General features: G+C 41.7%; 1 protein-coding gene and 2 long non-coding RNA genes across 7 annotated transcripts; 2 read left to right on the top strand and 1 right to left on the bottom strand.

The window, feature by feature from the left end:
• Positions 1–71890: 71890 nt before the first annotated feature.
• Positions 71891–206963, bottom strand: ZFAT (zinc finger and AT-hook domain containing). Of its 5 annotated transcripts, none has more exons than XM_043539057.1 (16): positions 206807–206963; positions 190165–190335; positions 178799–179062; positions 165721–165894; positions 147306–147459; positions 144999–146464; positions 143400–143632; positions 130307–130394; positions 127342–127491; positions 125135–125308; positions 119324–119412; positions 105606–105744; positions 100052–100170; positions 90853–90976; positions 88061–88191; positions 71891–74150 (listed from the first exon to the last, which is right to left on the bottom strand). In XM_043539057.1, the coding sequence occupies exons 2-16, from the start codon at positions 190316–190318 to the stop codon at positions 73911–73913; spliced, it is 3699 nt and encodes a 1232-aa protein (XP_043394992.1). In that variant the 5' UTR covers positions 190319–190335; positions 206807–206963; the 3' UTR covers positions 71891–73910. The 5 variants fall into 5 exon arrangements, with proteins under 5 accessions (XP_043394992.1, XP_007067242.1, XP_043394990.1 ...); XM_007067180.4 differs by lacking the exon at positions 206807–206963 and adding an exon at positions 206223–206572; XM_043539055.1 differs by lacking the exon at positions 206807–206963 and adding an exon at positions 204748–205840.
• Positions 206565–229424, top strand: LOC122464387. Its single transcript, XR_006288346.1, has 3 exons — positions 206565–206926; positions 213248–213344; positions 226016–229424. It is a non-coding gene; the product is annotated as an uncharacterized LOC122464387 (long non-coding RNA).
• Positions 229425–249641: 20217 nt separating this feature from the next.
• On the top strand, positions 249642–256163 carry LOC119565544. The gene is made up of 3 exons (XR_005224233.2): positions 249642–250279; positions 252550–252734; positions 255959–256163. It is a non-coding gene; the product is annotated as an uncharacterized LOC119565544 (long non-coding RNA).
• Positions 256164–288358: the final 32195 nt, after the last annotated feature.

The raw sequence follows: 288358 nt of genomic DNA, 5'->3' as shown, positions 1-288358 counted from the left end.
GAGCTGGTTGGTTTAATTACTTAAGAAAACAGCTCTAATAATCTAAGAGGTTTTTTTTTAAACTAGGAGCAGTGAGGCTGCTAATGTTCTCTATACCGCATGTCTTTTGATAGCACATTTACTACTTATCATGTCTGATTATACAACCATCAAAATGTTAAAAAGAAGACAGTAAAATCATGTTGAAAAGCACTGACTGATGTTGATATTCTGAACACAGACAGGTTTTCTTATCCTTGTGAGATATGTTGTAACGACTAACATCTTCCAAAGCAGGAAGAATAATGGGGCTAAGAACTAATATCCCCAGTCCTTGGGAACTAAGGAGGGTGTTTAACAGCATCTACTAGGGATGAACATTTTTCAGTCAGCAGGTCCTGATAACCTGTAGATGTAATATACTTACATTCCGTAATGTGTTTGACTTAATATTGCACGATATTCTCACCAAAGCATTAGCACTATTCAGTCAGAAAAGGACCATGTGAAAAGGATTAAGAACTGGCTAACTGACAGATCTTAACAAGTCAAGGGGAATCTTCATCAAATAGGGGTGTTTCTAGTGGCATTCCACAAGAATTAGTCCCAGGCTCCGTGCTGTTCAATAGTATTATCAATGATCTGGAAGTAAATATAAAATCATTTCTGATAAAAATTGAGGATAACACAAAGATCGATTCAGTGGTAAATATGAGGAGGACAGGGTAGTTACACAGAGCAATCTGGAATGCTTGGTAAATGTGGCCATTCAAACAAAACACATTTTAATTCAGCCAAATGCGAGGTCAAATATCAAGAAACAAAGAATACCAGGCCATACCTTCAGAATGGGGGACTGTATCCTGAAAAGGATTTAAGGGTCAGGGTAGACAAGCAATTCAATCTGAGCTCCCAGTTCAATGCTGTGACAAAAGCACTAACACGATCCTAGTACAAACAGGGAAGTAGTGAGTAGGAGTAGGGTGGTGGTTTTACTACTGTACATGGCACTGGAGAAACCAGTATTGGAATACCAGTTCTGGCATCCATATTTTAAAAAGGAAGTTGAAAAATTGGAGAGGGCGAAGAAAAGATTCACAAAAATCATTCAAGCTCTGGAAAATATGCATTACAGTGAAAGATTAAAGATCACTCTGCTTATCATAACAAAAAGATCTTGAACAGAATGACTACATTATGGTGTATAAGTACCTTCACAGGGACATAAAAGCAGGCACAAAAGGGCTTGTTAACTTTCAGCCATTCGTTCTTGTTATGCCTTTCTATAATAGACAAATTCAAATTAAAAATAAGGCAGATTTTTTTTTAAACAATCAGAGTGATTAATGATTGGGACAAACTACCAAGGAAAGTGGTGGAATCTCCATCTCTTGAAGTCTTTAAATCAAGACTTGATGCTTCTGGAGGATATGTTTTAGTCAGATACATTGTTACCTGGGTTTTCTGACCCCAAAGCTCTTGGTAACTTTTACTCTTGGTGAGGTGATGGCAGGAAATAAATCAGTGGAGACATGGCTGTCTGACTGATAGATGATTGACACAGGCAGTACAATGCAAGAGTGCTCTAACCTTAAAGCTACTCTCTATTTAGTCTCAAGCACTTACACACGTCCACAACAGGTTACTAAAACACCCCCAACCCTCAATAATTATCGAAGTCTCGGTGTGGTTCTCGAGTGGTACAGCAGCAAACTTCCAATAGCTAGTTTTCTGTCTGCCAGTGGGGACCCCAAGATATGATCCAACTAGCCCAAACTGCTCCCCCCTTATTTATTGTGTTAGTACGACAATAACATGTCAAGCAAAAAGACTTGTTAAGCAAGCGGTTTCCTCAGACCGTTAATTAAACAGATGTGTTTTTGCAAAGTCTGCATGTTTGATGGTCCTGATAAACACATCCCAGAGGTCAAATAGAGATAATCTTCCTGTTTTCTAAAAACACATTCCTCAGCAATTTCAACAGAGATCTTATCAGGAAGGATGCAGGGAAAGGCTCCCTTCTTGTGGTCACCCAAACCCTCCTCCCCTCCTGGCTGAGATAGGCTATGGCTGATGCACAGACCCACTAAAGCCTACTGACTTGGGCGGTTTTGGCAATAAGCATGACAATCAATATTCCAACTAGTGGTAGTGGTCCAGGCAATTTACTGATCCACCAAGATTTCCTTGTCCAGTTCCCCTCCTTAAAGGTCACCTTTTTATACAAGGGGGCCTTTACATAACCGCCAACGTCATACTTATTCTCAATGCACAAAATCTGTGATCCAACGAAAGGTCAAGGCTCTTAGCCAAATGATCTTCTTGTTGGGATCCCAAATTCAGCACACCAGATTAGCCGGGGATAACAGAGGAGCAGCAATCTTTGACTAAATCTCATTTGAGGGAGGGGTGGCAAGATCAATATATTCCCTTCCTGGGGATAGGAGCAATGGTGGCAGTAGCTCATCTCTCAGAGGATTTGTGGTTGCCAAATTTTGCACCAGGTCCAGCATGTCATTAGACCGGAAAAGAAAACCACTACTATTTGGAACACCAAAATCTCTACAAAGGAGTGTAGGGCCAAATTCAAGATCCCCTTGCCAGTTGGGGACCATCAAAATAATTCTTTCCACCAGTGGAATGTTAGGTCCCTGGCCAATTCTCTCAAATACCCCTTTAATTTTGTTGGCATTATGATACACAGTAGCCATGACACTGTTCCTCTCCTGTTTGGCAGTGTGCAACTGGTTCTGAAAATCAGAGCGTACAGGCAAATTTTGTAAAACAATTAAATTCATTCCAAGGTGTACAGGTTTGACAGCAGAATATAAAGTATATGTCACTTTTAACTGATTATATTTAAGCTCAGGCACTTGAAATTCAAAATCACATCCCCTAATTGTTACATGACAAAAACATTTATTCTCATGAGAATTATGATCTATTTTATGCACATAGTTAACAAGAAGCGTAAGACACCAGCTTCTAAGACACACACAATGCTCACCTACATACGCAAGCATAGACTCATTATTTGCGAATGGGTTAATAGCAGAGTGTCATTTCCCTTCAGTTGTTTCCAAGCACACATCATGTGGCTGGAGGGCATTTTTGTTACATTCATATCTGTTAGGGGGCTTATTCCTTCACCCACTTACTTCCCTGGTCCTTCTCGCATGAACAGAGAGCAACAATACCCAAAGTCCAAAGGTGCAAACAATTCGATGTTTATTGGGGTGAACTTCCAGCAAGCATGATTCCAGTTTTCTTCCTTAGTGTCCCCCTTCCCAGCTCTGACACCACAGAGCCTTACACCTGTGTCCTTGTTCCCATTCCTGCCCTTAGCCAAACATGATTCCAATTTCACCACCCCCATTCCCTGTTCCCATTTTCCCCTTTAGCAAAACATGATTCGAATTTCCCCACCCCCATTCCCTGTTCCCATTTTCCCCTTTAGCAAAACATGATTCCAATTTCCCCACCCCCATTCCCTGTTCCCATTTCCCCCACCCACACACCCACCTACTCACTTCCTGATTGACTGCAGACTATATAGTAAAACTTGAGTTTTGCTTAGCTATACCTTAACCAATCATTTTCCTGAAATTTAACTAACCAATCCTAACATATTGTAACATGATTATGTAACCAATTATATCCCACCACCTTAATTAGTTTACACCCAGCAAAATTAATTATACAGTAGACAGAAACAATCACAGAACCAGACAGAGATTATACAGACAAACAATAGCAAAGTGGGAACTATAATGACAAGACAATACAGAAGTGAGGATTTCACATCCCAGCTATTGATAAGTGAGTTCTTGCCAGACAGGATGCTATCAAACGAAGTTTCCTTTTACATTTTCTAGGCACTTCCCTTTCTCTGGAGGTGATAGGCACTATCAGGACAGGATTGTATTCCTAACAGCCCAATAGCACCTTCTTTCAATGTGACTAGTTTGGAATGTGAGGAAGTGACCGGTCGCTTCCCAGCTTATGGCTGCCTCTGCTACTTAGCCAAAGGCCTTAGCGTAAGAACAAGGCCTCAGACTGTCACAGTAAGAGAAGGCCCTTACACCGGCAGACAGTGATTTTGATTCTTTCTTGTATACTTCTATAACTAGCCAAGTGATAAGAATACATCTAAATTCTTAGAGTACAGGCCTTTATTTATATCCTAACAATATCCATTTCCAGGTTCCTCTAAACCAGTGGTTCTCAAACTGTGGGTCAGGACCCCAACGTGGTTCACGACCCCATATTAATGGGGTCGCCAAGGCTGGCATTAGACTTGCTGGAGCCCGGGGTCGAAGCCGAAGCCAAAGCCTGAGCCCCACCACCCAGTACCGAAACTGAAACCAAAGTCGAGCCCCCCCGCCCGCTCTAAACAGGCTCCTAATTCCACTGTTTTCCACTCTTGTTCCTCTTTTACTACCCATACTCTATAATCTATGGGCTCCATCATGGTCTGATTAATTTTGAGGCCTAAAGCCATAATGGGGGAGACCCATTTTATTTCTGCCTCTGACATTAGCAAAACAAAGACTGTGATTATTTCTGACTCCTTGAAATTCACCATTTGCCACCAGGCCTGTAACTCCCTCTCTGTTTGGGTGGATTTTTTCCAAATAATGCTTCTAATTTGTACTGGGAGTACCCCACTCATACCATCATGGATCATATCTTTTACCACATCAATTATCCACATTTGTATTTGCATACATGCCATAGCCAAAGAGGAATTAGCCTGAGGGGTGCCAACAGCCTGCAAGAGGCAATGGTGATCTTCCTCTTGGGATTGCCTCCACTCCTCTAGGATATGTGCCACCCGGTACTGTAGGGAGCTTAAATGGTTGAGTGAGACCTTGATATGTGTCACTGAGTCTTTTATGTGAGCTCTCAGTGCATTCGTTTTATTTGCTAGCACCTCCTCATTAATGCTGCTAAGGATTTCTCCACCTATTTCAAGTGCTCCCTATACATCCCTTTTTACCTGTCCTTTGCCAGATTTGGGGATATCATGTAGATTCATCCATTTTTCCAACCTTCAAATAAGATATTGCTGAGCTATTTGTTAAGCTTAGGTTCAGAATGGGAGTGTAGGGGGTCAATTATCAATTGTTTTTTTATGTTGGTTCGGACAACATAGGGCCTAATTAACTTGGTGAATGCAGGTTCAGTGACCCAAACATTGTAAGTTTTTACCCCATGGGAACCGTGTAGGAGCCATTCTCCCATCATGTTAGCCCGCGAGTTAATAACTTCCTTACTAGCACACCAGCCCAACTGATGTCGCTCCCTGCATCATGGAGACAGGAGATCCATCTCAGGAGGCCACTGGAACAGGGCAAGAGGATCTGCCATTCCCCTCATGGTGTGACTATTTTCAGTTTTATCTTTTCCAAATTTATTGCTTCTCAGTTATGGTAGCAGCATAGTCTAATTTAAATCTGACAGTTTTATTTCCAGGGGTTGTTTTCTCAGGCAAATTAGTCCACAACTGAGTACACTTACGTTGGCTACAATCATATAACAGCCTGTCCATTCCCACCCAGTAACAACCTAATTTCCTATCTGCTGTCCTGAGTCTTGGAGGTGCAGTGAATGTACGAGGATGGTGATGTTTCTGCTGGTCATTCTAGGATTCTGTAGTTGCCAAAGTATATTACCATTTACAGTCCAAACCATAATACACTTTGAGGTCCCTTTCATTCCCACACTGATGTTTATTCTATCCAAGCCTTTTAATGTTATGTAGGTGGGGTTATGTCCATCCAAGAAGCCTAGAAGAGTAAGACCTTCTTTCGAGGGAAAGCTGGGATTTGGAGTATTTTCAAGGGATATTGTTCACTTTACACTCCACTGTCTTCCATTCATCATTCTCCCATGTCTTGATTATGGCAGCATTTGGTACACCAAAACCAGAAGAATAGACTTGCAAATACAAGACCCCAGACAGCAGTAGACACGAGTAGGACCACCCACAGGATCACATTGTTGACAAGGCTATCAAACCTTTACTCATGGAGAACTCTGCAACACAAAACTGATGTAGACTGTGACACACACACACACCCTTCGAGAGGGAGGGTTGGTATAATTATACCCTCCTAATCAATTAATCATAAACAGGCAATCATTTCACTTAGGGCTGGCTGGGACTGTTTCCCTTCCATTGTTTTAGCTGTGAGAAGGGAAACCACTTCAGTATATTCTTTCCCCCAGACTGGATTTCTAGCTGATAGACAGTGGCCTTGCCTTGTTACAAATTCTAACAGGTCCCATCCATGTTGGACTGAGAGTGTGTGCTTTTCCCCTAACCAATTGACACATAACCATATCCCCTACTTGCCATTCCTGGGGGTTTAGGATCAGACCCATTCTTTTATCCATTTTCTGAATATTGGCTCCCAAGGCCACAGCAACCTGCCAGTGGGTGCTGGTGACAGCTTTTAACAGCTGCTGCATCCACTGATCCATAAGGACTTGGGGCTGCAGGTTGTCAGTAGGTGTTCCAACTACCCACCATTGTTCTGGAAGACGCATATCCCTCCTACTCATCGGTTTGAATGAAGTTACTCCATGAGATGCCACAGATCCCAATAGCCATGAGAAAAATGGTAATCTCTGGTCCCAATCCTTCCCCCGCTGGTTCGCTACTTTTCTTTTTTCAGAGTGCCGTTACTCCGTTCCACTTGAGTATGTAGCCTTTGCTTAATTCCAAATACTTAACAGATTCCTTCTGTGATTTCCCCAATAAAGTGGGGTCCTTGGTCCGAATCAATTTATCTTGGGATACCCTATCTGGTTATCACGTGTTCAGTGAGCATCCAAGCTGCAGTTTGGGCTGTATTATTTTGAGTAGGGAAAGCCTCAACCCCTTAGTAAATGGGTCTAAATTACCAGACAATAGTGATTACCCCTTTTTGTCCTGGGTAGAGGACCAATATAATCAAATTGCAGACTCGCCCAGGGTCCCCCTGTTTTTTGGCGTCCCAGAAACCCTTTGATTATTTTGGGATCAGCATTGTTGTCTGCACATGCTAGACAGTTATTTACAAACTGTTCCACATCACTGCTCATGTGTGTCCACCAGTTGGCATCCTGCAATTGGGTTGTTAAAGTTTTCTCTAACCCCACATGTCCACCAACATGAACTAGGGAGATCATTTCTGTTCTTAAAGCTGTGGGCGCCACCCAAACTGCTTCTTGTTCTCCTTTAACTTGGATTCAGTCTGCCACACTCTCCACTCTCTGTGCTTTCCTTTTTCCACTAGCTTGACCAGACTAGGTTCCTGGACTTGGAAGGTAATCAAATATATTTGCTCCGGATCTCCTTTTCTTGCTGCTGCTATAGGAGCTATATCATCCTCATCTCTTGGATGCCACAATCCTCCTTCCCTGGTCCCCCTTTTTGCTTCCTCATCAGCCTGATTGCTTCATTTTACCTCCTCAGTCAGTCCCCTTCTTGTGTGCCCTCATTTTCCCCAAATGTACCACAGTATCCCATGCCCACACGTATGCCAGCTTGTCGGTGTGAACTACAGGTTTTCCATCTGGTGACCTCATACTTCTCTTTTACCACTCGAGAACCCAGTCCAGCAGGGATTGGTGGACCCAATCTGAGTCCATGAAAATGGCTACCCCTTCTGTGTAATAGGGGTATTGTCAAGGGCTACTGCGATTGATATACTCTCGGCAGCCTAGGCAGAGTGCAGCTGCACTGCCCCCTCAGTACATAATCCGTGGGCACTTTCACATAGCATACCCTCTGTATGGTTTTCCTTTCTCATAATAGCAAGAGCCATCTACAAGCCTTATAACATCTGCCCTTTCCTGCATTTCACTTAGCACTGCCCCTCCCTCAAAGAGCAGTGGCTCCTGAGTTAGTGACTCCAGCACAGGGCATTCATGCTTTTCTCCCTCTATCATGAGCCCATAAGGAACTGGGAATAATACTGCAATTTTTTCCATGTCAACATTTTTGTTTAACAAGGCAAGGGCCCATTTTGCCAACCGGGAGCTAAATACATGACCATTGTTGATCTTGCCCGTGACTACATATTTTACCAGGGAATGGGTCGTTTTCAGCAACACGGGGAACAAGCCCACCAAGTATTCTCTATGTTGGAAAGCCCAAACAAGTGCAAAGATCTCCTTCTCACATGGAGTGAATCCCCTCTCTGCTTCACTTAAAATCTTGGAGGCATAAGCCACGGCTCATAACCCAGTCCCATGGTTCTGACTCAACACAGTCCCCATATGGCTGTGAGTAGGTGCCAATTGTAACAGGAATGGCTCTCCCACCCAGGGGATAGGACAGGGCTGGGACTTGGGCTAAGGCTTGTTTTAACTGGATCATATTCCTACTGCTGGGGCCCCAGTTCCACTGAATAAAATCTTGGGAGAAATTAACCATTCCAAGGAAGGATCTAAGGACAATTACATCTGTAGGGGCTGGGAGTTTAAAAATCAGCTCAACCATCTGTTGGTCATGGGAGCACCCTTCTTGTCCCAGGGTGACACTGAGGTTGCAATTTCAATTCCTGCAAAGCATCTATTCCTAGGATTCCTCTTGCAAACTCCATATAAACTATAAACCTCTCCCACCCATCAGTGTACAACAACTGGGAGGTTGGGGGCTTGGGGTTCCGGCCTCCATATGGAGTGCAGGCGCTGCGGAAACTCCCTAAAATTGGAGGGCCACCAGCCTGCACCACCCCTTCCCCCAAGTTTCCACCCCCATGCCACCCATTCCCCCCTGAACTGCCACTCTCACACCAGCCCTTCCCCCAAGGCCCTACCTTCATGCCACTTTTCCCCCCAAAGCCCTGCTCCCACACCACCTCTTCCCCCCAAGATCCCCCCCCCCCCGCTCACTCCTCTCCACTCCCTCCTCCCTGTCACTCACCCTTATGTCCAGTAAAAAGTGATGGGGCCATGGCCCACTGACCCTCCCTGTTCCAGCACCCCAGATAAGGTGACAATCAGTGGTGCACTAGGGCTTTTTCCTTTCATGCTTGACCAGTTCATGTTCTGCCAGCTTCACTAGGAGTTCCCTGAGAGCGTTATTTGGAGGGGCTATTGCGGCCATCTTGACAGGTTTCCTCTTAGGTGGGTGAATATCTTTTTGGACCTCATAGGCCTTTTTTGTGCTATCCTCAATATCTCTTGTTTGAACCACCGCCAGGTCCATACCCACCAGGCTCATATGAATCATGGGGAGGAATCCTTGGATCAAGGTATGCCAAAAGGGAAGGGCTGAAAAATCTGGGTTAATGACATTTGTCAGCCCAGAGTGCCTCCATGCCACCTTTTTCCGGGCTATATAACTTTCTGCTCTCTCCCCTGCTTGCTGCTTCTCTTGGTGAAATATGACTGTGGGACTCTCTCCTGGGAAGAGGGTACGGATTACTTCCTTTTGCACTTGTATGTGTTGTTCTGCATCTTCAACTCCAAGAGGAGCTCCAATTTTAATATCATACGGGAGCCCTGCAAAATCCTTGGGGGCCATACACTCCTGCACATAGCTGCCACATGGGCTGGAGTAAATCCAGTCATGGCAGATACTCTGACCATCCACCCCAAAGCTGTATTCCTATGCAACAGGCCCACGTGATTTTCCTACTGCCATAACCTGGTCAGGAGAGAAGGGTCTAGTCTCCACCGCGGCTTTGTTCCTCCCTGACTTCTCTGAGGACCCCTCTTTGTGACTGAGATCTTGATGACGGGGGCTATTGGAGGGGTCTATGGAGCTCTTCCAGAGATCTCCATAGGGCACTATATGGAGACTGCCCTTAGAATCCATGGGGAATTCACCAGGGCCCTTCCTCTCATAATTGCAGCAATGAGGGGTGCAGATCAGGGTCCTTTTCCAACTCTACATCTTCTTCCCAGCTACGATTCCCTCTGATTGCTGCCACGATCCCCCTTTGCTCTCCCAAATGAGCCTTGAGGGCACACATTTGTTTCCAGCAATCCCCGTGGTCAGCCTGGGTGTTGCTTTGGGAATCTTTCAAAAGGGCTCGTACAGCTGCTTCGCTCTCTGTTATCTGCTGGTTTAACTCAGACACTTCCTCCTGTGACCTGCCACTGACCCTTTTGCTGCCACACACTTGTTTCTGCATTCATACACTCTGCACAGCTTGGGTCAGGGAAGTAGCTCTGAGAAACTCCAAGTCCACCAGATTAATTAATTCCCTCTCTCCTTTTCAGTTCTAATTCTTCCTAATTCCTGCACCCTATCTTTCAACTAATTTATCTCCTCATCCAGTGCTGTCGCTACCATCCACAATCCCTGCAAGGCAGCCCCCTTCTTTGCCTTAACATTTCGGCCTCCCCATTTCCCTGCACTAACCCAGACTTCCCATTGCTTATGGAGCTGCAGGAAGGCACCAGGACCAATGATGGGTCCTTTACCCACAGCTTCCTGTACAAAATCAGTCAAGCTGTTTCCCAACATAATTTTCAAAACTGTTCTCCATTTCCAAATGCTTCCTTTCCTTTTGACATAATTCCTCACTTGAGCAGGCTATCAGCCTGAGTTCTAAGTCTCAGCCATGGAATTTATCCATAAATTGACTCACAAACTATGACAATGGCACTTGTAGGGAGCTACCCCACCCTGCCGTCTTTTACCTCCTATTGGAATGGACAATCTGTCTGTGCCAAACGTCCCCTTCCTCTCCACCAGATCCTCTCTGGGGCCTCCAGTTCTGTTGCCGTGGTTCTAAGAACCCCAGACTCTTGGTAACTATTACTCTTGCAGTGTACTGTTTGTGCTAGCCATCTGTCAGTCAAACGGCCGTGTCTCCATTGATTTATTTCCTGCCACCATTTTGCCAAGAGTAATAGTTACCAAGAGCTTTGCGTTTTTAGGAGCACGGTCAAGACATGTTATTGATCTCAGTATAGGTGTAAATGGATGAAATGCTATGGTTTGTGATATATAGGAGGTCAGACGAGATGATCTAATGGTCCCTTCTGCCTTAAAATCTATGAATCTACTCAAATATCTTAGCAATGATAATATTAGGGAGAAAAGATGGTCCTGTAACTAAAGCACAAGTTTAGGATCAGGAAATCTCATCCATACCTCACAGCCAAAGCTCTCTTTTGTGACTTAGGCCCAAATTTTCTGTGCCTACCGTCGGGCGGGTACGGGCCTGATTTTCAGAGGTGCTGAGTTCCTGAAACTGCCATTGTCAACAGTTGGAGTTGTGGGGCTTGGCATCTCTGAAAATCAGGTTGTAGCAAGCTCCAGTTGGGCTCCCAAAAATTGGGTACTTAAAATTAGTGAAAATTTGGCCTCAGTTTTCCCAGCTACATAGTGGGAGAGAATAAGCTTAACTCATATTAAAGTTCTAAAGTTCTTTGAGGTCTTTCAACAGAAGGCCCCATGGAAATGTTAAGTATTGTTATGTATGTAGAGTTGCTGTCTGAAATTTTAACTCTATTATTTATGTAATGCCTGGCCAACCTAATAACAGGTCTCTGTCCCAAGTCTAAACTGTATTAGTAAATACTTTGTATTACTGAATGCCACATTTTGATCTGTGTTACACTCATCAGAACATAACAAACTCTATTAGGTCAGGGAGACTCAACCTTGGGCTCTTTATTCTTGAAAGCACAAGCCCCAGCCACCTCAGCTAACCACAGAATCATAGAATATCAGGGTTAGAAGGGACCTCAGGAGGTCGTCTAGTCCAACCCCCTGCTCAAAGCAGGACCAATCCCTAACTAAATCATCCCAACAAGGGCTTTCTCAAGCCTGACCTTAAAAACATCCAAGGGAAGGAGATTCCACCATCTCCCTAGGTAACCCATTCCAGTGCTTCACCATGCTCCTACTGAAAAAGTTTTTCCTAATATCCAACCTAAAACTCCCCCATTGCAACTTGAGACCATTACTCCTTGTTCTGTCATCTGCTACCACTCAGAACAGTCTAGATCCATCCTCTTCGGAACCCCCCTTCCCGGTAACTGAAAGCAGCTATCAAATCCCCTCTCATTCTTCTCTTCTGCAGACTAAACAATCCCAGTTGCCTCAGCCTCTCCCCATAAGTCATGTGTTCCAGTCCCCTAATCATTTTTGTTGTCCTCCACTGGAGTCTTTCCAATTTTTCCACATCCTTCTTGTAGTGTGGGGTCCAAAACTGGACACAGTACTCCAGATGAAGCCTCACCAATGCCGAATAGAGGGGAATGATCACGTCCCTCGACCTGCTGGCAATGCCCCTACTTATACAGCCCAAAATGTAGTTAGCCTTCTTGGCACCAAGGACACACTGTTGACTCATATCCAGCTTCTCGTCCACTGTAACCCCTAGGTCCTTTTCTGCAGAACTGCTGCCTAGCCACTCGGTCCCTAGTCTGTAGCGGTGCATTGGATTCTTCCATCTTAAGTGCTGGACTCTGCACTTGTCCTTGTTGAACCTCATCAGATTTCTTTTGGCCCAATCCTCTCATTTGTCTAGGGCCCTCTGTATCCTATCCCTACCCTCCAGCGTATCTACCACTCCTCCCAGTTTAGTGTCATCTGCAAACTTGCTGAGGGTGCAGTCCACGCCATCCTCCAGATCATTTATGAAGATATTGAACAAAACCGGCCCCAGGACCGACCCTTGGGGCACTCCACTTGATACTGGCTGCCAAGTAGACATGGAGCCATTGATCACTACTCGTTGAGCCCAACAATCTAGCCAGCTTTCTATCCACCTTATAGTCCATTCATCCAGCCCATACTTCTTTAACTTGCAGGCAAGAATACTGTGGGAGACCGTATTAAAAGCTTTGCTAAAGTCAAAGAGTAACACATCCACTGCTTTTCCATCATCCACAGAGCCAGTTATCTCATCATAGAAGGAAATTAGGTTAGTCAGGCATGACTTGCCCTTGGTGAATCCATGCTGACTGTTTCTGATCACTTTCCTCTCCCTCTAAGTGCTTCAGAATTGATTCCTTGAGGACCTGTTCCATGATTTTTCCAGGGACTGAGGTGAGGCTGACTGGCCTGTAGTTCCCAGGATCCTCCTTCTTCCCTTTTTTAAAGATTGGCACTACATTAGCCTTTTTCCAGTCATCCGGGACCTCCCCCGATCGCCATGAGTATTCAAAGATAATGGCCAATGGCTCTGCAATCACATCCGCCAACTCCTTTAGCACTCTCGGATGCAGCGAACCTGATACCATAGACTTGTGCTGGTCCAGCTTTTCTAAATAGTCCTGAACCACTTCTTTCTCCACAGAGGGCTGGTCACCTCCTCCCCATGCTGTGCTGCCCAGTGCAGTAGTCTGGGAGCTGACCTTGTCCATGAAGACAGAGGCAAAAAAAGGATTGAGTACATTAGCTTTTTCCACATCCTCTGTCACTAGGTTGCCTCCCTCATTCAGTAAGGGGCCCACACTTTCCTTGGCTTTCTTCTTGTTGCTCACATACCTAAGGAAACCCTTCTTGTTACTCTTAACATCTCTTGCTAGCTGCAACTCCAAGTGTGATTTGGCCTTCCTGATTTCACTCCTGCATGCCTGATCAATATTTTTATACTCTTCCCTGGTCATTTGTCCGATCTTCCACTTCTTGTAAGCTTCTTTTTTGTGTTTAAGATCAGCAAGGATTTCACTGCCTCCCAGGTGCCCATCCACTTTTGCTTCCCCTACTAATTCTTCCCAGTTTGTGAGCAGCAGGTCAAGAAGAGCTCTGCCCCTAGTTGGTTCCTCCAGCACTTGCACCAGGAAATTGTCCCCTACCCTTTCCAAAAACTTCCTGGATTGTCTGTGCACCGCTGTATTGCTCTCCCAGCAGATATCAGGGTGATTGAAGTCCCCCATGAGAACCAGGGCCTGTGATCTAGTAACTTCTGTTAGTTTTCTGAAGAAAGCCTTGCCCACCTCATCCCCTGGCAGGGGTGAAAGTAAGTTAGAAGATAGAAGGTACGCCAGAGTCCTGAGCAGGAGGCATGGCCTCAACTGGAAGAGGCAGGGCCTTAAATCTTGATTTAAAGGGCCCGGGGCTCCAGCTGCGGTAGTGGCAGCTGGGAGCCCTGGGCCCTTTAAATCACCGGTGAGCTACCAGCTGCAGAGGCGGCTGGGAGCTCCGGAGTTCGGGGGTGATTTAAAGGGCCCAGGGCTCCAGCTGGCACTACCACCGTGGAGCCCCAGGCCCTTTAAATCACTGAGAAACCCTGGGGGCTCCCGACTGCCACCGCTACCCCAGGGCTCTGGCAGAGCTTTAAAGGGCCTGGGGCTCCGCTGTGGTTGCGGCTGCCAGAGCCCCGAGCCCTTTAAATCCCCACCTGAGCCCTGCTGCCCGAGCCCTGGGGTAGCGGCATCCGGGCTCCATCGGGGATTTAAAGAGCCCCGGGGCTCCAGCCCCCGATACCACCCCAGCCCTTTAAATCCCCATCGGAGCCCCGCTGCTGCTACCCCAGGGCTTTAAATTGCCGTCTGGAAAAGCCGGTCCCGGTACAGCACACTGGCTCTTGCCGGTATGCTGTCCTGGGGCGTACCGGCTTACTTTCACCTTTGTCCCCCGGTCTGGTGGTCTATAGCAGACTCCAAGCACAACATCATCCTTGTTGCTCACACTTCTAAACTTAATCCAGTAATGCAGTAACTCTCTTTGCTCTGCATTAGCAGCTGACTCTTATCCTTAGCATGGGCCAGTCAGAGGCAGCAGGTCTGATCACAGGTAATATGCCACTTAATTAAATGTACAATCATAATTGATTTCAGTGGGAGCTTCCTTTGTTTTAAATGAAGGCTGTATTTGACCCAGAGTGTACTGTGAACATATTAGCTGGAATGCTTCAGTAGTTTTTTTGGTTTTAATGTTTTGGAGATCAGGTAAGGGGCTTGCAACAGATGAGACAATGAACCATTTTGAAGAAATGTGAAAAAGATGCTCTTTATAATATATTTACTGCATCTAGGACATATGTGTCTGTGATTCTATTTTCAGTGAAATAGAATGAGCATACAATACCTGCCATATATTTAACTCTTTTAGTCAAATTTAGCTAGATAGTCTGCTACAGTGTGCAACAAATCTAACCAACTCCTACACAAGGAACACTCTTTAATGGTGCACTTGCTTTCAAACAGGACTATTTCCTATTCACCAGCGTGCAAAGCAGAACAAATGCTAACCATTTCCAGAAATTCTGACCAGTACAAAACCTAATGAACTGACATTACGCATATACACATACCTCCACTACAGAGCACAAAAGCATTTCCTAACAAATGAGAATCCCTTGCTTTTTACTGGAATGGCATAAATAACATAGATATCTTTGAAGGACAGCATGTACATTTATGTCTTACTTTTCCCAATGGCTGTTTTACTCACTTATCTTTCAAATATGGTTCTTGCTAACAAGAAAAAAATGGGAACATTTATTTCCCCCATGTCTATTTAAAAGTAATGGACTCTTACATTTGACATTTTCAATACACCGTGTGGCTAACAGCTGAATACATACTGAAGGCCCATTTCTGACTTCAGATTACAGTCATGAAACTGCCAATGAAGTCAGTGGGAGTTGTGTTGCATATAACTTTAGTTATTAAGATTTGTAACCTAGGAGACTAATGGGTCCTCATCAGTATTCCAGTCTTAAAAGAAGAAGTGCCGGAATGCACTTCCATTAAGTGATAGTACCAGAAGTATCAGAATGCCATTACAGATCCCCCCCCACCCCCACCCCGAAAAAAGTGTTCCTGAGCGTTCCAGCACAAGGTCATAGCCTCTTGGATATTGCTGGTCCTCATGTGATTTTTGGATGATGAGGTACCAGCAATATCCAAGAGGCTATGACCTTTCTGTTTGCATGTGGACTTTGCCACAGTTATCCATGCCATTATCCCTCCAGATTAGATAACTGCAACCTATTCTGCATGAGCCAATCCCTGAACGCACTCAGAAACTTCACACGGAGGACAGGGAAGATGCCCACTTACTCATCTGTGATTACTCCTCTCCTCAGTCCCTTGCCCTGATTTATGTGAAGTTTTTGGGTGCGATGCAAAGTATTGATCTTGATCTATGAAACTCTTGATCTATGGACTAGATCCAAAGCTGGTGTAGATTGGCATAGCTCTATGGAAGTCAGCCTCAGAAATTGCCTCTCTCCTTGTATTGATCACAAAGACCTACAAACTCAAGCTCGGTTCCGCCTTATGCAAAAGAAAAGTCCTCAGCTCTGGAACTTGCACCAAGAATTTCCCTTCCTCCAGATTTTAAGAGTGGGAGGATTATTAATTTACACATCTCTACTGAGCTCAGCTGTCAGGATGGAGCACAGGGACAACCCTACTCAACTTGGACTTGGGTTTTCAGAACCCTTTCTCTCTTCTTTCTAGGCTACTCACCCTGGCCACCTTTGCAGGCCTTGGCATACGCATGAGAACCAGGCAAAGTACTTCCCCTCTTCTCCTCCAGTCACATCTCTTTGTTAACTGTCCTTGTTAGTACTAACGACCCATATGCCAAAATGTGTAGCCAAATACTTTGTCCCTAAAACAGCCACCAAGTGGGTTTCTGTGCTGGGGCTGGATATCGAACACGACTAGGTAGCAGTATACATTGCACCTTACTTGATATCTTTTGTCCCACAAATCTCTCCTTACTAAAAAGCTGGAGAAGGATGGTCAGTTTGCATGAATCCCTCACAAGTCATGGCTAAAGCCTTAAAATAGCTATAATGGAATGTAAAAGGGTTAAATCATCCCAGTACATGTGGTAATTTTCTGTCTTGTTTAAAAACAGAAGAGGAAACATTCAACATTCATTTAGCTGAATCTGAAGCATCTATACTTAAAAAAAGAAAATAAAAGTAGTGCCTATTGTTCTGGAAACTCTTGGACTAAGAGCCTAAGTGCCTCGTGATTTCGGGTACCAAACATAAGATACCTTAGAAGGAGCCTGATTTTCAAAAAGTGTTCAGCAAATCAGGCTCCTTTAAGACATCCAAAATCACTACTGACTTCTGAAATCCTGGCCATAATTTCATATTTGGGTGCTTAAATAAGCAGCCATTTTTCCAAACAGGATGAGCACGTGCTACCTTCAATGAGAGCTGCTGTGTATTCAGCACTTCTAAAAATGGGTGCACTTATTTATCTGCTTGTATGTGGATTTAGTAGCCTACTTTAGATACCAATTTGTTTAACTCTCAGGCTTAGAAATCAACTTTTAGACACCAAAGATGGGGCTCCTATGCTCAGTGTGACAGTTAAAATACATAATTCCAAAAAATTCTGAGCAAAGTCAATGATCCAGACAAATGATTATATTTAAAGGCTGTATATAGAAGCTTCTATTTGAAGGTGATGTGTTACTAATATTTCTCTTGGAATTTTACTGTTCTCAAGGTTGCTTTTAGACATTTTAGTTGCCAGTAAGATTAGCTTTATTAGCTGATTCTTAATAAAACATTTTATTAGTCTTAGTCTGCATTTTTTTTCAGGTTAGCCATAAAACTCTTGGTGTTGATTTGTCAGGAAAATGATTTGATGCATTTCCATTTCTTGCAATAATGATATCAACTGATGCTGTGTGTTGGCATTTTTCCCCCTTGGAGTTGATATTAACATTCAGAATGAAGATTAAACAACATTTGAAGACCAAAAAATGTGAGAATAACTGGTGGGACTGAAATAACTGTAAAGGTTAGGTTATAGCTATCAAGCTTCCAGATGTGCTTCACAGATTGCTGACGTAAAGCTTCCAAAGGTTTTTTTTTCCCTTCATGTGTCAGATCTCCTTTATGCTTTAGACATTGCCATAAAAGGCAATCAAATCTTACTTTCCAATCTCAAAAATCATTTTTAATATGAATAATATCAGCAAAGTCACATCACTTAATGCCATCTCACAGTACCATAGAGCTGCTCTGGCAGCTGATTACAACATACTCACAGAAGGAGGGGCAAAATGAGCAGACGTCTTTCTGTGCTTCATTAAAATGAGCTTAGCAAAGTTAGGCTGATTGGGTAAATGGGGATACCTCTAGTTTGAACAGAAGCTTTGACGGGATTTGCAGTTTCCTCAATTCTCAACAGCAATGATCATGCCAGATGTTGCGCTCCTTGTATAAAGTATATGCCTGGTGTTTGTTGACGAGGGATAAACTAGGTGCAGCCAGTTTTCATTTCACAGCAAGCTGTTAAGCAGAATAATGTTAAAGCCCTACAGATCAAGATAGAGTTTAATTTCAGCTAAATTTAAAAAAAAAATGACAAAGCTCATCTTTTACTGGTGAAAAGGCATTTGATGTTGGGATGTTCTTGTTAATCAGCTACGACAACCTAGATACGCAGACATGAGGTAGCTGGCAAGAAGTAAGTTATTTTTATCTTGCAGTGTCTGCAGACACTCTGCTTCCTTCCTCAGACCTGAAGAAGAGTTTTGCATAGCTCGAAAGCTGGTACCTTCCACCAACTAAAGTTGGTACAATACAAGCTATTACCGCGACCACCTTGTCTCTCACATATCCTGGGGCCAGCATGATTACAACAGCACTGCAAACAATTTTTAGTAATATCAAGTTGGAAATGTCCTTCCAATCACGCTTTTGAGTTACACAAGCCTAAGATACAGAATCCAGTGCCGCTGGGTAACCACAGTGAAAAATTACACACAAAGGAGTTTCAGAAACACATTTCTGTTCACGTCTGTTGATAAATTGTATAGTCCATTGCTCAGCCATGCTTTGGTTCATTATGAAATAAATCCAAGAGACCAAATAACCAGTATCAGCCTGGTTCATTGCTATAAGCCAATTATAGTATAGTACAGGGGAAAGGTTCAATATGATACTAGTTTCCAGGAATCCGTCTTGTGCATTTACATTTGTTACATTTACCTTGCATAGATGGTGTGCTTCCAGACTGACACATTTCAGGTAGGAGTATTGATAGGATGGTTTTACAAGTTACAAAACTCTTTGCATGTCACGAAAATCCAGCACATCATTTCATCCCATTTCCTTAACTTGTTTTGTTCCTTTCCTTAGCTTTGCTTTGGATACTAGCATTCCAGGTCCTGGTCTGTGATGGTCACTCCCCTGCACTAATCCGCTAAGAATAGCCTTCCCAGGATGGTCGATGCAGTCTTTTTCTATAAAACCCCTAGAGGAATGTGTTTAAAAAGATGTCATATTTATTCAGCCATACACAGTGTAACAAACCTGATTTTTATGTGCAATTTAAAGTTCCTGTTTGTGAGTATGATGCCAGCATGTCTAAATGCTCAGCCCGACAGTTGCCAAGCTAATGTGTTAATAAAATAATGACACAGGAGAGCGCTGACAGTTGCCTAGGATAAACGTTCACATGCTGTGCTCAGTCATGGGGGAAGATCTATTGTTCATTTGCATCTTTAGAAGCAAACCCAAATCAGCGTGCAAATTTATACCTAGCTAGCCTGTATAACTATGAATTCCTGTCTCCATTACTTTTGTCTTTCATCCCCCACTCCCTCTGCTTTTTTGCTATACCCACTGGCTGCCTCCCGTCTTACAATGTAAACTCTCAAGGGCCGGGACCGTCTCTTACTGGTTATGTGTAAGCGCCCAATCTGATGGTAGCCTCTGGGCATTATCATTATTTGTATTTCAGTATGTGTTGGTGTGAACTGAGCCAGATTTTCTTGGCTAGAAGGATGGTGTGATGTTCTGTACCTCGAGGGAACACCCTGCACCCCCATGTTCATCCTTATAATATGATTGTGTGGTACCTAATGCAAAGTTTGTCATGTCGGGTGTCTTCGGAAGGCTCATGATGTACTGAGCATGGTTGTTATAGTAATGTTACAGGTTGTCATTTCATGTATATATTTATGAGGCTGAAAATGTGTCCTCATGGCTTAAAACAAGCCCAGGCAAACACTCTCCAGGAGCAGGGGGCAGTTCACACCTCAGGGCATGCATGGGACAAACCCAGCCCAGCCTCACAGGAACAAAGGACACTGGCCTAGGCAGCAACAAAGGATTTGTTGGACTCCCGAGTGAATCACCTCCCTTCCTGTGGTCAGTTTGGGATTACAGTGAGGTTCCTAGGGTTGTGTCTGGGACCAGAGATATTGGCTAGTATTATTCGGTTGCACAATCCAAGGAGCAGCTTACATGCCAGAGGCTGTGCATGAACAGCCCAGGAGTGGGGGTTCTCACAGCAGAGCAGGGTAAGGCTGGCTCCCAGAGTCAAGGATTGGAGTGACCTAGAAGATCACCGGTCCAGATAACACAGAGGGGAACATCACAGGTGGGTTGTTCTAATGCCCACTGAGAAGTTTCTGCAGGAGAAATAATGAAGGAAAATGAATAGTATAGCATTCCCCAAAATAACCAAACAACATAACATTTTAGCACAATGGTGGGATATATATATATATATCAATACTAAAAGCTCCCTCGTTAGTATTGTTATAGAGCAGACTATTCAGCTTTTAGATTTTACAAATACTATGATTAGATCTATGTATGCCTCAGGGTTCCACAGGTTTATTTAGGGGGAGGGTGCAGCAAAATCAAGACTAGGAGGTTTTGTTCTAAGGACATATATTTTCATAGCTGTTCTAGTAAGATCACTGTTAACTCTTCATTTGAACAAATAGTTTGTCTTTGTTTGGAGTATGCCTTTTGATTAGTGCCTAGGAATTCAGTTGGAGACACCCTGAATTCATTCTGTTGATTGTGATCTGAAGTATCCTCTCGGGTGAGAAATGCAAAATACATTTATTCTGTTTTAATTAGAACTCCAGCATATCCTCAGCCTTGTAAAGCAAATGACAGCTCTGAAGAGAAGAAAAGAAAGCTATTTTCTTTAGGTTTTCAGCACACCATGATAGATATGGAATATGACAGAAGGGACTAAAAGTTAATAAGAATCATTAATCAAAATTTGCCCTCGTAGCAAATAGCCATTCAGCTGCTGTATCATATGTCTTTCATTTCATGACAGACAGTCCTAGACCTTTACAATTGTTCCTGTCCTGCAGGGTGAATTCAATTGAATAACACTGAATTCCTTTTTTTTTTTTTTTTGAATGCAGACAGGATAAATTTTAAAGGGCTGTATCATCCCTTATTTAAAATGCTGCAGAGTTTGACAGTCATGGCACAACACATTGCAGCAATACTAAAGTGTAGTGATTTGGGCCATTCGTCTAAAACATGTAAGGGATTTGGACCTCCATGCTGTGTCAACGCAAACGTGTCACGTTGATTGCAAACATGATGTGACATAACCCAATGTGATTGGGCACAGGCAGGATAGGGACACCCTAATATTCAGCTTTGGTATTCAGGGTGTAAAGAAAGAAAGTGAGCAGAGGAAAGGCAGCTAAGGCACCTGAGGAGAGGGAGTTCTATTCCCAGCTCTCCCCCATGTTTCTGGCACAGCCTTGGGCAAGCCACCGCTTCTGTTTTCTTTCCCGCCATTTGTCTGGTCAGAGCTATTCAGTGTAAACTCCACAGGGCAGGAACTATGTGTTTGTACAGCACCTAGCACCATTGGGCACTCCAGGTGCTACAAAAATATAGATAATACTAATAATTAGTCCAGACAACAGCAGAGTGTAGGGACCTGTGGTTCCCATGGTTTGACTGCTTCTCTATTTAAAAGCGTGTAGACTTGCAAATATTAAAATAGAGAAACAATCCAAAGTGTGTGTGTGTGTGTTGTGGGGGAACCAAACACAAAAGAACCATGATAAATCATTTGGCACTTCATCTTCTGGCCTCTTCAAGATAAAAAAGTACTGATAAGGGACATTAAGAGCAATTAAGTCCTAGCTGATGATGTGGCTTGGGCTGTGCTCAAATCTTCACTTTCAATTCTGTACAGTTTGATTCTACTGTGCATGTCTCGTCCATGAATAATGAATCCCACTGGCATTATTGCTTATTATTATTAGGGCTGTCCAGCGATTAAAAAAATTAATCACTATTAATCACATGATTAAAAAAATTAATCGCAATTAATTGTGCAATCAATCGCACTGTTAAGCAATAATAGAATACCATTTATTTAAATATTTTTGGATGTTTCCTACATTTTAAGTTATATTGATTTCAATTAAAACACAAAATACAAAGTGTACTGTGCTCACTTTATATTTATTTTTGATTACAAGTATTTGCACAAAAGACAAAAAACAAAAGAAATAGTATTTTTCAATTCACCTAATACAAGTACTGTAGTGCAATCTCTTTATCATGAAAGGTGAACTTACAAATGTAGAATTATGTACTAAAAAACCTGCATTCAAAAATAAAACAATGTCAAATTTTAGAGCCTGCTAGCCAACTCATTCCTACTTCCTGTTCAACCAACTGCTCAGACAAACAAGTTTGTTTACATTTGAAGGAGATAATGCCGCCTGCTTCTTGTTTACAATGTCACCTGAAAGTGAGAACAGGTGTTATCTTGCTACTCCTGCTACAACAGTGCCATGAGATGTACATGCTAAAGATTCATATGTCCCTTCATGCTTCAACCACCATTCCAGAGGACATGCCTCCATGGTGACGACGGGTTCTGCTCGATAACAATCCAAAGCAGTGAGGACCAACGCATGTTCATTTTCATCATCTGAGTCAGATGCCACCAGCAGACGGTTGATTTTCTTTTTTCGTGGTTCGGGTTCTGTAGTTTCCGCATCGGAGTGTTGCTCTGTTAAGACTTCTCAGAGCAGGCTCCACACCTCATCCCTCTCAGATTTTGGAAGGCACTTCAGATTCTTAAACTTTGGGTTGAGTGCTGTAGCTATCTTTAGAGATTTCGCATCGGTACCTTCTTTGTGTTTTGTCAAATCTGCAGTGAAAGTGTTCTTAAAATGAACAATGTGCTGAGTCATCATCCGAGATGGCTATCACAGGAAAGATAGGGCAGACTGCAGGTAAAAGAGAGAAGGGGTCATAATAAGAGCAGATGTCTGAAGCTTGAAAAATTCAGATTGGAAATAGGATGCAACTTTTTAACAGTGGGAGCAATTAACCAGTGCAACACCTTGCCAAGAGAAGTGGTTGATTCATCGCCATCTTGATTCTTTAAATCAAGACTGGATGCCTTCCTAAATGATATGCTCCCATGCAACCACAAATTATTGAGCCTGACTTCTTTCATTTACACAAAGAGGAACAATACCTCTCTCCATCGCAAGTGGTGTCCTACTCGTCTGTGTTACTCAGGAGGTAAAACTGTGTAAACATAGTGATCCCTTCTGGACAGTCCCTGCCCAGAGAGCTTCAATCTAGAAGGCCAACAAGATCTCACAAAGGAAGTGAGTCTTTAGGGGAGAGTGAAATGGGGAGGGGAACCTGCCACAATGGGACAGGGTGAGGGGTGGCAATCTGCACGCAGACTTCACAACAGAAGGCACAAACTGGAAAGGAAAAGAGAAAAAGGGAAGCAGCAATGCTGGCATTATTTACAAATCAAAATGGTTGCACATCAGATGGTATTTATTTAATTTAATTTATTCATCTCTATTACTGTAGCACCTGGGAATCCCAGTCACAGCCCAAGGCACCATTGCACTAGGTGCGGTACAAACACAGAACAAAACAACAGTCCCCACTCCAAAGAGCTTACAAAGAGCTGGTCTAAGTAGGACAAGGAGACAAGAGGTGGATACAGGCAGATGGGGTAGCACAAGGAAATGACATTGGTCCGTGTGATCAGCAGTGGGATTTCACACCACTCCCTCCAGCAGCCTACCTCTTGTCAAGTTTTTTGTAGGTCTCACAGCAAAGAAGGGTTCTGAAGATAAAGCTTTCATTGTGTGGATGTTTCCAGAGAGCTCCTTCCAAATGACAGGGGCAGCCTGGCAGAAAGCCCCAAAGTGCCTGTTCGAAAATTAAACAAGCAGGCAATGGAGCCTGGAATCAGGGTCAATCAGAGGTGGAGTTGACATCTAAGTACAGAATAAAAGAGAGGATAGGTAGGGTGGGGAGAGGCTGTGAAGGATCTTGAAAGTGAAGAGAAGCAGCTCACATTTCACGCAACAGAGAAAGGATCAAAGAGGGGGGTACATGATCAAAGTGACAGGAGAGGAGACGGATCTTTATAGCAGCACTCGGAATGGACATGAGAGAAACAAGGCTGCATCAGTCAGGGCTAGAGAAAGGGATGTTTCAGTAATCGAGTTGAGATGATGAGACCCTGGACAAGAGTCTATGTGTCCGGACAGGAATGGTTGTTTCTCAGGGTATGTCTACACTCGAGCTGGAGGTGTAATTTCCAGCTTGCTTAGACAAACGTGCACTTGCTTTGATCGGACTAGTACTTTAGGTGCAACCGCAGCAGTGTGGGTAGCAGGATAGGCTAGCCACAGTGAGTACAACCTCGCCTGGGACAGTTACTTGGGCAGCTAGCCCATGCTGCCGTCCGCACAGTGGCTACACTTCTATTTTTTATCATGCTAGTTCAATCCAAGCTAGCACACACACATCTACATGAGCTGGAAATTGCACCCCCAGCTTGGGTGCAGACACACCCTTAGAGATGTTATGCAGAAAGAATCAGCAGGATATTGACATCAACTGCATGTCAGGACCTAAAGAGAAGTCCAACTTTAAGATGACGCCCAGGATGGTGGTGTCCACAGTGATCAAGAAAGGAGGTAGGGAGGGAAGATTAAGAGCTCTGCTTTATCCATGTTGAGCTTGATCTGATAGCTAGACATCCTTGAGGATGTCCGAGAGACAGGCTGAGGTTTTAAGGTGGACAGGTAGATATTGTTGGCTGGACAGATTTTATGGTAGTTATTGTAGGCTATGTATATCATTAGTGCATTGTTTACTCCCAAAGCAGTCAAGAAGATGCATTTTCCATTGTCTTCTCTCTGTAAAGTTATTTTTTAAATCACCTTTGAAATTCTGTAGCAAACCAACTGTTCTAGCTTCAGCAATCCCTAGGTGGGCTGATGGCACATCATAACTAGCAAATAGAATGCCATTGATTCAAAAATGTGTGAGCCTCCTGCCAGGAAATCATTACAAACAATGAGGAAGCCACTGAATACAATATGTGCACAAGTCAAATGACTTTTTTTCCAGAGAGAAAACTTAATGAGCGCACTGAAGGAAAGAGTCGTTTTTAAATGAGCCTGTACAATGGAAGAAACCTTTGGTGACAAGAAGGGCCACTTTGTACATCTGACTGCCCTGACTGCTCCTCCCATCTATTTGTCTATGTACTCCCCACACCTCATGACCTGAACCAGGACTAACATGTATGTCTCCTTGAGCACATAGAATCATAGAATATCAGGGTTGGAAGGGACCTCAGGAGGTCATCTAATCCAACCCCCTGCTCAAAGCAGGACCAATCCCCAACTAAATAGATGGTCTTGTTTCAGTACTTTTACTTAACAAAGTGTTCCATAATGTGAGGTCCTCCCTTGCAATAGCTAGGCAAGGAAGGGCTCCGTACCCAGCATGACTGGGATAGGATCATTTGGCTCAGGGGAAGGATATGCCAGTCATAACCCAGGAGGATCAGGGAATGACCACCCTGAAGTATACCCCAGGGTGTAGCCGCCTCATTACAAATAGCCAAGTATCTCAGGGACAAGGGGAAGACCATAATGGAAAAGGAATGGAGGATAAGTGAACCAGTGGAAGCTGACCTAAGACCCTGGAACTGACAAATAGTCAGGATAGGCCCTGCAGGACAAGCATAGCATGTGCTGCCTAGGTTGGCAGACCTGATGTGGCGACATAAACAAACAAAATTTTGTCCCAAGGGGACTTAAAAATTCTGTAGCAAAACCGGGACTTGGAAGCCAAGAGTCCTAGCTGCCATTCCTCCTGCTATAATCAGCAAACCTTGCAATGGTTGGACAGCAAACTGGAAAGAGGAGGGAGAGATAAATGTGCAGCTACTGTAAAGATGTGTGGCTGAATCCACATACAGACACCACACTCATCTTGTTCGCTGGGCTAATGCTTGAAGAACAGGCTGCACTTCAAAAGCAGGTAAACATAATTTTGGTAATGATTAGAGCTGGTAGGAAAACAGAATTTCTGTCCCCTAGGAAATTCTGACATTTCAAAATTTGTTTTCATTCCAACTTGGGCCAAAAAGTACAAACTTCAAAATTTTGCAAATGTCATAGTGTTTTGTTTTGAATGCAGTGAAACAGCTGAACATTACCAAAATTGAAATGTTTTGTTTTCATTTGTTGAAATGACCTGAAACACTTCATTTTCTTATCATTCACACAGTGTCTTATGGGAACTGTAGTTCCAGTGCCAACTCTCCCTATGGGTGAGGCTTCCTGGCTGCCCTACACTTCTCATAATGCATCAGAGTCACATGACCGCAATGGTGCACCGCCTAGCTTGATCCCCATGTTACATCTGGGAAATGTATCCTCCAAGGATCCTGGCCCATAAGGGAGAATGGAGACCAGAACTACAAATCCCATAAAGCAATATGCGAACAATATGGAAATGCTGTTTAATGTTGAAATGACAACATTTGTCTAAAAGACAAACTGACCGGTTCTAATCATGACCTACATTTCTGTAGAACCTATTTGCTTATTCTTTCTGAGCCAGAAAAAGAATCACAAATTAGACAGAATTTAGAGAGACCCAACAAAAACGTGTTTTGCTAATTTCACACTAGCTGAAGACCTGGCCTAGAACGTTTGTGGAAAGCAGGAAACAGAGCCCCCTCCCCAAACCGTTCAAGTGTTTTCCCAATGTGCATCTGATTGTTGATTACTATTATGTGCCTGAACAGAGGCTGAGGAGAATCTGGCAGTTAAGATGCTGGCAAATTGTGGCTGTGCCTTGGTTGAGATTCAAACCACTATTCGGCACGTATGACAAGCTGCTGTCAGCGTGTGCTGATCGAGGATGAAGCGCGTGTCTGGGTCTTTCAGTAAAGAAGCCTCTTAAGACAGCGACCATGGCAGCAGTTGGTCTGTGCAAGTCACTTTGAGCTGGTGCACAGCTGTAAATAAGAATGACTGGAAATGGAGAAGATTTATCTTACGCCAATGCAGAATTATTCCTTGTAGTGCCGCTGGATTCACCACTGTGACCCCAGTTTTATGCTAGAATAGCTTCATTATTTCAGTGGCATAACCAGTGTAATACTGGAGTGACGTAGTGGTAAATCAGGGAGGTTCTGGTTAGGTATAGCCATGTGATAATGTGGCACAGTAAACTGTTGATGAGCAGTAGAAGAGACCTATTAGATTACCAGGCTCATTCTCCAGTGCAGTAGCATTCTTGACAATATATGGGTTAGTGCTTTATTTAGTCTTGTTTTAAATAGCCCATGTGACATGGTTTCCCACATTTCCCTTGGGAAATTATTTCACAGGTTAACACAAGCTTTACGCCTACATTTCTCTTTTCTCAATAGTCATCCTAAATTTTGCTGTTCTTAATTTCATCCCTTTACTCCTACAGCAGTTACATACACACACCCTGTTGTCATGCTACAAATATACCTCCTCTTTGGTTTTACACCCTGCAAATGCGTTGACTGTTATCTCCCCATTTAGAGGCAGATTCTGACACTCTTGCTCACACTGAATATTACCTTGCTCCACAAGTAATCCCCTTAGTTTCAGTGGGATTACCTCGTAGAGTAAGGTACTACTCAATGTACGAAAAGCAGAATCTAGCTCTTAGTCATCATTGACCAAGCTCTATTTATTTACCATTTTTGGGCATTGTGAACAAGTTTGAGTCCGTAATTTTCCTCATAATTTGGCCCTAACAGCTTCATAATATTTGTTCTGTGTTTCTGAGAACTTACTCCCATCTGTACTTCTTCCAGCTCTTAAAATTTATGCTACCAAAGTTACCAGACCATGACATAGCATTCTAGGTTGTGGAGGGGGTCTCACCAGAGTTGTATGGAGACAAGCTCTTCCAACTCCTTGCTGCAAGATGCAATGAGGTCTCTACGTAGGCATCTCCAACTTACTACAGTGACTGGACAGAAAGAAAATGGATGAAGTCTACTAATGGCCAAATTACCAGGCTACAAGCAGCATCCAGAGTTATGCTTCCCAGCCCCAAACCCCACACTCCAGGCCTGTGACCATGAATTGAAAGGATAAAAGAGGAGGGGGTGATTTTACAGTTATATGATTCTAAACATTTTAGGCAGATTTCACTGCTAGTCCAGCTGTCCTGTCATTTTTATTATTACATTATATTATCAATTAATAATCTTTTATTGTTATTATTATTAATTATTATTATTAATTATATTTTGGTAGTAGGAGGTGCCTGAAAGAGAGCCTTTAGAAATCAGTTATTGCTGTTTACAACAGTAGCAATTGTGAATATTTAGTATTATATTTGTATTATATGTATTTGCTATTTTTGTGAATAGCTAAATAAATTCTGTAATCAGAGAAATGAGGGATGTCCCTTTAAGATAGGGTGGAGCACTCAGAGGCAGCTCTTGTAGGGCCCAGCGAGCAGACGTGTCTGCGCGGGTGCTGCTGCGCCAGGAGGTTGCCTTGTAGCTGGGCGCTGGGGAGGTCTCAACCTACAAGATGCTTCCAAAAATGGTTTTGGATTCCCAGAATAAATAAAGATCTTCCAAAGCTACATCTTGTCCTGGAAGCAGTGACAATAGCATCTAGTCCAATACAAATATACAAGAATGGGGGATGGGGATACAATATGCAAATGAATGAATCTGATGGAGAACTGGCATAACTTGGTTAGCTACCTGCATTGTAGGGTGTTGTGTTGTGTTTGTTTTTATTACTGTTGAAGAGGGGAGAGGAAGAGAAAAGGGAGAGGAAAGGGAAGGAGGAGTCACAGCTTGTCACTTTTCTAACCATGATTCAAAGATTATAAGACAGAAGGGACCATTGTGATTGGCTAGTCTGACCTGTATGACGCCGGCCAGAGAACTTCCCTGAATTAACTTCTCTTTGAATTAGAGCAGATCTTCTAGGAAAAGCTCTAATCTTGATTTAAAAATGTCTAATGATGCAGAATCCCCCACAACCGTTGGTACATTGTTCCAAAGGATAATTTTTGCCTTATTTGTAGACTAAATTTATCTAGCTTCAACTTTGAGCCACTGGATCTTGTTATACTTTTGTCCACTAGTCTGAAAAGCCCTTGGTTACCATATTTCTGTTCCTGTGTAGGTATTTATAGACTGTGATCAAGTCACTCCTTAATCTTCTCTTTCATAAAATAAATAGATTAGCTCTTGGAGTTTTTCACTATAAGGCAGGTTTTCTAATCCTTTAATCATTTTCATGGCTCTTTGCTGAACCCTCTCCAATTTATCAACATCTTCTTTGAACTGTGGACACCAGAACTCAACACAGTGTTCCAGCAGCAGTCACAACAGGACAAATACAGAGGTAAAAATAACCTCCCTACTCCTACCTAGTATTCCTCTGTTTATATAGCCATGATCAGAAGGCCGGGTTTTTGTGGGCATCAAGGCAGAGATGAGACTTTAGGGGGGATTTGAAAGAGGGTAAGGAAGTGGTGGCTCAGATTTCACTGGGGAGATTTCCCCAGGCTTCCATATGGGGAGAGATTAATAAGACTGGGACTTTTCAGCTTGGAAAAGAGACAACTAAGGGGGGATATGATAGAGGTCTATAAAATCATGACTGGTGTGGAGAAAGTAAGTAACGAAGTGTTATTTACTCCTTCTCATAACACAAGAACAAGGGCTCACCAAATGAAATTAATAGGCATCAGGTTTAAAGCAAACAAAATAAAGTATTTTTTCACACAACGCATAGTCAACCTGTGGAATGCCTTGCCAGAGGATGTTGTGAAAGCCAAGACTATAACAGGGCTCAAAAAAGAACTAGATAAGTTCATGGAGGATAGGTCCATCAATGGCTATTAGCCAGGATGGGCAAGGATGGTGTCCCTAGCCTCTGTTTGCCGAAGCTGGGAATGGGTGACAGGGGATGGAGCACTTGATGATTACCTGTTCTGTTCATTTCCTTTGGGACACCTAGCATTGGCCACTGTCGGAAGACAGGATACTGGGCTAGATGGACCTTTGGTCTGATCCAGTATGGCCATTCTTATGTTCTTGTAAGGGGCAGCATAGTAAAAAGCACAGAGGTGTTTAAAGGAGAAAGGGGGGTAGTAAAAGTTAACAGAGCAAAGGTGATGTTCACATCACAGTAGGTTACCAGGCCATCTAGGTACAGTGGGGCTCAGTTATAAAGGATCTTAAAATAAAAATAAGATGTTCGTATTTGCTGTGGAGGTGAGTGGAAGCCAGTGAAGACACCGAAAGATGGCCTAGGTCTTCCTTGGCACAGAGGTGAATTTCATTAACATAAAGCTCCTCAAATTTGCAGGAGTTTGATCCCGTTAACAACATCTGTTTCTCCTGAGAAAGACGAGGGGCAAAAGCATACATGGCTTTCAGGAACAACCGTACAGGCACAGTTTCTGAGATGAGCGAGTCCCCAGCACAAGTGGATTTCGTGAGTATATGTGAATGTTTTTTTAAATCTATTTTCCCTTGACTGCGTTAAGGGTGTATTTTATAGACTTCTACATGCAGACATATGGTAAATCTTCTTTTCCACTGACAATACAAATAAACAATTGCATTTTTCAGGCCACAAATTACTTACTAGGCAGTTGATTAAATTTGTTTTGTGGCTAGAAAAAAAAAACTTGTGCTGCAGGTCACTGATACAGAAACAATTAAAATGGATTCGTTTTGCTGATGCAATTCCAGACATGTGATAATTATCCTCTTATGGGATCACTTCTGTAAAAGGATAGTTCATTGGAATGAGCACAATATTTCACAAAGAAGGGAGCATCTTCATCCTATTTTCTACCACTACAAAATTATTTTATGGGCCTTAAGAAACTGGTGCTTAATGTGTCTTGGGGACTTCTTTCATTTGGTGAGTTTTTTCATCGATGTATATGTGACCGAGAGATCCCTGGATGCTGGTTGGCAGAGGGCACAGGGGTGCACAGGGTTGCACAGGGATCCCCTGGGTCAGCTGTATGTATAATAGTTTACCGAAGGGTAGTAGTGAGGTCTCTACTGGGAGCCTGTAGCGCACTGCTCGTCATAACCATTGCAAAATGTATGTACAGATAATATTTAAGGAGTTATGTATCTGTACTGAAAATTATGTTCTTGAGGTCTTTGAGTTAAGGCAGGTCATCAGGAGGTGACATACCTCTGAGATGTTCCTTTCAGGCAGAAGGTAACAGACATCTCTCCCCTGTCTGGCCATGTGTATACCGTATGACTCACAATGTATGTCTGTTTGTATACTGAGCCAGGGCTAAATAAGAGATAGTAAAATATACAAGAGAGAAAATCTACAGGATGCACCAGTCAGCAAGAGGGTGTCCTGTTTATAAATAAAGAGAAAGGATCATTCTGGTATATCTTTGAGTGCAAAGGAACACACTGGGTCCTTCATCTAGGAGGAAAGCTGACAGTGGGCTTGTGTCATGAAAAGAGGGTCACAGCCAACCTGGCTATAAAGGGCTGCAAGGATTTGGGGTGAGCAATATTCTACTAGACATCTATTTTAATTGGGTTTTGTTAATTAAGTCTAAGCTCTAGAATGCGTGTTATGATTGTATTTTATATGTAACAATTTGTTTCCAACACTTCTCCTTTCTACCACTTGAATCTTTATGCTTTATTAAATAAACTTAGACTTGATTTCACTATAAACATATCTCAGTGCTGTGTGTTCAGGGGAGCAGTGATCTGAGGTGGAACTGGTAAACTGGGTGTAGAGTTTCTTTGGAAGCAGAGAATCTGCGAATACTGCAAGTTTCCAGTGGACTAGGGGCTGGATATTGCAGGAAATTGCTTGGAGAGCACGAGGGTTGGAGTGGGACATTTGCTAACCTGTAGAGCGAGACCAGGGCCTGTGAAGCCTCGAGGGGAGAGCTTGTGTTGCCTGTGGCCAGCAGAGTTGGGGAGCTGACCTTCAGCAGGCACAGACAAGGCTTCCTCACATTATGGGCAGGCAATATCAAGCTTCCTCACAACCCTGGCACCCCCAGGAAGCATCAAAGTATATTTTGAAGTGGAATTTGGGATTCCTAAAAGGCACCAGTTTAACACAGTCCATTGTGGGAAAAAGGCCACCTATTGAAAAGATGGGATGGCTGTGGCAGCCTTCAGTTTAGGTTTCATGCTTCCATACATTCGCCCAAGGATTCAAATAAAGTTTAGTGAAATAGCTGAACTGTTAGGTACTCACCTGAAATTACCTGACCCTCCAAAACTCAGCCTTCTAATACAGTCTTGATTGGGGTTAACATGGAGCATAGGGTAGGACACTACACAGTGCAGTGGTTCTTGTTGACCCTCATAGACAAATTCAAACACAGAGCCAGGCTTCTCACTGTAAAATGAGAGAGAATGAAACTGGAAGGAATCCAAAGAAGGGCCACAAGTGTGATATGATTAGCAAGTAAGACATGAAAAATTATAAGGGAGATTAACATGTAGAGTCTAGAAAAAAGACAGAATATGTGGTAGTGTACAGCAGGTAAGGGAAGGCCATGATAAAATAATGATGTTAAGAAAGGATATAGTAAGTGAAATATTGGAAGTAGAGTTGGACAAAGCTTTTCAGAAAAATAGTTTATTGGACAAAAAATGCAGTTTCGGTCAACCCAAAACTATTCGCAAATTTGAGGTGAATCATTTTGTCCTTTCACAAAATGTCTAGAAGAGGAGATGGAGATGGCAGTGGTGCTGCTGACACCTTCCCCTGCCCACTTTATAACTTTTAGTGCCATGGTACGGGCACTCATCTGGGGTATGGGAGACCCAGGTTCAAATACCTGTTCTGGAACACACCTAAAGCAGACTTTTTTGATTCACTGAAAATTCCAAAACATTTTAGATTTGGTTCAACCTGAACCTGTTTTTTGTTTGTTTCAGAACAGCCAATGAACCAAAACATCAGTTATTTGCCCAGCTCTACCTGGGAGGGAATTTAACAATACAGGCAATTAGACACTGGAATAATTTGCTGAGCATGGTAACCAAGGCTAGGTAAAACACAATTAGGGCACGATCCTTGGAGGTACCAAGTATAGTACTTGGCCACAGTTTAGGAAAGCATCCTTTCTTCAGGACTGCACTTAAGCAGGTGTTTAATATATGCATATGCTTAAGGGCTGCCTGAACTCGAGCCTTAGTGGTGACTGAGGCAGATTTTAGGCTAATCTACTTAATTAACAAAAATTAACTTTTACAATGCAGCATTGTGTTTGTACAAAAATCTTTGACATATTGAATGGTGATCAGGAACACGTGATCAAGAATAGTCAACAAGGATTCACCAAGGGCAAGGCATGCCAGACCAACCTGATTGCCTTCTATGATGGGATAATTGGTTCTGTGGATATGGGGAAAGCAGTGGATATGATATACCTTGACTTTAGCAAAGCTTTTGATAGGGTTTGATTTTTGCCAGAAAGTTAAAGAAGTATGGATTGGATGAATGGACTATAAGGTGGATAGAAAGCTGGCTATATTGTCGGGCTCAACAGGTAGTGATCAACAGCTCAATATTTAGTTGGCAGCTAGTATTAAGCAGAGTGCCCCAGGAGTTGGTTCTGGGGCCGGTTTTGTTCAACATCTTCATAAATGATCTGGATAATGATCTCAGCAAATTCGTGGATGACACTAAGCTGGGGGGAGAGGTAAATGTGCTGGAGGGTAAGGATAGGGTGCAGAGTGAGCTAGACAAATTGGAGGATTGGACCAAAAGAAATCTGATGAGAAATCTGATCAATAAGGACAACTGAAGAGTCTTGCACTTAGGACGGAAGAATCCCATGCACTGCTACAGGCTGGGGACCAACTGGCTAAGCGGCAGTTCTGCAGAAAAGGATCTGGGGATTACAGTGGATGAGAAGCTGGATATGAGACAGCAGTGTGCCAAGAAGGCTAACGGCATATTGGGCAGCATTAGTAGGAGCATTGCCAGCAGATCGAGGGAAGTGATTATTCTCCTCTATTCAGCACTGGTGAGGCTACATCTGGAGTACTGCGCCCTGTTTTGGGCCCCCCCACTAAGAAAGGATGTGGACAAATTGGAGAGTCCAGCAGAGGGCAATGAAATTGATTAGGGGGCTGGGGCACATAACTTCTGAGGAGAGGCTGAGGGAATTGGGCATGTTTCGTCTCCAGAAGAGACGAGTAATGGAGGATTTGATAGCAGCCTTCAACTATCTGAAGCGGGGTTCCAAAGAGGATGGAGCTCGGCTGTTCTCAGTGGTGGCAGATGACAGAACAAGAAGCAATGGTCTCAAGTTGCAGTGGGGGAGGTCTAGGTTGGATATTAGGAAACACTATTTCACTAGGAGGGTGGTGAAGCACTGGAATGGGTTACCTAGGGAGGTGGTGGAATCTCCATCCTTAGAGGTTTTTAAGGCCCAGCTTGACAAAGTCCTGGCTGGGATGATTTAGTTGGGGTTGGCCCTGCTTTGAGCAGGGGGTTGGACTAGATGACCTCCTGAGGTCTCTTCCAACCCTAATCTTCTATGATTCTATTATTCTAATGCTAAAAATATGGGAACAGCATGAAATAAATTGAATTTAAGACCCAAAAAAGCAACACAGAGGCTATAGTACCAGTTGTATTGTTTCGATTAGAAGTTCTGCGGCAGCTTCATGTAAATTGTCAAAAAAGAGGGGGGTTAGTTAATTAAATATGAAACAGAAGAAAATGAAAAGGACAGTACGCCCTGCGTTACTCATTTTGATCTTAGATCTGATTTACTTTATGCTGTCCCCATGTCTTCAGGTTTGAGTATGCAGTGAATAAGATGAGCAAGATTTGGCCCTTTGATAGGTTCAAGATTGGATGGAATATAGTACCAGAGTGATAAAGAGCTACACCATCTACCCCACCTAACAAGGACCGTTCAAAATATCTGGGTGGGGGAAATAATTTACCGACACAACCTACAAATTGATTGAACTTCCATGGGATTAAATATCATTTAAAGTCTTCTGCAGGGCTAGTGAGCTTCTCACTCTGGCTGATCTAGCACAGGCTTAGCCCATGCATAGTCACTACTGACCATAGTTTTCTAATTGGAATGGAATACATAAACAACTGTAGCTCTTTGTCAAATGCCTTATTCCCTGTATATGTGATGTGCCAAAAAGACAACAAATGAAAGAGAGAAAAAGCATTCTGATTTCACTCAGTTCATCAACTAAGCAGATTCTTTCCTTTTTTAAAACATGGACTGTACAGTTAGTCTATAAAGTTATTAACTTCATGATCAAAAGAAGGTCTTGAAAGAATTAAAGATTTTCAGTATCGTGCTGTTTTGCATGGCTGCATTCCTACAGTTATTGTAGTTATTTCTTATAGGCAAGTGCAGTCAAGTTAAAGCAATGAATATTTTATAAAGAACTCTAGTTCAGCATTTTGGAAATATGATGAAACCCAGTTTATGTTTCACAATAGTTAACAGGTGAGAGCTGGGAACGTAAATTAGGTTTAAATATTGGATATGCTCAGATATTCTTTAGTAACCAATTACATTCAATAATATCCAAACAGCTGTGCGCCAATAATCTTTGACGCTTCATTTTCATGATTTGCTTACAAATGGTTGACAAATAACTTCCACCGGTGCTGTGGAGACACTGGCTGTCAAAGGTTTAGCTCGAGAGATACAGGTGCTGATATCAGAGGCATATGAGTTTTGGCAGGAAGAAAAACGTTCAGAAAAAAAGATTTTGACCCACACCCTTCATTTATTACTTTTGACTTGCTCTTGGTGCAGTCTCCTGCTTTTCCCTGGGAGACTCCCGTTTAAGGCTCTTCCGCTTGGGCTTCCACATGGCTGCCTGAATCTCGCACCCATGGCAGAAACCAAAGTACTGCAGGGACCATAGGGATTCAGTGAGATGCCTAGAGTGCCACTGCTCAGTCAAGAGAAAACCTTTTCCCTAGAAGTGTCACCCTACGGAATTTCCCATGTGGACAGCAGTACTGTAGACAGCTGGGTACATCTCTCAGTTCTGTAGTCACCACTCTAGGCCCTGGGTATCCCTCTGTTATTTGGTAGATTCAGGTAGTTGCTCACAACTGCCATTAGTTCCATGAGGGAGACCTGCCAACCCAAGTGTTTTTGGCTCCCCACCCTTGTCTTTCCCACACCAGATCCGCAATAAGTATCAGCTCTCTTGGGGGAAGGATCGCTCAGGAAGCTGAGAAGGCACTTCAGTCCAAAGCTGTATTCCCACTTCCCCTTCACAACACCCCAGGCCTCACCGCTTCCAGGCGCATGACAACTGTTTTCCCAAGCCTTCCAGCCTAACCCACCCCATCTGAGGCCTCTTAGCCCCGTCCCAACACCCTCGGTCACACATGCCAGCTCTAACCCCATCCAGCCCTTCTGTTCTCCCCACACCATAATCCTAGCCCATCCCAGCCCTCAAGCCACATGCCCCCACTTTACCCATCCATTCTAGCTCTCTCCTTCCTACTAAATACCCTAAGTCCCCAGCCTGAACCTCATCCAAAGTTAATTCTACCCCACATCCTCATCTGAATTTTATATGTGGGAAAGGCCTGTGGGGTGAAATGGTTCCTCAGAATGAGGCAAGTCAGAGAGGGGTGGGTGTTATTGATCCAGGTGATGGGGATAAGGTAGCAATATGCATGTTGGTGTTATTTATGTAAATAAGAAAATTGAATATTAATTGAATATGCAAATAAAGGCATATCATTTGCATATAATCTTCAAATTGCGAGACCGTCACCCTTTACATGTATGGGAGTTACTTTAGATTTACAGCCATGTTAGCAGAAATTCAGCCCTATTTTGCCTTTCTCTACTCCTAACATTCTCATGGTAATATTGCATTTACTGGTCAGTTAGCATGCCATACAACAGTGAGTTAATCAAGTATTTCTATTGCAGGACCAATATATATATATATATATATATATATATATATACACACACACACATATAACGAAGTTAATCAGCATCATTTGGAACATTTTGTCTTCATAGTCGTCACCTCCCACTGAACGGCATGAGACTCCTGTTCAGTGGCAGTTTAGGGAAGGCCAAGAAATTGAGGGCAAGCCAATTAATTTAAATGTTATTTCACAGGAAAACGGTGAAACAAAGAAAAACACTACTACTGTAGAAAAAAAGTTGGTAAAAGAGCCACGACTGAATCCTGATGGGGACACATTTCTAATTAAGTTTGGCTTCAGACGCTAAACTATTCATATGGCAGATTGCTTCCTTTGCCAAAAGCATTTGAGAACTCCAGTAAATTAAAGCAGGAGTCTCTAAAGTTTAAACCTTGTAATATACAAAGCCATATTTCATGCACATCAAGTGCTTTTGAAAATCAATGCCAACCATCTCGGGTAGAGGAGATATCATTTTAAAACTTGGTAACAGCTGTGATGGATTTATTAGCTCAAAAGCACACTGATAGGAAAATAATGTTTGATGTGGGGTAATACATTCCATCAGTTCCATTTCCGGTGGAATTTATTATTTAAGCTCCTATAGCTAAATATGAAAGAACAAAATTATAGGGAAATTGATGCAGTTCAACTCAGAATATATTGAGACAACTATGGCTTTTCGTCTAGGATTAAAAGGGCATATAGAAAGATGTATTAAATGCCAGGGCAGCAGATTCTAATCCCTACAAAGAATAGGCCTTTTTTTCAGAGCATTTTCCACTTCTAAGGACTAGAGAATCCCACTTTTCTTTCAACTTAGACCTTAGAAGCAGAAAGATCTTAAGAGCAACCTCAAAGAATGTCATGGACATAGGGGCAGGGAGCAGTAATATTAATAAAATAAAATCTTTGGGCGGGCTTGAACAGTATCAACTCTTTTTAGATACTAAACTTACCTCTCTCTTGCTGGAAACAGATACATGAACTTCAAAGATGTAATCAAACCTGAACTTCAGGCTTTGAATTCTGGAGAGGAAGGGATTGTCCTCTCATATAAAAGAAAAGGGCTTGTAGAGATTGGGTGTATTACTAAACATATATGTATTTAGTAGTATGTCAAATCTCTGTAGGGGTGTGTGTGTGATAATTATGTTGATAGCCTAAGATGAGAAAACCTTCACCATTTTAAGTAAGGAGGACCATGGGCCTGGTCCAAAGCCGATTGAAGACAATGGGAATCTTTCAACTGACTTAAGAACAGCCATACCATGTCCGACCAATGGTCTTTCTAGTCCAGTATACGGTCTCGAACATGGACAGTGGTAGATGCTTCTGGCAGTTGGAGGTTTAGAGACACCCGGAGCATGGAGTTGACCCCTGATCATCATCAGCCATTTTGTCACCCAGTTTAGGGAGATCCCATGGTAACTCTTTTCGGTCAGCTTTGGACTTAATGATAGTAATTTTGTATTGTTTGCAAATTTTGCCACCTCACTGTTCACCCTCTTTTCCAGAGCATTTGAGTATGTTGAACAGCACAGGTCCCAGTACAGATCCTTCGGGGTCCCCATTATTTAACTCTCTCCATTGGGAAAACTGATCATTTATTCCCACCCTTTGTTTCCTATCTTTTAACACATTACTGACCATGACAGGACCTTCCCCCTTTTCCAATTACTGCTTACTTTCCTGGACAGCCTTGTCAAAGGCTTTCTGAAAGTTCAAGTAACCTATATCAACTGGATCACCCTTGTCCACATGTTTGTTGTCTCCCTCAAAGAATTCTACTAGATTGGTGAGGTATGATTTCCCTTTATAAAAGCCATGTTGACTCTTCCCCAGCGTATTATGTTTACATATGTGTCTGATAATTCTGTTCTTTACTGTAGTTTCAACCAATTGTCTGATACTGAAGTTTGGCTTATTGGCCTGTAATTGCCAGGATCACCTCTGCAGCATTTTAAAAAATTGTGATTACATTAGCTATCCACCAGTCATCTTGTACAGAGGCTGATTTAAGCGATAGGTTACATGCCACAATTAGTTGCTCTGCAATTTCATATTTGAATTCCTTCAGAACTCTTGAGTGAATACCTCTGGTCCTGGTGACTTATTATTAATCCATTTATCAATTTGTTCCAAAACCTCCTCTCCTGAAAAGTTTACAGTCTTTAAAATAGACAACACGGACAAGGAAAGGATTATTATCCCTATGGTACAGCTGAGGAACCAAGGCACAGAGATTAAGCAATTTGCCTAAAACCACACAAGCTGTGGCAGAGGGGAGAACTGAACCCAGATCTCACGGATTCCCATCCAATGCCTTAACCAAAACACCATCCTGCCTCTGCTTAAAAAATACGTTTTTAATTTTTTAATGAAAAGTTAATTCCATTTTAATATTCTTCTGCAGCCTGGTAAAGCCAGACTCAACACATTGGCCTTGTCTACACTTGTGGTTGGGCGTAGGGAACATGTCGCTATGTGCCGCCATAGAAGGCAGACTGTGTCCACACTGCAGTGTGTAGCTACATGCTACAGTGAAAGGCTCTGGCAGCCGCGAGGCAGCAGAAAGCTGCCAGAGCCTTTCCCCACAGCCGGAGTGTTTCACTGAGGCAGGGAAAGGCTCCAAAAGCATGGGCGGCAGTAGGACACTACACTGCTACAAATAGCAGTGTGGACATGGGCGGCACTACTTGGGCATATTGAGAGCCATGTAGGCTATATACCCTAGGGTTCTGGCATGCCTCTGCTTTTATTCCCCTAAGCAGTGCCTTGCCTTCTACAGTGCTACTTTTACCCAGGCTAGCTGGGCATGCAGTGTCTGTCCTCTACACACCAGCTCAAGTGTAGACCTACCCTCAGTGGTAGTGCATGAGAACCAGGAAGTGAACCTAACTAGAAAAAGCCTAGCAGCAACTAAAAAGTGAAAGTTTCTCCTCTTTTTTCATTGTCCAAGCTGAGGGGAATGGAAATAGTAAACAAGCAACATAAAGGATGAAAAGTAAATTATATTTTTTAATCATCTGTATGCTTCTAGTAATCTAAGATGTTGTTAATAACATGAGTAAGGACATTTTTTTTTGCCCAGCACTAAGCTAGAGGTTTAATCTCCTATTAATTTAAGCTGATGTACAGACTACATTTCTATTTACTTGATTGAGTCTTAAAGCTGGAGGGAGTCAAGTCACCTGTAAATTAGACATTTATTTTCTAGAGTGCCTGTTAGATAAATGTTTCTGTAAGCAAAATATCTTTATTTTTAATTAGAGGCATTAGGTCAGATTCGCTGGTGGGACTCCAGGGAAGTCAACATCAATGGTGAATTTGGCCCTGTAAGTATTAATGTGTATAAGATTCTTTGGGTTCAAGGAATTAGATTCAAGGGGGGAAACTATTTTACGCCCCAGGGGTCACATGACTCTCTGGGGGGCACATATTCTCTCAGGAAATATTGTAATAGTAGCTAGCATTAACCCATCCACATTACAGGTACTGAATATTTTTATGTCTAAGAGGTCAGTCATTGGAAGGGACCAATTCAGAATTCAGGGGATGGGGCACCCACTTTGCATGTGTACTTGGGGGCCCATCTGAGTATTGCTAGGCCCCTTAACAATTATGCAAAAAGAAAAGGAGTACTTGTGGCACCTTAGAGACTAACCAATTTATTTGAGCATAAGCTTTTGTGAGCTACAGCTCACTTCATCGGATGCATACTGTGGAAAGTGTAGATCTTTTTATATACACACAAAGCATGAAAAAATACCTCCTCCCACCCCACTCTCCTGCTGGTAATAGCTTATCTAAAGTGATCACTCTCCTTACAATGTGTATGATAAGCAAGTTGGGCCATTTCCAGCAAAAATCCAGTTTTTCTCACCCCCACCCCCCCCCGCCACACACAAAACCACTCTCCTGCTGGTAATAGCTTATCTAAAGTGACCACTCTCCTTACAATGTGTATGATAATCAAGGTGGGCCATTTCCAGCACAAATCCAGGGTTTAACAAGAAAGTCTGGGGAGGGGGGGGCGGGGTAGGAAAAAACAAGGGGAAATAGGTTACCTTGCATAATGACTTAGGCTTGAATAGAGACTGGGAGTGGCTAAGTCATTATGCAAGGTAACCTATTTCCCCTTGTTTTTTCCTACCCCGCCCCCCCCCAGACTTTCTTGTTAAACCCTGGATTTGTGCTGGAAATGGCCCACCTTGATTATCATACACATTGTAAGGAGAGTGGTCACTTTAGATAAGCTATTACCAGCAGGAGAGGGGTTTTGTGTGTGGCGGGGGCGGGGGGGTGAGAAAAACTGGATTTTTGCTGGAAATGGCCCAACTTGCTTATCATACACATTGTAAGGAGAGTGATCACTTTAGATAAGCTATTACCAGCAGGAGAGTGGGGTGGGAGGAGGTATATTTTCATGCTTTGTGTGTATATAAAAAGATCTTCTACACTTTCCACAGTATGCATCTGATAAAGTGAGCTGTAGCTCACGAAAGCTTATGCTCATATAAATTGGTTAGTCTCTAAGGTGCCACAAGTACTCCTTTTCTTTTTGTGAATGCAGACTAACACGGCTGTTACTCTGAAACTTAACAATTATGTAAGCCTATGTTTTAAAACAGGAACTAGTGATTTGGGGTGCTTCAATTTAAGAAGCCTTGAAAGGGCCTGTTTTTCAGACAGCACTGAGCACCTGCCTTCTGAAAGCCATTAGTCCTCACTAGCACGCATAAAAGTAACAAGCTTGAATGTTATAGTCACCTTACCAAGCATGAGTTGGAGGCTCCATTCCCGCCTCTAAAAATAAATCACTTTAGGAATAGGGCTGAAAAGTATACAACTATTCAAAACTCCAGTGCCACTTTAGTCTCTCAACTCCATATGTTATGGATCGTCACCTCTTTAAGTATTCTCTTTAAAAGCTTCATGTCAAAGTTTCTCCAGACCACTTGACAAATCAAGTTTTTGCTACATTGAGCCCAGCAGTGGGGAGGTACTGCAGCTTACAAGAACCAGAAGCGAAAGAATTTCTTGTTCATTTCAAACAGCAGCAGCCAGACTTAGATAATGGAAATCAAGTTCCTCTCTTCAAATCAGTAGTGTTGTGATTCTAAATGATGTTGTCTCAAGCAGAAAGGATATAGTTTGATTTTTCACATACATTGTATCCCCAGCAGGATCTGAGATCAGGGGGACAAGGGAGCTCCACCAACATTGTGTTTATGTGTTTCTGATTAACATATTCAAGGAACGGGGATGTATCCAAAATATTACAAATGAATGTATATAGCGGCTCTGAACTACTTATCTCTTGACTTTAAAGAAAGTAACTCCATAGATTAACAAAACTAGTAATTTCTTTTAAAATCTAATTTACCATTTATACTCTCCCCCGCACCCTTTTTTTGCATTTCATTCACTTGTGACAGTGAAGCTAGACTTAACAGGCTCTTCTATATGAGCACAAGGCCTTGAATTTAATTAATGCCAGGAAATGTCAGCACCTACTGCGAGTGCATCTGTGGTTCTAGGATCAGATTCCTGAGTCATCTCAGGACCCATATGTAAATCTGTGGTCATTCTCAAATCGAGGGATCGCCAATGATGGTGATGATATTTGCATTATACTATTCAGCTCCTAAATACAGTCTCTGTATTCTGTATAGAGCTCCAGACAGGACATTATCTCAAATAAAGCTCAGACACAAAACTGGAATTCAATCTGTGCAGAAACCTGTTTGCTCATCTATGGTTCAGAGCCTTTTTTAGTTTATTCTTTTTCAAATAATAAATGCGTCTTGCTTGAGGTCTGTGATTCCATACATATGATTCTGTCTGGGTTTCCAATATTGCTATAGGATGTTTAAATTCAAACAAAATATAAGGGAGGAGGAGAAGTTTGCCTCCTGAAAAAAATCTTTTCACATGAGGTCTTATAAAACCTAAAAATCAATGGCTATTAGCCAGGATGGGCAGAGACGGTGTCCCTAGCCTCTGTTTGCCAGAAGCTGGGAATGGGTGACAGGGGATGGATCACTTGATGATTACCAGTTCTGTTCATTCCCTCTGGGACACCTAGAATTGGCCACTATCAGAAGACAGGATACTGGGCTATATGGACCTTTGGTCTGACCCAGCATGGTTGTTCTTATATTTAAACATTATAAACTTGCTTTACCCAGTTAGTGTATAACTAAGGAGTGAGTTACCCCTGCAGGTGCTTGCCCTTGAGTTTGTTGGATATGTCTATTTGTTGTACCAATAAAATAAAAACCAGCAGGATCTTATTAAAGGGAAAAAGGCAAAATACCACATTTATTGTGAATACAGAAAGAATCATAGTAAGCAGTTAGTTACAGCTGTAACATTCCATTCAATCTCATCTTTATTCACACATTCATTCATACACACACACACACACACACACACAGGTTCTGCAAGGTTGTTATCATAGTAAGCAGTTAGTTATAGCTATAACTTTCCATTCAATCTCATATTTATTCACACATTCATTCACACACACACACACACACACACACACAGGTTCTGCAAAGTTGTTATCATAGTTACCAGCCTTAGAGTTGCTCATGCCAAGCCACTGGCCAGGTGGCCTGGACATGAGGAGGGAGCAGGGCCTTGTCAGATGCTCATCTGATGCTCCTGGAAGTTGGTTTGCAGAATCAGACCCCCAAAGTTCTCACTTTTTAGAGTCTATTTTTATAGGAATTTCTTCCTATGCCAGTCTATGGGAATTGCTTCATCATGCTGTTGCTGAATCAATCAGCAGATAGCACATTCCTGATGGCTCCAAGATGTTATCTTGTTCTTTGGTTCTCCCATTCTTGAGGCTGTTGGGTGAATTCCAGTCTGCCCTCCGGGGGTCCTCTGGTTATTTCCACTTCACGCCTTCTTCAGCCGATGGACACTGGATTCTTAGGCTGGCACCTCCCTGATCATTCAGTTATTATCCACACCAAGCATCCATCCACATACATCCTCTATCTCTATTTTAATCACAATTGTTAATACAACAAAAGGGCGGGGAGTCTTTGGGTGCTGTTTCTATTGTTAGAGTATTGCTTTGAGTCTCTGTGAATTGCTTTGAGAACAGACTCTGTCTTAGAATGTACTAACACAACTAGCAGCTTGCAAGTTTCACACACAGAGGGAGAGAAACAGTACCAAAAACCAAGAGACCTCTTAATTAGTAATACCCTGGAATTTAAACTATGGGGAATCAAACTCATTTGTGGTTTTAATACAGAACTTCTTTAATATGATCCAACATATTCTGGAGCAGAAGGTATAAACTCCAGCTCGGGTAGACATACCTGTACTAGCTTTGATCAAGTTAGCATATTAAAAATAAAAGCGTAGCTATGGTGGGTGGGATGGGCTGGCTGCCCACATACAATCCCATCGGAAACATTAGGTAGATACTTGGGTGGCTACAACCACCACAGCTACTCTCTTGTTTTTAGCATACTAGCTTCATCAGAGCTAGCGCAGGTATGTCTGCCAACGCAGGACATTACAATTCCAGCTCTGGTGTAGACCTTCCCTATGTGCCTGCTGGCTTGAAGTAACTGAGACCTAACAAAAAGACACTGTTTCAACTAATTTTCTTACTGGCTTGTATAATTAAGCCCAGAGGCAGAACTGAGCAGGGCAGGAACGTCACAAGATTTGATCTGGGATGGGTGAGAAGGTTCCATTCTTCAGGGTCAGGAAGCAGTGTTCCCTGCATATCGCAGTTTCAGAAGAGATTAAAAAGTTCATGCCTGCTCAGGTTAATTGCCTTCTGTATAAGCAGCACAGAATAGCAGATATATACAGCAGGCCTGGATCTGGACAGGGCTGAATCTCCCTTTCTGCGCTGTGGACCTACACATGTGCCAGTGGACACAGCCCATGCTTTGGATTGACAAATGCTCCCACTATGTACCTCTTGCTGCTCAGCTATACTCCCTCCACCTACCACACACAAATGTAATTGCCATAATAGACATGGAACCAACATACTGTTAAGATTCCAGTCTCCATGGTGTGTTTGATTGATTCATTAATACGTGTCTCAGCCGTGTGCCCCAGACACCCAAGGCTTGTATTACTGGATCATTAACACATACCGCCTCATATCTAGGTGGTACAGGGAAGCATACTGTTGAATTACAAAGGCACAGCTGCGCAGTTTGCAGATGTGTGCCCTTGCAGGGTAGAGATATCATAAATACAGTGCAGGTGAGTTTGCTTTTTCTCTTTAGAAATTATTGATGGCAGAGCTGGAGAGATTCAAGACTCCACTGGCAGGTTTCCTGGCAGGTTCGGTGATAAGGAAACTATTTTTGGAAGACACCTCTATAAAATAAAACACTGAAGATGAATCAATTCCTCATCTCTCCTACAGAGCATGAGTAACTTTTACTTATTTATTTATCATACAGTTATAAAGAAGTTTAGTTAGACATAGCCCATAGACATAAGTAGGTGAGAAGGGATCCCTTTCCAGCTGCACTGTGATCAGCAGGTTGATAGATTAACTATTCTGGATCAGATAAGTGAACCAGGTTTGGAAAAAATAAGCACAACCCTCACACCCCCCTTGAACCTATGACCATTTCCAGAACTATGAAGATGCTAAGTATTCAGTTAGATTCATCTCTCCCTTGCCCCAAATAAGCTTTCATTTTTATGCCCCTCGTGGTGTCCAGAGTCTCAGAAGTGCTTCACTTCTGTATGAAAAATATTGGTTTTGATTCACGATAGTATTTCAGGTCTAACCATGCAGTGTCCCTTCTGGTACAGAAGAAATGAGACTGTTTAGGCAGAGTTCACACCACCAGATAAGAACACCTATCCCCTGAGTTCACTTGCTCATCTTCACTGGGATTAGGCGTCCCTACCTGCTGCTTAGCAAGTGAGGCTGAGTTTAGGGCAACCCCGTCAATCAGGGCATGCTAGGCCCAGTTCTGCTGCCCTTTCCTCGTACAATAAGGATAACATTTCACTACCCTTGCACTCAAATACTAGAATGATTTGTAACCTAACATCAACTAAAACTGATCATTTTGGCAAAACTGCTCAATCATGCTGCACACCTAGGCAAAGTAGGCGTGTCTATGCAAACATAGTCTGTTCCTGAAGTCTGTTCCCCCAGTGCACCACTAGGTGCCAGTAGAGAGCTCATTCAGACCCAGCTTACATAAAGAAGGAAGAAAACGGACTAGTTTTAACCCAGGTATGATTTGATGCTGTCAAAGCCAACGTCTCATATCTCTGTGAGACAAATCAGACCCAGAAGCAACTGTGAAAAAGTAAAGGCTAGCAAAGCAGAGTGCCTCATCAATTCAAAAAGAAATTATATAGCCAGCATAGGCTTTGAAGTGGCAATTGTATGAAATAATAGGTTACAAATCTCTGATTCGTTTTAAAACACTAAACACAGCCCCAGACATAGCTGTGACAAACGCTGACATCCCTTTGCAATTCTTTTCATGGATGAAAGAAACCTGCCACATTTCAATCTGAGCACTGCACTCCTGTCTCCCAAAGGTGATGCTGCATGTTAATGCTTCTCCGTGAGCTACAGTGCTGTTTCTATTGGGCATTTTTCCCCATGGCTACCTATCTGCAGCAAACACGCTTTGAAAAGCAGCAGCCTTTAATGGCTGCTTTGGGGAGTAAGATTGAGCTAAAACCTGTGTGATAATGGTCTCCCCCAGGAGCTCCGGGTTACTCTTTTAGCCAAAGAAATAGAACTGGATTCAAAATGTTGGAACAAGGAATTATTATGGACAAATACAGACAAAAAGCATTGTACTTGTTTCCATCATGGTATCTGACTCTGGGCCCAATCCTGGAAGGTACTGGGCACCCTCACTTCCCACAAATGCTGAGGACATTCAGGCATCTGTGCAGGATGCAACCTTGCAAGGTCAGGCACTCTACACTCATGCGCTGCAAGCTGCAGAAAAGGTTTCTGCTTGGGTTTGTAAAAAATAAACTCTTTGAAAGTGGGGAGAGCACTGGAGATTCCGGAGTTCTCTTCCTGGCTCTGACACTGATTTGCTAGCAATTCTACTCTCTGCCTGCGTCTGCCAGTAAACTGGGAGTGGATACCTTATCAATTCAGTCACCTGGACATAGTTAATCTGTCCTCTTACTATGCAGTGCCCATCATAGTGGTATCCAAACACCCATTCCCGTAGTTGGCTCCCAGCAGTATCATAAGCGTTAATGGTTGTTCAGTGCTTTGATCTCAACTGAAATGCTCTCTGTAGGTGCTAAATAGTATCACGTCATGTTAGATTTGGAGAAGCCCTACCAGATTACTGAATCCATCCTACCACAAGTGCAGGCCATGGTACCCTTGCAGGAGGCACATCCCGTACTCAACTGAAACAGCACATGGTAGATATTTGCATGATAAACCTAAGGGAGCAAAGATGTTACAAGGGTTTAACCAAATACTTCTCTGTGGGCCTTCTCTTCCCCATGGCCCCATACAATGCTGCTGCCTTTATCCCTATCCGTAGCAGGGCTGTTACCAGTTACAATAACTAGAGGAGAACTGCCGAAGCTAAATAGAGAGACTATGTGTGTGACTGACTTCTGGTGGTGAGAGAGTCAAGCTTTTGAGCCACACAGGTCCTGACTCAAAGAAGAGCTCTGTGTGGCTCAAAAGCTTGTCTCCTTCACCAGCAGAAATTGTCCCAGTAAAAGATATTATCTCACCCACCTTGTCTCTTTAATATCCTGAGACAGCTATACTATACTGCATAGAAGCTTATTAGAGAAAACTGTGTGATCCAAAACCCACTGAAGTCAATGGGAAGAACCTCCTTGATCTCAATTGGGCATCGGGTCAGGCCCTAAGAGGCCCTAAGGTTTTTCAGAAGTCTTTTCTCCTCCTCCTCTTCTTGCTCAGTTGTCGTGTGTTGGTGACTAGAAAGCCTGTTATCTCCCAGCACTGCTTCCAGAGACAAAGTTGGGACATGCCCTGTTGGCTTGGGTCACTCTCCGCCGAGTCAGTTTACAAAATTAAATTTGTAAATTAAATGGCTGCATGTCAGGCCTGGAGCTTTTGGAAATTAAAAGGGACCAGAAGAAGGTAAAACAGAAAACAAGAGTGACCCTTTGATGTCCTTTGAAAAGAATGGTTTCAGAGTAACAGCCGTGTTAGTCTGTATTCGTAAAAAGAAAAGGAGTACTTGTGGCACCTTAGAGACTAACCAGTTTATTTGAGCATGAGCTTTCGTGAGCTACAGCTCACTTCATCGGATGCATAGCATATCGTGGAAACTGCAGAAGACATTATATACACACAGAGACCATGAAACAAAACTTCCTCCCACCCCACTCCCCCGCTGGCAACAGCTTATCTAAAGTGATCATCAAGTAGAGCCATTTAAGCTGTTGCCAGCGGGGGAGTGGGGTGGGAGGAAGTTTTGTTTCATGGTCTCTGTGTGTATATAATGTCTTCTGCAGTTTCCACGATATGCTATGCATCCGATGAAGTGAGCTGTAGCTCACGAAAGCTCATGCTCAAATAAACTGGTTAGTCTCTAAGGTGCCACAAGTACTCCTTTTCTTTTTTGAAAAGAATGATTTTTCCATTAGAATTCCCAAATGGCAGTTCCACGTACTGCTCTAAGCTCCTGTAGTCTCACAGGAGGGCCATGCGGAAAGGTAATAAGCAATCTCCAAGCAAAAGAGTCAGTTACCAAATAACCTTTGACATTGTGAGTCAGACTCGGATGCTAAATGGATTTCTTTCTTATACAGAAAGTTCAGTGAAACCCGTTGTTGATGTGCTTAATTGATGTAACACACTCCAGTTTTCTGCATTGCTCTGTTTTACAGTGCTATAGATTTAAGCTGCAATTTTTAAAGGAGTTCAGAGTTGGTCTAACTCTGCTCCTACTGAAGTCATTGCTAAAACTCCCACTGACAACCAAATTAGACCAACACTCAGAGCTTCTGAAAAATCCGGTGTCTATCGATATTTTCTGTGTTGTCTATTTAGGACCAGATTCTGATACCCTTATTCATATTGGGTAGCACCTTATTGTACAAATGGTCCCAGTGACTTCAGTGGGAATGTAACCTTGGACTACTTCAGAGGGAGTAAGTATATTGGAATCTAACTCTTAGGGTATGTCTACACTACCCGCCAGATCGGAGAGCAGTGATCAATCCAGCGGGGATCGATTTATCGCATCTAGCCTAGACGCGATAAATCAACCCCCCAGCGCTCTCCCGTCGACTCCTGTACTCCACCGCCAAGAGAGGCACAGGTGGAGTCAATGGGGGAGCAGCAGCAGCTGACTCACCGTGGTGAAGACACCACGGTAAGTCGATCTAAGTATGTTGACTTCAGCTACGTTATTCACATAGCTGAAGTTGCATAACTTAGACCAATTCCCCCCCTCCCCCAATGTAGACCAGGTCTAAGATAGAAAGCCTTTTAAGACAGGGACTATGGTTTCCTGTATGTCTATACAGCACATACTACAAAGGATCCCAATCTGAGTTTGGGCAGCTCTAGTTATACAAACATTAAATAAATATGTTTTGATCATTCCTCCTACAATGCCCCAAAGAAGTGAGGCAGTGGCATTATATTTGTTAATTAATCCTCCCAGATATGCATGTGGCTAAATGGAGGAACTCAAATTCAGACTCAGAGACTTTAAGGCCAAAAGGGACCATCATGATCATCTAGTCTGAGCTCCTGCACATTGCAGGCCACAGAACCTTGCCCACTCCTGTAAATAGACCCATAACCTCTGGCTGAGTTACTGAAGTCCTCAGATCAGGATTCAAAGACTGCAAGTTACAGAGAATCCATCATTTATGTTTGTTTAAACCTGCAAGTGACCCCATGCTGCTGAGAAAAGTGAAAAAAACCCAGGGTCTCTGCCAGTCTGATCCAGGGGAAATTCCTTCCCAATGCCAAATATGCAGTCAGTTGACCCTGAGCATTTCGGCAAAACCCAACAGCCAGACACCTGGGAAAGAATTCTCAGAGCTCTCCCCATCTAGTGTCCCATCATCATCCATTGGAGATATTTGCTGCTGGCAGTCACAGATCAGCTACATGCCGCTGTAGGCAGTTTCATCATACCATCCCCTCCATAAACTAATCAAGCTCAGTCTTGAAGTCAGCTAGATTTTTTCGCCCTCACTTCTCCCCTTGGAAGGCTGTTCCAGAACTTCACTCCTCTGATGGTTCGAAACCTTTGCCTAATTTCAACCTAAACTTGTTGATGGCCAGTTTATATCCATTTGTTCCTGTGTGAACTTTGGTGCTTAACTTAAATAACTCCTCCCCCACCCTGGTAATTATCCCTCTGATGTATTTATAGAGGCTCAGCAAGCCAAGCTCCTTGAGTCTCCTTTCATAAGGTAGGTTTTCCATTCCTCAGATCATCCTACTAACCCTTCTCTCCATCTGTTCCAGTCCGAATTCATCTTTCTTAAGCATGGGAGACCAGAACTGCACATACTATTCCAGATGAGGTCTCACCAGTGTCTTGTATAACAGTACTAACACCTCCTTATCTCTACTGGAAACACTTCACCTGATGCATCCTAGAACTGCATTAGTCTTTTTCACTGCTGCACCACATTAGCAGCTCATACTCATCCTGTGATCAACCAATACACCCAGGTCTTTCTCCTCCTCTGTCACTTCCAACTGTTAAGTCCGCAGCTTATAGCAAAAATTCTTGTTAGTCCCTAAGTGTGTGACCTTGCACTTTGCACTGTTGCATTTCATCCCATTTCTATTATTCCAGTTTTCAAGATCATCCAGATCTGCTTGTATGATATTCTGGTCCTCCTCTATATTGGCAATACCTCCCAATTTTGTGTCATCCGCCAATTTTATTAGCACACTCCAACTTTTTGTGCCAAGATCATTAATACAAATGTTAAATAAGATAGGTCCCAAGACTGATCCCTGAGGAACTCCTCTAGTAACCTCTCTCCAGCCTGAGAGTTCACCTTTCAGTATGACCCGTTGTAGTCTCCCCTTTAACTAGTTCCTGAGCCACCTTTCAATTCTCATATTAATCTCCATCTTCTCCAATTTAACTAATAATTTCCCATGTGGAACTGTATCAAATGCCTTACTGAAATCCAGGTAGATTAGATCTACTGCAGGTCCCTTTGTCTAAAAATCAGTTATCTTCTCAAAGAAAGATCAGGCTAGCCTGGCACAATCTACCTTTTGTAAAACCATAATGTATTTTATCCCAGTTACCATTTACCTATGAGCTTAACTACTTTCTCTTTAAACATTTGTTACAAAGCCTTGCATACAATTGAGGTCAAACTAACAGACTTCTAGTTTCCTGAATCACATTTTTCCCCTTTCTTAAAAGTAGCCAGTATCTTAGCAATTCTCGAGTCATAGGGTATGAACCTAAAGTTTATGGATTCATTAAAAACCCTTGGTATTGGGCTTCCAATTTCATGTGCCAGTTTTTTTAATATTCTTGGATGGAGATTATCCTGGTCCATTTGGTTCCATTAAGCTGTTTGAGTTTGACTTCCACATCGGTAAACTTCCATATCCTCATTTCCATTAGCCACCCTGCCACTACCCGTAAGCTTCTCATTACGCTTATTACAAACTGAGAGAAGCTATTTGTTTAGGTGTCGGGCCATGCCTATGTCATCTTTAATCTCCACCTGATCCTCAGCGTTTAGAAGTCCAGCATCTTCTTTCCTTGTTTTCTATTTATATGGCCGTAGACCCCTCTACTATTGGTTTTAATTTCCTTTGCAAAGTCCAGCTCTGCTTGGCTTTTGGCAGTCCTTTTCCCCTACACTTTCTGACCTCCAAACAGTAGCTTTCCTTGCTGATCCATCCCATCTTCCATGCCTGGTAGGATTTCTGCTTTCTCTTAATAACCTATTTGAGATGCTTGCTCATCCATCTTGGTTTGCAACCCTTCCCTATGATTTTCTGGGATGCAGTCTTCAGATAGTTCCTGCAACTTTGACTTAAAGTAATTCCAAGTCTCCTCTGCATTCAGATCATTGAATTCTTCAGTCCAGTCTACTTCTCTAACTAGTTGCCTTCATTTTTTTTATGTTTACCCTTCTGAAATCAAGGACCCTAGTTGCAGAGTTATTATTGTTTATCCTTCCATTTATTTTAAACTGAATTAGCTCATGATCACTCAAACCAAGGTTGCCCCCTACAACCAGTTCTTCTGCAAGGTCTTCCCTACTCACCAGTAGTGTGGTTTTATTTTAGTAACCCCCATGTTTCCATTCCCCATCCTTTTTGTACAGTTGTTAACCCCCATTCATCACATTAAGTCTCAGATTGTGAGCTTTCTGGGGCAGGGCCTGTTTGCTCTGCAAAGTGCTTACTGTTGGGTACAGTAAATATAATAAATAGCAATAACAGGCAATAATGTATTATCTAATCCCAGCTCTGATACTGATTCTGGTTAAATCACTTAACCTTTCTGTACTTTAAATTGGATCATAACAAAAACTATTCTGCCTACCTCGCAGAGACGTTATGTGGCCTAGACAGTGTAGATAGAAAGAGGTTCCATATTGCACAGTTCCAATCAGATACAAACTTCCCCAAGGTCAAGAGTGTTCAGTTCTGGAGTTTTGATTCAGGACCATCTCTCTGACTGATTGTGATTCACTTTGACATCATTGGCATGAAGGCGCTGTACATACACCAAGGTTTGGTATTATTAAGCACATATATGAGATGGGGGTGTCGGGAGAACAGGTGACTAGGTCCTTTTTCTGGTTCTTCCACTGAATCACTTAGAGCCGAGTTGCCTATTGTTCAAATAACAAATTCTAGGAAATTCAGAAATCAATAACTTCTGCAATGTCTCAGCCTCAAAATAACATAGAGGTGTTCCTCTGAGACTGGAATTATACGTTCCTGCATGGTGTTCCCTCCATATCCTCTTATTCCAAGTATCATAAGAAAGATCAAACCAGACAAGGCCCAGGTGATACTAATAGCTCCATCTTGGACATGTCAGTTTTCTTTTTCAGATCTTCTGGCACTAAGAGTGGAACCTATAGCTCAATTGCCAGCTCTCCCACACTGATCACAAGATCAGGCTCATTTTCCATCCAAATCTGAGACACAGTCTGTGTCTTCTTAATTGGTTTAGAATTTGACTGCTCCCTGGGAGGTAAAGCAAATCTTTCTGGAGAACTGACCCTCCACAAGGAAGACTTGTGCTTAATACTGAAAAGACTGCTGTTGTTTCACAATTCCTTTGATTTTGGATTATTTATTGTATCACAGAAAATTTAGATTATTGGAATAAATTGCCTAGGGAGGTTGGGGAATCTCCAAACATTGGAGATTTTTCAGAACAGGTTAGGCAAGCACATGTCAGGAATGGTCTAGTTATTACTTAGTCCTGCCTTGAGTGCAGGGGACAGGACTAGATGGTCCCTTCCTAGATGGTCTCAAGGTCCCTTCCAGTCCTACATTTCTATGATTATCATTGATGCGGTCAAGGGTCACCTGCCAACCAGCTCAGTTTACCATGGTTCTAGCCAGTATTTTTTCTCTTTTCCCATCACCAGGTTGCAGAGAGCACTGTCTCTGCACTGGCAGAACACAGGAGAATAGGGCGGAGGTTCTTTATGCCCTCTTCCCTTCACTGTTGCCCAAAGATCACAGAATCTGGCCCAACAAAGTACTTAGGTATGTGCTCAACGTTAAGCACATAAGTAGTTCCTTTGGCTTCAATGACTTCACTGGGACTAATCACATTCTTTAAGGTGAGCACATGTCTAAGTGCTTGGTTGGCACAGGATCCTTGTTTGTATGTGAACTTCACTTAAGGACAAAGGGACTAAGTCCAGCATTTTCAGATGTAGGTCTCTGAAATTAGGCACCTCAATACAAATGGCCTAAGTACTGGGCACTTGCAATTCCCATTGTGAGTGCTCAGCACCTGTGGAAATCACAGTCTGGTGCAGTGGTTCTCAAACTTTTGTACTGGTGACCCCTTTCACATAGCAAGCCTCTGAGTGCGACCCCCCCCCCCCCCTTATAAATTAAAAACGTGTTTTTATATTTAACACCAATATAAATGCTGGAGGCAAAGTGGGGTTTGGGGTGGAGGTTGACAGCTTGCGACCCCCCATGTCATAACCTCGCAACCCCCTGAGGGGTCCCGACCCCCAGTTTGAGAACCCCTAGTCTGGTGCTTTAAACTTGGGCAACCAACATTAGACACCACTTTTGAAAGTTTGGGCCTTCACCTCTCCATGCCTTTGTTTAGCCTTCTTTGAACGGCCAAACCGGCCAGCTCCCTGGGGTGATGTCATCAATATTTTTAAAGTGATTTGCGTTCTTTGGCTAGAACGGGGTATATAAAGCATTGCAGTATTTCATTAGGACATAATATATGTGCTGCACATAAAGTCAATAAAAATGTAACCCTTCCCTAAGGTAGGAACAATGCAAGGACGAGCACAAGTCCATGGGGCCGGATGCACTGCATCCGAGAGTGCTAAAGGAATTGGCGGATGTGATTGCAGAGCCATTGGCCATTATCTTTGAAAATTCATGGCGATCGGGGGAAGTGCCGGAAGATTGGAAAAAGGCTAATGTAGTGCCCATCTTTAAAAAAGGGAAGAAGGAGGATCCTGGGAACTACAGGCCGGTCAGCCTCACCTCAGTCCCCGGAAAAATCATGGAGCATGTCCTCAAGGAATCAATTCTGAAGCACTTAGACGAGAGGAAAGAGATCAGGAACAGTCAGCATGGATTCACCAAGGGAAAGTCATGCCTGACTAATCTAATTGCCTTCTATGATGAGATAACTGGTTCTGTGGATGAAGGGAAAGCAGTGGACGTGTTATTCCTCGACTTTAGCAAAGCTTTTGACACGGTCTCCCACAGTATTCTTGTCAGCAAGTTAAAGAAGTATGGGCTGGATGGATGCACTACAAGATGGGTAGAAAGTTGGCTAGATTGTCAGGCTCAATGGGTAGTGATCAATGGCTCCATGTCTAGCTGACAGCCGGTATCTAGCGGAGTGCTCCAAGGGTTGGTCCTGGGGCCGGTTTTGTTCAATATCTTCATTAATGATCTGGAGGATGGTGTGGATTGCTCCCTCAGCAAGTTTGCGGATGACACTAAACTGGGAGGAGTGGTAGATACGCTGGAGGGTAGGGATAGGATACAGAGGGACCTAGACAAATTGGAGGATTGGGCCAAAAGAAATCTGATGAGGTTCAACAAGGACAAGTGCAGAGTCCTGCACTTAGGACAGAAGAATCCAATGCACCGCTACAGACTAGGGACCGAATGGCTCGGCAGCAGTTCTGCAGAGAAGGACCTAGGGGTGACAGTGGATGAGAAGCTGGATATGAGTCAACAGTGTGCCCTTGTTGCCAAGAAGGCCAATGGCATTTTTGGCTGTATAAGTAGGGGCATTGCCAGCAGATCGAGGGACGTGATCGTTCCCCTCTATTCGACATTGGTGAGGCCTCATCTGGAGTACTGTGTCCAGTTTTGGGCCCCACACTACAAGAAGGATGTGGAGAAATTGGAGAGAGTCCAGCGGAGGGCAACAAAAATGATTAGGGGACTGGAACACATGAGTTATGAGGAGAGGCTGAGGGAACTGGGATTGTTTAGTCTACGGAAGAGAAGAATGAGGGGGGATTTGATAGCTGCTTTTAACTACCTGAAAGGTGGATCCAAAGAGGATGGATCTAGACTATTCTCAGTGATAGCAGATGACAGGACAAGGAGTAATGGTCTTAAGTTGCAGTGGGGGCGGTTTAGGTTGGATATTAGGAAAAACTTTTTCACTAGGAGGGTGGTGAAACACTGGAATGCGTTACCTAGGGAGGTGGTGGAATCCCCTTCCTTAGAAGTTTTTAAGGTCAGGCTTGACAAAGCCCTGGCTGGGATGATTTAGTTGGGATTGGTCCTGCTCTGGGCAGGGGTTTGGACTAGATGGCCTCCAGAGGTCCCTTCCAACTCTGTTATTCTATGATTCAATCCCTATGCCATCTATTAACAGATTACAAAGACAGCCACGAAGTAAATAGAAGGTGGCCCTTTTAAAAAACAATCGTTTCTGTGTTAGTGCAGATAGGTTGTTTAATCTGGGTTACAAAAAGTTTTCAAAGATCCAGGTTTGTACAAAGGAAGAAATTAAATATACAAAGAAAAGAGAAATATAAGAAAATATTGTAGCCTGATATATAGATTATGTATTAATTGTATTGACAATTTAAGAATTCCCAGTAATCACTCTGAGGTTTGACAGGTTCTTGTCCCAAAATCAGTCCCAGTATTATTAAAAGTGCTGTTCAGTTGTGAACCCCAAAGTGCAGAGTTGCATCACTCACACTTTAGGAACCCTTCTGTATTTACAATAGTTTATTAATACATTTAGCAAAGTTACAAATACTCTAACCCAGCAAGGTAGATAGAGATACTACAGGATGTACATCTGAACATCCATATACGTACACCATCCCTTGCAGAACAACCTGAAATGTTAACCACCATCTCTCTTTCCTCCTGCACACAGGCTGAGATACAACTTTTATATAATGTTATGCTGACACCACTATGTCTAATGCATATTCAGTGGGGGTTTCTCCCCTCTTTCTTATTTGTATTTCATAACCCTACTAGGGTTGGGGTGCTCTTCTCCTCTAGGTTAGTATATTAATGATCTCAACTTATTATTGTATATGTTAATTTGTTGCCATGGCACACTTGTCAGACATCTGCAAATGTTCTATCCTACAATATCCAAACGCTGGTGTTAGTTCAAGTTCCTGTGGTTTACTGGTGTCATTATGAATAAACTTCCCCCTTACACACTTGTCATAAATATAAAGGGAAAGGGAACCACCTTTCTGTATACAGTGCTATAAAATCCCTCCTGGCCAGAGGCAAAGTCCTTTTACCTTTAAAGGGTTAAGAAGCTCAGGTAACCTGGCTGGCACCTGACCAAAAATGACCAATGAGGGGACAAGATACTTTCAAATCTGGAGGGGGGAAAAAAGGCTTTGGTCTGTCTGTGTGATACCTTTGCCAGGAACAGATCAAGGATGCAAACCCTCCAAATCCTGTAAAGTTAGTAAGTAATCTAGCTAGAAAATGTGTTAGGTTTTCTTTTTTTTGGCTTGTGAAATTCACTGTGCTGGAGGAAATGTGTATTCCTGTTTTCGTGTCTTTTTGTAACTTAAGGTTTTGCCTAGAGGGTTTCTCTATGTTTTGAATCTGACTGCCTGTAAGATTATCTTCCATTCTGATCTTACAGAGTTGTTCTCTTATCTTTTTTTATTCTTCTAATAAAGTTCTGTTTTTTAAGAATCTGATTGGGTTTTTTGGGTCTTAAAAATCCAAGGCTGGTTTGTGCTCATCTTGTTTATTCTCAACCTCCCCAGGATAGGGGGTGTAAGGGCTTGGAGGGATATTTTGGGGAAATAGGAACTCCAAGTGGTCCTTTCCTGTTCTTTATCTAAATCACGTGGTTGTGACAGCATATGGTTCAAGGACAAGACGAAATTTGTGCCTTGGGGAAGTTTTTAACCTAAGCTGGTAAAAATAAGCTTAGGGGTTCTTTCATGTGGGTCCCCACATCTGTACCCTAGAGTTCAGGGTGGGGAGGGAACCCTGACAACACTCTATTCCAGTTCCCCAAAACTTTGGGGTGACTGTTGGGCCACTTATCTGTGCCAAAGTTAATAGGCCTCCTTATGCTGACTAGATGATCATAATCAGACTAGATGATCATAATGGTCCCTTCTGACCTAAATATCTATGACTGCTGAATGTCTGACAGGAGACAAACCTGTAGGTTCATTGTGTTACTGCTAAATAAAAATAATGCTAAAGCTAGCTTTATGGGCTACAATATTAAGATTGAGACAAAACCTGCAGTAAACTATCACAAAGATCACTCTGTTAAGGTTGAAAGATTTGTAATTTGCCATCCTTTATGAAGTTACGTATTTTCTAAACATCCATCCATCTTCGTTGCTTAGAAAAACAAATCGACTTTATCTGTTCCCCAGAAGGAGGGTTACCAGAATATTACAATCCCAACTTCTCGGCTGGGCGACCTACTAACAACAGTGCCATGGGTAAGTTTCCTCCAGGGTTGCAAGGATGCCATGCAAATATATGACACCATCCCACAGTTTTGTGTTCCTGTCTCCCCCATTCCCATAAGCAAGATAGATATTAATCCTCGGACAGGAGACTAGCCACCTGCAATGGCAGCTACGGCAGAAAGGCTGAGGATCGAATGGACATTTGTCTTGGGAAAGGATTTTGCAAGAAGGACTCGGAACAAATGGAGATAGAGATTCAAGGAGGGAGTGAATTATTGTGATTAGCTAAGGATTTCATTATTATAAGTGGAATGGAACTCAAACCTTTTACTCCAAAGCAGAGGTTTCAGCCACTTGATTTATACTAAGTTTGGCTGACTCCCACCCCAGTCCCCTATCCACTAGACCATGCTACCTAAATTACATAGCTCAAATAAAAATAGATTGGATCTGTTCAGATACAGCAGATAGATCTGTTCAGATACAGTACAGGATGGGATTAAGCATCATGGAGCATACAAGAGTGCAAGGCAGCAAATTCTGTTCAGAATATAGACACAGGGATATTACAGTGCACAGAGACGTTTCTGCCTTTGTGAGGCCCCATAGGTCAAAGCTAAGAAACATATCCATAAATACATATAAATATGGCCTGCGCCTTCATTGCTTCCAATTCAGTAAAACCCTGCTATCAAATTCAAGGCACAGCCAATGCTGTTGGGTTTTATTAATTTATTTTAACTGGGCTAATCCAGGTGATAAGAGTTCACAGTCTGTCATGAAGAGCTGATCAAAGCGGTAAAGGTTCCTTCTGGCTAACAAAGAAACTCATTCTACTTAGTGTGGCTGGTATGCAAAAAGAAAGGTCACCCAGCTCAGGAGCAGCAGATGAACAAAATGAAATCTTGATTAGACAGGGTTAGATGGAGTTGCAGCATAATTACTTTTGCAAGCTTGCAGAGGATTAAACGGACTTAATTAAAATGACTTTAGCCTGAACATACCATATCAGTTGTTTGATAGTAATTAATATGCAGTTTAGAAAAAAAAAACAGAGTAGTAGATTTTGCAGTAAGGCAAGTATTTTCTTTCAAAATGCCAGTGACATTTCAAGTCTTCGTGCCCATCTACAAATAATTATAGATTGGGTTATCTTTTCCTTAATATACTTAAGCATTAGGAAACTGAGTATTTGTTAGGCATTCTTTTTAATTTCCAAAGAGTTTAGTGTGGGTTCAAAAATTAAAGTTCCAGTTTTGCAATAAGAGGTTTAAAAGGAATTAGTGATAACTTGATTGTTCAAATGACTTAATGAGAGAGATGAAAGAAGCTAGTGTTGTGTATATTTGATTTGGTTTATGTTTGTAGTTTTCAATTAGGTACACTAGATATGCTAAACTGCTAAAGCTAATTATTTTTATTAGTAGCAGTAGCACCTAGGAGCCCCAGTCATGGACCATAACCCCATTGTGCTAGGCTCTGTACAAACACAGAACACAAGATAGTCCATGTCCCAAACAGCTAAATAAATATACTGGACTTTTGAAAAATCTGTCACTTGATAATAAGTTGTAATATCACACTTTCCACCCATTGATCTCAATGCATTTACAAATGTAAATAAGTATTATTATCCCCATTTTAAGAATGGGAAAACTGAGGCACAAAGAGGTTGTGAGCCAACATGTTGACATGTCCACTGATGTTGGATGCGTTAATTTGTGTGTGCCCATTTTGTATCACTTACAGCTTGATTTGCAGAGAATTCAATGGGAGTCCTGGGTACCACCTCTAAAAATCAACCCCTAGGCATCTCAAGCTAGATGCCTAATATTAATGGACTGTTTTCAAAACAAAACCTGATCCATTTCCCTGTCAGGAGAACTGAAAATTCTGTTATAAACAGAAATCATTTTGCAACCTTAACTGTGGTGCAGCTACTTGCTGGCCAATACTAGAATCATATTGGTTCCACCTCTGTGAAATTCTACAGTCCCCCTTCCTTCAAAGCAAAAAAACTAATAGCAAGAGCAACCAATTAAGGTTGCAATATTCCTGAAAGTCAGCAGATGGCACTCCTGAGACCGCCTTAGAAGTTCTGTTCAATAGACTATATAGTCCGTTAGACCATGGGGAAAATGCTGCATTGAAAGTTGTGGTGCAGTTCTTTTTAGAAGTTGTGCATTTCACTAGTAGCAGTTTATCACTGCTTCAGTCTCTGACAAGAGTGATTTCTTAGGTGCTGAGCTGCTGCTCACAACCACCACCAAAAAGATAAACATTACCAGGCCAGTCAGTTCACATATGACCAGTTAGCTCAAAAAGCAGTATTACATGCTGGTATCTGTAGTCTTTCTGAATCACATGACGAGGGCAGTGGCCATGTTCCATTTTGTGCAGATAAGGTAATACCTGAGAAATCGCCAGTGCAGCTCTGCGAGGCAAATTCTGAGCTCCCTACTGCACTTCCTCAACATCTTTATAACGGCTTCATCTTGCATCCCTGACCCAGTGACAGTCCTCCCTATCTGTGACAAGTCTGGAGTTGACCACCAGGCTCATGACTCAATCCACTCAGATGCTGAGCACCCTCTGCTCAAGAGCATTGCTGTTGCTCAGCACCCTGCAGAATTAGTTCTTTTCTATATATCTAGTTGCTTTATTAACTCCAGCCACACATGGTACTTTTAACCTAATGAGCTGATCTTCTAATAAACTTGCAAAATCTCCTGAGAAGTAACATAATCCGTTTAGTTCCCATCTTTAATGTTACATACTGCTAGCACGTGGCAATTACTGCACGTATAACTTCCTTCTTGCACAGGCTCAGTGATTCCTTTCTACAGCTGATATTGTTTTTTTATTTCAAAAAGTGTTTTTCTTCCTTAAATTACCAGGAGGGTGATTTAATATGAACTAAGACACAATTCCATCTACCCTTGTGCATCAGCTGGGGCAAGACAGTGTTGGTTTGTAGGTCTGGTACTCATGACAAGGGCTACGATTTTGTCACAGAGGTCACGGATGCTGTGACTTCCAGAGATCTCCGTGACTTGAGCCCCCATCGCCTGTGATGGCTGGGACTTGCGGGGCCCTGAGGTGCCCCAGAGGGGTAACGGAGGTGTCCCACAGCTGGGAGCCACAGGCGGCGGGGATGACCTGCAGCTCGCAGCCAGGCCCTCAGGGGTGGTGTGGGGACCCCACAGCTCCCCATTTTGTCATGCATATTTTTAGTTAAAGTCATGGGTAGGTCATGGGCTTCCATGAATATTTCTTTATTGCCTGTGACCGGTCTGCGATTTTCACTAAAAATATGCGTGACAAAAATCTTAGCCTTAAGCATGACAATCCCCCAATCTTAGATCCTTTTGTTTTACAAGGCAGGATCTACTGTCTTAGAGACAGGACCAAATCTTTCAGTTATCCTTCATCTTTTAACCTAATGGCTAGTTTTTTTCTGGGAAAAGTGAATTATCAATGAAATGTGATTTAGAAAAGGAGCAGCCTAGAAGCTAAGCGGCCACCGGAACAAAATATGTTTAAGAAATGTGAAAGCATTGAGATAGTGGCAAGCACATTCTGTTGCACCAATAAATCAGTAGAATGTGCAGTTCAGCTGGATTTTGGCTTAGTCGGAGAATAGCAATTAAATTACAAGCTAGCTGTCACCGTTCAGGGCAACTGCACCTGTATTCTCCCTCTGTGATCCACACGGCACTCACATTTCAGTGTCCAGCTCCCCAGCCACCACCCCTCTTGGGTGGAGACCTGCATCTCTCCCTCTTGTGACAGGGGTATTTCCAGGCTACACAGGGTCCCTGCCTACATTGTGAATTCCCCAGCAAGTCAGACGGCCTCAGCAGGCCTGCTTTGCCTTCCTTCCTCAGAGGCTATACACAGTGTAATTGCCCACAATTAAGTGACCACACAGCTCCCTTCTACCAAGCACATTTATTCTTAAGGTTAAAATAAACAATAAAAGAACCTATACCCATGCTGATAAGCTTACCAGAGATCACCCCATCTCCAGCCAGGGCTCTGGCAGGTGAGCAGTTCTTCAAACCTCACACCAAAGGTTTTTTTCTGTGGTTACTTACAAGGTCATAACCACCTGGGCTCAGAACAAGCACAGCCATGAATCTGATAGTCACTTCTTTATACCATTTGGGTCTTTGATTTGTCCTCATGTACCAGATGATCAGCAAACAAGAGGTCCTCATGCCACGCTTCAAAAGACTGACTTCTTGCATAACCAGAGGGTTTACACTTGGATACATCTCCCACCTACCTTTAAAAAGTCACATGGTTTCAGCTAGAGAGACGAGGTGGGTGAGGTAATATCTTCTACTGGATCAACTTCTGTTGAGAGAGACAAGTTGGTCCAATAAACCTCTCTAACATCCTGGGACCAACCAGGCTACAACTATACTGCATTGTTTCAATTAGTCCTTTGAAGCTCACAGAACTTACCAGGGTTCACATTAGTTATGCCTCCCCCTGGAGATATTCCACATAATCCCACAATAATAGATAAACATTTGAATTTTTAACACAATGAACTCCTAAAATACTTACACTTAATTCAATATGATTTTTTTTTGGCTATTGCAGGAAATTTGCCATACCTGTCACACTAGTTCTGGGCTGGGCTTTGATATGACATTTTGAAGGCTGTGCAGACTGATCAAAATAAGGGGAACATGTTCATGGAAGATTTTGAAAAATTTCAACTGCTGTATGAGCCATTGTAATAAATAGTCCCCTGTCCTGTGCTGCAAATCTAGAGGTGGCGTTATAGATGGGAATTCTGCTGCTGCCAGCTTTCCAGGAGATTATTATATATATATCTTGCATGTGGCTTTAAAATAAACTTCCAGTGTCAATTATCCCATCCTTCATCTGGGTTTGGACCCAAAAAGAACCATTGTTTTCAAGAGGATATTATTCTTTGAACTGAAGAAGAAAAGAATAGCTGTTCTATAAATTCACGGAAGGAGGTTGATTTCCTTGCAAAACACCAAAGGCCCTTTGGTCCCCATGAATTTACCTAGGTTCATAAAGCTATTTCCAGAATTAAAGAAGAATTTACAGCATTGCTAAAAGTAAATCAGACCTTGGTGCAGTGCTTAGAAAGCAATTTCCTTCTCTGTCCATATTTGCCATTGTAAATAAGACCAAAAAAGTAATTATTATGGAAAGTAAAATGGCCATTTACAACACTGTCTGACCTGTTTATTTTCCTGTGCTCTTAAATTATTGGCAGGCTTCGTTCACTTCAAGTTCTGCAAGAATTTTTGAAAAGGAAAAACAAAACGTAAGTGACAATCTTACCCTCATTTAAGAGCTTATCAATACGCCAGGGAACAAACTTTGAAAAGCATCTTCTGTAGGCACAGTTCTGAATATAGATCACCTCTTCTGTTGTTTTGCTTCCCCTGCCTTTTGCTTATTATTAAACTCATATAATTTAGAGATGTAAGACAGACCTGGGAGGTCCTCTAGCCCATCTCTGTGCTAGTGCAAGACTTGTCCGTGTGTTCTCCTGTACTTTGTCCTGAAATTTGTAAAATGATGCAAACAGAGGAGCTTCTCTTATTTGATTTGGGTGACTATCCCATGATACAATAGATCTTCCCAACATGATACTCAGCATATTTCAATCGCTCAACTGGACCCCTTCATTCCAACTGACAGCTTCTTGACCTACACAAACAATCCCCATTTCTCCTGTGGTTAAATCCTTCAGATACTTTCTGAGTGTGGCAGATCCTGAATCTGCAAACAGTTTAAACATAATTTCATAGAATCATAGACTTTAAGGTCAGAAGGGACCATTATGATCATCTAGTCTGACCACCTCCGCAATGCAGGCCACAGAATCTCACCCACCCACTCTTGTAACAAACCCCTAACCTCTGTGTGAGCTATTGAAGTCCTCAAATCGTGGTTTAAAGACTTCCAGTGCAGAGAATCCTCCAGCAAGTGACCCGTGCCCCATGCTGTAGAGGAAGGTAAAACCCCCCCAGAGCCTCTGATAATCTGTCCTGGAGGAAAATTCCTTCCCAACCCCAAATATGGCGACCAGCTAAACCCTGAGCATGTGGGCAAGACTCACCAGCCAGACACCCAGGAAAGAATTCTCTGTAGTAACTCAGATGCCACCCAATCTAACATCCCATCACAGGCCGTTGGGCATCTACCGCTAATAGTCGAAGATCAATTAATTGCCAGAATTAGGCTATCCCATCATATCATCCCCTCCATAAACTTATCAAGCTTAGTCTTGAAGCCAGATATGTCTTTTGCCCCCACTGCTCCCCTTGGAAGGCTGTTCCAGAACTTCACTCTGATGGTTAGAAACCTTCCTCTAATTTCAAGTCTAAACTTCCTGATGGCCAGTCTATATCCATTTGTTCTTATGTCCACATTGGTACTGAGCTTAAATAATTCCTCTCCCTCCCTGGTATTTATCCCTCTGATATATTTATAGAGAGCAATCATATCTCCCCTCAGCCTTCTTTTGGTTAGGCTAAACAAGCCAAGCTCTTTGAGTCTCCTTTCATTAGACAGGTTTTCCATTCCTCGGATCATCCTAGTAGCCGTTCTCTGTACTTGTTCCAGTTTGAATTCATCCTTCTTAAACATGGGAGACCAGAACTGCACACAATATTCCAGATGAGGTCTCACCAGTACCTTGTATAACAGTACTAACACCTCCTTATCTCTACTGGAAATACCTCGCCTGATGCATCCCAAGACCGCATTAGCTTTTTTCACGGCCATATCACATTGGCGGCTCATAGTTATCTTGTGATCAACCAATACTCCGAGGTCCTTCTCCTCCTCTGTTACTTCCAACTGATGCGTCCCCAGTTTATAACAAAAATTCTTGTTATTAATCCCTAAATGCATGACTTTGCACTTTTCACTATTAAATTTCATCCTATTACTATTACTCCAGTTTACAAGGTCATCCAGATCTTCCTGTATGATATCCTGGTCCTTCTCTGTATTGGCAGTACCTCCCAGCTTTGTATCATCCGCAAACTTTATTAGCACACTCCCACTTTTTGTGCCAAGGTCAGTAAGAAAAAGATTAAATAAGATTGGCCCCAAAACTGATCCCTGAGGAACTCCACTAGTAACCTCCTTCCAGCCTGACAGTTCAGCTTTCAGTGTGACCCATTGTAGTCTCCCCTTTAACCAGTTCCTTATCCACCTTTCAATTTTCATATTGATCCCCACCTTTTCCAATTTAGCTAATAATTCCCCATGTGGAACTGTTCAAATGCCTTACTGAAATCCAGGTAAATTAGACCCACTGTGTTTCCTTTGTCTAAAAAATCTGTTACCTTCTAAAAGAAGGAGAGCAGGTTATTTGGGCCCTCCGATTTAGTTCCATTAAGCTGTTTGAGTTTGGCTTCTACCTCAGATGTGGTAATATCTACCTCCATATCCTCATTCCTGTTTGTCATGCTACCATTATCCCTAAGCTCCTCATTAGCCTCATTAAAGACTGAGGCAAAGTATTTGTTTAGATATTGGGCCAAGCCTAGATTATCCTTAACCTCCACTCCATCCTCAGTGTTTAGCAATCCCACTTCTTCTTTGTTTTCTTCTCATTTATATGGCTATAAAACCTTTTACTATTTACTAATTCCCTTTGCAAGGTCCAACTCTACATAACTTTTGGCCTTTCTGACTTTATTCCTACATGTTCTGACCTCAATAAGATAGCTTTCCTTGCTAATCCCTCCAATCTTCCTCTCCTTGTAGGCTTTCTGCTTTTTCTTAATCACCTCTCTGAGATGCTCTCTCATCCAGCTTGGTCTACAACTCCTGCCTATGAATTTTCCCCCTTTCTTGGTATGCAGGTTTCTGATAGTTTCTGCAACTTTGACTTGAAGTAATTCCAGGCCTCCTCCGCCTTTAGATCCACAAGTTCCTCAGTCCAGTCCACTTCCCTGACTAATTTCCTTAATTTTTTAAAGTTAGCCCTTTTGAAATAAAAAACCCTAGTCACAGATCTATTTTTGTTTATCCTCAAGTGCTTAGCTCTTTGCAAGGTTATGGCTTTAGATTCTGTCTGAAAATCTGGCTACTTTCTTCCTGGTTCTTCATTCTCCCCACAAGGAGGTACTCAGATGGGAGAATTCATAGGAGAGTGAAGTGTTATTTTGTTGCCGTAAGAACTTCAGGCTCAGGCCCCTATTTTATGTAGCACTAGTAAAATACGACTTGTGGATTTTCAGCCATTCCTAACATTTAGTAAGTGACTGTATGATTTAGGAAATAAAGGACTTGAGAGAGATGTTAAACTTCCTGTCATGTTTTTTTTTTCAAAAACTAGTTCCCTATAAGAAATTTTCAGAACAGTAAGTCTGTCACTTCTGTAGTTTTAATTAACTGGGGCTTTAAAAATGTCTCTTTAAATGCCTATATCCTAAGAACACAACCGTATTTGATTAAGAATGATAGGTCAGATCATGCCACCCATGAGCCATCTCCTTCCCCTTTTGTGACCTGGAGGGGCCCTCAGTCATCACCGGGATGGGGCCAGTCTGGTGTAGTGGTCAGAGCATGAGTCAGATGTCAGGAGACTGGAAGAGTCAGGTTACCAGGAGATCAGAGTCTGAGACAGGCCAGAGGACAAGGCAGGTGTCAGGAAGCAGGTAGGATCAGGTTACCAGGAGGTCATCATCAGGCAGCAGGAGCAGGGAGGCTGTCCTAAGTAGGAAAAACCCACATGCACAAACAACTTCCTTCTTGTTCCTCTGCTTGGTTTAAATAGAAGCAGGGACACAGTTAGGATCCCCAGGGTTCCTATCACATCCCAGGACAGGAGTCCTCTGTCAGTGCTGAGCTTGTAGTTCTGGCAACTTAACTAGTCACTGGGTGGCAGGCTGGCATTTTCTAGCTCCTAAAAGCCCCATGGATCTGTGGCCCCTAACACCCTCATACAGGCCATGAGTCACGTGGGGGAAGGAGTCTTTTGGCCCACCCACCTTTCCCAGGAAAGGTAATGCAGGTCCACAAACCACTGTAGCCAAAAGGGAGTCCCTAGTAGTGCAGCTCAGCAGGAGCCAAGATTAGGGGGGCCCAGGGTTGGTGCAGGACACAGCATAGATAGACCTGGTGGTTTCTCACGGATCCCTAGAATGCACCAGGTTTGAGGGCAGTCCCCACACCCTCTTCCACTGGGAAGAGGCAAACGCTGTGTCCCTGTCAGGAAGGGAGGGATGGGGGGTAGGGGGGGAAAGAGAGAGAGAGAGAGAGTGTGTGTGTGTGTAAAAACCCTGTGTCCCTGCCAAGATGGTGCGTATGTGTGGGGATCTTCAGCATTGTCAAAGTAAGGGGGTCACACTTGGGTCACATGCATTTACCAATGCAGCTTTTTTTCAGTCGATCCTAAAATACTTCTAGGGTTCTCAGGACATTACTCACCACTCATTTTTCACCCTTGTGCTTTTCAAGTCATCAGAGCCCCTGGCTGTGTTTTTTAGCCTTGGATATCAGTTACACAATTCATGCATATAGTAGAAGCCCTAAAGGGCCAGCTTTTGCCAACTATTTCTACATAGAACGGATACCTCCTTAATCTAGGGAAAAACCATAGAGATTATAATTTCAGATACCAATATATGGTAACTGTTAGTAAATGCTGAGTATTTAATGGTGCCCTGTGAGGATGCATCATCTCCTCAGATATAAGAGAAAAGAGAAAACCTGGGAACAGTATACTACAGGAGGAGTTCAGAAAAGTTACAAGCTGGTAGGGAGGAAGGCGCAATCTGCAGAAATCAGGCGCCTTATGGCCATATTAGAGCTACAGCGGCTTGTCTCTTCCACATTAAAAAAGTATAATGGGATAAAAGGGGTTGAACCCTGTCACGGCTGATTCCCCACTCTGGCACTTCGAGTGCAGAAGGTGGGGTCCCGCAAGGATTCTAAAAATTAATACTGGCCACTCCAGGCTTGTATTAAACTCCCAAGGTTACAGCTTTTCTCTGACCTTGGATGGGTAGATGCTGCCACCACCCAAGTGCAGAACCCCTTTGAGAGCCCAGGAAGGAGCACTTGGGAATTCCTTCCTGTGGGGTACCCTCAAGCCCTTTCACTCCCCCTCCGGGGGAAGAGCGGAGAAAGAAAACAAAGGAAATCAGCTGCTGCGACCAAGTAATGAAACAACAGGTGCACAAACCTCTTAGCACACAGAAATCCAATCCTGTTCTTAAAAAAGGCAAATTTTATTAATAAAAAAAAAAGAAAGAAAATACATCTGGGAACTCAGGCTATTGCTAGATTTTAAAAGAGCAACTACAAGAATTAAGCACTAAGAATCGCTTTCTTGAGGTCCAGTTTAAAGGTTACAAGCAAAACAAAAGCACCTGGGGCTAGCACAGAGGAATCCACAAGCCATAACGAAATAAAAGGGATAAACCGAATCGCATCTTCCTCGACATTTCCTGATCTACTTACATATCTGGGGTTTTAAATGAGTAGTTTCTAGGTATGATACTGATGATTTTTTCATACGTGGCCCAAGCTTCGTACAGCATAACTGCTGTCCTGTCCGCTTCTCCCCGGGAGAACAGACAGACAGACAATAGGGGAGTCTTTTTTCAATTTGAAAAAGTTCTACCCTTCCCATTGGCTCTTTGGGCCAGGTGCCCACTCACTTCCTTTTCCCTATGCATAGCAGTGAGACTTTTTAACGCTTTACAGGTAGAGAAATTAGAGAACAGCTACTAAGAGGGATTTTATAGCAACTGGCTGGCTGGGTGTTCATAAAAAGGAGCTTCCTCCCACCCCTTCATTTATCACAAACCCACACTGAAAAGGTTGGTGATGATTAGGACACCACAGAGGAAGAACTGGCTAGGGAAAGAAGTGGATTCTTACCTTTCTGAGGTTCAGGGAACCAGGTGGAAGACATTCGGGACCTGATCCCCAGCTGGGGTCTTTCAGAGCTGGTGCCTTGCGTATATGAAATTCCGTCCATTTGCTTTCCTTTTAATAACATGTTTCTATAATAAAAATCTCGAGACATTCACTTCACGTACAATGGTTTACATTAAAAAGGAAGCACTTACATCATGAGAGCACCATGATAATGCTGCACATTCTAGAAATAAGAATATACAGTAATTTATAGAGGGAAGAATGTGGTGCAAATCAGTGTGTAATACCTATGATAGGTCAAATTCTTTCCTGAGATTAAATCCCATGCAACTCCAACAACTTCAGTTCAGGGCCAAATTATCTATACATATATCTACAAGGAACACTGGAATTCTAGGTAAAGAAAACACTCGGGCACAATGTTTTTAAAACAAAAGAGAAGAGAAGTCAATAAACACTAGCCATGCTGCATTCAGGTTATAGTGTAACCTTTACCCATATTTATCCATTTATTTTTCTGCTGTAGAATTCATCATATTTAGTAAGATAAACAGTAATTTTCTTCCCCAAGCTACAGGAAGTACAAATACTGTTATCTAATACAAAGCAATTCAACCTTTACATTGCTGTAGGTTTGCCTGACAGTGATATATTAGAATTTTTAAAAAAATGTGTCATGGACAGTAGATGTGCAAAGTCTATTTGAAAATAATTTGCTTAAGAATTTGTACGTGATGCATGGCAAATTAGTTTTTCCATTTTTTCCCACAGCCAGATATTACTGCAAGCAATGGCTTAATTAATTCAGAAAGGGTTCATGCTAATAGTGTGAATCTGTTACCATTTAAGATGTTGATGCTCCTCCAAATGTGGTTTTAATGGCAAATAGGCCATGAAGTTAGTAGTTGAAAATTTTTAAAAAGAAAAATATTTTTGCAGCTGTGTTTCCTGCCCTTCATGTAATGGCAAGAGTCATATTTGCAAATTAACAATGAATTTTAATTGTAAACCACAATACGTGTTAATTTGATAGATTACCCCAGTCCATATACTAAATGCATCAGTTCCTTTTATATTATGTTAAATGGCTACCAAGCAATTCATGGCTATTTCCATTTAAAGTTAGATAGATGTTTCTTAAGGAAAAAACACATTTTTTATTAGGTTTAGTTTAACCAAGCATCACATGTAGCTGGTACAGTTACACTATCTAGCAGACAGACCTTAGTCCTGTAAATATGAAGTCAATGGGAACTACTTGTGTCCTTAAAGGGAAGCACATGTGTAAGCGTTTGCAAGATTGGGTCCACAGCAACTATAGCTAGCTCCAAAATGCAGGATTTTTATTCCACTTGAAATTAAGAAGCTACTGGAAATGCATCTGGGTCTAAATTCCAACAAATGTTATGTGGGTCATAAGGAGCATCCCTCTCAGTGGCAAGGTCAGGGTTTGACTCCCAGGCAGAAGCAGCCATTGAACATTTGCAATTTAATATAATTTAGGGCAAACGACACAGGACAGTAGTAGCAAAGTGCAGGAGCTAACTTAGTGTGTCATCTGTTTCCCTGATTCAGCCATATTCAAGTGCTGCTTTCCAACCAGAAAGGTGGGGAATCCCTCTAACTCAAGGAAGTGGTCACACTGACTTCCATGGCTACTTCCTTGAGTAAGGATTAGGAGCAGGAGCAGACACTTTTTACCCCATCAGCACAAAGCAGCACCCTCCAGCTTACTGCAAAAAGGAAGCATTTCTTGTAAAACACATAGAGAAATTAGACGCATTTAAACAAAAGAATGGTGTGATGCTGTATGATTGAAATATGACCATGTGTATCCTTGATATTGCTACTGTTAAGACAATTGCAACAAATCTTGTACAAAGTATGTCCTGTAAGGTGTCAATGGAATTGTTATGATTTGATAAATAAGATTATCCTGTTTAAATCCATGTATCACCACTGTAGCTGAAGTTATGAATATTGACTATATACCTGTATCTCAGATGTGTTTGCTACTGGGGTAACACCCACAAGGTAGTTTATATCCAGTCTACTTAGCCATTGTGAATGCACTATTCAAGCTTGAGGACCCATCAAAGACACTTCACTCTCACAATGGGCCATAGCTCAGCTACCTCTTCCTGCTGAAGCCTCAGCCTCGAGGGCACCAACGGTTACCCCCTGTGAGTCAGCAAGCCATGTAAGGACATGTGATATGCTCATGTGACCTGGACTCCATCTTGTGCCAGTAACTGTCCACAAACAGAGGCGGTGTGCTGTGTTTTGAACCAGTACATTTTCAGGTTCGTGGCAAAGGGTATAAAAGATCCCTGAAATAACTCCCTTTTGCCTCTTTCCTGCTCTGATTCTCTGGACTTACAACTAAAAGGAGGATACTGGACTATTGACTGAGGATCTTCCAGCCTTTTGGAAGTTAGCAGAGACTTTACAAGCCAGAAGTCTATACCGTCACTGCTATAAACCTGCTATAAGAGCATTGCCATTAATGTATGTATAGGATCTATTAACCATTTTAACTCTCCTTTTTCTTTTATTAATATACCTTTAGATTTTAGCTACTAAAGGTTTGACAGCAGCATGATTATTGGGTAAGATCTGAATTATATATTAATCTGGGTATGTGACTGATTTCTTGAGATCAGGAGAACCCTTTGATGAAATTGGTTTTCAGTAACTACTCATCATAAAGTCTAGAGTCTGGGTGGTGAAATAGGGGCCAGAATGCCTAAGGAAACTGCATTTTTGACTTCTTGTTAACCAGTGTAGTGAGACAGAAGTTTACTTTTGTTACTGGCTTGGTATAACTCATGATAGAATAACCCCCAGTTTGGGGTGAGTCTGCCCTGTTTGTCAGCAATTTGTCCTGAATCTGGTATTCTCAGCTGTGACCCACTGAGGCACGGTGACAAATGGAACACGACAATTCTGCATTATTAATAGTTTTATAGCTTAGATACAAAAACATTTTATCAGAAATAACTGCAAGGCCCGAGATGAAAATCTGAAGCTATGTACAGGTAGTGACTAAGAATCTTTAAACTCTTTCAGTATACACTTCATATTTTTTGTACAACCTCTTTTACACCATCATAGCAGTATATTTACAAACATGTCTATTTTAATACATATTAACAAAAATCTTTTATGGCATATACTGGGTATTCGACCATTTAAAACAATGTTTCATTGAGTTGACACACTGGTTTGATTTCACTGCATGGTACTTGACAGTCATTATTCAAGGAGATGCTGATAGTTCTTATTATCCAAGTATTTAAATCATAACCAGTTCACTGCCATTCAGAATTAATGTATATTGCTGGCAGTACCTCACAGTACCAAAGCATCATCTCACATGCATATACCAGTGTCAGTCTGTGACATTCTTCTGATTACAGCTCAAGGGTTTCAATTTGATTGCCAGGGCCACAATCCTACAAACACGTAAGCACATGCATTACATATGAGTAGTCCCATAGACTTCAGTGAAAGTATTCATATGTAAGGTGAAGCATGTGCCTATATATTTATAAGATCGGAGTCTAATTTTGTTAGCAGTTTTATTTCTAGTATATTTGGAAGGTGGGAGTGGTTTATTTTCCCATTTCACCAACATTTCAGAATTTATTATGCCCCTTTAATGCCTTTTTATACAGTTTCATAATTACGTTGTATCCTGCCATCAGACATGAGTTCTTTATCATTACCAAGGCCAATATTCAGCCACCCTCACTCAAGCTTAGTCTCCATTGAAATAAATGGGATTACTCAAGAAGTAAGGCACTACTCAATGTGAGCAAAGGGAGGACAATATGGCGCAGAATTATTAGAGGTGCCACAGCTCTACTTTGTTGCTGTGCCCCCCGTACGTAAGGGGAGGCAGAGCACAGAAGTGCAATTAAAGTCATCTAGAACTTTAAAGAATCCAAACCATCAAACCAATTTTGTATTTCTCATTTGATTACTGTTGCTTTGAAAGAGAGTATAATTTTCATTCCTTGAAACAATGCACCAGGCTCCAGGAGGAAAAGAAAAATCCCAATTTGTGGCTGAAAAAAAGTCATTACAACAAATCTGCACTAATTCAGCAGGGACAACAATTCAGACAACTGCTTTTCATGTGTGTACTGTGTTTTTTACGGCTATTTAGGCCCTGATTCTGCAAACATGCAAGCAGATGGTTAGCTGTATGCATGTGAGTAGTCCCATTGACTTGAAGGGGACTACTCCCCTGAATAAAGTTAAGCACGTGTGGAAATGTTTGCAGGTTCACAGGCTTGCATGCTGTAATTTCACAACTAGATCTAGAATAGGAACATTACTGTACACGTAATGCACTTCTTTCTTTGACAATTCATAGCTGAGTAAACATGAGTGGGGAAAAGAACACCCTCGAAAGATAAAGGTGCTGAAAAAATCCCAGCAAAAGGGTTGAACGACCTCTAAATCCATGTGGCTGAGTTCAGGTGTACCATCTTCTTGAACTGCATATGAAACTAAAGGCAGGTATCAAACTAAAAAACCAAAACCTGGAAGTTTTCCTAGGAAGCTACCCAAAGTCTCCATCAGCCCACTTTTCTTTTGCATTCTGGCTTACCTTTTGTTGCAGGATGACATAGATATTGTTTTGTTACCCTGCGGGGAAATGGCTTTTAACTCACCAACTCTATTTCTGAGGATTTGCAGGATATAATTTTTTAGAAGTGTCAGAATATTTCCTCTTGAAAATATAAAAACATGAGCATTTTTTCAGCAGCCTATATGAGGCTCAATGTATAGAATGTGTTATTGATTGGCAAAATGCCAGCAGCCTGATCAATAACCAGAGGACTAGGGAGCAGCTGAAAGTTTTGCTAGCACCCAGCTCGTATCGTTCCTTAAGTCTTCATTGAAAATTCAGAGTTTGGCTTCAGCAGTACTGTGTAGCCATTGCTTACAAATATTTTGTCTAGATTTCCTGAACAGATTGTTCCACTGTCTGTTCTTCTACGGGCTGCATAGCTTCCTGCACATAAACTATGAACTCAGAGGCCTCTCCACCCTGTGTGTATACTGTCACGGTCTCAATTCCCTCCACTTCATCTGATGAGACTACCAGGTGATGCTGTTCAGCCAGCTCCACTGATGCCTGCTGCAAAGTCTCTTGAATCATTACAGTGTGATTGGCTGATTGTTCCTCTTCTTTCACCTAAAAGGAAATAAAGAGTTTATTCAAGCTCCAGCTTTAAAATAAATAAATGGTCCTGTGGTGATCAAAGCACTTGTATTAGATGAACAAGCTAGAAACCAAACAGGTATTTCTTGAAAGAATCTGTCAGATGTATACTGTAAATTTATACTAAGTACCTTTGACTACATGAATTTATCACAATTCTTTAAATTATACATTTACATGTAAATCTGGAATAATTCAGTTGAAATCACTGGAGTTATTCATGATTCCCAGTGGCATAATTTAAATAAGGATCTGTCCCATAATGCTCTATCTATGGTGTGCATCAGAATAGCCTGTACAATACTACACACAAAATGCTTGGGACTAGAAATGTTGAAAATTTAACATTTTTGCAAAACCTCACTTTTTTTTTTGTCAACGTTTTGACAAAAAAATTCATTGACAAATAAAAATTCAGAATACATCAACCAGCTCTGTTTGGGAGTCAGTCGCAAAATCACATCAGTAACACTGCACATATTCGCAAAAAGAAAAGGAGGACTTGTGGCACCTTAGAGACGAACAAATTTATTTGAGCATAAGCTTGCGTGAGCTACAGCTCACTGAACAGATCTTCATTCACCACCAGATCCATACAACATGCAGAGCTCATCTATAGTCCTGAGCACAGTGCTCCAGTCCGCAGTTGAAAGTAAAAGAATGTCATGATGCTTCAGTCATTTACAACAAGCACAATCTCTCACACACAGTAACAATTAAAAAAAAAAAAAAGTACAGGGGACAGCAAGAGGCTGGAACTGTCATTTTTCTGGATAAAAGAAAAGTGCAGGTTTTTAAAAAATGTTTTCTAGATAATATTGCTGTGCTCAATAAAGGGACAGTTTCATTTGTAAGCAGGATCATAAATGACAAGTCTGCTGCTCCATGTCATTAATTTAGATTGTCTTTTTTAAAAAAAAAATTAGAAACAAGCTTGAATAAAAACGGTTTCATTTAACCTGAACAAATGTTTTGTGAAATGACCCCCCCCACCCCAATAAACAATGATTTATTTCACACTGGAAGAAGGTAACTGACAGAATTTATACAAAGTGATATTCTACAATGAATGCTAGTATCATATCTCCAACTATATCTATAAATCCCCTACTTATAACAAGAACATGGAAAAATGGGAATAATGCTAGCTCAGCTAGATCCCAGGATAGAGAGCAAAAGTCCACAGCATTTCAGGCAAATACACAAAGCATAATAAAAGAGTAGATAACAAATGATTGATACATTATCATTGTCTTGTATCCCATTTTGTACTATAGCACAAAGTCAGGAGACTCTTCTTTCTCTGATGATAGAGTCTGGCTCCATATCCGATGGCAACATTGAACATATATAAAACAACAGCAACTTAGAAAAAGAAAGGGGTCAGCCAGGTAGTAAGCATGTCCTCTGTAAAATTAGGCAGATTAGAAAAAGGGCTTGTTATTTAAATTAGCAGAGAGGTGGTGACCCAATATGGTTTTTCCAACTCTCATTTCTATCACACTGTTATATAAGTATTAAATATTAAACACTCAAGTTCAAGGAAACACTTGAAGGTCAATACTCTTATCCCCGCTAGTTGGGGGGAAAAACTCTACAATGAAGATTTGAAGCATGTGTTTATGAGTCCTGGGTGGTAGAGGTTGGCAAGGATAGAAGAAGTTCTACATGCATCATGTTTTCTTGACAATCTTTTCTAATTTGATGGTTTTTCTAACTATTCATCCTTCTCTTTATACACTGACTTTTCCTTTAACTTTTTATTCGATATTAAAATCCTTTTGGTCAGACCATTTCTAGAGACCCACAATCCCTTAGGACTTAAATTCACACCCCTTTAAACTTGCACTCAGTTCAGCAAGCTATACAAAGCCCTTGGTCAAACAATAACAAGGAAGTTCAGGTGTTAAATTATCCAGAGGCGGCCCACTGTCAGTATGTCTGTGACATACTGGTGGGAATACATGGGGTTCTATCTGCTAAAGGATTTAACTCCTGAAAATTCTTGCTATTGTCATTTACCTTAATGGAACAGCACAAGGTAACAGAGCAGAATTTGGTTCTACGAGTTCAGTTGAAGTTTTGCCTGAGTAAGGACGACAAGTTGGGTTAGACTGCAGAGTTGGGGATTGTCAGGGTTCCTTCCCCACTCTGAACTCTAGGGTACAGATGTGGGGACCTGCATGAAAGACCCCCTAAGCTTATTCTTACCAGCTTAGGTTAAAAACTTCCCCAAGGTACAAGCTTTGCCTTGGCCTTGAACAGTATGCTGCCACCACCAAGCATTTTAAACAAAGAACAGGGAAAGAGCCCACTTGGAGACGTCTTTCCCCAAAACATCCCCCCAAGCCCTACACCCCCTTTCCTGGGGAAGGCTGGATAATAATTCTCACCAATTTGTACAGGTGAACACAGACCCAAACCCTTGGATCTTAAGAACAATGAAAAATCAATCCGGTTCTTAAAAGAACAATTTTAATTAAAGAAAAGATAAAAGAATCACCGCTGTAAAATCAGGATGGAAAATACTTTACAGGGTATTCAGATTCAAAATACAGAGGATCCCCCTCTGGGCAAAACCTTAAAGTTACAGAAACCAGGAATAAACCTCCCTCTTGACACAGGGAAAATTCACATAAAACAAAAGATAAACTAATCCGCCTTGCCTGGCTTACCTATACTGGTTGCAATATTGGAGACTTGGATTAGGATGGGTTGGAGAAGATGGATTTCTGTCTGGCCTCTCTCAGTCCCAAGAGAGAACCACCACGTAAACAAAGAGCACAAATAAAAGCCTTCCCCCTCCCAAGATTTGAAAGTATCTTGTTCCCTTGTTGGTCCTTTGGGTCAGGTGCCAGACAGGTTAGCTGAGCTTCTTAACCTTTTACAGGTAACAGGATGTTGCGTCTGGCCAGGAGGGATTTTATAGCACTGTATACAGAAAGGGGGTTACCCTTCCCTTTTTATTTATGACAGGGATGCAGAGAAGTGCTTCTACTGTACCCAGGTTCTGCTCACATTACCAGAGTAGCTGAGTGTTACTGCTAAAATAATCAGCTCTAAAATAGTTGAAACCAAGAGCTAAGGCAAAAATTTTAAAGAATGGGAAGTGATTTTGGATGCCCTGCTTGAAACATGTTTAAAGGCTCTGCACCCGCTGTCTGAAAATCAGGCCTATTTAAGGTGTCTCACGACAGAGGCACTGGTCACTACTGAAAATCTTGGCCTACGTTTTTGAAAGGTAGAAGGCCAAGTCCACTTGCAAAAAATATGCACACCATTGTTCACCTACGTTCAGCACCTCCAGCACCACTTTCATTTATGTTTGGAAGGATATCTACACAAACAGAAAAGTCTGACTTTATTTTAAAAAGATGAATGCTTAAATTTTGAAGACAGAAGTGAATCCAGACAGAAATCTCCATTCGCATGATCATCACCTCCTCTCATGAGACTAATTGCTCCAGTAGCTGATCCAGTGTGAAAGGAAGGCCTGCACACAAAATGCACTATTCAAAACTATAAAAGGCCAGACAAACCTCTAATCACTAGAGGATTCGGATAGGGAGCTGAATTTGCAGGCAATTAAAATCCCACATCTGGCTGTGAAACCTGCACACAAACAGCAATGCTTGACACTAGTAGTATTTAGGAAAGGACTCTAGTTCATTCTAACTTGTGCTTTGTTATTGCAGCACACACAGACTTCTAACAATGGGGCTCAGCTCAGGAGAGTGGCACTACATTCATTGACAGCTGCAAGCAAGCATAATGCAATCTGAATGGATTGCCTTGTTTTAGTCATCCTAAATCAAAACCCATACATAATTTTTAACATAGTCATCTGTGTGTACATAAATATAGCACAGTTGACATGAAAATGAAAAGAACAAAGAATCTCATTCAATTCAATGGCAGCAATCTAATACTTATTCAATTATATTCTTTGGAAATGAAAATGGCACATAAAGAAAGTTAAATTGACCACCCCGCCTGCCTTTATTCATGTGTTTTTATTGCCCGGGGCTTATAGAGTAAAGATGAATTATTGCCCTTATTTCTTGTGTTCCTCGCTTTTGGTAGCTCTTTGGGACAGCTATCGGTAATCCTTTGTTTGACAAATTGCTGTGTTACTTGGGGTATTTACATTTCAAATCAACTCAGTGTTTAGAGGTTTCAGAATAACAGCCCTGTTAGTCTGTATTCGCAAAAAAAAAAAAGGAGTACAAATCCAGGTTCTCACCCGCCACCCCCCCCCCCCCACACACACACAAACCCACTCTCCTGCTGGTAATAGCTTATCTAAAGTGACCACTCTCCTTACAATGTGTATGATAATCAAGGTGGGCCATTTCCAGCACAAATCCAAGGTTTAACAAGAAAGTCGGGGGGGGGGGGGGGGGGGGGGCTCCTCAGGCCCTATGCTACCAGCACTCCCAGCTACCTTCGAGACACCACTGACTTCCTGAGGAAACTACAATCCATCGGTGATCTTCCTGATAACACCATCCTGGCCACTATGGATGTAGAAGCCCTCTACACCAACATTCCACACAAAGATGGACTACAAGCTGTCAAGAACACTATCCCCGATAATGTCACGGCTAACCTGGTGGCTGAACTTTGTGATTTTGTCCTTACCCATAACTATTTTACATTTGGGGACAATGTATACCTTCAGATCAGCGGCACTGCTATGGGTACCCGCATGGCCCCACAGTATGCCAACATTTTTATGGCTGACTTAGAACAACGCTTCCTCAGCTCTCGTCCCCTAACGCCCCTACTTGCGCTATATTGATGACATCTTCATCATCTGGACCCATGGAAAAGAAGCCCTTGAGGAATTCCACCATGATTTCAACAATTTCCATCCCACCATCAACCTCAGCCTGGTCCAGTCCACACAAGAGATCCACTTCCTGGACACTACAGTGCTAATAAATGATGGTCACATAAACACCACCCTATACCGGAAACCTACTGACCGCTATTCCTACCTACATGCCTCCAGCTTTCACCCTGACCACGCCACACGATCCATCATCTACAGCCAAGCTCTGCGATACAACCGCATTTGCTCCAACCCCTCAGACAGAGACAAACACCTACAAGATCTGTATCAAGCATTCTTACGACTACAATACCCACCTGTGGAAGTGAAGAAACAGATTGATAGAGCCAGAAGAGTTCCCAGAAGTCACCTACTACAGGACAGGCCTAACAAAGAAAATAACAGAACGCCACTAGCTGTCACCTTCAGCCCCCAACTAAAACCCCTCCAATGCATTATTAAGGATCTACAACCTGTCCTGAAGGATGACCCAACACTCTCACAAATCTTGGGAGACAGGCCAGTCCTTGCCTACAGACAGCCCCCCAACCTGAAGCAAATACTCACCACCAACCACATACCACACAACAGAACCACTGACCCAGGAACCTATCCTTGCAACAAAGCCCGTTGCCAACTGTGCCCACATATCTATTCAGGGGACACCATCACAGGGCCTAATAACATCAGCCACACTATCAGAGGCTCGTTCACCTGCACATCCACCAATGTGATATATGCCATCATGTGCCAGCAATGCCCCTCTGCCATGTACATTGGTCAAACTGGACAGTCTCTACGTAAAAGAATAAATGGACACAAATCAGATGTCAAGAATTATAACATTCATAAACCAGTCGGAGAACACTTCAATCTCTCTGGTCACGCGATTACAGACATGAAAGTTGCGATATTACAACAAAAAAACTTCAAATCCAGACTCCAGCGAGAGACTGCTGAATTGGAATTCATTTGCAAATTGGATACAATTAACTTAGGCTTGAATAGAGAGTGGGAGTGGCTAAGTCATTATGCAAGGTAACCCCCCCCCCCACCCCAGACGTTCTTGTTAAACGCTGGATTTGTGCTGGAAATGGCCCAGCTTGATTATCATACACATTGTAAGGAGAGTGATCACTTTAGATAAGCTATTATCAGTAGGAGAGTGGGGTGGGGGGAGGTATTTTTTCATGCTTTGTGTGTGTAAAAAGATCTTCTACACTTTCCACAGTATGCATCCGATGAAGTGAGCTGTAGGTCACGAAAGCTTATGCTCAAATAAATTGGTTAGTCTCTAAGGTGCCACAAGTACTCCTTTTCTTTCAGTGTTTACAGGCATTCTACTTGGTCCCTATTAAGATTGTTCCACAGGGTATAATCTTCTCAAATTATTAATTTACATCCCTAAAATGGGAGAGACAGTAGGGCTCCTGCCATCAAAATGAATGGAAATGCCACTTTCAATTCTTTTTATTGGCATCTCCATTTTTTCCAAGGCTACCAACCATGACCTCTTTTCTGTTTGAGAAGCAGCTGAAAGGCATCTGGTCCTTTATCTCTCCTTAAAGAATGGCAACAGGAATTTGATAATATGCCCTGCTGGCATATTAAATCAATTCAGTACCTGCACAGATATGCTTTAAGTCCCAATCTCAAAGGCAAAACCATTGGCTTCAATATGACCAGGATTTGACTTTAAGTGCAAATATCTAAAAAAACTGTTTGTATGTACCTATAAATAACATACAAGTACGGATAGCTATTAAAGAAATAACAGCCTCAAACACTAGGCAATCATACACAAAGAAAGTCTATTTTGCTTTAATTTGACTAAAAAAGCTTTTTAACAATAGACATGAAAGCCCCACCACTATAGACGGGGGAAAGGAAATGCTAACAACAAAACAGTAATGTTGTCTTCTTCTGATGGGAGGGCCTGACCCGAAGAAGTAATGAACATCCAAAAGCTTCCACTGTAGTCAGCAGGACTTGTGGTTGCTCAACATCTAAAGACCTGATCCAAAGGCTACAGCGGTCAATGGGAGTCTCTCTGTTGACTTCAGTGGGCTTTCAATCAGGCCCCTCTCAATTTAAGGGAGAGGAGCATGTTTAAGCAGACTGAATCAATTAATTCTAGACCTAACACTGGGCTAAACAGACAAAATAGTACCCACATAGTCACTTAAATAAGTCTCAGGACACCACAATAAAGAAAATATATACAAGAAACTACAAACAAGTAAAAGAAAAGAATATATATCCATCCTTGAACTGCAAATGGCACCAGATTATTAAGAGTGGCCAGTTCATGGTTGACTCCTGGCATACAATCTCCTTGTTTTGTTCCATGCACTTTTAAAATGGGTCAAGCAAAACAATTTTGCATTAAAAACAAAACAAAAAACAAACAAACAAAAACCTTAAACAGTAGGGGGTTGTGTTCTCCATTCTTTATTTTCTGTCCATCCTGCCCCACTTTTTTCGTCACAGCCTCTGTTCACACTGAATTGCGATTCTTCCCCCTGCCCCACGTTGTTTCTTGTCAATTTCTACCATCCTTTATTAACTACTTCTTAATCTCTCTAACCTTGTTTATTTCCCAATCACTCTTTAGTTCTAAATCTCCCTCTTTCTTCAATCTGTTTCTCTGCTTCACTACTGTCTCTCTACCCTCCCTTTAACAGATCCAGAATAACTCAAATACTGTACCACAAAGAAAGCTCCCCATCAGATCTTCTCCTGGATAAGATTCTGATGGGAGCATTAGTGCTGAAGTGGCTTGAAACTGACAAGATTAAGCTTCTGTTCCCCCAGTGCTGTCAGACCTGCAGCATAGAGTCTTGTCAATTTCAGACCACACTGGTAATGTTCCAGACTGACATCTCTGTTTCTTCTCAGGCATTTGATGCATATTTCCTTGTAGCAGCTGTACATTTTCATAGCTGTCATGCAATCAATTTTTCCCAATGTAGATATCAATATACTCCTAAGACAAGTGGGTTTCTAATGAAAAAATTACATAAAAATAATACAAGAAATAGAAGTATCTGAAATAAATGTTGTTTTAGAAAAACAAGAACCAAACTCCTAAGCAAGGACTCAGTCAGGCCATTAAAGGACCAAAGTGGGAACTTAATGACAGATGATGCTGATATACTGCTGATACTCGGAGTGATTTTTTTTGTCCCACAATCCACATGAGAAACTCAAGGTTATAGGATAGAAAGTGAAATAAAATTTTCAGTGGGAAAGTGAAATATGACCATGTCTTAAAATCACAACAGGGAGAACAGTTAGGAATTCAGAGTAATTAAAAGTTGACAAAGCATCAGGCTCAAGCCAGCTATAAAAAAAATTTGCTGTCCAAGGCTTTTCTGTTGTCCATGGTAAGGCAAGTAGCAGATGACTCAGCAGAGTCACGTTAATGCTGTTTAAAGTTTTTAAAAGATCAAGAAGAATGGACTGGATTATAATCTTAAAAGCAATCCTCTGGAGGGAAGACAAACAAGAGGCCAGATAATATGACTACACTGAATATACGGAATTTGGTAAAAGATCATCAGCATGAATACAGGGAATAAAGAGTATGCTTGCGGACAAGCAGGTAGTTGAATTGGTACACAAAAAAAGTAGGCTTCACAGTAGGTCTAGGAAAAGACTGTGAATCTACAACACAAATTACGTCAGAATGAATAAATCTGTTACAGAAGAATGCACATAAATGCTGCTTTAAGCATCAAAAATTGGTATTTGTACTTTCCAAGGATAGAATGAGGTAATTTACCATGACTCAGTTTCAGGTCCATTTTTCTTCATGGGCCAATTCTGCCTCTATGCGACCTCAATTCAGGACACAATTGGTCTTTTATGTTTGTAGGACAATGGAAATATTGAAAAAGATGCAGGAAAGGGGAGCAAAAGGATTCTAGGATTTGATACAGGATCAGTGCTTATACTAATCTGGCATCAGGGCTAGCAGAAAAAGAAAGAGATCATACTGAAGTGTAAAAGGGAAGGGAAAAGAACCGATTGGTGTCAAGCTGTTTACAATTGTAAACTCAGTGGCAAGGGGCCGTAGGTTGAAAAGTGAAGGAGTGAATTCCTTTTTAATACAAGCTGCCTTTCTTTACAAAGATAGCAAGAAAGTAGGAGTGTCCAAAGCATTAGATGTTTGTGTTCAAGATAAGAAAGAAATTGATTTGATTTAATACTTGGAGAGAAAAAGTAATTGAAATAATATTTTTTTTAAGTTTTGTGGTTTACAGTTGCAGTTTCTTATTGGCATCATTTCAGTACAAGGTTAATTCTCCTTCTCACTCTTTCACTGAAAAAAAAAGGTCCCATTACTTAAAACAAAATAATTTTCATTAATACTGATTGTGATGGGGTGTCTCAACCCTGCACTGGTCAAGTGGGGGTTAACCAATCACTTTAGGCCCAAGAGGCCCTGCCCCCTTGTCCCTGCTGCCCATGCTCTCTGTGGAGGGAACAGATAAAAGGAAACTCATCATCTCAGTTGTGGCTAGCTGAGGAAGAGGATGGATGTGTGCCGCAGGCTCCTGCTAAAGGATTGTTAGCTCTCCAGACTGCTGAGGAGGATATCCCGGACTATGCTATGGAAAGTCCACCAGCTACAGGGATAGACGGAGATGCCAAGCTGCTGCCTGCGGAGGACAGACCTGAAGTGGGCTAAAGGGTAGGAAGTGACCCAGGGAATGCGTTGGGAGCCGTCACTTGAATCCACACTGCAGCCAGGTTGGTGTATGTGTGTGTTTTTCTCTGAAACCTACATTTTATGTCAAACTTCAAAACAGACAGACAAAAACAAAACAAACCCCTTCACTGAATGTCCCATTTTAAAAATTAAGAATTGCAAAATTTCATTTTACCTAGTTTGACAGCCCTGGGGACTGATGTCCTAATTATCCTCAGGACAGAGGCACAAGGGCATTTTCCTGCCAATGTGACTCATCTTAGAGGTGGAGAGCCCAATTCTCAGATTAGGTGGTAGTTCAGCATGAAGCCTTCTCAAACTGCAGTTATTCTACTGAGCCAGCCACCAGAGGAGCTAATTATGTGGTGTATGTACTCATGAGCTACTTATGAGCACCTGAGTCCCATCAATAACACCCTCACAGTTAGGAAACAGAGTGGGCAGTAGAGTTTTCCCACAGTGCAACACATTCTTAGGGCTAGAGTGTCAACACTTTGTGGGGAGGGAGGTCAGCGTTAGCCACTCCAGGATAGGGTTACTGTGACTCATGTCTGTGCACTGCAGTGTGGATGCCAGAGCACTAAATTTGAGCATGGATCAGAAAATCCTTAACCTAGGGTTAAAATGCAAGGTAGACTCTCAAGCCCAGGGCTCCCTGACACAGGTCAGCTGACTCGAGTTCCACTAACCCTAGGCTTATATTGCTGTGTAGACATAACCCTGGAAGGCATGAGAGATTGCACAGGGCTTTGGGAAACCAGGAGAAGGTTAACAGGGATGTGTAGGGGCTATGAGGAACCAAGATTTGAGGTCACAGTACTGGGAGTGGGGTGGCACCTCTGCAGGGGCACAGGGTGAGGAGGAGCTTAGTGCTCCTATGCCAAACTGAGTAAAGATTACTAGATTAGCTAGAAGACATTGCTGAACTGGGCAGTAACTTGAGTTCTTCAAGATGTTTTGCCCCTACGGGTGCTAAACTGAGTGCTAGTACACTCTTGACCGGAGATTGTAAACAGCAATGTTTGTGGATTTGTGCCTGCACAGAGCAGTGCATCGTGCTCCCAAGTTGAGGGCAGATTAGGAGTTGCAGACCCACCACAGCTCCAGTACCTTTTTTGGCCATGAAGCAAAGAAGACTCCACAGCAGGGGGGAAGGACAATGGGAGGTGGAGCACCCATGGAGACAAAACATCTCAAAGAACACAAATTACTGTGTAGGTAAACAACTTCTCCTCCTCCTTTGAATATATGTCCCTATGGATGCTCCACCACAGGATGTGTGCGCGCCCATGCACCTTTGATTGGAGATTATAAATAGCAGGGTCTGCACCTGCACAAAACAGAGTCTCATGCTCCCAAGTGAGGGCATTTAAAGCGGTGCAGACCCACCACTGCTCTAGTTCCTTCTCATCCACCCACAGCTTGAGATGCAGCAATTGTGCGTCTATTGTTTCCAGCCGCTTCCTACCTTGTTTATATTCCCTGATTCCCAAACCAGGCAGTGACTAAAGGCTGACATTAGACCTCAGGAACCTGAACACCTACATCCTATCGTAGCACTTCAGGATGGTGACGCTAGCTATCATAATCCTATCCCGGGATCCAGGGGACTAGTTCATCGCACTTCACCTTCAAGACATCTACTTTCATGTGACTATTTTATCCCTCCCACAAATGCATTCTGCATTTTGTCATAGGCTCGGATCATTACCAATAATGTGTCCTTCCCTTTGGGCTCTCCATGGCCCTGAGGGTCTTAAGGAAGGCCCACTCAGCAGCAGCAGCCCACCTATGTCAGTGGGACATCATGGTCTCTTTCCATATTTGGAAGTCTGGCTCTTCAAGGACCACTCCACCCAACAGGCCTAGATAGCAGCCACCAAGACCCTATGTCAGTCTCTGGCCTGTAGTTACCCAAGTCATCCCATTTGTTAATCTGAATATTGGCACAACATTATTGCTCTTCCAGTGTTCTGGAATTTTCTCAATATTCCAAGATTTATTAAAAATTAATATCAGTAGGCCAGAGATTTCTTACAGGACCAACTCTCAGGACTGTTGGGTGCAACTTATCTGGACCTTCTGCTTTAAAAATATTTATCACTAGTAGATGTTGTTTAACATCCTCCTTAGTTACTAATGGACTGATAAGTACTCTATTATCCTCAAGTGATTTGAACACACCATTCAGCTTTTCCTCAAGTACAGAGCAGAAGTATTTATAGAACATTAATGTCTTTTTTGCATCATTATTAATAATTTTACCATCCTCCTCTAGTAGCAGGCCTCTACCATTGCTAGGTTTTCTTTTGTTTCTAATATACTTTTAAAAACTCCTTGTTGTCCTTAGCTCTGTCAGCTATAGATTTTACTTATCTTAAATTACTTTATCAATTTTCTACTCTTCATAACTTCTGACTAATTTATAGCAATTACTATCTATTTTCTCTCTTCTAATATTTGTTATATATAATGTGTTTATTTCTAATCATTGCCTTCACTTCTCCATTGAACCAGGACAGGTTTTTAGCCCAAGTTGTCCTCTTTCTTGAATGCAGAATCATGGCTTTTTGGCCATCTAATAAACTCTTCTTAAAGAATCCCAAATTTTCATTTGAAGTCTTTGCAATGAGAAATAGGGCAACAGAAAGCCCCTCAAATATCGTAGTTGTATGTCATTAAAGACTTTAACAGCGAGGACTTATGTGCAGTTGCTGAGAACAGGTAACCAAGGCATGTTGGCAGAGTGTGGATTTGATTACATCTACCCGTAAAAAAAAAAAAAAAAAAAAAAAAAAAAAAAGCTCTTTAAAACACCAAGCTGCATTCTAAACTTGGCTGGTAATTAGTTTTTGTCTCCTTGCTTCTGCAGTTACCTCTCAAACTAATGACAACTCTGCACAGTGTATTAGTCCAGAAAGGGAATTCTGCTGTCACCTAATCAACTACAGTTTGACTTCAACAATAGTAACGGCCATTAAGAGCTTGCGGCAAGGGGAGCTGAGTCCAAATTCAGTTTAGTCCTCAGCTGAGGGCTGCCATGCCTTTAATGGAAAGAAAAAGAAGTGGAAAGAGGTTAGTGAAACCACTTCTGCTTTATCCAAATGGCTTCTTGATGTAGACAGCAATGTAAAGTATATTACATTTTTAGTGCATGTACCTTGTTATACATATAAAGAAGCTGTAGCATCAGATTACAGGCACCTGAATTCTAGACTTCCGTACCACCAGACAACACACATGAAAAAAGGAAACTGACCATAGTTACCTTGCTAATTCCACATGGGCTCTGAAAGTCATGCTTGACTTCTTTTCCTCATATTTATCACCAGCAATCAAATTTTTCAGTCCAAATATGCTCTTAGTGACACCTATGTAATCTCGTTGTCTTCAGTGGATTGCACAGGTATATCTGATTGGAACTTGGTAAGCAGTTATCTTAATGATGCACAAGGAAGATCAGAATCCATCTTAATTCTCTGTGACTATGTCTTCACTACAGCGTAAATTCGAATTATCTATACTCAAGTAAATCCTGTTGAGTTAGGTCAGCTCACCTTAAAAGAAAGCAGCCTGCTGTGAAATAATACTCCAGATACAAAGAAGTATTGGATTACTGTTAACAGTGACACTGTTAACAGCTGGTGAGGGGTCAGTCATCTTGAGTTACCACCACATTCGAGTTAAGCGGTTTTGTGTGTGGACAGGACTCGAGTTAGGGGTAACTCTTGAGCTAGAACTTGAGTTAACTGTTCAATGAAGACAAACCCTGAGTGGTGTTGGTTCTGTAGCACTAAGAGTCTGAAAAGTAGTCAATCAAGTGAAAACGAAAACCTTATTTTTATTACAAATATCAGTAGAGCTGACTACATGGGGGAATACAAAATATGCTCCTTTTACAGTAATGTTTACAGTCATTTTTCAGAAAAAAATTGCTGTTTAAGAGCTAATGCTACCTTAGCTTAATGCAAAATAAAGACATGCTGAATAAATTTACTAACAAAACTACTTTCAGTTTTGTTCTAAAAATCCTGAAAGTAAGTTCTTTGACATCTTATGTTGAAAAAGCTGGAAGGTCACACACAGAGAAAGTAATCAGCAACTATTATGCGTAAATATCCAAACTTTATGCACACAAGTAAAAAATTCCACCCGCCTGCGGCAGAATATGGAATTATACTGAATGAGTCAGTCCTTTAATTCTTATTCAAAAGTTGGCCTTCACTGTACTCTCATTTAAAGAGATAAAAGTTCCTTTGTGAAATAAATAAATATTTTATGAAAAAATTAATGAGAATAAAATGTGTATTTTCTAAGAAACAGAAGAGCTCTTACCTGCTTTACCACTGTAACAGTTCCAGGTGCCATGGTAACTACAGAAGCAACAGCAGCAGCATCATGGGTCTCTGACCCCAATTCAATGATTTGCTGAAGGATGTTTACAGCCGTAGAGTCAAGTCTTTCACCTTATCAGAAAGATAATGGGCACAAGACAATTATAGCCAAGACAGCTCTAAGGCTCCGTGAATCAAAATGCTCTTCTCTCTCTGGCCTCCACATGTAGAACTCCTCCTATATACAAAAGCAGCTCAATAACATGACATTTTAATAGTGGATCCATGGGAGAAAGTATTCACAAAATAAGTGTCCTCAGGAACAGGACGGGCATTTGCATAGTTCATTTTTATCCATATCTGAAAGTGACCTAGAAGAACTTATTGATTAAACAATCGATAGGCAGAACTTACAGCAGTAACTGTAAACTACAAAGCTGCAAAGCTTTATGACTCCAAATGAGTATTTGCTAAGGGTTCAGCTTTAACAGAATCTGAACTCTAAAGTTATAATAATCAGGACAGCTATTTAGTATACTGTTTGTCTACCATTGCCATCTGTTTGACCATCTGCAGTTCCTCTCAACCCAGAACAACCACCCTTGTCAGTAATGTGCTGAAGGGGAAAATGAATTCTCTTTAGAAAGATCATGCCTGATCACTCTATTTGTATAGCAGTTTTTGCCACACTTTTTCATTTTCTGAGTATGTGGAGCTCTGACAGAGGAACAGTCAGTTTACAGAATATACAGAACTGAGATTATGATGCTACAGCAGCATGAAGGGGACAGAACATGGCCATAGCTAGTCAGTGAAAAATTCCTTTTGTGGTGAGGAACTCCTATCCCTTCTGCCCACCTATCTGTGTTTTAGATGTCTCTGGAAGAAAAGAACCTGGCAGAGCTACGTTATGTTGATACTCAGTTTGCATATGTTAGAGCAGCCACTAAGCTCCTTTAGCTCATGCTGGGACAGGGACAGAGCAGCCCACAGAAAAAAACAGGCCATAACTGGGTCCCTAACCCCAAACTCCACTCAGGGGAGAACATGGCCGATATAACTTAAGTTTCAAATATGAAGAAGTTGACATGCTGTTATTTGTATGAGTCAACATTATTTTAATGTATGTTTTAATTTGTTCTGGTGTGTGACTGTATAACTCTGCCTCTGGACAAGATGTTACTTCTCCAAGTTTTTCCAAAGGAAATATGTTAAAAAAATATTCTAAACAAAGTATGAAACACTAAACTAGCAAAATATGTTTTGAAAGCTTTATGCTTAAACTTAACCCATATTATGCTTATTTTAAATTTAAATGTATGCATGACTGGGCAAAGATTGCAAAGGATTCCTCCGATGTATTCAGAATTCCCACTGGGGGAAAATGCAAAAATATACATATATAAATTGTCAGTGATACCTCCTCATTTAATATGCTTGAAAATTCCATTCTGCTACCAATTTAACATGCTTAGCAAAGGAAATATGTGTTACCCAAAATTATAATCCCTCCAAATTCAGGTCAGGGATCAATGGTGAACAATATACATTTCAAGAATGACTATACTAAGTCATAGTAAAGGATCCATTGCAAAAGTGGGATCCTGTGATAAGTACTCTGTTAGGCAGCAACACAGAGACCCTTGTTTATCTCTTCATCAAACTCATACACAAAAACTTTGTTCTTCTGTTTTAGTACTCTCAGAAGCTTGAAAATAATTTCTTCTTTCCCTCCCGATTTTGTCATTTTCCATTTAGCAAATATTAAATTAGTGCTCCCCTGTTTCTTGTCAAACACAAGCCAATACAGCTCTGGTGGGCTTACTTCCTTGTTTGTGTACCATCATAATTAACTGAGAACACGGCAGATTAACTATTCAACTGTACATCCTCTGCTGGCTGGCTGACTCTTGCAGCAAGGCACAAATGTTATCTAGAGGATTGCAATTAAACATTCAACATTTATTCTGCCATGCTATTTGTCTATACCATGATATTTTCTATATTTCATACAGGAAATTCCACAAATACTGTAGTAAGGTCAAAAACAGTGGTGTAATAAATGTTGATGATTTATTGATGATCACTGTATATATAGATGTGTGTGCATTGGTAATTATTTGGGTGTGCAGTGGTAATTATTTTTAATTTCTTATAAACAGTAATATGAATGAAAAATGAAAAAAAAAATTGGTTGACATGCCTAATCAGTTTCTAACCGCTTTATGGTAGACCAGCGGTTCTCAACCAGGGATCTGGGACCCCTGGGGGTCAGCGAGCAGGTTTCAGGGGGTCCGCCAAGCACGGCTAGCATTAGACTTGCTGGGGCCTAGGTCAGAAAGCTGAAGCCCAAGGCTTTGAGCCCCACCACCTGAGCAGCTTAGCTTCACAGAGGCCCCTGTGGCATGGGGACCCAGGCAATTGCCCTGCTTGCTCTCCCCCCCCCAGACCCAGTGCAGGCCCAGTTGTTGTGGTACAGGTGGGCCATGGAGTTTTTATAGCATGTTGGGGGCAGCTCAGAAAGAAAGAGGTTGAGAACTCCTGTGGTAAACCACACTGTGGGTCCAAAAACTTGACACTGTCCTTTTAAAAACAATTACAGATGACCTTACAAAGAAATGTTTACCACACTACAGTATTAGTACCTCACTACCATATAGAAAATACCTTTTTAAAAATCAACACAGAAGAATAAATATTTCCTTTTCAAGTTTCCCACTGTATTCACAAGAGTTGGGAACTCTGATGAAAAGAAGATCTAGTCTACCCTTTCAAACTAAAAATATCCGTTACCATTCTCTGAGGTATATCTTAGGTCCTGTAATGCAGCTACAGCAGCTTGAGTTCCTTGAACGTCTTCAGCCTCTGTGATGTGCAGATACTGAGTAGATGCTTCCTCAGAAATTTCAGTTGTTAGCTAAAAAAACAGGTCAATGATCTCATTTTAACTCTTGAGAATTACAGAGGGCACTTGGTGCCCCAAATTTAAATAAGGAAAAACTGGATGACAGATTTAGAACAACATACTTTATGGAAGAACATGAGAAATCCTGGCCCCATTGAAGTTCATGGAAATTTTGCCATTGATTTCAATGGAAGCCATGATTTCACCCCATAAGCTTATTTATACTTCTATTAGACGTCCGATAGTTGCATCAAATTCGTTTACAAAATGCCACGTTAATTTGACTTTATTTTTATTGTGCATGTAATTTATAATTAATAACCTAATTACACACTTGTTAGACTCTAAGGAAGATATTTTGGGCCAAATTCTCCTCTTAGCTACACTGCCAATATAAATCTGGACAAATTCCTTTGAAGCCAAAAAATGACCCTTTGTGTCAAGAAGATTGGCTACTTACCTTGGAAAAAAAGTTATGTTGTCCACAAGTATTCCAGCTTCTGGTTTGCATGTGCCCGATGCACATGAGATCAGATTCTTTTAAAGAGCAGTGCTTGCTGGGACCACACTTGCGCCCAATAGCCAAGGGCATAGTCGTTGGGTCAGTCACAACGACACTTCAGTTCCTTCCCTAAAGCAGAATCCAAGTGATATAGGATTTTGCAGTAGCAGGGCAGGAGGGTGGGTTGTAGAACACAAGTGGATAACACATTTTGAAGAACCACAGTTACTACAGAGTGAGAAACCACTCTTCTTCAACTGACTGTCCACACAGATCCCATTTCTGTTCACTCGCAAGCAATAATCTCTTTTCATGGAGGTGGTATTCAGAATCTGCTGACACAAGGACTGCAGGACAATGCAGCCAAATCAGGCATTTGACCTGGAGTCCTCTGTCAGGAGTCATGTCGAGTGAAGGTGTGAACTGAACTCCAGGTAGTTTCTCTACAAATGTCATACTGAAAAGCCCTTTATATTAGAGAAGCTGCTTACAGTGTGGTGGAATGGGCTCTTATCTGTGAAAATGGGTCCAACTGAGCTATTGTAAATCAGTTACAATCAGGAACTTCTCATAGATATCATTTGATTCTTCATTCTGTCAACAAAGGCCAGGAATGTATCGGAAAATTCCTGAACAGTCAATCTTGACTACGCCTAAGGTGTGAAAGCTTCCCTTTGACAGTTATGAGGCTTGGGAAATAAAACTTGCAAATCACTTGATTCAGGAAAAAGTCAGTAACAACTCTGGGCAAGAATGTTAGGTGAAGCCTCAATGTTATCTTGTCCTTATGGAATACTGTATATGGTGGTCTTGTTGTGACGGCTTGGCTCTCTCCTACTCTTCGGGCTGAGTTTACTATCACTATGAAGCAATATTCATAGACAGCTGGTATAAGGAACAGGTCGCTAAATGTTCAAAGGGAGCCCCATCAGCCTTATTACATAATGTCGAGGTCCCAGGAGGTTGGGGTCCGTATGATTGGAGGAAAGAAATGGATGAGTCCTTTGAAGAACCTACCAACTATAGGGTTTGTGAAAACTATGTAACCAAAACTGTTACATGCTGGGGCTAGCAGCATATTATGGGCTGCATCCCACCTTCATCAAGTTTCGTCAGGATCCTAAGTATGAGTGAAATGGATGGATAAACGTACACGAGTCCCAGTGCTCAGGGGATGAGTAAGCCATCTGACAGGGAGACTGGGCTTGATTCTCCCCCTCCCCCAGCCTCCCGCTCCCTCACAGAGTGGATAGTTAGCATTTGCTGTTCTTGTCCATGGCAAACAGGTCTATTCACATTACAGAAGATACTTCACAGAATTGAGTCACTGACAGAACATTCATGAGTGCGTGAGTACTGTCTGTTAAGCTGGTCCACCTGCATGTTTTTAAAATCTGAAATATGTAGGGCCATTAGAGTGAGGTGATGATAAACACACCATTCCCAGAAATGGACTGATTCCTGGCAAAGAGGCAGTGATTGAGCCTGTCGATGCCTGTTGACGTAGTACGTAGTGATGTCCATCAGTATTTGGATAGTGGTTCCTCAGAGTGTGAGTAGAAATACCATGTATGCTAGGCAAAAGGCTCTTAGCTCTAGCATATTTATGTGGAGATTTAGTTCTTGGGGAGGCCTTGTGTCTGAATCTGGTCTAGAGGAGATTGCCTTACAAGAACTTGTCTACACAATAACCTAATCCTCACCAGCTGGGGTGTGAATTCTAGTACACACCAGCATGTCCTGCACTAACTGTGACTATCTGTGTGGACCCTGCTGGCACACATTAGAAGAGTCCTACGGTGCATTGACACAGTACTGCACTACATAAACGTACACTAAGGAATTTTTAGTGAGCACCAGCAGGGCCCACGTGGGTATTTAGTGAGTGCACTCTGGTGCACACTAGAATTCACACCCCAGCTGGTGCACCTTAGCACACTGCTTAGGCAAGCCTTAAGAATGGCTACATCCATCACCAGTGTCTTTGCTGGTAGGAATGGTGACAATGATCCTCTGCTGTATACCTGTAGGAGGGTCCTTCCACCAATCTAACGAGGGGACAACTTTTGTGGGACCATAAATATCATGATTATATGGGGTCTTCCAGGTAGCTACACTGATCTCAACCAGTCTGCGTGGCGTGTAGGTGGAGTCTGGCAAACTGCGACATGTAGGAGCAGTAAACCATGTTTTCCATTAGTCTGAGACATGATCTAACTATTCATGTTGGGCAAGCCTGGAGTTGACTGATGAAGTTCAGAAGAGTGAGGAATCTGTCTTGTGACAAGTAGGCTTTTTGGTACTGCGGAGTCCAATATTGCCCCTATGAAATCTATTCAGTGAGGGTCAGACTGTATTTCTCCTTGTTCTCTCTGAAACCCAAAGCAGCGAAGGGTATGAAGGCTACCTTTGATGAATTGCTCACTTGCTGAGGAGACTGTCCTTGAATTAACCAGTCGTTGAAGTATAGGTAGAAATGCACTTCCTTCCTCCCTAAGGGAGCCACCATGAATGCTTGGCACTTGATGAATACTCTGGGACCAGTGGAGAGACCAAAAGAAATCATGCTGTATTGGTAATGTGACTAGCAACCAGCCAATTTAAGGTATTTCTTATGGGCCGGGTGAATTGCTATATGGAAACAGGTGTCCTGTAAATTGAGTGCGAACTAATATTGAGGATCTAGGGTAGGAACTATAGAAGTGAAGGTCACCATCCTGAACTTGAAGCAATGTATGAATAGGTTGAATCATTGGAGGTCCAGGATGGGATGCCAGTCCCCTTTCTTCTTTGGAATTAGGAAATAATCTGAATAACCCTCCTCACCTTGGAATTCTATAGGGACTTCTTCCACTGCTCTGAATTGCATAAAGGCTTCCTCCTCCTTTAACAGTATCTTATCAAGGGTATCCCTGAAGAGAATGAGAGAGGGAGGGACTGGAACTGGACAGAGTACCTCTTATCCACAACCCACTTTTTTGAGATAATCTGGTTTCAGGCCTCCTAAAAATAAAAGATAGTTCCAAGTGGGGGAAAAAGTAGATCCTGCTATTCTATGCAGACTCTCAACCATCCTGTCAAATTTTCTGGCATGACGTCAGTGCAGAGTGCGTGGCAGAAGGGTCTTCTCCTCTGCAACCTCTAAAGATCTTAGTTATCCATAATATTAGGGGAGGGTTGCCTCCGATAGGTGAGGCTTGTAGAGTTCCCTCCTTAGGGTTTGGGTATACCTTTCTAGGGATTGCAAAGTGATCCTTAAGTCCTTCAAAGTGTGCAGGGCTTTGACAGTGTGTGTATGAAATAGGTCACAGCCTTTGAAGAGAAGCTCCCCCCATGGTCATTTGAACCTCCTTCCATATTCCCGAAGACTGCAACCATGAAGCCCTGCACATTGTAACAGCAGCTGCTATACAACACGCTGCTGTGTCAGACATTGAGGGAAGCCTGCAGAGAAGAGCGAACTGCTAGTTGTCCCTCCATTATCAAGAAGTTTAACTCCTCTCTGTGCTCCTGAGGGAGTCTCTCAATGAACTGCGACATCCGGCTCCAAATCAAGAAGTCTTATTTAACCTGGAACACAGGGTAGTTCAACAGACATCTAAAAGGTGGCTCGGGAATAAGCCTTTTGCCAAAGTAGTCCAGTTTCTTTGGATCTTTACCCCAGTGTCATTTTGGGTGGTCTCTGCAGTTTAGACTTCTCATGAACTAGGGACCCAGTTGTTGGATGGTTATAAAAGTACTCAAGCCCCTTTGAGGGGAGATGGTAGCTGGGATGACCAGAGCTCTTTGGCCGGCTCCAATACATCCTCATTTATTGGCATTGCACACCTGCCAGGGATCAAGGAGTGCAGGATGACCAATTGGTTCTGAGACTCCTCCCGTACTTGAATCTCCAGCGTGTCAACTGTTTGTTCCAGTGAACTCCTGAAAAATGTGTTAATTGTCTGGCTGGGTTGGGACCACTGGAGCGATGGCTTCATCCAGGGAAGATGTAGATATGTCCTGTCTCTTCTAATGGCAATCTGGTTCTTGCATGTCATCCTGTTCAATGTCCCAGTGGACCATTTTCTCTTCCTGAGGTGGTCTGTGAGGGAAAGAAGACCTGATTTCAGAAGCAGGAGCAGAGATGATATTTTCTGCTGTACTGCATCCCCCAGGGTGCCCTGCATAGGGAATGGTTATGATGAAGAAGCGTACTCTTCCTGAGACTCCCAATGTCAATTTCTTGTAGGGATGTCTTCTGGAGAGAATGTGTCACATTTATGGCCACCACCACTTCCTGATAAGATCTGCCCCAATCAACCAATCATCCAGATACGGTAAAACATTTATATCCCAACGATGTAGGTGGATGGCAACGACTGCCAGAATATCCTGGAGGCAGAAGATACGGTGAAAAGAAGCACCTGGTATTGGTAGATATCATTGTTGATTAGAAAATAAAAGAAACCTCTTGTGTGAAGGGTGAATAGCCACATGAAAATATGCTTCTTGTAGGTCGAGAATCACAAACCAATCTCCTGAATCTAACAAGGGAATTACTGCTGAAAGGGTCACCAACCTGAATTTGTGCTGTTCCACATATCTGTTTAGATATCGGGATCTAAAATTGGCCTCCAACCTCCATTCCACTTGGAATCAGGAAGTACATTGAATAGAATACTCTTCCCCTGTGCTGCACAAGAACTGGTTCTATAGCCCCTACACACAGAAGTGAGGCAACCTCATGTCAGCAATTAATCATGAGATGGTTCCCTGAACAGGGAAGGGCAGGGAGAATGGATAGGGGGGAACAGAACTGAAATGGATTGTGCAGCCAAATGTTATGGCTTCCAAACCCCATTTGCCCCATGGTATATTCTCCCATGCAGCTTGAAAATGGGAGAGGTGACATCCGAAAGGAGGGGATGGGGTTTGATATTGCAGCTGTAAATCCTAGTCAATCGGGGGGTTGAGACTCTCGACCAAGCCATCAGAACTGTCACTTAGAGGTTGTGCATGGCTGAGAAGATGTAGCTGTAGCTGAGGAAGGTTTCTTTTTAGAGTATTTTGGTCTCTTGGCTCAGGGCTCAGCTGTTCCACAATAAGTTGAATACGGGGTTGGGCATGCTCTTTATGCTGTCTGAGACCAGCTAAATCTCCTTTAATTTACAGCAGTATAAATTTCCAAGGATCTTAACATAGCTCAAGTACTTTAGAATGTGGAGAGATGTACCTGTCAAATCTTGAAAGAGAGTCTGACTGTCAAAGGCAAGGTCCTCAGTGGTGCTCTGATCCTCACTTGGGAAGCCCAACAGCTGGAGCTAAGATGCTCTTCTCATGAACACCGCATTGAACATGATGCAGTGTCAGCAGCATCCAAGGACGCCTGGAGTGATGTTCTTGCCAGGAGCTGACCCTCTTGAATAATGGCCTTAAATTGGTTATGTTCCTCTTGCAGATGATCCATAAAGAAATAGAATTTGTTGCCATTCAAACAGTCAAATTTGGCCATGAGCGCCTGATGGTTCGTTGTTCTAAAGTGAAGTGTGGCTGAAGAGTAAGATTTGCAGCCAAAAATATTAAGCCTCCTGTGGTCCTTGCTGTACAGGGTGGACTTTGAGGTACGTTATCTGCTTTGTTCATTAACAGCCTCCACTACAGGGAATCTGGATCCAGGTGAGAAAATTAAAACTCTGATTCCCTGGCAGGGACAGGATACTTTTTATCTGCCCTTTTGTAGGTAGGTGGTGTGGTAGCTGGGGTTTGTCAAATAGATTTAGTGGGTTCCATAAGAGTTTCACTGACCAGAATGGATGCTAAACTATAAAATATTCAGGAGTTTATGGTTGGATACTTGAACCTCTTCTAAAGGAATCTGAAGCATTTCAGCAATTCACTTAATCAGTTCTTAGAACTGCCTGAAGTTATCTGCCACAGAAGGCAGTGGAGGCATCACAGCTTCATCAGGCAATGAGGAGGAAATATTTGTAAAAGACATCAACTCCTTGTCTGCCCTTGATTTTTGCACCACCAAGGTCTCCCCCTCAACCACCTCTGCCACAAGCTATGCTAGAGGACAATGAGCCCTTCTTTGCTCTCTCCGATGCTGTGAAGAATTGCTGCAAATTGTTGACAACAGAATGCCCAAAGGTCCCAACAAGGATATTGGTGGAGGCATCCATCTGTATTCTTGTCATGTGGGTGTCGTTTGAGGTCTATCCTCCGCCAATTAATCAGTGTAAGACACAGTTATGTGTTTTAGAGTAGACAGGGAAACCATGTACCAATATCTGAGAGTCTGAGGAGTCCTTCTAAACATACTCCAAGGTGTGTGTGTGTGGGTGGGGATAACTGTTCAACTTGTACGGTAGACAACAGCGAGTATGGTACTTTAACTAACGGGGGGTGGTAACTGAGTAAGTCTCGGTGTGGATAAACCCGTGGTACCAGTTAACAGAGGAGACTCCAGCTCCAAAAATACTAGAAGGTCCTTGAAGTATCAAAATTCTTGAGGTACCAATGGCATCAAAGAATGGGTCAAGCAAGAAGCTGTAGAGGATGGCTTTGGTACCAAGGTAGCTGGCACTCAGTGCTTGGCATTGGAAAGAGTCGACTCCAATTACATCAGTAACATAGGCAGTTGAACAGTCTTCGGTATCATAGACTTTCATGTTATCAGTACCGACTTTTGTATGGGGACACGCATAGAATACTCCTGGAAGTGGCTCTGCAGCTCTGGGTATGGGTACCTGAGCTTGGTACCAAGTCTGTCTATGACAATTGACTTCTTGAATCTGTCTTCACTGTCCTTGCAGTATAGAAAGCACTCAGAGCTTGCACTGAATTCCCTTTGGGACCGAGGTCTCCATAGCCTTCTCGGGCATCGGAGACCCAGACTTTCTCAGAGGTTTAGTCTTTATCTCTTTCTGCATCCAGGCAGCAGATGTTGATGCTACCTTTGCTGAGGTCTTCAGTGCTGTAGATGTAACCAGTACTGCCTACGTCTCAAGTAGCCGCCAATGACCAAGATCTTGAGGTAGACAGGGCACTAGCCGTACTGGGAGGTCTGTAGGTGGCGGCGAGTGTCCTCTGCCCCTGAAGCTGGTCTTAAGGCTTGCTTCATCATCAGGAATTAAAACTTGATCTCCCTATTTTTTCAGAATCTACCTTTGAAAGAAGTGCAGATCCTACACTCACTGAGAACATGAGTATCTCCCAAAGAGTGGAGGTACTGAAAATGCCCATCACTGATAAGGATAGTCTCGCAGCAGGAGAGACACCTTTTAAATCCCAAGAGCCCAGCATCTCCAAGCAAAATAACAAAAAATTACCCCTTAATAGGGAAAGATTTTAAATCAATCTATGTCAATCTATAATTTTTTAAAGGAAAGATAAAAAGGGAACAACTGTTCCAACAACTATAAACACTATCAAAGAACTAACTACATACTAACTAACTGCTAAATACAGTACTAAAGAGAACAGGCACACAGCAGACTCCATCTCAGGCCAAAGGACGTTGACAAGGGACTGAGGGCTTTTCGTCCACGGCCCTTTATATCTTTGGTACAGGGCATGAGGGTGTGAGCTTGCATGTGTGGACCAAACAGGCACGGTCACCAAAAATCTCTGATCAAAGATGTACAGTACAGGCATACCTGAACTGGAGCACCCACAGGGACAGTATTTGAAGAACCACCAATTATTATCTTGTTAATCCTGCTAGACGTTACAGTAGTTAACCTTAGCACAGTATTACTCCTGGAGGAATTCTGCACTGCTGCACATGCAGAATTTGAGCAGAAATTGAGGTTGTGCACGTAGAATTTCCTCCCCCTCATCCCCCACAGAAATGGGCTGCAGAGCTGCTGGCCGCCAGTAGGGGCTGCTGGACCCAGCAGAGCCCAGCTTGCAAATAGAAGACACTGCCAGGGGAGGGAGAGGGAGCTGGAGGGTTCCTGGGAACTGCAATTCTCAGCATGCCCTGAAGGAAGGAGGTGGCGTTCTGGAAATGCCATACAAGCTCAGGACCCAGCATCAGGTTGTTTCTCCTTCTGGGTCCTGAGCTTGGGGTGGGGGAGTGGGGAGAAGGAGGAGGTGCAGGTGTTTGGGTTGGGGGGTCCACAGCTGGGTTCTGGAGGGGGTGCGGTGCAGGTGTCTTGGCTGGGGGCAACCCACATCCGGACTCTGGTGGGGAGGGGACAGAGAAAACAGGAACTGAGTTGTTATAGGGGTTTCTTTAACTCTCTACTCCTGGGGGAAATTTTGTGTGTCTCTGTATTGTTACAGACATACTTGCCGACAGGTATTTTGAAATAAATTAGCAAAATAATTGAAACTGGCATGATTATATAGTGTTATTTTGACAAATAATATATGCAGAATTTTAAATTATTGTGCGCAGAATTTTTAATATTTTAGTGCAGAATTCCCCCAGGAGTAACTGTATGCATTCAAGCCAGAGATAATGGATAGAAGACAACTTTCCACCATGTAAGAAAGTCCATAATACACTTTTTACACACATTCTATTTCATATCTTGTATTTTCTCTTTAGAGAATTTAGAAATTTTGGGGCAAAGATGTAGCAATTTTGTATTTACCTCCCACTTTGCTTCCCCGTCATGTTCCACTAATTTCAGGCCATGCTTGTTCTTAAGATGTCTGTTGAACTCCCATTTTGTACCATACACAAAACTGCAAACTGGGCATTTAATGCCACCTGGGGAAAAAACAAAAACAAAACAAAAGAAGATATTTTTGGTATAATTTCCCTTAAACTTCAATGATCCCAGAGAGTATCCTCTTACTACCCTTACATTTTTGGGATACAAGAAAGCTATTCAAGCCTATTCAAGTTTGTGCCTTTTTCTGTCAACCTAAGCAGCAATAACTCATAAGATTTTGCTTTCTTCATGTATTAAACACTTATTATTTTAAATATAATCAGACTAGCTGAACCACTACAATGTGTATGATACAATTGTGAGTGGATCTTCTCCTCACCCAGTTTGTTTCTGTGAGGGGCATGTGAGCCCCAGGGTAGAATGTAAACAAACTATTGACTGGCAAGGACCTGTGTTTTTTGTTTGCTGCACAACTGGAAACCCTTTGAAGGACGGTGAGCACACATGTGAGAGATGAACCTCTCCACCAAAGAGGACTACACTGATCCTGACCTTCACATCCCACTGCTGGGCCAAAAAAAAAAAAAAAAAAAAAAAAACAAACCACACACACACACACACTACTAGGGACTTAAAAGAAAAGTGCTGAATGCATTGGTTCCACTTATACAATTATACTTTGTAGACTGTACTGGCTAGCAATTTGTTTCTAGATGGAATTTGTGCCAAGATTTTAAATCTAAAAAGCAGAGATAGGCATGAACCAAAAGTTTACATCTAGATTCACATCCAAAATTCCTCCAAGTTTGGGGGTATCCATATTCTGAGTTTTGATTTAGGCCCATCTGTAATATAAAGCCTTGTATGTGAATCACAATATTTAGGGAGGGGGAAAGGCTATTAGATCTTCCATCTCTTCAAAGGATGATCAGTTAGAGACTATTTTTTTTTTTATGAACTCATCAACAAGGTATCTGAGAACCTCCCCATTATGTATAATCCCAGCAGATAAAAGCAATTTAGATGCTCAGCCCAACGTCTTGCAGGAGTGGAGCCATGTCTTTGTCTCTGAATTTTGTTTCCCCTTTTTCTTGATACAGCTCCAGTTTGTTGGCCCTCGAAATACTAAGCAAGGCCTTAGTGGGGTGAAGTGCTTTTATGAGTGGTGGAGTTCTCTGTCAAGTAGATGTTTGATCATTTTTTAAAAATACTGTCATACTCTTAATATTGTAAATGTTTCCAAAGTTGGGTTCATGTTTTGTTAATAAAAACAAAAAACAAAAACAAAACTCCTTTAATGCTGTTGTTCAGTGTTATCAGACTTCATAGCAGTACATCCAGTAAGATTATTCACTTTTCTGGAACTTCTGCAATACCAAAGTAAAACAAGGATAACATAAAACGGAAACTGCACCTTACCCTAAATATCTTTGCTTTTGTGAGTTTGAACTATAGATTTAACATTTTTAAAGTGTAAATACAGGTATCTTTTCATTATGGTGTTTAAACGGATATGGTACGTTGTTTACAGTGTCTTCACAGCAGCATAATTAAAAAAAACTAGTACAGTATGACAAAATCATAAACTTCCAATTTCTACATTAGATTTCACCAATTTTTTAACTGTTTTCTTATGAAAGTAATTTGGTCAAATATCAGAACTTAGATGCATGCAGTTATGCAAATTAGTATTTGTTTTCACTGAATTTTTTTCATCACTAAACCAAACTACAAATAGATTGAATACAACGGTGTGTTGTATCAGATGACTAGACCACACTAAATTAAATAAATATAAATATTAGGGGAGCTCCTTGTGCCGTCTTAAGTACTATACCACCAGATGGCCCTCTAGACATCATCATCCATTCCCCTGGCAAACGATGGCTCCAGCTAGTGCTATCTAATTAAATGCTTGATTCGTACTCTGGTAGGCTGATTACAAGTCAAGTTCTCATTGCACACAGTATTGCATGAATAAAGTGATTAGCTAGAACATTCATTTGTACAGCAATGGAAAGCCAGCATATGGTATTCCGCAGATGGAGTGAAATTAAACTTTATATTCTGATAAAACAGAACAAAATTTAGTTTAGCTGCCAGGCTCTTTCACTGACATTTATTAATCCTCAAGGATGCCTCTCCCTCCCTCTCCCTAGATATTATAATCTTTACCAAACCTCCCGATTACAGCAGAGGCTCACTGCTATGTCTTTATAACTAAAGTGAAATTGCTTCTCTATTAATGGGCATAATATGAAACAGAGTACAAAAGAAAACTATCTTTAGTTCAGGTTAGGACAAAGATACTCTCCACTGCAAAAAGGGAAATCAAATATTCATTCCACATCACACTTTAATAAAAAATCATCTAGGAGAAAGACCTTTCTATATTACTTCTAAATTAAAATTACTAGAACACTACACCACGTTAATTAAAGCTGCAACCTTTGTCATTGTGACTAATTAAAGAACAACAAATGGAAATACACAAATTGCTAATGTACAACTGTGTCAGTTAATTGGTATCAAAGCTCAGGAAAATTAATTTCTACTCAATTCATTAAATACTTGGGATAGATATAGAAAACGTCAGTGAATGACATACCTTATCCACTTTTGACACCAATATTTGTGTCTATAAAATAATGTAATATATACTTCCAAAGTACCTTCCATCACAGGATCTCAGTGCACTTTTAAAACAATTAATTTACTAACACAACATCCCCATGAGATCGGTATTATTATTTGTATTGAAGTAGCACCAACAGGATCAAGCTGTGATTGCACGATGCTCTACAAACATAGAAATAGAAAGTTCCCGTCCTATAAAGTCTATAAGCCACATGAACAAGACAGACTATGGATATGAGGGAAACAGGGTGAAGAGAGGGGAAGTGGGTCATCTGTAGTTTTAGACAAAGAAGGGATAAGTGATTTGTCCTGGGTCACAAAGAAAGTCTGAGGCAGAACTGGGGACAGAATCCATGCTTCCTGACTCCCAAGATCAGGAGATTATCTCCATACCATGCTTTCCTGTTTGATTACCTAACCAGGCAAGTGACCAAGGTTCCAAAAGCAATTAAAAAAAACAAAAACCCATTAAAAACTGTGTACAGTAAAAACAATGAGGAGTCCTTGTGGCACCTTAGAGACTAACAAATTTATTTGGGCATCAGCTTTCATGGACTAGAACCCACTTCATCAGATGCAACGAAAGCTGATGCCCAAATAAATTTGTTAGTCTCTAAGGTGCCACAAGGACTCCTTGTTGTTTTTCCTGATACAGACTAACATGGCTACCACTCTCAAGTGTGTACAGTGTATCACAAGATATTTTTCAGCCCTATGCCAGCTGAGCCCATACTGTTAGAATACTAATTTTCCACTGTTAAACACTTTTTAAAAATCAATTTTGTTGTAAGTTGTTTGTTGTAAGTTTGTTGTAATTCTATAAAGTTGAGGTGTATGAAAGTATCTGCTTTTCTGCCATTCACTGCTGCTATGAATTTCTAATAGCAGTCTAAAAATAAAATACTGCTGTGTGTCACTTGGCTGTGTAATTGCTTGGATGATTAGCATAGCACCTCTTGTACTATACATGCACTTTCAGAAGGCTTTGGGAAGAGTTTAATAGTCTACATGAAAATAACATTTTCAATTAAGGTATTTATACAAGTTAAAAGATGGAGTCTCAACTTTTAATTCTGAATGTTTTTCCTTGTGTCACAATTTCAGTGTTATTTAAAAGTAGTTTAGCATTTCTGATGGACAAGGATTCTTTGTAAAAAGAATAATTTGGAAATGCTGTTTAGAAATAATGACATGCTTGGGAGAATTGTAATTTATTCATTATCTAATATTTTTGCATTATTCTGGTATCTATTTTGTAACAAAAAGGGAAATTCTAAAGTTCCAACAGTTTCAAAGCAACATACTGGGCTTTAGCAATGAAATGGCCATTAAAGGGAAAGATATTCAATGGCAGAAAGGGCAGTGAGGCACTCAACTCCAATTGAAAGTTGTGGCAGAGCTCCAACCTTGTCCCCATGGGTACCGCGCTTCCAGGCGGTTTATGCTAGCTTCAGAGGCTCACTGCAACCCTCCACATAGCCCTTCTCTCTCGAGGGCCATGGAAACAGTCTTCTGAGCCCTTTTGATCATAAGCCAGCAATGGAGGTTGGTGAGAGAATTCCCACAGTCTCAGTTGCTCCTACGCCTCATGCTAAAACAGTTTAGCCTCCTGTCCTGACAGGGGCCTGTTTTCCCCTTCCAGGAGGTGTTTCTGTAGTGGTGAATTGGGGGGAACCCAGGCCCGCCCTCTACTCTGGGTTCTGGCCCAGGGACCCTAATTGTAGCAGCTGTTGGCAGCCAATCTTTTACTGCCAGAGTTGCTACATTTGCCTGAGCCACTTTCCCACAGCTCTCCTGATTCTCCCTTCTTCACCCTTACCTTTGGGCTTCCTTACCAATGACTTGAGAGTGTCTTCATTAACCGGCCCTTCAGCCGCACTTCCTCTCCCCTAGGTCCTCTCTGCCTGACTGGAGAGAGCCCTTTTATATTATCAGAGGGGCCTTAATTAGAGTCAGGTGGTCACATTAGCTTAATGGCCTCACCTGACTCTTTGCAGGTTAATTGGAGTCAGGTGTTCTCATTAGCCTGGAGCAGCCCCTGCTCTGGTTAGGCAGGGAACAGAAAACTGTTACTCCAGTGGCCAGTATATCTGCCTTCTGCTACTCTGCTGTAACCGCATTCCTGTCCCTTTTGTTCATTAGTTGTCCCCCGTAATTACTTGGTTTTCCAGGTCCTGTGGACCCCCCCCTTAGGCTGGGGGGGATCCTTTAGCTGCGGGCGGGCTTTGCCCGCCCACTTCCTGGATCCCAATAAGGCTACTCTGCTGTTCCCAACTGGCCTGGGTCTATCACAAAGTGAATGGGCCATAGGAACCTAACTTCAATTTGTGTCTTTTAATATCTCCCCCTAAATCAATGGGAGCTGAATGGTTAAAAACCCCATTCAATGCTTTGAATAATTATCCTTAAGTGTGAGGCCAAAGCAGTTTCCATTTACAATAGATCTGCACTCGTTTACTTATCTTGACTTATTTATTGGGGGATTAACTTGGTGCCATTCAGTCTCAGTTCTCATTTCAGGATTAGCTCAATCTTTCAAAACTATCATGGAAATGTATCAGCTGATCACTCATTTGAAAAGAGACTGAAAAGATTGGGACTGTTTACCTTAGACAGGAGATGAATAAGAGGAGACCTGATAAAAGTATATAAAATAACGAATGCTGTAGAGAAGGCAGATAGGGTGAACAGAAGTTCTCAGTTGCATAACCTAAGAATAGGGGACAGTGAATAAAATCATAATGTTGCCATTTCAGAAGCTAAAAAAGGAAATACTTTTTTCACACAGGTAATTAAACTGTTCAATTCACGCCTCAATGTTCACCTTCAAATCGACTTTGCTTCAACAGTGAAAATAAACAGACAGATGTGCTGCTTTTAACTGGAAATTTACCTTGTTGGATAAGGGCTTCTGCAGCAAGTTCACCAGTACCTACATTAACATACTCTTCATTGGGATGCTTCCTGTTGTAATGCCTCTTCAGGGAGCCAGATATATTGCAGGAATAATGACAGTGTGCACAACGGAAAGGCTAGCAAAAAAAAAAAAAAAAAAGGAGAGTTACAACTTGTCATGCACGTCTGCTTTCTGTAGAGATGGGTCCAAGCTGCAGTATTCAGACTCAAACTTCCCCAAAATTCAAGAGGGTTCACATTGGTTAGGGCATATATCTGTCTCATTTATTCCAGGAGCTTTCAAACCAACACACAAGTATGTTTTAGCTAACTTACAGAAAATGTGTTGCTTTTTTAATCATTTACTCTAAACTATGTATCCTCACAACACTGTTTCACAAGTACAAACAGCTACACTGTGTTTATAAGTAATTATTTTCCACAATTGGTAATTACGGGTCTCATCAGGCAAAGTCACGCTATCAAACATACTGCTTGCCACCTTGAGTAGGATCAGGGTCTCTCACCTCTGTAGGCAATATATAATCTTGATTTGAAAGGGGAAAGGAGGAGGACAGAAGTAACTGAGTCCAGGTCAGTAAACAAAAATTATTTGTATGTATAAATAAATTTTTGGGGTTTTGTTTTGGTAATGATTACAAAATTACAAGCGCAGGGTAAAACAGGTTGAAAGCATTAAGAAAGTCACAATGTAGGCATTTTTAGTATTATTAAACTATATAGCAGTGAAATGAATGCGCTGAAAATTTAATGGCATATTTCTTGAATATAAATTTAATGTATTCTGTCTTGTACTGCTTTACACCTCATGTCTGTTCATGTCTGGATAGTGGGCAATGTATGAGCTGCTATGGCAGTTTTAATTCACAGGGAGATTCCTGCAGATTAGCTGAATCCCCAACTAACCAGATGAGACAGGTTAAGAGCTTCCAGAGTAGCGCAAAACAGTTGGAATATTGGAATACTTTTTATAGTGGCGGTGCTGAAAGCCACTGAACAAAACTGTAAGCCTTGTATATGATGGAAACCACATCAAGCCAGGGGGTGCTGCTTCACCCCCTGCACCTAGTACCAGCACCCCTGGTGCAAAACAGCCTTATGCCAAGGTCGACATGAAGTTTTTGCTGGTATAGAAATGGCTATTAGGGGATCAATTCTTTCCAACATTTCTATACTGGAAAAAGCCCTCGCGTAGATACAGTTAGATCAGTACAGAAGTTCTTTTGCTAATATAGACTATTTTGCTTGCTCAACCGGCGTAAAAAGTACTGGCAAGAAAGTGCTTTTTTGACAGCATAAACTGTATCTGTACTAGGAGGGTGTTGCTGGTAAACTATGCTAGCAATACTTTTAAATGTACATTAGGCCGCAGTGGGGCTCAGGATCTGGCCCTCTGTGTCTTGTTTTCCCATCTGTAAAAGGGGGATATTACTATCACACAGTGGTTTTGTGACGCTAAACTAATTAACATTTACAAAGTGCTTTGAGGTCTAATGACAGATGAGTATAGAAGTATTGTATTCCCATCGTGCTTTATGCAAGGGAAAGAGCATTACGCCCAATGTTCTAGCAAATTCAATGGATAAATACATTTTTCTACCTGCAGTACCCCTGCACTTCCAATCAGATGCAGTATTCTTCTCTTCTCATCCTCAACTATAGTGTAGAGCTGCTGTGCTTTTACCTACACCAGAGGTATGTTGTGAGGCTTCGTTCTTGCAATGTGTTTTCAGAGCCTATAGCAGGGACTGTTTGGTCAGCAGGTCTACTGGTAGGGCCTCCTACTCCAGGATCTATTTTAGGTCAATGTGTCCTGAACAGGATTCAGTTGGGTCAACCTCCTTGTCAGTAACCCCCAAGTTCTGCCCAAGGAATAAGCATAGAGGAATCTGGAGTGGATACGGGGGACCTGGGCTCTCCCTATTCACCAGGACTTGGCCCATGGCCTTGGAAGTGTGATAGTGTGGCAAGGCTTATGTTCAACCCACCTCCTGCTGACACATTCCCTTGCGATACAGGATGCTGCAGTGTGGTGCATGGCTACAGTTGTGTTATAGTAATTTTCTCAAACCCCAGAGTCTCAGAATGGATGCAGGTGACCCTCTGGTGCCCCTGCACAAGGTACTCCCTACCTCTGGTGTGATATCAAAAAGTAGGGGGAAAGATCACAGCTGGACCTCCTTGATATGAGCTTCTTCTTCTACTGTTGCAGAGCAGTGTCCTCCAGGAAATGGCTTCTCTCCGCCTCACTGCCTGGATTTCTCGAGCTCTCTTTATACAGCTCCTTTCCCCAGGAGTATGCTCAGCAGTGACTATGGAGTGGAGCTTTCCTGGCCCAGTACTGCTCCAGGTTTCCCACTATCTTGGTCGTAGTGAGGGTTTGTAAACCCCATTAAAGAGCCACAAAAGAAAGACTCTACAGAAGTAGTATTTATCCCAACATTCAATTATAGTACCCTAAAGTTAAGCAGCTAAAATTTTTATTAGGCATCCAAATCTCTACTTATGTGCCAAATATTAAACACACAATTTTGAAAATTAGATCCATTATTTTGTATATGTGCACCATGGTGCTTGATATTAAATATTAACCTTACATGTTCACAAAGACAATATATGTGAAGGGTAGAAGGATGCCAGTAACAAACTACCATTACACCTATACATTTACAAAACAGGTGGAGAAATGTCAGTAAACCTTATAAGAAAACAGAAATACTAAACTGTACTGTATACCTCATTTTTTTTAAAAAAATTTAAACAAAGGCAAACAATTTCTGAATGCATCCTCTGTGTCTATGAAGATGCAGAGTAAAAAAATATATGGGGAATCCAGCTGATTTAGCACACTGCCTGAACTTTCTGCCAACATTTAAAAATTTTAAATAGTGCTTACAACACAAATATATTTATGCTCAAGACGGTCTTCTAATGGGCATCATTACCAGTTCCACCATGAATATTTCATGTTATTTTGAAAGTAAGACAAATTAAAGTCATTCTCCAACTGTAACACAGGATACAAGCTTCAAAAAGTTAATTTGTCATTACATATTAATCAGCAGTGGATCAAATCTATTTGATCTGTAACTTAATGGCACACAAAGAGCAGATCTTTCACCTGTATTTTTTCAGGTAATTACAAAGAGCTCTCTGAACAGTCTGCTCTCTGCAGTTAATGATTTCAATTGTGTGTTTGCTGTGCTAATTATGCTAATTAGCCTGTCAAAAGTATTCAGAGTAAACAACCGCCTCTTTAAATTTGGGTCCATAATTCCACATTTGTCTAAGGGTAACCAATAGTATGGACAGAATGTGATGTCATCTTCTGAAACTTGATAAGCAATTAATTATGATAAATTACAGTATTCAACTCAGTAGGGCATATGAAAGCTAGGTTTCTGAAGGGGTAGGAGTGCAAGGAAGAAAGACACACATAGAAGCGCTATCTACAGTAGGGAATTTTTCTAAAAACTTCCTCCTGTTGTCAATATCTGTTCACAGCTTCACCAGCGTTAGCAACATTAGGAGCCCAAATATAGAAAGAAGGACTGCTGGTTGCTGCAGCAGTTTCTGAACACAGTGTCGATCTATGTGCTCTAGGCAAGGTTTCATAACATTGTTATAACACCAGAAGCCCCGCTATGCTATGGCTCCCAACACTGGAAGCTCTGGTAAGAGTGAGCAATGGTGGGAAATTTATTATTTCCTTACCCTAGAAAGGACCAGAGATAGACAGAAGGCTGCAGTATAGCTGGAATAAGATGAATTTTGCTGACTGTGACAAAAGACCAAGAAATCTTGATCTTTAAGAATCAGTGCTGTATGCGCATCTGAGAGCCTGACTGTTCACCAGAGTACAATATCTGTATGACAGCAGATTAGTAAACCTATGCAAAATAATTCTAATCAATTGGGTAAATCTGACTTGCATGTTATAAGAGACCGAATAAATTCACAGAACCATTTTGAGACAATCATGGTGACACATATGGATTGACTAGTTAAAGGGTCACCATCAACTTAAAATCTAATACATCCAAACATGAGTTAAAAGTAGTTTCTGGTACATTTGCACCCAAGCCCTTTGCTAATTGTTTGAGTTTTACAGTCACATTTTTCTACCGTTTTAAATGCTTTTGCTCTCCATTTGCTGTGTGAAAAATCCACATGAACAACAGAAGAAACTGACTATGGCTCTGCAACTGGATGCACAGAGTATCTTCTGTGAAGTGAAAAAGGTTTGGAAATTTTTTCTAACAGTCCTCTAGACTTCAGTGAAAATATTCTGTTATTCTATAATTTTAATAAAGATTTGTTGGGGGGGAAATCCTGCAGGAACTAGTAATTAATATTACTGTTCCTTTAACTAAGAGAAGCATTAAAAGATTACAGAGCCCCTTGACAAGTACACTGTTAGCATTAATTTTAGTCCTTAATTTTGCAAAAAAGGAACTATTCGGTATAACACAGACTTTGGATAGTGGCCTGTGCAGATATCCCAGGTAGCCCTCAAAATATGTCAACGGCTGCGCTAACCAAACACTAATGTGACCAACAGGGAAAATCCACTATTTTTTTTTTTTAAAGATCTAATTGTATGTTTAGTTCTGCGTGAACAGATGATAAAAAACAACAGGAACCTATGTATATTTATGTGCCTATTAATGCCTGAATGTCTCCTACAATCATAAAACTGTCCAGCACTTAGGCATGCTACGTGGCAGTAAATCAATCTATTCTAAAAGATTTGGCATGAAAACTTCAAAAAGGATATTTTCAACTCGGGGATTTTCCTGTTATTTTACTGGCACATACAGTATTTCCTGAGAATGGAGGAAGGAGTGAATAGCCAAGGAATACTTAATGTAAATGTCATATCTTTTCTTTTGAAATGCTATAAATGTGCCCTGAAAATTCTTTAAAACATACAAAATAATAGTTTTTTTCCCCCATTTATAAACTACTGTTTTGCTGCTTCCAAAAGAGATATTTGACTCTATCAAAATTAGCTCCAAAAAATAACAAAAATATTAGAGAAGGGTTGTGACAAACTGCTGAAGCCAAATAACAGGGTCAGCACTCTGATCACAGTAGCTTCAATTAGTTTCTCAAGCAAAAGCTAATTGAGGAAACAGGGAGGAATTAGCTACTCAGAGGCGAAGGCTGGGTTAGAGTTATGGAACCAACTGCTCCTTAAGCTGACTACCTTGAAGGGGGACGGGGGGGGGGGGGGGGCCTACCTATACCCTGACTGAAGAAGATACTAAGGAAGAAAACAACTTTATTTGAGCATAAGCTTTCGTGAGCTACAGCTCACTTCATCGGATGTAGCTCACGAAAGCTTATGCTCAAATAAATTTGTTGGTCTCTAAGGTGCCACAAGTACTCCTTTTCTTTTTGTGGATACAGATTAACACGGCTGCTACCCTGAAACCTAAGGAAGAAAGGTCTCTTTTCCTCCTAGGGCCCTGATGAACAGGGGCTGAAGGTCACAAGTATTAAATAGTTGTATTGCATTGTACAGTGTTGGTGGATGGGACTTGAATAAATAATACAAAGTGAACACTAAAAGAAGGGAGTCTGAGTGGTTTCTATGGTGATCAAGGCAGGGCAGACATATGTCCTATTACAAGTGGGGTCTTGTCCAGGATCTTGATTCCTATGCACGGGGTACTTGAAAATTTGTTGAGGGAGAGTGGGAGGGGGTGGTATGAAGATTCAGTGCCTGGACACAGAGCAGACTCTGCAGGGTGGCAGAAGAAGCAGCAAAAGATGATGCATACCTTCCAGAATCACACCAACCTGAAAGACAACCCCTTCTGGTGTGGCAGCCGGAGCAGCAGAACCTGCAGGAAGTCATCAGGGAGAAGGTGCAATGACCGCTGATACAGAAGTTGGTGAGTCCCAGTGCGGAGACCAGGAATCATATACAGGGAGTGATTCTATGCAACGTGGGGCCCAACTGATAACTTGGCTGTGTTCCTGGTAATATCCGAGAGAGTAGCCACGGGAACCGTGTGGAGTAAGGAAATGTGGGCCATCCAGGTGGTACCCTATCTCACCAGGGAACAGGGCTGGCTTTACCATGAGGCGAACTGAGGCGGCCACCTCAGGTGCCAGACTGTGGGGGGGGGCGCCACTAGGACCCAGAGTGTAGAAAATTGTGTCTGCTGCTGGTGCATATGTATTCTCTCTGCTCTAGATGCACAGAGATGGTGGAGTGCTGTGCTGGAGGAAGGAGGGCACAAGAGACATTACAGGCAGGCAGGAGAAAAGGTGAGAGGGAATAACAGAAAGCAGCAGGAGCTGCAGGGAGAGAGAGGAGGAGGAGCCTCTTTGTGAACAGGGGCCGCTAACAGGGAGTTGGGAAGGGGGCAAGGTACACTTGCCATTTTTTAAAACCTTTACACTAAACTATAATCAAAACTTCTTGATTTAAACAAATACCCTATCATTAACCTAGGTAACTGTAGGAGAAAATGCAGGCAGAAGCCCAGCAGCAGAGTGGGGGCTATCCTGTCTATTGCACTCAGCGTAGCACGTATGATTACCTGCCCTGTGGGTGGGTGGAGTATGTGTGCATTCGGTGCAAGGAGCTCCTGGCCCTCAGAGACCATGTACGGGCTTTGGAGGCCAGGGTGGCGGAACTGGAGGAGCTAAGGGAGGCAGAGAGGTATTTTGATGAGGCTTTCTGGGACACTGTAGATTTGTCCCACCTCCGGTCAGACAGCCCCTGCGCTGTTAAGGAGGATGAAAGGCCCAGAGAAGGAGAGTCCAGTCAACAGGAACAGAGGGAAACCTTCCCATAGTTGGGACCCTCCTTCCAGATGATGTTGGGGTATCCTCTCGCACTGAGGTTACCTCTCTGGGGGGAGGGAACTCCACTCATTAAGAAAAGGCAGGTGTTAGTAATGGGAGATTCGATCATTAGAAACATAGATAGCTGGGTTTGTGATGACTGGGAGAACTGTATGGTGACTTGCCTGCCAGACTTCTGTGTAGTGCTGGGAGGAGCTGGTGGTTGTGGTACACGTAGGTACTAATGACATAGGGAAGCGTAGGAGAGACGTCCTGGAGGCCAAATTTAGGCTGCTAGGAAAGAGACTGAAATCCAGCACCTCTATGGTGGCATTCTCAGAAATGCTACCAGTTCCACGCGCAGGACCAGGTTGGCAGGCAAAGCTTCAGAGTCTCAATGCGTGGATGAGACGATGGTGTAGAGAGGAGGGGTTTAGATTTATTAGGAACTGGGGAAACTTTTGGGATAGGGGGAGCCTATACAGGAAGGACGGCTGGCACTTCACATTAAAAAGGTTGCAGAGCAGTTTTTAAACAAAGAGATGGGGGAAAGCCGACTGCTGCAGAGGCGCATGTGGATCGGACAGAGACTTCCCTCTCTTAGAGGAGAGTCTATTGATAGAGATTCTCTAGGTTTTAGTCAGGAGGAGGGGATGAAAGAGGACAAAGTATGGGCCAGATCAGACAAGAAACATTCACATAAAGAATCTGACACATCAGAAAAGGGCAGACAAATAAACAGTGACAAGTTTTTAAAGTGCTTGTACACAAATGCTAGAAGTCTAAATAATAAGATGGGTGAACTAGAGTGCCTCGTGTTAAAGGAGGATATTGATATAATAGGCATCACAGAAACCTGGTGGAGTGAGGACAGTCAATGGGACACAGTCATTCCAGGGTACAAAATATATGGACGGAACAGGTCGTGGGGAGGTGGGGGAGGCGGGTGGCACTATATGTGAAAGAAAATGTAGAATCAAATGAAATAAAAATCTTAAATGAATCCACATGTTCCATAGAACGTCTATGGATAGTAATTCCACGCTCTAATAAGAATATAACAGTAGGGATCTATTATCGACCACCTGACCAGGACAGTGATAGTGACGATGAAATCCTAAGGGAGATTAGAGAGGCTATCGAAATAAAGAACTCAATAATAGTGGGCGATTTCAATTATCCCCATATTGACTGGGTACATGTCACCTCAGGACAAAATGCGGAGACAAAATTACTCGATACTTTAAATGACTGCTTCTTAGAGCAGCTGGTACAGGAACCCACAAGGGGAGAGGCAACTCTCGATCTAGTCCTGAGTCGAGCGCAGGAGCTGGTCCAAGAGGAAACTATAACAGGACTGCTCGGAAATAGTGACCATAATATAATAACATTTAACATTCCTATGGTAGGAAGAACACCTCAACAGCCCAACATTGTGGCATTTAATTTCAGAAAGGGGAACTATGCAAAAATGAGGAGGTTAGTTAAACAGAAATTAAAAGGTACAGTGACTAGAGTGAAATCCCTGCAAGCTGCATGGACACTTTTCAAAGACACCATAATAGAGGCTCAACTTAAATGTATACCCCAAATTAAAAAACATGGTAAAAGAACTAAAAAAGAGTCACCGTGGCTTAACAACCATGTACAAGAAGCAGTGAGAGATAAAAAGGCATCTTTTAAAAAGTGGAATTCAAATACTAGTGAGGTAAATAGAAAGGAGCATAAACACTGCCAAATTAAATGTAAAAATGTAATAAGAAAAGCCAAAAAGGAGTTTGAAGAACAGCTAGCCAAAAATGGAAAAGGTAGTAACAAAATGTTTTTTAAGTACATCAGAAGCAGGAAGCCTGCTAAACAACCAGTGGGGCCCCTGGACGATCGAGATACAAAAGGAGCACTTAAAAATGATAAAGTCATCACGGAGAAACTAAATGAATTCTTTGCTTCAGTCTTCACGGTTGAGGATGTTAGGGATTATCCCAAACCTGAGTTGTCTTTTGTAGGTGACAAATCTGAGGAATTGTCACAGACTGAAGTGACACTAGAGGAGGTTTTGGAATTAATTGAGAAACTTAACAGTAACAAGTAACCGGGACCAGATGGCATTCACCCAAGAGTTCTGAAAGAACTCAAATGTGAAATTGTGGAACTATTAACTATGGTTTGTAAGCGGTCCTTTAAATCAGCTACTGTACCCAATGACTGGAAGTTAGCTAATGTAACACTAATATTTAAGAAGGGCTCTAGAGGTGATCTTGGTAAGTCTAACATCAGTACCAGGCAAATTAGTTGAAACAATAGTAAAGAATAAAATTGTCAGACACATAGAAGAACATAAATTGTTGCACAAAAGTCAACATGGTTTCTGTAAAGGGAGATCATGTTTTACTAATCTATTAGTTATCAGAAGGGTAGCCGTGTTAGTCTGGATCTGTAAAAGCGGCAAAGAGTCCTGTGGCACCTTATAGACTAACAGATGTATTGGAGCATAAGCTTTTGTTGGTGAATACCCACTTTGTTGGATGCATGTAGTGGAAATTTCCAGAGGCAGGTATAAACATGCAAGCAAGAATCAGGCTAGGGATAACGAGGTTAGTTCAATCAGGGAGGATGAGGCCCTCTTCTAGCAGTTGAGGTGTGAGCACCAAGGGAGGAGAAACTGCTTTTGTAGTTGGCGAGCCATTCACAGTCTTTGTTTAATCCTGAGCTGATGGTGTCAAATTTGCAAATTAATTGAAGCTCAGCAGTTTCTCTTTGAAGTCTGGTCCTGAAGTTTTTTTGCTGCAGGATGGCTACCTTTAAATCTGCTATTGTGTGTCCAGCGAGGTTGAAGTGTTCTCCTACAGGTTTTTGTATATTGACATTCCTAATATCTAATTTGTGTCCATTTATCCTTGTACGTAGGGACTGTCCAGTTTGGCCAACGTACATAGCAGAGGGGCACTGCTGGCACATGATGGTGCAGATTACATTTGTGGACGTGCAGGTGAATGAACTGGTGATGGTGTGGCCGATCTGGTTAGGTCCTGTGATGGTGTCGCTGGTGTAGATATGTGGGCAGAGTTGGCATCGAGATTTGTTGCATGCATTGGTTCCTGAGTTAGAGTTAGCTAATGTAATGCCAATATTTAAGAAGGCTCTAGAGGTGATCCTGGCAATTACAGACTGGTAAGTCTAACATCAGTACCGGGCAAATTAGTTGAAACAATAGTAAAGACTAAAATTGTCAGACACATAGAAGAACATAAATTGTTGCGCAAAAGTCAACATGGTTTCTGTAATTTATTAGAGTTCTTTGAGGGGGTCAAACATACATGTGGACAAGGGGGATCCAGTGGACATAGTGTACTTAGATTTCCAGAAAGCCTTCAACAAGGTCCCTCACCAAAGGCTCTTACGTAAATTAAGTTGTCATGGGATAAGAGGGAAGATCCTTTCATGGATTGAGAACTGGTTAAAAGACAGGGAACAATGGGTAGGAATAAATGGTAAATTTTCAGAATGGAGAGGGGTAACTAGCAGTGTTCCCCAGGGGTCAGTCCTAGAACCAATCCTATTCAACCTATTCATAAATGATCTGGAGAAAGGGGTAAACAGCGAGGTGGCAAAGTTTGCAGATGATACTAAACTGCTCAAGATAATTAAGACCAAAGCAGACTGTAAAGAACTTCAAAAAGATCTCACAAAACTAAGTGATTGGGCAACAAAATGGCAAATGAAATTTAATGTGGGTAAATATAAAGTAACGCACATTGGAAAAAATAACCCCAATTATACATACAATATGATGGGGGCTAATTTAGCTACAACTACTCAGGAGAAAGATCTTGGAGTTACTGTGGATAGTTCTCTGAAGACATCCACGCAATGTGCAGCAACAGTCAAAAAAGCAAACGGGATGTTGCAAATCATTAAAAAAGGGATAGAGAATAAAACGGAGAATATCTTATTGCCCTTATATAAATCCATGGTACGCCCATATCTTGAATACTGCGTACAGATGTGATCCCCTCATCTCAAAAAAGATATACTGGCATTAGAAAAGGTTCAGAAAAGGGCAACTAAAATGAATAGAGGTTTGGAACAGTCCCATATGAGGAGAGATTAAAGAAGTTAGGACTTTTCAGCTTCTCCTTAAAGAGGAGACTAAGGGGGGATATGATAGAGGTATATAAAATCATGAGTGGTGTGAAGAAAGTGAATAAGGAAAAGTTATTTACTTGTTCCCATAATATAAGAACTAGGGGACACCAAATGAAATTAATGGGTAGCAGGTTTAAAACAAATAAAAGGAAGTTCTTCTTCACTCAGCGCACAGTCAACCTGTGGAACTCCTTGCCTGAGGAGGTTGTGAAGGCTAGGACTATAACAGAGTTTAAAAGAGAACTGGATAAATTCATGGAGGTTAAGTTCATTAATGGCTATTAGCCAGGATGGGTAAGGAATGGTGTCCATAGCCTCTGTCAGAGGGTGGAGATGGATGGCAGGAGAGAGATCACTAGATCGTTACCTGTTAGGTTCACTCCCTCTGGGGCACCTGGCCTTGGCCACTGTCGGTAGACAGGATACTGGGCTGGATGGACCTTTGGTCTGACCCAGTATGGCCATTCTTATGTTCTTATATACCTCTCTAGCATCCCCAGAAGCCTGGACTGATTAACACCAGCTTCTCAAGGAGCTTCCTGTTTCCTGCTGCTTCCCTGAACCCACCTGAGGAGAACAGGAAGTCAACTGAAGTAACAGGAGCCAGTTAGGCCCTTAAGACGCTGATATTTTCCGTCACTCAGGCCCTGCTACCAGCCTGCTTATTTGTCCCCTTCAATTGAGTGTTGAGAGCCACTATAGCTGGCACAGAACAGCAGTCATGAGTGAAAGAAGAAAACACCTCTCTGGGACAACATTCAGAAAAAGAAAGCAAGCAAAGGAAGTTTTTCTATCTAAGCAGGAAGGAGCTCTCCTGAGATACATAGACACAAATAACAGGAAAATAACAGAGACTGGGTGAGGAGGCACCACTCCAACTTCTGGAGGCTGCGATTAAACTCTCCGAAGAGTTCCTAAGAAGCCAATTTTCCGAGAAAAGAGGTCCAGTCACCTAGGGTGCAGAGTGAGGGAGGGGTGGTGAACTGAAAAGCCCCAAGAAGAAAAGGGAGGAGGTGAAAGGAACTTTTGTAGGTAATAGCCCGCTATCAGTGTGGAAGGCCGAGACATATAAAACACCACTGCCCTAAGATGGAATGCAAGTTTGCAGAATTCTGCAAATAGATGGGACTCTTGGGGGCAGGATAAAAATAAAATCACCTACTGTCCCTGTAAAAGTGGGAAGGAGGTGCCTAAGGAGGATTGTGAATACTATCTTGGGATATTCATTGATCCAGGGGATTTGGTGAAGCCCCACTGGAGACTCCTGGAAGAAAAAGCAGAGCTAGAATGCATCCATGGGGAGAAGAGTCTCTATCGAATAGCAGAGGTAACCCTATAGGTAAAGGGGAAGTTTAGGCAGAAGCAGGTGGGAGTAATGGAGAGGCTACCCCACTTGGTCATAGTAGGTGAGGATTGGAGCCCTTTTACCTATAGAAAGAAAGCAGGCAGCTGGGGCCCTATCTAGGTAAAACAAGAGCAAATAAGGAAAAAGGGCCCAAGTTAATAGAATCAGACATCCGAGATGGAATGATACAAGTCAGGAGGAAAACAGAACCACTCCAGGGGAAGACAAGGAGAAAAAGGGAAAAGGTAGAACTAGGCCTGGGGGAGAAGAGCAGCCCAAGTTCAGTCCCAGGAGTTGGATGATTCCGAGAACCTACACTGCAGGAAGGGTGAGGATGGTCGGAACCCAGAGGTCAGTTTGTGGGACTGGGAGAACCAGAGGCCTTAGGGAGGAACCAGAGGCCTTAGGAGAACAAGGGACAACAACAGTTCCTACCCCAAGACAAGGGGGAAGAAGATAAGGAGAATGGGCCTACAGGTTTTCAGTGGTGTGAAGATCTGTGAGCTGAGATTGAATTATGGGGATGTCCTCCACCCTTAAAACATGATTTATGGGTGAAGGATGGAAGGACCCAGAAAGGGGACCCTACAAGACCACTCTGGGGGCAAACTAGAGTATAAAGAAGCAAGTGCCTCCTACAAGGAGGGAGGGAGCAAGGGAAAAAAAAAAAACACACGTTGGTGAGGTGTGTAATAAAATACTGAGGTCTAATGCATGGGTCAGCACTCTGATCTCCGTAGCCTCAATTAGTTTCCCCAGTGATGGCTGATTGAGGAAATAGGGAGGAATTAGCTAATCAGAGAGGGCAGCTGGGTGAGTTAAGGAACTAATTGGCCATCACAGCTGACTAGCTTGATAAAAGGAAGGAAAGAAGTGTTAGGAAGGGGGGAGAACAGGGCTAGCTGTGCCCAGACTGAAAAATTCCAAGGAGGAGAGATCTCTTTTCCTTACAGGACTGTGACAAACAGGGGCTGAAGATAATAGGATCATAAGTATTAGAATAGTTGTGTAGTATTGTACAAATGGCAGTGGAGGGGACTTGAATAAATTATAGGAAGTGGACACTAAAAGAAGAGAGTCTGAGCTGTTTTTGCAGTGTTCAAGGATGGGCTGGGGGAAATACGCTCTATTACAAAGGATACAAGGAGTAATATACAAAAATAATTTGTAAATAAGTCCAAAAATTGTGACAAGTAAAAACAGTAAGTACATTACAAACAACCTGACAGCATAATATCATACAATGGTATGACACACTAAAACAACAGTTATTTATATCTATTCTACTTTGGCCAGCACAAATCTTTAACTGATTTGAACCCTTTTTATTCCAGGTGCACTTTAGTTTGAATTATTATTGCACTCCATGAGTATTAATTAATCACAGCTTATTTGCCTCTTACCTTGAAAGAGACATGTTGTTCCATGTGACGTAGGAGCTGTGGCTTTTGAGCTGCAGTATAGTCACACACTGTACATTTAAACTGCTTTCCTAAAACAGAAATCGAAAATGTGTTCAAATAGCTTTCTGTATTTAAATATGAAGAGGCAATCTATCAATGATATTTCTTTATAAAGATGATTCTCAACAGAGTAAGGACAACCAAATATTGTAAACTTATCTATTAGAATTTGGTATCAATAGAGAGCCAAGTTTTGCAAAATTCTGGTCAAATAGGGCTGAACAGAATAGGACAGAATGAGCCTTTGCCTGCTATTTTTAATTACAAGTGTTAAACAGTGGATATATTACTTGGGATAGCCATTGGGGAAAGAACACGCTTTATCGTAAATGGCCAGTGGACATCATTGCGGTTTTGCAAAAATATAGCTGCAAGCACATTTCTTTGGTTGTAAATAACGTAGTTCTTAAAAGACAGATGTTCAGACACGCCTGTTGCAGGTGTTTGTTCCATCTCTGTCCCAATCTTCCAAATGTTATGACTCGTACATTTTTTTAATTTTTAAAACTCACTGGATTTATTTTTAGAATATTATAAATTATTGTGGCTGGTCTTCAACAAATGATTTTTATTGGCATGTTTACTACGATCTTAAAATAATGACTCAAACAGTCTTGAAAGGGATCCTTGCAAACAAAGACAAAAACCCCAAAAGCGGCCAAACAGAAATAAGCAAAATAAATATAAAATAGTATGTTAACATGCCAAGCGGTACTGAGGCTTTGTGCTCAGACCTTTCACTTCTGTACGCCCGGATTCAATGTGTGACTGAGGAAACAAACTATAGTGAATGTGATTTTTTTAACCTTACCTTGCCAGTCTGTGTTCAAAAGGAGCCCATAACTAAAAGACTAGGAGTGTTGTAGGCAGACTGGAAAAATATCTATTACCTAGAAATCAGGGACATGTAAAAGTGTTATCTGGTCACCATATTACCTAGTCACTTAGATGACAGCAACTTCAAGCTATTGCTGATTTGAGTGAGTTATCTTGGAGGCATCTACCATGTACTTGTGTTTCTAGTGACCAAAAAGATATAATTTCGCTGTCACCCATTTGGAACACTGGAGAATGTAGTCATGGATTGACTTAGCCTGAATTTCAATGGTTGTAAGCTGAAGCTATGCAAATTCAGACTACAAATCAGGCACAACATTTTTAACAGTAGCTGTAATTAACTACAGTATTGCAATTATTTACTTAGGAACATGACGGTCAATTCGAATTTCAATCCTGTTCTCCAAAGTGCTTGCAACCCCTCCCATCTTGGCATCATCCACAAATTTTATAAGCACACTCTCCACTCCACGATCCAAATCATTAATTAAAATATTGAATCTATGAGTCTACGAAGTAGGGGCATTCTGCAGGGGATCGAGATAGGTCACATGTGGGAACAATGTATTTCATGATGACCCTATTCACCAATGGGACTGAAATCTCTCTTACATTTCAAGGAGAGGATCTCTTGTTTGAGGCTTTTTAAAGCTAGGAAGTGCTATGCTGGAACTCTCAAACTCATTCTATCTCAACCCTATCTCCCCACCATTTACTCCCCCACCCCCAAAACATTTGCTTGTTTTCTCTCTTTTTTTATGCTCTCCTTCCTCTTGATTTGAAAACAAATATTCTCCTTCTTTCCTCTCATTCTCTCTTCTCATGTTCTTCTCTATTCCTCCATTCTTCATCTTCCTCCCTTAGTTATGAGTTCAGACACCATAAGTATGGGGAATATTAAAATGCGGAGCGAGAGCAACAGAGAGATCTTCCTACTTCCAGGATTTCCATACCACAGAGCTTTATTTGTCCAAACAATTTTAAATGCTTGTTAGAAAAGCTGTCAAAAACTAAAAGAAGCAAGGCAAAAGTGGAAAAGGCAGATTCACTCCTGCTTGTCACGGAACAGGGCAGTTTCTTTACATTCAGAATCTTGTTAATAAAAATTGCAAATTTTTTGTACTGAAAGTGACAGCTCCAATAAAAACAGCTAAGAAAAATCTTGAAACAATTTTTTGCTACCTAATTAAAATAATGAAAGTCAGGTTCTATGCTTCATTTCTAGTCATAAACTGTAATCAGCCTAGACGATTGAATTGTTTTCTGTCATAACACTCTTGAGAGGAATAAAGCAGAGAAAAAAAAAACCACTTTATTTTCTAGTGGGTTAAACTGACCCTACAGGACTGAAGTTTGAACAAAAAATGCCTGATTTCATAAGCCAGGAAGACAAGACAGAAACAGTGAAGCAATTTTCAAACTCCCACATGATTTCAATGGGGCAGGATTTCACATATAGAATTTTGGAAAGGAAATAAAGAGGAAAAAGCAGGCAATGGAAAGGGAGGAGACCCAGATCCATTTACATCACTGAGAAACAGCAGCAGCTGGAAAAGCAAAGTCATCTCATATACTCCAGAGGAAGATGGCAGTCTGAGCCCTAACAATAAAGGCTACTGGGCACATATTTGTTTTTCCTGTACCTAGGGTTGCTAATTTTGGTTGGACATATTCCTAGAGGTTTCCTCACATGACATAATCTTTAATTCCTGGAGACTCCAGGACAATCCTGGAGAGTTGGCAACCCTACCTGTAGCGAAGGCTTCAACTCAACCAGCTCGTGTGTTAAAAGTACACATCACCTAGTCTATGCTACAATTTTGGAAGATGGTTAGTAAAAACACCTTAGCTAACATGTCCTAACACCACACCTTTATAAACTAGTCTAGGCAAAGCCTGTGTGACTATAGCCCTATTCCCATTACGGTCAAGTTTGAGTCAAGTTAAGGTCCTCCCAGTCTATAAAGTAGCACAACAATCACTTATTTGCACACATGAAATAGATCAGACATTGAACTGCCTGATTTACAAACACAAATAACGTTTTCATGTCCAAATTTTATTATCTGCACATGAAAATAATTGTACATGAAAATCTGTGAATGAAAACTCAAACGGTAGTTTTTTTAAAATTAAGCCATAAGAGCAAAAGAGAAAATAAGATTCTACTAGATTTTCATAGTAAAACCTACCCTTACCTAATAGCTGGTAATACAAAGTATGAGCACGCAGTCAAAAACAGAAGATGCTTCTTTGTAAATGACATCCCAAAATTTCCTTTTGACTCAATTATATAAACAAAAAATCAAAGAAACACAATTCAGCATAGGACAGTTAATTTATTAGTTATTCATTTTATTCCAAAATACAGCCATACTACATCATTTAGACTGACTCATTATTGTGCTAGTGTTAATCCGGTTAGAGCCCTGCAACCTGACTCCAACTCAACTGGACCTGACTACAAGTGTTGGGTTCAGATCAGGTATGAAAACAACCTAACCCTCTCAGGTTGAGTAACCTCTGAACATCTCCTATTATCCTGCAGTGTTGGTGCGGAGTTGGCATGCCCCGCTCCTGCTTGCTACCACCATCTTGCTATGCTGTATGCACTGCAAAATGTGTGCGCCAACAAGTGACAGAACCTCTCACTCTGCAGTGCACACAGTGCAGAGAGGCAGTGATGGTGGCTGGCAGGAACGGAGCATAGAACCGCCGCTGCACTGACCCCACAGGCAGGAGGCAGTCAGAGATGGATCACAGGCTTGGGGCCCTACCAGGATGAGCCCCAGAACGAGGCAGTGGCGCTGACCAAGTTTGCGGGGGAAGTGGCAGGTTTGGGTCGGGTCAGTTCCAAAACGACTTGGCATTCTCAGGTCAGGTTGGCCGTGCTTGGATTTGGGTCAGGCTTGAAAAGTAGGTCCTCTGGATCAAATTACATTGGGACTACTGGAAAGTACAATTATTTATTGAATTATTATTATTATTATTTTAGGAAAATAGCAATTGGGAGTGATTTAGTGATTCTAGTGAATATTACAATAATTACATGTGCCCACAACATTTCTGTTTACATCTTCTTATTTTGGTTTCATTGGGACATTGGGATAAACCATAATTTGAAATATAAATCCTCTATTGTGAAGTATACAGTGAAATGAAAATCTAATTTCAAAATAAATCATCAAAATGTGATGGAAAGGGAGATCGCAAAAGAGTAGCAGTATTAGAAGACAATGTTAGTGCATTAACAAAAATGTATATACAAAATAAAACGGATATTAAAAACCTGGCAAAGATAGAATAGAATTATATTTGATAAGACCAGATCAATTATAACATACAAACATACCACAGGCTACTAAATACATAGTAAAAGTCAATGGGACTTGTGCTACTAAATCACCGAGTCCTGTTTGAAAATCCCACTCAAAGAGAATAAATGGTCATATTTTGAAATGTAATATCTTATTTCAAACATTGTTTTACTTTTTATATTTTGTGTATATTTTCTCAACTAATATGAGATAATATTCTTCACATTTGAAAACTTAATCACACTGAAGATTCAAACATGAACAGTATCAAGTTTTTCTGTACCACCCAACACTGCACTGCCTAAGCACTGAGTGCTAACTATGTGTGGCAAATGCAACAGAAGAACGTATCTTCATATAAAGAAAGATTATGGTTCTGATCCTGCAATTCTTCCATTTGCCAAACTCCCACTGATATCAGCAGGAGCTGTGCGTATGGAATTTTATATCTAAAGGATAAGAAGCCAAACGAGCAGTTTAGAGGATCAAATCTTTGGTAGTCAGCTGTCTCTCCATTTATACAAATTAATCATGAGACATCTTCAATGGCTCCATGCAACAGATATGGCAATTTCCTGCCATATCCTTGGGAGATCTTATTGAATTCAGTTTAAGTATCTTTACGATCTACTGTATTAAGCGAACGGTTTATATCTTAGTGTGGGCTGGGATTTTACGTAACCTCTCAAGGGGGGAGATGCAACACATGGGAGACCTGGGAATTCAGAGGACTATATTGAACCATGTGCCAGAGAAGAATGGACTCTTGGAACAAAAAGCGTTAAGTGTTTTTCCTGGAGAATATCTAGTGGGATGTGAATGCAAATTTCCCATGTTAGGTTAGGTAAAAACCCAGCCTTTTGAAGCTATGCCCTCAGGAGTGGGCCTTTGTCTCATCACCTGTTACATGAGACCAAGATCAAAAACCCAAGCTGTATAAAGGAAAGACTGAACTATTCATGGTGGGTCTGGTTCTGAATCTGAGACAGTTATGAACTTATAACCACAGGGAAACCCAGTTATGGTTTTGAAGGACTGACGTACCAGAGCTTTAGGTTAGAGTTGGGTGACCTCTGGAAAGTTTTTTAGCAAGCGTTACATTCTTTTATTGTTTTTAATATGTCTTCTCTGTAATGTTTTTCACCTTAAGAATATATGTGCTCACTTAGAAAGAGCTGTATGGTAACTTATAACTGTTGGAAATTATGTTGTTCGTAGCCTCGGGAGGGAAAGCAAAGCACAGATACTGGCCTGTTAGACAGTCTGGATTGTTGAGAATATTGTCATGTAGGCTGGGAACTCTGCAAACTGGAAAAGCCCCAGTCAGGAAGGACAGAGACGCAGGTCTGTGCTCAAGAGAGGTGATGGCTGAGGAACTGGGAGCCTAGAGTGGATGCCCTTAAGGAACTACGGAGGGGAAATACAGGTGTAGTTGCCCTAAACCGTGTCACTCCATATTTCAAAATTTTACTTGTGTGTAAAGAAAATCTGATATATGCAGGCTCACTGATCACAGAAAAATTGCATAATGTGCTAAAATTTAGACAATATCTAGCACCCAAATGCATAAGCTTCAACCTGTCAAACATCCACTCACCATCAGCAGTATGGAGGAGTTTATGACTCTTCAAAGTGCCTTTTGATTTGAATTTTTTTCCACACATATCACACAGGTGCGTTTTCTCAGTGCTGTGGCGATTCATATGAGCTTTCAGATTACTCTTGCTGCGAGTGGCATATTCGCAAAGAGAACATTTGAATGGTTTGACACCTACCAACAAAGTTTAAAAAAAAATACATCACTTATGTTATAAAATTTCTAAACTGCATATTTGGGCTGGAGCTAGTGGGGGAAAGGAAGTGGGCGATTACTGGAGAGAAAAATTGTTCCAACTGTATAAGCAACCTAGACAATAAGGCTAACATTTTCAAATTTGGATGCCTACATTTAGGAATCTAAATTTATAGTTAGATTCAGTAAGCGGATAAGTGGCCTGATTTTCAGAGATGCTGAGTCCATACAACACCTATTGACTTAACTGGAAGTACTGGGTGCTCAATATGTCAGAAATTTAGACCACTTATTTAGGTGTCTATGTGTGGATTCGGGTGCCTAATATACGCATGAGAGTTTGAACATTTTGGCCTGGAGACTTATTTTCTGCTCACTTTGTTATTTCAAGATGGATTTCTCCCACACACCCTCTTCTTCCACAAGTTAGGGTGGATGGTTTCCAACCTTCTGGCAGACAGAGCCTTTGTGGGTTAAAGCACACTAGGCTGATGAGAGGCAGGAACTGCAGTTCACAAGGACCAGGCATATCAGCTCATCATTAAGGCAGGGATGGGGACGTACAGTGCTAGTATAAATGCCTGAAATGTTTATACATATCATAGACTGTTATGAGTCTAGTATTTGGGAACCAGTATACTAGCTGGTCAGCCAGTATTCAGCGCATTATACCCTTTATACAGGAAGTAACGAATACAGTATAGGAAAAACACTCCACTTCTAAGTCACAATCAGATGCTGACACATGATTTATTAACAGACTGAAGACACTAAAAGCGTAGAATGGCGACCATCCTCCACTTAGTGAATTAACCTATCAGCCTGAGGATGAGCCAGCTTTCTCCAGACCCAGCTCTACCCGCAGTCTTAAGATTTGTAACGTGGACACACCAGCAGCATTTTTTCATCATTCTCCTTCACTGTACTCATCTTAAACACTCGCCATCTTATTCATTGACTTATGTAAGTGATTAACATTCACAAATGCAAATGAATTTCAATTGTTTTATTCATACATTTTCATTTCATGTTTTTCTGGACACGTGAATGGAGTGAATTTATTCTTGAAGAATGACTGCAAATCATTGGGTTTATTTTGACTATAATATGAATTTAGTTCATCCTTCCTTATTCAGATTTATTTGAGTAGGCAACACTTTATGGATTTACAGCAATTCATTCATTCATAAACAAAGAGGGATCAGAAACAAGTTCTGCATTACTTATGACTTGTTTATTGACACGGGGAATCACAAGACAAGTAGTTCGGTAGGAACTAGAACCCAACAAACAGGTTTACTGAACCTTTACTTTAACTTAAAATAGAAAAACTTTATTAAGAGACAGCAGGAAACTTCAAATTCTCCTACAGCACTGGCTTGTGTACAGAGTACTAGACAAATATGAAAAGGGGAGGGATAGCTCAGTGGTTTGAGCATTGGCCTGCTAAACCCAGGATTGTGAGTTCAATCCTTGAGGGGGTCATTTAGGGATCTGGGGCAAAAATTGGGGATTGGCCCTGCTTTGAGCAGGGGGTTGGACTAAAAGACCTCCTGGTCCCTTCCAACCCTGATATTCTATTACAGTGTTCGTGGTTAAACTTATTTTTTGTGGACTCCAGTGGCGCAATTGGTTAGTCCACAGTACTTACAGAGCAGTGCTGGGGGAGCAATGCTGAGGTTGTGAGTTCAAGCCTCACCTGAAGCACCAGTTTTGGACGGAGGGATAGCTCAGTGGTTTGAGCATTGGTGTGCTAAACCCAGGCTTGTGAGTTCAATCCCTGAAGGAGTCATTTAGGAATCTGGGCCAAAAATTGGCGATTGGTCCTGCTTTGAGCAGGGGGTTGGACTAGGTGATCTCCTGAGGTCCCTTCCAACCCTGATATTCTATGAGGATGGAAATGTCATTCGCTTTCAATTTATTATTTACTACATTAATTAAGGGACGAAGCAAGGAATACAAAATATATAAATAAATAATGTGGATTAAAGCTTAAAATTGAACATCATTACCTTCATGAGCCCAAATATGACGCTGAAGGTCTGATCCATTCTTCATAAAATAGAAATCACAATAGGGACATTTCACAGCTCGTTTTCCAATTAATCCTTTCAACTGAACCCTCCTGCCTAGAATCTCTGAGATGGTGCTCATTGAGACCTCTGGAAAAAATATGCACAAAAACAAGGCATTCCAGACAGATGTGCACAGAATTTGCTCTGAGACATATTATATAAAATAAAATATTGCAGATCTAGATTGTTCCTACTTGTGCCTTTTTTTTTTTTTAAACTTTCCACATGACAAGGCCAGCTCAAAGAAAACAGCCTTATTAATTTATGTATTTTTCCTGCATTAAACATGGACTTATTCACTGTGTAACCCCGCAATGACTTAATGCTTCATTGTCAAATTAGAGCCTGCGTGCGCCACTAGGTCAGAAGTCATTTTCCAGCTATGAATATTCTCAGTACACCAATAAGTAACAAGGCAACATTTATATGCAAATATTTATAATTTTCAATGTCTTTGAACAGGTTTACAACATTTGTTAAAGGGTTCACTTGAGATTTCCAGAAGTGCTGATCACCTGCAGCTTCTCTACACTTAAGTTTGAGTTGTGGTCATTCAACCCCTCTGAAAATCTGGTCTTTCATTTAAAAGGAAAAAACAAATAGCCTAATACTCTAGAGATGTCAAAACAGCTTTAAATAGTTAGGCTTTATGATTTAAAAAATTACCTAACCGCACATGCTAAGAGACATTACCTTATGTTCTTTAAAAGTTCCAGTTATCAATGGTGGACTTTCAATACTTTCCTACTACATGGCACTAAATTATAATAGTTAAATGTTGTGTGTATATGACTCTTATTGTGACCAGAAACCTTAAGCATTGAGAACAGGTGGAATCCTAAAGAATCTAAAATGGAATCCTAGCCTCAGTGACGTCAGTCGGGCCTGGATTTTACACCTCTTGTCCAGAAACGTGGAACAAGCAGAAGTGCTGGCTGGGGAAGCAAAAGCATCAGGTTTTCTGCTTGCTGAACAAGAAAAACAGTGAAGACTGAGAGCAGGTTGGCTGACATCAGAGTCATAGGGGAGGGAGAAGCGGTCAGAAATATTACTTTATGATAAATAAGAAATGGTTTTGGTTTAAATTAATTTTTGATAAGTTCTTCTAAAACTCAAATTCTCTGAACATTATCTTGTTTTGCCTGTCATCTTTATTCTCTTGCCTCTGCATTTTTAAAAACAATTGCATTTACTCAGTTCCAGCACTTGTCACTTTATGCTATCAGGACCTTTAACACCCCTTAATGTCAATTTTGTTTTGAATGGTAATATGCTTGCAATAAAAAAATAATAATAATCCCTGATGACCACAAAGAGAGGATACCTGGGAAAGTGTTATGCAAATATTTTTCTTTTAAAATCTAATTACAAATAGCCTTTTATTGTATATTAGCTTGCAAAGGTTCTGTGTATCTTAGACATAACGTTTCTTTAAATATATCACTGAAGTGTCTCTATTAAACATGCTGTAATTTTTGCAAAGTTCTGATAGAATACACTCTTCATCTAAGGAAAAAAAATTATAGGCCTTAAATGCTAAGATTGAGCAGATTTGTAACCTTCCTTATTTTTATTAGTTAAGTATGCAGCACTGGGCTAGCCGTTTACAGAATGTTTCCTGACCCAACCAGCTCATCCTCCAGTACACACATAAGCAAAACGATTCAGAAAATAAACAATGATTATGTTTTCAAGCAATTGGGATGGCTTATACTAACGTATATAGTATACTACTTAAGAAAGCAATTGTATATTCGTGTACAGTAATTTGTATATATATTTGATATACCCTTTTCCCTCACCCTTCATGCTTCTTTGTCTTTCTTTTCACCATGACTGCATCAGGGTAGGAATGATGGGTCAAACTGACATTCAGTGGGACTTGGGTGCTTTTGAAAATGTTACCCACTCCATGTCTCATTACATGTTTGCACCAGTTAGCACATTTGGTCCCCATTTCTGATTGGGAGCTTCTGGGCACCATCCACAATACAAATTAACAACAGTAATACAGAGCATGTGGTGCTGATATGACTCAGAGGTAGGGAAAATCTTGCAGAGATTACTGTTGAAAGTAACCATCCCGTATTGACTACTATCAGTAGGATTACACTGGACTATGGCCTGACCTATTGTGCTGTATTTCAGACAGTTATGCTTAAACTAGCTGGTTCCCCCCACCACACACACACACTAGAGGCTTGGCCATGACCAGCTAACACGTTATTAAAAGGTGTTCAACAATGTCTATGCTGGGGTGCTAAGCAGTGTTTAAAGATGTGTAAATAAAAATGTGTCAGCTAAGATTTTTTTTTTTTAAATGTACCTATTTACCAAGTTTAGACAGGGCCACTGTGATTCATCCTTTTTTATATCAGGGCCCTTTTTGGCTTGAACAGTAGATATTACTGAATAATAAATATCCCTTGATGTATAAATAGAATAGACACTAGCATGCAGAATTGTCAAAGCGTATCACCATGAAAAGCTAGATTTTTATTTATCAGACAAGAAGGGCTGGATCCTGCAAGGTGGTGAGCACTCAGAACCCAATCCAACAGTGGCATTTAAGCACACAAATAGTTTAATTTACTTTGATGGGACAATTCAGATGCTTAAGTGCTACGCTGAATCAGGGACAAAGGACTCAGCATGTTGCAGTGTAAAGCCCATAAATATCACACAACATGCCCTTTTACTGTGTCCCCACTCCACAAACTAGTGTATTGTATGTTTACAATCCAATCCCTAAAGATCTGAAAACTCTACTGAAGTTCTAATTGAACTAATTTAGAATAAGATGTAATTTTTTTTACACAGAGCAATCGTGTTATATTGCTTACTCCAGGACAGTCTTCCTCTGTTGTACTAGATATAGAAATGTTATTGTGGTGTGTCTTACCAGGGTGATTTGTCTTGATATGTGATTTTATAAGTCGATCTTCAGAAAACGACTTCTCACACACAGGACAGGAATAACTCTTTTTGTCCTTAAATAAAAGGAAGAGATTATATTAGGAGTTCACTGGGCTGATTACTACACTCATTACACATTGAATCATATATGGCTCCCAACAAAGTTACAACCAAAATGCTCAGATGTGAATCTCACTGAGCATTATGAAAAGCTAATGCCGTTATTATAATGAAATATAATGAAGAGGTAATATAGTAGTATTCTAAAAACCCTATGTCATTAATCCTGGGATGATTTAGTGCTTTGATTTGTAGCACATGGGGAAAATGTTAAATAAATTAAAGCATTATGATCTACCTAGCTCTTTACAGAATTGGGAGGTGAAATATTACTGTACAAGTCACAAATCAGAAGGAAAGATGAAGGGTTGGATGTGAGGAGGAGTATTCAATTTTTTCATCATTTGATCAAGCCGTCCTTTCTACCACAGTTCCGTGGGACTTTGCTAGAACATAAGGTGATTATGGCAGATTTCATTAGAAAACCAGGGTCTATGGTTTCTAAATGCCAGATAAATATTCAGCACTAAATACAAATATATGATTATTATTCAACTGTTTCAAATTAAAAAAAATTGTCAGAGTTTCATAAGTGTTACTTATAAAAACATTATTGATGCTATAGGTCAAATGGAATGAGGGAGAGTGCTAGCAAGATCTATGTTGTCTTTTACATAAGTAACATTATAATTACTTTTTATTACTGTAACACTAGACACCCCAACTAAGACTGGGACCCTTTTGTGCTAGGTATTGCATAAACACACAGTAAGAGATTGTTCTTGCCCAAGTTCCAGGAGACATAAACAAATGCTTAAGTGCTTTAATAAATCAGGGTACATATCATGAGTTTATCTTCACTAATAAAAACATACGCCATTATAAACAAATTGTTGGACAACCCTTAGTTGTCAATAGTTGCATAGCATTTTTCATCTGTGAGATGGAGAGGAATTTTGGAAGGGATCTTAGCTGCACTTTATCCCCATGGAACACTCTATAAAGTGGATCCGCAAGCAGAGCTGGAAACTCGCTAACCCTTCTTGCTGAAGTGATGGTCACCAGGAAAGCAGGTTTGAGAAAGAATAAAAATAGTAAAATGAGCAGTCCTTTGTGGGTTCCAAGAGAGATGCCAGTCATGATGGAGGTGACTCTCGAACTGGTGGGTAAGCATGGATCAGGCCTTTGATTGTGGGGAGTGAAAATAGCGTGAAGCCTGGAAAGATAACATACCAACATTGCACACAGAACTAACACTTAATTGAACAGACGGTCTTCCTGTTAGCTTCAAATGAAGGAACTAGTCCAGGATATGAAGGATAAGGCCTGCTAAGTATCCAAGATGGAGAATCTTTCCTATTTCACCCTAGAAAGGAGTCTGGTGGATGATTTCCTCCTTTCTTTTAGGATGTCTTGAATGCCAGACTTAGTTGACTGAACCTGAAAAGCCTTCTCCAGGGATAGGGGTATTAGACAGCCTTCCTACCTTCGTGAGTTCAGGCAATGCCCATGCTGAACAGGCATCCTCTTTTCTTCTTCTTCTTCTTCAACTTAAGAAAAGCTAATTAACTGACAATCGAAGAAAAACACAAATATTCCCCAAATGGGGAAAGAAAGCATTAAGGATACTGCATACAACCTGAGCATGCTGTACCTCTGGTACTTAGAAACTAAAAGTGGCTGGCGACACTCACGCTTTTACATCATCAAAAGCTTCCATAAGGGGAAAAGGAGGGAGGAGTGAATGGCCCCAGTGGACAATGTTCACTGGAAGATGTTGGAGGCTTGCAGTGAAGGTGACGTGATTTCAGAAATGGAGAATATGCAGAGGCACCTCAAAGAACTATTAATTTGAGGGGTGGAGATGAGAGCAAGAGGGAGTGACATAGCCCCATTAGACCCCAATCTGCCACAAATGACTTTGCAACACCAGACTTCACACGATCTAAAATGATAGACATTAGTATGTTAACTTTTAATACAAATATTAGTGTGGAATTGTACCTTTCCAAATGCTGGATTCCTTTTCAGCAGTGTTTTTCAAACTGGGGGTTCCAATCCAAAAGGAGGACTATTGTAGGGCAATCATGAGAGCGGTGGCTTCTGGCCGGGTGCCCAGCTATGAAAGCAGTACCACCGCCAGCAGCAGTGAAGAAGTAAAGATGGGGTGGTATGGGGGGAGGGAGGGGATTCTCACTTTTTGAGGGGGGTTGTAACAGCCTGAAAAATTTTCAAGGGGGCGGTCCCAGCAAAAAAAAGTTTGAGAACCCCCTGCTTTTCAGTGTTTGTATTTAGAGTTTTTAAAACATATGCAATGCTAAGATTATTCTGATCTAGTGGTTGTTCAGTGGCCTATGTGAAATGAATTGGTGGATCTCAATTTATTCCTGAATCTCACCACAATATCCTATCAGACATAATGTTTAAACAAAAAAATAATATATATATATTAATTAACAGCATAGGGCTGTTGACCTTTTTTTCCGGTTCATTGTACTGTTAAGTATTTTCAGAGGTGTCTGGAGCATTTAGATAGACTTCTAAAATAAGCCTAAATAAATTGAAAAACTCATCAGGAATTACTTTCAAAGAAATGTTATATTCATAACAGAAAGAAATAGTAAGGATATTAAAGTGGAAAAACATACCCACTAATATCAGCGCACAAATGGTTGTACTCATATCTATTTTTCCAGGTCTGAGGAACATATGAGTCCAAAATTATCAAAACTGGTTGCCTAAAGTTAGGCACTTAAATAAGTACTCTGATTTATAAGAGGTGTTGGGCACCCGCAGCTCCCATTAAATTTAGGCCCCAAGTTTGAAAATGGCGGCCACAGCACATTTCACTTTTGTTTTGCTTTGTGTCACAAAGGGAACATTCTTCTGATGTAGTTTTTGGTAGGTAAATACTGTATTAAGTTGAATTATATGAACTCATATAGATATTTCTGGGCCTATAAACACAGAGATGTTTGTACAGAACATACAGCGACACATATACTTTACACAAATTTACAAATACACACCTATATATCTGACAGAGAATCTTATTTTCAGATGACCAGTAAATACATGCAGAGCTTCAGTACCAACAAGATTATTTTTCAGGATGACTGATTTTAACATCAAAGCCTTTCAAAAAAGATGTAGTCAAAATCTATTTCCTTGGGCAGTTAGAAAGTCATCTTTACTAAGTTCTATAATATATGCTCTTCAAAAACCGTGTTCTTTGTAGTCTCACACAGAGATTGCACTTCTCAGAACACAGTGCCTTCAAAGTACGGCTTGTCAACCTCCATAATCCTATGGAGTGCATCCAGCTGAAGCTGAACCTTTCAGAGTAGTTCGTCCACAGAGTTTCATCATCTAGTTCTGAGTCTAAGAATATTCCTGTCACTCTCCTTCTGAGAGCTTGTTACAGCACTAGTCCTTCAGAGTAACCCCATCACTCTCAGAGCCAGCCCTTAAGAATTCCTCTGTTACAAAATCAAGCATTTCAGAGCTTACCCAGGTCACAAATGCATAGTCCCAAAGAGGGTCCCCATCACAGCTCTTGCTCTTCTGAGTGCCCTTGTCATGGATGATGACAAAGCTGTTAAAAGGACTTGGACGGAGGCTGTAATAAAGCCCCTACCATATTCACAACATCTGATTTTTTTCCCCTTTTGTAAGAATAGAAGTCATTTATCCTATGCCTTATCAGTATACCTGCCTTTTAAATGTCTTTGAAGATTTTCTGAAGGACACAAAAAGGCGATGTGTTCTGAAAGATAGCTCTACCTTTGTTCTAGATTGGCAGCACAATCCAGCCAGCTACTTCAATTTCAAAATTACAACAGTTCCTGAGACTTAGACCAGGTCTACACTAAAAAAATAGGTTGACCCAGCTACATTGCTTAGGGGTGTGAAAAATCCACACCCCTGAATGACCTAGTTAAACTGACCTAACCCCAGTGTCGACAGCACTAGGTTGACAGAAGAATTCTATGTCTGCCTCTGTCACAGATTTCCCATATAATGCTAGGCAAGTTACTGTAACCAAAATTTTCACATCTGGCTATTAATTGTGTCCCCCTCACTTTCTGGAAGGATCCATTAACTGGATATTTACTTGTTTTTAAAGGTATGTGAGAGTGAGTGTTCCCCTTAGGCAGCGATGCCTGCAGATGTTCAATGCAATTAGAAATTGTGCTTTATTCAGAATGAGTTTTACTAAACATATTCATCTCAAGGAATTAATAAGAACTGGTATTTTTACCCTTGTAAAATAAATACTGATATTTGTAAAATACTGTATTAAACCAATTAGATATAAAGATGCATTTGTCATGCGAGTACTAGTAATGGTCTTATTACAAATTCTGCACCTTGCCAATAAGAAAAATCCTATATTCCTTAGATGCTCATCAAATATTTCTTATGTAATTTAAAATCCTAGCTCATGATATTGAAATACACTTTGAACTCATGCTTGGGATATAAATATGAACAACCTTATGTAGAAAATATTGTTCAGTATATAGTAAAGAATTCAGGTAAAAGTATGAATCTTGGCAAACTGGCATAAACACAGAAAACTTGCTTTCTGCTAATGCTGGCACTTGAAAAAGATCGCCAGTACTGATCTACACTACTTGGGTGCACACGCACAACTGGTGTCAAATCTGAATCCTCGAGGAGGCAGATATCACTGGAACTTTCAAGAATTGTCAGTATAAACCTTCACAGTTGTTGCTAGCAACAACCACCATCTAACAAGGTGGATCGGAGGAGGGCACGACTGTTCTGAAGTGGGCCTCTCCTGAAGCTGTCAAATCAAGAGACTAATGTTGTACAAATGTCTGAAGTTAACTGAAGGTAGCAGCCTTGTAGGTCTCATACATGGAAACCTCTCTCTCACATGCCACAGAAGCTGCTTTAGCCCTGATGAAAGGTATTTTTCTAGTACCAACCCTCCACCTCAGGAGAAGAAATCACGTTTTACCAACAAGCAGGTCATCCTTCTAGACTCCTTATCCCAACATCCTTTTCCTCTCTGATCTCTCCTTAGCTGCAGGAACTACAAAAAAAATCAGTTACCAGGCAAGTAAAAGAAATACATTTGAAGCCTTGAGATGTTACCTGGTAGATAATGGCAGCCTGGTTAGATGCAGCAGGTGCCACCACAAGGGAATGAACAAGAGAAGTTGCTTACTTTATATAGTAACTAGAGTTCTTCAAGATGTGTGGTCCCTATCTGTATTCCACTGTGGGAGCATGTGCACTCCACGTGCTTGAGACCAGAAGACTTTTGCTAGCAGTGTCTGTTGGTTTGTGCCTGAGCCCTTCCTCTCCTCACACTCTGAACCGAAGATATAAGGGGCGGTGCAGACTGACCACCTCTCCAGTTCCTTCTCTACTGTGTATCATATGCAAGGCTCTGAAGCAGAGGGGAAGAGGGTGGGTCATGGAATACAGGTAGGTGGGTAGGAACCACACATCTCGAAGAATTCCAGCTACTGTACAAGGTAAGTAACTTCTCCTTCTTCACATGATGGTCCTTATTGTATTCCTCTGTGGGTGACTGTGAAGCAGTATTAATTGCAGAGGAGGGTGCACAGACCTCTATGGTATCAATACCTGGAGGACTGATGTGGTGAAAGATGTGTCAACTGCAGAAGCTTGCACCAGGGTGTAATGTCATTTGAAGGTATGGAGAGAACCCCATTTTGCTGCTTTACAGATGTCAGTAACAGAACATCTTGAAGGGAGGCTATCGAAGAGGCCTTGGCGGATGGTTGTCTGTTAACTCATAACACAGCAGAATGAAGCCTGGAATCCACTTTGAAGGTCCCTGGGAAGAGACTGCTTCCCCTCTCATCCATTCAGCAAAGGATATAAACAGTCTAGGCAATTTCCTAAAAGATTTTGTTCTTTGTAGGTAGAATGCCAAAGCTTGAGGGACATCTAGAGCAGTGGTTCTCAAAGCTGGTCCGCCACTTGTTCAGGGAAAGCCCCTGGCGGGCCAGAGCAGTTGGTTTACCTGCCGCATCCGCAGGTTCGGCAGATCGCGGCACCCACTGGCCGTAGTTCGCTGCTCCAGTCCAATGGGGGCTGCGGGAAGCGGTGCGGGCCAAGGGATGTGCTGGCCGCCCTTCCCGCAGCCCCCCATTGACCTGGAGCGGTGAACCGCGGCCAGTGGGAGCCGTGATCGGCCGAACCTGCGGATGCGGCAGGTAAACCAACTGCTCTGGCCCACCAGGGGCTTTCCCTGAACAAGCGGCGGACCAGCTTTGAGAACCACTGATATAGAGAATGAAGTCTCCTATTCTCACTGGTGCAGTTTTGGGAAGAACACAGGTAAGTGAATTGTTTGATTTAGATGGAAATCTGAGATTTCTTTAAAAAGAAAAGGAGTACTTGTGGCACCTTAGAGACTAACACATTTATTTGAGCATAAGCTTTTGTGAGCTACAGCTCACTTCATCGGATGCATGCAGTGGAAAATACAGTGGGGAGATTTTATATACACAGAGAACACGAAACAATGGGTGTTACCATACACACTATAACAAGAGTGATCAGGTAAGGTGAGCTATTACACACAGGAGAGCAGAAGGGGTGGGGGGAGAAAACCTTTTGTAGTGATAATCAAGGTGGGCCATTTCCAGCAGTTGACAAGAACGTGTGAGGAACGGGGGGGGGGGGGGGGGGGGGGAATAAACATGGGGAAATAGTTTTTCTTTGTGTAATGACACATCCACTCCCAGTCTGTATTCAAGCCTAAGTTAATTGTATCCAGTTTGCAAATTAATTCCAATTCAGCAGTCTCTCATTTGAGTCTGTTTCTGAAGTTTTTTTGTTGAAGAATTGCCACTTTTAGGTCTGAAATTGAGTGACCAAGGAGGTTGAAGTGTTCTTCCACACAAAGATGGACTACAAGCCGTTAGGAACAGTATCCCCAATAATGTCACAGCAAACCTGGTGGCTGAAGTTTGTGACTTTGTCCTCACCCATAACTATTTCACATTTGGGGACAATGTATACCTTCAAATCAGCGGCACTACTATGGGTACCCGCATGGCCCCACAGTATGCCAACATCTTTATGGCTGACTTAGAACAATGCTTCCTCAGCTCTCGTCCCCTAATGCCCCTACTCTGCTTGTGCTACATTGATGACATCTTCATCATCTGGACCCATGGAAAAGAAGCCCTTGAGGAATTCCACCAGGATTTCAACAATTTCCATCCCACCATCAACCTCAGCCTGGACCAGTCCACACAAGACATCCGCTTCTTGGACACTACGGTGCTAATAAACAATGGTCACATAAACACCACCCTATCCCGGAAACCTACTGACCGCTATACTTACCTACATGCCTCCAGCTTTCATCCAGACCACACCACACGATCCATTGTCTACAGCCAAGCTCTACGATACAACCACATTTGCTCCAACCCCTCAGAGAGAAACACCTACAAGATCTCTATCAAGCGTTCTTACAACTACAATACCCACCTGCTGAAGTGAAGAAACAGATTGACAGAGCCAGAAGAGTTCCGAGAAGTCACTTACTACAGGACAGGCCCAACAAAGAAAATAAAAGAACGCCACCAGCCATCACCTTCAGCCCCCAACTAAAACCCCTCCAATGCATTATTAAGGATCTACAACCTATCCTGAAGGATGACCCAACACTCTCACAAATCTTGGGAGACAGGTCAGTCCTTGCCTACAGACAGCCCCCCAACCTGAAGCAAATACTCACCACCAACCACATACCACACAACAGAACCACTAACCCAGGAACCTATCCTTGGCAACGAGCTTTGTTGCAACTGTGCCCACATATCTATTCAGGGGACACCATCACAGGGCCTTATAACATCAGCCACACTATCAGAGGCTCGTTCACCTGCACATCCACCAATGTGATATATGCCATCATGTGCCAGCAATGCCCCTCTGCCATGTACATTGGTCATACTGGACAGTCTCTACGTAAAAGAATAAATGGACACAAATCAGATATCAAGAATTATAACATTCATAAACCAGTCGGAGAACACTTCAATCTCTCTGGTCACTCGATTACAGACCTAAAAGTGGCAATACTTCAACAAAAAAACTTCAAATCCAGACTCCAGCGAGAGACTGCTGAATTGGAATTAATTTGCAAACTGGATACAATTAACTTAGGCTTGAATAGAGACTGGGAGTGGCTAAGTCATTATGCAAGGTAACCTATTTCCCCTTGTTTTTTCCTACCCCCCCCTCCTCAGACGTTCTTGTTAAACCCTGGATTTGTGCTGGAAATGGCCCACCTTGATTATCATACACATTGTAAGGAGAGTGATCACTTTAGATAACCTATTACCAGCAGGAGAGTGGGGTGGGGGGAGGTATTTTTTCATGCTTTGTGTGTATAAAAAGATCTTCTACACTTTCCACAGTATGCATCCGATGAAGTGAGCTGTAGCTCACGAAAGCTTATGCTCAAATAAATTGGTTAGTCTCTAAGGTGCCACAAGTACTCCTTTTCTTTTTGAGAATACAGACTAATATGGCTGTTACTCTGAATCCTAATAAGCAGGCATCCATGATTAAGGTCTTCTGGGGTGGGGTGGGGAATGAAGGGGACCACACACACACACTTGCTCCCCCACCAAGTTAGAGAAGCTCAAACTCTGTGGGGAAGCAAGACTAGTTTGTCCACACTGTCTGCTCAGCAAGTAAACCACTTGAAGCCAAGCCTGCAGGCAATGAAGGTGAAGTCTCACAAAGGATGTCACATATCTACAGGAAGAGATGTAACCTAGAAGGATGAGACATGAATGGACTGATATCTGTGGGCTCAGTTGGAGCTAAGTGACAAATTCCTTTATGGATTGGAACCTGTCCTGAGGAAAAAAATGCATGTTGTCCCAATAAACTCTGTGGGAGCTAAAATGGACTTTTTGTATTTAGAGAGACAAGGTGGATGAGGTAATATATTTTATTAGACTAACTTCTATTGGTGGACTGGAAGGGACAAGCTTTCGAGCTTCACAGAGTTCTTCCTCCAGTCTGTAGAAAGTAACCAGTGTGTCACAGCTAAATACAAGGCAAGACTGATTGTTAAGTACAAGGAATTAACACATGTTGTAGGGGACCACTTAAAATGAAATGGGCAATTAACACCTTTACAGTCGTAGGACAAAGGAGGGTTAGCAGCAGCAAGGTGTTTTAAAATTGTTGTAATGAGCCATAAAACCAGTCTCTCTGTTCAGAGCTTGGTTTTGGTGTCTAGCAGAGTTATGAAGTTTAATTCACAGGCACATCTGGATAGATTACAACTTGGCAGCCCTCAAAGGTCGTGTCAGAAGTTTCTTATGTGGAGGTGAGGGCTGGAAGGAGGAAGCGGGGGAATGTTAGGTTTGCTACATTGTACACTAGGCTGTTTTCTTGGTGGTTCATATCCTCTTTGGTTAAAATGTTTGAGGTGTTGGTCTCCATCTATAGGGCTGAGGCCTGTGGTACTTACTTTTTGGTGCTGAAATGGAGACTCCCAGTGGACCAAGGGTTGCCCTTGAGTTTTTCAGTGAATCTAATGAGTTATGTGTCTTTTCACAGAACAGGTTGTCTCCCTCACAGGATTAATCTTCAACTGTAACTTGTACCTTCCCAGGGAACCCAGAGGATAGGAGCCACAAAGCCCTCCATATGACTATAGCTGTCACCATCGAGCATAAGGCCATATCCACCACATCAACTGAGGCCTGCCGAGTGAGATATCACTGCAGTCATTGAAGAAGTTCTGTCACAAACTAAGGATGGTAGAAAGGAACTGGAGAGGAAGCCAATCCATCCTGTCCCTTATACCTTCGATTTGGAGCACAAAGAGGAAAAGGGCCCAGGCATGGACCAATGGATGCTGCTGTTAGGATATAGATATTCAGGCCTGTCTGTAAAGGCCTATACTCTAAGAATTTAGGTGTATTCTTATCACTTGGCTAGTTATATAAGTATACAAGAAAGAATCAAAATCACTGTCTGCCGGTGTAAGGGCCTTCTCTTACTGTGACAGTCTGAGGCCCTCTGCTTAGGCTAAGGCCTTTGGCTAAGCAGCAGAGGTAGCCATAAGCTGGGAAGTGAACGGTCACAGCCTCACATCCCAAACTAGTCACATGGAAATAAAGTGCTATTGGGCTGTTAGGAATACAGTCCTGTCCTGATAATGCCTATCGCCTCCAGAGAAAGGGAAGTGCCTAGAAGATGTAAAAGGAAACTTAGTTTGATAGCATCCTGTCTGGCAAGAACTCACTTATCAATAGCTGGGATGTGAAATCCTCATTTCTGCATTTGTTCTATCACTGTAGTCCCCATTTCCCCATTGTTTGTCTGTATAATCTCTGTCTGGTTCTGTGATTGTTTCTGTCTGCTGTATAATTAATTTTGCTGGGTGTAAACTAATTAAGGTGGTGGGAAATAATTGGTTACATAATCATGTTACAATATGTTAGGATTGGTCAGTTAAATTTCAGGAAAATGATTGGTTAAGGTATAGCTAAGCAGAATTCAAGTTTTATATATATATATATAGTTTTTTATATATATATATATATATATATATAGTCTGCAGTCAATCAGGAAGTGGGTGGGTGGGGAAATGGGGTTGGGGAAATTGGAATCATGTTTTGCTAAGGGCAGGAATGGAAACAGGGACACAGGTGTAAGGCTCTGGTGTCAGAGCTGGGAAGGGGGACACTAAGGAAGGAAACTGGAATCATGCTTGCTGGAAGTTGACCCAATAAACATCAAATTGTTTGCACCTTTGGACTTCGGGTATTGTTGCTCTCTGTTCATGTGAGAAGGACCAGGAAAGTAAGTGTGTGAAGGAATAAGCCCCCTAACAGCTGCCTGTAAAAATCTTCTAATCTCAGTAGCAGAGTGCATGCACACCATCAGGGGAATACACTGAGGGACCAACACTTGAAGAACCATCTTATATGGGTGTCATATAAGAACAGAGGTAAGACAGATAAGATACTTCTTGCTGACCTCTGCCTCTGTTCCCAAAACATATCTAATCAGCTTCAGAAGATTCATAGAAAAAGCTAGCTGCCCTTCCTCTGCTACTCTAAAATATCAAGTAAGTAAAGGGACGTCTCACATACTTTTGAATAACTCTGTACTTGGAGCTTCTTCCATCCTGGTGGTCAAGTTTAAAGCTTCTGAAATCCTTCAGGAAAAGGATATGAAGCACCCATAGCCTCATCAGAGGAGGAAGAAGCAGGGCCAGCCAACTGATTCAAAGAATCCTCCTCAACTTAATCCTTATCTTTTTATTTTCCCTAGGACAGATGTGTAGTACCGGAGATTCAAGTCTCCTGGAAACAGAAGGATGTTAACAGACTGATTCAGTTGGGGAGGGGAAAAAAAAAACTACTCAAGATCCCTCTGGGGAATTTTTCATTGAAACAGCAAATTCAATTATGTGTTAGTTACACAGGCCAGCAAGACTATACTCCATATAAGATACCCATCATAGAACATCAAGAAGAATATGAAGCCAAAGGAGGAATAACCACATGACCTGCAGGACAAAGGCACTTTCTGAATGCCTCAGCCTTTTAAAAAGAAGCTGCAAGCAAAAAGTATACTGTATAGGAGATTTGAAGGCCTAAGGACTCCCTGGAATGGGCCTACAATTCCATCCCATTGGCAACATGGCAAAGCTCTCAGGCTTTAAGCCTCAGAACCAAAGTAACTTCTAACTGTCTGATATCAAATGGAGACATGATCAGGAATGGATCCTGACTACAGTCTAAAAAAAAGATAAAACTGGAGAGAAGACAATGCTAGATTAAGCTCTCTTTGGCTACTCAGCAACACTGGTGCTGTAAACCCAACCAACTCTGAGGAAGGTGATAAGGTAACCAAAAGGGAATCAGACAATATAAAAGTATCCCCTGACAAGAAAGAATCTCTAAGTGCCAATTCCCTCGACAATGAAATTCCCTCCTATACCAATCTACACCTCATGCAAGCTTCATCGCTAATTTCTTATGGGGCTATAGGTGAAGGTGAGGGGAACAGTCACATCTCCGCTTCCTTCTTCTTTGATGCAGAGGAGGAAGTAGTCTGTGTCAAACTCAATTCTTGGAATCTGAAGACTTTTTGGAGCCAGACTTCAACCTTCACACAAATGACATTCCAGGCTCTGAAACGCCAGGTCCTAATGAAGCAGGTGCCTGAAATGCCTTTGCAAGCAAGAGAACTCTAAGCTTCAACACCCACTTCTCACAAATATGGGAACTTCTCATGGGATCCACCATGCTCAATGGCATATTCATACCCAATGAAGCCAAAGAATAGGGCTGACAAGCCTGCACTGAATTGGACATAGTTCTTATCACTTACGGCACATCTATGTAAATAAATAAGATATAGATCCTGGAAACTTCACAATTGTGTGGTGTCTTTCTAAATGCTAATGACAATAAAAATACACTATGGGACCATTAGGGTTACGATCCCTTTTACAGTTTCATGTCTGATGTTGGGCACCACAAGGCAGTTGCATTCTGCCCTAACAACTATGGCTTACTAGAAGGTTCCATCTCAACAACCTGGGTACCTGTGGAATCCAAAAGTGGGTATCTACACTGAGTCTTCAAAGGGAACAAGAAACTAACATTTTAAAAAGTTTTCTAAAGTTACTAAAAATTTCAAAAAGAAACTCCATGACCACAACTGAAGGAACCCAAACTTGGAGGTAGCATATTCCAGAAGACTGACTGCTGACTGCCAAACCAGTCTCAATGGCATTACCCTGAATTATATCAGTATTTACTTAATACATATATCATTTCTCAAGCATAAATAATATTTTACAAATGTGGGTCCAGATACAGGTATCGTATTATTATTATAGCCAATTGCACTTGAAATAAACTATCCACGTCATGTAATATTGTCATTTGATTTTGAAAATTATGGTGATGACATAGAACTTAGATTAAAAAAAATACTATTTCATTTGTACTTACCAGCTCGGTGTGAACTTTAAGATGTGCCTGGAGCTTGTATTTATCTGGAGTGGAGTAGTCACAGTCTTCGGTGGGACATTTCAGCAAAATGTTACTGTGCTTCTGAATGACATGACGCTTAAGGCAGTTTTTGGTGATGGAGGAATAATTGCACTGGGAACAGTAATACAAATGCTCTCGAGTGTGAGTACGAACATGCATGTCATAATGCACCTGGTACCAAAACAACTTGCCTAAAAATAAGATTAAACAATCAAACATGAAAACAAAGTTTTTTTTTCTGAAGAATTTTTTTAAATTGATATTATAAATAATTCAAATACATATTTAATTTCAATTCAAACCACAACATCTGAATCCTTTCCTTCTGTGTTTAATGAAAGGTTAGCTGTTAAAATTATCTTAAAAACACCTCACTGATGCAAATATATTTAGAAACAGCAATTGTGGCACCTCCTTAATTGACATGTACTAAAGAAAGAGATCTTAACAAGGGACCCCTTCATGGAGGATATCATAACAAATGTATTCCTAATGAGGAAGTTCTTTAAAAGGTGTGCCCCTATTTAAAACATGAAAATGCAGGAATTCGTAGTAAATATGGTTTAGCTGAACCAACCATAAGTCAGGAGGCCTTGTTGACACTTGCCCCTCTGTTCCAAACTGTTCTAAAATAAGGACTCCAGGAAAAAAAGTGATTAGAAAATCTTTGAACGTGCCTGTACAAATATGCTGACTTTAAAGAATAACTCTACATTTAATTACTGAATGTCTTCAAACTTGAATTCCTTTCCCTTCTCAGCGATGAACACTATAACAAGACAAGTTCAGAGTTTCTTACTTTCTCCATTTTTGAATTATGCAAGCACAAAACTTTCCGTCAGAACATCGGTGACAAGTGTATGCTACTCCCCACTTTTGTAACTTCCACCAAAACAACAACAACTTTGGTCTCAAACTAAGTATTGAAAATTTCCACCCCAAAAGGAATTTGTTTGAGAAAGTTATGATAAAGGGAAACCACATCAGTAATTTAACATTACATTATTTGCTATCAGAAGAGGTCATCAGACACGTCTGGTGTATATATACACATCTCTACATACTACAGAAACATGATAGGCTGAATTCTCCACTATGGTCCATACAGAGCTTGAGCACTATGGAGAGCATGGGCTGATGGTGAGCTGATTGCAACTCCTTGGTTCTGCTCTGCCTGGCCCCGGCAAAAGTTAAAGCAGCAAGGGGCACGGGAAAGGAAGAGAAAACAGCAGCTTTAACTTACGTTGCAAGCATACCATCCCAGACGGATCTTACCCCAGCAGAGAATCAGGCATATCAGAACCTCACTTTGCCATGCCTTCTCCATTTTCCAAGGTTTCCTTGGCAGATTTAAGTTCATTTTGCATTCTTTATGCAGCACAAAATATTTTCAGAGGACCAGAACCCAGCCCAGAACCTTTGTACTTAAGTCAGAAATTACTGTTGCTACAAATGAAGAGATGGACAAATGCACCAAAGTATAAACCAGAATGCAATGAAAAAAGTACGGCTATGTGACTTATTTGAACTAACTCACAGTATTCCACTGCTCCTTACCACAGTATTCACATTCCAAGTCTCCATACACCTTCCTGATCTTCTCACACAAGTCTGTGTTCATTTGTCTCTTTTGTAAACTGTCCAATATCTGCATAAAGGCAACAGCTCCACTTCGATTATCAGAAGCCATATTATGAGAGTCCAGCTGTGGACTGATGACTGTATTGGAATCTGATGCTGTAGCAGGGTTTGTGGACTCATCTGTGTTTTGATTTGGTGACTTGCTAGTTTCTAATTCATTAAGACAAAAGGGTTGAACTTTCTCTTTGGAAGCTGAAAGGTTCTCAATGTCTATATTTTTCTGACTTATATTAGAGCTTTTGCCTCCAGACAACAGCGGAATTTCCTCACCCTGCATATTCACTGAACTATCATGACTGACTTTCTGCACATTTTCATGAGAAGCCTTTAGCTCATTGGAAGCACAGGTATCATTTTTCAGTAAGAAACAATCTGAAGCCAGGTCTGATTGAGGGTCTGGTGCTGCTAGGTCTGTTGATGGTTGATGTGGTGTTTCTGGTACATTCTCCACCGGGAAGTTTTCAAATTCTAAAGAAGGGGCAGTCTCAATCTTCAGAAGACTACCAGGCGGATCATTATGGCTTCCATCTATGGTATTTGATTCACCTTTACAAGTAGATTGCTTTGGTACGCTAAGAGCATTAGCACTTAGGGGAGTGAACTCATCTGCACTCTGTGATAACTGTTCTCCAAGTGCTTCCTGTTGGATATCACCTCCTGGTTCCAGAAGGCAGAAACTTTGATTGATAGAACTGTTAAAAACAGAAGTTTCTTGTAAATGTCCATGCAGTTCTTTGATATGTGCACGAAGCCTTACAGAACTGACAAATTTCTTCGAACACACAGAACAAACATACACAAATGGATGTTTTCGGACATGAAGTTCGAGTGCTTGATACTTTGTGGCTCCATGGCCACAAAGTTCACAAGCAAAGGGCCTTTCATCACCGTGGACTAGCATGTGTCGGTCTCGATCCAGTTCATTTTTGAATTTACGTTCGCAAATATGGCAGTCATAGAGCAGTTGTCTCTTGCCTTCTCGGGTCATCAAGCGGAGCTCATCAAATACATCTTTCACTTTTTTGTCTTGCAAGTCATGTGTTTCCTTGATATGTTTAATTAGATTTTTGACATCTGAGTATTTCTTTTTGCAGAAGCGGCAATGCTGCTTAATTTTCTTGTGGACTCTCTCAATATGGACTTTGAGATGGCCTTTGCTGAGACAGGTGAATGCACAGTAATCACAACTAAACTTCTCTCCTGTGTGTTTCCGCATGTGGACATTGAGGTTGGCTTTTATAGCACTGGCATAGCTGCAGTATGAACATTTGTAAGGCTTTTCGTTTGTGTGAATCCTCAAATGAGCCTGAAGAGAGTGTTTAAATTTGAACACCTTGTTGCAGTATTCACATGTAAAAATTTTTAGCTGAGTAGGACCTAACCTAGAAAGAAGCCAAACAATCAGAATATAGTTATCTTTAGAATTCTGATATATAGTTGCAAAATATGCCAAAGCAGCCTTGCTGTGTATTATGGACTAAGGGCATATAAAAATCTTCATTTTATGGATGGGGGAGAAGCTAATTTTTTAATTAGTGGATATGCCTCTCACACCCCACCTGCTCTCCCCACACACACACGACTCAGACAAACTAACTGTCATACGTTGCACATCTAATTTTTTTTTAAACCCCTGTATCTATTTTTTTTTTTTTAAATTCAGGACTAACCCATTCTAAAGTTTACGTTTCCAACCTTATTGTGCTGAACTATTACTATTAGACAAATTAAGGGGGAAAATGCTGTAAACATATTTGCAGAAACTCAGTTAAATTTTACAGTCTCAGCACTTGTGGAAATATGACATTCGGGAGACTCAGCTTTGGTAGCAGTAATAGTTAACTTCACTGAACTTGTAGCTATTCAATTTATAACGACAAGATTGGTTCTCTTGAGAGAAAGCTAACATCTGCCTCACAAAGTTGCTGAAGAATAAGATATTAAACCATTTAAGGATAATGAAAGAAAGGGGTAAATTCCAATAGACAAAGGTGCTATTTTAGGTTATGATGATTGTTTACCTATTTTTATCTTCTTATACTGTTGTAACTCTTAATATTTGACAGACTCTAATGGTCTAGCTACTCTGACTCACCTGATGTATAATCTGTTTCTGCCTGCTGAAATAAGGGAAACAAATGGAGGAATTTCCATTTACATGATGCTGGATAAGGAAACATTTCATTCCTAAGTTTAACATGAACCCAAATACTTTAAAATTACCTGCTTGATTTCATTGGCTGCTCATATGGAGTTTGTTGAATGGCATATTCTTGATACCCTCTTCGCTGAGCTGTGTCTGGTACTGCTGTCTCAGGATTTGTTGCTGATTCAGTTTCTGGGGGAGCAGCCTCAACTGGAACAATTTTTGTAGCTCCTAAAATTAAAATAAAACATAAAAATGCTTATGAAAATAGTGATATTAAAATGCAGTTGCCCTGTGACTATTATGCTATTTTACTTTGGTTTGTTCTACTTATTTGCATGTAATAGTAGAAAGACTTACAGTAAAATATTGCAGATCTTTGTTGTATTGTAGGTGGGCATAGTGATGCCAGTTAAGGTTGCCTGACACTTCCATTATAAGATCCTGTTTTCAATTGCTTAGATCTTTGCTAAACTTTAACCATTTGAACTGAAATTTTACATGACAGGGTATCTGCCTCAGGTTGAAGTTTTTGGGAGAATTTCAGCCAAAATGATTCAGCCATTTCCAAGAACGAGGCTAGAGAAAAAATAACTTTTACCAGTATTAAAAAACAAAAATAAAAAACAAACGAACATCTTTTTAAAGAAAAAAACAGCTCTAGACCCCTCCTGCTTTTAACGCAATTAAAATGTGGGGCTGAAGGAGGAAAAGTGGGGGGGGGTTGTTTTTGTCAGGGATGTACCTTTTGTCAGGGATGTACCTTTGGGCAAAAATCAGCCCAAATTTGGCCAAGTTGTAAACCTTTTTAAAGATCATATTTTGCACATGCTCAGTGGAGACTGAGTTTAGCAGCTGAGACCTCTGAATATCCCATACTTGCTGAGCATGCTCCAGCCTCTTACAGATCCAATAGCTGATCAGATTGCATATACCCCACCCCCACAGTGCAACTGAGAATGCTCCAGCTCAACACTACAGAAGCAAAGCTGGACTTTCCCTGTAATGACTTCTCAAATGGGGTAAGGTTGGGCACTGAAACTAGGAGCAGGGAGCCTGTGTCTCCAGTGCTCTGGTGCCAGCAGAGGGATAACAGTTAGCAAGGAGGAGGGGAAATAAAAATAATAATAAAAATAAATAAAATGCAGAGGGGACAAAAGCTGGACCAGGAATGAGGGAAAGAATAGAAAGAGGAGCCTCGGACTGGCTGCGCAAGTTGACCGGGATTGGAAGCTGGTGCGGGAAACGGTCACATTCTGTTTTAACTCATTCAGTGCACAGAATGGACCTGCTCTGTGAATGAATCAGGATTGCACAGTAAAGGAGGCTGTTGTCTGTATGACCCTTAACACATTTGTTGCAGAAGTTGGAAGCTGTGCAGTGAATGAGGTAGGGGATTGCATGAAGAAAATCTCTTTGCCTCAGCTCCCCATCTGTAAATTGGGACAATACCACCTCCTCACTTCACAGGGGCATTGGGAAGACAAAAAAAATGTTTGTGAAGAACTCAGAAACAATAGTGATGAGCACCACAGAAAAGCCCATGAGGAATCTAATAATTCTGTCTTTAGTGGGTTTGAATAGTGGGTAGTAAATAAAGCATGGAGACACACAATGTACAATAAGGAGAAAACAAATATTGAATAGTTGCTTATTCGGTGAGTCCTGTCCATTCCGTGCACTGAATAAGGTAGTGGTCCTATGAAAAAAAGTAGCAAATGATCATGTAATTAAAGACTGTATCATAATGCATATGCAAAAGAGGGACAAATTAAGGTTACCTGTGCAACCTTAAGTCTGACATTTCCTAACTTTTGAGTGCTTGACTTTGCAAACTTAATATCCTTTTAACATATATTGTGTGTATGTGTGTAACCCTAGACCTAAAACAGCTTAGCTGAAATAAATTACTTCATGCACAGTTGGCTGCATTAAGTCTCAAAGATTTTTTGTTTGTTTATGTCAGCATTTGATCACATTTCGGTTTACAGCATTAGAAACTAAGAAAGATCTAACTGGGAAAGACGACAGAATCTTGTTTCTTTTTGTGGCAAAAGAAAGAACACAGATGAAATGAAATGTGAATATACTTTGGAAATAATAGAATAGAGCACAGAGAACAAAATTAAAAGGTAAAGTCACATAGGACAGTTTAGATAAAGTAAGAATGATTTTTTTTCTAAACCTAGACTCCCACTATGTTATATGAGAGAGAGAGAGAGAAACAAAATGATGCATATGAACTATTCCTTTCATCATGAAGGAACAAAATTAAGGTAATTATCTTCCCACCCATCAAGCAGATGGTTTTAAAGAAATGATCCTTTACAAAAAATAAGCAATACTTTAAAAAAAAAGGCGGGGGGGGGACTCAGTTGAAAAATAAACTAAAAAGCCCAAGATTAAACCTTAGATACTCTATGAGTGAAGGAAAGCTAGTCTGTAGGCAAATAACTAGGGCTGGTCAAAAATTTTCCATCAAAAAATGTTTTTTAATGGAGGGAGGGTTTGGGTTTTTTTGTTTGGTTTTGGGTTTTTTCAGTGTTTGCTTTCCACAGGAAAATTTTGACTTTTAATTAAAAAAACGAACTTCCAAAAATCAAAAATTTTGATTTCAAATACCACCACAGCAATTCCTAGGAGTATGAAATCAGGATCCTTATGCCCATACTTAGAGCCCTGCGCGGATACAGAATTTGGATGCGGATATCCGCAGATATAAAGTAGTGTGGCAAATTGCCGGCACTACTATGATGGGTCTTGCGCTTTCTCTTCTTGGGTGGGGGTTCAGGGCACCGTTTCTTGGCCTGAACTGGGGTATTAACTGCCCCACTATTGTCCTAGAGGAGGGGAGTGGAGATGGAGGGACCTGGGCCCGCCCTCTACTCCGGGTCCCAGCCCAGGGGCCCTAGGGATAGCAGTAAACCACTAGAACTAGCGGTTCCTTTCCCTGGGCTACTTCCCTCTCCTGCCCTTCAGCTTGTGGGGCTTCCTGCCCTCTCCCTCTGCACATACCAGGTGTCCCTTTACCTAGGGTCTTGGTCTTCTTAGCCCACCGCACACTTCTCCAAACTCTCCTCTGCTTCCCTCCAAACTGCTCTCTGTTCCAACACCAATCCACTCTGCTTCAACTCCTCTTCTCTGATTGAAGCAGGGAGTTTTTATCATGTGACTGGCTTCAGGTGCTTTAATTGGCTTCAGGTGCTTTAATTAATTTATAGCAAACTTTCTTCCCTCTACAGGGAATAAGGCTCCCTTCTAACACTCTCCTGCTGCCCTCTGGCCATGCTGTATCACAGTAGATATCGACAGATTTGCAGGCTCTACCCATATTCTCTTCTATGGGCCAGGTTTCCCAGCAAGACTACATGTTCCATGATGTATTGTGGCCAGGAACTCCTATGATGCACTGAGGTTGCTCACGAAGAGGTGAGATGGTAGTGCATCATGAGAGAAGTAGTTTAGCCAGGGAGCCCAGAAAATAAAAAAAATTTCTGACCAGCTCTACAACTAATACCTGCAATGCACACCACATTTAGAGAATAGTAGCACTCAAAGGCCCTGATCAGAATAGGGGCCCCATTGTGCCAGATAGTGTATGTTCCCAGTAGACACAGTCCTTGGACAAGTTAGTAGGCTATCTGTATCTCGGACTCCCTCTTGATCTCAAGTGCAACCCACTCAGGTCTCAGGCCTGGGAGGAATTATATGATTCTCCCACTCTCAGACCTGGGTTTGAGCTGACATCCCCTGGTACTAACCATGATTATCTCAGCAGGTCTGACTTGGACTCAGACCCTGCAGTTCTGTTGCCTGGGAAGCAGTGACCAATGGTTAATACAGTGGCTAAACAGCCTTCTTAAAGCAAAGTACTACTTATTTAGAACCAAAGAGAAAACATATCTTACTATCCCCAACTGTGACAACTTGGGGAATCAATCTATATGTAACCAACCTATGAATTTGAGTTGATTTTCTTAAATTGCTGCTTCATTGAATGCCTCAGTATATGAAGAATCCACCATCTGCTATCACAGCTGTGCCACACATCTCCCAGACCATTCATTCTTCTTACTTTATCTTGATGGTTGCCCAATTGAAATGGTAGCACGTTAGCACAATGGGTTGGTTGAAGCTAGGAGAACCATTTCCCACCCCCCACCCCCAATTTCTCTGTAGCGGGCTGGGGTTTGAAGCAGTAGTATTTCCCCAGAAGGAGGAACAAAAAGATGAGCCCTTTAAAACAGAGACTGGGTCAGTTAGAGGGAGAGAGGAAAATTAGGGCAAGGGAGAGGTACAAGAGGCATGCTTTTGTAGCAGAGGGGATTTCTGACTGCAGGACCAGCAAAGGTCAAAGGAAGCTGGCTGGGTGGGGGCCGGGGAGAGAAGAGACATACATCCATGATGCAGAGAAGAACCATTAGCTGCAGGAGGAGGATCCTGGACACCCTAAAGTAGCCTAATCTAAGCCCAGAGAATGCTCCAGAATGGTGAAGAAACTGAGGCAGGGAATGGTGTATAGGTGTGTCTTAATGTAAAGAAGATCATCACAGCTCCTCAGGGCATGGGGCAGCTGGACTGCCAGGTTCCATTTTCTTGAAGGGGTAACAGATGGAGAGCTTGTGCCCAGGGAGTGTGCCAGAGAGGCCTAAAATGAGACAATGCTGGAGCCTACTCATTCAGCAAGCTTAACGTGCACAGGGCTCATTGAGGTGGGACCTAAACACAGCAGCCTGGTGAGTGTCCAGTAGAGGGAGCTTTGCCAGGACTGTGATATCAAGGCTTACCATTAGAGCCTTACAAATCTGCAGATATATGCTTTCTATCCATGGATGCAGACATCTGTGGACCATGTTTGCAGATAGATGAGGATCCAAATTTTGTATCTGTGCAGGGTTCTTCTTACCATTACCATTCCCTGGATCTGGGAAAGACCCAACTTCCCCAGACTCCTGCTCCAGAGCGTCTCTCTGTCGGCTTGTCTCCCTGGAGAGCCCCTGGGAACTAATCCCCCTTCCTCTTTTGAGAGGGCTTTGTAACGGTTTAGTGTTCTTATGATCTCTAGGCTCCAGCCACTTCATGTTGGAACCTGGCAGTATGTCACTGTCCTGTTATTTCCCCCCAGCATTTGTTGGGAGGTTTGTTTATTTATAGCTGTCATGTTGCTTTTCTGATTGTTTTTTTCTGACAGCCCTCTATCGAGCTAGATCAATAAATTCATATAGAAAAGTCTATAACCAGCTATATAAGAACTTCACCACATTGACCAGGTCACATAGAGTGTTCATAAAATGATTTCAAGTATCAGAGGGTAGCCGTGCTAGTCTGTATTCACAAAAACAACAAGGAGTCCGGTGGCACCTTAAAGACTAACAGATTTATTTGAGCATAAGCTTTCGGGGGTAAAAACTCCACTTCTTCAGACTCCTTGTCATGAAATGATTGTATCTCACTGGATCTCAATTGATACAATGATTGTATCTCAATGATTGTATTTTAGATTATTATATAGCAGCTCCATGTTTGCCACAGTCCCAAAAACCTTACGATCAAAGAAGAAAAGCAGCGTATGAAGGAAAGTAGAATGACAGACAACCAACATATTTTATATATGCTTACCATTTAAGAAAAAAATTGGCATTACACAAATGAAATTTCAACATTCTCTGTTGAACCATCACATATTGGCTGATTTCTTGCAGTTACTGAGCAGATGCTGGTTAACTGCACTAATCAGTATAGTATCTTAATGCCAAATACAGGAAGTTTAATTTTCATTGTAAGCCTAGTAGGGCTATATTCTCTGCTTCAACCTCAGAAAAGATTTTAGATTCTTAGATTTTATCCCTTCCTCTTGCCAGCCAGTGTCACAAGGTCTACTGAAAAAAGTCTAACACTAAATAGCAAGTGTGTGGACTGGTCTCTAAGAGAGACAAAATCTGAGTTCATCTTGATCTTCTGTGGTAGAGAATTCCACAGGCATCCTTCACCTAAAATGACTCAGCTATGGCTCCAACATGTTTTGTAATTTCAAACAGACTGCTGAGGTTGGTCCCTGTTTCCTTTGCCTGGGTGGGTGTGAAGGAGTGGTATTGTATGGTTATGTAGCAAACCTCTAAACAAGTGACTGTGGCCTTTCCTGATTTGGGATTTTTGTGTCTTGTGGCTTCTCAAACCAATTGGAACGGGGATCAAGTAGGGAATAAAAGGTGTGAATTTGTTATCTTTTTACTTTATAGATAGTTCCTGTGGGATATCATATTCTTGGTTCTAGACAGATTCTGTCTGCTGGGATATGCTGTTACTAATATTGTAATTCCTGACATGGTATTTATCTACTGTAGCCAATTTCTTGTGTACTACCTTACCTTTTTGTTTGGCTAGCAGTTCTTGTTTTCAATGGTGAAGGGGACTTTTGGATAGGTCTATGGTAGTCCAATAAGTTGCCAAGCATGAAAGCTTCCTTCCCTGTTTAGACACCTTTCCTGTGACCTGTAAGTCAGACAGTCCCTTGTGCTGAAGGTGCTTTCTACCATCAGCCTAGCAGGGATAAACTATGATGTCAGTTTCAGGGCCAGATTACTAAAAAGAAACCAAACCAATCCATGGGTGTAGAAGATGGAAACACTCAGGCCTGGTCTACAGTACACGGTTATTTCAGAATTAGCTGAGTTACCTTGAAATAAAACTGATACCGTCCACATGACCAAACCAGTTTTCTCGATTTAAAGGGCTCTTTACTATGAATTCTGTACTCCACCTCGGCAAGTGGAGTAGCGCTAAAATCAAGATCGCAGTTCCAGGTTACAGGTACTGTGGACACAATTCGACGATATTGGCCTCCGGGAGCTATCCCAGAATGCTCCCTTGTGACCGCTCTGGACAACACTCTGAACTCCGATGCACTAGCCAGGTAGGCAGTAAAAGCCCCGGGAACTTTTGAATTTCCTGTTTGGTCACCATCAGCACAGTCCACCATCACAGGCGACCATGCAGAGTCCACTATCTCAAGAGACTACGCAGTCCCAGATTCGCAGATGAGTTCCAGCATGGTCCTAACAGGAGGTACTGGATCTCATTGCATGTTGGGGAGACGAATCTGTTATGGCAGAACTACGTTCCAAAAAAAGGAACACGAATACATACGCTAAAGTCTCCAGGGCCATGACGGAAAGACGCTACTCCAGGGACACAGAACAGCGTCGTACAAAAATCAAGGAGCTCAGGCAAGCGTACCAAAAAGCCAGGGAGGCGAACGGGCCCCATACATGCCACTTCTACCATGAGCTGCATGCAATTATGGGGGGTGACGACACCACTACCCCACCACTGTCCGTGGACACCTACAAGGGGGGAGTAGCACGGAGCGAGGAAGATGAATTTTTGGAGGACGAAGAGGAGGAGGAGGAGGAGGACAGTGCACAGGCAGCAAGTGGGGAAACTATTCTTAATGCTGGAGCCAATAGCCTCCCCCTACTCCCAAAGCATGCTCCTGGACCATGACCCTGGAGAAGGCACTTCTAGTGAGCGAGAGCTTGATCGGAGCCATGCGGTGGGGGTGGGGAGAAACCCAGCCGCGCTGGGCTGTTCACGTTTATTTTAAAGGGCTCATCCCTGCTCACAACTCTCACACTGTGCCCTGGCCAGTCATGAAACTGGCTTTCAAAGCTTCTCTGATGTGCAGCGTGCCCTGCTGCGCTCTTCTAATCGCCCTGTTGTCTGGCTGTGCGAAACTGGCGAGTTGCCTCAACCTCCCACAGATATTGTGGAGCACACAACAAGCAGCAATTACAATTCGAATACTGGTTGTGCTGAGATCTAACCGAGTCAGTAAACTGCACCAGCGCACTTTCAAATGTCCAAACGCACATTCTACCACCATTCTGCACTTGCTCAGCCTATAGTTGAACTGCTCCTTAGTACTGTCCAGGGTGCCTGTGTACGGCTTCATGAGCCATGGCATTAAGGGGTAGGCTTGGTCCCCGAGGATAACTATAGGCATTTCAACATCCCCAACAACAATTTTCTGGTCTGTGAAGTAAGTTCCTTTCTGCAGCTGTTCAAACAGACCAGAGTTCCTGAAGATGTGAGTATCAAGCATCTTTCCCAGCCATCCCATGTTGATATCGGTGAAACGTCCCTTGTGATCCACCAGTGCTTGCAGCACCATGGAAAAGTACCCCTTGTGGTTTATGTACTGGCTGCCCTGGTGTTCCGGGGCCAAGATAGGGATATGCGTTCTGTCTATCACCCCACCGCAGTTAGGGAATCCCAGCACACTGAAGCCATCCACAGTGGTCTGCACATTTCCCAAAGTCACTAGTTGATAGCAGCTGGTCAATGATTGTGTTGGCTACTTGCAGCACAGCAGCCCCCACAGCAGATTTCCCCACTCCACACTGTTTCCCGACTGACCGGTAGCTGTCGGGCGTTGCAAGCTTCCACAGGGCAATGGCCACTTGCTTCTCAACTGTGAGAGCTGCTCTCATTTTGGTGTCTTTGCACTTCGAGGCAGGGGACAGCAAGTCACAAAGTTCCATGAAAGTGGCCCTATGCATACGAAAGTTTCTCAGTCACTGGGAATCATCCCATACCTGCAACACGATGCGGTCCCACCAGTCTGTGCTTGTTTCCTGGGCCCAGAATCAGTGTTCCACAGCACGAACCTGGCCCAACAGCACCATGATCTCCCAATCGCCATATGCCATGCCGTCTGTGTCCATGTCCTCATCACTAAAGTAATCGTGCTGTTGTCGATTCCTCGCCGGGTTTTGCAGGTACTGCACATACTTCTGGATAATGTGCGAGGTATTTACAATGGTCAAAGCTGCAGTGGAGATCTGATCGGGCTCCATGGCTATGGCGCCTGCACGGGTAATCCTGAAAAAAGGGCTTGAAACATAGGAGAGCAGAGTGGCAGAGGAAGTTGTACTGTTTGGTTCACGGTAGCCGAACAAAGGCTGGAAATGTTTGTCTTCTGTGGCTTTCACGGAGGTGGGTGCCCAGGACAGACAACATGGAGAAGCTCGGAAGCGTGGCAATAGCAGGAGAGCAGAGTTGGTGGCGGAAGCTGTGCTGTTCGGTTCACGGTAGCCGAACAACGGCGGAAAATGGTTGTCTTCTGTGCCTTTCAGAGAGGTGGGAGCCCAGGACAGACAACATGGAGAAGCTCGGAAGCGTGGCAATAGCGGGAGAGCAGAGTGGGCGGCAGAAGCTGTGCTGCTCGGTTCATGATGGCCAAGCAGAGCTGAGTTGGAGAGGTGGATTCATAGTAGCAGGAGAGCAGTGGTGCACCATCTGCTGAAAGCAGTATGGTGTCTGCACGCCAAAAAGGCGCAGAACGATTGTCTGCCATAGCTTTCTGACAACACAGACCCAGAAACACCTGCGAGAATGTTTTTGCCCCATCATGCACTGGGAGCTTAACCCAGAATTCCAATGGGCGGCGGGGACTGCAGGAACTGTGGGATAGCTACCCACAGTGCACCACTCCAACATTCGATGGTAGCCTTGGTACTGCGGATGCAATGTGCCAATTCATGCACTTTAGTGGGGACACAGAAGACTGAATGTATAAAATAGCTTCTGAAAATTCAAATAGAATAATTTCGAAATAATTTTGTACTGTAGACATACCTTAAGCCTACAGGGCCCAGCATTAGCAGTGGCGAGAGGAACTATACATGCCCCTTCACGCTGGAGGAATTATACAGGGGAAAATGAAATTAACAGAAAATAGAAGACTGAGGATTTGACATTTACTTTACCCAGTGGTGGCCATTAACACATTCAAACACACTATCAAAGCAAAACACCAGTCAGTCACGTTTAAGAGTAAATACTTTTAACTGAAAGCAAAACTGTGTGTGGTCAGTGCAATTTCTAGTGAAGAAATGTTAACAACAACAAACGCCTACTAGTCAATTTAATCAGAGGTCAAGGACTGATTAATCTTCCCTCTCACCTCTGGGAACATGGGGTCCCTCCTACTAATGAATAAGGTCCTTCAGTGCTGTCATAAATATAAAGGGAAGGGTAAACCCCTTTAAAATCCCTCCTGGCCAGATGAAAAATGCTCTCACCTGTAAAGGGTTAAGAAGCTAGAATAATTTTGCTGGCATCTGACCAAAATGACCAATGAGGAGACAAGATACTTTCAAAAGCTGGCGGGAGGGAAAAACAAAGAGTCTGTCTGTGTGATGCTTTTGCCGGGGACAGAACAGGAATGGAGTCTTAGAACTTAGTAAGTAATCTAGCTAGATATGCGTTAGATTATGATTTCTTTAAATGGCCGAGAAATTAAGCTGCGCTGAATAGAATGGATATTCCTGTCTGTGTGTCTTTTTCTAACTTAAGGTTTTGCCTAGAGGGATTCTCTATGTTTTGAATCTAATTACCCTGTAAGGTATTTACCATCCTGATTTTACAGAGGTGATTCTTTTTATTGTTACTTCTTTTTTACTGTTACTTCTATTAAAATTCTTCTTTTCAAGAACTGAATGCTTTTTTTCATTGTTCTTAAGATCCAAGAGTTTGGGTCTGTGGTCACCTATGCAAATTGGTGAGGATTTTTATCAAACCTTCTCCAGGAAGTGGGGTGCAAGGGCTGGGAGGATTTTGGGGGGAAAGACATTTCCAAACAACGCTTTCCTAATAAAATAAACCCAGATAAACGTTTGGTGGTGGCAGTGGAAGTCCAAGGACAAAGGTAAAATAGTTTGTAGGGGAAGTTTTAACCTAAGCTGGTAAAAGTAAGTTTAGGAAGTTTTCATGCAGGTCCCCACATCTGTACCCTAGAGTTCAGAGTGGGAAAGGAACCTTGACAAGTGCCATAAGTGCCATGGGAAGAGGCGTTTGCAGTGCTGCTGCTCAAGCTAAACTTATTCTGTGGGTTAATATAAGCTTTCAAAGTTTCTAAGGCTGTCAATCCATTACCTTTCCTGAGCTCTACATTCATTCTATGAAAGAAAAATTAATCAAACCTTGTCTAGCTGTCCTTGTAGGAAAATTAGAATCCCCCTGATCTGTTCTAAAGGGATTTTCAAAGATCAGTTGAGCTATAATCTACAGTGTACACGATATAAAACAGCGTCCTAAATAGTGCAGAATAAAAGTTTATTGAACAGCTAATACAGCCATTTTGAAAGCATCTTGCATTAGAAAAAGGAGACACGCCGTTTGAGGCCTGGTCTACACTAAAAGGTTAGGCTGACCCAGCTATGTCACTCAGGGGTGTGAAAAATCCATATCCCTGAGCAATGTATTAAGCCAACCTAACCCTGGCGTAGACAGCGCTAAGTTGATGGAAGAATCCTTCCACCTCTGAGAGAGGTGCAATTACTTATGTTGACAGGAGAACTCCTCCCCACTGCTGTAAGTAGTGTCTACATTGAGGAATTACACTGACACAGCTGCAGAGATTGTACGGGGAGATGTCAGCAAACCAGTAAAGTGCCTGAAACCACTATAGTTTATTGCTAAAAGCAGCCAAGCTAGCAGGCCATAAAGTGTCCATGTAGCAAACTCAGCTTGACCAAGGAAGGAGGGGAGGGCGTTTTGGGTGCCACAGAAAGGGCAGCTTGACCCTGTGTCCTTCCTGATAAGAATTGTGTCAAAGTTGCTGATACATGCATTTTAGAAGAGCAGGATGTGCCCCAGGAATGTCTATTGGGTCCTCAAGGCTGCAAACTCTGGAAAAACATACACCTGGTTAATCGATAATCAGAAGGAACCTCTTGCTTGACCATTGAAACTGCTTGCTTAACAAGTTTTCTTTAAGGAACATGTCATTCTATTACTAATGTATAAATAAGGGGGGAAAGTTTGAGGTAGTGGGACTCTTCAGGACTGGACTCCCCTCTGGATGCATCTTGTGTTCCCCACCGGCAGACGGGCTGCCACTGTGCCACTCGAGAGCCACACTCAGCTTCGGTAATTATCGAGGGTGGGGGGTGTTTTACTAACCTTTTGCGCACGTGTGTAAGTGCTTGAGACTAAGTAAAGTTTAGCTTGCAGTGAAAGCACTCTTGTGTTGTCCTGTTTCTGCCAGCCATCTATCGGTTGGACGGCCGTGTCTCCCCTGATTTATTTCCTGCTGCCACCTTGCACAGAGTAAAAGTTACCAAGAGCTTTCGGTTGAGAGAACCCCGGGTAACAAGATGTAGCTGTGCCACTGTAGCATTTCAAGGGTAGAAAAGCCATGAGTATGATCACTTTCTCAAAACTATAGATGAAATCCTACTAATTCTTGAAAAAAGAAAAGGAGTACTTGTGTCACCTTAGAGAGTAACAAATTTATTTGAGCATAAGCTTTCGTGGGCTACAACTCACCACAGTCTCTAAGGTGCCACAAGTATTCCTTTTCTTTTTGTGAATAGAGACTAACACGGCTGCTACTCTGAAACCTACTAATTCTTGAGTTTCCATTTTTCTAACTGGTAGAAAGCTTATCAAGCATCTTCAACAAGGATTTTATAACACTGCACATTAAGAAAAAAGGGGTATCTATACAAAGTTCTCAGCTTAGATGACAGGCAGCTATAGAGTGCTAATGCTTGATGAAAATGCTGCAGTGACAGCACTTAAACAGTCTTGAACTTGACATGATCTAATTCAGTGTTTCTCAACCAGGGGTATGTGTACCCCTGGGGGTACTCAGAGATCTTCCAGGGGGTACATCAACTCATCTAGATAGTGTTTCTCAACCTGGGGGTTGCAGCCCCAAGTGGGGTCATGGGACAGGTTTGGGGGGGTCGCAAGTGCAGGGCCAGCATTAGGGGATGGCAAGTAGGGCAAATGTCTGAGGTTCCACACCACAGGGGCCCAGCAAAGCTACATTACATGATTCAGCTCCGCTGCCTGGGGCTCAGGCTTTAGACAAGGCTCACAAGTGAAAAATAAGCTGAAGTATCACACTGAAATGTAAGTACAATATTTACTTCCCAATCAATTTATTGTATGATTATATGGTAAAAATGAAAGTAAACAATTTTCCAGTAATACCGTGCTGTGATACTTTTGTATTTTTATGTCTGATTTTGTAAGTAAGTAGTTTTTAAGTGAGATGGAACTTGGGGTACATAAGACAAATCTGACTCCTGAAAGGGGTACAGTAGTCTGGAAAGGTTGAGAACCACTGATCTAATGTAGACAGAGGGGGAAAAACATTTCTTTTAATTCTTCAGCAACAGTCTGCAGCAATAAACTAACTTTCTACTAAAGAAAGATCTCCAGGAATGAAAGGAAAGGCTTTAAAAGCCATCTTTATGATATTGTACACATAAAAGCATTTATGAGAAAAGGAATGACCTAAGAATTTCCAGAGACATCAAAATAGCTGAAAAACATAAATGAATGACAACTAGTACTCATGGGGAGATTCATATGGCCCCCTGTGCAGAAAAGCAAAAAAGAGCTGCCTGGGGACACGTGCATCTTCCCCAGCAGTGCATCTGTTCCAGCATGCCTGGAGCAGCCTCAGAGACGAGGGAGGTGAGCTGGGCATCTGGGAGGATTCTGTGGGACTCCACGCCTGCAGCAGAATACACCCCCACACATTTCCTGCTTTTCCCTGCAGAAAACAGCAGGGAAGCTGGGGGGGGAGGGGCGGGGGGAGGAGAGGAGCCATGTGTGAAAATTTGGGGGGGGGGGATTACCCCCCAAACAGAGGCAAGGCATGGGGGGGGGTACACGGGGTTACATGCCACTACCCCCCCTCCTGCAAAGGCAGAGCTGCCTAGCTGGAAGGCTGACTCTGCAGCTGTAAGCAGCCTCCTGGGTCCTATTGCCAGTTGTGCTCCACTTCTCTGTTCTGGGAGCCTTCCTATTTTCTGTGGAACAGTGAGTGCTCGCAGTGGGACTGGGTAAGGGGGTGGGGTAAATGGGGAAAGGGTAGGTGAGGGGGTTGGAGGGGGGAAAAAAAGGGGGGTAGAATAGGGCAGGGGGAGGGGAATGTGGGGGAGGGGATGGAGAAGAAAAAGGAGATGGGGAATCGCAGGGGAAGTGGGATCCTGGCATGCGGCATCCCCTCGGCAGCAACTGGGGTTCCCCCAATAAGCAGGCGCATCAAACCCTCACCCTGACAAGCCCTACCCCCTACACCTGGACCCATCCAACAAGCCCCCCACACCCAGACCCCCACCCAACTGAGCCCCAACCAGCTGCACCTGCACCCCCACCCCATCAAGCCCCACTCCCCCAGCACCCGGATCCCCCCCGCCAAGCCCCATCTCCCCACACCCAGACCCCCCCCACCCCACTGAACCCAACCACCATCACCCGGATCCCCTGCAGAGTCCCACTGCCCCTGCACCCGGAACCCCCCAAAGAGCCCCTGTGCATCCAGATCTCCCCTGAGCTGCTCACACCCAGATTGCCCCACACAGAAACCTCTCACTCCACATATGGATCCCGCCACATTAAGACCCTCCACACTTGGATCCTGCTGGGCTGAGCCTGCCTACCCACACCTGGTGCGCCTGGCACAGAGGGGCAGAGCCCTGGGGTGTTTCTGGGGCAGGCCCAGCCCTTGCACTTGTCCGGTGCAGGCTCACTGCCGAGTCCCTGTACTGGGGGTGGGGGGCTTTAGGGTGATCTCCCACCTCAATGCAGCCCGTGGCCTGTGTTCCCCACTGCCATGCTGGAGCCACATTTATTTATTGACAAATAAAATTTGCAGAATTTTACAATATTGTGTGCATAATTTTTTTTGGTGCATAATTCCCTCAGGAGTAAAATATAGAAGGAAAGACCATAAATGTAATGCACTGTAAAAAAAAATAAAGTAAAACAATTTTATCAAATGAAATATTTTTCCTGTGAATGTTACAGATGTAATATCTTTCTAATACCTGCCAAAACTCTTAAATGCTGACAGCCAGAGTCCCGCTGCCCAGTGCTGACAGCGATTTCGAAATTAAATTAAGCCACACTCATGATCTCGGGATAGAACTCTCAAATGTTTGAGAGACACTGAGGAGCTCTATCGTGAGATCACGAGTGAGGCTTAATAATGAGTACGGATCATGAGCGAGGATAATAATCCATAATTGCTTCCAATGGCAGTGATTCTACTTTTATTACATATATCATAGCTAGGACCTTCAGGTTGCTGCAAATGCTAATTTTCATTCATGTAAAGGATACCTTCAAATCTATCTGAAGAATAATATATTACCATAACTCCTTTCAATTTATTGAGCTCTTTCTATCTAGGGGATATTATACACAAACATCTCGGGTAAGCTGAAGCAAGTTATGTTAAAATTTTATGGATCATTCAAAGGATCATGTATGTGTATAACAAACATTTGCCTTTTTATTTATTGTAAAATTGGGCATTAAAGATTATCATATAAAAATAAAGTAACAGTCAGTCACTCTTGCTTTTCTTACTTACCTTTTCCGTCCCTCTTTCCTTTCCTTCTATATTGGGTACCACTGCTTCCATCTTTTTAAAGTATGTTTTCCCTTAGTCTAATTTCTTCTCCTTTCACTTCTCTTTACCTCTGCATTCTTCCTAATTTTTTCATACTTTTTCATACTTAAAATATTGCTTCTGGCTTCTGAGCCATTAGGGTATATTCGTGTCACCTTTTCAGGGTTTTCTCTGCAAATATGAAGTCTAAAACTTACTTTAAACAAACAAACACACACTCCCCTCCCCCGAAACTCTCACAAAAATCACTTCACTATAGCAGCTGAGTTGTGAAGAAAAATGACAATATGTGCAATAAAAATCACAATTCAGCAACACTCTACCTTCCCTTCCTATTCTTCCTTATCCCTACATTCTCTCCCTCCCATACGTCCTATACTCTCACACAACCTGAAGCATGTACACAGAGCCACATATGCAGACAATCCTAACATTCATATCTAGAGCTTTACCAAATTCACGGATATGAAAAATGTGTCACGGACCATGAAATCTGGTCTCCCGCCATGAATTCTGGTCTTTTGTGTACTTTTACCCTGTACTATACAGTTTTCATGGGGGAGACCAGGGTTTCTCAAATAGGGGGTCCTGATCCAAAAATGGAGTTGCAGGTTGGGGGGGGGGGGTCACAAGTCTATTTTAGGGGGGTTGCAGTATTGCCACCCTTACTTCTGCTCTGCCTACAGAGCTGGGCAGCTGGAGAGTGGCGGCTGCTGACTGAGGGTCATAAACAATACTTGTTATTGCACTCCTAATTTGTATACTCAAATACTGCATGTGTACATTATCTGTATGCATAAATGTCCAATTAGATACCTAACTAACCATATGTGCTTGAAAATACCTGGATTTTCACTCACATTTAAGGTAGCTGCAAAAAGAACAGGAGTACTTGTGGCACCTTAGAGACTAACAAATTTATTAGAGCATAAGCTTTCGTGAGCTACAGCCCACTTCATCGGATGCATAGAATGGAACATATAATAAGATATATATATATATATATATATATATATATATATATATATGTATACACACACATTCAGATAAGTTAATTGATCTTTAAATATTCATGGTAAATAGGCCTAATGGCCTGTGATGGGATGTTAGATGGGGTGGGATCTGAGTTACTACAGAAAATTCTTTCCTGGGTACCTAGCTGGTGAATCTTACCCATATGCTCAGGGTTTAGCTGATCGCCATATTTGGGGTCAGGAAGGAATTTTCCTTCAGGGCAGATTGGAAGAGGCCCTGGAGGTTTTTCGCCTTCCTCTGTAGCATGGGGCATGGGTCACTTGCTGGAGGATTCTCTGCTCCTTGAAGTCTTTAAACCACGATTTGAGGACTTCAATAGCTCAGACATAGGTGAGAGGTTTTTCGCAGGAGTGGGTGGGTGAGATTCTGTGGCCTGCGTTGTGCAGGAGGTCAGACTAGATGATCATAATGGTCACTTCTGACTTTAGTATCTATGAATCTAAGTTACCATACAAACTGTGAAAGGCTAATTAGTTAAGATGAACTATTATAAGCAGGAGAAAAAAACTTCTGTAGTGATAATCAAGATGGCCCATTTAGACAGTTGACAAGAAGGTGTGAGTATACTTAACTTAAGGAAATATATTCAATATGTGTAATGACCCAGCCACTCCCAGTCACCTTCAGCCCCCATCTAAAACCTCTCCAGTGCATCATCAAAGATTTACAACCTATCCTGAAAAATGATCCCTCACTCTCACACATCTTCGGAGACAGACCAGTCCTCGCTTACAGCCAGCCCCACAACCTGAAGCAAATACTCACCAGCAACCACACACCACACAACAAAAACACTAACCCAGGAACCTATCCTTGCAACAAAGCCTGATGCCAAGTCTGTCTACATATTTATTCAAGTGACACCGTCATAGGCCCTAATCACATTAGCCACGCCATCAGGGGCTTATTCACCTGCACATCTACCAATGTGATATATGCCATCATGTGCCAGCAATGCCCCTCTGCCATGTACATTGGCCAAACCAGACAGACAGTCTCTACACAAGAGAATAAATGGACACAAATCTGACATCAAGAATCATAACATTCAAAAACCAGTAGGAGAACACTTCAACCTCTGTGGCCACTCAGTAAAAGATCTAAGGGTGGCAATTTTGCAACAGAAAAGCTTCAAAACCAGACTCCAAGGAGAAACTGCTGAGCTTGAATTAATATGCAAACTAGATACCATTAACTTGGGTTTGAATAGAGACTGGGAGTGGCTGGGTCATTACACGTATTGAATCTATTTCCTTAAGTTAAGTATCCTCACACCTTCTTGTCAACTGTCTAAATGAGACATCTTGATTATCACTACAGAAGTTTTTTTCTCCTGCTGATAATAGCTCATCTTAACTAATTAGCCTCTCATAGTTTGTATGGTAACGTCTAACTTATCTGTGTGTGTGTGTGCGCGCGCATAAATATATATATTCCATTCTATGCATCCGATGAAGTGAGCTGTAGCTCATGAAAGCTTACGCTCCAATAAATTTGTCTCTAAGGTGCCACAAGTACTCCTGTTCTTTTTGTGGATACAGATTAACATGGCTGCTACTCTGAAACCTGTCATTTAAGGTAGCTGTACACATTAATAGCAGCATCATATTTTTAGGACCTGATTTGGGGGGCGGGGGGAGAAAAAGAGTGGTTTTCTACTCGTCCATTGATTTATCATTCATATCTTCAGTTCCTTCTTTTTGTATCCTTTATGTGCTTTTATTACTCTAGATAAACTCAGCTATTTTTCCTAAGTCCCCAAACTCGCTTTCATACCTTTACATCAGACCTTTAAAGAAATCTGAGGACAGCTTTGAATGTTATGTAACTACCAGATGAGGAGAGAGCCTTTATAAGGAGATGACCAAAGGATGCTAAATATTGCTGATATTCAGATCACAAATATTCTGAACATTTATTTATCTTATTCCAATTACTTTATTTATATTTTGTGAGCATTAAATAAATACCCAGGAACTAAAAACAAATCTGATTATATAGTAGTAAATAATTATGGTTACCTGGAATAGCTTCATGTGCTGTCAAAACCACACTTATAATAGGATTTTTAGCTCCTGAAATCTGATCGCCTTCCTTTGCGGATAGAGTCTTCTCAGTTTTCTGTATCCGTGGCCTCTTCGGAGTTTTTTCTCGCTCATCTTCCTTCCTGTCAAGGTCAACGTCAGAATCATTACCTAAAGAGCAAACATCAAAAAGAACATAACTATGTACAAGTGAAATGTTGTTATATATTTACACCCTGGAAAGAATGGGGAGATACTTAATGCCTTTGTAGAAGAAAAAAAAAATTGTAAAAATGGGGCAACCTTGCATCAGTCCTCAAGACAATCTTCCCCCCTCCCCAATGCATGAGCCAATTGTAATGCAAAAAAAAAAAAAAACAGGCAGCATAAAAATATACGTAGAGTGGCATAAGGAATATATGTATTAGGGAAAGTAGATTTAAAAATAAGAGGTGGATTTTCAAAAGCACATGAGTGATTTAGGAGCACAAGTCCCTCTTGGAATCATGTGTATTCTTAAATCACACAGGCACTTTTGAAAATCCCACCAAAAGGTTTGTGCAACTTGATGTGTTTTTTTCATTGGTGCTGAAGACCATTTCTCCCTTTCTGTGCATAACTATCTTGATGACCTTTGCTTAATTTCTCTAGGGCTTGATCCATAATCCATCAAAGTCAAGCCCTTATTGGCCATGATATTAACTGTTCATTCAGCAGCCAGTATAAAAAAGTCCTCCTCCACTGCTAACTTGTTTGCTTTAGAAAATACATTGAAAGAAGAGAAGAGCTTTATTGGTTACCAGGGAATATGGGTTCTTCAGGTATTATTTATATTGGACCCAGAACAGTCAAACGTTTATGTCATAAATATACAGCTAAGGGTAGCATAAAATCCCTCCTTACCTGTAAAGGGTTTTAGAAGCTCAGATAACCTGGTTGGCACCTGACCAGAAGGACCAATGGGGAAAGAAGACACTTTCAAATCTGGGGGAAGGGGGGAGGCTTTGTTTGGTGCTCTGTGTGTGTTCTCCCCGGAGACAAAGGGAGAGACCAAGCAAGCAATCCAGCTCCCACTGAAATGATACATCTAATATTACAGAGATAGTAAGTACAGCAAGGAAATGCGTTAGAGTATCTTTTGTTTTAACTTGTGAATTTTCCCTGTTCTAAGAGGGAGGTTTATCCCTGTTTTTGTACCTTTAAAGTTTTGCCTGGAGGGAAAATCCTCTGTGTTTTGAATCTTTTTGTTACCCTGTAAAGTTATCTTCCATCCTGATTTTACAAAGGTGATTCTTTTATCTTTTTTTAAATAAATTCTTCTTTTAATAACCTGATGGATCTTCAGAACAATGAAAAATCAAAATGTGTTCACCTGTACCAATTGGTGAGGATATTATTCGCAAGCCTTCCCCAGGAAAGGGGATATAGGGCTTGGGGGAATATTTTGGGGGAATAGGATTCCAAGTGGTCCTTTCCCTGATTCTTTGTCTAAATCACTTGGTGGTGGCAGCATACTGTTCAAGGACAAGGTGGAATTTGTGCCTTGGGAAAGTTTTTAACCTAAGCTGGTAAAAATAAGCTTAGGGGGTCTTGCATCCGTACCCCAGAGTTCAGAGTGGGGAAGGAACCCTGACAGTTTACTTCACTGCATTCATTTTATGAAAAGATTTTATTTTAAAAATGCATAAAGAAACCTAAACCACACCTCAAGACGTAAGATTACACAAGAATACTCATGCTTCTCTGGCAATTTAGGGTACTTTACTTATCAAAAGGCATTTAAAGAAGTGGATAGCCACACACAAAAAGGTAAGTGACCCAAACAATTATTATTATTATTGAAAGCAAAGTAAACATTTAAAGGGACATCAAGTTAAAATTCAGGCTTCTCTGTGGAATCTTTATTATTAATTATTATTATTATTTGTATTTCAGTAGCACTCAGGAGCCCTAGCCCTGGACCAGGACCCCACGATGATAGGTGCTACACACACACGCAGCACAAACTATGGTTACAAATAACAACTAAGATTATGATAACTGAAAGGTAAGTCTTCATTTTAAAATTTACTTTGTGCTAGGGCTGTTGATTAATTGCAGTTAACTCATGCGATTAATTAAAAAAATTAATCGCAATTAATTGCACTGTTAAACAATAGAATACCAATTTAAATTTATTAAATGTATATGGATATATCTTTCTACATTTTCAGATATATTGATTTCTATTACAACACAGTATACAAAGTGTACAGTGCTCATTTCAGATTATTTTTTTATTCCAAATATTTGCACTGTAAAATGATAAAAAAAGAAATAGTATTTTTCAATTCACCTCCTACAAGTACTGTAGTGTAATCTCTATATAGTGAAAGTGTTACTTACAAATGTAGATTTTTTTTTGTTACAAAACTGCACTCAAAAACAAAACAATGTAAAACTTGAAAAAGCCTACAAGTCCACTCAGTCCTACTTCTTGTTCAGCCAATTGCTTAAGACAAACAAGTTTGTTTACATTTATGGGAGATAATGCTGCCTGCTTCTTATTTCAATGTCACCTGAAAGTAAGAACAGGCATTCTCATGGCACTTTTGTAGCCGGCGTTGCAAGGTATGTACCTGCCAGATATACTAAACATTTGTATGCCCCTTCATGCTTTGGCCACCTTTCCAGGGGACATGCTTCCATGCTGATGATGCTTGTTAAAAAAATGTGTTAATTAAATTTGTGACTGAACTCCTCGGGGCAGAATTGTATATCTCCTGTTCTGTTTTACTGGCATTTTGACATATATTTCATGTTATAGCAAACTCAGATGATGATCCAGCACATGTTCATTTTAAGAACACTTTCACAGCAGATTTGACAAAACGCAAAGAAGGTACCAATGTAAGATTTCTAAAAATAGCTACAGCACTCAACCCAAGGTTTAAGAATCTGAAGTGCTGTCCAAACCTGACAGGGACAAGGTGTGGAGCATGCTTTCAGAAGTCTTAAGAGAGCAGCATTCTTCCACTAGAGAACCCGAACGAAAAGAAAATCAACTGCCGGCATCTGACTCAGTTGATAAAAATGACCATGCGTCAGTCCGCTCAGCTTTGGATCATTATCAAGCAGAACCTATCATCAGCATGGATGCATGTCCTCTGGAATTGTGGTCGAAGCATGAAGGGACATATGAATCTTTTAGTGCATCTGGCATGTAAATATCTTGAGACACCAGCTACAACAGTGCCATGCAAACGCCTGTTCTCACTTTCAAGGGACATTGTAAACAAGAAGCAGGCAGTATTATCTCCTGCAAATTGTAACCAAAGTTGTTTGTCTGAGAGATTAGCTGAAGTAGAACTGAGTGGAGTTGTAGGCTCTAAAGTTTTACATTGTTTTATTTTTGAATGCAGTTATTTTTTTGTACATAATTCTACATTTGTAAGTTCAACTTTCATGATAAAGAGACTACTACAGTACTTGTATTAGGTAAATTGAAAAATACTACTTTTGTTTTTTTATAATGCAAATATTTGTAATAAAAAATAAATATAAAGTGAGCACTGTACACTTTGTATTCTGTGTTGTAATTGAAATCAATAGATTTGAAAATGTAGAAAGCATCCAAAAATATTTAAATAAATGGTATTCCATTATTGTTTAACATCGTGATTAATTTTTTTAATAGCTTGACAGCCCTACTTTGTGCATTTTAAACCATTTGTATATAGTCATTTTCACTGGCCTCTGCCTGGTATAGTCAGTTTTCCTCCGCACTTTTCAGACAGCTATGGAGAGTGGCCAGGGGAGGGAATAAAAAAAAAGTGAAAATGTTACTATAAAAATCACAAAAGTTCACAGGGTTACACAGCCAACAAGTAATACCTAAGATAATTATAACTGAAAGAGGTGATTGTTCCCCCCTATTTTTCAATATATGTAGATGTCGTCGGCATCTCTTTTTATTATTAATTATTATTACAGTCAGATGCTCTTTTTGTCTCATGCAATAGCAGAATATCATCACACATTGCTCTGAGAGGAGCTCACTTGTACACAGGGTCAAAGATATTCGCAAATTATCCCTTACTCTAACACAGCTGCAGAGTCACTGCTGTTACTAAGTTTGGGGCAGAGTGTCCCTTCATTCCTAAACCCCTCCATAGAGTCAGAGAACAGTAGGAGTAAGCCTGGGTAGGGCTGAAATGCCCTCAGATCTTTGGACACATTGCAATTCAATGCAAAGTCACTGTACTTTCATCTTATGGGGGGCTTTTACAGAAGTAATGTCGCTTGACTGGGTAACTTTCAGGAAAGGTGAAACTTTTCCATATGCTGTGAAATCTGATTAGTTACTGCTACATATGGTGGGGTTTCATATTGATTTGATCTGTCTGGTTCGGTTTTCAGGCGAGGCATGATTTTGGTCTCATTTTATAGAGGTAAATTCATTAAATAAAACTCTCCCTAAGGGAGGGCGTAAGGATCCATCCTGTTCATGGAAGGGTGGAGCACAACTGTCAAACATCTGTCACTAGAATCCCCGGAGGCTGGGGAGCATGGAGAACAGAGGCTGCACCCTGTTAAAGGCTCATATAGTAAATGCATTCTCCTCTCTGAGGCACAAATCCTTCTCTGGGCTCCTACTCAGGGCTAGATGCAAAGGGTGGAGAAAGCTAGCACAACGCGTTAATGTGGGCTATGGCTAACATTAGAGTGAAAAAATATTAATCTTCTAACCAGAAAAAATATTAATTAACAGATGGGACAATACTGACAGATTCAGTCAGTCAGTCAGTGACCAGAAATCTGTTAGGAATTTAAAATAGCTTGCCAGGACAGTACAAAATTCAATAAAGCTCCAATCAATAAATAGGAAGTGAGGAAGGTGAACAAACACGATTCGGAAAAGAAAGCAATGAACTCTTCAAAGAGGTTTCTAATTGGAAAAATACAATAACTGTAGTCTGAAGAGACTCAGCACGTCCTTCTGTTCATACACAAGAAAAGATCAAATGAGAATATATGCATTATGTTACATACTGTTCACCTGCGGTCATTTATGCAGCCTGAAACCTTCCCAGAAGCCCAAATAACAATCAAGGGAGAACAAATAGAAGAAGCTGAGTAATAGGTCTATTTGGACCAAGAAATTAACATGTGCCATGATCAGGAAGGTGAACTCTTACGAAGAAAGAAAGCAGGTTGGTGTGCATTCAATTCTATCAAGGATGTCCTCCAAGGAAAAAATCAACAAGGCAACATGCGCCAGCCTTTTCAACAGCACTACCAGCAATGTTGTATGGCAGCGAACCATGGGTCCTCACAAAGACAGAGGAGCAGCTACTGTCTGTCACAGAGAGGGCAATGTAAAAAAGAATTCTGGGAATTTCAATCTGTGACCGAATCCACAGTGAAGTGATCAGACAGAGGAGTAGAGTGCAGGACATGGTGAGAGCAAGCATAGTAAAATGCAATGGGCCAAGCATACAGTGAAACTGACAATCGATGGACTGCAGCTGTCAATGAGTGATACCCACAGGAACTGAAACAACCATTTGGCTGACCTCCAAAGAGATAGGAGGATTTTATCATGAAAACACATGGCCATGCATGGAGAAGGAAGGCCAGGATACAAGAAGAATGGAAAACGTGTTGTGATCCACTCAATCTATATAAGGGCTGAAGGACAGATCAGTCAAGGTGATCAAGGTGACAGTTCACCTCTGAACCTCCGTAAATTAGGAGAGTCTTAAAAATGGGTGTGCAGAAGTAAAGAATTAACTTTAGACCAGCATACAATAGATCAATTTAACACAATATAAAAGGAGAGACAATGAGCAATGCATCTAGACTCAGAGTTCAGGAATCCTGGAGATTTCCCATCTGGCAGGGAGTCTTCGGCACTCCTAGTCATCTTCGGTGCCAAGATACTTTCCCCAGCAAACCCCTTGGGTGCCCTCTTCTGCCACAATCTGCAAACCCTCAGAGAGCAACAACCTCCCCACTTAGCTAACTACAGCCTCCCTCCTTATTCCCAACGCAGTCACAAGACCCAGTACTCACAGCCCCATACACCTCTGGGTAAATGTGATACTGGGTCCGGCTCCAGTTTGTTCATCTCTGCTGATCCCTTCCTGGCACAGTGCTCTTCCTGGCTGCTGTCCCAGGAAGTCCTGGGTCAACTTACTCTGCCCTTCCTGGGCTTTGGGCTAGCTCAGCTGTTTCTCCACAGAAGGGCCTGTTTGCTGTAGGCCTCTTGTTTGCTGTAGGCCTCTTGTATACCTGCCCTGTTTGTTTGGTGTAGGCCTCTTGTATACCTGCCCTTGTCAGTCTCCCTACCTCAACTCTCCTCCCCCAGAAACAACCAGCACTTCCTCTTCCTGGAGCAACCAACACTTCCTCTGCCCCAGGATGAGGTTTTAAAGGAGCGGGCTCTCTAAACACCAACGGGATTACACTTGCATAAAACACTTTTTGAGTGAGAAGTGAGAATTATCTATTGACAGTCATAAGTAAACTTTTCAAAAGCACCAAAGTGACTTAAGATAGCAAGTAGTTTTCAAAAATGATTTAGGCTCCTAAGTGACTCAGAATCTTTGAAAATGTTATCCCTTGTCTACATAAGAAAATTGTACCTGTTTAATTTAAGTTGAATTTTAATCTGATTTATTTAAACTGGTACAGCCTCCTGCATAGACACTTATTTTGGCTTAAGAATAGCTTACTTTGGTCAGAAGTGGCACCAGGTATTCATGACTCTGTCTCACAAGCAAAGAAGGGCATGAGTTAGATTCATAAATTTTGGGTTGGGACTCTTTTTGGGTATTCAAAATTTCTTGATGAGTGAACTCTGGGAAATGCAGGTGAGCTGTCGGTCGGTGGGTGCAGGTGGAGCAGATCCATGCTGTTTGAGAAGGCTTCCCAAATGTGTAATCTTTTCAGCAAAGTAGGATAGTTCTTCACAGCGTGTGGTGCTTGGCTCTGATGCAGGTTGTAGGCACTCGGGACTGATGAAGCAATTTACCACCCTCAACAGCTCCTTGAGGCAGGATTTGGCAATCCCAGTGGAGGCTCATAGGAAGGTATTTTGTCTGGTAGTACAGCTTGACCATAGGCTTTGAAGAATGTATTATGTTTCATCCTGTCTAAATTGGCCTTTGTTTTCTGCCATCAGCACTCAAGTTTCCACGCCCTCTCTTCATCCAGTGCAGACTGTCGGAAAACCAAGAAGTTCTGTGTGGGTGATGGGAAAGAAGGAACTGTTTAGGGGCAAGTGTGCCAATGGCCGAGGCCAGTGTAGAATGGCAATGATCCACCCATTCACAGACTCCTCGTCCTCTGGGTGGCGTGTTGTTGTCCTTTTAGCAGGCTTTGGAATTTGTTGGAGCCTTCATGGTCAAATCAGGATCACTGGTCTTTACTGTTGCCTGAGTGCTGGAAGGTTTCTGACCACTGCCTTAATGAGGTGATGGTCTGACAAGACAGTGGACTACGTTGTAATGTTCTCTATCTTGATATCTAGGCTAAAATCAGGATCAAGCAATCACCAGCTGTGTTGGGTGGACCAGAGATAATCTGTGGAAGTCCTAGGGAAGAAAGTGAAGAGATGGGTTTTTGCATCTGTAGCCACATCGATTTGAATGGTGAAATCTCCCAGGACAACGAGTCTGGGGTATTTCACCACCATTACTGACAAAGTGTCAATGAGCACTTCTCTGTATCCTTATGTCTGTAGTGGCCTGTAAATAATCATAAAAATCTATGTTGGCATTGGTTCTGGTTTCTACTGTCAGCAGAATGAAGTTGTCTTACCTGAGGCATCTCTGTTGTCTTTGATGTTTGCAGAGAAGATGAATACAGTACCACCTGCTTCTCTGTATCTCTGGTGTGCTGAGTACCCTTGGGGAGATGAGGTGGGCTAGCATAGCGTTTGCAGGATCTAGCCAGGTCTCAGGGATGCAGAATATATCAGGTACTTCATAACTGATAATGTGGTGTGTTGTTTTTTGTTTCTTAGCAGCAGATCTTGCATTAATCAGCATCAACTTTAGTTTGTGATACTTTCTGCTGTCTGCTTCTGACCTGTGCCTACCCAGTGGCCCTGTGCAGTGTGTACAGATGTTAGATGTCTAGAATCTGGTCTGAGACACACAAGGAAGGTGAGGTAATATCTTTTATTGGACCAACTTCTGCTGGTGGAAGGCACAAGTCTTCAAGCCTCAGAGAGATCTTCAGTTCTGGGGAAGTAAACCAAAGTGTCAGAATCTGGTTTCCTATTTCTACTTTTTCTGTTTCCTTGGACAGTTCCTCTCAATTCGAACTGTGACAGGAGATGAAGTAAATGTTGCCATTAGATGTTCCAAGTGGAAGAATAGTTACCTAGTTTGCCATATGCCCTGGGAAAGGCAGGTCTGGTTGGATATCTTTTGGAGTCCTAACCTGGCTGAGTCCTGGGAATGGGTGGACCTGGAACAGTGTGTTCTGGAAGCATGATGGAACAGCAATAGAAATAGTAATAAATGTAGGTCTGAACCCCTCAAGAGGACATGTAAATGGCTTCACACATCCACTTCCTTGAAATAAGCTGTCTCTGTTGTCATGATGTCCCCGTTATTCTTACCTGCTTTGTGGGGGAGGTGGAGAGGAGAGAGGAAGAGAAGTAGCACCTACCATTTAGTCTTGTCTGAGCCAGACCTAAAAAGTGAGTGGCAGTGAAGACTGGAGGTGCAGGGCTGGGACTACTTCCTTGTAGAAGAACAGAGCCCTTGGGAAGCTTCCTTCCCAGTGGTGGTTTTTGAGCTGAGAGAGGGACAGAGAGGGGAATCACAGCCTCACTGAACCTTTTGAGAATTGACACAAATTTTCTGAAAATTTCTGAGAAATGGCTGAAGGTGAAGAATGCCCGAAGGTTCTCCCCTGTCTCTCCCCCAAGTGTGGGCTGCATGAAGGGCCAGCTGGAGCTGGACCCAGCTGCTGTGCTGGAGCTGTGTCCCTGCCAAGGGGTGAGAGAAGTGGCTGGGGGAGCAGGGACTCAGCTCCTTTAAGGACTTGAGGGATTCTCTGCTATTTCGCTGCTGGTGCTGGCCATGGACAGGGCCACATGGAGTTGGACCCTGCCTCTGCAGCTGTGTTCCTGCTGGGGGGAGAGAGGAGAGTGGCTGTTCACATCTGAAACAATCATCATCATCACAAATGCAAAGGAATGTAGCCTCCTTGCAGATAAAGCACCACCCAGATCAATCTCTAGCGAGGCCTTAAGGTGGTCTGGCTGGATATTCAGTCTATGTCCATTGTTGGCAATGTTATTGCACCACCACAGCTTCTGGTGACCACATGATCATCAGCTGTGAAACAATAGCAGGGCATCAAGAGATTTTTGAGAGGTCCATCTGGGTCACAGAATTATAGATGTGAGAAATGAGAGAGACCTGTTAGGTCTCTCAGTTCATTTCCTTGTGAACAATGCATAGAACTGCCTCCAGTACAATATGGCAGTGTTTTGTCCAGTTTAGTTTTAAATGTCCCATATGAAAGGGCTTCAGACACTTCACTGAAGAGACTGCTCCACAGCCTAATGCATCTTACTGTCTAGAAGTTTCTTGATATTTTCCCTTTTACTTCAATAATGCCCATCACAGTTGAGTTTACACATTTTAAATATTTGTAAATTTATCATAACCCCCTTAATCATATCTTAACCAAACTATTTTTTCCTCAGTGAGCATGTGAATAATGTGTTTTTATCACCTGGTTTCAACTCAGGAATCACACAAAAAGGTATATGTTAGCTTTACCACTCTTTTAACTAGTAAGTGCACTTTATAATCATGAGCTTATTTTCATAGAAAGAACAGCTGAAATTATCAACTAAAAGTAGAATAGCATTATGCCATTCCATACACAGAAATAAGGAAGTTCAAAAACATGGTTGCCACAGCAATCATAATTTGGCACCGGAGAGTGTATGTAGGGTTTTTTAATATTACTGAATACACTTTTTAATTTAAGCCTTAATAAATGACACAATGTGGTGGAGTTACAGTTGCTATGGAAACCATAACTGAATTCCCTGGCTTTTGTGTGCGTGTAAGTTCTCAACTACTGTTTTGGGCTTTTTAAGTTTCTTGGTGCTTTTATTTTTTAAGACTAAAATAGCGAAATTTTGAACTGCCATATAAAATTGAAATGGTTGCACATAGAATTGACACATACTAAGCTACTGCATGCTAATTAGGACTGCCGCACCTTCCTCTTTACCCTCCCATACCACAGGTGCATAGGGTGTCCACCAGTTTCTGCCATTTATTTTCATCCTGTGCCAGTCTGTTCAGGCTTCTGAGTGTCATGTTGATGGATCTGGCTTCTTTCTCTATTGTTCTGTGTAATGTTTCTCTAGGTCACCCTCCTTTTTTTCTTTCCAGGTGGTGTCTATATTATTACTTGTGGTAGAAGTCGTGTTGGTAGCACTCTTGAAAACCCACTGACATCTTTTTACCACCTTTGATGTTTTAGATAGGTTTGCTCAACTTACAATTTCTGATGTTGCAAGAAACTCTTTCCAATAGTCTCTGAAGATCTTCCGTGGGCATCTACTTTGAAGTGAGTTGATCTTCTCATCAATTTCTGGTGCAGATTTTCTTGACTCTGCTCCATAAAGGAGGGCACACATGATGCTGGTGTTAAAAATTCATATTTTTATGCTAGTGCCAATCATGCTACTTTTCCAAATCTTCTCAAGTTTATGGAAGTTGTTTGCTGCTTTTGATGTTCATTGCCTGACTCTAGCATGATGTCATTATCATTGTACATCTCACTCCCTACATAGAGAAAATGACTTACTTCGTCAAATGTTTCTTCAGCCACACTAATGGTTACTTTTGGACATTGATAGCCACACATTTTGTCTTTCCCTTGTTGATGAACAAACCTATTTATTTTGCTGTATATGCTGTGTCTTTTCTTCCATTAAGCAATGTGTTGAACTAAGCAAAACAATGTCATCAGCAAAAATCAGGTCATCCAATTCTGCTTTATCATTTGTCCATAAAATTCCTTGGTTGCCTTCTATAGTTATTCTTCTCATGATATAGTCAATGACTAGTCCAAACAATATGTGGGACATAATACACCCTTGTCTTAGTTCACTTGTCACTGCAAACCATTAGGTGATGCTGTCACCATCTCTGACTGCACATGCAGCTTTATCATATATCCTTGATTATGCTAATTATTTTTGCAAGTATTCCATAATATGCCACAATTCTTCCAGGACTTTCTCTTAGTACACTGTCAGAAGCCTTCTGGAAATCTGTACAAATTATCACAAGAGGTACTTCGCGTTCCATACTTTGTTCTATAAAATGTCTGCAGTCTACGCAATGAGGACCTAAAGTCCAGAGAAAATCTCCAAGGAGTCCAAAAGGGTCACTGTTGGACTTGATGTAGTACCAGGTCCTAACACCAATGCAGTCTGTTCCTGGACTTGCTCCTATAAGAATGACGCTACTGAAATCTTGACTTGCAAAAACAGGAGAGGATGTAGACCTTCTTTAATGGGCTCCTGATGCATGAATCCCACCTCTAACTCTGAAGAGGAGTAAGCATAGTCCAAAGGCCAAGGTGGTACGGTGGAGTGGAAAGGGACCAGGACTTAAACAGACCAACGAGATGTGGACACTACTGGAGGCTTTTCACAGAAGCCTTGCTGCACCACTGAGCATCCAGCTAGTGTCCAGACCCTCATGGCACTGAAAGTGTGGGTGCCAAAGATTATCCCAGTATCAGGGCTTGTACAACAGGGACAGGTGCCTGAACCTCCTCCTGCATCAGCAATGAATCCAGAACCAAGAGTCAAAGATGGTCCCCGGTCACCATGTAAGACTCAGGTGTTGTTGGTACCGAGAGCATACAGTGTACCACAGAATAAGCTGAGGCTGTAGAAGGTTCTGGAAATACAGTCTGTTTCAACAATACCGAAAGAGGTACCAGAATCTACACCTCTACATTGCTAGATGATGAATATAGTACCAGGGAGCAGCTAGCTGGGTCTGATTTAGCTCTAACCTCAGTACCAGACTTCTTTCTATGAGTCTCCATTAGGGACCTCACTCTCAAAGAAGTAGTAGACTTCTGGCTAGAGGAACTTGAAATACCTGACTTCTGGCATTTCATGAAACTGGAAAAGGATCACACCTTCTCCCTAGTTCCTTCTGATGAGCGGAGCCCACCAAGTCTGATAGCGCACTCTGAGATGGAGTCTGAACCCCTGCTACTGAGCCGCTGGGTTCCAAGTGGGGATGCAAAGCTGCCTCCATCAGGATATGCCAAAGTCAAATTTCCCTCAACTTCTTAGACCTGGTCTTAAACCCTCTATAAATAGGGTACTTGTGCCTTACGTGACCCTATCCTAAACACTTTAAATAACTAGAATGACTGGCATAAATTTGTTACACCAGAACAGCACTTAAATCCCAGGGACAAAGACATGCCCTGGCACCAAACTTAAAGCCCAAAGAAATATATATATAAAATGAAACAAATGTCTAAAATGAGTACTGCTATCACAATAATTCACTGACTAACAAACTATGAACAATGAGGAGTAGAAAAACTTTCTTTAAAAGAAGAAAGACAAAAGAGTGCAGCAAGCATACACATGCACTGCAATCATGGGTGATGAGAAGGAGCTGAGGGAATCAGGATGGCTCTGCCCCTTTTTGCCCTCAGCTAGCAGCACGAGCATGCAGAGGGCGCAGGTGCCACCGCGATATTTACCACCCAGATAGTTACCCAGTGCACTGGAGCATACACCTAAGGTAGAATGGACACGTGCAAGCACTTGAAGAAGAATCTTTGCTTCAGTCATCATCAGCACGTGCCCACCACACTATGACTTGAAGGGATTATCAAGCTGTCATTTTAAGTAGATATATATCTAAATGTAAAACAAAATCTACACCCAGTATTCCACTCTAATTTAAAAACAACACAGTCTAGTATTAGGAGTTTTATCTACCATATCATATTCAAAGGGAAGAAGATTGGTCCACACAGTTACATGTCCTTTTGTAAGACATTTGCTTACCTGGATCTCCTTCTTCCTCTCCTTCATTTGAAACAATAATGCAGATGTGTTTTCTTAGCTGACGTGGGTTAGAGAACTTCCGACTACATTTCCGGCATTCCAAGTTGCCTGGTAAAACTTCAGTCAATTCTGTTCCTTCCTCTGGCCCTTGCTGTGTTTCCTCGCTTGGAATGCAGTTATTGTTTTCTGCTGATTCTTCGTCTGCACAGAACTTCTTAGTTGACCCTTTTGGTCTGCCCCTTTTTCTCTTCACTACAAGAAGCTCTATATAGGAAAATTAAAAAGAAGCTGTAATGCAATTTTGCTGGTTATTGGGAGAATTAATGTATATACAGCTTCTTGAAAATGGAAAATGCTAAATAAAGTTCAAGAGCTTCTCCTTTTGAAATGTGAAAGCACTGTTAAAGTTTCACTCTCAGACTTTTCTTTTTTAGGAGTGACATTTGACGGTATTTCTGCCAGCTGCAAAGCAATAACACTTTGTATTATTGATACCAAATTCAAATTATTATACATTCATCAAAAATTAAAATGTAGGCATTCTTTTAAATTACAGCATGTTATTTTATCAGTGTGTGCATTCCTTCTAGAAAGTTGTTCTGCTCTGTGTTTTCTGACTGGCACTTCACAGATCACAAGTTCTAGTCCTTGCCTAAATCTCATTTTAATTTAGATTAGTTCAAAGAAATTGCTTAAGTATTTCTTTGAAAAGTGTTGAGAAAAAGAAAGGCAGCTTAACTGTAAGTCAATTTTTTTTTTATCAAAAGCTTATTGCTTTATAACAAATTGTAGAAAATATAACAAGTTGCTTTATAACAACTATTCTTTAATTACTCTCATGATTCATAATTATTACCAAACTTGCAGGGAAGAAGTGAAAAAAAAAATCTTGTTGGCAATGAGATTAAAATGTATTTCCTCCCACCAAATACGCTTTTCTTAGCGAACACTGGAAAGTGTTAAAACCAGAAGCCCTTCACAAAGCTAAATAACTGCTATATAATTTAGGCTTCCTGAGTACCCTTTTATTTTTGAAGTTAGATACATGAATGAGAAGTATTAGCACTGGAAAAGAGCGAGATATAAAAGGAACCCTTCCTCTCACTGAAATCATATTTACTGCTTAGATTTCTTTATTCACCATTCTGGTCACCTCAAGAGGACATTTGGAGCCATCCTCTTATAGTCTGAGCAGACCAGAAGCACCCATATCCTCAATAGGAAATTTTATCTAGTGAAACTAGGTACTCCACTGTGAAGGGAAAATGTGTGGTAATCCATTGGGTGCTGGGGGCACTCAGGTACTACTTTAAGGGGATTTCTTTCATGCTAGCCACCCATCATATCCCCTCTTTCACACTATAAAAGACATGGATCTATGTCTCCCCTGCTGGATGTGGTCTTATAGCCCTACCAGTTCTACATACAGTATTGTCTGGGGAAGAATAGGCAGGATATTGTTATAATAGGCATCACAGAAACTTGGTGGAATGAGGATAATCAATACCAGGTAATACCAGGGTACAAAGTATATCGGACTGACGGAGTCCATCATGCTGGTGGGGGAGTGGCACTATATGTTTAAAAAAGAATAGTCAAATAAGGTAAAAAACTTAAATGAATCAAACTGAAGCACAAAATCCCTATGGACAGAAATTCCATGCTTGAATAAGAAGATATAGCAGCAGGAATATACTACCGACCACTTGACCAGGATGGTGACAGTGATTGTGAAATGCTAAGAGAGGTTAGAGAGGCTACACAACCAGAAACCAAAATAATAATGGGTGATTTCAACTATCCCCATATTGATCGAGTAAATGCCACTGCAAGATGTGATGCAAAGATAAAATTTCTAGACACCATAAATGACTGCTTCTTGGAGCACCTAGTCCTGGAACCCACAAGGGGGAGAGGCAATTCTTGATTTAGTCCTAAGTGAACCACAGGATCTCGTCCAAGAGGTAACTATAACTGAAATGCTCAGTAATAGTGACCATAATGTAATTTAAGTTAGCATCCTTGTAGAGGGGATATACCAAAAGAGCCCACCACAGTAGCATTTAACTTTAAAAAGGGGAAATATACAAGAATGAAGATGCTAGTGAGATGGAAGCTAAAAAGAGCAGTCACAAGAGTAAAATGCCTGCAAGTAGCACAGGGACTACTAAAAACACCATAACAGAGGCTCAAATTAAAAGTAGACCCCAAATCAAAAAAGACAGTAGGAAGACCAAAAGACCACCACCATAGTTAAACAGCAGAGTAATAGAGGCCATTAGAGGTAAAAAGGCATCCTTTAAAATTTGGAAGTCAAATCCTAATGAGGAAAATAGAAAGCAGCACAAACTCTGGCAACTAACATGTAAAACTATTGTAAGGCAGGCCTAAAAAGAATCTGAGAAACAACTTGCTGAAGACACAAAAATTAACAATAAGAATTTTTTAAGTATATCACAAGCAGGAAGCCTGCCAAACAGGCAGTGTGGCTACTAGATGACAAAGGTGTTAAGGGAACACTCAAGAAAGACAAGGCCACTGCAGAGAAGCTGAAAGAATTCTTTGCATTGGTCTTCTCTGTAGGGGATGTGCGGGAGATACACAGATCAGAGCTATTCTTTTTGGGCAATAAATCCAAAGTACTGTGCCAAATTGATCTGTCAATAGAAGACATTTTTGAACAAATTAATAAACTGAACAGTAATAAGTCACCAAGACCAGAAGGTATTCACTCAAGAGCTCTAAAGGAACTCAAATATGAAACTGTAGAACTACTAGCTGTAGTATGTGACCTATCACTGAACTCAGCCTCTGTACCAAATGACTGGAAGGTAGTTAGTGTAACACCAATTTTTTTTAAAAGGTGTCCAGAGGAGATCCTGGTGATTGCAGGCTGGTGAGCTTACCTTCAGTACCAGGGAAATTAGCTGAAACTATAGTAAAGAAAAGAATTATCAGACACATAGATCAACACAATTTACTGAAAAAGAGTCAACATGGCCTCTGTAAAGGGAAGCTATGCCTCATCAATCTATTAAAATTATCTGAAGATATCAACAAGCATATGGATCAGGGTGATACAGTTGATACAGCGAACTCGGATTTTCAGAAAGCCTTTGACACCATCCCTCACCAAAGACTCTTAAGCAAACTAAGCAGTCATGGGATAACAGGGAAGCTCCTCTCAAGGATGAAAGATAGGAAACAAAGGGTAGGAATAAATGACTGGCTTTCACAATGGAGAGAGGTGAACAATGGGGTCCCCCAAGAATCTATGCTGGGACCAGTCCTGTTCAACAGATTCACTAATGGTCTGGAAATGTGCGTAAACAGTGAACTGGCAAAGCTTGCCGCAGTACAAAATTATTCAAGATAGTTAAGTCCAAAACTCATTGAAAAGAGTTAAAAAGGATCTAACAAAACTGGGTGGCTGGGCAACAAAATGCAGATGAAATGCAATGTTGATAAGTGCAAGTAATGCATGTTGGACAAAATAATCCCAACTATACATACAAAACAATGGGGTCTAAATTAGCTGTTGGCACTCAAGAAAGATCTTGAAGTCATCGTGGACAGTTCTCTGACTACATATCCACAATGTCAAAAAAGCGGCAGTCAAAAAAGCTAACAGAATTCTAGGAACTACTAGGAAAGGGATACGTAGAAAACAAAATATCATAATGCCACTATATAAATCCACAGTGCACCCATACCTTGAATACTGTGTCCAGTTCTGGACACCCCATCTCAAAAAGGATGTAGTGGAACTGGAAAAGGTTCATAGAAGGGCAACAAAGATGGTTAAAGTTAAGGAAAGGCTTCCATACAAAGAGATACTAAAAGGATTAGTGCTGTTCATCTTAGAAAAGACACAACTAAGGGTGGATACGACAGAGTTCTGTAAAATCATGAATGGTGTGGAAAAAGTGAATATAGAAATGTTATTTACCCTTTTTTCCACAACACAAAAACCAGGGGTCACCCAATGAAATTAACAGGCAGCAGGTTTAATAGAAACAAGAGGAAGTACTTTTTCACACAACACACAACTAACCTGTGGAACTCATTGCCATGGGATGTTGTGATGGCCAAAAGTATAACTGGGTTAAAAAACTAAGCATAGCTAAATTCACGGAGGATAGGTCAATTACCCAAGATGGTCAGCAAAGCCACCCCATTCTCAGGGCAACTCTAAACCTCTGACTCCCTGAAGGAGAAGAAGACAGTGGTGAAGCATTCCATTATTATCCTGTTCTGTACACTCCCGCTGAAGCTCTGGTACAGACCACTGCCAGAGACAGGATACAGGGCAAGATGGACCATGATCTGACCCAGTATGGCAGCACTTATATTTTTAGGTTGTCTATTTCTTTTCCCAGAATAGTGGGGCTAGCTTGACACTAAGTGAGATTACCCACATTGATGCTAACAGAGAGGAGGGGCATATGATAGGGTGCTATATCCCATCTGGATCTTCAGAGGACTCTGGATATAAGGGCAGGAGCATCTGGAGAAGAATCAGACTCAAAAAACCCTCTATCTACTGTACTTCTCAGCAGGATTCATGGACCAGACAAGAAAGGTTCTTGGGAGTTATAGAAAAATCAGTGCATGTGTCTGGAAGAGTTCACCTTGTGCCATTTAGAATCAACATTACAACAGGTGGAGCCTTCTTCAGCACTTTGGAATTAACGGAAGGGTTAAAAGACTATTCAGAGTTTTATTATAGCACACAGTAACTTTGACTTGTGACAAATGCAATGAAGGCGGCATAAAAGCACAGCCAGTGATCTTTAAAATATCACAGAGAAGAGAACAATGAACCAGCACCCAAAAAATCTTATATTCTGCTAACAATCTTACTTAAGTGTTCAGGGAAAGCAAGCAAACAAAAAAGATGCATGCAGGATTTTAAGACACATTTATGGAGGCAATACTGGAGAGGTCCTTTAATTCTAAGTGTCTAAATTAGATACGTTTCAAAACCTTGCTATTCTCTTCATGCTGTTGTGAAAAAAAAGAAATAATCTATTAGATTATTCTGCTTGGAATTTTACACATCTACTGCTATTTCTCTTTCCAAAACAGAGGGAAAAGCCATAAAATAGAAGTTTTGTGGTTGCAGAAGGAGAAGTGCAAAGTAGTCAATCAGTTACTGCCATTCCAATGGTTTTAATTAGGACATTTTGAGTATCATTCAAGCTAAAATACATTCCAAAAGTTAAATCTGAACTGAGCTCATTACAGAGAAATTTCGATTTCCACTGCTCTCCTTCCAAGAACTTTCACAAAGTGGTATTAATAACTAAGATGATTGTCTAAAGCTCTTTATCAAGTATTTGTTTAAGCCAAAGCCCATCCTCTTTGTGAAAAATTGAGACTGACATGTAAATGTAAAATTCTTAAATGACATAAAAAGGAGATGCTAAAAGGACAGTCATGATGATTTTCAAACACATGGGGCAAAAATCTCATGAAGTAGGTTAATCTAGGCCATATGAAAAATAATTAATAAATGAAGTCACATAGAATGGGAGAGAGTGGGGGAAGAGAAGAGGGAAAGAAAGAACAAGAAATTATGGAAGGAAAAGGAGGCATCTTATTCAAAATCCAAACGAGCAGGAAGGAAATACAGGGTAGCAGTAATCATTTTACTATTTTCAAGGGAAGAGGAAAACATTGTGTCTAGTTGCAGTTTTGACTGTTTAAGGAATACAGTAAAGTTTTCACTGAGTACCTCAAGCATTAGATGTTAAGCACAGCCCAGAAAACCTCCTTGTAAATAGGACAAAAAATTACTCTTGCACATTACCTTCAACAGCCCTTGACCATCTGTGTTCTGAAGGTTTAGGTTATCCAAATCAAGTGAAAATATAGCTTTTCCAATAATTAAAAATGACGTCAAGAAAAGACAGGCAGTTTGGAGGCCCTCAAAATTTTCCATGTACCTCCACACACAACCTTTAATGGTCATGTCAGTTGAGACAAGTGTAGCAATCAGTATTTGACCCCTTGAGTTAAACACGTTAACATGCCGCCCAAAAAAAAAAAAAAAAAAAAAGATTTCTCCTTGTATCTATTGATAAAAAGATCTTCATGGGCCTAATGTGTCAAACCTAACACACCGAGTATAGATCTGGATAAAGCTCAGGTTACTATGAAATAAGTAAGTCCAGAGATTTAATATGTTAATAAAGCTACATTTCTCTCTTTCCATAAGGCTTTTACTGTTCTTCCATAACAGTCACCACCTTCAGGATACTATACAAAACCTTATTAAGCATGTTATCCAAAAAGAAATCAAGTGAGACAAGCAGTAGGTAGAAGAGGGACAACTCTTCTTGGATGACTAACATTTTAAGAGATGTATTTTATTCTCTCTGCTTTCTTTAAATTTACATTTACTTTAAAAAAAATGAAACAACAGTTAAGATACTAAGTAGTCTAACTCTTTAGAGGTCTGGTAGTAGTTCCTGCCTCTGGAATGCAGGACTGCCTTTAAGGTAATGATTTGATACATGAGTCAAGGCTTCAACGTCCCTTCCCCATCAAGGGAGATGGGGCTTGATTTGCAGAGATTCCCAAATATTTTTATGGGGCTTGTTGATAATTTCTTGGTAGCAGAATACCCTGGAACATGAGGGCTCACACAAATTTTGGTTTAAATGAATTAATCATGACCTGGAAATTCTGAGAGGCTTTAGATGTCTGTAAGAGCTTTCCTCTTCTCCCTTTCCACTTTACTGTTTCCTGAAAAGGCTGTATTTCAAACAGTTATGCTGTATGAGTTATTTTTTCTAAGTGTGATGTTGAATAATGCTGCAGTCACTTAGACAAAAATTCCAAATGCCTCTCTGACCACACTGGCCCTTTACCATTCATAATATTGCACCTACATTGCCATAACAAATAAAAACAAAAAACAGAAAATCTTCTTTTTCCTCTGTGCATTTGACATCACTTTATGTAGAGTCAGTTGCATTCTACCAACAGCATAAAGGTCAGTCAAGTTTTAACCTTTGCCATAAAAGATACTTAATATCAACAGGGGAACAGAGAGATCATTTAACATTTTATTTGTTTAAAATCAGGACATATTATTTAAAGGGTGTTCAATGAGAAATTGGAACATTTTTAAATTAGTAATTTTTTTAAAAAATCAAGACAATGGCATCCCTTAAAATACCCCCAATAATATCTCATTAAAAATCCATAGCTATTTCTGATTATTTCTACCCTGCACCACAAGCTTCTCCATAGCAATCTTCCTGCTGATCAGTATTGGATGCAGATGAGAACATGTTGGGAAGACATTCCATGATATATAATTAAACCCCACAGACCAAAAAAAAAAAAAAAAAAGACACTTAAAGAGACTAATGGAATAAACTACATGAAACTATTTTTAAACTGCTGTTTTCCAGAAATTATTCACACAGGCTTCTTAAAATGAGTCAATTTAATGATCAACTGTCTGAAAAAATTGAATGAATGCATCCGATGAAGTGAGCTGTAGCTCACGAAAGCTTATGCTCAAATAAATTTGTTAGTCTCTAAGGTGCCACAAGTACTCCTTTTCTTTTTGCGAATACAGACTAACACGGCTGCTACTCTGAAACCTGAAAAAATTCAGAACATGTGTACAGTGCTGTCCAAAATATGTCTATTGATGATCCCCTTGTGTTATTGTTCAGAAAAATTATTTTTAGAATTATTCCCTTGAAGTTTCCCTAGTACAGACTCATATTATACAGAGCACTGTAAAAAGTCCAGGAATTATTTGTGTTATATTGCAACAAATAATCCAGACACCCCAACATGCACTCCTGACTACTCCAAGACTAGCCCTGCCCCCAACCCCAACCCACTCAATAGTGAAATATTTTGGATGTACTCACCCGGCAGTGCTCCGGGTCTTCGGCGGCACCTCAGGGGCAGGACCTTCAGTGCCGCCAAAGACACCCAGAGCAAGTGAGGGCCTGCCGCCGGGTGAGTAAAAGCGCCGCAGCGGGTGGCACCTCTTTTTTGGATTGCTCCCCCTGTTCCCTCCACCTGGCTATGTGGCTGACTACATATACGTGGCAAATTTGTACATAGACGTGTATTTTAGCACAGAATTACATGGTACCATACAACTTAACAGAAAAGTTTAATGAAAAATCAGTTGTGCATCAGAGAGCAGAAGTCTTGGGAGAAAAGTTTTGGGTTTGTTTTTTTATTCTGTGGGGGACAGTTTAATGAATGGATGAAAAGATTGTACATTTTAGGTGCATCAGTTTATTCTTCATTCCTTCTGTCTCTCTACCTCTCACCCCTCTTTCAATCCTATGTAATATGTAGATTATGTAGTGACAATCTGAACCTGCATCCCCTTATACCACCAACCATGCTGCTGCAGTGGCAGTTCAAGGATCTCAGCCTAACCAGGGTTAGGTAGCGTAGAAAACGATCCTGGTGATTCATGAGATGGCATTCTTTCTCGAGTTGGTATGAACAAACACCTCAGCATGGTGTTAGAAGGGCAGAGGGTGTCTTTCAAATGAGACAAAAAATAAGAAGCCCTGACCTTTTGCTAGAAGAAGATTGCACTGCACTTTTTGTAAGTTTATTAGTGTTAATTCAAGAATCCTGGCCAAATTCCAATGTGGGCAGTATGTGTTCTGCCTCATCTAAATTTCCCCTGGAGTTTCAATTGGAAAAGCTTGTCTTATTCTTATAACTTAATATTTATATTTGCAGAAGAACAGAGGCCCCACAGCACCAGCAAATACATACATGATACCTCTCCCATAGAGCTAGACAAGGGTTCTCAAACTGGGGGTTGGGATCCCTCAGGGTGTCATGAGGTTATTACATGGGGGGTCATGAGCTGTCAGCCTCCAACCCAAACTCCACTTTTTAACACCATTATAAATGCTGGTTGCATATATAAAAAATTGTTTTTAATTTATAAGGGGGGGGGGGGGTCGCACTCAGAGGTTTGCTACGTGAAAGGGGTCACCAGTACAAAAGTTTGAGAACTACTGAGCTAGAAGATGGTGGCCTTAGAGAGGGTGTTGCATTCAAAAGAAGCAGTGTATCCTCATCTGTCATACAGGCTTACTTAAATGGCTGCCATTTTCCACGTCAGAGATGTCTGTACTTCAGTGTTGGACACAGCAATATTTATGAGTAATCTGTATTATCAGTAGCAACATTTGTCAAAGGGTATTGGGACCCATTTGACCAAGAGGTGATATAAAAATGTAAAATCAGTATTACTGAAGATAAAAATGGTTAAGATAAAACTAATTGTTGAAGGCAGCATGATCTAACTACTAAAAGCATGTATATCTTATAAAATTGAGATAGGGAGTAACAATAATAATAATAATAATAATATTTAGTACTTAGTATTTTACAGTTTCATAATGCTACAAAAACATTAATTATTCCTCAGATAGAACTCCTAAAAGGTACATACTCCAGAGAGGGCTCCAATAAAACCTCAACATTCACCAACTCAGGCACCTGTAATAACCTTGGCTTTTTCCTATTCTTACAATGCAGACCACACTGTCTAGCAAAGTACAATGTTGTTGTATACCATTCAACAAGCACTTAAAAGAGATTGTCATTTCTAGATGACCAGCCCTCAGTCATACCCAGTCGCATGTGTTATAGTATTAACCTGGCTGAAGTACACAGAAGAGAAGCACATCAGGCCTGATTGAGCAGAATTTTATAAGAAAAAAGATGTTCACTCCCTTGTCCACCGTAGATTTCACTACAGGAAAGGAAAATGTAATGTCATGAAGGAATATTTCCCACAAAATCCCTTACCTCACTCCAGTGAAGAGTGCAATAAATATCCTACATTTTCCAACAGACTACTGAAAACTACAACAAAAAGCTTGTGCTATCTACAGTAGAGGAGCAAATACTTATATGGGTTGAAAATCTTTAAGTTGTGGAGAACTCAGTTAATAAGACTGAAATATTCTTATGGGTGGTAGGAGTTGTTATATGTAATTTGAAAAAGCTGCAGCCATATGGTCTAGACAAAGCAAATTAAGGATAACAGAAAAGAATTATTCAGACAGCTTTATGAGAAGACAACTTTAAAAAATAGCACAGCTGTTACTTTTCATCATAATTAGATATGCAAAGTAGTGATGGCAACATTTCTTAAGTAAAGCTGCATAAGTCTAATACCTCTTTATTTATTTGTTATTTGTTAAGCACTGACAGTGTGTTTAGCTCCTACAAGACACAAAATGCAGACAGTCCCTGCCACACATGCAAAAAAAGTTCACAAAACTAAATACTAAAAAATACATATATATTGTAAAATGGAAGTAAGTTTCACTGTGTTCAGAGATACTATCTACAATTTGTGAAGAGTTACTGGGAACAAAACTATGAAGAAGGAAGATGTATTCTGCATGCCCGAGATCTTCATTCTGTGTAGATTTAACCCAATTATAAAGCCATCAATCCAGACTGCTAGTTAGTAAATGAAGACCTACCATATGCATATACTATAGATATGAAAAGTATTATTTAAACTGGCTTCAGTATGTTTTTTAAAAAATATGTTTTTATATACTCTGGATAGAATTTAGCAATCACATGACCAGGTATTCACAAAATCTTGGTAGTTCTGTAAAATAAAGGATTAGCCAAAAATATAAAACAGTTGTCCGCTAGGGCTCAAGAAAGAACGTGCTATCATGAAATCTGAATTATTTTAACCCCCACATTATCACAAAGATTTGCAATTACTCTCAGCAGTGGAGGAAATTACATTTATTACCATGGGTAGCTGATGATAATTATTTTGTGTAACTAATTCAACCTTTGACTATTGGATGGCTTAATTTAATAGCACTAGTGTCTATGCACAATTATAAATTATGAATCATGCTATTTCCATCTTTGCATAGAGTGATGATATCTGAAATGGAAATCACACAGAGTTAGACAGACATCTTGAGGCAACATTCAATCAGCCACCTTGGCAAAGTCTGCAGATGCTTTTTTTCTGATGTGCTGGCTGATTGTCTAGGCAAACTTAACTGTTTCCACTGTTAGTGCTAGACAATGTTAGTCACAAAGCTCCAAATTAAAGCTTCAGGAAGAAGGCTCAGAAACACTTGACATTTAAAATCAATAAACCAATATAATCATCCTGTAGCACATGCTGAGTTTTTCCAAGTCCCTTTTCCTATCCATTTTGTACTGAACAAAACTCAGTTTTAAGTAATGAAAACTGATCTCTACAGAAACAAAACATGTAATTATACACAGTTTAGTCATCACAGCACATATTTTTTTAAATTAAATTGGTAATTGGAAATTGCATCCCTGTCAGTTTGTGCCAGTACCTTCTCCACTTTTGCTTGTATTTGCGGGTGCTGTAAGTGGTCTGAGAGGAATAACAATGTCATCCACATTAATCCCGTCTTCTGCATGCTTCTCAGAGACGTGAGACAACAGTTCTGACTGATTCGGTGAAAATAAGTTACAAAGTTTACACATGAAGATGGAATTGATTCCTGAAAAATAGAGAGAGAATCATTAACATTTCTGACATCAACAGTTTACTTAAAAACCTACTAGTCACTCAGATTAATTTTTTTTACCCAAACCAGCTAATCATCAACTGCGAGGAGGACTACATTATAGTTTTAAATTAGTATTTTTTATAGAAAACAACATTAGGTAAGTCAAGAGCAAAGTAAAGGAGAACACTTCCTCCCCTCCATCTCCTCACAGCCAGGAGAGCGATATGGATGGACACACACACACACACACACACACACTTTCCAAGGGGCAAAAGAATGAAAAGCTCCTTTTCTTTTTCAGTATCACTGTGGGATTCCACTTCAAGCTTATCAGACACCTACTAGTCAAAAGATGATACAAGATGGTGTCCTGAGCAGATTCCAGCGACAGCACCCTGATAAATATCCCAGCATCTTACCCTCAGTTAACAGCTCTGTATGGCAAGGGAAGCTGAGCGTCACACCGGGTTTATGCACCTTGACCTCACCTCCCACTCACTTATCCTTTGTATCTGCCTCTAACTAGTAAGTCTCACCTTCCAGCTGGTAGGTGTTCGGTACATTTTTCAAGCTCTATGGTATTGTGTGATTCATTTCAGATTTTTACCATATTTGACTCTGTTTTCTTTCACATACAGTTGTCACTCCCCATCCACCTCCCGTGAGACCTACTCTGTCATTCCTATATATTTTGTACCCTGGTATTATCATGTCCCATTGATCATCCCATGAGCTTCTCCATACCATTCAGCTTTCCCCTAGCTGTTATTTTAAAAATTCCTCTATGACTAGGGCCCTACCAAATTCACGGCCATGAAAAACACAGCACGGACCATGAAATCTAGTCTCCCCCAGTGAAATCTGGTCTTTTGTGTGCTTTTACCCTGTACTATACTGATTTCTCGGGGGAGACCAGAGTTTCTCAAATTGGGGGTCCTGACCCAAAGTGGAGTTGCAGGGGGGTCACAGTGTTATTTTAGAGGGAATTGTGGTATTGTCACCCTTACTTCCGCACTGCCTTCAGAGCTGGGTGGCCGGAGAGTGGCGACTGTTGGCCAGGTGCCCAGCTCTGAAGGCAGTGCTCGCCATTAGAAAAGCAGAAGTAAGCATGGCAATGCCATACCATGCCACCCTTATTTCTGCGCTTCTGCCTTTAGGGCTGGGCGGCCGGAGAGTGTCGGCTGCTGACTGAGGGCCCAGCTCTGCAAGCAGCAGCTCAGAAGTAAAGGTGGCAATACCATACCACGCTGTCCTTACTTCTGCACTGCTGCTGGCAGCGGCTCTGCCTTCAGAGCTGGGCTCCCGGCCAGTAGCCGCCCCTCTCCAGCTGTCCAACTCTGAAGGCAGCACCGCCGCCAGAAGCAGCACAGAAGTAAGGGTAGCAGTACCACAACTCCCCGTACAATAACCTTGCAACCCCCCTGACAACTCCTTTGTGGGTCAGGACCCCTAAAACTACAACACCGGGAAATTTCAGATTTAAATAGCTGAAATCATGAAATTTACTATTTTTAAAATCCTATGACCATGAAATTGACCAAAATGGACCCTGAATTTGGTAAGGACCTAGCTATGACCTTTTAAACTTTACATGCCAGCAATCTGGTTCTATGTTGGTTTAGGTGGAGCCCAGCCTTCCTGTATCGGCTCCTCTTTCCCAAAAGGTTCCCCACTTCCTAATCAACATAAATCCCTCCTCTGATCACCATCGTCTCATCCACACATTGAGACCTGCAGTTCTGCCTATCTAACTGTCCCAGCGCATGGAAATGGAAGCATTTCAGAGAATGCTATCATGGAGGTCCTGGACTTTAATCTCTTATCTAGCAGCCTAAAATTGATTTCCAGGACTGCTCTCCTACCTCTTTCTATGTCACTCGTCCTACATGTACCACGACCACCAGTTCCTCCCAGCACTGTACATAAGCCTGTCTAGATGTCTCAAGAGGTCTGCAACCTTTGCACCCAGCAGGCAATTCACCATGTGGTTCTCCTGGTCATCAAAAACCCAACTATTACCTGGCTCTTCCTAATAACAGGAGTTCCCTCCCCTGGAGAGGTATCCTCAGTGTGAGAGGATACCACAAAATCATCTGGAAGGAGGGTCCCAACTATGGGATCATTTCCCTCCACTCTAGCTTGATGTTCTCCTTCCCCAAGACTTTCATCCTTTTCAAAAGCATAGAGAACATCAGATTGGGGTGGGACTGCTCTGCTGTGTCCCAGAAAGTCTCCCCTATGTATTTCTCTGTCTCCCTTAATTCTGCCAGTTCCATCACTTTGGTCTCAGGAGCCCATACTCAGTCTCTTAGGGCCATGAGCTACTTACACAAATGCACACGTATGACACCTGCCCACAAGGCAAATAATTGTACTACTCCTAGGGGAATTCTGTGCCAAAAAATTAAAAATTCTGTACCCAATATTTTAAAATTCTGCAAATTTTAGTTGTCAAAATAACACTACATAATCACGTCAGTTTCAATTATTTTGGTAATTTATTTCAAAATACCTGTTAGCAAGTATGTCTGTAACAATACAAATAGAAAAATTCCCCCAGGAGTAGAGAGTTAAAGAAACCCCTACGACAACCCAGTTCTTGTTTCTCTCCCTCCTCCTCCTCCTCCCCCCCGCCCTTTGAGCCCAGCCAGGGGGTCAAACACCCACAACCCCTCCACCTGAGTCTAGCCACAGCCTCCCCCCTGACCAGAGAAGCAGCCCCCACCCCTCCAGAGCCCAGACGTAGACCCCCTAGGCCAGACAGCCACCCCCCCTCTCTCCCCAAGCCCAGCTGTGGTCCCCCAGCCCAGACACCAGCCTCCCTCCCCCCTTGGCTCCCCAGGCCAGACAACAACCCCCTTCTGTCCCCCTGAGCCCAGCCGTGACCCCCACCCCCATCCCAGACACCCATTCCCCTACCACCCAGGGATCCAGAGGGAGAAACAGCCTATTGCTGGGTCCCAGGCTTGTGTGGAGTTTCCTGCCCGCCACCATCTCCCTTCCCTCAGGGCAAGTGGGTAACTGCAGCTACCAGGAACTCTCTACTCTCACGCCATCTCCACCCCCCCCCCCCCCTCGCAATGTCTTCTATGTGCAAGCTGCACTCTCCTGGGTCCAGCGGACCCTAGTGGTAGCCAGTAGCACTGTAGCCCATTTATGTCACGGAAAGGAAATGATGGGCCAAAAACATTAATTTCTGTAAAATTCTGCATTGTGCAGTGGCACAGAATTCCCCCAGGAGTATCATACATGCTGCATTCAGTGCAATAAACTTGATAGCCTCCCCTCTGCTGCTGGACTTGTGTGCATTATTTTTACTCTTGCGGGGGGTTTTTTGTGTTTGTTTTGTTTTTGTGTTTGGGTTTTTGTTTTTTTTTTAAATGACAGCATCCTCTCATTTTGTCTTTGGAGATAGATGTATTATTCTCAAACTAATGCACAGAGCATACATCTACAATTCCTTTAACATCATATGTTGCAGGAAAACTCTTAAAATTATGTTTCATTAAATTATGTATGTAAGCTGTTATTTAAAGTACATAATGTGTTCTCAAAAGATCATTATGGCTCCTTCCCAGCCATTCTGCAGTCTTGGGCACATATATATTATGGCAATTTTTAAAAATGCATATTATGTACATGACAGAAATGCTCCTTGAATAGATTCCACTCTACTTGCTTAATATGTATTCATTTTAAAAGATGAAGCATATTATTTACTCAGCAGGTCAAAACTGTTCTTCCTAAATGTAAATATGTATTTAAGATTCATGCTATGCAGAGTAAAAATACCTATGAACATTAAGCAAAAATGAAAAAGTTAATATGCAGTGGCTACTAGAGAGAGATGAATGCTCCAGTATTCAGATGACATTCACTTTCTGGAGTCTTATCTTCTAGTTGATACTCAGATTCCATTTGGTCTGCTCTCCCCTTCCTGAATCTTTGGGGAAAGGAAAAACTGACTGATTGGCCCACTTTCCACTGCCTCCTCATCCCTTCTTACATTTTCCTGGTAAGTGTCTTTGGGGTCATCTTTTTCCCCTCTCACTCTTAACAGCAAGAGTGCTAGAGGAAGAGTGACCAGCTGCTAGTAGAAGGCTAATGAGTGCATAAACAAACAGTCAAATTATATATATATATATATATTTTTTTTTTTTACAGAAACCCAAAAGTGAAATAAGTGTCTGGCAATAATAATAAAAAACAGTGTCTCTCCCAAGGAGCTTACAAGATGATATCAGACATGGTATAATAAAAAGGGTACCAACACCATAAAGTAAAGGAAAAGTTGGAATATATGGAGCCAAAGGACAGAAAGGGTGGCAATGAAGAGTGTGGATTGTGGTATTGGGGAAATGTCACAGAGTAGAATGAGGAGGAGTCTGGTGGCACCTTAAAGACAAAAAAATTTATTTGGGCATAAGCTTTTGTGGGTAAAAACCCCGCTTCTTCAGATGCATCTGGGTTTTTTACCCACGAAAGCTTATGCCTAAATAAATGTGCTAGTCTTTAAAGTGCCACCGGACTCCTTGTTCTTTTTGTGGATACAGAATATCCAGGAGAGTAGAATGCAGAGGCTGGATGTGAATTAAGACGGGAAATATAAGGCAATAAAACTGGAGTAGAGAAGTGAAAACAATGAGAATGTTAGGAAGAATGGGCAGAGGAGGAGGGCGCGGTCCAGGCAGCAGGAGAATAAGTGTGGTGATCATAGTTCTTAACCAATTAGGTGATGAGTAAGTAACTGACAGTTGATCAACCAGGTGCTAATTAAGTGGTGAAGAAACAGGGAGATTAAATAGTCAATTAAGTATAATGCATCAAATAGGCAATAAGTCAATTAAGTCTGCACAGAATCAATGATTAAGCAGTGGATAATTAATTAGGTGGGAAGTCAACAGAGCAATTAGACAGAAATTAAGTATGCAGAGAATCAAAGAAACCGTAAATCAATTAAGTATGTCAGTAAACAAATAATATGACTATCAGCCAAAAATATTAAGAAGTATTCAGTTTGCTAAATATATTTGATAGCTGTGTTATTTTAATAATCAAAAAGCTTCAAGTGACGTAAACCTAAATTTTAATCGAATTTTAAATGAAAAAACTGCCAAAATGAATTAAAAAACAAAAACAAAAAACAACCTTCCTCCAAAAAACCCAACATTACAAATTAAGCAAGTAACAAATACAATTTATAAACAAGCTGTTTCTATACTTTGTCTTCACATTATTCTTCCAAATATCTCAAGCACTTTCCTAACTCCCACAGATGTGGTAAGGCTTAATTAGCTAATGTCTGAAAAATATCTCCATTTTACTGATCAAGCATAAGGCACAGGGAGATTAAGTGACTTTCCCAAGGTTATACAGCAAGTTGCATACCCTGGCACAGAACCCAGGCTTCCTTCTCCCAGTCCCTTCCACTAACCACAAGACAACTTCCCTACCTTTTGATTTACAGCACCACAAAAAAATTGTCTCAAACAGGTAACACTGAACACTTTTCAAAGCTTCAACAGAGCTTAATTTTAAAAAACATGGTTGAGATAAGATCAGAAAATATGCTGTTAGACTGTCACGGTGATTGTCTGATGGGAACAGTCCAGAAAATTTTTTTTAACCAAATTGTAACCATTTTAAAATATTTTATATGGGAAAAAACTCACTGAAATTAAACTCGTCCAGGGCTGTTGCTTGGCAGAAAGAAAGAGGTATATTATCTCTATATATACTTACACATACATACAAGGCCAGCCTTAGTAGTCAACGTGGGCGCCATGAGGGGGGGGTTGTGCTGTCAAGAGGGTATTACAATAACTACCCCCCTCCCTGCTGCCCTTGTCTGGCTCCGCCCCTGAGGCATGTTCAGCTCACAGCCACAGTCCATCTCCAACCCCGCTCCGCCCCCATTCTCTGCGCTGCTTGCATCTCTGCTCCATCCCCCTCCCTGCAGCTTCACCCGCAGCTCCACCTCCAGCCCCAGTCCGCCCCCATCACCCACTCCACCTGCACCTCCACTCCGCCCGCCTGCTCCTAGCCCCCGCTTCCCCGCCTCACTCTGCCCCCAGCCAAGCTCCACCCCCCAACCCTGCTCCACGTCCAGCCTCGCCCAGGGTGCCATTTTCCATAAGGCTGGACCTGTACACATACCAATACATCAAACAAATCATGGTAATATGTATCCCAAGCAGTTACCTAAAATTATCAACACAGCCAATATTTTAAAAGGTATATCTCTAACAACACTTCTTGCAGTTCTGTAGGCGTCAAAAGCAACTCTAACTCCATAATTAAATGCAAAGTTAATCTCAGGATTAAGACCCTGGTCCTACATGCACTTAGGCACATGCCCAAGATCACATTATACTTTTGTGTTTTTCCTCCCAATTGTATTGTATACAGTAGAACCTCAGAGTTATGGACGCCTCAGGAATGGAGATTGTTCATGACTCTGAAATGTTCGTAACTCTGAACAAGACGTTTATGCTCCTCAGGGAGGGCTGCTCAGAGTGGGGGCTCACTGCTGTGCCTGCGAACTTCAGCATCTTCACCTCTTACCTGTAAGTGGCTGCCCGGCGATGGAGGGTGTGCACAGGCAGCTGGTTCTACCCCCTGGCTGCAAGGGTAATGAGTGAGGCACCCTGGGACACCATGGCATCAGTGGGCACCCGGTGCAGGCTGGGGCCCTTTAAAACTGAGCTGCTCCTCCAGAGTGGAGCCTGCAGGCAGGAACTTGGGCTCCAGCAGCAAACATTCCAGGCCAGGTTCCAGCAGAAGCTCATGAAGTTTCTTTCCCGGGAGGGAACTGCACCCCGGATTACAGGAAAGCTGCAGACCCATCCCCAGCACTAATCCTCCTCTGCCTGCTCCAGGGCTCACAGCTGTGCCTGTGAAATTCAGCATCTTCACCTCCTACCTGTAAGTGGCTGCCCTCCATGTGGCGAGTAGAGGGCGAGGACAGGCAGCACAGATGTGCCTACTTTTAAGATGCAATACAGGCACAATATAGTATTTACTGTTTGTTTGTCTCTGCTGCTGCCTGATTGCTTACTTCCCATTCCACATGGTGTCCGGTTGACCAGTCAGTCTGTAACTCTGTTGTTTATATCTTTGAGGTTCTACTGTAGTTCCTTCAGTCCATATTTTCTTCTCTCTTTAGTAACTCTTTCCTTCCTTAATTCACACCATTCTTCAGTTCCACTGTTTTGTTTGCATCCTAGCATATATGTGCCATTTCAGTATTTCCCTTTCTTTCCCCTCCCCAATGTCTTTTATACCCTCTACTAAGTTCTCTTACTCTTCCCTCTCTATACCTAACCACATACTCCTAAATTACACGTACACACCTCTATGCTCACTCACCCACACATCTACTCTGCCACAGGATACTTGTTTTCTTGCACCTCCCACAACCCTGCTTCTCCATTCTTCCATTTATGCCTTGGCTTTAGCGTGCAAAAAGTGTGTTCTTTATTCAAGTTAAAATCTTAGTGAAGACAAAGCAGTTTGTAGTTTTCGTACGAGTTAGCAGGTCGACTTAAAAGCTTAGACTTTGTCTTCAGTGTCAGAAACGGTGGCTTTTCAGTTTGTATGTTACAGTGTGATAATTAACCTGTATTAGCTATCTTGCTGGAAAATCTTAGTGGACACAACTTGGTAGTTTTTACCATGATATAAGCAGGCAAGGTCAATACTATGCTCTCATAGGTGAGCCTGCCTAACCACATCACAGTAAAAGCTACAGTGCCTTGTCTCCCCTAGGATTTCACAGTGAGATAGTTATGTCACTGTAAACATACACCTTTTTGGCAGTGAAAACTAAGCCACAGTGTACACAAGGCCTTAGCCACAGATCAACGATCTCCGCTCCAGCAACACAGCTGGCAGCTCTCCAGCTTCAGCATCTCCCAACTTCCCAATGAATCCCACAGCCATGTCCCTGGTTCAGTTCCCCATACCTTGTTTCCTAGCTTCCCTTTGCTTCTTTCCAGCTCCTCCTAGCTCTCCACTCCTCTGCCATTCTACTCCTCCCTAATTCCCCAAGGTCAGCTCCTCCCAGTTTCCTCACTCCTTCAGCAGCCTGCCGAGATAGGCAGGCAAGTACTTGTGCTACCTAGCATGGACACAGCACCCCTACTTGCTCTATTCCAACGTTTTTGAGCACATATTAAATGACATAAAACACAACACTCAATAATTCAATCATTAGATAAATGACCTATAAAAATACTTTTAGATTTCCTGTTTGAAAACCCTTAAAACCACTGCACGCAAATTCCTTTTTGCTTTCATGCACATCCAGGGAGTACAGCCTAAAAATAATGTGGGATTAGCCAAGAATGAGAAGAGATGCTTCTGAGCTTAATAAAATGTTAATCACAAACACAAAATAATTGGAAATACATAACAAAACTTTTTTGGCAGCAATATTCTTGCTATCCCTCCTCCAACAGGTCTAAGTTCCTCAACGTGAGCTACAGCTCCAAATCTCTCTCAGCGCTCACACCTGTAAAAGAAGCTAAGATAGTGGAGTGAGTGAAGAACAGATCCCACAGAGTTTCACCACAATACATTTTAGCATGTGAACTGTACTGCACAGAGAACTCACTGTATGACAACTAAGCAAGAATTTTAAATATTCTACAAAGACCTATATATTAACTGCAAATTAACATCTGCCACTATATCAGGGTTCTCATGAATACTTTACCAACACTGCCCTGTGCAACATGGTCCAGTTATAACTCATCTACCAGCAGGACATGCCAATGCAGCCTCTGGCAAGCCTAGCTGTAAAAACACTAAGGGTGGATCTAAAGAAAAATCCACAACTGGCCCATGCCAGCCAACTCGGGCTTGTGGGACTCGAGCTGTGGGGCTGATTCGTTGCTATGTAGAATTCCAGGCTCAGGCTGGAGCCCGAGCTCTGAGACCCTCCCACCAGTTGCTTAGAGCCCAGGCTCCAGCCAAGCCCAGAAGTCTACGCAGCAATGAAACAGCCCCACAGCCCAAGTCTTCTGGAATGGGCCAGCCACGGGTTTTTCTTTGCTGTGTAGACATACCCTAAGTGATCAGTTTCTTTCTACACTTTGTTGCATCATGCTACAAAAACACAAAACTTTGCTATTTTGGCACTGCTTCCTATACACACCCATCGCTGCTGACCTAAAATCTGCAGCTGGTTGAACACAATATAACAAGGCTAGAATTATTATTCATATTGCAGTTTTGCATTGTAACAGAAAAAATGATAATACACTAACATAAGGATCACTGACTGAGCAAATAAACGTAAAAAGATTGATGTTCAAAACTCACGTGCAGTATAACTACTGATGCTTTTCATTATATCAAAAGGTCAACACATAGCTCTCCTTACAAAATTATGCTTTTAGTAACAACTACTTACACACAAAAAGGAGACTTTTCAGCTCCAAACACCTAGAATTACAATTTTGGGGTTTGTGACACTGGCAGACCAGTGCCAGTTCATGCCAAGCTCCCCATGTCTCAACTGAACACTGACAAATACGTAGCTGGAACAGTCTGGCTCACCTCCATGTTAGATAGTTAAAAAAAGGATTTGAATTATAAGAATGTGTTTAGTGTTTAGACTCTGATGTATGCAGCAACTCACAGGCATTCTATAATCTCATAACATCTGTATCCCTCAGGTAATATTTGAACAGCTGTATTGTGAGCCTCTGTGACCAGGTAAATCACCACACAGGAGAGAGATATTAATTAGTAAGAAGGGCTGATCTTCAATAAAAAGTGTTACACCCTTTCCAAAACAAAAGATTTTTTGATACCAGAAAGACTATTGTGGCATACTGAAACTGGGCTCTCCCTACATACTATCAACAAGAGGGCAAAAGACTTCTGTTGTTCTGCTCTCCTCCCTATGAAAGTGAGTCACGCAAGTGGACTCCTCCCATCAGCTGAGTTTGTAGCTCAGCTCAGCAGAAGGGGGATAAAACTACAAAGAAAAGGAAGTTGGTATTTGTGTGCTGCTCGGACTCTGTGGGTCAAAATGTTTCTCAGCATAAGAGAAAGATCCCCAGCAGTTTAGCTTGAATTAGCCCTAAAGGACATATAGAATCTGATTATAGCAGCTTTTACTACCTTTTTAAATGTAAGATTGCAACTCACTTGTGTATCTATGTTTACCTGTTTTAACTTTGTAAATAATTCTCTGGTTTCCTTTTCCTATTTAATAAATCTTTAAATAGTTTATTATAGGATTGGCTACAAGTGTTGTGTTTGGGGTAAGATCTAAGGTGTGACTTGGGGTACATGATTGGTCCTTCAGGACTGGGAGTAGCCTGAATATTTCTCTTATTCTTGGTGTAAGAGACCATCTATCACAAAGGTACGCTCATGTGGGTGGCAAGATAGATTGGAGTACCCAAGGGGACTGTCTGTGACTCCATATTAAGATTGTTATCGTGCCTAAGGAGCTCACACTTGATAACTGGTTGGGAACATCTCAGGCCTTGTCTACACTAGAGTTTTGTTGACAAAATTTATGCCGCTTTAATTAAACCGCTGTTGCGTGTCCACACTATGTTCCTTGTGTAAGCAGAGCACATCCACACTAGCAGCTCTTGCATTGACACAAAGAACAGTGCACTGTGGGTAGCTATCCCACCATGCAGCTGGCTGCAGGGTTCTTTGGAAAGGGTTTGCAATGCCTCATGCGCCAGGTACAGCGTCACATGATGCAGGTTTCTCAATCCCATTGTTCCATGGGCATCCTACTAGATTGCCAGCTGCTTTTCAACTGAAGCGTGGAGGGAGGGAAGGAGTGTGTGTGTGTGTGGAGTGGGGGGGAAGACACAGAAACAGAGTATGTACTGGAGAAGCATGAGAGAGATTGTAGTGGGGGGAGCGCATATGTGAGAAAGACAGTGTGTCAGCATGCTGTCTCTAAGTTCAGACAGCAGCCTGGGCAACCAAGCCTGGGGGAAGGGAACACCCCTCACATCATCCCCTGGCTCTGCACTGCGCAGCAGTCTCTCCCCCCAGTCACTCCTGCAGCAACAGTCTGCTCTGCCTGCCTGCCTGCCGATTCCATACGGATGGTTCTGTGATTCCCTCCGAGTTCTCCCACAGCCTTCTCAGCCACCATAACTGGCATCTTCAGCACCGCTGAGAGCTCTCCATGCTGAGGAATGTCAAAGCTTACTGGAGCTTTGAAAGGTGAGGGGCGCATGCCTGCAGGGCAGCCAAGTTCAAAACAGTGAGCAGAGCGGTCACGGTGGTGGGCATTGTGGGATACTAGGGGAGGCCAGTTATGTCGACATAACTAACAGCAGCATCTACACTGATGCTTTGTCACTTTAACTTTGCTGCAGAAAGCTCTATGCCTCTTCTAAAGGTGGTTTTATTCTGTCAGCAAAACAGCAGAATTTTGCTGCCAATAGTAGCTTCGCAGTGTGTACACCTCCACTGTTCTGTCAGCAAAAGCTGCCTTTTGATGACAAAACTGTGCAATGTAGACAAGGCCTAAGTATAGAACTCATAACTAATTTGGGGTTTGTGGCCTGGCTCTTAATGTCTACCCTGACGTTGGTGCTCACGATCTTGAGTCACTGCAGGCAGCGTTACAGGGTTTTCCAGAAAAGGGGGAGAGGGGACTCACACATGAATATAAACAATTTTTTTCTTTGGTGTAACTACTTTAGCTCAAACAAGAAGTATCCACGTTTCGTGCTAATATTTAACACAGGAGTAACAAGTAATAAGCCAATAATTTTAGTTGAACATAAAAAGAACTGAACAATTTTGTGATGTGTTAAGTAAATAGACTTATATTTTGAACTTCACATATACAGAATTATAATACATGTAGTATCACATATTATGCTACTCCTTTTCAACTCCGAACGTATTAATAAAAGTGACATAGAAAAACGGCAGCAAACCATTCTTGGCTTGTCAGAGAGGAACACTATTTTCTGCATATTTGCAATCTGTATTCAAATATGTGTTACTATGTAGCTGTGGGTTTTGTTGGCTTGCTCCTGAGTCATTGTGTAATCAGGGTATTCCACACAGAAAATAAGCAGGTTAAAATAGATACACAAAGAAAAGTCAGACTTTCTTCAAAATATTGTGAAATATGCTAATGCACTTATTTTTATACCTTCAGACAATCTGCAGTATTTCATAATCTTGATGAAATGCAACTAACTGTGCCAATTGCATTTTTCCATCCTTCAAAAAAGGAGCTTGGAACAACTATGAGTTTCAGTTACCCATACATTTGCCTCAAGAGCAGACACTTAGCCAAAGATTTGATCTTCAGGCCTTTCCTCTCCACCACCATCCATTAACACTTTAGAGTTATAAGTTGAGGGAAAATACTGGCATTAACTAATTTTAGTTCTCTTTCTTTGGTGTGGTGAAAATCATCATTTCATTGTTTCTAATCAGTAAGCTCTGCACAAGTAAAGCTTCAGCAAGAAGTTTAAAGATGCTACGCATCCTGTAGGACGCTAAACGGTGCCATATTTCCTGTTGATTCTTACAAAAGCCTTGTCTACATTACATTTACATTGGGAGTCCTAGGGCTTATCTACACAGGGACTCTCAGGAAAATTATAAACGAATCAACTAAAGGTACAAAAAGTCCTAGATGCTGTCACTTGAAGTGACCTTAGCTCACTGTGGCTTAATCCTCCTTGGAATGTGGGAGACCTGAGAGGAGGTGGTGAGGTGTCTGGGTCAGAGAAAGTGAAAATGATTCTATAACCCAGTGGTTAACATGCTCACCTAGGATATCTAGGTTCCAATCCCTGCTGCAATCAATGTTTTATACAAAGTGGAACAGTTTCAACAGGAGGAACAAAGAAAAACCCATAGGTACCTTGTAGCCCAATAGTTAGTACAGTCTCTCTCATATAAAAAAAAAAAAAAAAACCCTAAAAAACATTCTGCCTGAACTATACAGACTTCAGAACTGGATGAAAAAAAAGTATTTAATTACTTGTTTAGTCTAGACAGGATGACTCAAGTCTAAAAACTCCAATGCCATATCTCAAAATCAGCATTACAATATACCTTGTCAACAGGAAATTTAAACAATGAAAAACTTATGTGGCCTATTCATCACATACAGAAAGCGAGGCTTTTGCCTGTCAGGATGGCAAAGCAAATTGATACTTAGTACTTGCTTTCATCTGACCATGAAACAATTTAGGTAGGAATGAAATGTAGCAAACATTCTTTTAAAAATGGCTGAAATCAACACAGGTGACAAAATTCATACTAGAAAATCAAGTCTGTATGCACACTCTACAGTTTAAAGAGATCCATTTACTTATCAAGGGACATAACCAACAGTTAAGTTCTTAGTATATAGGATAGTGGATTATAATGTTGATAGAGATCCTATTGTTACGACAACTGGCTAAAAGAGCCTACAAAATATCTACACTAGGATATAAATATCAGGTTTATACTATATGTACCTTTTCTCACATAATTTTTAAAAAACATGCACCATCTAACTAAATGTTCTACAAGGTTATAGTTATCTTACATTCATAGACAACAAAAGTTATATTCCATGTTCTAGTAGCAACCTCTTGTGGCCAAACACAGGTGCTGCATTCTACACTTTAGGGACCCTATCCTGCAAGGTACTGCGTTCTGAAGCAAAATACACTGAAGACACTCATAAGAAAATAAACCAACATCCTCAAAACTGGCCACTGATTTTTGGGTACCCTACTTGAGATGCCTTGAACCTGACTTTTTGAAGTGCAGAGTATCCACAATTCTACCTGAAATCACCTGGAACTGTAGGCATTCAGCACAACAGCTGTCTGAAAGTCAAGTTCAAGGCACCCAAACACACTTGAACTGCGATCATAATGCAGGGCATATCTCCAATTTTAATCTATGCCCTCACATAACATTATGTAGATTTATTCTGCTATTTGCACAAGATAGCCATAATATGCTTTTTTATAGACATTTGAAATACAAAAAATGACACTAGTTTAGTGCACATTAGCAGGACATTTTATAGTTATTCCCCTTTGTAAGTTATTTTCACACATGAACATTAGAAACTACTTTTTGCTTTTTTCTGGCACCCTTCTAAGCAGTTTAGACCAGGGGTGGGTAAACTTTGTGGCCCCAGAGCCACATCTGGATGGGGAAACTGTATGCAGGGCCATAAACATAGGGCTGAGGCAGGGGGTTAGGGTGCGGGAGGAAGTGTGGGGTGTGGGAGGGGGTGCCATGTGCAGGAGGGGGCTCAGGGCAGGAGGTTGGGGTGCAGGAGGGGTGTGGCAGGGGGCTCAAGGCAGGGGGTTAGGGAGCTCAGGGCAGGGGTTGGGATGCAGGAGCGGTTTGGGGTGCGGGCTCCGGCCAGGCACTGCTTACCTCGAGTGGCTCCAGGGCGGCAGCAGCACACAGCGGGGCTAATACAGGCTCCCTGCCTGCCCTGGCCCCATGCCACTCCAGAAGCCAGCATGTCCGGCAGTGGCTCCTGGGGGTGGGCTGGGGCAGACGGCTCCGCCACGCGCTGCCTTCATCTGCGGGTACCACTCCCGAAGATCTCATTGGCCACGGTTCCCCGTTCCTGGCCAATGGGAGCGGGGAGGCGGCGATGCTTTCAGGCAAGGACAGCGCACAGAGCCCTCTGCCCCCCCTCCCCCGGGGCCACTGGGATGTGGTGCCAGCTGCAGCGCGGGGCCAGGGAGGCTGCCTTAGCCCCGCTATGCCACGGGGCTGGCTATCCCGGGGGCCAGACTGAAAGCCCTGACGGGCCAGATCTGGTCCATGGGCCATAGCTTATGCTCCCCTGGTTCAGACCACTGGCTTTGGTAGATACGGGTACCCTCAGGAATCTCAATGTAAGCAATGCTGGGCTGTCTCTAAAATACTTCTAGCAGCAGCTTCCTTATAGAGAGAGATTTAGCAGCACTTCTTCCTTAAGAGTAAATTATATGCCAAAAAACCCTCCTGGGCCACCGGAGTCCGTCCACCCCTTCCCACCATATGGCGGGGCACACAATACCGTGGGGAGGGGCGGAGGGACTCCTGGCCACCATCTCCAGGCAGCAGGGAAGTACCCAGGACCCCTCCACCCTCCCTTCCTGGCCCAGCTCGCTCCGACAGGCAGAGAGGGGGGCGCGGGGGAACCGCAGCCAGGGCTTGGAAGTCACACACGGGAAAGGCTCGCTCCCCTCCCCACATGGAAGGGATTCCCCCGGCCCATATGTGGACTTCCCACCGCAGAAAGAAGCCCCACCCGGCCTGGGGGCGGGCCTTCCCCCGGCCCCTGCCTGGGAAAGGCAAAGGCCCCAGTGCCGCGGCAGGGGCCGGTCCTTTCCCGCCCCAAAGAGGGGCACGGGGAGGGGTGCATGGAGACTCTCTTCCTGCCCCCCTCCACCCGTCGTCCCCCCCCCCAAAAAGGGGGGAAAAAACCCCCCGCGGCGAGCAGGCCCGTCGGTCGCCCCAAAGGCTCTGGCGCGGAGGGGCGGGCTCGGAGCAGGAGGTCAGCTGACTAGCGGGGGGCAGGAGCGGGCTGAGGGGGGCCTGGCGAGCGGCAGCTCCCCCAAGGGTTAATTGGTTCTGGGGGGCCGGTTTCCCTCCCCAGCTGCCGTGAGGCCGGCCCAGAGGGCGGGGAGGGAGGGGACTGGAGGAGTTCCCGGGGGGTCGGTGGCTAAGGAAAGAGGGGCCATGCAGGCGCTGGGAATAAGACCTGCGGGAACTACTTCATACGCGGATAGATCATAAAATAAACGGCTGCAAGACGGGACTACTTTTTATGCTTCCCCCTCCCCAGGATAGAATCCCTCCGCGCGCCTTCCCCTCCCCCCCGCTCACATTTAGACCCGGGCCGCCCCGCTCACCTGCAGCCGGAGCCTCCATAGTCGGTCGCGGGAGGGGGGTAGTAGTGAAATAAGGCCACGCTGGGGGGTTTTTAAAGCACTTCCGTCCCAGTGGACGAGGCCACCCGGGCGCCCCGCGGGCTCCCCCGCTCCTTGTGAAATTATTATTTTTAATGGGGGGTCAGAAAAGCGAGGTGGCGGATTATGGCGAATCTGCCGCGTCCGACACGGCGGCTTCTTGCTCCGCGACGTCGCATGGAGAACGCGAGGGCAGAGGGGAGGGGGAAGGTGGGGAGGGACTAGGAGGAGGCGCGCGCCGTCCAACCGCTGCCGCGCGAGCTGTCGTTGAGTGGCGCGTGCGCGTCTCTTTCCGGCCTTGGGCCTCGAGGGCTCGCTCCTCCTTTCCCGTGCAGCGCCGGGGCGCCGCGTGGCCGTCACAGCCGGGCGCCGCGGGGAGGCTGCAGCCCCCGTTAGGGTCAGTCAGGGTCCCAGCCGCCCTGACTGCGCAATAAACCGGCGGGCTCTCCGGCCCTTTCTCCCAGGCTCTGGGGCTGCGGGAGCGGAGAGAGCCCCGGGGAGGAGGGAGCCTCGCGTTCGCCGTGTACCTGTGGGGAGGCCGGGGAGGGGTGAAGCTGGCCCTGCCTCAGTTTCCCTCTCTGTCAGTAGGGACAGGAGAGAACTCGGGCAGCGGTGCCCTTCAGAGGATGCCCGCACTGCAGTGGGAGGTATGATGGCGGCTCCCCTGCGCCCGCCTGTGCTAGCTTTAATCTGGCTCGCTTGCTAAATATCCCAGTGAAGGGTTCCTGGGTGGGCGGGTACAGCCTGTACCGCCGCCGGTAGCTGGGCGGGCTAGGCTACAGCCCGCACAGGCATTCCCAGGCTGCAGTCGCACCTCCCGGTGCAGTGTAGACGCGCTCCGAGACGCTGCTTCCCTCTCCCTCATACTGAGGTAGGGGAGGCTGGGGAAGTGCTGGAGCCCCCCTTTATAACAGAAGGGAGCCGGGAGTAAGGCAAGGTTGCGGCTCTCTCTCCTGGGGCTGGAATCTGATCTTCAGGTCAGGCCACAAAGTTCGTCTCTGCTCATTTTCTGGGGGAGGTGGTGTTTGTAGTGGTAAGATGTTGCTTGAATTTGATTGTTGTTGTAGTTCGTGAGTTTTGAGGAAGCTGCTGGCTCTCAAATGTTGTACTTTTAAAATTATGTTAACAGCACCTTGGTGCTCAGGTAGGAACTTTTTTTTCTGTAGATTTAAATAGTTATATACCTAACTTTACCATTTCTCTGTGGATTCTTTTGCCTCAACTAAAATTCCTGAGTTTCAGAGGCACTGAGCATCCATAGCTAACATCTTCATGTTAATTTATTAGCTTGTGACTCAGGAGATAGAGGTTCAGTTCCCTGCTGTACCACATACTTCCTGTGTGACCTTGGGCAAATCACTTAGCCTCTCTTTTAGATAATGTTCAAAACAGTTGTAGGTACATGTAATAAAATGTTCTCTATAAGGACCAGATTAATAATACTTGGCATCTATAGTGCTTACCGTTTATTTTCAAAGTACTGTACATATATTAAGTATTTATTCCTAACTATATTAAATGCAATATTACTCTTTCTCGATTGGCTCCGTAATGCTGAGGAGGGAGGGAATGCCAGTGGGGCTTCCCACTCTCCATCCACTGTCTGTCTTTACCCTCTATGTCTTTGTGGATCCCAATCTTTTGTGGAGCCCTATATACAGTGCTACAAATGAGGACAGTGCTATGGAGGTAGTGAGACCCAATTTTGTGAGAGAGGATTGTGTGTAAAAGTTCCCCCCATTGCATGAATCTGGGGGATGGATCTTACATGGGCTTCAGTTATGGTGCTGCAGAATCTTTAATTGTTCTCCACATCCCTCTCTCCCCCAACCTCTTAATTTTTTGTAAGGGAATAACACAGAGTTAAAATAATACTGCATTTTAGAACAAATAAGTTGTCAATCAGGAGAAAGCATGTGCTTTCTAAAGGACAGGTAACACCTATGAACACAGACCCTGATTTCTGCAGTGGGTCGACAGTGGGACTTTCTGTGAGCTACAGGGATCTACCTGCACAGAGCTCATTGTAGGAGCTAGGCCTCAGGCTCCAACAAAATACATAAGCATGTGCTCAAATCCATTCTTTTTTAGCAAAGCACTTAAGGTTACTGTCATTTCAGTCTTTTATTATAAACTCATAGGAATCTATACCAATCCATATTACTTTACTAGAATTATCTTGTCAGGTTCTTTCATCATAAACAGAAGAAATCAAAAATAATTATTAGCATTGACATAATTACTTTTCATTGAATATCCTGAAATATATCTATGATTATTTTCCAGCAAAACTGTACTGTTTTGGTTTGATTTGAATCTGAAAGTCACTACTAGGCAATGGAGCTGAAAAAGCTTGCATCCTGCTGTTGGTTTTTTCTTACAAAAACAAAGAGAGCACTATTGATTAGTTGATGGAATGGTTGGTTCATAATATTTTTGTGAATACTATCAATAATACAGCAAGGACAGCTTTTTTTAAGGGAGCTATTTGAATTTGGTTTCAAATTTGACTATTGAAAGTTCAGGTTTCAGACTAGCAGCCGTGTTAGTCTGTATGCGCAAAAAGAAAAGCACCTTAGAGACAAACAAATGGCTCCCTTAACCCACCCAGCAATATTGTTAATCTATCCAACTATACTCTTAGCCCAGCAGAAGAATCTTTCTTATCTTGGGGTCTCTCCTTCTGCCCCTCCACCGCCACGAACATGATACAGTTCTGTGGTGACCTAGAATCCAATTTTCGATGTCTCTGACTCAAGGAATATTTCCAACACACCTCTGAACAACATACTAACCCACAGAGACCTTCCTACCAACACTACAAAAAGAAGGATTCTGGGTGGACTCCTCCTGAAGGTCGAAACAACAGACTGGACTTCTACATGGAGTGCTTCTGCCGACGTGCACGGGCTGAAATTGTGGAAAAGCAACATCACTTGCCCCATAACCTCAGCCGTGCAGAACACAATGCCATCCACAGCCTCAGAAACAACTCTGACATCATAATCAAAAAGGCTGATAAAAGGAGGTGCTGTCATCATCATGAACAGGTCGGAATATGAACAAGAGGCTGCTAGGCAGTTCTCCAACACCACTTTCTACAAGCCATTACCCTCTTATCCCACTGAGGGTTACCAAAAGAAACTACACCATCTGCTCAAGAAACTCCCTGGAAAAGCACAAGAACAAATCCGCACAGACACACCCCTAGAACCCTGACCAGGGGTATTCTATGTGCTACCCAAGATCCATAAACCTGGAAATCCTGGATGCCCCGTCATCTCAGGCATTGGCACCCTGACAGCAGGATTGTCTGGCTATGTAGACTCCCTCCTCAGGCCCTACGCTACCAGCACTCCGAGCTACCTTCAAGACACCACTGACTTCCTGAGGAAACTACAATCCATCGGTGATCTTCCTGAAAACACCATCCTGGCCACTATGGATGTAGAAGCCCTCTACACCAACATTCCACACAATGGTGGACTACAAGCCGTCAGGAACACTATCCCCGATTAATGTCACGGCAAACCTGGTGGCTGAACTTTTTGACTTTGTCCTCACCCATAACTATTTCACATTTGGGGACAATGTATACCTTCAAATCAACAGCTCTACTATGGGTACCCTCATGGCCTCACAGTATGCCAACATTTTTATGGCTGACTTAGAACAGCGCTTCCTCAGGTCTTGTCCCCTAATGCCCCTACTCCACTTGCGCTACATTGATGACATCATCATCATCTGGACCCATGGAAAAGAAGCCCTTGAGGAATTCCACCATGATTTCAACAATTTCCATCCCACCATCAACCTCAGCCTGGACCAGTCCACACAAGACATCCACTTCCTGGACACTACGGTGCTAATAAGCGATGGTCACAGAAACACCACCCTATCCCAGAAACCTACTGAGCGCTATACTTACCTACATGCCTCCAGCTTTCATCCAGACCACACTGCACGATCCATTGTCTACAGCCAAGCCCTAAGATACAACTGCATGTGCCCCAACCCCTCGGACAGAGACAAACACCTACAAGATCTCTATCAGGCGTTCTTACAACTACAGTACCCACCTACTGAAGTGAAGAAACAGATTGACAGAGCCAGAAGAGTACCCAGAAGTTACCTACTACAGGGCAGGCCCAACAAAGAAAATAACGCCACTAGCCATCACATTCAGCCCCCAACTAAAACCTCTCCAACACATCATCAGCGATCTACAACCTATCCTGAAGGACAACCCATCATTCTCACAAATCTTGGGAGACAGGCCAGTCCTTGCTTACAGACAGCCCCCGCAACCTGAAGCAAATACTCACCAGCAACCACACAACAGAACCCCTAACCCAGGAACCTATCCTTGCAACAAAGCCCATTGTCAGCTGTGCCCTCATATCTATTCAGGGGACGCCATCATAGGGCCTAATCACATCAGCCACACTATCAGAGGCTCGTTCACCTGCACATCTACCAATGTGATATATGCCATCGTGCTAGCAATGCCCCTTTGGCATGTACATTGGCCAAACTGTACAGTCTCTACGTAAAAGAATAAATGGACACAAATCAGACGTCATGAATTATAACACTCAAAAACCAGTTGGAGAACACTTCAATCTCTTTGGTCACTCAATTTCAGACCTAAAAGTGGCAATTCTTGAACAAAAAAACTTCAAAAACAGCAGTCTCTCATTGGAGTCTGAATTGGAATTAATTTGCAAACTGGATACAGTTACCTTAAGCTTGAATAAAGACTGGGAGTGGATGTGTCATTATACAAGGTAAAACTGTTTTCCCCCCCTACTGTTCTTGTCAACTGCTGGAAATGACCCACCTTGATTATCACTACAAAAGGTCCCCCCTCCTCCCCCCCCCCATGCTCTCCTGCTGGTAATAGCTCACTTTTCCTGATCAGTCTTGTTACAGTCTGTATGATAACACCCATTGTTTCATGTTCTCTGTGTATATAAAATCTCCCCACTATATTTTCCACTGTATGCATACGATGAAGTGAGCTGTAACTCATGAAAGCTTATGCTCTAATAAATTTGTTAGTCTCTAAGGTGGCTTTTCTTTTTATTGAAAGTTCATACAGTTAAAAAGAGACATTCAGTTCCTTGTCAATACTGTCAACCCCTTTGTGTTAGCCTTCAAGTGACCGCCATTTTTTTTCACTTGTCTTGACAACTGATTGCAATAAGACTATGTAAACAGGCGTCCACTTCAGCTGAAGGGTCCATACGGAGACTTAAACACGTGCTTAACTGTAACCACGCAGTTAATCCCTTTCAATCAAGTCTTTGTACGATCGGGGCCTTAGAGCGAAGATATACTCTGAAAAGTGGTTCTGCATTTGTGCCTTAATGACCTTCATGGACAGTTTTCACAGTATACAAGTAAAGGGATGTTTTCTCTGACTGCCAGCTCTGTAAACTTGACCTGTGAATAACAAACTGTGCTTCCCTACATGTTTCATAAACATCAGTAGTAAAGATTCTGCTCTTCATATTCTGCCCTGATTTACTCTTATACCGCTAAGTAGGATGGCACAGATGTAAATGATGGCAAAATTTGGTCCTACAGTTGAAACTTAGTTCACAACTCTGATACATGAAATGGAATTAAGTTGGGCAACTACTGCAAAAATCATTCAGTGAATATTCCAAATTGTAAAGTTACTTACATGTGCAGTATTGAGTTCTTCAAGATGTTTTGTCCCTATGGGCAGAACGTGTACATGCCCGTGCGCACTCTACCAGAGATTGTAAAGACGAGCTTCTGAGGTTCCGGGCTTGCACAGAGTAGCACCTTGTGCTCCCAAGTCAGGGCATATCAGGAGGCATGTATCTACTGCCTCTCCAGTTCTTTCTTGACTATGAAGCCTGGAAGACTGCAACAGAGGGGAATGGGAGGTGGCACACCCATATAAACAAAACAACTTAAAGAAATCCAGCCACTGTACAGCTGAGTAATCTCCTTTTTGAGTATATGTCCCTATGGGTACTTCAACATAAGAGACTCCAAAGCAGTATCTCAACATGGGGGCATGTGCTGTCTGTGTGACTGTCACCGAAGGTAATATCAGCTCTAGACGCGCATGTGAAAGATTTGGCAGTATCCTGCAATATCCTGGCTAAATCTTATGGAATTAAGTTAAATGTCTTTGGGGTCCATTTAATTGAAAATTCAAATATTTGTGTATTGTTGTGGGATTGTATGGAATTTCTCGAGGAGGGAGAAGGCTTAATGCAAATCTCTGGGAAATAAGACTCTGTTGAACCATATAGGAGACACATGATCGTTTGGGAAAACGTATGAAGTGGAATTCCTAGGAAGTATTGGGGAGGAGGTGATTTCAAACTCCCACCTACGGACTCAATCTTTGAAGCTTCACACGGAAGTGGGGGTGGGAGTGGGGAAGGCTTTTCACCTTACAGGACAGTTCAAAGACTCTATTCCCCAGACACCAACAGACAAAGAAAGGATTTTTGGATAAATACCTTTAAACAGCTTTAAGTTTCAGCTTTAAACAGGCTCAGGACTTTTTGTTCTGATCCAACAAATGGACAGGCTGTGTGTACATTGAGGGCCCCAATCCTTAGGGTAGAGTTGGAAGGAGTGACGCTGAGCAGAGCCCTCATGCGGATTTGGAGTTGGGGGTGATCTCTGGTCAGCTTATTAGCATGTGTTAAGAAAATAAAAATGGCCATAATGGGTCAGACCAATGGTCCAGCTAGTCCAGTATGCTATCTTCTGACGCTAGCCGGTACAAGATGCTTCGGGGGCAATGAACAGGGCAATTACAGGTGATCTATTCCCTGTCATCTAGTTAGCATCTGGCAGTCAGAAGCTTATGTTACTGGAGGATTTGAATTCAGTTATATTATACCAATGGTGCTGCCTGAAAACACTGCTTTTAATTTAAAACCTTAACTTTTCATTTCTCTAAACTGGTAACCAAGGTTGTGGCCCGTCCTAAAGGAATTGCCAGGGAAGTAAGCTACCCTTGCTGGCCCTTGAAAGGACACAAGATACAACCCTCCGATCAAGGATAGACAAGTAAGCAGCAAATGTTTGAAAACAAAAATGTTTATTTAGAAATGAGTGGTTACAGTAAAAGAATAGAAATAGAATAATGGTTACAGTTAAGGAGGAACTGAAGCAGTGCAACAAATAAAACATACACTAATATAATAACTTAGTTAACTCTAGTCTATAGCATATAACAATATCTCAAACATTTAATACTGAATACTTAAAACTAAACATTCAGTAAGTGCTGGCTGGACAGTTACTAGATGGGTAGGGGAAGATCTCATTCAGACCACAGACAGCCAGCTTTATTTGCAGACAAAACCCATATGCTCTTGGATAGTAAATAGAAGAAGGTTGAACTTACAAGAATTTTCTTAGAAAATCTCTCTGAACTGTCTCAACAAAAAGGCCCTTCTGCTCTGTCACACTTTGTGAGTGATGGCTGTTGCTGATGCAGTCTCCAGTAGCTGCTGTGCTGAACGGCTGCCTACTGAGGTAAAGCAGCTCCTCAGGTTGGAGAGATGGAGGCCCGCTTGGTAGCTGCTGCGGGGCCCCCCTGCTGGCTGAGTAGCAGAAACAGCCATTGCTTGACACAACCTTGGAGGAGCTGCTGCTGTAGTAACTGCTTTTCAGATAGCTCATGCTTTGCAGGGTTTCATCGTTGCTACTGTCGCTGCTTATTGTGTGTCTTCTCCTTCCTAAGTGTCCTGTACCATCTTCTCTCTTCAGGGTCCCCAATCCCGCTACAGGGTTTAGCTGCTGGCTCTTGCCCTTATATACGATTTGGTCTGCTTATCAACATAATTCACGCATTGATTCAGCCAATCAGCTTTCAGAAATTAGCATGTGTACTGCTGTATGATGCTCAGGCTCAACCAATCAGCTTCTAGTAATTAGCGTAATTTCATATTTGCATATGCTAATTGTCACATGCACCAAATGATGGCGGCTCCTCACCGGAAGTCCCATGTATTCTTATGGGCTATAATATATTCCTCTGGCGGGGGGGGGGGGTTTCAGCTGCTCTGTGGATGACCCCTAGCTACTTCCTGTTTGGAAGCCCCATGTATTCCTATGGGCTATAATGTATCACTATGGGATTTTGCTGAGTCATTCCCCACTGAAAGTGGAATTTTCCATTTTGTCACAGGAAGTGAAATTATTACATCATAGTAATGGACCTGTGTGTGTCTTAGAAATAGAATCTTCTAATACATCACGCTATAGCTACTATTACTGGATTTTCTAATTTAAACTGCTATTAATTTCTATCTAATTAAATATTTATTCTTAAAACTAATTACTAGTCTAAGCATCTCAAAGGGTCCTGACACGACCACCACTCTGTTTAATTAAGCAAGTTATAATTTTCCAATTTTAAACCCCCTTTCGACGTTTTTCTGCAAACCTCCAATTTAAGGTAATTTGAACAATTTAGGCAAAATCTTTTGTCACACTTAGACACACCTGGAGCATGGGGTTGCGTCCCTGCCCATCTTGGCTAATAGCCATTGATGGACCTATCCTCCATGAACTTATCTAATTCTTTTTTTAACCCAGTTATACTTTTGGCCTTCACAGCATCTCCTGGCAACAAATTACACAATGCACAGTCATCCTCTGGAAAGAAGTACTTCCATATGTTTATTTTAAACCTGGCACCTATTAATTTCATTGGGTTTTTGAGTTCCATTCCCCTAATTATTTTTGTTGCCCTTCTCTGTATTTTTTCCAGTTCTAAAACATCTTTTGGGATAAGGCGATCAGAACTATATGCTGTATTCAAGGTGTGGGCATACCAGGATTTATATAATGGGATTATGGTATTTTATGTCTTATTAACTATCCTTTTCCTAATGGTTTCTAACATTGTTAGCTTTTTTTTTGACTGCTGATGCATGTTAAGCAGATGTTTTTAGAGAACTTTCCACAACGACTTCAAGATCTTTCTTTAGTGATAACAAAAATTAATTTTGTATGTATAGTTGGGATTATTTTTTTCCCAACATGCATTACTTGCATTTATCAACATTGCGTTTCACCCACCATTTTTGTCTCCCAGTCCCCCATATCTTTTTAAGTCTTTCCAATCAGCTTTGGATTTAACTATTTTGAATAATTTTGTATCATCTGCAAATTTTGCAACGTAATTTTTCACTCCCTCTTGCAGATCATTTATGAATATGTTGAATAGCACAGGCCCCAGTATGTATTCCTGGGCGATTCTGCTTTTTGCCTCTCTTCATTGTGAAAACTGACCATTTATTCCTGACCTTTATTTCCTAGCTTTTAACCACTTACTGATCCATGAGAGGACCTTCCCTCTTATCTCATGACTGCTTACTTTGCTTAAGACCCTTTGGTGTAGGACCTTGTCAGATTTCTGTGATGGAAAATGCACCAGTGCCACAGCCTTAATGATTCTTCACATAAACCAGTAAGGGGGAGTAAGATCCCAACCCTTTATAGTCCATAGCTGCCTTGTTGTCTAACATTACCCTTACAGAATGGCCCTCTGTGTTGTAAAGGAAGTGCTGAAACACGTAGTTGACAGGCCTTAGTTCCAGAATATTGAACGCAGAGTCTCTTGTGAGGATTATTTACCCTGTGTTGTGGCACCTCATAGATGTGTCCCCTAACCCAGAGAGAAGCATGTGTCATGAGATGTTTTGAAGGTGGTGAACGTGAAAATGGGGTTCCCATACAGACCTGTAGTGGGTCTTAGCACCATCTGAGAGTTGTGTAGGCACAGTGATTTGTTTGGAAAAAACTGTTGAGTTGTACATAGTCATTAGCCATGCCCCAAGACACCTGAGGTGCAGTCTCACATGCGGCATAGTGAATATGGGGGCTGACTTGTGGTCCTGGAGTTGCAGGCAGATCCTTGCAGTTGTCTGGGGGCTGTGCTGGAGAATAGAGATGAGGCTGGACATATTGGGGAACCCTGTCCTTGGGCAAGTAAGCCCTGGTGGTTAGGGAGTATCGCATGGTCCTGATTAAGTTAACTGGCATGAAGACTTTTTTAGATTGATGCATTGGCCCAGAGACTGAAATAGGGTTAGGGCCCTGGTGGTTGCTAACTGCGTCTGTGGGGTAGAGTGACCTCAGAGGACCCAGTCATCCAAATATGGAAAGACTACAATGCCCCATTGACATAGATGAGGACAAACTTTGTAAAGACCCTTGGGACCGTGGAGAGCCCAAAGGAAAGGACACATTACTAGTAGTGTTCTAGCCTACCACTGGAAGTGCAGAGGGATGAATAGCAATATGAAACTAGGTTTCTTGGATGTTAAGGGAAATGAGTCAGTCCCCTGGATGTCCTCTGGATGTACGGATGGGACTATGGTAGCTAACATCACCATTCTGAAGTGCTGCAATAGGACATAGGTATAGAGTTCCTGAGATCTAATGTTGTCCTCCAGCCACCGCCTCTTTTGGGAACCAGGAAATATTTGGAGTAGAACTCTCTTCAGATGAATTCAGGGGGAACTGGCTCAATTGCCCCCAGATACAGAAGTGATTGGAGCAAGCCTGGGATCCTGCCCTGGAATGGGGAAACTGAGGCATGGGGAGATGAAGTGACTTGTCCCAAGATCGATCAGCAGACTGGTGGCCAACCCAGGAATAGAACTCAGATCACCTGAGTCCCAGTCCAGTGTTCTGCTGATTTAATAGGAGTGTTAATATTTTTCAGGCATTTCTGCAGGCAAATAGGTTTGGAGTAGTAATCCTTTTAAAAAATGTGGCTCTCAAGGATACTCGTATTAGAGCTATTGAAAAATCCTGTGTGTGTTTGTTATGTCAAAAGGGTGACCTGGAATGAGGAGAGAGCGGTTTCCAAACACAAGTATGTGAACATCTGAACAAAGACAGTGCTTCAGCAGCTGTGTGTGTGAAAATTTAAAAAGATTATATTCAGTAGTGGAAAGAGACTCGTTTTTTTTGTTTTGTTTTTTTCCCCCCCCTTGAACCTAAGCCAAATTAGTGTGAATACTTATCTTTAAAAGCAAGCATTTTCCACCCTATGAATGGAATCAGCTGTTCTTTGTACCACTAAACTAAGAAGAAGTCTTCATGAGAAGTCATGAGGAAGAACAAGACTTGGAGAGAAAGCTGTTCATTCAGAAGATACTGCAGCAGCAATGATCTAGTCTATTCTGGTCAAATTAGAGAAATATGCAGAGGGGAATTAAAATTAACAAGTGTAAATTATATGCAAATAAATATTAATACAATAAAGTAGTAATGCAGAAATAGATCTTAGGCACAAAAGAGGAGCAAAAAGTAAAGAATATTCAGTTTGATACTGCAGCTAAAAAAACACCAAAACAAATAAAATCCTGGGACGTATTAAAAGAAGTATCACAAGGGTATTTTCTTACTGTTTACACATTCTTGGCTAGACCACCACTAGAAAGTGTGTTCGGTGCAGACCACTCTTCTATAAAAAATAAAAATACTGTGTAGAGTTCCCAGGAAAACAGCTAAGATAGTGAGTTTGAAGAGAATGTTTTATGGGGAAAGACTGAGTTAATTAAATACATATAACCTGAAAACTGGAGACTGTTGAGGTAGGAAGGAAGGGTAATTCTGGCATATTACTACATATGTGGATACCACCAAGAAGGGGAGAAACTGGTCTTACTACTTAGCAAAGATAAGACTAGACATAAGACTTTAATTGAAGTAAGAGAAAATCAGTTTTAAATATCCAAATATAATATATTTTACTAGTAAACTAGAACATGGAAGGAGTTTCCAAAAGAATTGGTGGAATAAAAATCACCAGAAAATCTTCAAATCAGTTTGAGTTATGCCTACTGGACAGTTTAGGGACAAAAAGCATGTATGAATGATGACCTTCTACAGTTCCCAGACCAAGCAATTCTACTAAACATGTTCTGTACTCAGTTGTGAACACACAGTTCTTTGGGTGTAATTGCATAATTGTCTCATATGTCAGAATGAGGCCTTGTGATTCTTGGGGGAGGGTGCGGGGTGGAAGGTCAGATTACTGAGAACTGAGATGTGCCTTTTCTGAACAGAGATGGACGCTTTATTGCTTTGATTTTAGGACTTTTCCATCTGCTTTCTTGACAAAGGGCATTGAAGCGTGAAGCAGCTATGATCCAGATCAGATAAATGAAGAAGGAAAATCTTAATGAACGGGACTATTTTTATACAGAACTATTTTTTGCTTTGCTAGATAAGCACGTGAATTAGTCTAATTAATGGCTGGGGCATAATTTAGTCATGTTATTCTTTAATTAATATACTGTAAAATGTTGCTATTCAAAGTTTTTGACCTTTCATGTAGTTACAACATATCTTACTTAGGCATAAGCAGTACTTGATGGATTTCTTTTTACGATTGCTTCCAGGCTGTTGCATAAACACTCCGTCAGCATAACTGCTAGTTCTTCAGAGTGGTCTTTGCATATTCCCCTTTCTGGGATGCACACTTCACACACACCCCACAGCTGCTGAACTTTAGGAACCTTCTAGAAAACCGTTGCCTGTTGACCCAACATAAATGTCCTCTCACAGCACCTAATATTTGGAACCAAAGTTATAAGAGGTCATGCAATTTCTGGGCTTTCTTTGGCTCTGTTTCAGGGCATCCTGTCAACTACAGACCATTGCAACTCAGAAAATACTAGGTTGAAAGTGGTATATTTCATAATCCTCTGTTTTATTGGTGTTAGGTACGTATACTGCTGCCAAGAGTTCTACAGGAAAATTCATTTTGTCAGATCACTGTTCTACTCACCAGACCTTTATGGCAGGCACTCTTGGTTCTAGGCCTTCTTCGTGATGATGTACCTTTGACCTTGACAGTCATATCAGTTCTTGGTTCATCAGAACCCCATTCCCTTTCATACACGGAGGAGGGTTTTGTCTGATTTGACACCCTCTAAAGATGGGAATTGGAATTTTTATGTCTAAGACTGGAACTTTCCTCTGGCTCCAAGCTGGTGGAACTGCTGCTTCAGCAATGAGGCACTTGATCTATCTCAATCTTATGTTAGGACAATTTCTGTGGTGGGGACTTTGACTGTGCCTGCTTCAGTTACACTATTCACATTAATAAGGACCACGGAGGAAGTGAAGGATTGCAGGATTAGAATTATTTTCACTATTATTTGCTGAAGATCAATGCAGAACAAAAGTAAAGCTAGTTCCTATCTCAAAGATCTGACTGGGCTCTTCATTAGCCTTTGTTATAAAAGAAGATGGACTAGATTATCATAATGGATCCTTCTTACCAAAAAGATCTATGAAACTTTTCTGCTCATTCTCATTAGCTATAAAACTGGGATAATAATTACTTTGTCAGTTGAAGTAAGATCCTTGGAAGATAGATACTGTAAAAATGGAAGTATTAGTAATGATGCACTTACCTAATTGTATACTAAAGAGTAGTGCTGCTCTGGAAAGTGACTTTGTTTGGTGGGGGGAAGGTCCACATTTTATCTCAATGATTTCCCAGTCAACTTTTCTCCGTTTACAAGAACTTTTTTTTTTCTTCTTATTACTAGGCCAGCAACCTCTGTGTGGAATAGTAAAGTCTCAAGTTATGTTCATTTATTGTATTATCACAAGTAATAAAGATATCCTCAGTTACACCAACTCAACCCTATTGCCTTCAGAGGGTTGTGCAGCAGTAATTCAGAGCAAAACTTAGAAGACAATGAGGTGGCACAGATGGTTCTTCGTTTGGTAACTGGTTAACAATTGTGTTGATGAGACATGAGCCAGAGCTGAATCCAGTTCTCTCTTCCATAGCTATGCTGGTTCTGCAGGAATTAGTAGTGAAATCTTGTCACTCAGCAGATATGACTCCAAATACAGAAGGGGAGCAGATCTGCTGTGTAAGAAATTACCATTTTTACGCATTGACTTTTCAGAGTTGTCATAAATATAAAGGGAAGGGTAAACCCCTTTGAAATCCCTCCTGGCCAGGGGAAAGTTCCTCTCACCTGTAAAGGGTTAAGAAGCTAAAGGTAACCTTGCTGGCACCTGACCAAAATGACCAATGAGGAGACAAGATACTTTCAAAAGCTGGGAGGAGGGAGAGAAACAAAGGGTCTGTGTGTCTGTCTATATTCTGTCTTTGCCGGGGATAGACCAAGAATGGAGTCTTAGAACTTTTAGTAAGTAATCTAGCTAGGTACGTGTTAGATTGTGATTTCTTTAAATGGCTGAGAAAAGAACTGTGCTGAATAGAATAACTATTTCTGTTTGTGTATCTTTTTTTGTAGCTTAAGGTTTTGCCTAGAGGGGTTCTCTATGTTTTGAATCTAATTATCCTGTAAGGTATCTACCATCCTGATTTTACAGGGGGGATTTCTTTATTTCTATTTACTTCTATTTTTATTAAAAGTCTTCTTGTAAGAAAACTGAATGCTTTTTCATTGTTCTCAGATCCAAGGGTTTGGGTCTGTGGTCACCTGTGCAAATTGGTGAGGCTTTTTATCCAACATTTCCCAGGAAAGGGGAGGTGCAAGTGTTGGGAGGATTGTTCATTGTTCTTAAGATCCAAGGGTCTGGGTCTGTAGTCACCTAGGCAAATTGGTGAGGCTTTTTACCAAACCTTGTCCAGGAAGTGGGGTGCAAGGTTTTGGGAAGTATTTTGGGGGGAAAGACGTGTCCAAACAGCTCTTCCCCAGTAACCAGTATTAGTTTGGTGGTGGTAGCGGCCAATTCAAGGACAAAGGGTGGAATATTTTGTACCTTGGGGAAGTTTTGACCTAAGCTGGTAAAGATAAGCTTAGGAGGTTTTTCGTGCAGGTCCCCACATCTGTACCCTAGAGTTCAGACGGGGGGAGGAACCTTGACAAGAGTCATACTGCAATTTAAAGGGCTCATTGTAAATGGAACTTGTGTTGGCGTACAGAGAGGAGGGAACCTTTCCTCATTTGTGCATCCCATGCAAGACTAGGGACAAATGCAATCCCTGCATTTTGGGGAGAATGGATACTTCTGCCTCCATGAGCTCCTAGATGTGCATATTGCCCCTACCTTGTATCAGCCACTGTAGTGATCTGTTAGAATGGCACAACCCTGAGCTTCGGCCCCCTGAAGCACAATCCCTCCCCATCTTTGTCCTGGGGTTGTACACATCTACATGTGGCCCAATACAGACCTGGTATTTAATAGCACAATTTGGCCCTAGAGAAAGTGTAGTAAGGTTAATTTACGGTCTGATCCTCTAAGGTGCTGACAGGGCCTCTGTAAGGATATTTGGTGCCCTAGGCAAAACTTCCACCTTGCACACACCCCCCATCCTCCTCTCCCCCCGGAGCATCGCTTATTATAAACGTTCAAAAATGAATACTGCATAATGTGGCAGCAAATCTCCCATCAATAACAATACAAGCAGTCAGGAGAATGATGAGGGGCAATTGGCCCAATGCTGGGAGAGGGGAGAATATGGCCCTAATGTGGTCACTGAACTTCTACCTAGTAAAGTTACTGGTGCATCTGCTGTCATTCAGTGGGAGACCAAAAATCTCTTGGATGCTGCAGCCTGCCCAGGGGTCAGCTGCACTTAACCTGAGTTGCTCACACACTTGCAGTTGTTGTGCACCACACAACTGGTCGCCCATGTTACGTGAAAATCTGGCTCTGACAGTGTTGTAATTAGACTTAACAGTTTCTGCCACATTTCCTAGAGCTGTTGTCCCAGGCTGGCTGCAGACTCAAACAGGCAGAACTGTGTCGGCTAGACGCCCATCACCTTTGGAAGATTTTCCTTGTAGCCATATGGGCTCGAGACAGCCGTGTTTCTTCATTGAAAACTTGCAGTGTGCTGTCCCTGAATCCCAGATTAATACCTTGTGTGGACAGGTGCAGAGCTCAGGGCTTGAAGGCCTCTGGTCTAGTGGTCTGAGCCAGCACAGAACTAGGAGCCTTGATCTGCTGTGTTTAAAGCAGGACTCCGACAATGACTCCCTGGGTGACCTTGGGCAAGTCACGTCCCTGTTCTCTGCCTCAGTTTCCCCAAAATGGGGCTCTATTTACCTGCTCCACAAGGCTGTGGGGATGGATAGGGATGAAGCCTTGGAAGGTGGCACGTGCTGAGGACGGTTACACTTTTGCAACTCTTTAACCCTGTATCCTCTGGCAGGGCCATGATCCACCCCTGCAGGTGGACTGGTGACCACAGTCTCTTCCTTTCCCCAACCCTCCACCCCTCCTCCTGCTGCTGCATTGCTGTCAATAGGGCCAGCTGCAGGTGGGCTGATGTCACCTGCTCCGATCTGCAGCCGGCAGCCCTTAGGCAGCAGCCGCTACTGCAGCAGGGGGTCCAGGACTGCCAGAGCCAGAGGGATTGGGCTAGGGAGCGATGTGGCAGCCCGGGGTCTCGGGGAGGAGGCGGCTCCAAGCTGGCAGGGGGGTGTGGGCAGGCAGTGATGTGGGTCATGGCGGAGGGAGGCAGCGGGGCCCACGGTTGCAGAGGATGTCCACAGAGGTAGGTGCTAACGCGACTGTGAGCGGCCCATCCCCCTGCCGGGAGCAATAGTGTAAAAAAAAATTGGGGGGCACCGCTTTTTGGCACCCCCAAATCTTGGCACCCTAAGCGGCCGCCTAGTTCACCTAGTGGTTACACCGGCCCTGGGCACTGAGCAGCCTCAGCTCCCAATGATTCCAGGAGGTGTTCCCCTCCTCTGGTATCCTGTTTCTCTCCGTGTTGCAAGCTTTTCAAGAAGTAGTAAAACTCCCCCAATACTGAACAATGTGTAGGGAGTTTTCTCCCTTACCTTGCCTGGTAATTTGTTGCAGCACGAGATTTGACAGTCATTGGAATTTTAATATTATAAAAGGGGTAATTAAAATTCTTCTTAATCATAAATGAAACTTTTTTTCAAAATTTACTAAGCTATTTCTATCAATAATATCCCCTGGTTGTGCAGTCTATTGGTTAAGGGTATATTGCATAAAACAGTATTTCTTTTTATCACTGTTACATCTGTTGGCAGTGTTAATTTGTTTAAATTACCTGAACCATTTCATTATCTCAGGTATTCAGGTCTCTGCTCTGGTAAGGTAATACTTGGTCAATGCTTAAAGCTTCATGCTTTTTGATCTTGAGCTTGTACAGAAGCTTCGATGTTTGAAATGTGTACACTATATATCAGCGGTTTTCAAACTGCGGGTCGCGACCCAGTACTGGGTCGCGGAACGTAAGGCACTGGGTCGCGGCAGCTCTGGTCAGCATGGCCGACCAGGCCATTAAAAGTCCTATCGGCGGTGCTGCCCAGCTAAGGCAGGCTAGTCCCTACCTGTTCTGATGTTGCGCTGCACCCTGGAAGTGGCCAGCAGCTGGCCTGGTTCCTAGGCAGGGCGCCACAGGGCTTCGTGCGCTGCCCCCGCCTTGAGCACCGGTTCCGCTGAGGCAGGGCGGTGCCTGCGGACGAGAGCCGTGCGGAGCTGCTTGTGCACCTCTGCCTGGAAGCCGGACCTGCTGCTGTCTCCTTCCTCTGAAGCATCAGAGATGGCCATGGCTGGAGATGGGACACTGGATGGGGTTGGTCAGTGCTCTGAGGTGGCACCAAGCATTCTCTCTGTCTCACATGCTTAGTTGGCTGATTCTTGTTCAGGGTCTAATTGATCGCTGCATGTGGGGTCTGTAAGAAATTCCACCCCCACCCCAGTCAGATTGGCAGGGATCAGATTGGCAGGTTTCGGTCAGATTGGCAGGTTTTTTGCCTTCCTCTGCAGTATCGAGTGAGAGTCACTTGCCAGTTATATCTCACTTAATCATTTCCCTGCCATTGCAGGAGCCTTGGGCATTGGTGCACCTTGATCCTTCCTGTTCTCTGCCTGTGGACATAATAGTTTAGTCTCCTGTGGGCTATTAGACTTTGGTCTAATTTTGGTAGTTGGGTGTAGTGTATGGGACACATTAGTGGCTTGTGATATGTAGGAGGTCACACTAGATGAGTTTGTCATCTCTTCTGGCCTTAAACCCTATGACTCGTACTGTACTCACTGAAATGAGAGAAGGGTTTAATTTTAAATGCCTTATTTTTCATTATGTTCATTCTGAATCAGTGCATCTGCCATTTATCTCTGTTACATTTATAGCAGACTTTTGACCTCAGTACTTATATCCTATCTGCTATTTTCTTGTAACAGAACATTAACACTCTTCCTGCCAAAAACACCTTTATAATAGAAATGCTAGTACAACTATTCAGGTGCAAATAGTATATGTCCAAGTGTGTATGGAATTTAATATGAGGCCTGATATAATTCATGCCATCTCAGGATTGTATAGCCTGGTGATATTGATTATGTTTCCTTTCATTCAACAAACATCTGCTGCAGTCATGAGGCAATGGCAACAATAATTAACAGCACATTATACATAATTTCCAAAAATATGTATGTCAAGACATTATTGAAAATGTTTCGAACAGTTCTTGTTTGAGTTATTGCTCATGTCCATTCCATTGGACCACCCTGGATGCATCGAAGAGGGAATTCTTCCCCTCCCACAAGAATTGAGTCTGTGTGTAGAAAAGAAACTTTTAATAAAAAGGGGAAAGTAATCCAGCATTACTGGTCCAGCATTGATTTGGGAAAAGCTTAGAGTAGCTTATCTAAAGTGATCATCAAGTTGGGCCATCTTGATGATCACTTTAGATAAGCTATTACCAGCAGGAGAGTGAGGTGGGAGGAGGTATTGTTTCATGGTGTCTGTGTATATAATGTCTTCTGCAATTTCCACAGTATGCATCCGATGAAGTGAGCTGTAGCTCACAAAAGCTCATGCTCAAATAAATTGGTTAGTCTCTAAGGTGCCACAAGTCCTCCTTTTCTTTTTGCGATATATTTCATTACTATTTTAATGATTACATTGTTAAGATGCCAATGATAGACATACATTCAATAACAGAATATGGAAGAAGTGTATAAATATGCTGAAAATTGCCAGTTTTGGGGGGAGGCTGAGCCCCCCCAAACACACACACCTCACCTTCAAGGCAGGAGGGGGCAGAAAGGTGTGAGCAGTGGGCAGGAGATGCTCAGGGGAGAAGACCTAAGGGGAGGGGCCTTGGGGAAGGGGGCGGAGCCGGAATGGGGCACCCACCGGCGAAACCAAAAGTCAGCACCTATGGTCCCCAACATTCGCCAAAAACTTCCTGGATTGTCTGTGCATTGCTGTATTGCTCTCCCAGCAGATACCACCTTACAAGGCATATTTTGTACAATGATTATTACAATGGTGTGTACGATGTGAATAATGGGGTATATTTTATCACAACCAGAAATAGACATCATCTTTAGTACTTGCAACATGCGCCTCTGAAACAATCCGTGCCTTCTGTACTGACCCCATCTTCAAGATAGACACCAATGAAGCAATCAAACAGTACTGATACTGACCCCAATTGTTATGGGGCTTCACTTGACCTCAGTTCAGATACATCTGGTACTTAAAGAATTCAGATGCTACAGGCATCTTTTTATTTCTGAAGAACTGGAGTCCTTATTGCTAATCAGTTCCAAACTCTTGCCGATACCAAGATCTACTGGGTCACTGAGACTTGGCTTTTCCTGGTGCCTCCCACCTCTCCAATATCTGCTGCACAAGGTAGACAACTACATTCATATTATCTGTCTCTAACCCACCATTGGACTATGCTGAGGATGAATCCTCTGATTCCCAGTTCTGTTTTCAGGGATCTCCCATCTATCATGGAGAAGACATCTCCCCAGTCACCTACCCTGAGAGGAAAGTGCCTATGGACAAACAACCTCATGGTCCTCCTCATTGCTATGCCCAACACTGAATGCCTCTTCCAGTACCTTAGGTTCCCCTGCAATGGCAACATTGGGACCCCTGGGTTCTCTATCGCCAGCAGTTTTTGAGAGCACTAGCTACTCCTGTGTGGAGCATAAAGAAAGTCTCTTGTTCCAGCTCTTCCTCCTCAGCCTCAGGAGTAATTGTTCAAGGAGCAGGAGACTAGAACTGGCAAAGTATTGTCTCACAAACTCTTCCACAAATATCTCTTAGTTAGCATCAGGTGTGGCTGTCATGCCTCAGCCACCATCCCATTGTTCTAAGATGCACCCATTTGAATGTTAATGGTTCTCCATCATCCATAGTCAGGGAGAGACATAATATCAGCTGTGATAGCATATGGCAGATTTCATATCCACTGAGACATTCGATACAGCAATTTCATAAAATCAACCAGAATTCATAAACTGTACATAGACATTCTCCAAATCATCACACCATATATAGGAAGGATCCTGGAAGACAACATGGAGACAGGTGTGGCAGAAGGAAACAGATCACATTGATGGCAGCCTCCTCAATGGCATTCTGTTACTAAACAATGAGCTTATTCATAGGTTAATGGGGCAGGGGGTAGGATGGGGCGGGGAGACAGCAGCATCAGTCATACCATTTTTGGATTGCCTACAAGCTCGTACAATAGGCATTTTAACAACCATAATATAAAATATACACAAAATGCAAAGCTATGTACATTTGACAGTTTATAAAAGATTTACCGGAAAGATTTTGATTGAGGGAAGAGCATAATATAATGATTACAGCAGGAGACTGGCATTCAGGAGATGGGTTCTACTTCTGACTTTCCTTGGCTTTGGTAAGTCACAACCGCTCTGTACATCAGCTTCCCCATCTTCAAAATGGGAACAAGAACTACCCATTTTGTAAAGAACTTTAGTTCTTCAGATGAAATTGGCTATATATATATGCGCAAGTTATTATACATGCTCAATTTTCCACATAAATGTATTTGCATTTATAAAATGCACATATCCTAGGCTTTATGTACCTGTTCAAACAACTGCATAGAAAAATGCATATCAAAATTGAAAACAATAGCTATAGCAAAACTTTTCCCTCAGCCCACCCGTACAATAATTGCTTCTACTTTATATAAAAGTAAAGTTATAAGATGAAAATGGGCAATAAACACATTTCTCAGGTTTTATGTATATACAAAAACTCTGCTTATAGTGGATGCCTTCTGACCTTTTTTTGAACAATATTGTTTAAATGACAGAGACAGGAGTAAGACAGGTGTAGAAATAAGACGGAACTTACTTAAAAGAGATTTGATTTCTTATACAACAATTATTTACAAGCTGCACACACTTTCTTTAGATAAATACACTTTGCACTTGAAACATTCACAATAACAGTTTAAACAGCTTTTAGAGTAATCTCTAATTTTCAAAACAGATTTTCCTTCTCTCTGATCTTTTTGTTTATACACACATATTACTTAAAACATGTGCCCAGCCCTAAGTAGCTATAGCAGATATTTAACAGAATGGACTAAAGTTAGATATACAGTTTTCAAGCACTGTAATTCAGCCACATTGTCCAAGTGACATCATGGGTGAAAATAAGCCTCAAAACATGAAGATTTTAGATGCAGATCATATCAGCCTGAGAGTTTACTGTTAGTTGATGACAATTGCTTATATTGGATTAATAGCACAAGACATTTTGTCTGTCCAATATAGAAATTATGACTATAAAATACATAACAAAGGGTAAGTGTGACTTTCCAGTTGCATGAGGACTCCCTAGATATAGCAACACCCAAAGTAGTAGTGAGCACGGTGTGCTAAAGATCCATACACTTAGAACTCTCACATTTTCAACTTGAACATTGAAAAAATATAATTCTATTGGCTGACTATTTGGTTAAATGAGCAGAACTGAAGAACAAAGTGGGATGCCATGGAAATAAGTGACATTAATAGCGAATGTAAGGATTGTTACCTGTTCTACTACAAACAAAGTAAAGAGAGATTATATAATGATATAAAAGAAATTGGTAGGAAATAACACTGAATTCTAAATGATAGGCTTGCTCAATTAAACGTAAAATAAAAATTATTTAAGTGCACACCCCAGCCATTCTTCACCCAGGTGATTGTGAACAAACTCTCTGGGCTCAGTTCTCCAATGCTTTGCTTGTACAGTCATTTGAATCAGTGCAAAGTGGGTATATAAATACCATTCTGATCTGGTAGTGTTTTATATGTACTTTGCATTCATTTTACAATGGTGTACATAATCACACAATGCAAAAGGCAGTGAAGAATCAGTGCCTCCGTGGAAAAAGTAAGTTAGCAAAACAGTCTGATGTTATCTGTGCTGAACACAGGAAAGTGAGTATAAGCAAATAGCTAGTCACAAGGCTGAACTCCAAGTAAGAAACTCTCAAAGAAGAAAATGATCCAAGGATTTGGAAGTCTTGCAAAAGGAGACCCATGAAGAACAGGTAGAAATTCCAAACCAATTCCAACCTCCAATAAAAGCTGAAAATGATGAACCCAACATCTGAGAAAGCTCTGTCTCCTGCACAGATGACCTTTTACCCTTGTGGAAAAAAGTTTCATTGTTCCAGAGAGTCAATCACAGTCCTCCTCCTAGAGCTTTAGGCAATCTTTTAGATACTTTGGGTCCAGGCCATTTAGCACCTTGAAGATAAGGACCAAGAACTTGAAACTGGCCTGGTAGTCTATGGGAAGCTAGTAGAGAGTGGGGGACTTTGTGGTATCTGATGTCCCACCTCTTATAATCTTTACATAAAGTCAGTTTTGAGTGACTCACTCCTTTCCAGAACTGGCACAACCAGTTTGAGCCATCTCTCTAGCTCTTTCAGTGCAGCTTGCACACTGAGGTTTCAGTGAAAGATTCCGAAATACCCAGGTGTTGAGAGTCCCATCTGGACTTGTTCCTTTGGCCAGGCTGGAACTGTTTCCCCAAGAATATAATTATAATTTATTCATACACAAATATGTTGATTTCCCCTGAGATACCATGAGGTCATTATTCCAAGACCATGATACAAAGCTGAAATTCCATACCTCACCTACCTGCACTCTGGTTTTGAAGTGTACTTCATAATGTTCTGTTCTGTTTTATTTTGATGATTAGTGGAGATGAATCAAAGCTTCAGATGATTTTTTTCACCTCACTTCTCTTTCACTGAAAGAACTGTACCTTACCAGATACCAAGCAAACGGTTACACAATTTGCAAAACAGTCCTTTAAAACCATCTGCTCACCAATCTAGTTTCATTAGCCCATTTTTAAAAAACAAACAGACACAGACACCATTGCTTAAAGACTTTGTAAAAAATAAATGAGTTCAACTTTCAAATTTGTACTTTGAAGCTGGAAATGCTAATAAATTAATCATTACTGTCAAGATATCTTAGTGTTTAATTTCACAAAATGTGCTTATAATGAAATCTATTTGTGTACTGTGGATATTCCCTCTGCATATTTTGTAAGACTGATGTGTGCATCTGTACATCAGACTAGATGATCCCATCCGCTTTAACATCAATGAATAATGTTTATGTATATAATTTTTTAGAACTGAAATGGAATCAAATCTTTTTTTAAAGTGTGTTTAAATGTTTGAATAAAGCTGCTTGTTTCTGATTTCCAGCTGGAACAGACATGAAAGTACAAAACTCCTACAAGAAAGACTGTTCTTATAGTATTTCCATCTAGGGTTGAATGGGGAAATGCCAAAAGAAAGTGTCTTCTTGTGAGATATCCAGTCCAATTTTGTACACCTAAGACACTCAACTAATTTAGATAGCACCCAGTGCAAAATCACACACTTAACCTTTGAGGTTCATTCACTATTATGTTTTAAAGGACATTATTATGTTTTGTTAGGCACTGCTATTCACTCTGTCTCTTAACACAAGAACAAAAGGGACATTCAATGAAATGGAAAGGGAATGAATTTAACAGTTGATAAAAGGAAATACATTTTCACACAATGCACAATTAACCTTTAGAACCCACAGCCACATGCTATCACTGAGAACAAGAGTTTAGCAGGAAACAAAAAGGTATTAGACATTTGCATGGATAATCAGGATATCCAGACATATGGTAATACATGATTTTAGAAACAACAAAGAGTTTTGGAAGAGATATAAACCTAATACTTCAGGGCATATACTAACCTCAAGCTATTGAAAATTAGGAGAAAATTTCCTTGGGGGGTAGAGTATATCTAAATTGCTTATTGTAAGGTTTTTATTGCACTTTCCTCTGATGCATCTGGTCAGAGGCGGATTAAGATTTATTGGGGCCCTAGGCCCAGAGAACATTTGGGCCCCCCTCCACTCATCCCCTTCTCCCCCGCAAGGCCCTGCCCCTGGGCCTGGTGCCAGACCATGGAAAGAGCTACCCAGGGAGCCTGGACCACTGTGGGGAGCTCTGGATCCTCCATCTGCCCTGGGTGGCAGGGATACAGGCAGGGGGCTGCTCTTGGGCACCCTGGCCCCCTACCCAAGGCAGGTGGAGGGTCCAGGGCTCTCCACAGCTGCCCAGGCTCCCTGGGCAGCTCTTATCACAGCCTAGGGCAGTGGTCCCCAAACTGTGGGGCATGGCTCTCTAGGGGGGAATGGAGGAACATTCAGGGGGGTGGCGGAGCCCAGCCCTGCCATGCCTCCAGCTCTGCTCCAGCCTCATACGCCAGCACCAGCTGTAGCTCTGCCCCTGGTCACAGCTCCATTCCCAGCCCTGGATCCCAGGGCGGGCACGGACTGGTTTGGAGGGGGGGTGCAACCAAAAAAGTTTGGGGACCCCTGGTCTAAGGACCATACATCCCATTTTGTCCTCAGATGTTCTGAGTTTTTTGGAAAAACTGGATTAATTAATAAGCAAAAGTAATTTTATTAAATATAAAAAGTAGGATTTAAGTGTTTCCAAGTAATAGACAGAACAAAGTAAATTACCAAGCAAAATAAAACAAAACAGGTAAGTCTAAGCCTAATACAATAAGAAACTGATTACAGATGAAATCTCACCCCCAGAGATGTTCCAATAAGCTTCTTTCACAGACTGGACTCCTTCCTAGTCTGGGTCCAGCAATCACTCACACCCCTGTAGTTACTGTCCTTTGTTCCAGTTTCTTTCAGGTATCTCTTGGGGTTGGAGAGGCCATTTATTGAGCCAGCTGAAGACAAAATGGAGAGGCTTCCAGTGCCTTTTATATTCTCTTTCTTGTGGATGGAAACCCCTTTGTTCTTTTGTGCAAAGTCACAGCAACAAGATGGAGTTTGTAGCCACCTGGGCAAGTCACATGTCCATGAAAAATTCAGGTTTTTGCAGGCCGACACCATTGTTTACATGTTAGTTTGAACATTCCCAGGAAAGCTCAGATGTGGATTGGCATCTCCCAAGTCCATTATCAGTTGAGTGTTTCTTGACTGGGCACTTACTGAGAATAGTCCTTTCTCAAGAAGCTGACCAAATGCTAAAGGCTACTTAGTATCAAACACATTGAGATACAAGTATGTAGCTAATATTCGTAACTTCAAATACAAAAATGATACACACATAAAGACAGCATAATCATAACCAGCAAACTACAACCTTTCCATAGACACCCCACTTGACCTCCTCTGTAGAAGACCTGGTGCAACCATAGGACCCTGGTTGCAACAATGATCTATACGGTCACAATTCATGTCAATAACGTCACATCACCTTTGAAGGAAACAGCATGATGGAAGATGTGTAGAAGATACAAATGACCATGTGCATCAACTTGTTACATAAAAATTATGAAAACCACTTCATTTTCTTATCTGATTCAACTGAAAACATTCACTTTAAGTTTAAGACTGACTTTTCACCCCATGCCCCCTCAAATTCCTTTTGCATTGCTTTGTCCAATTTTTAAAACTTGATTTTTTAAAAAAAGTTCCTGTTTATATAGCATAAATTACCTCTTGCGATTGATGTTAGTTCTTGTTAAGCAATCCTCCCCCATTTCCCACTAGAGTCGAGTCTATACACCCTGTTCTGCTATCCAAACACTGTCTGATAATTTTTTGCAGATATAGTCACTTCTTAGGAGGAAAGTTGGCCTTGTGATTAAGGCCCTAAATTTGGACTTAGAAGATGTTATAATTCTCAGCTGTGCCACACAATTGCCAGCTTTGAAGACTAATTCTCTTTGTAACCATATTCCACAGCTGCAGATTTGCCCTGTGTCCTCTTCCCAATTGTATTCCAAAAGTGCTGATACAGTTCCTCTAATATCTAATCATTAATCTCCTGGTATCATTTCCCAAAAGCTCATTCCCCCCACAAACTAGTCTGCATACCCTAGATATAAAGAGGGCTTTGAGATTTTATTTGGATAGGACTAAGGCATGGGGGGTGGGGGGGCAGGATCATAGCCTTTGGGAATTGATGTAAAGGGAATGAGATTTACACTCAAGAGAGGTGCCCACATTAGTTACTCTCTGCATATAGTGCTTTGGAATATTAGCTAGAATGTCAGTACCGCCCAATGATCTTAAAGCTCTCACTTCCAGGGCTAAGGCAGCACCAGTAGCAAACCTCCACGTTTCCATCACAGAAGTCTGCAACGCTGCCACCTAAAGTTGTGTACACACGTTTTTCATCCTACTTGGCATCTAGATATGATACTTGCTTTGGGAGGCCAGTTCTGCAGGCCTTGTTTAAACTATTATTCCTCAGCCCACTTTCCGTGTTCTGCTAGCTAGAGTCCTAACAAATGGAATTAGGCAGAAGCTACCTTGAAAAACTACAAGTAGTTACTTCAAATGAAATGTGGCTCTTCAACCATCTTGCCTCTGCATATTCACACTACTCACTCACCTTCCCTGTAGCTCACGAGAGCTTATGCTCAAATAAATTGGTTAGTCTCTAAGGTGCCACAAGTACTCCTTTTCTTTTCACCTTCCCTTCTTACTCAAAGTTCTTTGATATGATGCCTGGGTTCAGCAGAAGGCTCTGAGGCTGAGGGTATGTGGCTGCTTACAATCTTAGCTCTCCAAATACACCTACACAGCAGCTGGAGGTGTAATTTCCATCTTGGGTAGACATACAAGTTAATGCACTAAAAATAGCCGGTAGCCACTATGGTTTGGGCTACTGCACAGCCTAGCTGCCAGAGTACGTGCCTAGGGTCTGGGATTAGATTGTACCAAGTTGGCTACCCTGTGGCGCTGCCCTTGCCCTTGCTACGCTATATTTAGGACAATAGCCTTCTCAACGCTAGTATGTATACGTCTACCCGAGCTGAAAATGACATGTGCCTCTGCAGAGCAGACATACCCTAAATGTTAGCCACTCAAACGATCCCAATGGGCACTATTCTCTACAAGGTTCTTCAAGCTCATTGTGCTGGAGGTAGGATGAGTGTGACTATGCAGATGTTATACTCAAAGAACCATTTATTATGGTAAACTAACATTTCATATTAATTCAATGCAAATGTATTCTATTTGCTTATACTCTTTACAGTTTGTGTGCTGCTAGATAAATTGGGAATCCAATCAAAGACAGAAACACCACCAAATAACTTCTGTAATTAACCAACAGCGCCAATTCCATACATGCACAAACAAGCTTTGTTAAATGAAAAATATCCCAAATAATTTATACCTTTGAAATCAGAATTGTGCAAATTGTTATTAATAAACTTGTGATCAGAAAGAAAGGGATAAGTGGGAAGTCAGTTTTGACTGATATTGAATCAGAAGCTTCAGTATTTTTAAATGGCAGGTATTTATAATCAGGTAAACACGTGGCCATATGAGTACCTACAACAGTAGTGTTTCATCTGTATTGAGTAGGATAACTGGCACCCTGTTAGATTCTGCAGCATTGGCCTGTTGTGGAATGTGGTTCCAGAATTATCATGCATTCTGATGAACTAATAGCAACAAGAATTTCTGTTTTCAGTTACTACCAAGTATGCTGAGCTTTCTCTTCTGCAGATGGGCAAAGGGGTTTCCTGAGGTTCTGCTGCTTACAGCAATTCTTACTGTGGTCATGCCACTGAATTCCTATTGTTGACATTATTACTTACCAATTATGCATTTGTATTTCCTTTGCCTATGGTAGTTGTGATGCCATTCTGGCTGAGAAACCAGGAAGTCGGCAGCTCAGGTTTCCCATGATTTCAGGACATTTTAGTTTCCCTTGTTTGGAATCTCGTCTAAAATTTGTAACTATTAGCAATTTTGTTGTTCTCCTTTTAAATGTACCTTAACTCAAAATTATTAGCAAATAAACATGCCGGAATAAGAAGTGCCTCAGTTACGTGGTGAGATTTCTAATGGTGTTGAACAGGCTGAAACCAAATTCTGTTCTCAGATGCATAAATGATGCCTTTGACTTCACTGGGAATAAGGCTCATGCTTCCAAGGGCAAAATTCGGCATAAAAAAATGGAACATCATTTAGTCTTGATATAACACAGTATCTCCAGCTGGAGTATGCCAAAAAAAAAGATGATTTTGATGGACACTTTTCTCCAATAATAAGAGAATTCTGACGAGTACAACCATCACAGCTAAATCTGCAACCCCTGAAAAAGTCCCTGTATAAGGAGGCTTACTGAAAAAATGAATAATGGGCAATTGAAAAGTACAGGAGGAAGGGTATTGAGGGTTGTTTGTGTTTATTTGTTGATTGTAGTTTTCTATTGGGGTATTTTAAATAAAATATCTAGATGATAGAATAAAATGGAAAGTACAGTTCCACTCTCAAAGGTGAGGGTCTATATTTTAAAAAGAGCTTTTCTAACAGCTGGCTCTGCAAATTCAGCCTGGATAAGAGTGAAGCTGGGTTCTTGGTGGATCACATAACATCACCAACGATTCTGCAACCCTAGTTCTGCCTCATTTGTACTCATCACCCCATTGTAGGCAAGTTAACACTTTTCCTGTGTGAGCCAAGAAAGAAGCCAACTCACTTTCCCAAGCCGTACTGGTTCACCGTGCAGTGTTAACTAGTAAATTATAATTCCCATAAGTTTTTACAAGTATGAGTCAGCAGATAAAAGTATTATCTGGTCATGGTCCACCCTGGGGAGGGTAGCATTTTCCCATATGTTAACAGCCTTTACACAGAACGTACAAGTAAACCACGTGATATCTAATGTGTTGCATGTGTTAAGGACACTTACATAAGCATAAAAGGAGAAGAAGTATTTTAGACTAGCCATTTTGACTCAGCTATTTGTGTTACCATCACACTTAGGAGCCCCAGTCATGAAAAATCCCATTGTGCTAGGTGCTGTGTGAACACAGAACAAGACAGTCTCTTCCCCCAATGAGCTTACAATCAAAGTAAAAGATAAGCTACAACAGATGGATACAGACAGATGGAGGAGTTAAAAGGAAACAATGAGACACTATTGGTCAGCATGACAGGCAGTGGTCTCAGCTTACCAGCAGCCACACCATTGTTAAATTTTATGTAGGCATACAGAAAAGGAGAGTTTTAGAGGATGAGTTAGTTTTGCAGATGTTTACAGGGAGTTCCTCCGAACAGCAGCTGTGGTCAAAAAAATGAAAGTAAAAATAGCTCTCTTATTATACAGACCTGCTGCTTGTATATATTATCCCATCTGCTGACTTATACTAGTAAAAACTTATAGGAATGATAATTTACCAGTTAACACTGCACGGTGAACCAATACATCTTGGGAGAGTGAGTTGGCTTCTTTCTTGGCTCGCACAGGAAAAGTGTTAGGGATTAGAATGGGATGGTTCAAGCCATCTGTTTATGGTACCTGTTACTTCTCTTGCAGAGAAAATCAGGGAGTCTACAGCTCAGATGTGTCATATCAAGGTGATTATTGTTGCAAATTTCAGCTAAATGTATTTTGTTATTGTTCAGTTGAATCCAATAGCAAATTACAGGATTACAATGGTCTTATCTGTAGAAGATAGATAATAGAATCTACAACATCAAATCAATTAATCAGTGAACTTTAACAATCTCTGCTTTACCAAGAACTAATTTAACTTTCTCTGGATTAAGGTAGCACTCCCACTGAAACAGTTGTGCATACATGCTCAATGAGGACAGTACACAGCCCTTCGGAAAGAACACCTTTTTCCCCCAGTGTATTTGTTTTAGATTAGTTTTTCTGTTAGATTTCACATAGAAAATTTAGATCCCATTCTTGATTCCACTTGCTTTCAGGATTGAGTTTTAATATATTTAAATATAGCTTTTTTATATACCTTGAACAAGGGAAAGAACTAATGCTCCAGTTTATTGTGAAGTGATGTACTGTTTGGTATAAAACTAATAGCCTAAGTAATGTTAAACAAAGGGTGGTAAACTTGTTTTACTAGTTTGTCAATCTTCTTGGGATTATAGTTTCACTGGAAGATGGTTTAAGTGACACACTGTTTGCATTAAAATTTTATGGGGATTTTAAAATGTCAAATGTCACCATGACATTGATGTAGCAGTAAGAGCAAGTTTCCCTAAACTCTAGAGCTCACCAGTCAGACATGGGGTAATTTAAGGTCAGACTGCACACTTCTAATGCACCCAGATACCAGGGTGATAATGGGTGCCAGTACCAGCTAGGAATGCTGATTTGTGTAATGTTTTGTTTCAACTATATGAAGAAAATACAGACCACACGCTGCCAGAGGGTATTTTCTCTATTCAGCTCAATTTTTGGAGACATATCAAAGATGATCTAGTCATTAAGAGCCTTCAGACATACATAGACAACACAGACATACAGAGAAACTTTCCGAAAAGCATTCATCTGATTTAGGAGCATCAATCCCATTTTAATAATTTACATAGATGCCTCCATCTCATTGAAAGTCAATGGCTTAGCCACCCAAGTAGCATTGCTTGAAAAATCTTACTCTTGGTTTCTCAAAAAGTCAGATGATCAATGAAGTTTCCCTATTCTATACCAAGCATGGGGACATTCGGTTGTGCCTCATGTCAGGAAGCCTTGAAGGGTGGAGAGTGGGGTCTGTCCCACAACACATTTGTGATCATAACTTATCTGTCAGGGATGGATAACATGTTCATGCAATGAGTCAGTCTGTGGTAGATCTTCAGGAGTTGTCTCTGGGTCAGGGAGTGATGGGTAGATCAGATTTGTTCTGGTGGAAATATCATTGCTAAAACTGTTTGCCACTTACCAGACATCTTCATGACTGAGGAAAAGACATGCTAGTGAGGAATGTGTACTCTGTCCTCACCTAGCAAAGCAGCATGAGGGTCCTTGCTTCATTCATTCATAAAGGACTACTGCTTGGATTTAGTCTCTAGGAAGAAATCTGCTTCACTTTGTTTTAATAGAGCCTATTCCTTATTATAGCAGGCCAGAATTCTCCAGTTTTGTTTTCAAGATACATCAAATTGGTTGCATTTAACCCTCATACAAACAACAGTATCTTAGCTCCCTTTAATTGAAAGAACAAGCAAGAGAGGGAGAGATCCTCGGACAGCTTTTTGGATTTGGCCTTTGGATTTGGATGTGGCCTGTTACAGTGGTTCTTACACTGTTCATGGGACAATCTTCTCAATTACTTACTCTCCACCAGAGAGAATCCTGCATTGTGGAAAGTTCAGAGAAGGGGAAATTACTTACTTTGTACCTCTGCTTTCTCCTCGTGCAGGATTCTCTCTCAACCCTCTGTCCTCAATTTGGGGATGTAAATGAGATAATGGGTTCATATAGGCACTCACTTCTCCTAGTTCCCATTACCTCTTTGGAGATGCTGGACTCCTTTGTTATGTGGGGGGAGAGAGTGATGGAAAAATGCTTGTTTATTTTATGTGCAATTCAAAGTTAAGGGAGTTCTTGCTTCTCACTTTTGAAGGGAACTGGCTGGAATTTCTGGGACCTCTGAAATATGGCAGATTACTAAAGCCAGTTTATAGGTTCCTGAATAGTTCAAAAAAAAGCTTAAAACCCTCAGAACATGTCCTAGAATGACTCATGGTGGAGTCATGTGACCCAAGTGTGAGAGTTCATGGCTTTATCCTCACAGAAACAGAATTACTTCACAGAAATGAGATAATTACCTATCTTTGTAAGTTTCTTCATTTGTGCAACCATGTGATAAACTGCACTGATTTTGCACCTTTGTCTCTCTCCTCTCCAACTCCTCCAGCATGACCAAGCAGCATGCAATAGTTTCCATTTAAAATAAAACAAAAAGAGAAATTTTCCACAGAAGTGTCTTATTTGCTGTTAAATAAGGTAGGGGTAAAAACAGGCATTTAGAATTGGATTAAACAATATTCAGTGTTGGAAACAGTCAGTTCTGGATCAGTGATAGGTTTAAAGCCCAATATTTTGTGAACCACCAGGGCTAGGAATGCCTAGCATATTAAACTGGAGAGCTAGGAATCCCTAAAGCATTTGCTTCTAGCTCCAGGCATCAACCCTTAAACATTGTACAGTAACTCCTCACTTAATGTTGTAGTTATGTTCCTGACAAATGCGACTAAGTGAAATGATGTTAAGCGAATCCAATTTCCTCATAAGCATTAATGTAAATCGGGGGGGGGGGGGGGGGGGGGGTTCGGTTCCAGGGAAATTTTTTTTTGCCAGACAAAAGGCATTATATACATTTTTAAACAAGCAATTTAATACAGGTATAAGTTTTAAACAGAAGAGGTGCCCCTGCCTTACCCTACCCAGGCACACCCACTGGCACTGGAGATGAGGCAGGCAAGGAGGCTGAAGGTGCTGTAGGCTAGGAGAAGCAGGTTGCACAACAGCGGCAGCTTCCCCTACTCTGCAAGCACCAGGGGCAACTCAACCCTCAGCCCGCCCACTCCACTCCTTCCCCCAAGCCCCCATCCTTGACCCGCCTCTTCTCCCCCCTCACCTCCTTCCCCTTTACTTCACATGCTGCTTCCTCGCTCCTCCCCCCTCCTGTCTAAACGCCACAAGCCAGCTGATTGCCACGGGCAGGAGGCAGGGGAGGGAGGGGGGAGGCATGCTGAGTCCTCGCTCCTCCTCCCTCCCCCCCGCCCCCGCCTGGGGCAATCAGCTGGCTCTATTATTACACCGTGGAGAGAGGAGGGGTCAAAGCAGTGTTTGGGGCCCTCAGAAGGGGCCCGCATTGCTAGGTACGCATACCTGCCCCCAGCCTCTCTCAATTCACTGGGCTTTGGAACCCATGTCCTTGGCCTAGCGAGTGCTACTTAGTTGAAGGCGAGTCCCTCCGTCATAAAATGCCAAGTACAGTTCTACTGTCCTTGATTCACATAACCAGGATAACACCACTTTATTATTCCTACCCCAAATAACAAAGAGACTGGGGATCCTGAAGTGACCATTGGAGCAAGCAGTCCATCATGCTAGGCAGAGTGGGTGTGCCCATGCAAGCGAGATCAGTCCCTAAAGTCCTTTTCCACAGCTCACCACCAGATGTCAGGGTAGAGCTCATTCTGACTCTGCTTACATCAGTAAGCCACCCAACCCTTCCTGAAGGCATCAGAGATCAGTGTCTTGACAGGGATTGGTGTTTTAAATGGATTTCCCTGACACATGTTGCTGGAATTCAACCACCATAGCCACCACTGAAGAGATAAACTGTGAATACTTGGACAAAAGTACTCATTTGATCTGACTGTAGAGATCTTAGGTGGAGTCTTGGAAAGGGCATCACATAGGTAAACAAGGCTACATGTCTTAACAGCTGAAGATAGATCCTTACTGAGTTTTAAGGGCAAGCTTGAATCTGTGATACTTAGGTGACAGATGTTCTGGAATCTCTCGAGAAAGGTTTTCACTACTCTGGAGTCCAAGATCGCTCCAATGAATTCTATTGATTGCATTGGAATTATGTATGATTTCTTTAGATTATGAGATCCGAATGTGAAATTAGGTGCAAGATTAGTTGAACTGACTGTTCTACCTGCTGTGCTGATGTCCCTCAAACCAGCCAATCATCTAGGTAAGGATATTCATGTATTCCTAAATGGCGAAGATTAGCTGCAGCAACTGACGGGCACATTTTAGAAACTCAAAGTGCCGTACAGAGGAAAGGAGAAATACATGAATTGATAATGACTACCTGCTTCTATGAAATGTAGAAAATTTGTTGTGTGCTTCATGAATCAGTACATGAAAGTATGCATCCCATAAATTTAGGGTACTCAACCAGTCCATGGGTTTCAGGGAGAGTTTAATAGAGGTAAGGGTCACCATGTGGAACACGACTTAATGAACATATGCATTGAGGAGTCTGAAGTTTAAAATGCGTTTGCATCCTCCCTTCTTTTTTGGAATAAGGAAATAGGGGGAATATAATCTTATTTTTGTGAATTCGTAAGGTACCAACTCTGTTCCCACACATGGATCAGAGAGTTTCTCCTGTTACATAATGACTTTGTGAGATAGATCTCTGAAGAGGGAGGGGTGGGAGGAGGGATACCCTGTAATTGAATGGTATAACCATCCTGGATGAACTGAAGAACCCACTGGCCCATAGTAACTCTAGCACAAGCCTTGAAGAATGAAAGGCAAGAACCGAAGGGAGGGGTAGGGGGAGGATACAGGGAGAGCAATATAGATGCACATTAGCTGGAACAGTATCCTTGATTGTGGCATCAAAACTGCTTTTTTAGAACATGGCTTGTCTTCACGGTGCCAGAGAATGAAGCAGAGGGCCACATCTTCTCAAATTTTGATCTTTGTCTAAATTGATCAGAAGATCTCTGATGGTAGAAATAGCCCAAGATAGATGGTTGAGGTCTCTGCCTAGTGGGAGCATGCGGCCTGTAGTGTCTTCTTCTGAGGTATACAGGCACAAGGCTCTGAATGTGGTCCTAGGATCCTTTAATGAATGTAAGGCGTCATCCATTTTAGTAATGAACAAGTCCTGATCATCAAAAGGAAAGTCTTGAATTGTTGTGTGAACCTCCATGGGCAGACCACATGCAGATAGCCGAGTCCCCTCTCATGACAATTCCATTTGCCATCACTCTTGCTCCTGTATCAGCAAAAACATCTTTGCATGCTACTTTAGATTCTGCAATCAGTTGCCCCTGAATTGATTTAAATTTGTCTCTTAAAACCAGAAGTTTGTCTATTAAGTCCACTGCTCTATCCCACTGAATATAATTGTACTTGGCCTACCACTGGGCCAGGATAGTTTGAAATCCTGACCTACAGGGAAGCAGAGAAATAGATTTTTCTGCCAAAAAGATCCAGCTTTCGGTGATTTTTTTTCCCCCTTGGTATGGACCTTAGAGCTTCTCTGGATCTCTCATTAACAGCAGTGATGACCAGAGATTATGGAGACAGAGGAGTATAGAAGAATTAAAATCCTTGAGGTAATATTTGATATTTACGATCCAGCTCATTGGAGATTGCTTAGATAGAAGCTGATGTTGCCTACAAGTCCCTTGCAAGTTCAATGATACATTCATCAATGGTTAGGGCCACTCTGTTTTGAGTAGCTGGATGTAAAATGTCAAAATTTTTATGAATTTTCCTGCCTATTCAAGAGGAATTTCTAGTGTTTCCACCATCTTCCTTAAAAGCTCATGAAAAGCCTTAAAGTCATCTATAGTTGTAGGTCCCAACAACATCATGGCCTCCTCTGGAGAGAAAAATGAAAAGCATTTGAGAGATGGGGATGGGCCAGGGGGAGGAGAAAGATTCCTACTGATGTACTTTCTCCACCTCTTCTATCAGTGGTTGCTGAATCTTGGAGTTTGTCTGTTTTAGAGGAGCGTGGGCAGGTTCTGAAGGATCTTTGAGAGGATCTACTCCCAGATCTCAATGGAGGAGGAAACTGATGTCCTGGATGGTGAGACCAAGGAAGTCCAGTGTGGCCAGGCGTGGTAGCCAAAAAGGTGAGGCATTGAGGACCAGGGTGCTAGCATCTTGGGAGGAAAAGAGGAATCTTGAGGTGGACCTGAGATGAGATGAGAGCTTATGCTGGCTACTCTCCTAGAAAGTGGGGGCAAGGGTTATGTGTATGATGGAGATGGTTTCCTGCTTGAGACAGGTGAAGATGAAAAGTCCTCCAATGCGGGGAGGGGCAAGTGTCCCAGCAGGGACAATCACGTGTGTGAGCATAGCAGGATTTTACTGACCTTCAAACAGAATAGCAAAGTGAGATTTTTCATCATTGGAACCCTGGGTCCATGTTCTAACACAAACGATTAAGGAAGGAAGAGATGCATCCAAACGGGGGTGACTCCAGATCTGGGGTTACAGTAATCTCCTCATGAGAGGAGAAAACGAGATCGTTGTCAGCGTAGACGGAGAATAGGTTGGTGCTTTCAGAGCCAGCAATCTGGATGCCCAGGAAGCAGTGGGGAGGGGCTGGAAATGGAAGAGTAGACTACAACATTGCTGACAGCATTGTAGGTGCCACCTGAGTCAGAGGATACACCAATGTCAATGAAGCTGCCAGTTCTGAGGGTTGAGACTTTGGTGCTGTACTTTTGATGCCAACTGGTATAGTGCTACCTTATCTTCCTTCAGAGTTTGTTGCCCAGAATTCTTTTTGTGCCTCACCAAGAACACCAGCTGGTGCCAAGAAGCTGACTGGGGGGAGGGGGGAGGAGTATGTTCTTTTCTCCTTCACACAGCAGCAGTATCTGACTGTTCCAATGGTACTTTCAGCTAGGGATCCATGTCTTTAAAGGACTTATTAGGTCTTTTTGAGCTTCTGGATCACAGGCTGACTTATCTAGTTTCCAGAGCATGGACTGTGCCTTGACTCCAAGGGGGCTGATCTGTCCTGCCCTCTCAAGCTCTGAGTGTGAGGCAAGTCTCATAGCTTTTTCCATAAGGAAAATCTTAAGACTAGACTCTTTCCTTCTGAATGCATTTCTTGCAAGGCTTTCAAATATCACACTTTTAGAGGAAACATGGCTCTCTCCTAAACAGTATCCCATTTCTCATGTCTGTCCTTGAGGGGAATCACAGACCCACATGAGAGACAAGATTTAAAAACTGAGGAACAAGGCTGTGACATAACAGAATAGCCCCAGTAACAGGCATCTAAGTAAATAAAATATGTCTATACCAGAACTTTTATGTTGTAGCACCAAATGGGTTGAAACACAAAAATATTGAAAGAACTAAATATTAATACCACCAATATTTACAGAAACTATCCTATGTTAGATATGTAGGTGAGACACACTTGTTCTACATTTCTGCTGAAGGGCAATCAGAAAGAATGGAAGCGTGGGAGGGGTTGCACCACCCTTTATGTTCTCGGAGCATGAGGGCATGAAGTGTGCATGTGCAACCTTTCACTCCTAGAGAAAACTTTCTGGACTCCTTTGCAGAGGTTGCATGTGTACTGGGAGTGGGAGCTACATACATAGAAACTCAATGAATTTGGCATTTTCCATTGTCACAGGATTTGCCATTTTGCTGTAGCAGGTACCCAACATCTTGTCTCCCTACCATGGATCAGCCTACAGCTGCTTCTTGCTCTCCAGCTTTGCTGCCAAGGGGAAGCTAACTGGAGTACAGTGCATGCTCCCTGTACTGATCTAGAGACACAGGCAGCAGGGCAGTCATTAGCCCACTTCCTTTCTTATTTTTCCCTCTTTTGTAGATCCATTGTTTGCAGCTTGACTTTCCTTTCAAGGGTCTCAGACAAAAGCCTGCACCAGAATGGGTGTCAGCTACTGCAGTGATTCTAAGGAACTGTCTTAGTAGTTGGTAGGATTCTGGATGCACATTAGAAGGACAGAGTACCAAGTCATTTAGACAGGATGTATCCATCTTTACAAATGAATGCCCCTGAACACATCGAGTGAAAGCTTATGGGTTCACAAACTCAAAATGTTTTACTGAGTGGCAAAGCTATAAACATGAAAACCTTTGAACATCAAGACTTTGAATAATTCTGAATAGTGAAAGCTGACAAGTCTCATCTCATTACAGAAACATTTATTGCATCTCATGTCTTGGATGCCGTTGCTGTTATGTTGGGATCTGCTGCCGCCAGTCAATTAAAAGCAATTCTGCACGCTGATGTTGTGGGCAGCTGACAAATCCATGACATGGCTGCCAACACTGAGAAACAGCTGTTTAGAAGAGTTCACAGGAGCCAATATTTCTCAATGCACCTGGATAAAACTACAGTTGTGTTTCTGCCTAACTTAACATTTGTTCAGTATGAGTGGGACCATGAGAACTTGTTCTGTTGTCCACTGACAGGACACGATACGGGGGGAGAAGAGGGGGGGAATCTTTTATGCAGTCCATCAATCAGTTCTTACAGCTGGGTTTGATTGGCATCCCTATTTGCAACTGATGGCATCCAACCTCTCACAGGAAACACGGCAGCAGCATTCTGACTACAATGTAGTCTATCGCACCCCAATCCATTTAGTCTCAGGAAACCTTTGGCAGAAAAAAGGAGTCCAGGGGAACAGGAAAAAAAAAAGGTTATTTGATGAGGCTGAAAAGTTGTGATCGTTAATCACATAAGCATACCATTGCACGCCTCTTCAAGGGAAAAGGCAGACACTCAACGTCGGCAGCTCCTCTTTCACACTGTGATTTGGTGGCTTTCCCATGGCAGTTGTGAAGTGCATATTTAATCTCAAACATAAGGACCTTCTTAGCTCAGTGAAGCTCTGCTGCCCTTCCTAAATGTCACAGATCAGAATGGCTTGCTCAGAATGCTTCTCCCCAGGTGAGGGATAGGTCAAGTTCTCAAGCTGAAGATCGCAGGTCTATCGGGCTCTTGAAGAGACATAGGGAAGTCACAACCCCCAACCCTCTCAGTGAGGGAACATCCCGGTATAGAAAAGTTTCAGAACCACTATTTATACCACACCACTAATGCATTCATTTAAATTTTCCTGAACTTTGCTATATAAAACTCAAAGAATTTTTACCTCAACTATGTTTTATTTATCTAAAAGCAGAGACTAATATACGCTCATTGACAGAGCTGAATCTAATTGTTCAGCTTTCTGAAAACTACATTTGTGCTTAATAATAAGGATTTGTAAAATATCACTCATTTCCTCTGTAGTCGCAAAAAGAAAGGGAGTACTTGTGGCACCTTAGAGACTAACCAATTTATTTGAGCATAAGCTTTCGTGAGCTACAGCTCACTTCATCGGATGCATACTGTGGAAAGTATAGAAGATCTTTTTATACACATAAAGCATGAAAAAATGGGTGTTTACCACTACAAAAGGTTTTCTCTCCCCCCACCCCACTATCCTGCTGGTAATAGCTTATCTAAAGTGATCACCCTCCTTACAACATGTGTGATAATCAAGGTGGGCCATTTCCAGCACAAATCCAGGGTTTAACAAGAACGTCTGAAGAGGGGGTGGAGGGTAGGAAAAAACAAGGGGAAATAGGTTACCTTGCATAATGACTTAGCCACTCCCAGTCTCTATTCAAGCCTAAGTTAATTGTATCCAATTTGCAAATGAATTCCAATTCAGCAGTCTCTCGCTGGAGTCTGGATTTGAAGTTTTTTTGTTGTAATATCGCAACTTTCATGTCTGTAATCGCGTGACCAGAGAGATTGAAGTGTTCTCCGACTGGTTTATGAATGTTATAATTCTTGACATCTGATTTGTGTCCCTTTATTCTTTTACGTAGAAACTGTCCAGTTTGACCAATGTACATGGCAGAGGGGCATTGCTGGCACATGATGGCATATATCACATTGGTGGATGTGCAGGTGAACGAGCCTCTGATAGTGTGGCTGATGTTATTAGGCCCTGTGATGGTGTCCCCTGAATAGATATGTGGGCACAGTTGGCAACGGGCTTTGCTGCAAGGATAGGTTCCTGGGTTAGTGGTTCTGTTGTGTGGTATGTGGTTGCTGGTGAGTATTTGCTTCAGGTTGGGGGGCTGTCTGTAGGCAAGGACTGGCCTGTCTCCCAAGATTTGTGAGAGTGTTGGGTCATCCTTCAGGATAGGTTGTAGATCCTTAATAATGTGTTGGAGGGGTTTTAGTTGGGGGCTGAAGGTGACGGCTAGTGGCGTTCTGTTATTTTCTTTGTTAGGCCTGCCCTGTAGTAGGTGACTTCTGGGAACTCTTCTGGCTCTATCAATCTGTTTCTTCACTTCCGCAGGTGGGTATGCAAGATAACCTATTTCCCCTTGTTTTTTCCTACCCCCCCCCCCTCAGATGTTCTTGTTAAACCCTGGATTTGTGCTGGAAATGGCCCACCTTGATTATCATACACATTGTAAGGAGAGTGGTCACTTTAGATAAGCTATTACCAGCAGAAGAGTGGGGTGGGGGGAGAGAAAACCTTTTGTAGTGGTAAACACCCATTTTTTCATGCTTTGTGTGTATAAAAAGATCTTCTATACTTTCCACAGTATGCATCCGATGAAGTGAGCTGTAGCTCACGAAAGCTTATGCTCAAATAAATTGGTTAGTCTCTAAGGTGCCACAAGTACTCCTTTTCTTTTTGCAAATACAGACTAACACGGCTGTTACTCTGAAACCTGTTCCTCTGTAGTGAGGTTTATTGTAAACAGTGGTGAGTTCTATATAGGTTTCTTTTTACAGATATTTGGGAGGTGGGGGAGAAAATGCTATATATTTAATGTAAATCTATTAAAATAGGAACAGCCTCTGTGCAACTGTATGTCATCCCAAAAATAATTTAAATACACAGGTTTAATGAAAATATCAACTCTACATCCAATACCGCTCTCATTCAAGCAAACTGAAAAACTGAAACCTGAAAAACTCCAGCTTCACTCGATGCATGATCAGGCCTAATGGACAATGCTGTAGTCCCTGCTCATGCACAGTGAGGTCAATGGGAGTTAATGCTGGATTCAACCTCTGATGGTGGGACTTTGAAACGCACACCCATCTGAGTTAGACATTATGCCTCTCTGGAAGGTTCAATGGTCCAAAACTTGAATATAAGCCACTTTATTCTCCAAAAAGTAAAGGCTAAACAGCAGATACCAAAAATTAGGCCAGTGTTTTTTTTGTTTTTGTTTTTTTGCAGAGAAACAGGGAGCACATTCCAGATTTGGGTGACAGAGGTAAAGACTGAAGATCAACAACTTTGACTTTCTAAAATGTATACCTTTAACACCTAGTTGCTATGGTGATTGGACCTATGTAATTATCTACCATAGACAGCAATACAGCGGTGCACAGACAATCCAGGAAGTTTTTGGAAAATGTAGGGGACAATTTCCTGGTGCAAGTGCTGGAGGAAGCAACTAGGGGCAGAGCTCTTCTTGACCTGCTGCTCACAAACCGGGAAGAATTAGTAGGGGAAGCAAAAGTGGATGGGAACCTGGGAGGCAGTGATGAGATGGTCAAGTACAGGATCCTGACACAAGGAAGAAAAGAGAGCAGCAGAATACGGACCCTGGACTTCAGAAAAGCAGACTTTGATCCCTCAGGGAACTGATGGGCAAGATCCCCTGGAGAATAACATGAGGGCGAAAGGAGTCCAGGAGAGCTGGCTGTATTTTAAAGAATCCTTATTGAGGTTACAGGGGCAAACCATCCCGATGTGTAGAAAGAATAGTAAATATGGCAGGCGACCAGCTTGGCTTAACAGTGAAATCCTTGCTGATCTTAAACACAAAAAAGAGGCTTACAAGAAGTGGAAGATTGGACAAATGACCAGGGATGAGTATATAAATATTGCTCAGGCATGTAGGAATGGAATCAGGAAGGCTAAATCACACCTGGAGTTGCAGCTAGCGAGGGATGTTAAGAGTAACAAGAAGGGTTTCTTCAGGTATGTTGGCAATAAGAAGAAAGCCAAGGAAAGTGTGGGCCCCTTACTAAATGAGGGAGGCAACCTAGTGACAGAGGATGTGGAAAAAGCTGACATACTCAATGCTTTTTTTGCCTCTCTCTTTACGAACAAGGTCAGCTCCCAGACTACTGCACTGGGCAGCACAGCATGGGGAGGAGGTGGCCAGCCCTCTGTGAAGGAAGAAGTGGTTCGGGACTATTTAGAAAAACTGGTCCAGCACAAGTCCATGGGGCCGGATGAGTTGCATCCGAGAGTGCTAAAGGAATCGGCGGATGTGATTGCAGAGCCATTGGCCATTATCTTTGAAAACTCATGGCGATCGGGGGAAGTCCCGGAAGATTGGAAAAAGGCTAATGTAGTGCCCATCTTTAAAAAAGGGAAGAAGGATGATCCTGGGAACTACAGGCCGGTCAGCCTCACCTCAGTCCCAGGAAAAATCATGGAGCATATCCTCAAGGAATCAATTCTGAACCACTTAGATGAGAGGAAAGTGATCAGGAACAGTCAGCATGGATTCACCAAGGGAAAGTCATTCCTGACTAATCTAATTGCCTTCTATGATGAGATAACTGGTTCTGTGGATGAAGGGAAAGCAGTGGACATGTTATTCCTCGACTTTAGCAAAGCTTTTGACACGGTCTCCCACAGTATTCTTGTCAGCAAGTTAAAGAAGTATGGGCTGGATGGATGCACTACAAGGTGGGTAGAAAGTTGGCTAGATTGTCGGGCTCAATGGGTAGTGATCAATGGCTCCATGTCTAGTTGGCAGCCGGTATCTAGCGGAGTGCCCCAAGGGTCGGTCCTGGGGTCGGTTTTGTTCAATATCTTCATTAATGATCTGGAGGATGGTGTGGACTGCACCCTCAGCAAGTTTGTGGATGACACTAAACTGGGAGGAGTGGTAGATACGCTGGAGGGTAGGGATAGGATACAGAGGGACCTAGACAAATTGGAGGATTGGGCCAAAAGAAATCTGATGAGGTTCAACAAGGACAAGTGCAGAATCCTGCACTTAGGACAGAAGAATCCAATGCACCGCTACAGACTAGGGACCGAATGGCTAGACAGCAGTTCTGCAGAAAAGGATCTAGGGGTTACAGTGGACGAGAAGCTGGATATGAGTCAACAGTGTGCCCTTGTTGCCAAGAAGGCCAATGGCATTTTGGGGTATATAAGTAGAGGCATTGCCAGCAGATCGAGGGACGTGATCGTTCCTCTATTCAACACTGGTGAGGCCTCATCTGGAGTACTGTGTCCAGTTTTGGGCCCCACACTACAAGAAGGATGTGGAGAAATTGGAAAGCGTCCAGCAGAGGGCAACAAAAATGATTAGGGGACTGGAATACATGAGTTATGAGGAGAGGCTGAGGGAATTGGGATTGTTTAGTCTACGGAAGAGAAGAATGAGGGGGGATTTGATAGCTGCTTTTAACTACCTGAAAGGTGGATCCAAAGAGGATGGATCTAGACTATTCTCAATGATAGCAGATGACAGGACAAGGAGTAATGGTCTCAAGTTGCAGTGGGGGAGGTTTAGGTTGGATATTGGGAAAAACTTTTTCACTAGGAGGGTGGTGAAACCCTGGAATGCGTTACCTAGGGAGGTGGTGGAATCCCCTTCCTTAGATGTTTTTAAGGTCAGGCTTGACAAAGCCCTGGCTGGGATGATTTAGTTGGGATTGGTCCTGCTCTGGTCAGGGGGTTGGACTAGATGGCCTCCAGAGGTCCCTTCCAACTCTGTTATTCTATGATTCTATGAGACAGACATGATACCCAAAGTGCAAGCTCTGGAATATAAAGTAAAAATTAGTAAAGGGGAGAGTTGTCATATTGAGGAGGTACTCAGTCATATGAGAGTGCAGGTCTCAACTTTTGTAATACATCACCTTTGTATTTTTAGAATTTTAAACGTAGATTGCACATCCATTCTGTCCAAAATTTATTTTTAAATCTGATTTTTCAAGGTTTTAATTTTTGACTAATTTCTGTTTCTATTAAGTCAATTTTCTGCCTAGTTAAGAAGGAACTAAGAAACCTTGTGATAAATATTGTGCAAGACAGAAGAAATGGGTCAGCTTGCAAGATTGTGTCTGCTACAGTGAGTGTGTGTGTGGAGGGGGAGATAAGAAAATGAAACGAATACACAAAGAAGGCAAAACATCAACTTTCTGAAGTATAACAGATTACACCAAAGCTAAGGTGGTCACTCATTTATGCATTTTTAGAACACATTGGAAGAAAAATTAAAGGTTATTTTTCTCCCATGCAATTTTCAGGCTCCGTTCCCAGAGAGCAGACTAATAGAAATGTTCTCCAACCATTAGACTGAAGTGTTAGAAATAATACTTCGCACACACCCCAGTCAATGCATTTCTAATCCTCAACACTCCATGGTAAGTGAAAGTATTAATTACATATCTAACTTTCTCTAAATGCTCCCTCCTGTTACAATCCAGCTCCTCTTTCTGTTAGATTGCAAGTTCTTCAGGATAAGGACTGTCATTTTTTTTAATACAGCAAAAAGGACACTATCAGCACTTTGTCAATGACATCAATTTTGTTTACAAAGCAGCCAGCGATAGCATCTAATGGATTTTTCACCCAAAGTGAAGCTTCTTAAAAACCTCTCAGGTATACCCTGAAAAGAGAGGAGTAGAGGGGGGGATGACAGGGAAGGGAGGGAAAGAGTAGTGAGCTGATCTTGTTTTTAGGAAATCTCACTTAACACTATGTAACTTTCCCCACTGCCATTATTTAAAGGCTTAAATTAAGTCAAACTGAAGAACGGAACCACTTCCTTTTTACAAGTTAATTACGGTAATAAATGCTGGGTATTTCCTATCAGACAAATAAGATAGGAAGTTAATTTTCCACTGATTGTTAGATAGTGTTTCAAATCTGCAACTAGTGTTTTATTCTGAAATTAGAGAGATTTAGTGAAGAATTATCTAGATCTTCGGTCTTATAAAATGCACTGGGCTCAATGATTGCACATTTATCTTTGAAATTCTTAGCATGGTTTCCTAGTTTCCCACAATGTTTTTTTTTTTTTTTTTGCAGTTTTAAATGTGCCTTATCTTCCTAAAGAATTGAAATATACTTTTTTAAAAAAACTCTTAAACTGGTCTATTTCTAAGACATAACATTGCTTACAGGAAGTTATTTCTCTGATAAAAAGATGCTATCAAAGGTTGATTGATCCAAACTGACAGAAGTACATTTCCTTCATTATGCACGAAAAGTTCATGCACTACCTTTTACTTGTGCTAGATTCTTTTCCTTAAAGCAAAATACTTCAGTGCTACAATTAAATAAAAATAAATTGAAAAAGCATTTTACATCAAAGCAGTATGCAAGTGGGGAGGATGAAAGTAATGTTTTTATTACTCTAAGGGGTTAAAAATCCATCTTGGAATTTATAAAAAAAATTCTGCATATCTAGCACTAAACAGTGAACATAAAGTGATGAAAAGATACCTTGACACGGCCCTTTAACCACTCATTACTCTTGATGCTGTTCAGAGAAGTGTTGGAGCTAGTAACATTCGACAGCAGTAAAAAGTAAAGCATAGCATCCTCAGGTTATAATTGTTAGTGTTGCCTTTTCCACTTCAGATTCAAGTCACACTTATTATTGGCTCTCCTCCCATAAGTGTCTTAGCAGTCTTTTAGAATGCTACACAATTAAGGTAATTTTAGACAGAAAGCTTACTTGTGAAAAAAGGTACTGCTGCAATTCAGTTCCATGAGTTTTCTTACTGACATGGCATCAATCCTCCTTTAATGCTTCACTAAATTAACATCACCTGTGCTTTATGATGTGCATCTCAGATTTAAGATTTCACTGCTGACATTGTTTCAGAGTAGCAGCCGTGTTAGGCTGTATTCGCAAAAAGAAAAGGAGGACTTGTGGCACCTTAGAAACTAACTAATTTATTTGAGCAGCATCCAATGAAGTGAGCTGTAGCTCACGAAAGCTTATGCTCAAATAAATTTGTTAGTCTCTAAGGTGCCACAAGTACTCCTTTTCTTCTTACTGCTGACATTGTTCATGCTCTGCATAGGAAGTCAATATGGGCCTTTCTATAGATCTCTGAATTAATTCCAAGCTTTTAAGATTGGCAATCTTTCTGTTTTTCTCCATTTCTGCACACTGTAGGTCACCTTTATACATTACTTATAAAAGTTCTAACTTGAGAACTGGAATCAAGGGAGCGGGGAGGGGAGGATTTCTGATCATGGCTCTGCCAGTGACTGTGCAATTAGAAGTCAAAAATTTCAAACTAGGATAGTGCTTAAAGGCTTGTCTACATGGAAAAATATACCAGCATAAACTATAACTGTGTAACTACTTCTGGAATAAGTGTGTCCACACCAGGAAAGTGCCTTTTTACAGTTTAGCTCACATCACTGAAAGCAACAAAATTTGAAAAAAGTGCCTAAACTTTAGTCACTTAAATAAGTTTTCTGACTTTCAGTTTCTGAGCACCTGCAGAATTCCACTGAAGTAACAGAACACTTCTGAAATTCAACCAATTTAGGAGCCTAAATTTAAGCTCTCCTTTGATAAATGTTCCTACTGTGGGCTCAGTCCACAAGGAGCAGCTGACAAATTTTGAGAGTCTTGAGTCTGACTAACCGAGATGGCAACTGTCTTCACTAGGGCCGTGTGACTCCTGACCGTTCTTAGGACGGCCGTGGCAAGCCGGCACCTGGGCATTTGGCCCGAGCGGTCCTCCGCCAGAATGGAAGGGTGGATGACCACAGTGAAGTCTACGCCATTGAACCTGTTGGTTCCCACTCTGTTCTGATAGAGATCCCGGGATCTGACATCAGGAATCTGGTCAGGTAATTATTTCTGAGTTTTGTCCGGACTGAGGACCGTCTTGTCTCTGTGTCTAGCCGTCCTCCCTGTGGTGTGTTTGAGTCTGGGTGCTGTCTCCATCCAGGGATTGGCTGACCAAAGGATTCCTCTCCCCACGGTCTGAGTGAGTGAAATCTGCACAATCGCAGCCGCAAAGCGCCTTGGGTAAAACCCTTGGTGTGAAAGCAAGGGCGATTTGAGGCAGTAGCCTGTGGGCTCCTTTTGTGTGTTGCACCGGGCATCGCTCTGACGAACCCGACTTTCCTTCTTGTGTGATTGGTGTGTAAAGTCCTCCTGTATGGGTAACAAGACGTCTAAGTTGGGACAGTTCCCTAAAGGAACGCTGGCTCATTTTATGTATTTTAGGAAGGGTCCGGACTCCTGTAAATTTCTGGAAAAATGGTCTAGGCTAATTCAGGGGAATCCCAAAATTCAGTGGCTACTGTTAGGATCTTGGGACAAAGACCGAGTAGACGTCTTAAAAGACAAACTCGGCCAACCTAAAACTAAATTGGCAAAAGGAGAGGTTGATTGTTTCATGCAGTGGTGGGAAGAGGCAAATCATAGGTGGACAGAATCAAAACTTGCCTCTCTCGAAGATTCAAATGATAAGTTAAAAGCTTTATTATAAGCCTCCTCTCCCGCTGCCAGACCGAGCGCTCCCCTTTATCCCGTTCTCCGAGAAAACCAGGATCGATTCCATCCCCCTTCATACTCCCATCTCATTGTGGGAAAGGACGAAGAAAACCCCTTGTTAAATTCTGGGGATGACAATGAGGAAGATGTATTAATTGGCCTGGCATCCTTGCATCGGATCAATAGGCGGTCACAACAACTTCCAGGGGTATACTGAAAGCCCGTCACATTTTTCCCAAGCATTAGCCCGAGACCTTGCTGACCTTGTTTTCCCGTCCAGGTCCACACTTGTCCAATATGTAGATGATCTACTCCTCTGGTCCCCTTCATTGTCTGCCTCTGAAACTGACTCTTTCGTGCTCCTTACTGCCCTAGCAAATAAGGGTCATAAAGCTTCTCACTCTAAACTACAACTCTGTCAAGCTTCTGTCACATATCTTGGCTTTCTCCTCTCCCAGGGTTCCCGTGCACTTTCTCCCACCCACGTCCAAACAATTCCTTAACTTTCCCCGACCCCGCTCTCCACGCCAGGTCCGGAAGTTTTTAGGCATGGCTGGATTTTGCAGACAATGGATTCCCCAATATGCCTCCCTTGCAAAACCTCTCCAGGAACTCACTCAATTCTCTGTGCCTGACCCCATGCCGTGGCCCCCTGAGGCCAATTCTGCCTTTGTTTCCCTCAAACAGGGTTTGGCTTCTGCCCCTGCCTTAGGGCTGCCTGACTATTCTAAGCCTTTTACCCTTTTCTGCCACGAACGATCTGGGTATGCACTTGGAGTTCTCACTCAGATGCACGGAGAAAATAACCGCCCAGTGGCTTATTTCTCTGCCACTTTAGACGCTGTTGCCCAAGGCTTGCCCCCCTGCCTGCGTGCTGTGGCTGTTGCAGCGCGCCTAGTCGAAATATCTGATTCCCTTGTTCTCCGCTCTCCTCTTACCCTCCTGGTCCCTCACTCTGTAGAAACTCTCCTGCTACAACGTAACACAGGCCACCTCTCCTCTGCCCGCCTTACCAGGTAGGAACTTTTACTACTATCAGCTTCATATATCACCATAAAGCGTTGTTCTCAGTTAAACCCTGCCACGCTCCTTTGTCTAATGACGGGGATCCCCATGACTGCCTTGCAACTGTCTCTGCTGTCACCGTCCCGCGCTCTGACCTTTCTGATGTCCCTCTCCCTAACTCTGACCTTGTTTTATTTACTGATGGTTCCTGTTTTCGAGACAACCAAGGTTGTCTCCTTGCAGGATACGCTGTAGTTTCACTCTCTGAAACCCTGGAAGCTGCACATTTACCTTCTGTAACCTCAGCACAAGTCGCTGAATTAGTTACCCTTACCCGTGCCTGCTTTTTGGCAGAGGGACGCTCCGCCACCATTTACACTGACTCCCGCTACGCTTTTGGGGTTGTACATGACTTTGGTACCCTCTGGCAAACTCGGGGTTTCCTTACCTCTGCCAGTACCCCTATTAAAAAATGGGCCCTACATCGCTGCCCTCCTGCATGCAGTTTTACTTCCGTCTGCCCTAGCTATTGTTAAGTGCCCTGGCTACTCAATGGCGGCTACTGATGTTGCAAAGGGTAATGCATTTGCTGACACCTCTGCTAAACATGATGCTGCCATAGAACCTTCCCCAGATGCATTTCTAGGTTTCCTTTCTGTTTCTATACCGCCGCCGTCCCGCACTGACCTCACCCTGCTCCAAGACTCTGCCCCAGAAACCGAGAAAGAATCCTGGGTTGCCCAAGGTTGCTCTCTACATCCCGATTCTCTTTGGTGCTCGCCTACTGGCCCCTTTGTCACTCTACCTGTCTCTGGCCGCCCTGCTACACAGTGTTTCGCATGTCGGAAAGGAGGGGATGGTCTCTGCTGTAACTAAGACACAATGGTGGGCCCCCCATTTTAGCTCTTTTGCAGCCTGCCACTGTGCAGCCTGTACCATTTGTCAAAGCCATAATATTGGTAAACCTGTAAAAGTGGCCCAGGGGTTCTGGGGCCTGCCTCAAGCACCGTTCTTGCATTGGCAACTTGATTTTGTACAAATGCCTAAGTGTCAACAATATGAATTTATATTGGTTATGGTATGTTTATTCTCTGGTTGGAGTGAAGCCTTTCCTTGTCACAAGGCTGACTCACTGTCTGGTGCCAAATGCTTGTTAAATCATATTATGCCTGCCAAGGGAATTCCTGCTACTCCGTCCAGTGATCGGGGTACACATTTTACTGGACATGTTCAACACCTGGACCGTATATTGCATATCAAACACCTGTTGCACTGTCCCTACCACCCACAGAGTGCAGGTGCAGTTGAAAGACGAAATGGTGTACTTAAGAATAAGCTTGCTAAAATTTGTGACTCTACAGGATTAGGCTGGCCAGTAGCCTTACCACTAGCCCTTATGGACGTGAGATCCACTCCATCCCAAAGGCATAAATTAAGTCCCTTTGAAATTGTTATGGGACGCCCTATGACTACTATTACTCCTGTTCCAGATTTAAACTTGACTCATAGTGCGCTCCTTCAGTATTGCGAGGGACTAATGCAAGCTGTAAGTCACTTCCATTCACAGGTTCGAGCCGCCTGGCCCACGGAACCCACCTCCGACACTTGCCACAACCTCGAGCCAGGTGCTTGGGTCTACGTACGGTGCCATCATCGAAAGCACGCCTTGGAGCCCCGGTGGAAGGGTCCTCATCAGGTACTGCTTACTACACAGACGGCTGTTAAACTATCTGGCATCGCAGCATGGATACATGCTTCACAGTGTAAGAAGGCACCATCCCCAGAGAACCAATCATCACCTCAGGACAATGCAGAGTCAATTTTGACTCCAGAAGATGACGTAGAGGAACAGTCTGCAATACCTTACAATCTACGCTCTTGTAAGGGTTGCCAGAAGCAGACGACAAACAAAAAAAAAAAGCAGTAGCGAGCCTAGCACCTACTGCCTGGTGGGGGTAAAACCATGGCTGCGGTTCCCTCAGTTGAGGTTGTCAGAACCAGAAGAGCCTTGCCTCCAACATGTGCCTCTGCCTGTTCCTCGGCTGCTGGTATCTTACGGTCTGGGGAGACCACGATGACAATTCTTTTATCCAGCAGCAGGTGTGGATAGCTCAGACCCTTAATATTTCTAATTGCTGGGTCTGCAGCCACATCCCAACCCACTCTCAAACTGGTGTTCCTGTCCTTGCTATCCCACTCAAGTCCCCAGACCTCACTGGAGGCCTCGTCCGTTTAACAAAATATGGAACAGCAATGACACTTGGGAAGTGGTGGGAATAAATGCATCTAAATGGATAAGTAGTGGAGGAAAAAGGTCATTGGTGTTGGGTGTGTAATGTGACAGGGCTGGATCTGGGGAAAAGCCCTTGTTTTCAGCATATTGTGGCCAATGGTGTATGGGATTATTCAAACAAAACTAAAAAGTGGTGGGCCGGGTATGGAGATATGAATCTTTTCTCAACCTGGGATCAAACAAACAGAGAAATCAATCTCATGTTCCCCCTACAGTAACCTTAGTGAAAACAATACAATCTTTCAATGTCATGCAAACACCACTCCTCGTAAAGAGAATTACCCTGTACCCTTTGGGGGATACTACTCCTCCTTTGCAAACACCTATATGACAAAGGGGTGCAACCGACCCTTCCCGGCCTTAATAGGCCATCACTGGGTGTGTGGGACCAGAGCTTATACCACACTACCAGCTAATTGGTCAGGAATCTGTTATCCCGCCTGACTCTTCCCACAATTCCAAGTGCTAGGAACCTTCCCTCGAGAACGCCTCCGCAATTTCAGGTGAAAAAGAAGGGACTTAACAGATGCCCAATGGTATGTAAATAACATAAGCCCCTTAACCTGGGAAGAGGCTATTGGCGGTTCCTTAATACCATTAGGGGGAGTAATACACCATGCAAAAAGGCTCCTAAGGTTACAAGCAGTAGTTGAAATAATGGCAAATGAAACCGGAGAAAGTTTAAGAGTCCTGGCCAAAGAAAGAGGAGCAATCTGACAGATGGCCCTCCAAAACCGTCAGGCATTGGACATAGTGCTGGCGGCAAAAGGAGGGACTTGTGCTCTCATTGGAAAAGACTGCTGTGTGTATATACCAGACAACACCAATGAGGTAACAGATCGTGCTAGCCACTTAGAACAAATCGCATATCTTCCCCACAAAGAGCCAAGTTCTTTATGGAAGTGGCTAAGTAACCTTTTCAATTTCTCTGGCATAGGAAACTGGTTGTTTCAGGGAGCCCTAACTCTCCTGTTTGGAATCCTAATAATTTTTGTATGTTTTCAGTTACTTTCCTGTTGTATCCAAAATTGTGTCAGGCATGCTACATAGATAGCTGCCCCAAACCAGAGTGCTAATTTGATTATTTTAAATATCACTGATGAACAAAGAGATAAAGAACGATTGATATGTGGAACCCAGTCATTGTTGGTCATTGTGTAGCTTGACCAAAAGGAGGGATTGTGAAAGTAAAATGAATTATATTGAAATTATAATTCATTAAAGAAATGCTGCTTGAAGGATTTGTTGAAATATAGTTGTCAGGAAGAGAAACATTAAGGAGCGTGAGACAATGGGTCTTCAAACTAATTAACTTAGAGCTCCTACTGAGCTAAGAGATTGGTGAACGTTAGTATGCAAATAAGATATGTATGTATATTTGTCAGTTTCTGCTTCTTTTTGTCTCTTATGTTAAATTGGCTTTCCCTTATCTGTTTAAATAAAGTTAGCTTGAGCTTTTGCAGGAGGCTCACATATCTGGGTGCACTGGCAAAGCGCTTTGCTAATAAACAGAGTGGTCTGACAAATTTTGAGAGTCTTGAATCTGACTTTGACACAGCCAACTCCAGTTGTGAGGCTACAACACAGTTAAGTATGTTCTCTATGACTATTTCCTAGCTCAGCCACTGAAGCATGTTTTTAAACAAGCTTTGAGATCCTCTACTTGAAGGTGTGACAAAAAAGGCAAAATATTGTCAATTAGTTAAATGACAGTATGTGTCGGGCATTTTTTTAATAATTAGGAATTCCTAGAGTTTGTAAAAGGCATTTTTAAAAACCATGTGATTTATTATTTTACCAGCAAGGACTTCTGTAAGAAAATTTTATATTGAAACTCATTCCATCCCTCAGACACATTACAGATTTTGAACCAGCCTAGGATACCTATTCTTACACAAACTGTAATACGAGGTACAGGCAGAATGTCAACCACTGACTAAATCTTCAACTCCTTGAGAAACATGTAGTACAATCGGATACTGTAAGAAAGAACTTAGTCACCAACTTTAGCAGCAGCAGCAGCATTGGGAATGCATTTTGCACTTGTTGAAAAGGCTTTTTAAAAAGCCTTTTCAACAACAGTTGAAGTCCAGGACTGCTATAACCCTGAAGACAATTTATGCAGACTGCTGGTACAATGGAACCAGTTTAAAATCATGTGGAAAAGGTAAAAGTTTTAAAGTAGTGTTAGCCAGGCCCTTGGTTTAAACAAAATACCGCACAACTAAAGCCAAAAGTGTTGCTATTTAAAGAGGAGACCTTGGGTTTTTATTATGCATAAAAGGCAATGATGCAGGTATTTTTGTACGAAAAACTAAGCATAAAGATTAACATTGTGTTTTTCTCCAAGTTGTGCTTTTGAAAACAAGCTTAGACTGGGCTGTTTTCTCAGAATATACAGACCATTATGGCGAAAGAGCTTTGATCAATTTCAAAACCAATATGACTGAAAACCCACCTATGCCATGATGCTTATATAAAACTCATTGACTGAGAGCAAGAAGCTTAATCATGTGTTTTGTATCCCTTCCCATTATTTGCCCATCTTTATTTTGTGAGCTGTGTGTGCCTTCTTTTCTGTTTGCAAAGAATGAAGCACAACATGGACCCTAAAGAAAATAGTGCATAACTAGTGTGCTAAAGAGATATGGTCATCTATGGGTTTTCAGATTTTAAAGACCCAAAATATGTACAACAACCACAAATCAATGGAGAATGCATGCACAAGTCCAGATTTTGATCCTTTATTATTTAAGTTTTAAGTACACCATTGTAAGCAAGTAGAACAATCATCAGCCAGTAAATGTGAAAAGTGGTTTAAAAAAAATTCTGGATGAAAGGTTGGGTGAATGAGATAACAAATAACGTATTCTTAGATTTTATTATACTCAAACAGGGTTTTTGGCAGAGAGCAGCAACAAAGTTTACAATTCACAGAGTATCTTTAGATTTAAAATGCTAACAATAACAGCTAAGTGAGATCATCATCAGAGGCAGTGCTCATTTCCCCATTAAATCCTCTTCTCCCCCAACACATCAGAGAACATGTCTGGCCTGCCACTAAAAAGGTCACACAGCCTCAGACACCTGGTTCTGGTCATTTGTCAAGTGGCTCATCCCCTTACCTTACTGCCAACGCAAAAGGGGTTTCCTGACAACAAAACAGTATCACTTTAACCAAGTACATTTTCAAGTTAACTGCTGCCTATTGTCTAAGGACCCTAACTCAGGAAATTATCCCTATTCAAGACAGCACTTGAACATGTACTTAAGTACCACTTAAGTCAATGGCACTTATGTGCTGCTCTGAATAAGGATGCTTTTTTGAATCAGAACCTTAGACTTAACAATGCTACTATGAATAAGCATATCCCCACTCCAGTACCTTTTAGTGATTCTGGACTGCATGTAAATGCAGCAATTAAGCCCCTTCAGACCCATTAGAAATTTGTTTCAATTAATGTGCTATAAAAAGCACAATTCAAGACTTGTGAAGCAAATATTTTGAAACTAATGTGACCTCCAAATATTTACTGAATAGTATCACTCCCCCCTGCTCTCCATTTAAGTGCTAACACTGGCAAAATCACAATTTAACACCCTTATTACAGTTTTGAAATACACAACAAGAGTCATGATAGTTCCTTGGCTGGGTAACAAAGCCAACAAGCACCCTGGACGTTGGGTAGTGACAGCATCCCCTCATATACAACAGAGCACGAGTCTTGATAGCAAAGTATTTCAAGAGCAGATGTCTCTGTAGAACCAGCAAAGGAACAATGTGAGAGGCATAAGCAATCCCAACACCTCTGGAGTCACCTCTGTATCACCCAGCTTATTAGCTGGAGTTTTCAAAGTGCTGCAGCCTTTGGAGGATATTTCTAACACAGGAAAAAATTGGGGGTGCCAGAGACATTAGCAACTCAGCAAAATGGTGTCATCTCTGACACTGAGAGCTACCACAAGGGCAGCTCTTTTAGACAGCAAGTGGCAGAAAGGGAGAAACACAGCTAGACAGACACTAGCTTGTTCAAGAATGACAATATTTATTTCCATAGATTTCTGGATATACACATCTAATCTAAGCATGTAGTTATACTTCTGGAAGGAAAATTTGTAATGAATTAAAGTCTCTTTTTTAACTTAATAGAATAAGACCTCTTTTATGCCTTGCACATAAGAACACAAGTTCACAACATATACATTATGCATACTACGTATATGATGTCCAGGAAAACTTAATCCTGCAGCAGTATAGGGGGAAGGAGGGGGACTGGACGAGATGACTTCTTGAGGTCCCTTGCAGACCTGCATTTCTATGATTCTACAGATAGGCAAAGGAAATTTGTTCACTTTTTGGTAACACAGGCAAGCTCTTTGGGGGCAGGGACTGTCTTTTTGTTCTGTGTCTGTAAAGTGCTAAGCACAATGGGGTTCTGGTCCATGACTGGGGGGTCCTATGTGCTACAATAACAAACATGACATGAAACAAAGAAATTCATATACATTCTTGATATTTCACTAGTTTACCATATATTTAGAAAACTCTTAAGTTTGCTTTGTTTTCTGTAGCCAATGCATACACTTAATTCAAATATAAACTATGGAAAAAGCCAGAATTTATATATTTAATAAGGTATTTGTTATAGAGTTTTATTTTTCACACACACACACACACACACACACGGTGAACTGATGCACAAAGTACATTCAATGTTTTGAGCAAATGTGTACAAAGGCTTTTCTGATTTTTTTGAAACAAACTTCAGTTTGGAAGTAAACTGGAGATTGTAAGAGAATCTAAACAAATGCAAGTGTTTACTATGACTCTTCAAAAAGTGTGTATATAGTTCCAAGAAGAATCAGATACATTTCTCTTTATGCTTTCTTCCTGTTGTGTAGCCCTGCTCATTTCTGGTTCACACTAATGGAAGAAAAGTGTTATGTATATAACTTTCCTGTTAATTTATTTATTTGTTTGTATTACTGTAGCACCTAGGAGCCCTAGGCATGGATCTTTCCTAAAAGATTAACTTTAATTTTAAAACCTCAAATTAATGCTGTCTCCTGACATACTGTATACCTCAGCAATAAAGGCATGTTACACAAATCACACAAATATTGTATATGTATAAACAAGTAAAAAATAAAATAGTGGAAAGTTTGTTAGGGTGACAAGTTGTTGGTGGCTCCTAACAGCTTTCTAAAGATGTAACAGTGATCCTTGCACAATGTATGTGTGTACAGTACAGGAACCACTGTATTAGCTGCATACAAGTTTTAAATGTTAGTATTTCATGTGTGTCATTTTAGGAAAAACTTACCACTACATTACAACACCCCACCCCATCAGTCTGAACGTCTTAAAAATATTTTATACCTATTTTAATTAATTTTTTTCCTTCTTAACTTGTTACATCTTGCTCTCATTCTCCCAATGCTGAATTATGAAACTATATTTCAAATCAGCTTTTAGTAACAGTCATCGGTTTCCAAAAGGCTTGCCATGATGCAAAATATTAATTACAGGGAGTCCTCCGACTTACAATGCCAGACTTACATTGGAGGCCACTTACGACGCTTTTCAATTGACTGCCCGTTTTGCCCTCACGACGCTCAATTTGCATTCAGTTTGCTTGAAATCACTTCTTGGTTGCGTTATACTGGTACGATGCTGTAAGGGGTCGCTTCTGATTGGCTCCCAGCCCCAGGCTCAGCCAATCAGAAAGCTTGAATAGTGATTGGCTGAGGCTCAGCACATGCGCCGTTCTCCCTGACTTTCTGAGCCTGTGTTGCCAGTATTCTGAGCAGCATATGTGAGTTTATAAGTTTATCTGAATGCTGTTTACAAAATACAGTGAACAGTAAATACATTGATGTTGCAACATTAGTCATCTATAATTCATTGAGTACAAAAAAACTGGGTTATTGTGGTGAAAATAGTGCAGCAAAGCCTTGGTTCAGGAACCAATCCCCCCTTCATACCACTGATTCCTATGGGAAAAGCGGTTTCGACTAAACGCAATTCTCAGGAACGAATTGTGTCAAAGTCCGAGGACTCCCTATATTTTAAGAAACTGAAGTCACTTGTTTTTTCCTTTCAAACCCTAAGACATTTCACAGACTGCCACAAAATGTAGGTTTCTATGGAATGGGGCGGGGAGGGGAAAGGCTGATAAGGATGTGTTACATTTGAATAATTCATCACAAAACTAATAGTTTCTTTTTTGATTTGCATTTTTCTTGTATATCTGAAAGCTGACAATGATTGGGTAGGTGACAAGTTGTGATTACTACTACTAACTGGCCCAGAACTGCACACACCCTATCAGACTTGTTACCCATCTCCCCTACTCCCAGCTCACTTATTTGTCTTGCCATCTTGTCTCAGACTGTAAGTTCTTTGGGACAGGAACCATCATTTTTGTTTCTGAACAGTACAAAGAGAACCCAACCTCGCTGTAGTCTTTAGACTCTATGACGCTAAGTATTTAATAAAATAAATAAATAGGTATATAAATAATTCAGAGAGACAGTTCAGGAATATTCCCACAAGCCAGATGTACAACAATGATAATATTTTAAACTACTTAAACCCATATTCATCTGCCTTACAATAACTACATTCAGTTACAACTATTTTCCGAACACAATAGAGGCAGATTACTTCAATTTTATTTGCATGTTTTTTTTAAAAAAAATCAAAACAGCAATTACTGCAAAAAAAATTGACTGGTATATGTCAAACCATATAGGCAAATAACATTTGAGTTGCAATACTAAGGCTTTTATATGACAAATACTTTTATGGGTTTCACTACTGTAGAAGAACTTATTTGAATATTATCGAATCAAACCACTGCACAGGTCTCTTCTTGCCAATAGGTTACTTGATTTTTCAGGAAGGCTGCCTTTCCAAGTCAGTTGAAGTAAACATCCACCTCCCAGCCGTTCCATGTTTTACAGCTGAGTGTAGGATGTTTACATGAACTAAAAATCAGTAACAATACGAATACTGCATTGGCAGTCAAGATACACTACCACACTTTTGGATGCATAAACTTCAGTACATTAAGTAAACTACATCTTGGAGGAATGCATACTACACATCCAATAGGGTTATTACTCCTTAAGAAATCAGAAAGCACACGTTTGACATCTGGATGTTAAGTCACACACACGTTGGACTACAGGGGTCCATGAAATGGAGAAGCGATCCTCACAACCCTTGGGGATGAATGCTCTTGCCACACTTACCTAGCAAGGTTCCTTTGAGCTAGATCCGGCTACAGATACTCAATAGCTTTCCATAATCTCAGTTTTATGATTATTTCTGATACAGTTAGTTTTCAAAAACTGAAACAAGGGGATGCCATATTTGTGAGAAATATAGATAAATTATGGGACAATGAATGAAAGCTCTCAAAAAGGGGTATAATTGGCTCAGCTGCACCTGCCTAATTAACTCTATGTTCCAATTGACAGACCTCTTTGCCATGTTACAATCCCCCTCTCTCAAGCCTGGACTGGTAGTTGGAAGTGGCCTTGGTAGCATTTTAAGGGCAACTCAAGATTCTCCCAAAACCTCACTCAATTTACCAGAACAGTTTCTGTCAGGTATGTACATACACAGTGTTGTGGTAGTCATGTCAGTCCCAGCATAGTAGACAGACACGGTGGGTGAGATAATCCATTTTATTGGACCAAATTCTGTTATGATACAAGCTTTCAAGATACATAAGCAGTTTTGGTAAACTGAAGGGAATTCTAAAATAATTTTATGGACTACACAAGATAACATTGTCACTATAGAAGCAATTTGTATTTGTCACACTGTAGCGTCCAACATTTAATAAAAAATTAACTTACTGTGTTCTTCATTTCAATTTATTTCCTTCTGCTATTAGTGGTCTCTCATTCATTACATCTCCCTTTTTGAGGCAATTCTTCCTTTTCTCCCCCCACACCCTGTGTGGTTTTCTTCCTCCCTATTTCATATTCTTTTCATTTTCTTCCTCTGCATATACTCACTCACTCAGCTGTCCAGCAATGAGAAACTGATACAAATCCATGTGGGGGTGGGAGCAGAGCGCACTGACATCACTACTCCTTCAGCACGATTTATTTATTTTAGACTGAAAATAGACACACCAATTCCCCAGCAGTTAAATATACACTATATAGAATAAAATCAAGTCTCAGCAGCATTAAAACAATCAGTTCCACAGCAACTCAGCCAGCCACCTACCTACCTACTTCTTTCATTATCCACAAAGTATACTCTCAGACTTCTCCAAACCCCCTCTCAAACAGGTGTCTTTTATAGTGTGCCCAGCAAGACACCAAATTTGGCTATTTCTGATTAGGAGGAGGGAGAGAAGAGAGGAGCAAGCTCCACAGCCTTAGAGAACATTCTGTGATCCACCCCCTCTGTTTTTTTTTTTTTTTTTTTCAATAAAAGGGAGGGGGGGGGGAGGGAAATCCGGCTTAAGCACTCTACTATACTGCCACTGCTGGAGTCAGCAAAAGGGAGAGCGGTGATCCCTTAGATAAGCCTTACTTGGCCTGGGATCAGCCTAACAGGTCATAACCAACTCCTCCACCTGAAGACCAACTAGCAACCAGTGCAGATCCTGGAGCACTGGATGTCGTGTGCTTCCAGTGAGATGCCCCATCCAATGAGCAAGCCACCTACCAGCTTAAGTCTTCAAATGATTTTAAAATGTATCCCCATGGAGAGTGCATTGCAACAGTCTAGAATTAACAGTTGGTCAAGCCGTTTCTGCACCGGAATACTGTACGATTATTGATCTGCCTCTTCCCCTAGCTCTTACTTTAATTTAGCACTCTATTCATTAGGCAGTCACAGATTATTGCTTGCATCATGTGCTATGGTCACACACAAAAGTCTAACAAGATCCAGTCAGCAAAGCAAGTGATCAAACATACTGGGACCACAGACCAGCCATATCACTCACCGAAGCCTCAGCTTGCTCATGGTCCTCCATCCTCTCAAGCCCCATAGCTTTCCAGTGCTTAGCCCCCCTCCACAGATCAACATAGCCAGAGTTTGGGGGTCTCTAGTCTCCCTGGAAACATGTTTCATAGTGCAGTTGTTAAAAATATTGCCCTTATCCAACCCATAGTAGCAGTGCTCTAGTGAGAGGCCTGTCGGCATTTCCAGTTACCCATATTTTTCCAGCTGTTTAGAATGGTAACACATGGGGAAACAAATTATTTTGTATTTTAAATGTTCTTCACAAGACCAAACACCAGATTTTGATGCTTTATAACGGCAGAATGCATCTTTAACATGAAATTTTTCAGGCCAGATTTGTTATAGATTATATTAAAGATATTTTACAGTTTAAAAAGTACTTAAAGACTGATAGCTTGTTTTCAAAGCGTTTCATATGATGTATTTGCTGCAATGAAATTTGTTAATGCATACAAACATTTCACAAAGTTAAGTGTCATATCAACTAAAATTACCAAAAATACCACTAGCACCTCAAATTTGGAAATACTATGATGCCATTGGCCACAGAAGATTGTGTTCAAGAGAAAAAATAAAAAATGATGAAGGCTCTTAGGAGAAAATGCATAGTTTCAGAGTAAGGCTAACCCTGCCTTCAATTCACCTCAGTAGGCCCAAGTATTATATCAAAATTAAGTAACAGACTGTTTTGAAACTCTTAGCACTCAGGGACAAAACAAACTACAGAGTTGATTGCCAACCTTACCGCTGTGTCCTTTATTTATTTTTCTAAAACCAAGACTCTTATTACTTCAAAAGATTTTTCAATATATCCATATAAGCTACCAACCTGGACAGATCCTATTCATTTAAATAAATCATTACAATGAAGTTCATTAATTATGTTTGCATAATACTCTGAAGAAGTAAAAACTCTGAATAAACATTAAGCACTACGAATAAGCCTATTTAATCAATAGCAATTTAGTATAGTTATTAGATTGTTCATGTTTCATGCCAATGGCTGGATACAAGAGACCTGAGAGTAACTAACAGAAATGAAAAAACCATGTGATACATCCAATCACTCAGTGCATGTTAGCAAATCATTAATTCTCCAATGCCTGCAATCTGGATTTCCCAACACTGCTAAAAGAGATCCCAATAGGCCTTGCTCCAATGAATAAACCATTATGAATTTTATTATAGTGACTAAAAAGCATCATACAAGCTCTGTAATACTGACAGTGTCTAATGACGTTATGCAGGTATGAGGACTATTATGAACACCTAAAGAGGCTGAGGAGAGGGAGAGTGATGCTCTCATAATAATCAAAAATGAGAGAAACTGGGATGAATTATCTGCTCAAGTGTCAGGAAATAAAAAAAATCATTTTCAAAAACAACAACAAAAAAATCAGGGAGCTAAAGAAGTAGTTTAGCCAAAAAAAAACTGTTCTAGTACAAAAGCAGAAGTAACAGAATCAGACACTTAGGACTCCCCCTTTACCACCTCCACCCCCATAAGTAAATGGAAGAAAAAGGAGAGAATCATCCAGGAACCCAAAATACTACCTCCTTCCCAGAGCCTTGGGAGAGGTGGGAAAGTAGTTTTTAATAGATGGCTAGCTGAGTTTGTTGAAATTGTTATTTTAATCATGCCTGAATTTTGCTGATGTGTTAGGATACCTAGAAGCTTGGGAAAGCTTAAAGGAGAGTTCTTTACATTTAAATATTGATTACCTCGTCCACCTTGTCTAATATCAAAATACATGTCAAGTAAGACTTTCTACTTTTTGCCTTGACTTACTTAGAATCCCCTGTGCTTAGCGGCATATGAGACAACCTATTTTTTCCTCTACTGTTGGCTGCCCAGCAAGATGTTTGACTCCATAGTAAGCCATCTCCTTGACAGCAGCATCCTTTCGTTTGTCCTAAGATAGGTCATTTTTGTGTTCACGCCTTCTCTTCCCTCCTGGTGGAATCCCTTGTATTTCTGCCATCTGGTAGCCTGATAACATGACTATCCATCTGTCTAATTATTGAGCCTGCAGCCTGTTGACCCATGCGAACAACACTTCTATGTTGTTTATATGATCATTCCAATGAATTCCCCAGGTAGTTCTTAAACAACACTGGTGTAATGCATTGAGCTTCTTGTTGTGTTCCACGCCTCCAATGCATATTAAAGTGGTGGCAGGACAATAGCTGTATAATCTTTAGCGTGCAGATGTAGCTTTTTACTCTTCCAGATGCTTGACAAAATGGGAAAATGATCCACTGGTTTTATCAATCCTTGCCTTCACTTCTTTGGCCATTAGCACATATTGTATTTCCAAGATCAACGAAGTCATCGGCTCTTTTGTACTCTTCTCCATCAATCACACATTCATCAGCATTGATACTATTCTCTCCTGTTTTCATGGTCTTGGTCTCCCAACTTATCTCTTGCCCAAACAATACCAGAGTGCTCGGCAGCAACCATTGCTCTTCTCATCACAAAGTCTATGACAATGGAGAAATGGGGATAGCATCCACCTTTGTCTTATGCCAGTAACAATCATTGTGTCTCTGCTCTCTCCTGATGGAGCGGGTAGACTCTTCATACAAAGCCTTTCTCAAATTAAAAATCTTTGCTGGAATTCTATGTCTCAGGATCTTCCAGAAGGCTTCGAAGTAACACGACCAAACACTTTCATAAAATCAAAGTTAAAAAGAAATCTGTGGGTGCTCTAAGCTTCTCAAGATGAAAAAATGGTCTGATCACCAACTACCAGATCAAAACCCAGCTTGCTCTTCCCTACTTTGTCAACAGCAATTTTCATGTATTCAAAGTGATAATTCAAAACACTTTTGCAGATATTTTGCAGATATGGATAGGAGTGTCATCTCTCTCCAGTTATCACAAATAAGCTGGTCCCCCCTCCCCTTTTCTTTTTAGGAATTTTGCAGGTGACACCTCTGTGACAGATATGGAAATTTCCTGCAATATCTTTAACTGTATTAAGTTTATGTATCATTGTGGGCCAAGGACTGTATATAATTCCATAGGGTAAGGTGACCACAGATCCTCCAGAACTGGAAATAGTGAGGGCCAATTAGGCAATTTCACTCAGGTTGTAACACCCCAGAGAAGTAAACCACCTGGAGAGGCTTGCATATACTAGTTCAAACTGGATTCTCCAGAAAGCGTGCAGTGCCTGAACTGGGAGAATTCTTTCCATCAGAATGAGGGCTTTTAGGACCCCTTTATACCACTTTGGCCATTTTAACCATCATAAAGGTGCTGGAGAGGGGTAAAGATTTCCCTTTAAGAACCATGGACTTCACATTTTAGGATTTTTTCATGCAAACTGGCAGACAGGATGGCAAAAAGGCTTCATGGAAGGCTAAAAGATCAGGAACTCAACGACAATAAAAAGAACCCAGGAATCCACTGCACTTGCCAAAGACAACATTTATCTTATATTTGGGGTGGGTAGTGGACGTTACTAAAATAGCCTTTGGGATGGACAGCAATTTCTACATTTTTCAAAATATAAATGTCACTTATTCTTTATACTGAAAGCCACTTTAAAAAAAATTTTAAAATACAGACTGTTTCTAGGATTTCTGCTCTTTCCTCCATGTATTCTGACGAAAGTCACAAGCATATATATAAATAAATTAAAAAGTTAGTTTTAACATTACATATATTTAGAACTAATCTTTTCCTTCTGATGTTGTCCATGAATAGCCGGATGCAGCAAACATCTGACTGAAAGCTAGAATTTCTCTTACAGCTTCCAGTCGGGGATGTTTACAACAACAGACTACAATACGTGGTATTATACTGTGTAATGGTACACAGCAATGGGCATCACCTTCAAAAGAAAAAAATAGATAGTTTATAAAATGGAATTGCATGGCACTGCTACCGATTTATTGCTCCACTGATTACATCATCATACTTCACCTCATTTGCTGAAAGCTCATGTAGGCTAAGAAAGCACAGCTGTTGATCAAAATTATCTAAAAGAAACATTTGAAATTTAAGTTATGGAGCAAAATCTGTAATTAAAAATACTTGTGAACTAAAGAATTTTTAAAAGTGAACCCTGTATTTTAAAGTGTTTACTTTATGATACCTTCATTCCCCAGAGCTCTCCGAAGAATGCAACTTCCTTTAAACACCTGCACTATTTTCCTAATTGCAACAAGTACCAAAAAAAAAAAAAAAAAGGAAAAAGAAGTGACAGAACTGAAAACTTAAATTGTAGCTGCCTTAAGAAGATTATAAATAAATAAATAAATAAATAATAATAATAAAAAAAGAAGAGACATGCTTTTGATATTATTTAACCTCCGCATCCAGCCTATATTTTCTTGATTTAAGTCAAGACTTTCATTTGCTTGTCCTGCAAACTGAAACTGAGATTTGAAAGGTCAAGTGGGTCCTTTTACTTCTTACATCTTCACCTGTAAAATCAAGATTGTGCAGTCAAAAGTTAACTGAAAAATGTTGATATGGAGTGTTGAATCCAACCCTGACATAGCTTTAAGAGCTCCCCAAGGAGTAAAGGAGTAAAAATTCAATTCTGTTTTCAAAGCAAGTCATAAACAATGGACATAGGGAGCAGATACACTGAATAAGGAGGTGCTATTTTTACTGAGTCACTAAGGCCTTAATCCTGCAACGCATTGCACCTAAGCAGACTACTGTGCCCACGCAGAGCCCCATGCACTTCCATGGGGCTCCATGCAGGTACACAAGTCTATGCACAACCTATCGTTGAATCAGGACTGACGGGCCAGATCCAGTCAGTAAAACTCAGTGGGAGTTTTGCCATTTACTTATGGGAATATGATCGGGCCCTACCATCTATTAACTCTGAGCTACAAAATTAAGTCTAGCATCTAGTCTAGAATCATGTTTTCCTTTTAAAAGCAGTGTTCAATAAAAAACAATTCAGATACTTCACATTACATACTCCTGCTGAAGAGAATTTTGAAGAAAAGTATTTTACAAGCCTGGTGTATATTCATTCTGCATGATTGACAGTCACACAGCTAAACAGATCTACAATCCAACAAGCAAAATACAAACCAAAAAGGAGCATAATTAGAGCCCCGTGAAATTCTCTTTATAATTCTTCATTTTATTTTTTGGGAATAACTCCTTTGGTTTTCTCCATTCGTTGCCCCCCCGAAAGGAAAAGAGGTGCTGCAACAAGGAGAGTGAAGGGGTGCAGAACAAGCCCATCCCACACATCTCTTGGCAATGACTCCTGTCCCACACAGAATCACAGCACCAATCACTCACTATCCCCATCCCATCATGAGCGTAGAGCAGCCCGGATGAACCCAAGCAGTGCTGCAATCCTGTGAGCAGGATTTAAATGCCTGTTGCAGGGAGCTGGGCCCAGCCCTGCAGGACAGGAGCACTCATTGCGAGGTGAGTTTTTTGTTGTGTCATTTTAATCATGTTGCGTTTTACTTCAAAATTATTTTGCATTTGCAAAAAACACAGGGCTCTAAGCATAAGCACCCACCAAATAATACAAACCAACTGGTTCGTATGACCTCTGCACATTTAGATTCTTTGTATCGGACACATTTAAGGTCTCTCAGTTACTGAAACCCAATCACATTCAGTTTACATAAAAAGCTCTCCTTCTGAAATTGAGAATCAGTATTTTAGTAGTGCGTGACTCTAGCTGTTCCAGGGGTAAACCAGGATTAACGAGGAAACTACATGCAGTCTCTATGGATACCATGCTGACCTTCATTGTTTTTGAGTTAAAAAAAGCCAGTGGTCATTTACAACAAAAAGCTCTTTCGGTTGCTCCAGAATCGAAAGTTCCAATTTTAAACTGGAAAGAAATGGGTTATTTCATGCAGAGGTAAGCACATGGTATTTGACTAATTAGGCTGCTGAGCATTAAGTTGCAGTGAACCATTTATTACAACGTTCTACTTTAACACTTATTTCTCAAGGAACAAATGAAGGTTATTACAATGTCATCTATCAGAAGAGGGCCATTTCTCCACCTCCCACCCCCACACACCTTTTTCTTTTAGCTCACAAAGATAAATCTCAAACAGCCAGCACACACAAGTTCCTTTCAGTCATCATTCCTGAACATGACAGTCTCCCCCAATTACATAACCAGCCAATTTTATTAAACTCAACATCAACTAAAAATATTTATGGAGCATATTAAAAAGAGTCAATCTCAAGGGAGAGTTTGACTTAAAAAAAAAAATCAATGGCATGGTGTTTGGAACAAACTGAACTGTCTGCCTTTGAGTAAAGTTACATGCCAGTATGATATGCAAGTATTATATAAAGCTTTGTGAAAACTCAGGCTGGACACACATTTAATTTTTTCTTACCCCACAACAGCTCTATTTTTTGAATATGAGTAGGCAGCATGTTCTAACTTTCATGAACAGCTATGCTCTACCATTTTGAGACTGTTGACCGGTAAGATCAATAACTTTGTAAGTAGGGACACTATTCTAATACCATCATGGAAGCTAAATTGTGTCTTTGTTGCTGAGTTTTGTGAACATAGTGATAGGAGTTAAGAGGGGAAAAAATGTAATATTGCTTAATTGTGACACTTTTCCACCCCACGTAAAGAAAAAAACCTGCAGTCTATCTAGACTACAACAGAAAATTACTGAAGTCTTTATCTGGAAGCACTGACTTTACTTAGGAGATAGGAAACATGCATTTGGCACGCCCAAGTGAGCAATACAGGATTGCCTGACTATGATGTCTTATTCTACTTTGAATACTCTGGATTAATTCATGACAAAACAGCACCATCAACTTAAAGAGATATCTGTAATATCTAGCAAAGTGCAAGCTTCTTCATACAGCTCTTTTCAATACACTTCAATCCTGACCTGTAATTTATTCCAATCCTAAACGCAGTAAGACTTATATTGAACACGGTGTTTGTGCAGGACTGAAGCTCAAATGAATGCAGTCAACATTAAAGTTATCTAGTAGTGCAGCAGGAGAGCTTAATTTGTCATTTACATGCTATATGTTTGAAAAAAAATCACTTTCAATACTGAAAAGAGAACTCCTGAGTTAAGCATGATCACCACTATATCCAGCCACTGATTTGAAAGATATATCTGTGCGATAGCAGTTAATTGCAAAGGGAGTCAATTAATTACTTTGTTGTAACAGCCAAGGTCTTTCAAAGGAGTCAAATACCTGAGCAACAGAAGCCTTATGCAAGCAAAAACTTGAGAACTCTGCTTGCTAAAACCCAGAAAGACAAACATGCACTAAAATTAAAATGAGACTCAAACTTACTGATGAGGAGAGAAGTTAAGAGTTTTGCACAAACAAACTCAAACACTGTACTTGAAGTTCATCTGCAAAGTAGATATTAAACTAAAAGCAAAAGGAACAGAATATTAAAAAAAAAAAAACAGAGGAACATTGCCATATGGTACAATAGTTACTGTTCACCTATTTTTAAAAGGGCAAAGCTGGTGTATTGCAATAAATTAAACTAGTAAAAGACAAAGCTTTAAGTAATTTTGTATAACTTCAGTAAGGTTTTTTCCTCTCTTTTAGCAGCACTTAAAGATTCTCACTAGAAGTTAAAACCTTAAAACAATAAGAAACAATGTAGAGGAAATTATGGCGGGTCAAGCAAATGCCCAGAGATGGCAAGAGCTGAGGTAGGAAAAAAGTTAATGAACTGCTAGAACTAGGTAACTATAGAGAAAGGGGAGGATGCAAACCATGTGTGGGGCTAGGTAATAAGCATGAAAAGGAGAGAAGAGAAATAGATAAAACCATAAGCATCTTATGTTCTACTAGCAGGCTCTTCCCAATTTTAAGTATTTCCTTGTTCTCATAATTAACAATTACTTCATGGGAACACAATGCAAATATTCAATTATCTTCCAAAAAATGACCAAAGTACTCAAACTTGAATCAATTACTGTACCGTGATGCTGCAGTTATGGTTGAAAAAGCACTTTTTATCATAAACCCTTATTTACCAGCACTTCAGCTTTGGAAAAAAAAAATTCCCTTAGGCTTGAGTTTCTTGTGCTTATTCCCAGCCTAAATATGACTTGTTAGATTTTTATCAATCATTCCACACCAAACAAGTTGTATGAAGTATCCAAGCATGAAAAATTAGTGATTCACATCACTTAAAATTTTTCAGACTATATTTGCTCTTGGATAAGAAATTGCAGCTTCTTTTTAAAGCCTCAAACTTGTTATGGGCTTAGCCCTCAGAGAGAATAAGTGCCTTGGACACAAAAAAGTATTACTTATTTGTCACCCACATTTAAAGGTGGTTTACAGATAAATACTTAAAAGTGCCTTACTGCATCAAAACATTGCACAAACAATTTTGAGACTAGTATCTTAACTTCTGTCTTAGTTTCTCAGACCTGCAACAATAGAATTAAGTGACCTGCCCCAGGTCTGATAATCTGTCAGAACCTGGAGCAGACTGCTACAGCTGTGACTTCTAGTGCAGTGCTTAGTCCATTAGATCATATTGTTTAAACATATAATGCTCAGTGTTTAAATATATAATGCTCCAGATAGGTGTATGCTACTGTCACTTGTGCATACAGCAGGACATGTCCATGTACTATTTAAAAAAAAAAAAAAAAAAAAAAAAAAGCAAAATCAGGATTTTTTTTTAATTTGTTCATGCACCCTAGCTCCCCCTTCTCAATCACTGTTAACCCCTCATCCTGCAGTGAATTTGTGTGTATGCGCACACACCAGCAATAACCACGAGCAGAGCTAATTGACTGAAGTTAGGAGTGAAGGATATGATCGCTGAAATGAAGACAGAAGACAACAAAAACACCAATTTGTCAGAGAAACAGCTGTTAGATGAAAACAAGGTTTTAGAACGGACACTAAACAGAACTAAAGATCAGATATAGAAGGCAAAAAAAAAGAAAAAATGTATGTAATCCAACAGAAAGCCTAAGTTCCTGATGTCAGAGACCCGGGTGAGGGCAGTCACACCAAATGGTTGAGCAGGAGTCAGTAGCCAGGAATAGCAGTCAGAGGCAGTCAGGAATCAGAGCAAAGAGTCAAAGGTGAGTTACTTGGAGTGAGGTGAGGCAGAAGCTATCACAGCCATGAGCAAATGCTTTGAGCAGCCTCTGAACTGCAGCTGGGCTTCAGAGCTGGTCTGCTGACTCTTCCAACAAGTCAGGTAGTGTAGCCAATTAGACAGCCTACTACAGGCCAGCTGCACTCATTAGGTTGCCCTGAGACAGGTTCTGCTGCAGGCCATGATTTCTGACACCTTATAGAGACCACATTTTCAAAGGGGCTTCAACCCAGCCAACCCTTTGCCTGTGCAACTTTGTACACCTTTACTTAGGCTAAGGACATAAATTTATGATCTTCCCTGAGTAAGACCAGAACAGAAAAGAAATACTTACTGTCTAATCTAATACAGCAGATTAAATCCCCCTTCATGCCAGCTCAGCTGTTATCTGGCACATGAGAGAGGGTGAAGCCATGGCTCTCTGTGTCCTCCCGGAGAAAAACAGTAAAGCCTTACAATGCTGGAGATATACCTTAAGTCAAGAAATACACTTTAAAAGATGGACTCTCTCTTTTGCAATTTGAGATAAGATGGATGGAGCAGAAATGCACTGAGGTCCCAAGATATTAATTTTATTAAGTCAGTGGGGGTTCTGTGCATGCACAGGGTATGTCCAGATGGATCCAATTGCAGAAGGCAGGATTGGGGTATTAAGTGAGTTTATTACAAAGGAAACTAGGAAAGATCATGCTGATACAGGTGAACTTTGTAAACTGCATGATTGATTCCAAAACATTTGGAAGTTATTTCTCTCAATAAAGAAATGAATTATACTGGGTAGTCCCAATCTGTCAATCACAGTTAGACTCTCTCTCTACAGCATTTATTAATCGTAAACTGGAAAGATCTACAGGTACTTAAAGAGGTTGGTGAAATCTAACCCAAATTGTCATAACTTATAATTCTCACTCAGAAACATCAATACAGTATTTGTGGACTTGAAATTTGTGGAGTGGGTGGGTGAGATTCTGTGGCCTGCATCGTGCAGGAGGTCAGACTAGATGATCATAATGGTCCCTTCTGACCTTAGTATCTGTGAATCTATGAAATAAGATAGAGAACTGCTGAGCTTAAAAACATCCATGATGTGGGGAAAAGGTTAATTCAGGGTCCTCTGTTTTAAAGCTGTGTGAAAAATATCCATCTACCATAATAATGAACGTACAATAATGAACCAGCCATATGAAAAATTAGTTCAACTCAAGCAGAAGGTTCCCATCCTCCAGTTTAAAGTCCTAAAATTCAAAGTGATGCTTTAGCTACAGTCTGTTTTTGTGTTTTGTTTTTTAAGTTTCCATATCTCTGATTTTGTTTCTCTGAGTAGAGACATCCACTTATCTGGATATCAGTGCTGGTTTAGACCTGCCCAGTTCACATCTGTGTATATTTAGGTTTTGTTTTTAAATTCAGATTCTTGCAGCTGGAAAACTGAAGCATTGTACTCTGACCCTAGAAAAGGGTTTCCCTACAGCTGAAACTACATAAACATGGTAGAAATATTAACCACATTACAGAAAGTAAGACTATAAGAATTAAACAGTGTAATATCTACTTAGGTTTATCAAGAAAAGTTGAATATACAGGGATGGCCAGTGGATGCCTCCATTATAAGAAAAAATTAATTTCTCCTTCAAGCTTAAATACCGGATATTTGCCAGCTAACGAGTATCTGCTGTCCTTTGATTTTAAGTAGGCGTCTCTGTTGATCTCCATCCTGCCAAACTGTGGGTGGAAGGGTGGGGAGAATGGTTCCACAGGAACAAGAGGTATGGAAAGACTGTGCATTGCATCTGGCATGACAAGTTCTGGGTATTCACCTCTAGCTCCTGTATGGGGGTGGGAGAAGGAAGGGGATGTTCCATTCCTGATGGAAGAGGTGGACTGAGGAAGCACATTGTTATCTGGGATAACACTTGGTTAAGTCTTTCCAGGGTCTAACTAAATTAAACAATCCATGGTAATGATGACATTACAACCATTGAATGAGGTATCTCCACTCTATATTGAAGATTCTTTGATTTCCTCTGATCTGTACTCTTAGCCTTCCCCTTCATCTCTTAAAATGGGCAACTATCACAGCTGCTTCTGTAAAAAACAAAACAAACAAACAAAAACCCCTAAAAAGAAATTAAAGGTATCTTTGAGGACTGATTGTGACCCTCACTAAGCACTAAAGGTGGAGGGAATCACTAAAGGAGGCACCAATAGTGATACTAGGAGAAGCAAACAAATTCACTGGCCTTCAGGAAACTCCACTTACCTTAAATGCAGTGGGTGAAAACAGAATCTGCTACAGAGGCTGTGGAACCAGTCCACACTTGGGACACTTTTCTCCATCACCAACTTCTCACATTACATTCAGATTTATTGTCCACTGTCTGGATGGTGATATGAATCACTAGACCATTCTGCTGTACAACTGTGAAGCGAATCACCAGCAGGTGCAGTAAAGTAGGCTGGAGTAGGCCATACAAACCTGGGAAAAGTTAGGACTATAGGGTTCTGACACTTACCTTTTCCTGCATGATTCTAGCTATCTGGATGGTACACTAACATTAGCAGGCTGACAGTATGAGCAGGAGCGCTTTGTTGTGTTGCTGATGGAAGTCAGTGGAAGATATGGAAAAATGTCAAGCTGGGCTTGTCCCCTGACAACCAGAGGGAGCTGGAAGGAATATGATTCAGCACACAGGATGCCCTAAAACAAGAACACCGCAGTCTAATAACTAGAAATCCAGTTTAGTTAGATTTCTCAGCAATGTAAGAGTGAAAATTCTCACTCCCAAATTCTCCATTTTGGTTAAGCAATGAGCGTAAAGCTATTCTCAGAGGCACTGGACTCAGATCAGAGTGCAATGCTGCAGCAATCTAGCAGGGAACCAAGTACAACTAAAGCTGCCTCACTTTCCGTGAAATCCTTGCCCGAGAGATGCACAGACCAAAAGATGCCTATATAGGAGAAGCCACCCAGACAATAACTATGTTGGGTCTGATCCTGGTCCCAATGAAATAAACAGGATTTTCCACTGACTTCACTGAACGTTGCTCAAAGTATGCATATCGCCGTCATCAGAGAAGCATCAGTATCTGGTTTAATACACCTTGTCCTCCTCCTGCAAAGATCAACAAAATCTGATTTTTGTATTATTTGTACTGCAGTAGTACTTAGAGGGTCCATCAGAGACAAGGGCCTATTCTGCTATGCATTGCATACACATACGCCCTCAAAACAGCGCAAACCCCAAAGAACTTACAATTAAAGAATCATTACATTCACTTTAAAATGTTAAAAACAAAAATACTATAGTGGTTAACTATACTCAAGAACTAAAACATTTCAACAAGTCTGTTTTGGAAAAATCCATCACTATCTCAATTTTCTAGTTTACAGTCAGTAAATGGAAGAAGACACTACAAGTTGCCAGATGAAGTTACAGCTATAAAGACAATTATTCTCATTTCATATGTATTGAATGTTCTTAAAAAAAAATCTGTGCAATCTGAATATAAGAAAAGACTCTAACCATACAGTATTTAGTTTTTTAAGTGGCTTCTTCCCTTATTAGAAACTGGTCTTGCCTCACATAGATCTTCCAGTTTTTCAACATTTGAATCATTTCACTATTTGGAACACAGATGTTATATTCACTATTGATTCCTATTTCAGCTAATCACTTTAAAGCAATTAAACAGCCACAATCTGAATTGGAGCGGAGTGAGCATTCTTTAACTGGAGCAATTCTCTCTCACACATTTTACTTTAAATTCTCATCATAATCTTTGAATTATCACTGTTAACAAAGGTGGATGTCCTCATCACAATCTCTATTAAAAGGACAGACAGCTTTACAAAACTACATAAAGTCAGAGTAGAGTTTCTATTTCATTAACCCTTTCAGTGTTTTGAAACTGATGACAAAGGTCCTGTTTAAACAGTCATCCTGGGTCTTTACACTGAAGAAGTCAGACACCTCTGGAAAAAATAAGCCTTTAGTGATTGAGTAGCATAGTCCTGCTCCTCCTCTAATAAATAACAAACTCTTTGGAACGGCTTTCCCATTGATATTAGCTGCTAAAACACAGTCCTTCTGAGTGTTCAAATTTTAACTATAAATTAAAATAACTAACGAGAAAATAAGAGAGTCTCATGCCTGAGCCTGTTGAGTTCAGATAAATTGCAAAATTCCTCTGTGCCCATAATTAATCTAAAAACAAGCAAATTGGCTTATAAACTACCCATACTGCTCTTTCACAAAGGAATATTCATACGTACAACTCTTCTGTTTATTGCTATTTTATGCCAGCATTTCTATGGAAACATGTATTTTCAGAAGACTTGGATGTGTATAAACAGAATTCACAGAGAAAAATTTTGTTTCTGTGCCATGTAAACTACCATAACTATGAAAACTGATGGCACATGCAGTGTGCAAGTCATGTTGCTAGAGGCGGGGAACGTCATTCTAGAACATACAAAAGAGCCCTATGTTTAAAACATACTATAGACTTTAGGCCTAAATATACTTATTTTTCATAATCAAGTTCAATTTCCATATTCCTCCTACTGGTAGAAAAAAATTAAAAAGAGGAGTGGACAGATAAGAAGACGCATTCACTGTGCATATGTGCTACTTGCAATCAGTCTGACTGCAGAGCTTTGCTGATGTTAGAAGTGACTTTTTAATTCCTTTTTTAAAAAAAGCTCTGTTTTAAAAGAAAAACTGTATAAATTTCAGTTTAGCTAAGCTATACCTGTACAAGTTTCAGTTATGATATAGTTTTGGGTTGCTCTTGTCAGTTGCTAGACAGCAAGATCTGTAATAGCTATCAGGTGTTGTGATCAGCTGGGTTACAGAGTACAGTATACTTCAACTACTGCTACTGCTCCTCCCAACCTGGGCTGGAAATCTTGCCAGCCATTTGAATTGAAGCCCCAGGCGACTTCCCCCTCTTCCCCACACATAGCTCACAGTCAACCAAGTAAAGCAAACAGCCATACAGTTTTAGTCATTTACATAAGCAAGAACTTACAAAATGCATGTATTGCTCTGAAATGCTGTTACTTCATGTCGACAAACATAGTATTTAAAACAGATTATGAAGTTAACACAATCTGTTTCAGAAACACTCTACTGCTTCTGACAGGAGGGAGAAGTGCTTACCAGAGTCCAGGGTGAAGTCAGCTAGGATTCAAGTTCAAGCATCAGAAGATATGTTTGAGCCTCAGTCGGGGAAGGAGCAATAGCCTTGAAATTGTAACCTATTAGGAAAAGGAGTCTGGACAACACTTGTGCTGCAGGTGCTACTAAAACACAATCCTGAATTGCTAACAACTATAAGAAAATCACCTATTTATTAAATGGCTGGAAAAGGGAAGAATGGAGATATTGCCACCATATATAGCTATCATATCAAAATGAAATATTAGACATTATATACTGGGATTCTTTCTTTGTAGGTTACTGGTCACCTTAGACCCTGATCTTGCAAGCTGGTCTGGAGGGGCACAAAGGTCCAACCACACTGAGCAGCTTTGCAGGACTGGAGCGTTACATTGTGAACTCTTCAGACAGGGATTGTATGCGTCTGTATAGCAACTACAAAGATGAGATCCTGATCTTGACTGGAGTGCCTAGCTACAACCAAAATATTAAAAAACCCATTTTAGTCTGTCTTACCAGATGTCAAATGCCAGCTGCTGGGTACATTTTAGCATTATGTTAACTACAATGTTATAGGCGAAATACCATTATTTTTGCTACAAGTTGAAAGGTCTCAAATTAGAAATGTTTTCCAGTTTGAGGGCTTACTTTGAAAGGGAAGCCCTGTTATTTCCCAACTTTTAAAGCAAACACAGTACCAAGCATAAAACCTTGACTGTTAAGGTGTGATGCGACACAGCAAGACGACAAATGTGAGTTACAAAGACACTCTGAAAATGTGGTTTATTATTTACCTATTATTATTTTCTTATGTCATCAAAGCATGTTTGTTTGTTACTAGGGTTTATTCAGAAGTGTTGGGCTGCTGGAAGTTTTATTTATGATTTAAACTCCACACATATGTACATACATGTAGTTTACATGGGTTTTTCACAGAGAAAAGTCCTCTCCAGTCCAAAATATCTTTGGTTGCTAAAGTGTGCTCAAAAGGGCACCCATACTAGTTGCACATAAGGTTAAAATGCTCTGAGAACATGTCTGCCAACTGCACAGAGAAAATCTAAGTAGTGCAGCAGGATGTTAGAGTGCTCAAGTAAACAGCTTACCACCATGCTAGGCCTGGTGTTCCCTCCCAATTATACAATGATGTGGGAGTCACGAGATCTGGAATAGCTCTTTTAGTGCAGATCCAAATTTATGCTTTTGAAAACAGTGTGGAAATTTTCAAATGCTGTGTAAAGGGCCTGGTTTTCTAAGCAGTGCTGGACACTTGCAATTTCCATTGAATTCCATGTTATTTGCACGTGCTCAGGACTCGGGGGGGACGACGACTGAGAAAGCTTCACAGACTTTAAGGCCACTAGGAAATTTAGATTAGAAATTAGACGAAGGTTTCTAACCATCAGAGGAGTGAAGTTTTGGAATAGCCTTCCGAGGGAAGCAGTGGGGGCAAAAGATCTATCTTGCTTTAAGATTAAACTCGATAAGTTTATGGAGGAGATGGTATGATGGGATAACATGGTTTTGGTAATTAAATATTCATGGTAAATAGGCCCAATGGCCTGTGATGGGTTTTTAGATGGGGTAAGATCCAAGTTACCCGGGAAAGAATTTTCTGTAGTATCTGGCTGATGAATCTTGCCCATATGCTCAGGGTTTAGCTGATCGCCATATTTGGGGTCGGGAAGGAATTTTCCTCCAGGGCAGATTGGAAGGCCCTGGAGGTTTTTCGCCTTCCTCTGTAGCATGGGGCACGGGTCACTTGCTGGAGGATTCTCTGCTCCTTGAGGTCTTTAAACTACAATTTGAGGACTTCAATAGCACAGATATAGGTGTGAGGTTTTTTTGTAGGAGTGGTGGGTGAAATTCTGCGGCCTGCGTTGTGCAGGAGGTCAGACTAGATGATCATAATGGTCCCTTCTGACCTAAATATCTATGAATCTATGACCATTAAGATCATCAAGTCTGACCTCCGGCACACTGCAGACCATAGAACCTCGCCCACCCACTTCTGTACTACACCCATAACCTCTGGCTGAGCTACTGAAGTCCTCAAATCAGGATTTAAAGACTTTAAGTTACCGAGAATCCACCATTTACACAAGGTTAAACCTCCATGTGACCCATACCGCTGAGGAAAGCAAAAAAACCCAGGGCCTCCACCAATCAGACCCGGGGAAAATTCCTTCCCAATCCCAAATATGGCAGTCAGTTGGACCCTGAGCATTTTGGCAAGACCCAACAGCCAGACACCTGAGAAAGAATCCTCTCTAGTAACTCAAAGTCTCAAATAAGGGTCCCAAAATTAACAGACACTTCTGTCAATTTTGGCCTTAATCTTTATGCTTCAGTTCCTGATCTGTAAAACAGAATAATAATTCCACTTTATATCACAGGATACTGTGATATAAAACTCACTTATGTTTACAAAGCACTCAAATGCTACAGTACAGAGTATCATAAAAAAGCCCATGAAAAAATTAATCTATATTCACCTTAGGCTATAGATGATACATAGTAAAAGAGACATAGGGCCCCTTCACCCCCACACTAAACGCAGAAGTTACTGAATAGGTACCCATTCAGACAGCACCCTCCACACCTTAGCACTTAAGAGGCAAGGGTCCTGTGGAAAAAAATAGCTTGTGACCACATAATTAAAGACTGTATTATGATGCATATGCACAAAGTGGTTGAATTAAGGTTGGATGGACATTTCCTAACTTTTAAATTGCACTTTGCAATGTTAAAGGTCTTTTAACAATTTTTTTATATACAAAAAAAAATCTAAGGGCATGATTCAATTACTATGCAAGTCCACTGGAATCTTTCCACTGACTTCAATGAGAGTTTAACTGGGCTCTTTGTAGTTTTTAAAAAAAACAAAAAAACAAAAAAGAAAAAACTACAACACCACCACCATGTGAGGAGAAGAGTTGGAAGAAGGCAGTAAACCAACGTTTACCAGTTTCCGTACATTCTCATTGTGCGTGTTTTTGTTTGTAATTAAACCTCAACAGGCTAGTACTTTCAGAATGTAAACTCTAAAAGCAAATATGTGAAAATATAACCAATGCTACGCATGAGGACAAACTGAATCAATGAAATCCACCATGAGGCAGACTTGTGCAGCACCTTCCCACATTAGTCCTTTCAATTTCAGTTTAATATCTAGTGTACTACCCAAATGAGGCAGTTTGAGAAATGAAGTATTCTTTCTAAAACTTAGAACAATGATCTTTTGAGAAAATTCAGGGTTATTAGTAATAATACTTGGTATTTGCATATTGTTTTATATCCTTAAATCTATATAGGATGTTCAGTTTCAGTCACTAATGCTTACCACAAGTATAGGTAGCCAACAAGGTTGCAAAGTAGGCATAAAATGATTTGGTAGCCCTTTATAACTGCTTTGGACAGCTACAAGTAAATAAAGGATAAGGCAGTATAGATTTTTTAAAAAAATTCTCAAACGTATTTACGTGGTTCTTTTCTAAGGGAGGAGGGTGCACAGGCAAAGAGGAAGAAGAAAAGCAAGCCAGGCAAAGACACAGAATGAAATTAAACAATTCAGTGATGACCATTAAAAAGTTATTGATGGACGAGACCAAATTAAGATATTCTAGCTGCCTAAATCTATTAAGCAAATTTCTACCAAAGCACATAGTGCTTTTGGTGCCAGCTATGAGAGAAAATTGTGTTTATTTTTCCCTACAAAGTAGCTCACTTCAAAACAGTCCCTTTTATGCTGAAAATTAATATCCTGTTAAGAATTAATGATTAACAGAGTCATCAATGTTTTATATGGCAAAGCAAGATTTTATTTTATTATTTTAAAGTAGACTTTACCATAAGATACAGCACAATAAAACCTCCAGCTGTGTAAATAAAGGTCTGATAATCAAATTCAGATAGGTAGTAAGAAGCAATGATTTGATAAAATCACCAGAGCTGATGTTATCAGATATGCTAGTACAGGCTGGTCCATCCCTTAGTGTCTAAAAAGAGACAGCAACTATAACTACTTCTTACTTCTGACTCTGTTACAGGCTCCTATGCTAAAAAGTGAAAACTGAAAGTTGTGGTTCTGTGAGAACTAAGCGATGCCTACATACATATATTTCTAGCAGCTAAATTTCTCTTTCTGAGGTTTCCCTGCTGTTAGTTATTACTGGGCATAGACTGCCTTTTAATTGAGCAATAGGCTTAGTAGTTCACCAGCCACCCGGTGTGCGTGTTAAGACAATTCAATTTGTCACTGCATTCAAAAAATGAAAACCACCTATAATTGAGATTTTGAAGTCAAAGAACAGTACAGGCTGAGATATCCAAGTCCAAGCCTCAGAAAATATTAGCATTTCCCTATTGTGGCTAGTTGCCATAATAGCAACTATTAGATATACTGAAGACATTTTTCAGTTAAAGGAGGTTAATGAAAAGTCAGAAGGAAGGGGAAAAGCAGTTAAAAAGGAGAGCCTCATATTTTAAATGAACAAAATATCATAAGCCACCTTGATAAAGAGATCAGCCCTGATGTCTTCATAGCCGATTCAGGTTTTGAGCATGGACAGCGCTATTTTAGGGCTATAGCTTTCCCTCTGTAAAGCCAGCAGAAAAGGAACCAACATCCTTATGAAGCTCTGGAATGTTCACCTTCTGAAATTTCCCTGGAATGTTCTGCAGGGTTTGGAAGGGGGTGGAGGGTGGGCTGCAAGAGAGGCAGGGGACTAGAACTCAGCCAGCATCATTGATGCCAGAGCAACCCCAATGTTTTAATGATCTAAAGCCAGACGAAGGTGACTGACCTAGTGCTGCAGGCTTCAATCTTCTCACTGTGGAGAAAATCAAATCCCACTCTGTGCAAGAAAAAGTGTGAACGTCATTTGGGGTTGGGTCAGCGAGTCAGGCTTACAAAGAGCTTCCATCAGGAGGAAGGACTGGAACAATGTACTTGCCCTTTAAGGGCTCAGGTGAGAGGTTCAATATGCTGAACTTCTGTTCAGTAAATAGCCTGCATTACAGCAAAACAGGCAGGTGGCATGTATGTTTAAGTCCAGGAAGAATGAGAGGCACAAGCATACCTTTTTAATGTGCCCTATTTCTCTGGATCTTTTGGGTCCAGCTCAGACAATATCCCAGAAGCAAAGAGGTACCAGTATGGGAATGTAGCTGTGCAATGGCACGGAAACTAAATAAAAGCTTTAAAGTTACCTAAACTCCACTAAAATCTATTACCAATAAAAAAAATAGGAAATTTTGGTAACAAAAACAAAACAAATACCTCTGGGCATGGAGCATAGCTGTGGAAAAGAAGGAACTGAAGCTGTTGGGAATCACATAGCTTCTTTACACACCTGCTCTGAAGATATTGTGCTGCAAAACAGTGCAGTGCGCTCTTTACAGTCAAAATGGGCTTTGCTTTTCTAGAGGTTCCCAAAGATCAATGGTGAGCAGGGAAAACTGTAAAATACAGAGGCAATCCTGAAGAAAATAACTCATTTTTTTCAAATATATCAACTGCCAGCAAAACCACTGGTGAACTTTCTGGTCCTAATTATTTCATTGAACGTCAGTGGTCACATGTGTAATACATTACCACAAGTTGCAACTCCTTGCAGCTAGTTGCAACCCTTTACTTCTACACAAAAGATGCCCGAAATACCTGCCCATTCAAGAGCAAGTTCTAAAGAAATTCTGTCAGCATAAGGCATAAACTTGCAGCTCTAATATTAATTGACTGAAATATATTTGACACCAAAAGCTAAGACTAATTTAATGGAAACCAAAATGGTGCTCAGCGATCCCTGAAATAACAAATGCAATTCTGAATTAACTGTGAGATAAAGTTACCTTTTTAAGCTTTATGGCAGATACAGTAACCTTCTACCTAGTAATTGCTAAATAGATGACAGTAGCAAATGTAATTTAAATTATGTTTAACTTGTTATGAAAACAAGACTTGGATCTTCTGAAAAAAACTCTTTAGTGACACTTGCAGACACTGTACTTGGCTGAACTGCACTGTATCAGCCAGCAGAAACAAGGAAGTGGCTGGATGAAGAAAGTCCACTAAGGCTCATATAGTATTTAATGTACTAATACATAAAAATGAGGGAGAGAGATAACCATTTTTTTTTTGTTCTCTAAATAGGTGTCTAATTCTTTATTACACACTAGTTGCTCCATTTCACACTTTGACTTATTCTTACATATGGCTATGTGTCTGAATTCTTGCAATGTCAAGTTGTTCTTCAGCTTTAATTTATGCCCCCTTTTTCTTGTGTTTGACTCCAGATCAAGCAGCTTGTAGTACAACTTAGCTTTCTTTTTCCTGTAGGATTCAATACGCCTCAGAAGAGCCCTCAACATGCAGCAATAGTATGTAGGATACTCCTTGTGAATATTCTGTTGTCTTTTAATCTTCCTAACCCTCACTTTTACAGAAATATAGACCTGTCTTATAATTTATAACTGTTCAAAAAAGTTAACTATAGCATCAACAGGGTCATTCAGGTTGCTCTTAGTAAAATATCCTTTTACATTGAAAGTAGTATGTCCAATTTTCTATTGTGACCTCTAGACCAAAAAGAATCTGAATAACTTCTCATGTTATACTTCATGCTTTTATTTAGGCACCCAAGTAATTAATATTAAGAGGAAACAGTTATTTGCACCCAGCCCAGTCACAGAACCTTCTCCATATTTAGCATTTGTATTCCAGTACTGCCCAGGAGCCACAGAGATTGGACCAGGCACCGTATGTGCATATTGTTAGGACAGCCCCTGCTCCAAAGAGCTTTCAATCTAATTAGACAATACAGGCAAAGGCCTTGGCTAAACTTGCACATTATACTGTAATAAAGCCGCCCAGAGCACTCTAACTCACTCCATGTCCACACTGGCAAGGCACGCAGAGCGCTCTGTCTCCCTGGTTAGAGTGCTACTAGTATTCCACCTCCCCGAGAGGGATAACGTTCGCTGTGTATTGGGTGAGATGCTATAGTGTCAGTGTGAACGTGGAGTTACTTTACAATGCTCTGATTGCCCTCCGGAAATGTCCCATAATCCTATTAACTGAAGTGGCCCCTCTTGTCTTTGTTGTGAACTCCAGCACCCTCCTGGCCACTATGGATACAGAAGCCCTCTACATCAACATTCCACACAAAGATGGACTACAAGCTTTCAGGAACAGAATCCCCAATAACGTCACGGCAAACCTGGTGGCTGACCTTTGTGACTTTGTCCTCACCCATAACTATTTCACATTTGGGGACAATGTATACCTTCAAGTCAGCAGCAGTGCTATGGGTACCCGCATAGACCCACAGTATGCCAACATTTTTATGGCTGACTTAGAACAACACTTCCTTAGCTCTCATCCCCTAACACTCCTACTCTACTTGTGCTACATTGATGACATCATCATCTGGACCCATGGAAAAGAAGCCCTTGAGGAATTCCACCAGGATTTCAACAATTTCCATCCCACCATCAACCTCAACCTAGACCAATCCATACAAGCGGTCCATTTCCTGGACACTACTGTGCTAAGCAGCGATGGTCACATAAACACCACCCTATCCTGGAAACCTACTGACCGCTATACTTACCTACATGCCTCCAGCTTCCATCCAGGACACACCATACGATCCATTGTCTACAGCCAAGCTCTAAGATACAACCACATTTGCTCCAATCCCTCAGACACAGAAAAACACCTATAAGATCTCTATCAAGCGTTCTTACAACTACAATACCCACCTGCTGAAGTGAAGAAACAGATTGACAGAGCCAGAAGAGTACCCAGAAGTCACCTACTACAGGACAGGCCCAACAAAAAAAACAACAGAATGCCACTAGCCATCACCTTCAGCCCCCAACTAAAACCTCTCCAGCGCATCATCAAAGATTTACAACTTATCCTGAAAAATGATCCCTCACTCTCACAGATCTTGGGAGACAGACCAGTCCTCGCTTACAGCCAGCCCCACAACCTGAAGCAAATACTCACCAGCAACCACATACCACACAACAAAAACACTAACCCAGGAACCTATCCTTGCAACAAAGCCGGATGCCAACTCTGTCCACGTATTTATTCAAGTGACACCATCATAGGACCTAATCACATTAGCCACACTATCAGAGGCTCATTCACCTGCACATCTACCAATGTGATATATGCCATCATGTGCCAGCAATGCCCCTCTGCCATGTACACTGGCCAAACCAGACAGTCTCTACGCAAAAGAAAAAAATGGACACAAATCTGACATCAGGAATCATAACATTCAAAAACCGGTAGGAGAACACTTCAACCACTCTGGTCACTGAGTAAAAGACGTAAGGGTGGCAATTTTGCAACAGAAAAGCTTCAAAACCAGACTCCTAGGAGAAACTGCTGAGCTTGAATTAATATGCAAACTAGATA

This window comes from Chelonia mydas, chromosome 2, assembly GCF_015237465.2.
Source record: "Chelonia mydas isolate rCheMyd1 chromosome 2, rCheMyd1.pri.v2, whole genome shotgun sequence".
In the NCBI taxonomy this organism is placed as follows: Eukaryota; Metazoa; Chordata; order Testudines; family Cheloniidae; genus Chelonia; species Chelonia mydas.
This window is presented reverse-complemented; position numbering and strand designations above follow the sequence as displayed.

Excerpts from the sequence above, each read along its gene's own strand:
- ZFAT (XM_043539055.1), bottom strand. The coding sequence starts at position 204,838 with ATGCTGGCTTCTGGAGTGGCATGGGGCCAGGGCAGGCAGGGAGCCTGT. Across the intron at positions 190,336-204,747 it reads CCGCCCTGGAGCCACTCGAG|GAATCAATTCCATCTTCATG; the intron begins GTAAGCAGTGCC and ends TCTATTTTTCAG. Across the intron at positions 74,151-88,060 it reads CTGTTACAGTGGTAAAGCAG|GTGAAAGAAGAGGAACAATC; the intron begins GTAAGAGCTCTT and ends ATTTCCTTTTAG.